We start from the raw sequence: 237,789 nt of genomic DNA, 5'->3' as shown, positions 1-237,789 counted from the left end.
CATGCCCAGCCTTTTCAGTTTAGATGAAGTCTCATGAATTTTTTCTCCTGGACTTGCCTGGATCTGCAATAATCTTAATCACATCCTCCCATGTAGCTGTGATAACACACAAGAGACACTGAAACCTGGCTCCCTCTCCTTATATAATTTCAAATAGATTTAAACTCTTGTAAGATCTGGAAGAGGTTTGCCTTTATAACCTCCTAAGTACCTAGGATAAAGCTATGCTAGACTAGTTGCCAAGGAAAGAAATGCTTGCATAAATAAATGAATGAAAGGCTTAATTCACAAACTAGAAATACATCAGGAAGAATCAGAAAGACTCAAAAAGTTATAAACCCTCAAAAATGGATGACAAATTGTGGTTTGGTTATGCCATGTGGCAGGAATTTCCGCTGACCCCTGTGAGATGCAGGCCACAATGAACAGAGCCTGGAGAGTTCTGGGAAAGAACCAATTTTGGCTGCTTGTCCTATAGGCTTCTCAGTTACATGGTCCCAAGTGAGGCTGGAAAGAAACCACTGGAAAACATCAGAAGCTTGAAACCAGAAACCTGAAGAGATCCTGGCTTTTCTGCAAGAAAGGGAATCCTTTATAGACTGCAGCTGTTTTTCTACCCTGTGTGCTAACTCAGACCACCTTCTGCCTGCAGCAGCAGGAGGAAAGGAATCCTAGGAATTCCTGGAAAGACTATTCCTTCCTGACAGAACACTCAGAGCCTGCCAGCATTGTCTGCCTTAAGCCCTGCAGGTTCAACCATGTTACTCCAGCTTGTTTTTTATCAGCATTACAGAAGTGCTGCACCCCCAGGTCACACGGTCCACACAGTTCATTCATTCCCTTCCTTCTCCCATCTCTCCCCTATACTCAGGACTCCTCCAAAGAATGCACCACCAGGCCTAGTTGGCATCATTGTCCCTATACCACAGGAAGTCACCTTCCAAAGCCTTGCAAGACTTCCCTAGGCATCTAGGGAAGCAGCCTCTGCTGGTAGGTATTTTTCAGTCATATCTTCCCACAAGACAATGGTCCCGCTGGAGGCCTGAGGGTATATCTTGCTCCTCATTTCCAATTTTTTTTTTCTGCCAGCCTAGGACTTAAAATCATGATCTTGTGCTCTTGCTTGGCTTTTTCACTCAAGGTTGGTGCTCTGCCTCTTGAACCATAGCTCCACTTCCAGGTTTTTGCTGGTTAATTGGAGATGAGTCAGATTTATCTACCCAGAGTGGATTTGAGCAGTGATACTCAGATCTCAGCCCCCTGAGTAGATGGGATTATAGGCGTGACCTACAACAGCACTGGGCTGCATGTCCACTTTCAGGCCTCTTCCACTCCCCACTTTGTCCCTAGCTTTGCATCTCATAGTGTTGTAAGGTAAATCATCCCAGAAGCCACATTTTAAAATATAGAATATTGGAGTCTTTATTATACAGTTAACAGGCTGCAGACCGCCAGTTGTTACAAAGGCCTGCAGCATGCAAATACAGATAACACAGGAAACATAGGAAACATGCTAAAAAGGAAAGAAAAAACAAAAACAATACCAACAAGCCATTTCAGCTCCAATGGAGAACTGAATTTGGACTCCATGATGACTGGAGACGAGTCAGGAGACAGGACACAGGACAGCTGGTCCAGGCCTAAATAGGTCGGCACAGGGGGCAGATCCTCAGGAAATTCCCAGTCAGGCAGTGGACTGACAGATTCAATAACCTATCAGCCAAGTGCCTCCCCCTGCCTCCAGGGGTCTGGGCACACCCATTACCTGGGAGGCAGGTGATTGGGGGTGGGGGAGCACTGTTCCTTCCTCCTGCATGAAGACAAAATGCCAGAACCTACCATCCACCATGTGGCCAATATGGCACCGGCCAGACTTGGCCTCCTTACTTCAATATTATGGATCACACCACCTACATTTCCCCTTGCTCTAACCTGCCTTTCTCACAGATGTCAGCAACTGGTACACCACTGTTTCTCTCTCTCTCTCTTTCTCTCTCTGTCTCTGTCTCTCTCTCTCATGCATGTGCAGCATAATGCTAAGTAATTTCAATATTCACTTTGGTCAATATACCAGTGCCTCTGTTTCTTGACCTCCTGTGATTATGCCTTTCATATGAGAATCAGTCACAGGGAGACCATATCCTCTACCTTGAATAGTCCATAACAGTGTTTGGCCCAGTAAGCACTGGTAGCTCACTCAATGTCTGTAATCCTAGCTACTCAGGAGGCTGAGATCTGAGGATCACAGTTCAAAGCCAGGCAGAAAAGTTAGTGAGACTTTTATCTACAATTAACTAGCAAGAACAGAGGTATAGTGTTAGGTCAGCCTGGGAGAACAGCTCTTCCTCCTCCTCTTCACCTGCCTGAAACCAGTAATCACCTGACTGTCAGTTACTTGTGAGTCAGCCAAGAATCCCAGGCTCTGAGGTCACTTCCTCATCCGCTGAGGTCATTTCTGGAACCACCCTGGTCATGCCTCCCTCTGACAGAGATTTTCCAGAGATTTTCTGAGATCACTTCTGTGTCTGTTCTGGTCCCGCATCCCGCCTTTCCCTATATAATTCTGCTCAATATGAGTTCCCTTCTCTTCTCTTTCTCTCTTTTTCTCTTCTTCCTTCCCCTCTGTTTCTACGTGCCTCCATCTCTTGCAGGCCTGCAGTTTGCTCTCCCCCCAATAAACTCGTTTTTTTTGGGGGGGGAGGGTCCGGTTGTGGGGCCTGAACTCTGGGCCTGGGTGCTCTCCCTCAGCTCTTCAGCTCAAGGCTAGCGCTCTACCTCTTGAGCCACAGTGCCACTTCCGGCTTTTTTCTTTTTGCTTATGTGGTGCTGAGGAATCGAACCCAGGGCCTCATGCATGCAAGGCAAGCGCTCTACCACTGAGCCACCTTCCCAGCCCCCCGCTCCCCAATAAACTCTTTATCTACCTGAACATGTGGTGGGCTTTTTCCCAGTGAGCCTTTCATATAGCTCAAGTGGCAGAGTACCAGCCTTGAGTGAAAAAGTCAAGGGAAAGAATGAGGCCCTGAGTTTAAGCCTTAGCATTGTTGTACAGGAACTCAGTCACAAGAAAACAGAGAAGCCACATTCTGAGAGGGAGTTGAAAAGATCTGTCACATCCATCCCAGGGGACCATGCAGAGGCAGGCAGGCACAGGAGAAAGATTATTAGAAAGTTTATTAGAGGAGCCATATTTTCCCCTGAGAGAGAGCACATGGCAGCCTCCACTATCTAGGCAGCAGCAGAGTCTGGGGGTAGGAAGTGAGGTCATGGGAGTTCAGGTGGAAGGAGGGAGGGAGGGGCCGACTGTATGGTGGGAACTCCAGGGCTGGGAGGGTGGTGCTTACAGGAGTGTTTATTGGAGAGCTGATGTATGCATGTGGACTCCTGTCTCAAAAACCCAGACAGTCCAGAACAGAGCTAGCACAAATCTTTTAAAGGCAAAAACCATATGTTGGGGTGGAGACCAAGCCTTAACTGAAAAACTTCCCCAAGAAAATCACTCAGACACATGGTCACATAGAAAGGGAAACGAAGTATTTATTCCTTTTCCTATAAGCATGGTTGTAGAGGATTGGGTTTGTGTTGAAATAGGGAGATCGGGTCTGGCTAGTGTCATCTTGGCCATGTGGTAGATGGTAGGGTCTGGGGCTGGGAAGTTGGCTCAGTGGTAGAGCACTTGCCTTGCATGCCTGAGGCCCTGGGTTCGATTCCCCAGCACCACATAAGCAAAAAGAAAAAAGCCGGAAGTGGTGCTGTGGCTCAAGTGGTAGAGTACTAGCCTTGATCTGAAGAGCTGAGGGACAGCACCCAGGCCCAGAGTTCAGGCCCCACGACCGGACCCAAAAAAAAAAAAAGATGGTAGGGTGTGGCATTTTGTCTTTATGGTGGGAGGTAAAGCCCCCACCTCCCAGGTGGTGGGTATGCCTGAATCCCTAGAGGTAGGGGCAGGCACCTGGCTGATAGGTTACTAAACCTGTCAGTCTAGTGCCTGGGACTGGGAGTTTCCCTTGAACTTGCCCCCTGATCTGACCCTATTTAGGTCCAGACCAGCTCAGGCACCCTTATACCATGCCACATGTCTCCATGTGTTCTTTGTCCAGTCTCCTGGCTCTTCTCTGGTCAACATGGTATCCCAATTCAGTTCTCCATTGGAACTGAATTGGTTTGTTGGTATTGTTTTTGTGGCTTTTCTCTCTGGCCTTCGTGGCACAATTTCCTAACAGTGTTAAGTGTATTTGCTGGCTGCTGGTCTTTGAGATAGGATTCTACCATGCATTCACCAGCCTTTTAAATAAAGCGTCCAAGCTTCAACCTCTCAATAATGTGGCCTCTCCATTTTCTCATCTTACAGCAGTGTGAGCTGTGAAGGATGTGAGAATGGAGGGCTCCATTGTAGCAGGGCTAAGATTTATGGTTGCAGCTGCATGAGCAGGAAATTACTTCAGGGGAATCTGTTGTTACCATTTATGGTTGTACCTGCACAAACGGGATACTGCTTCCGGGGAGGGGGGAGCTGCCATTATGGGGTGCAGCTGCCTGCTTGGAAAGGCTCTGTGTCAGCTAATTTAGAGAAGGGCCATGCTTTACTACAAGGCCTAATATGGTGGGTTATCTCCTGAGATAGAGGAGATCAGACTAACATTCCTTCCTTTTCATTTATTTTTGGTGGGGATACCATGTTAGGGTGTATGGGCAAAGGTTGATCTTCTTTAACTGCTTCCTGCTGTATAGTGGGCAGAGTCATTTGGAAGTATCCTCTGGGTAAGGGGCAATGTGGTATTGACCCAGGATTATATGATTGACCACATGGTTAGTGAAGGTTCTTGCTCTTCTGTGAGGATCTTTTGCAAGCATATAAAAATACAAGGACAAATTATAAGTAAAACAAAAATGGCCATATGAAGATGCAGCAGGGCCAAAATCCATGTGGCTAGTGGGCTCCATAAGGATGATTACACATGGGGGCTGGGAAGGTGGCTCAGTGGTAGAGTGGTTGCCTTGCATGCATGAGGCCCTGGGTTCGATTCCTCAGCACCACATAAGCAGGGGAAAAAAAAGCCAGAAGTAGTACTGTGGCTCAAGTGGTAGAGTGCTAGCCTTGAGCTGAAGAGCTGAGGGACAGCACCCAGGCCCAGCGTTCAGGCCCCACGACTGGACTCCCCCCCCCCAAAAAAAAAGGATGAGGATGATTACACAGATGAGAGAGAGTCCCTAGGGCATAAGTCAGCAAGTGACAAGCTTGTCTAGTGCCTGTATTTTTTCTTCCACCTGTCTTGACGTGTTTATATGTTAGCAACACTTTTCCCTTAAAAAGATGTATGTCCCATCTTTTTCTGCAGTAAGGTCTCCTACTTTGGAGTGTGACGTCAACCAAAAGAATTAAGTTGCATTTGTAAAAGGCAGAGGGCCTTGGAGGAGCCCTCAATAAAGGAGAGTAGATGTTCACCAAGTTTTTGGTTAGATGTTATGGAATGGTAGCGACTACTGTCCGAAAGCTCTATGGACACAATGGTGGACTTCAAGTTCACTCTCACCAGAATTGGGAGACAAAATGGCCCACCTGGATGTGGATTTTAAGTGAGGGTGCTTAAGATTTTGAACTCGTGTGGGAGTACAAACTGTACTGTAGAACTGGAGAAACCAGTATGCAGGGAGAGCCTGGACTGATACACCTGCTCAAAGAGGAGCTGCACCAAAAGATGGTTCCATTGGGGCTAAGGATTTGGTAATGGAGATGTTTACTTGACATGTGTTCCGGTTTGGCAGGACACCTGAGGAATTATGAGTTGTATATCATGGCACAGGGGAAATTGTATAATGTAAGGAGAGATCTGAGGGCTGCAGTATGATGGATAGGGAGCAGGTGGCAGGGGGGTTGTTTGTATTTTGTCAGACATGGGGCTTGAACTCTGGGCCTGGGTGCTGTCCCTCAACTCTTCAGCTCAAGGTGAGCTCTCTACCACTTGAGCCCACAGCAGCACTTCCGGTTTTCTGGTGGTTATTTGGAGATAAGAGTCTCACGGACTTTCCTCCCAGACTGGCTTTGAACTGTGATCCTCAGATCTCAGCTTCCTGAGTAGCTAGGACTACAAGCATGAGCCACCAGTGCCAGGCAGGACCAGGTTTTATCTTTAGCAGAAACATTAAGAGCCACATGGGATTCTTGTAACTGAGCACAAGGAAACAATGAAATTGAGGGCTTGAACCAGGAGAGAATGGTTTAGTAAACTTTTCTAGGTGAAGGGCTTGTAAGAGATAGAGAATTTTTAAGGCTGTTAGAGGACTTTTTTTTATGATACCAACAACCATATAAAGGGCTATTTTGGGGTTGAGGGGCTCATATACGCGGTAAATGTTAATTTCTCTGGTAGCTAGTTGGTAATTAACTGAACCCATTACTCCTATTTCCCATTTTTTGTCCATATGGTTGCTTATTGTAAAGGTAATGGTATGGGTACAGTTTATAAAAATTTTGTTTCCTAGGTCAAATTTTTGGTCATGGTCTAGAGGATGACAGTAATGAAATTTGCAGCTCCAAGAGAGGCAGCTGTAATAAGTAGTGTTATGTTTACAATAGTCATTGTCTTGATCTGAAATGAGACAGAAGGTTTTAGGGTCATAGTGGTAATTTTTCATGTAAGAATATCCTGGAGTGCAGGCCTGTCTTAGGTTGAAGGACACGGCCATGGGGTTGGTGAATCCCATGGAGAAGCACCAGGCTGAGGAAAGCACCTATTGGGAAGAGGGATTAATCTTGTACAAATGCCAGGCAGATGGGTTATGTACCTAGGGCTCCACTTGAGTATGGGTAGCAAGCTGCAAGTTTTCCATATTACCAAGGGCAAGGAAAAACATGCAGAATAGAAGATAAGAGAATAAAAAAAGAAAGCGGGGATAGGTATACATCTTTTCTGGGATAAAGTTGGATAATGTAAGTGTAGCTCCTGCACCAAATTTAGGAGAATAGGAAGGGTAGGGGGCCTAGGGTACAAACAGAGTTGGGTCCACAAAATATGGAGAAATTGATAACAGCGAGATGGAGATCGGGACCTCAGGAAGTTTCAATGTTGGCAAGTATTCCAGAATTCTGGACAGGCTCTGCTCCACTTTCTTTGTAATCTGCAGAGACAGAGATCCTGTGGGCCTGTGCTGTAAGAAGGCGCCATAGGCTATGGAGCTTTATGTTATGGGCAGCCCTAACATTGGAGTGGAAAGTATAACGGGGTAGGACCATCCCAGTTAGGAGGGAAGCTAAAGGAGCAAGTAAAGGATTGAGGTTGATGGGTATTGGAGCTGTATACTAAATCGCTGGCCTGTAAGGGTGATTAGGAAAAGTATGGGGAGTGCGAGGGCCTTGTTGGTTTTAATACATTCTAGGGTGAGACTCTTCTTTGGAATTTTTTTTGTCCTGTCCTATTGGGGATTTATTGTTCAAAATGTTCTGTTTGGCAGGTTTTATGGTAGGGATACTGTCCCGACATGCAGTCCTGCACTTTCAGGTAAAGCCAGGGATGAAGTTTTTCTGAGAACCAGGAAGGTTCCTGGAGAAGGTTGGTCAGAGTGCCATGGGAGCATCATAGAGTTATGAGTTATAAGAACACATCAGAGTCCCATTATTTGAAACCCTGAAGAGGTATAAAAGGTTGAGGGGCAGAGTGGTCTTTTCTGGCTACTTCTAGCTAACATGGGTACATCGAGAAGTCATTGAGGGGTCTTCAGGGTCCAGGTCTGTGCAGAGCAGGGCAGTGTAAGTGAAGCCTCTGGTTGCCTGCAGTAAAAAGATGGCCTTGACTTGCTCCCAGGTGGTGTCCTGAGTAAGAGCTATTATCCTGTTAAAGAGAAACGTTTGAAAAAGATGAGCTCAGACAAAAGACTGACAAGGTGTCAGGACTGGTTGGATAAGAATGACACAGGAGCCAGGTGCTAATGGCTCACACCTGTAATATTAATTAGTCAGAAGGCTGAATTCTGAGGATTGTGGTTCAAATCCAGCTTGGGCAGGAAATTCTGTGAGACTCTTATCTCCAAGTAACCACCAGAAAACCAGAAGTGGCACTGTGGCTCAAGTGGTAGAGTGCTTGCCTTGAGCTGAAGAGCTGAGGAACAGCACTCAGGCCCAGAGTTTAAGCCCCACAACCAACCAAAAAAAAAAAAAAAAAAAAGACATAGGAAAGCATACCCTGGATACAAGCCAGAAAAGTTTCATTTGGAGCACAAACCCAGTTGTAGCCTGTTACAAGGAAGGAGAACTTTCCATGTAACTAGACTAGAAACAGGAAGGAAGTGTCCAGAGTTTGTGGCAATTGGGTAGGAGAGAGCACGGTGGACTTTGAGAATAACTAGGAGACTAGGGCTGGATTGAAGTGGTTGAGGGCCCAGTGAGTGAGAGGCCTTGGTAGATATCTGGATTATAGAGTATGTGTGGGAGGCCCAGAAAACTGTCAAGGCTAACTGTCCTTGAGTCTAAAGCTCACTTTAAGTTCCTGTCCAGTTAGAAGACAGGTATGAACATTAGGCATGCTCATTAACTATTTTCTTTTGATCTCCCTGCTCTGGTTCATTTTGAAAGGTTGAGCGCATCCATTTATGATGTGATACCTTCCCCTCTTTCTCCTCTCCATAATCCTTCATTGTCAGGACTGGCTTTGTCCCCAGGGTCTAGGTGCTCATTGCTGGGATAGTTGTCCCAGTTGACATTTTTGCTCATTGTCCTGGGTGCTGTCTCTGAGCTCTTTTGTTCAAGGCTAGTGCTCTACCACTTTTAGTCGCAATGCCACTTTTGGCACTTTTTTAAATAGTTTATTGGAGATAAGAGTCTCAGAAGGATTTTTCTGCCTGGCTGGCAGAAGATAAAGTAAGCCTTTGCCATGAAATCCTTTTATTCTCAATTGAAATAAGCAAAGCAAAGAATTAACCAACAAACACTTCTCTGTGGGTCTGACTGAAAGCTGTAGAGGATACAAATCTGTAATGACAAAACTCAGTAGACATGATGAGAGTTTTAAAATAGCAACGGCTTAATGAAATATAGCACTCTAGGACACTACTGAAGATTGAAGCCATTGCCAGTTCTGTATCCAAGGGGGATTATATACTTGGGAAACACATATTAAAAACTTGACAAACTTAGTAGTGCACAAATAATTACTTTTATGGATGAACATAAAGAATGAGACACTGATTTTACCTCAATGTATTAATGTTGACCTTATTTAAATCACAGACAACTTACTTTCGTATCAACTTTACTCATAAGCTTTATATTATGAATTCAAGAAATACTCATGCAATCTGCTACATATTCAAACCTCCGGAGTTTGAGACAATTCTTACTTTCCAAATCTTTTCTTACCCAAAGGAAACCATTTTTCATTTTCTCAATCCTGTTCCAAGTCTTTTCTATTTTTTTATTTTTTGCTAACTTTTCTTTTTTTTCATTTTTACATTTTTTTTTTTACAATAGACACATTTGTTCGCACCCAAATCTGATGAGGTTTGCGTTTAAAACTGTCTCCTTTTTTTCCTTTGGCCTGTGGAGCCAGATTATTTCAGAACTGCCTCAAGGTAATTTTGTGACTCCACTCACAGTTAGGCTGCAAGGTGCAGAGCAGTTTGATAGATTTTAGGCTCACATCACAGCTTCCATTGATAAAGATGTTTCCTTTTAACAAGCAGTACACTTGATAATTAACTCCTTTAACACAAAGTTTACATTAATTACAAATGCAGTCTTAAAGCAAATAATTTTTAAGCCATGATGACAATTTTCATGTATTACAATGATATTACTTTGAACATGTTCACACATACTTGTGCACAAAAGTTTTAAGGCATACTTAGTTCTTTTTTTAAAAAAAATGAAAACTGGCAGTAAGTTTAGAACATGTGGTCAACACTAGATAAACAAGCAACACCAAGACAATTAGCATAGAAATTGATCTATTGGGGGGGGGGGGAGTGTCCCCAGTACCCCGTCTGCATATGAACTCTCAAGGGCACAAGCACAGATGAGGGAGGGAGAGAGAGGGAGGGACAGAAGTGGAAGAGACAGAGACAGAGACAGAGATACAGACAGAGACAGAGACAGCGATAGGAGGACATGAACTCAGCCAATGCCTTTGGAACTGGCTACTTCCTAGAGGGGAAGGAGAGGAGCAGGCACCATGGAGGGCTGCTGAGCTACTGGAGGCTGGGCCAAGCAAAAGAGCCTGGGAGGAAGTGAGGCTGAAGGCACAGGGGCTGCAGGTGTAGCAGGAGGTAGAACAGTGGGATTCAAGGGAGGAGTGGAAGGGTGTGGTGTTGGAAGGGAAGTGGGAGCAGGAAGTACAGAGACTGGGCTTAGAGGAAAGCTTGTATGTTAGAAAGTTCTTGTCATTTTCCCGAGCACTCACAGAAGTTATATCTGAAAGGGGAGTTGGAGGGGATGTGTGAGGAGGACCCTCCCATGATAAGGAGCAAATGGTACTAGTTATGAGGGATAGTGGACTTCCCCAAAAGTTCCTCAACTAGTAAAAGTGTGGAGGGGGGGGGGGAGGGGCAAAGGCCTGGAGGGAGTCTCTGAGCTTGGTACCAAGACTTTAGTAATCAACAATGGAATCTGGGTTCTGGAAAAACGAACTCATTCACCAAGGAAGATCTATGGATGTAGACGGCTGCTGGTGGCTGTAAGTCAGAGTGCTCAGTGATGGGAGAGAGTACTAACGGGCCCCTGGAGGGCAGAGGCAGCTGAGAAAAGCCACTTCCTTATACACCACCTCTCTCAATTATACACCACCTCTCCTAATCATTTGGGGCACTAGCCTGAAACTGCTTAAACTCGCAAAACAAGTTACGTGCTATAAGTTCTTGCTGACCCCGTCATTAAACCCTGCTACAACCAGACTTTGTGAGACCTCTCTGATCCTGACCAGGGAGTTCGCCTGGGAGCATACCCCAATGAACTTTCCTTTCTAAACCTGTGTGTTCTTTCCTCCCCTAAACCTTACATCTGGTGCAGAAACCTGAGATGGTGGTAGTGCTTTGCTTCTCTCTGGGCAACCGAAGGGCATTGCCCCTTCTTGGCCTCTCTCCTCCTTTCCAGAGGCCTCCTCCATTGGGAGCACAGAGCCCACCGAGCTTACTTTGGGCTAAATAGCCACCTGAAAAGACCTCATGGCTTTTGCCTCCATAAGTGGTGCATATCCTGCAGATGGTCACCTAGTGGCTTGGGAAATTCTTGGTTATCTGTATAAAACCAGCTCAGGCCTCTACCTCTGCTTCTACCTCCCCTGCCCTCCCCACCCCACCCACCCTCCACCCTCCCCCTGCCTGTTGGACCGGGACCTCAGCCTTCTGCACATCTACCACATTTGGATTGGGTGAGTCCCCACTATCCTTCCAGGGTGTCCTGGCTTGCTCTCCTGGAACTTGGCTCCTTCAGTCCCATTTCCATAAAATCAGGAGCTCATGTCAGAGCCTCCCTCTGGCCTTTGGTCTAGGTGCTGAGAACCATCAAGGGATACCTGGTCTTCTCTGTCACCTCTGTTTTTATTTGGTAACTCTTTGGCTAAGACAGGGATGCCTTCTTCAGCCTTAGTTTTATCCTGGGCTGCCTGGGTACCGTGGGAAACCAAAATTCCAAACTAGACCCATATACTCCTCTAGGTTGTTGATTGGCTAATCTCAAACGTCTAGGCCTAAGATCTGACCTTAGACTGAAGAAATTAACCTTCCTCTGTAACTGGGAATGGCCTATGTACCAACTCGATAACCAGTCATGCTGGCCTGAAAATGGAACTTTCGATTTTAAAGTATTAACCAATCTCTGCAATTTCTGTGAGCGGAAAATGGGCTGAAATTTCTTATGTCCAGGGATTCTTCTACTTACGCTCTCATTTCTCCCTCTGTCTCTCCTGTCTCCCCATCCCAAATCTTGCTCATGTGGCAAGATCCCTCCAAAAGCTCTTCCCCTCTCTCTTCCTCTCTTGACCCTCTCGACTCTCAGTTATCCTTCCCACCTGTGGCTTGTCCACCACCCTATGTGCCATCTGACCCCACTGGGCTGAGGGTCTAATATCTCACCTGGCATGATCTCCATGTTATATATACTCTCCTCCACTCTCATTATGGAGGAGCATGAGCCAGTCTATCTGGCTGCCCAGGTCCATAGGGACGAGATCCACCTTACAGATACAACCAGGCCTATGGGAACTGAGGCAGTCAGTCCCCAGACAGAACCAGGTCAGGGTAAGGGATGGCTAGTCGGTAAGCCCAGCCTGGGAGGCAAGGGACTCCACTAATTCAGGGCAGGAGTGTTCAGACAAGGAGGAGGGGTCGGCTAGGGAAGCAGAGGGAAGAGTAGCAGGATTGAGCTTAGGGGACTGAATATGTGAAATAATTGGGTTTCAATAAATAGGAGGTGAATCTCCTGTAAGCGAGAAGGAGACAGAAGGGCTAAGCCATGGTGGCTGAGTAAGTCTATGTGACAAAAGCACCTTTAGTGGGGACCCCAGGGTTAACTTAAGGGCTTCCTTGGTTAGGGTGGCCGCCGCTGCCAGAGCACAGAGGCAGGGCTGCCATCTTCTAACTATGGGGTCAAGTTGTTTAGCTAAGTAGTCTATAAGAGCAAATGTTGGGTCAAGGGGCTGAGTCAGGAGTTCCTTGAATCTGCCTCTTGGGCATGTTTTACATGCTCCACTGTTGCTGTTTCCACAGTGGGATCTGGGAATGTGATGTCTGGCTTAGGCAGGAAGGGACTATACCACGTGAGTATAGACAAAGTTTACTAAAACATCATGCACTTATATAGGGCATAGGGGCATAGAAGGCAAGTCCAACTCCAGGACAGGAAGGTAAACAACTTAAAGGTAAACAACTTGAAGGTAAACAACTCTTGGGGGATATGGAGGATTAGCAACTTTTACTCCATGACTGAAAAGTCATTCAGGGTAACAAAAGAGGAAGCAAGTCAGGCGCTGGTGGCTCAGGCCTGTCATCCTAGCTACTCAGGATGCTGAGATCTGAGGATTGCTGTTCAAAGCCAGCCCGGGCAGGAAAGTCCGTGAGACTCTTATCGCCAATAAATCACTCGAAAACTGGAAGTGGCTCTGTGGCTCAAGCAGTAGAGTGCTCTCCTTGAGCTGAAGAGCTGAGGGACAGTACCCAGGCCCAGAGTTCAAGCCCAACGGCCAACAACAATAACAAAAAAGAGGAAGCAAGGTGCAGGTGGGGATCTATTTAAAAAACACAAAAGGAATCTTGATGCATAGTTATACATAGTTCTACACAATTCACTATAAGGAACACGACTGGAATATCTTAAAAAATACCACCTGAGCCTGGCACCTGGCACAGGATTTGCCCCGCACAGAGGGAAGATTGTCCCTCTCCCCACCCCAGAGGAATGCATGCCAGCACGCACCCTCAAAGCACACAGAAACTCAGATGGGGTCTTGCCTCCACCATCATCCACCACCACCCCTCAAGGAGAACTTAAGCCAGCGTTTACAACCTATCCAATGCAGTGCCATGGACAGGATTGGCAGGTTGATTTCACCCATATGCCCACCCACAAAAAGATGAGGTATCTTCTTGTCCTGGTAGAGACCCTCACAGGATGGGTTGAGGACTTTCCTACTCCCAAAGAGATGGCAGGAGTTGTAACCTCATTTTTACTTTCAGAAATTATTCCTCATTTTGGCTTTCCTTCTTCCCTTCAATCTGATAATGGCCTGGCCTTTTTTTTCCAACTACTACAACAGGTTTCTTTTACCTTAGGCACTGAGTGGAAACTTCACATCCCCTACAGGCTTCACTCATCCAGTAAAATAGAATGGGCAAATGGCCTCCTTAAGACCCACTTAACAAAATTGGTTGGTGAGCTGCGACTGTCATGGACAGAGTTGCTGCCCATGCACTGGCCAGGATGCGAGCCACCCCTCGGGCTCTGACCTACTTGAGCCCATTTGAACTGATTATGGGCGGTCCTTTCTTCTTAATCATAACTTGCCCTCCCAACCATAGCCCCTGGCATCCTATTTGCCCTATCTTTCTCTTCTTAGACAGTTGCTAAGTGAGCATGCTGACCGGTACCTCCCTCATCCAGACGAGGAGAGGGACCCCACAAGCCACCCTAAGGAACTCCAGGTGGGGGAGGAGGTGCTCCTCAAGACCCTCCACCCTAAGCCCTTAACACCACGGTGGACTGGACCTCATATAGTGCTCCTCACCACACCCACAGAGGTAAAACTTCAGGGGGACTCAGCCTGGCATCACATCTCCAGGGTAAAATTTGCCCCCCAACAGGATGGCTCATATAAGAGTGAGCTCCTTGGCCCTACAGGCTTAAGCATTTCTAAGACCCCAGCTGACCCTCTGCCTTCTGGGGCTCCTCCTACCACCAAGCTAGAGTCAATATATTTGTAGATTTAAAATTAGGGAGACAATTGGAGATCGGGAACAGGCTGGCCAGAGAAAGACCATAGGCCAGAGAAAGACCATAGGCCAGGCTGACTGTCTCCCTCCCCTCCCCACCCAGTGCCCCTCATATTTCTGTTTCACCCTCATTTGGTTTCAACTCATGTATATATTAACCTTAATGTATTGGATGCCTTCTTTATTAGCTTTTTCTTTTCTTTTTTTAACATTTGTAATTTTTTTTAAAATTTATTTTATTTTATTTGTGAACATACTGTACAGAGGGGTTACAATTACATGGGCAGGATAATGCGTACATTTCTTACCAAGAATTGCAGCCTCCTCCTTTGTTTACCCTTCACCTCCCTTCCCAGCCTCCCCCTCCCCCCCCCCCAGTCCCAATCCTTCTCCTCCCTCTCCTCCCCCCACTTATTAGCTTTTTCTATGATCAGACTCTTGTGGTGTAAGGAGGGTGCCCTCCCCACAACTCTTATTATGAGGGCTGCCCCTATTGTCTTGTAAATACCATAGCAGTTTTGGTGGAGATCCCAATGGGATGCTCCAATAAAACCTCCTCCTTTCAAAGGCTCCTCTAGTAAACTCATTACCATCACAGATCCATGGGACAAAAGGTGGGATGAGGGAGTTGAAGATAAGATCAGTTATCCACTGATGAGGTCCATATATATATGTCGGGAACTAGCAAAACTTCTCCAAGATCCCACACAGGTATATCAGACAATCCTAAAGTCTGAGGATGACCTCCAGCAACCTGTCAAATACCTCGAATGATTTTCTTTCTTTCTTTCTTTTTCCCATAGAAGCAGAAGTTACAATAATTTAATGATGCATTTTACATATTATTATTAATATAATATCTTTTAATATTTTTATTGTAAAAATAGTGTACAGAGGGGTTACAGTTACATGAGTAAGGTAATGAGTACATTTCTTTTTTATTGCATAATCTTGTTTTTTTTGTACTTTTTATTGTAAAAATACTGTATAGAGGTGTTACAGTTACATGAGCAAGGTAATGAGTACATTTCTTATCGAGCATTGTTGCCTTTGCCTTTGTTTTTCCCCTACCATCCCTTCCCCTCCCACCTCCACAACTACCTTCCCCTTTACCCCCCTTCCCCCCCCAGGGATTTCCATGGGAACCAGAGGGGCCAGGATTCCCAAAGCAGCTCAGATTCCCCAGGAAGGGAAGAGGAAGGTTTATAGGAGGTCCCCTATCCAAATCATGGCACGAATGAAAGGTTTCCCCCAAATCACTCAAACACATGGTCACATACAAAGGGAAAGGGATTTAATGTCAGTAACCTAACAGGCTACCTTGCAGGCTAAAGTAGCAGCTAGGGGGGACTACGGGAAACGTTTATATAGGATGGAGTTTCTGTGAGCCATGAAGGATATGAGAGTAGAGGCTCCACTGGGGCAGGGTTAAGATTTATGGTTGCAGCTGCATGAGCAAGAAATTACTTCAGGGGGAACTGTTGTTACAACGTATGGTTGTAGCTGCACAGAAGGGATACTGCTTCTAGGGGGAAGCTGCCATTATAGTTTCAGCTGCCTTCTTCAGAAGGCCCTGTGTCAGCTAATTTTGGGGGAAGTCCATGCTTTACGACAAGGCCTAAGATGGTGGGATGTCTCTTGAGATGGAGATCAGGCTAACATTAACAGAAGTGTTATGCATAAAACAAGCTAGATGAGGATACTTATTCCTAAGAAAAAGTTATACATAGGCAGAGTTGACTATCCAGAGAAACAATAAGGAACAATCAGGACCCCAATTATCGGGAGGAATCATGAGCTCCCTGGAGTCCAACAACTCATGACGTATTTGCAATCCAAGAATCTCCTCTATAACCTCTAGAGTTCTCAGCAAGTCCCCATCTTCTATTAACTTATATCAAGGTGCTAAGATGGCGTTACTTAGATCCAGTATCCTTATTTCAGTACAATACACAAAAAATAAAAAAATGAAATTAAATAAGTAACAGTGTCTGTGTTCTCAATGTCAGTGTCTTTCTAGTACACTAGCCCCAGTCATTCTTTCATTTCACAAAAATTAGTCTCTTGACTCTACCTGATTTTGATTGTGCCTCTTTTATCTCAGATGCTTCTATTCCTTATTGCTTAGTATCAAGTCCCTGATCAATTACAATCATGCTCCTGCAAAGAGTTCTAATGTCTACTAAAATCCATCCTTCTCTTTCTCCAAAATGAAAGACATTTGTGGGGTAAGCACATAGCCAGCAAAGTACTGTATATCCTGTATATCCTGGGCTTCCTCTCTTCTAAGTGAAGCTATGCCACTACACTTTGCTAGTGCAACATAAGTCAATGCATGTGGCACCTACTGGTTATTAAGTAGAGATGCTGAATCTACCCAATGCAATCTTGACCATGTGGTGGATGATAGGGTATTGGGTTTGACTGGCACCATCTTGTCTTCTTGGTGGAGGCAGGGAAGTCCCACCTCCCAGGTTCTGAGCATGTCTAATTCCTGGAGGCAGAGACAATAGGTTACTGTACCTACAAGTCTTGGGTCATGAACTCTCAAGATTTCTGTGACCCTGTCCCCTGACCTGACCCTATTTAGGTCCAGACCAGCTCAGATGCCATTACGCCATGCCTCGTGTTCTGTGTCCTGTCCCCTTGCTCTCTTCCAGTGACCATGGCATCCCACTTCAGCTCTCCATTGGAGCTGATCTAGTTTGCTGGTATTGTTTTTCTGCTTTTTCTTTCCTCTCCTGCTCTCATAGCTCAGTTTTCTGATAGTGTTACGTGTATTTGGGGAGCTGCAGGTCTTTGGGACAGTAGTCCCTCTGTAGGCACCAGCCTTTTAATAAAGACTCCCAATTCAATCTCTCAAAGTGCAGCTTCTCTGTTCTCACCATACAACAGTTAGGCCTTATCACAGGGCAGCGCACCCTTCTCAAGCTGGGGAAGGCAGCGCCTCTACTCACCTTCCCTGATGTGGAAGAGAAGAGAGGGGAGGACCTTTTGTTTCCACATGATGGTTTGAAGCTGATTCAATGGTCTGCATGGGTCGCTTTAGATTGCTGCTTGAAATAGAAATAACCATCTGCCTTAAGTACCAGAATTACTGTTAGGTTGTTGTTAAGACAACATAATCTTTTCTAAATAATCAACTACCAATACCCTTCTTGAGTTCTCACTTGATAACACTTGGCAAAGCCCCTAGTTACAATTCCAGTTCTTCCTTACCCACCCTCCCTCTGAAAATCTGGCTAGAAAAATACCCTATATGATTAGTCATGTGTCAGATTCAGGGCTAACATTTTTATAGGCTTTGAGCCACTGTCTGACAGTCTTTGGGGCTCCTGGATATATTACTCTCCCATTGTTTAGACAAGCTCTGCTTCCTTTTTCTCAGCCCTACAACCCTCCCCCACATTTCTACATGCTTGTACTCACATCATTTGTGGGAAACTGAAGGCCTAAGATGAGATTCAGCCAGATTCTTTCTCCTCTCCTTGTCCTCTTTTAGCTGTTTTGCCTGGCTTCCTGGTACTGTGAACCTGTCTGCACATGTATAAGTCCATACTACTTTCTCTTTTTATTTAGTCTGTTTTTAATTTTTTATTTAAAAAATTCAAACTCGTAGAGATAGTTTTTATTTTATTTTTATTTTGTTATGCTGTAAACTGAAGTCAGGGCAATTTTGTGTGCTAAACAAGCATACAACTACTGGGCTGTACTCCACATCCTACAGAAACTGTATGAATGAATCTCATATAATTATCCAGTTTCAACCATTACAAACATTTTGTAAATGTTATTTCATTCTCTTCTAATCTTTAAAATTTCTGGAGTGTGTTAAAGCAAATCTTGAAATTCTATATTTTACCTATAAATACTGCAGCATAGATCTGCAATGATAATGAATTTAAGTAATGCCAATCACAAGACCAACATCATATCCAACAAAAATAAATACATAATTAGAGCTTAAATTTCCTAAATGCTTTAAAAACAACTACTACTACTTTTTGTAGTAGATATACTTAAATCAAGGTCTAATACTGTTTAACTCTTCCCCTCCATTTCCCTCCCCTCACTTGCCCTCTTCTACTTTTTCCTTCTACCTTTCTCCTTCCTTCCCTACTCCCCTCTGTCAGCATCTCACTATGTAACCCAGGCTGGCCTCCAGCTGGTGACTCTCCTACTTCTGCTTCCTGAGTCCTTTGGATTACAATTATATCCTGTGTGAAATATTTGTGTGTGTGTGTGTAACAGTTTTTCTTTCCTCTTTTTTATGCATTTTATGTACTTAAAACTCCACGATATAACAGGTGCTGGTGGCTCACACTTGTAATCCTAGCTACTCAGGAGGCTGAGATCTGAGGGTCAGAGTTGGAAGCCAGACCAGATAGGAAAGTCTGAGATTCCTATTTTTACCTAACCAGGAAGAACCAGAAGTGGAGCTGTGGCTCAAGATGTAGAGTGGTAGCCTTGAGCAAGAAAGCTCAAGCCCAGGCTCCACATTAAAGCCCCAGTACTGCTACACACACACACACACACACACACACACACATACACACACACACACACATACACACACTCAAATTTTTTTTTTCCTGTAGAAGTTCCACATGTTTGTATTTGCTATTGTTTATCAGACAAAGTCTCTCTAGGTAGCCCATGCTGGGTATTGAACTCAATATAATCCTGCCTTTACCTTCATGCTAGGATTAAGAACATGTACCACTATATTTGGCCCATATTCTGGGTTTCATTTAGGGTGACCCTCTGTCCAATATTTTCTGTAAATTCATAGCATAGCTGCGTCTATATCTCAGTTCTCATTTCTCCTGATCCATCCTATTTGTTTTCACCACCACTACTGCTAGAGGCTGTATGCATTGTCAAACTGGCTAATGCCATGCATTGCTAAATTTTAGTTTGCATCTTCCTGGATTATCAACAGCATTGGCACATTGGATCATGTCCTGCTTGGTGAATTTCTTCATGTGGCTTACAGGACATCACACTTCATTTTCCTTAGTCTCCTTTGCTGGCTCCTCTTAGTTATTCCTACCTCCAAATGTTGGAATGCTCTAAATTTAATTCTTGGTTCTCTTCTATTCGTACTCACTTCATTGCTGGCTCATCTAATTCTTGGGCTTTCACTACTGTAAAATTAGGCTGAAAAGAGACTGCTACCGGGTTTATTAGAGGTATGAGAACTACCAGACCACAGGAGATGTAGTAGATGTGTAGAGACAGATGCATGGGGAGAATGGAGTTAATGTAGGGAGAGGGTGGGGGAGGAGGCTAGCCATGGCAGATGCAGACCTGACCTCCAAGCTTGGGAACCTCCTACAGTTGGAAGGATGCATGACTGGAGTGGTACAGGATGTGACCTCAGAGGAAGGGGAAGTGACTTCCAAGCTTAGGGGACCTCCCACTGCCCTCAGGTGTGCCAATCACCTGGGTTATCCAGGTGATGGGCCGAGGCTTCTGGGGAAGGAGCTGTGTTCACCAAGGGAGAATGGGGAAGGGGCCATTTTTTCCCCAGTGAACCTCACAACTATTATTTAGATATGCTCACTCTGAATTTGTAGCTTCATTCTAGATCTTTCCCAGTATATCCAATATTATATAGCCTAGGAGTTTGTTGGATATACATCCATTTCAATATGTAACAGTATCTCTTTTCCTTGACACGGAGTCTCCCTGTGGAACCCAGTTTGGCTTCAAACTTACCATCTTCATAATTTAACCCCTGGCCTCTTTCTAATCTGCATCTTTTTTAGTTTTCCTCATTGTAGTTGATAGCAACTCTGTATCTCTAGTTTTTCAGCTGAAAATCTTAGAATCATTATGGATTCTTTCTCTTATATTCCATATCCAACTTCAGCAATTCTGGGTGATCTATCTCCAGAAACATACCTACTGTATAATGTGTGATTACTATTGGATAATATATTCATATATACATAGAGAGAGATGTATGTGTACATACATATATATGTGTGTATGTATATATATATATATATATATATATATATATATATATATATATATATGAAATGGGCACTCATCTGTGATGAGCAAAAAGCTAAAAATGAAAGCGTTGCTGAATTGGTAGAGCACTATCCTTAAACAAAAAAGCTAAATAAGAGTGCAAGGCCCTGGGTTCAGTCCTCAGCCCTGGAAAAAAAAAAAAGAGTTCAAGGCTCTGAGTTCAAGCAGTATCAGCACACACACACACACACACACACACACACACACACACACACACATAAAAATATTTTAATCCAACTTTTCAAACATATAAACACTATATTTATAGTCTAAGTCCAGGTGTGCATTTACTCCCATTTGTCCCAACAACCTTTAAAATATGGGTCAGTGGGGAGCATTAGAAGGGATGACATTTATCAGGATGCATGGTAAACTGTTTTGTTGAATTGAAACACTGTTGTGCAACTACATCAATATAATTTTGAGGAATCGTTTAGATTTTTAAAAAATGTTCCCTGTTTTCTGTATTGTTATGAAATGACACTTGTGAGATTATTAGGTAGACTTGTTAAGGTAAGGGTAAATTTTCTTTGTGAAATCTCAAGCACACCACTGAGAGCTGTAAACAAGTCAAACCTGTAACATGCTGAAAATCCACACCCAATGAGTACATGTATAATGCCTCCAAATTGTAGCTCTAGTCTTGAGCACATGACTCTTGTATAGTTAGCTATTCCGCCTCACATACATTCTCTCCAATAATGTCAAAGGATGGTGGGAGTAGTCACATGGCTCCTGGTTCTTTTGCAATCTGATTTAATCTACATTGAAAAACATCAGACCTTAATCTTTGTACATCACTGAACTATGCATAAAAGAAAAAGATAGATTTTGCCCATATTATTGTATTTTTATCATTCTAGCATTAATGAATACACTATGTGTGCTCAACTTACTATGAAACTGAGCACTGGGTAGAGATGATGAGCTCAAGCTTTGGGAGATGGGATGACATTTTCCACTTTGGTGGTATTATGAGAACTTTAAAGGTGGGTCACTTGGCATCTATGCTTTTTCTTTAAACAAGGACATACATATGTTGTTTAACAATAATCATATTGAAAATGATGACAGTGAGGTACTACAATGCCTTACTGCACTCTTTGAAATAAGTTCTGATTCATAAAACATAATTATGAGAACACAATTTAAATTTTGTCTTTTTGGTTGTGTTTCTTAATGCAGATATTGATTGATTACAGATTTTGTTCAAGATGTTGGCAGAGTATATATAATCCTTCTCCTCTTCTTCTTCCTCTGGGGCTGGGAAGGTGGCTCAGTGGTAGAGCGCTTGCATTGCATGCATGAGGCCCTGGGTTCGATTCCTCAGCACCACATAAGCAGAAAAAAAAAAGTCAAAAGTGGTGCTATGGCTCAAGTGGTAGAGCACTAGCCTTGAGCTGAGGAGCTGAGGGACAGACAGCGCCTAGGCCCAGAGTTCAGGCCCCACGACCGGACCCCCCCCCCCTTCTTCTTCTTCCTCCTTTTTATGTGAATGACTTTGAGCAAGTAACTTAACTTCTGGAAGCCATAATTTGCACATATGTAAAATGATATAATAATAAGGTTATAGGGATTGGTGAGAAAATCCATTTAAATGAAAAATGATGGCCAGGTGCTGGTGGCTCACACCTATAATCCTAGCTACTCAGGAGAATGAGAAATGAGGATCATGGTTTGAAGTCAGCCTAGGCAGGAAAGCCCCTTGAGTCTCCTATGTCCAATTAATAAGCAAAAACCTGCAAGTAGAGCTGTGGCTCAAGTGGAAAAGAGCCAGCCTTAAGTGAAAAAATGAATGGATTATCTCCACTCTGATTTGCAAAATCAAAAGGCTTAAAAATACATTCATTGGTGAGACATTGGCAGAGATATTCTCATACATTTTGTATAAATTAGTACAGCTATTTCATAAAATGACTTGACAATATTGATCAAAACTAAAAAATGTACACAAAGTTGAAAAAAATAGCTTTTATTTTATTAAAAACATATTCCAGGAAGTGGAGGTATGGCTCAAGCTTTGAGCATCAGCCTTGAGCAAAAAAGCCAACTACAAGCATAAAACCCTGATCAAGCCCCAGCACACACACACCCACACTCCTCCCCCATCCACAGCAAAAAAGCAAGACAAAATTAGATAAAATGATTCATCCAAGTTAGTCACATAGAAACAGTGGCAAGACTTGTATTAGGATCCTTACCTGCCATTCCTAGTAACCTCTACTTTTGTCAGAAATAGAAAGTTGGAGTGTCATTCACTAGGGAGACTAAGCTTTAGAAAACCTGGCTTAGTGTGGCCTTTGCTCAAGTGTGCTTTGTGGATAATGCTTCTGGATTGCTCCTATCTACACTCTTTTCAAGGCCCACTGCCATCCCTGCATGTAGTCACACACACACACTTCTGACAAAACTCTATGTATTTATTACAAATGGAGTTCAATTTGAGAGCAGACCCTCTCTAATCTTCCTTCTGTGTCCTTGTGGAAGAGGAATCTGAGGACAGTAAAAGGAGGTAATGCTTTTTCTAATGTCTTCCAAACCATCACCGAATCCTGGCTCCAGTGGAGTATCTTCTGGCAGAACATTAGCTCTCCTCTTCAAGGTGCTGTGTGTACATCTTGGGGAGCTTTTATCTTCTGTCATGTGGGCACTACCTCTGGCAGGTTTTAAAGGCTCTTCCATTTCCATGCAGTCTTTTCTTTCTGTGAAAGCTGGAGCTGCTTTTTGCATCTCTCTGGACAGAACAACATGCATACTGGATGCATACTCCTCCCCCTCCCCTTTCTCCTCCTCCTCCTCCTTTGTTGGTCATGGGGCTTGAATTTTAGACCTGAGCACTGTCCCTGAGCTCTTTTGCTCAAGGCCAGTGCTCTACCACTTTGAGCCACAGCTTGGCTTCCAGTTTTTGAGTAGTTAATTGGAGGTAAGAGTCTCACAGACTTTCCTGTCCAGGCTGGCTTTAAACTGTGATTCTCAGATCTCAGCTTCTTGAATAGCTAGGATTACAGGCATGAGCTATAAGGGCACAGTGGATGGGTGCTGTCATGTGATCATTCCTTCATCTATCACAGCCTTGACAACCTGGTGTTTCCATCACAGCTCCAATTCAACACCCTCCAGTACTTGATAGCTTCTTCATTTTGATTAGAGGGGACAATTATCTTTCCCCCTAGGGCCCCTATAACTGCATGGTGACTTTTCACACACATACTTTTTTGGCTAGCAATTCCTTTTGCTAGAATTTATCAAATAGATGTAAATGAATGACTACATATGTGTATGTAAATATGTATTGAAACACTTTACAGTAGGAAAAGAGTAAAAATAATCTCAATCACCATTTACAGGGACTCCATATTCAAATACCAATGTTAAGAAACAGTGAGGAAATACTCTGGTATGGGATGGGATTTTAGCCAGGCATTATTAATCAGAGGAATCAAAGTGTAAGCATGTCAAACAGCATAACTATGTGTGTGTGTGTGTGTGTTCCATCCCATTTTATGCTGTTTGACATGGGATTGAACACACTCAGACATATACACACACAGCCTTTTTTTTTTTTGTCATCAGCCAATGCTAGATGATGAACTCAGCCTTGCATATGTTAGGCAAGCATTCTATCTCTGAGCTATATCCCCAGTCTTATATTTTGCATACATACATATTTGCTTGTATAATCACAGTAATGCTTAAGAAACACTGAAGAAAAATGGTAGTATTGATTTTTTTTTCTACACCTGGAATTTGGCCAGAAACTTTTTGTTTTTGAACATTTGATTGAACTTTGTGAATAAAAATTTTTCCCCCCAAGTCCTGGGACTTGAATGTTTGGCCTTGGTGGGGGTGCTATCCCTGAGCTTCTTTTGCTCAAGGCTAGCACTCTACCATTTGAGCCACAGTGCTACTTACACCAAAGGAGGGGGCAACAATGCTTGATAAGAAATGCAGTCATTACCTTGCCAATGTAATTGTAACCCCTCTGTATGGTATTTTCACACACACAAAAAAAAATGTCACGGACTTTCTTGCCTGAGCTGGCTTTGAACTATGATTCTCAGATTTTAGCTTCCTGAGTAGCTAGGATTACAGATGTGAGCAACCATACCTGGCTGTGAATGTAACTTAAAAGAAATACAAAATATAGGTACAATCATGATGCAGAGCAAATGTACCATAAATACTAGCACTTGCCGGGCACCGGTGGCTCATGCCTGTAATCATAGCTACTCAGGCTGAGATCTGAGGATCATGGTTTAAAGCCAGCCCGGGCAGGAAACTCTGTGAAACTCTTATCTCCAATAAACCACCAGAAAACCAGAAGTGGCACTGTAGCTCAAGTGGTAGAGCACTAGCCTTGAGCTAGAGAGCTGAGGGACAGCACTCAGGCCCAGAGTACGAGGCCCATGACGGACAAAAATAAATAAATAAATAAATAAATAAAATATATACTAGTACTTATTTAAAAATTTAACTTAGTGGACATAATTATTTTCCATTGAAATAAAGATAGCCAGAGAGCTTTTTAAATTAATTGTTCAACGATTTAAATATTGCCAGGTGCTGGTGACTCATGCCTATAATTCTAGCTACTTAGAAGGCTGAGATGACTTTGAAGCCAGCAGAAAAAAGTCCAAGAGATTCTATCTCCAATTAATCGACAAAATGCCAAACTGAAGATGTGGCTGGTAGAGCACCAGCCATAAGTAAAAACAAATAAGAGTGCAAGGCCCTGAGTTCAAGCCCTGGTACCTCGCATAATAAATAGTAAAAATTCTATAAATGGTTTTAAAAAATGAAATTAACATGAATATAAATTATGAAGCTTTTTCATTTGGCCCACCAAGATGTATAAACTAGCTTTTTATCAGTGGTAGAGTACTTGTCTAGTATGTGCAAGGCTCTGAGTTTGGTCTCTTCCACTGGGAAAATAATAATAATAATTATAGGGCACCAGGGGCCTGTAATCTTAGTTACTTAGGAGGCTAAGATTTTAGGATCATGGTTCAAAGCCACCTTGGGCAGAAAAGTCCACGAGACTCTTTTTTTTTTTTTGGGTCTGGTAGTAGGGCCTGAACTCTGGGCCTGGGCGCTGTCCCTCAGTTCTTCAGCTCAAGGCTAGCGCTCTACCACTTGAGCCACAGCACCACTTCTGGCTTTTTTCTTTTTGCTTATGTGGTGCTGAGGAATCGAACCCAGGGCCTCGAGTATGCAAGGCAAGCGCTCTACCACTGAGCCACCTTCCTAGCCCTCCACGAGACTCTTATCTCCAACTAACCAACAAAAAGCCAGAAATGGAAGTATGGCTTAAGTGATAGAGCACTATCCTTGAACAGAAAAAGCTGAGAGCACAAGGCATTAAGTTTAGGCCCCAATACTGGCCTGCATACACATGCACAGAAAAATTCAAATCTTTTAATGTTAACCTTGGTTTATTGATGTTCTAGGGAGAAAATCCTAAATCTTCAACATAACATAAAAGTCCACATCTTCAGCTTGGCATTTTGTTAATTAATTGGAGATAGAATCTCTTGGACTTTTTTCTGCCGGCTTCAAAGTGCAATCCTCTGATCTCAGCCTTCTAAGTAGCTAGAATTATAGGCATGAGTCACCAGCACCTGGCAATATTTAAATTTTTTTTTTTTTTTGTCGGTCATGGGGCTTGAACTGTGGGCCCGGGTGCTGTCCCTCAGCTCTTCAGTTCAAGGTTAGCACTCTACCACTTGAGCCCTAGCGCAACTTCTGGCTTGTTCTGCTTATGTGATGCTGAGGAATCAAACCCAGGGCCTCATGCATAAGAGGCAAGCACTCTTCCACTGAGCCACCTTCCCAGCCCAATGTTTAAATTTTAGAACAATTAATTTAAAAAATTCTCTGGCTATCTTTATTTCAATGGAAAATAATTATGTCCACTAAGTTAAAATTTAAATAAGTGCTAGTATTTATGGTACATTTGCTCTGCATCATGAATGTATTATATTTTGTATTTATTTTATTTTATTTTTTAAGTTACAGTCACAGCCAGGCTTGGGTTGCTCTCACATCTGTAATCCTAGCTACTTAGGAAGCTAAAATCTGAGAACCATCGTACAAAGCCAGCTCAGGCAGGAAAGTCTGTGACATTCTTATCCCCAATAAACTACTCAGAAAAAGGTGGAAGTAGCACTGTGGCGCAAGTGGTAGAGCACTAGCCTTGTGCAAAAGAAACCCAGGGCCCTGTGTTTAAAGTCCTCAACTGTCAGAGCACCAGGATCATTTGTTGTTGTTGGTGGTGGTAGTGGTAGTGTTGGTGTGTGTGTGTGTGTCTTCTCTGTCTGTCTCTGTCTCTGTCTTTTTCTGTCTCTGTTTTTCTGTCTCTGTCTCCTTTTGTGTGATGATCCTGGGGTTTGAACCCAAGGCTCGAGTGCATCCTTGAGCTTTTGTGCTCAAGGATAGAGCTCTACTGCTTGGGCCACAGTTCCACTTGTGGCTTTTTGGTGGCTAATTGGAGATAGGAGTCTAATAACTTTTTTCCTCAGGCTGGCTGCAAACTGTGACCCTCAGATCTCAGCCTCTGAGTAGCTAGGAATACTGGTGTGAACCACCAGTATACCCACCCCCACTCTCTCTCTCTTGCTTCAGTTTCTGCACATAATTAAGAACATTCATGGGAATTCTAAAAGAGTAATACCAACTTTCTAACCTCTTCCTTCCTCTGTGCAAAATGACTAAAGAAAGCCTTGTTATTTTTATACTATGGAAGAAGGTGTTATTTTGCCATTTATGACTGTGGTAAGGTTTTGCTGGTGGCAGAGACTCCGCTGTCCCCTGGTGGCACCTCATTGGTTCCATGTTCTAGCCTTCAAAAACAAGCAAATATTTACAGATACTCCTAAATGTAGTCTGAAAGCTGTTCTCTTGTGACTTGCAATTATTCTGTTACACTGGTGGTAATACTTTTTTTGTGTGTGCAGAGCCTGGGTCCTTAGGAGGAAGTTCTCCTGCCTGTGGGAGCACACTGGTATCTAGCACTCTTGGTTCAACACCAGTGCCTCCTCTGAGAGCAGAATGGCTTTGCCTCCTTAGAAGCATTACTTGTTAAATGGGCACTAGTGGCTCATGCCTGTACTACCAGCTACTTGGGAAGAAGTTCAGATTGGAAGGATCAAGATCCGAGACCAACCTGAGCAAAAAAGTTCAAGAAACCCCTTCTCAATCCCAAAGTTGGGTTCAATACCTTATACCTATCATCCTAAGCTATGTGGGAGGCTGCAATTGGCTAGATTATGGTTTCCAGGTCAGCCTTGTAGAAAAATCTGAGTGTTTCCACTAGGAAAGCTAGACACAGCAGTGTGTGTCTCTAATCCTAGCTGCTCAGAGGCTGTGATTTTAGGACTGTAGTTTAAAGCCAGTCCCAGCAGACAAATCCGAGATTGTTATCTTCAATTTAGCTAGCAAAAAGAAGGGGAGGTATGTCTCAAGTGGTAGAGTTCCAGCCTTGAGAGCAAAAGCCATGTAAGAGAATGAGGCTCTGAGTTCAAGCTTAGAAACCCTCCATCTCATACAAAATAACCAGTGGAAAGGAAGTTTGGAAGAATAGTTCAAATGGTAGAATACCTGCCTAGCAAGAATGAGACTTGAGTTTAAAACCAATACCTCCAAAACAAAAGTTACATATTAACCTCTTTGGAATATTTTTGTCATCAGTATTTGATATAAACAAGATCTTGGAACTTTCCACCCAAATTCTAGTGTTCTTCCTAATTTACTGCCTTTGACAAAAGGTTTGAGTATACTTCCAATTTGCCTGGACTCCTAGTAAGGACTTTAGTTTTAAAAGTATAAACTCAAGGGCTGGGAAGGTGGCTCAGTGGTAGAGCGCTTGCCTTGCATTCCTGAAGCCCTGGGTTCGATTCCTGAGCACCACATAAGAAAAAAGCCAGAAGTGGTGCTGTGGCTCAAGTGGTAGAGCGCTAGCCTTGAGCTGAAGAGCTGAGGGAGAGCGCCCAGGCCCAGAGTTCAGGCCCCACGACCGGACCCAAAAACAAAAAACAAAAAAAAAAGTATAAACTCAAATAATTATGAAGTTAACTTTATTTACAACTCAAAGTGTAAAAGCATAAATTCAAATGCATATAGAAGTACAACTTTATTTTCCTGTCATTTACCTTAGGTTTAGTTTTTAATTGCCTTTTCCAAAGGATTGGAAATTGAACTTTCATTTTCTGAATACCTTTCTTTCTTTCTTCCTTCCTTTCTTTCTCTTTCTCTCTCTCTCTTTTTTTCTTTCTTTCTTTTTGTCAGTCATGGAGCTTGAACTCTAGGCCTGGGTGCTGTCCCTCAGTTCTTCAGCTCAAGGCTAGTGTTCTACCACTTGAGCCACAGTGCCACTTCCAGCCTCTTCTGCTTATGTGATGCTGAGGAATCGAACCCAAGGCCTCATGCATGCAAGGCAAGCACTCTACCACTGAGATAGCTTCCCAGCCCCCTTTCTTTCTTTTTTAACATGCAAACAATAGAACTTCATTTTGATGAAACACTTGAGTTTATAATCATCTAGTAAATGAAGAACAAACACTTCATTTTCTTTAATGCATTAGTAATTAATATCTTTGAAGAGATTAAGGATAACTCAGACTGGATAATAAACTACTGATGTTCACACTCTTTGCATGTGACTCAAACTGATAAGATATGAGCATCTGAGTTTGGCTATAGATTGTATTTAAAACTCTCAACTATAACAACTCTTACAGAAATAATACAGGAGGTAAATATGACCAAAGTACATTATGTGCCTGTATGTACATGTCATGATGAAACTCCTATGTATAATTAAATACACACCAATTAAAAAATTTACAGTATAAAACTGGGGACTCACAGAACTAGAAAGCCCTATAGGAACCAACTGATCCAAATTCTCACTCGTATCCAGCTACTTAATCTGACTTGTGTGAGTCACCAAACTGAAGCTTGGAAGGTTTCAGATCTGAGCAGTCATACCTCAGGAAGCAGCTCTGGTAGTTGAAAAGTTCTCTCTTTAGCTATGTAAGGTCAAAATCTTCTGCTATCTTTCCTTGGGGCTGCTTCTTTATTAAACAAACTTTGATGATATCCATCCTAGCCATTCACTGAAGTCTAGCCATATTCAAATATTGTACTAAGTTCTTTACATGAAAAATCTCATCTAACTTATACACCAGACTTAGGAGGTAAGAACTTATCCCAATTTTTCAGGAAGCCTGAGTTTCAGGAATCATAAAACAGATCAAGCACTAAAAATAAAGCTGTCGTGTAGACCCACATCTGTCATTCTCAAAGCACAACCAAGTCCTTGATGTCTACACTGTAAGGCCTCCAAAGAACAAGTGTCATTCATAGAATTGCTCTCTAGTCTTGGAACTCTCCTGATGACTTGTGAAATACCTCCAGTTCTTTCAATTATCCTTTATTGGATGTAACAGCCAAAAGAAATGACCTGGTGACCTTTCTAAGAATAGTTCCAGCCTCTCATCTGTGTCCTAAAACATGGGCTGAGAGCTGGTCATTCTGCACAGACAAGCCTACCATAGCAGAATTCACTGAGTGCCTCATGCATGTCTAATTGAGCAGCCAAAAAGTAGGTCAGCTACTTAGGGACTCTGAACTAATGCTGTTCTGCATCAAATAAAAATGCCCCTGAGATGCTGCCTGTGATTCAAGGCTGGAATTCTAACTACTCAGGAGGCAGAGGACTGAGATTCAAAGCTAGATAGAACAGGAAAGCCTGTGAAACTCTTTTTTTTTTTTTTGGTCGGTCGTGGGGCTTGGGCGCTGTCCTTGTGCTCTTCAGCTCAAGGTGAGCGCTCTACTGCTTGAGCCACAGCACCACTTCCGGTTTTCTAGTGGTTTATTGGAGATAAGAGTCTCACAAAGGGCTGGGATGGTGGTTCAGTGGTAGAGTGCTTGCCTTGCATGCCTGAGGCCCTGAGTTCGATTCCTCAGCACCACATAAGCAAAAAGAAAAAAGCCGGAAGTGGTGCTGTGGCTCAAGTGGTAGAGCACTAGCCTTGAGCTGAAGAGCTGAGGGACAGCGCCCAGGCCCAGAGTTCAGGCCCCACAACCGGACCCAAAAACAAAACAAAACAAAAAAAGAGTCTCACAAACTTTCCTGCCCAGGCTGGCTTTGAACCCATGATCCTCAGATCTCAGCCTCCTGAGTAGCTAGGATTACAGGCGAGAGCCACCAGCGCCCGGCTGCCTGTGAAACTCTTATCTCCAATTAACTACCAAAAAAAGCTGGAAGTGAAACTGTGGCTCAAGTGGTAGAGCACAAGTCTTGCCCAAAAATCCTCATGGAGAGGACCCTGGCCCTGAGTTCAAGCCCCAGGAACAGCACACACACACAAAAATGCTCCTGAATCAGAAATGGTGCTTCCATCCATCTATGTATGTAGTGAGACAATGGTCTCACCACCAGGGGTCTCACATGTTCAATGACTATATATCTTAACAATTCCTCCAGAGAAAAGCCTTACATGTGAGTGGTCCTTGGCATCCCCTATATAAGTTTCAAATGTTTACTTAGCTTGTAGGTGCCACAGAAGAAATCTTGAAACCATTATTCATGTGTTGAATTGGTGCTTCAGAGTGGCAGATGGCAAACACAACTTGTTGGTTCTGCCTGTAAGCTAGCACTATACTTGTTTTAAAACCTCACTATCCAGTCTTTGCAGCAGGTTCTGTGCAAACTTGGGAAACTTTATTGTATTTGATCTTGAAAAATATTTTAATTAGTGGAAAAGAACTGACAAGTGACAACAAACACAAACCAAAGGACTGAGACAGGTAGTACTAGTAAATTTTGCAACTCCAGAAGGCTCATCGTTAGCATGAATATGAATCTGACACTTGCTTTTTTTTTTTTTTTTTTTGGGGGTCCAGTCATGGGGCCTGAACTCTGGGCGTGGGCACTGTCCCTCAGCTCTTCAGCTCAAGGCTAGCGCTCTACCACTTGAGCCACAGCACCACTTCTGGCTTTTTTCTTTTTTGCTTATGTGGTGCTGAGGAATTGAACCCAGGGCCTCAGGCATGCAAGGCAAGCGCTCTACCACTGAGCCACCTTCCCAGCCCTGACACTTTCTTTTTTATAAGGCCAAAATATTCAGTGCTGCCAGAAAGAAATTTGAAGACACTATTCAAATGAAATGTAATTTGGAATTTTAGATTTTTTTTCACATTTTTGGAACCAGAGTCATTCCTTCTGTAAAATACGCATATGTAATTCCCGACTTTAGGTTTCCAATTCTTGTCTTGCTGTGCCACCAAGCTACTGTGAACTCTTGGGTAAAGTACTAGACCTCTCTGTGGATCATAACCTCATATATAAATGGGGATAATAGCTGCATCATAATAGCTGTTCCATTGGATTGAGGATAAAATGATTACTAAGTGTAATGACAGCAATGCTTCCTAGGAGAGTTATTTGGAACACAGTTCAGTAAGTGTTAGCTTAACATGCATTTAATGGTATAACCCAAATGAAAAATGAACACCCTCCTGACTGTCTGGAGTCAGAAGACATTGAGAGAAGTTAATATGGGAAAGACAGGGAACTGGAAAGGGGCACACACCTTGAAAAGAGACCAGAAACAGTCCCAAGGAGAGAATGGCCAGGTTGATAGATGAGCCTTTGGAAAACTATAATAGATGAGAGGCAGCCTAAAGGCAGAAAGGAAATAATGGGTCACAGGTGAAGTTTAGGCAGTCAGAAATAGCCAAAAGGAGGCCTTGATACAGACTTGTTGCACCAGCTGATGGCCAAAGGCAAGTTGATAGCCAGCAAAAAGGGAGCTCATGGGAAGGCTCTGGTCCTCAGGGAGCCCAGAGAAAAATTACAGGTCCCAATCTAGGAACAAGAAGTATAAAGTCTTGAGCCAGATCCTGGACCTAGAGGTACTGCCTTGCAAACAATGCAAGCATGGATTCACTGGACTGCTGGTCATAGCTTACAGCACCCCCTATGCAATGTGATCGCAATGACAGCAACTAAAGCTCATTGTCCGGGAGCCTTGTCATGCTCTCTCTCTCAAAACCCCCACCTACAGCTCCATGAGATCATGTGACTATCCCAATTTATAGATAAGGAGACTACAACCTAGTGAGTAATGTGGCTTGCCTACAAACTCAGGGAAGGGATAGAATGACAGACCGGTGGACAGAGAGTTGAAATATGGTAGCAATATCATCTTAAACCCAAGGCAGAAACTATTTGCTAGAAAGACCTTGTACAACTGATCTCATCCCTTTACTGTAATCACTCCGGTCCATCCACATGCACTCAACAGTCTCCTGCCTTCAACTTTACTAGGGTGCCCACCTATTACATGTCCTTTACTCACTGTGGTCTCTCAAAGGCCCAGTTCAAGTCCCATCTACACTGTGAACTCTGTTTCACAGTTTATAAGGTGCAATTAAGTAATATTCTACATTTTACATGGGGGGGGGGCAATGAATATCAATCTACACTGAAAGTACCCAGCCAATTTCCACCATTTCTGAAAAGATCTAGAGATGTGTGAAAAAGGCTGTCTTCCAAACACAGAACCATTATTTCCTTTGTTTTTCTACCAGATATTGGATCTCAGTTTCAGAAGGTCTGGAGTAGTAACAAGCTTTGTGTTGGGGGCTTTTGGTTCTCAATGTCACCTGTCCATAGGCATCCAATGAGAAATTCAACCCCCTAACTCATTTATCCAATCTCACTGGTGTGAAAGCTTGCTTTAACTCTGGAGGCTGCCTTCCTTTTTCCATGCACACAAGGGGGCCTGGAAAGCCAAGAGCCTATCCAGTTCCCATCTATTACTCCCACCACTCCCTCCATCTTCTTGGGGCTGTTCAGGAGTCAGGACATACAAGCCTATGCTCCTGGAGCTCATAAACTCATCATGTGGTTTATGGATTTCCCAGGGATGTTTGGGACACCTGGTAATACTCCCTGTCCCTGGGAAGTGACAGTCTGCCTCATCCCTGTGTCCTGCCTTACTATCTACAATCAGCATTCCAAGCATAGGAAATGGGTACTTGTTTGGTTAATTTTATTTTCTTTGAAAAGGAAAAGAAAGCCATGGTCTTTTGAAGGATATTTTGGCCAACTCTTTTCTATTCTTGTAGAGCCATGTCTTCTGCAACACCAAAGCCAAGAAGAAATTCCTCACTCCATTGCTTTCTTGGCTGTCACATCTTTTTCTTAAAGCCATGAGTACATGGATAGCTGCTTGTTTGGGATGGAATGATAATGAGAATTGAGTGAAAAGCCTATAGGAGTGGGAATTTGTTAACACTACCCTATCTTGCTTATGTGGAGCCAACAGAAACAATATTATCACTGATGATGATAACCATATTAAGGGCTTTAGAGTCCACCCCCCCCCCATCCATGTGAAACTATGACCTTAGCCCTAAGAAACAGTGCATCAGGGGCTGGGAAGGTGGCTCAGTGGTAGAGCGCTTGCCTTGCATGCATGAGGCCCTGGGTTCAATTCCTCAGCACCACATAAGCAAAAAGAAAAAAGCCGGAAGTGGCGCTGTGGCTCAAGTGGTAGAGTGCTAGCCTTGAGATGAAGAGCTGAGGGACAGCACCCAGGCCCAGAGTTCAGGCACCACGACCAGACCCCCCCACCAAAAAAAAAAAAAGAAACAGTGCGTCACTTTGGCTCTTCTGTCCTGCTCTGTGCTAAGCTTGAGCAAAATGGCAGTGCTTCGAAAATGTTCTAAATAAGCAACTGCCATTAGGGCAGGTTGTCTTTATTTTTTTTTTTCCACTAGAGATCTGTTTTGAGTGGGTTTCAAAAGCACCATTCTATTACTTGGTTTGGTTCTAGTAATATGACAATTTATACAAAACAGTGACCTTACCGTAAAAATCTAGGCATAGTAAGAATAATATTTGGATAAGTCATCATAGAAAGTTGCATAATGAAAGAATGCCATTTTTTTCTTCCAAGATTATAGAGGTATCCCTAGAACACCTTATTAAGTTTTAAAAATTGAATTTATTTTAAAAATTATCTTTAAGGAACCCTACTGCATTAAACAGTATGGAAATACCTCAAAAAGCTAAATATAGACCTCCCCTATGACCCAGCCATACCACTCCTAGGCATCTACCCTGAACAACAAGAACCAGTTTAGAAAGACACATGCACTACCTCCATGTTCATTGCAGCACTGTTCACAATAGCCAAGATTTGGAGACAACCCAGATGCCCCACTACTGATGAGTGAATCCAAAAATTGTGGTACCTATATACAATGGACTATTACACAGCCATTAGAAAGGACAAAATAATGCCATTTGTAAGGAAATGGATGGAATGAGAACAAATTATTTTGAGCAAGGTAAGCCAAGAACAAAGAGACAAATGGCACCTGGTCTCCCTGATATATGGATGATAAAGTCAAAATGCAAGAGGCTATGACAAAGTAAACAGGACTCAAGAAACAAAGGACAACCACTCATTTTGTCATATCATTACTAAATGACTCCATGTTCTTGAACATATATATGATTTATATATGCATGCAACAGAGGGAAGATAGGAGGAGGGCACAGAATAAGTGGGTAATGGAACAACATACAACAGAGGGACCCATCAGCTGTACTGGACATAGAAGAAAAAGAACTAAGCAATCTAAAGATAGCAATGGGAAGGAGGAACGAGAGGGAAAGAGGGAACATCCTAAAGTCAGCAAAAGGAAAGAAATGTAAACATCACCTGATGTGGAAAAAATTTGTATTGTCAAAGCTCATAGACTTCACAAACTGTATAGACCATGATACTGACTGACAATGTGTCTTGTGAAGTGTGGAGCACATGGGCAGCAAAGATGGCGCTGGGAGGGGGTTGAGTGGGCAGAGCCTAATTTACTGGAGAGCACATGGCCAGCCAAGATGGCTCTGGGAGGGGTTGAGTGGGCAGACCCCAATTGATCTTCTGATCAGTGCCTAACCAGCCCGTGAGGGCTCAGGTGAATGATAGGGTGTGACCTTGACAGTGATTGGTTCCTCTTCCTCCCTTACCATACCACCCACCCTTGTTGTCTTTAAAAGGGGCTGCTCTCTGTTAATAAACGAGTTTTTCTACCTGCTGGATTTGGCTCCCCGCTGTGTCTGATTGTCTCCTGGGCTGAGGGAGGCTAGGGAATGGGCGAGCGCCGCACTTACCTTTCCTCGGACCCCGCCCGTCTTTCGTGGGACGGAGGAAGACCCAACAGTGAAGGTTAAAATGTTTGTGACTTTAACTAAATATCACTATTCTACAATACAGTGAGACATGTGAAATTTATACAATTGCCTAATCTCAATTTTAAAAAAAGTGAGAGAAGGGATGGGTTAGGAGTGAAGGGTGACAATGTTGTCAGACACCTTGTACTCATACTGTTTTGTAGAATGGCAACTTCTTTGTACAACTACTTAAAGATAATAATAAAAAAGGAAAAAAAAACAAAATCACATTTATTAAATGGGGCATAATGAAATTCCTAAGAACTGGGAGTCACATAGTATACATAATTTAATAACCTATTGACATCTCTCATCTCTCTAAAAATAAACATTTGTATACTAAATAAAATTATCTTTAAATAGTTATATAAAGGGGTTTCATTTCAATGTCAATTTATGGACACATTTTTTTTTTTTTTGACACAGTATCACTGTGTGGCTCAGACTGGTTTGAACTCTCAGTCCTTGGGTCTCAGTCTATTGATGCTAGTATTACAGGCATGCACTAGCATACCTAGCTGTACCACTATGCCTGTTTACACTATATAGACAGTTTTGACTTCCATCTTAAAGTATGTTAGTAATTTTAAGATATGTAAGCAATTAACCATTTCTGTTTAACAACAGTTGCTCCCACTTACTGAGTTCTTAGTATGTGTAAGATACAAAAAAAATCTTCATTTAATCATAAAACCTTAAAAGATAGTATATATTCTAATGGGAGAAAAAAATGCACCAAGAAACTAATTCACCCCTGTCCAAACTTACAAGTTATTATCTATTAGAACTGAATTTGAACCCTAGAAGTCTAATGGCAGAGCAGCAGTGCTTAATTTCCTTCCTTGAGAATGAGATTATAAATCGTGATAATAATGGTTAGGAAGTTCTGGTACAAAAATGACAATTGTTGTTATAATAAGCCAAAGGCTAATATTTTTAGAGGAGCAGTACTTAAGTTTGAACTCAGGGCTGCCTCGTCCGGGGCTCTATTGCTTGAGCCACAGCCTTTTTTGCTGTGGTTATATTTGAGATAGTCTTGACTTTTCCATGGGTTAGCCTGGCTTACCATCTTTCTATTTTTGTTTCCCACTCTGGCTCTAATGACAGATGCATACCACCATACCTTGCTTTCTTTGATGTTGAGATGGAGTCCTATTAACTTTTTTCCCTGGTTGGCCTTGAACCCTTGTCCTCTGGATCTCTAACTAGTAGATGAGAAAGACAATTTTAATGTAAAAAATTCATTGCACTATATGTGAGACAAAGTAAAAGTTATCACTTTGCAGCCCAGATGAGAAACAATGCAGGTCTCTTGGACATGAGAGATTTGTGGTGAGCTGTTGTAGACCTTCAGAGAACTACAATGAACACCATGGAATTGAAAGATGTAAGAAGGTACATTATTATATGTTATAATTTGAAGGATTCAGCATGGCGATCTGATAATCTTCTCAAATGACACCTAAGGACAAATAAAAATGAAATCAGGGACTGGGAAGGTGGATCAGTGGTAGAGTGCTTGCCTTGCATACATGAGGCCTTGGGTTTGATTCCTCAACACCCATAAGCAGAAAAAACTGGAAGTGGCACTGTGGCTCAGGTGGTAGAGCGCTAGCCTTGAGCTGAAGAGCTGAGGGACAGTGCCCCGGCCCAGAGTTCAGGCCCCATGACCACCACCACCACTACCACCACCAACAAAATGAAATTAAATATTTAAATTCTCTTACAAACTTAAACTCAGGGCCTGAAACTCTTATTCAGGTTTCTTCACTCACTGCTAGTGTTCTACTACTTAAGCTGCCACCTTGAGTCCAGTATTTTGTTGGTTAATTGGAAATGTAGACTTTCAGACTGTTCAGCATGGGCTGGCTTTGAACCTCAATCCTCAAGGTGTCAGCCCTCTGATTAGCTAGTATAACTGGGCACAACTTTCAGCTCCCACTTATAAATTTCATAAAGCTGTTAGTATTCTGTATAATTCACTCAAAAACATTTAATTTTATTTTTTTGTCGGTCGTGGGGCTTGAACTCTGGGCCTGGGCGCTGTCCCTCAGCTCTTCAGCTCAAGGTGAGCGCTCTACCATTTGAGCTACAGCGCCACTTCCGGTTTTCTGGTGGTTTATTGGAGATAGGAGTCTCACGGTTGCCCAGGCTGGCTTTGAACCGCGACCCTCAGATCTCAGCCTCCTGAGTAGCTAGGATTACAGGCGTGAGCCACCAGCGCCCGGCAAAAAAATTTTTTTTTTTGGGTCCAGTCATGGGGCCTGAACTCTGGGCCTGGGCACTGTCCCTCAGCTCTTCAGCTCAAGGCTAGCGCTCTACCACTTGAGCCACAGCGCCATTTCTGGCTTTTTTCTTTTTGCTTATGTGGTGCTGAGGAATCAAACCCAGGGCCTCATGCATGCAAGGCAAGTGCTCTACCACTGAGCCATCTTCCCAGCCCCTCAAAAACATTTATTAAACACCTACTATGTGCCAAGAACTGTTAGAAGTGCTGGAAATACAAAAAAAAAAAAAGTATTGTTTTGGGGGCAATAGAGATGAGACAAGGTCTTCTGTGTAGCCACTAATTCCTGATCCTTTTACCAAAACTTCTGGCATACAGGCTGGGATTTTAGGCATCTGGAATTACAGGCACATATTTCAGTTTTTCTTTCTTTTCTTTCCTTTTTTTTTTTTTTTGTGGCAGTTGTGGGCCTTGAACTCTAGGCCTGAGCTCTGTCCTTCAGCTCTTCAGCTCAAGGCTATTGCTCTACCACTTGAACCACAGTGCCACTTCCAGTTTTCTGGTGGTTAATTGGAGTTAAGAGTCTCATAAACTTTTCTGTTGGGCTGCCCATTCAGAGTCAAATAAATGAACAAACAAGACAGAAAGAAAACAAAAACAAAGAAAAATTCTCTTGCTTCATTTCCTGGAGTTCATTTCAATTAGTATTATTGTATCTGATCAGATACAGACAGGCATGGTGTCTTTGAGTTCTTCTTAAAAATATTTTATTTTTTTGGGTCCGGTCGTGGGGCCTGAACTCTGGGCCTGGGCACTGTCCCTCAGCTCTTCAGCTCAAGGCTAGGACTCTACTACTTGAGCCACAGTGCCACTTCCGGCTTTTTTCTTTTTGCTTATGTGGTGCTGAGGAATGGAACCCAGGGCCTCAGGCATGCAAGGCAAGCGCTCTACCACTGAGCCACCTTCCCAGCCCCTCTTAAGAATTTTTTTTTCATTTTATTTTGTGAACATACTGTACAGAGGGGTTACAATTACATGGGCAGGATAATGCGTACATTTCTTATCAATTATTGCAGCCTCCTCCTTTGTTTACCTTTCACATCCCTTCCCAGCCTCCCCCCTCCTCCCCCACCCTATATTCCCCCCCCCCCCCCAACGTTGTAAAGCTTGTTTTCGACATGACAACTTGTACTTCTCATTGTTGCAACAGGTCCACCTGTATCCTCTTAAGAATATTTTAATACAAAATTTTACATATATCCTAAAATCAGGCAGCAAGCAGGACGGGAACCTTCTTTTCATCTCACTCCACAGTAAAGGTTATGATGGGGACATCACTTTCCTTCCCAAATTCCACTTTTGCTGGTGGTAGTTGTTGGTTTTGAGGCATGCCCCATGCATGCTACTTTCAAATACAGTGTATCAATTTCCTGTTAAGAAAACAAAAGTAAGCAATTAAGAATATCTTACCCCGGGGCTGGGAAGGTGGCTCAGTGGTAGAGCGCTCGCCTTGCATGCCTGAGGCCCTGGGTTTGATTCCTCACAAGCAAAAAGAAAAAAGCTGGAAGTGGCGCTGTGGCTCAAGTGGTAGAGCACTAGCCTTGAGTTGAAGAGCTGAGGGATAGTGCCCAGGCCCAGAGTTCAGGCCCCATGACTGGACCCTCCCCCTCCCCCCCAAAAAAGAATATCTTATGCCTTGTTTAAAAAGTAAGCATCTGGATTACTCGAACTGCTCAGCAAAAGCACAACTATAAGTCAATGCATGTGGACAGACTGTATCACTCTGCTTTAACAGACTAAGAGAGGTGAGAGAATGCATTTTCCAGACATACACGTACATGCATATATCTATCTATATGTGAATATACATAAATGTAATGTACTATATTTTACATATTACACATCTACACTATGTATAGATGGGTATGTAAAATGTAAAACACTTTTTGAGGCAGATCTCAACCCTACATAGCCCAGGCTGTCCTCAAACTCTTGATCCTCCTGTTACAGCCTCCAAAATATTGAGATTATAGAGGAATACACCACGCTAGCTTTAAAATGTAAATTTAGAAATACCCATCTAGGAAAAGTAGACTGTAATAGTGCTTTCCAGGAGTTAAAACTGTCCTCTTAGCTGGACACTAGTGGCTAACATCTGTAATCCTAGCTACTTAGACTGACATCTGAGGATTGTAGTTCAAAGCCAGGCTGGGCAGAAAAGCTCAACAGATTCTCATCTCCAATTAATCACCAAAAAGCCAGAAGTTGAGGTGTGGCTCTAGCGGCTGAGTGCTAGCCTTAAGCGAAAAAGCTAAGGGGCAGAGTCCAGACCTGATTTCAAGCCCCAGGACTGACAAGAAAACAACAACAAAAATTGTCTTCTTCTGGACTCTCAGCAGGAGTTTAAATTAATCTTAAATTTTATCACCACAATATTGTAATGTCTAACCAAATTCTAGCAAAATAATTCAGGTGTTTTGAGTAGATTTTCCCCAGTTTATGCCATGCATTGTGCTAAACCACACATGTACTTAATCCTGGAATCGACTTTCCCAGGTCAGCGTTTCACTTTTCACAAGAGCGAATTTTCTGGGAGGCCACCGCCAGGTGGTGACAGAGCAGAGGCTGGAATGCGGAAGACCCCAGAAGTCTACACTCCAACGGTGGGAGGGCGATCAAGGGCACGCTCTGAGTAAAACGGTAAGACCTGAGGCCGTAGAATCAGAGAACGCAGAAGTGGAAACGCGCAGACTCACCGCGACGGTCGCGCGCCGGGAGGCTGGAAAGCGCGGGGCTTGGGAGCGGGAAATCCAGAGGAAGGGGCAGAGCTCCGGAAGTCGGGCTCCACGCCGCGCGCCGGAAGTCTGTCGGAGACTTCCGAGGGCGCGCGCCGGAAGTGAGTCTTGAGTGCGGGCGCCAGCGTTGCGTGGGGACCGTCGCCCTCCGGCTTGCGCTGCGACGTTGTGCACGCGGTTCCTGTTTCTGCTCCTGCTCCTCCACCGGTCGAGATGTCGCACCCGTCCCCACAAGCTAAGCCCTCCGACCCTAATAACCCCCGAGTCTTCTTTGACGTGGATATTGGAGGGGAGCGAGGTGAGCCTGAGGATACCGGACCCCGGAGGGCCTGGGTAGCTCCTAGGCTGCGATTTGGACCCTGGGGCCGCTGAGCGCCTGCGGGGGCAATGGCTACCTAGACACCGACCCGAAGGCGACCGGGCATCCAGGCCTGGGTCAAGCTGGTGCTCTTGTACAATGCCTTCGGACTTGTGGGAAGTGGGAAGGTTCTGGAAATTTCTGGCTCAAGAATTGTGGTAGCTTTTAGGTTAATCTCCTAATTTGCTTTTCCACCACCTTTGCACCAACAGCTTGCCACAAAAGATTATTTGGAATTATAGGTGAAATAGCACAAAAAGTTCCTGGCATGTGTGCTGTAGGACTCCCGTCATTCTGATATCTTTTTGTTTTTGGCATACCAATTACTACCTGCGGGCGGTGTTTATACGTGAAAGAGACTTGTTTGCTTCTTAGTGCTACAGATTCCCCCCACCCCCCTCAATTTTACTGTTAACTTGGCAGTCCAATCAGAGAAGATGAGCACTTCTCTTTTGGCTTTGGGATATGAAGCTTAATCTAACGGGTTGCCGGGTATACAAAATAGCTTTGAAGTTCCTAAGGCTTTGGGGGTGAGGGAAAGCATCACCTAGTAGTGTTAAAGGGAACCTCGATCATGAGAAGCCACATTTTTGAGAGGCTTAATCAGGAATCTTCACTGCTGATCGCCTGTCCCAAAGAACCGGCAATCCCGAACGCTGCTATCACAAAGCTTATAAAGGCAAAAACCACATGATTCTGGTGGGGAACTAAGCCATCAAAATTGTGTTTACTAAAGCAAAACAGCTAGGTAAAGCCATCTGAGGATTAGGGCAAGGATCACCCAGAGCTAACATAACACATCTGCAATTCAAAGTATATTTTACCTCTAGGGTTTTCTCAATTGGGTGAAAAGTCCTCATTTTCTAGTAAGATAGTAGACGGTGGTGAGGACAAGAAATTATTTAGACCCAGTATCTATATGGATTTGGACCTGTTCTGGAACATGATAGAACTACTTGCCAGGCGGTGTGTTTAATGCATATATGGGATAAATACACATTTACTTGCAAGGTTGTTTGTTTTGGAGCCAGTGCTAATTTTATTGCTATCATTTTAGGAGTTGTGTGGAAGCAGTACTTGTTCATCTTTTGTGTCATAGGCTGCACTAGGCAGTTTCCTTAAGGTGTAGCCAGCTTGACCACTGAAAGGGTACATTTTCTTCTGTTAGTTATTTGGTGATTGGAATTTCTGCAGATGTGAGGAAATTCATTTATGCTTCATAGTGGTTCTTACCAGATTCTTCTAGTGGTTCTTCAGGTTCACTTAGATGCTTGAACTTTAGACTAAAATTTAAACATGAGAAATGAATTCATATCCAAATGAATAAAAATTGTATGTTAAAGAGATGTCTGCATGTCCATGTTCCTTGCAGTATTATTCATAGATAAAATTTGGTATGTGTATACAGTAGAATACTATTCATCTTTTAAAAAAGAAATCCTGTCGTTTGTGACATGATGAATTTAAAGGATGTGTTAAGTGAAATGAACTGTATGTAGCAATGCATATACCACCTGATCTCAATTATGTGCATAGTCTACTAATAGAAGTGGAATGCCAGGGCTGGGAAGGTGGCTCAGTGGTAGAGCGCTTGCCTTTGAGGCCCTGGGTTCGATTCCTCAGCACCACATAAGCAAAAAGAAAAAAGCCGGAAGTGGCGCTATGGCTCAAGTGGTAGAGCGCTAGCCTTGAGCTGAAGAGCTGAGGGACAGTGCCCAGGCCCAGAGTTCAGGCCCCACGACCGGACCCAAAAAACAAAAACAAAACAAAACAAAAAAAAAAAGAAGTAGAATGCTATGGTAAATAATAGGGACGAAAGAAAGGTCAAAAAAGCTCTATTGCACAACATTTGTGATTATAGTTGATAACTGTTCTTCAAATTGCAAAAAAAGAAGATAATATACTTGGTAATTCTTTAATGTTGTGACAATTGTACCAACCAACTCTCCTTAGGATATTTGCCAATTGGTTGTTCTGTATACTTACAAAAATTTTCTTTTCTTTTAGTTGGTAGAATTGTATTAGAATTGTTTGCAGATATTGTACCCAAAACTGCAGAAAATTTTCGAGCGTTGTGTACAGGAGAAAAAGGCATTGGATCCACAACTGGGAAACCTCTCCATTTTAAAGGATGTCCTTTCCATCGAAGTATGTGTAAACTTTCTCAATCTAATTATCTGCATATATCTATATGAATTCTTGGGAACTAGCAGAACACTAACCACAGAGTACAAGTTAAAGAGGCAGTTAGTTCTGAGGAGAATGTGTTGGCATCTGAAGTAATAGTTCAGCTTCATTAATGTTGGTTTGTGAGCAGTGGAATTGATTTTGGAGAGTGCTAAAGTTTATCCATTGAGAAGTGGACTGCATTAGCTTAGCCAGTTCTTTGAATCTCTCCACTCCAAAATTGTGATTATAAAAGCAAAAGTGTGGCCAAATAAATAGTGCTGATCATTGGTAATTTGGTGACAAAAGTTTGTGTTTCCATCATAGGCAGCATTGCTTGAGAAAGCTGCAAATTTAAAGATTAACATATAGGTGATAATGTACTGGGTGTGGTGGTACATGACTATCATTTCAGCTGCCTGGGAGCAAAAAGCACCAGTTGGAGGCAATGCCAGTAAGATCTCATCTTTATAGTCTAGGTGTGGATTCCTATCCCTATGAGATAGGTAGTTGGATAGGAGAACTGGGTCTGAGGTCTTTCTTGGGTAAGACCTTATACAAGACAAGTGGAAGGGAAAAGAAAGGGCAAAAAAGTAGTAAAGAATCCAGTTGGCAAGCATGAAGCTTTGATTTCAAACCTTAGTACCACTCCCTCTTGTGACACCATTTCATATCTTATTTGAAAAATTTTTTTGTTTTGTTGTGAGGCTTGAACTTGGGGCCTGGGTGCTGTGTGCTGTTCCTGAGCTCTTGCTCAAAAGCTAGCACCCTACCACTTTGACCAAAGTGCCACTTCCAGTTTTCTAGTGGTTAAGTAGAGATAAGGGTCTCATAGACTTTTCTTCCTGAGCTGGCTTCAAACTGTGATCCTTGGCTCTTCGCCTCCTCTGTGAGTAGCTAGAATTACAGATGTGAGCCATCAGTGCCCAGCTGAAAATTTTAATGTTTTTGTGATAGTACTGGGGCTTGAACTAAGGGTCTTAATGTCTTACTTGGCCTTTTCACTTAAGGCTTCTACTCAACCACTTGAGAGCCATAACTCCACTTCTGGGTCCCCTCCCTCCTCCCCAGTTCACTAGAGATTAGTCTCATGGGCTGGGTGCCACTGGCTCATGCCTGTAATCTTGGCTGCTCAAAAGGCTGAGATCCTGCTGATCAAAGTTTCAAAGTCAGTCCAGGCAGGAAACTATGTGAGACTCTCTAACCACCAAACACCTGAAAGTAGAGCTGTAGCTCAGTGGTAGAACAGACAAGTTTAGGGACAGCACCTACACATGAGCTCTTGCACTCCTCCCTCCCTGCCTACCTCCCTCATCTCTTTTGTCTCCCCCCTCCCTTTTCCTCTCCTCCTTCTCTCTTCTTTCTCTCCCTTTCCCTCTCTCTGTCTTCCCTCTCTTCATCTCTCTGCCTTTCACTCTTCTTTCAGAACGCTTTTCTCCTTTCTCTTTCTTTCCTCTCCCCCACCCCCCCCAACCAACCTCCAGGCTGGCTTCAAATTGCAATCCTCAGATCTCAGTCTCCTGAGAAGCTAGCATTACAAGTGTGAGACACTGGTACCCAGCCACTTTCTACTTTATAATCCTAACTTTACTAATTATTTGATACTTCTTCCAGTAGACTATAAGTTCCTGTAAATTCAGGAACCATATGTTCTCTACATTTACTGCAGTTACTGAGTAAGCATTCAGTAAAAACAAGTGCATAAAGAAGTTAAATTATAATGTATCAGTAATTTTTTTTCTCAGTAGTGATAGAAATTGAACCCAAGGTTTTCCAACATACTAGGCAAGTATCTATCACTTGGCAACACTCCCAAGTCCAGAAATATTTTCTTAAAAGCCTGATTTATTAAGAAATTGTTTTTTTTCCCTTACATTCTAAACTATTGATCTACTGTGGGCTTTAAGGAAATACCAAAATATGCCAACAAAAAGTATGAGAAAATAAAGAACATAAGAGGATCCCTGCTCTTTCAGCTTCCAAAAGTTTGGGAACTTGTCTAGATTACTTGTACAGACTTGTAATTTATGCCAAACATATGGTTTTGAAGAGTCAGGAATTTTGGAACAAGGTAGGCAGAGATGGTCTTACTTGATAAGGTATAACTAAATACCTCGGGTACTGAGTTGCTTAATTGACACAGAGCTGTCTGCATTTTTATTGTTGGCAAAAGTGTGTTCTGCTTGCACGTAACTTCCTGTAGACTGTAGGTCTTTCCTTCTGATCCAGTTAGGTATTTCAAGTCTCATGAACATAGGAATCTATTAACATATGAGTGATTTTGGTAACCTTTTTTTTTTTTTTTTGTCGGTCCTGGGGCTTGAACTCTGGGCCTGGGCGCTGTCCCTCAGCTCTTCAGCTCAAAGCAAGCGCTCTACCACTTGAGCTACAGCACCACTTCCGGTTTTCTGGTGGTTTATTGGAGATAGGAATCTCACGGTCTCTCCTGCCCGGGCTGGCTTTGAACCGCGATCCTCAAATCTCAGCCTTCTGAGTAGCTAGGATTACAGGCATGAGCCACCAGCGCCCGGCTTTGGTAACCTTTGACATAAAGGAATGATACTGCCAACTTGTTTTCATTAGAGTGTAAAAATATCTAGGTAAGCTGGGTTCCAGTAGCTCATGCTTGTTTGTAATTCTAGCTACTTAGAAGGTTGAGATCTGGAGATGGTGGTTCAAAGCTAGCCTGGCAGGAAAGTCTGAGACTCTCATCTCCAGTTACCACTAAAACAGGAGAGGCATTGTGGCCCAGCCTTTTTTACTCAGCCTTGAGTAAAAAATCTAAGGGACAGCACCCTGGCAAGCCCTAGTTTTGGCAGGTGTGCACATATACACACATCTCTGTGTTGCCTAGTGTTGATGAGTCCCTGCATTTATATTCAGTTTGGCCTCTGCCCCCAATCTATAGGGAATACTTAGTCTGTATTTAGTAGGCATAAATGAGAAGCTGTATATAGTTACAAGAAATAAAAAGTTGTCACACAAATACTCATTATTTTGTGAAAGAGATAGTTATACATTAAAAGTTGGAAGTAAAGCCAAAAAACTTGGATAAAAATTAGGAGGTTTGGCTTTTGGGTTTCAGTGACAAATTTTATAGGTAAGAAACTTTGAAGTAGTTCAAAGAGTGAATTCTTTGAATGTTAGTTGGGGATCAGAGAGTAAAATGTAGGTTACACTCAGACTGGAAAGAAACAGGAGGATGATAGTACTAAAATTATGCTTAAGAAGTTTATCCTTAGTACATATTCATTAATTATGTTGTAGAATCATGCATATTTCCATTAATAACCATATTTCTTTTTTGTAGTTATAAAGAAATTTATGATTCAGGGTGGAGACTTCTCAAATCAGAATGGGACAGGTGGAGAAAGTATTTATGGTGAAAAATTTGAAGATGAAAATTTCCATTATAAGGTAAAGTAGAGAAAATTCATGACTTTGATAATGTAAAAGTTGTTACATGTATGACAAATACTTGTTGGACTAAGACACTAAAATCTTGGGTGTCCCCAGACACAACTTTTCTTGTAGTGCACCCCCAACCCCTCTCCAGGTTACTTGGATGAACCAAGGGTACACATGCTATGCAAATGCTCCACCACTCAAGTATTTCACAGGTCAAAATGCATCTTTTAATAAGGAAAAATTTTACCCATTAATTTTTTGTTTTTCTGAGACAGAATTTTGATATGTAGCCCAAGCTATTCTTGCCTCTGCTTCCTAAGTTCTGACCTCCAAAGAAATGGGATTATGGATCAGTAGTGATTGTATATGAGTGCATGCTCTTTTTGGGCTTGAACTTAGGTCTTGGGTGCTATGCCTGTGCTTTTTTGCTTAAGGGTAATGCTGTACTAAAAGCCACAGCTCCCCTTTTGACTTTTTGGTAGTTAATTGGAGATTAGAGTCTCACAGACTGCTGGCTTCAAACCGATTTTTCAGATTTTCAACCTCCTGAGATACTAGGATTACATGTGTGAGCCACTTGTGCCCATTTAGTAATGAATTTTATTTGCAATAGTACTGTGTTTGGTAATTTCATTGTCATGCAGTTTTTACATGCTTCAGTTAAGCCAATGAGCTTTTAAGCGTGGCCCCCAAATGGCAAAATTGATTCCAGGGACCCAAATGGCAAAATTGATTCCAGGGAAAATGTTCTTATTAAAGGATGGTAACATGTGCATCTTTATCCTTGAATTTGAAGAACAACAAAACCATCGCTAAAACCCAGATGTCAGGGGATTTGCAAACTAGAGGATATGGTTAATGTCCAAGCTCCTAAAGGACATTATCTTCATTGTCCCAAGAACTAATCGGGGTATATTGCATCATTCACGTTTTGAGAGCAAACATGTAAGTACAAAAGTAAAGTGATTTATTTGGAAATGAAGACTAGGAACAAGGTAAATTAGGATAATTTGGAAATAAAACATCACCAGTTTTTTAAATAGTAATTATTTGCTGCAACTGTATGTGTGGTCTGTCCTGGCACCAAAGGAATTATAACAGTGAAAGGTCTTGATGACAAGGAATTTATAATTCTAACCTTGGAGGCAAGATTTAAACACATGTGGGACAAATAAAGAACAATATTGTGGAAATACATGCTAGGTTATTGAATATACTTGATGGTGTAACTAATAGATGTCTAGCATCCTTCAGAAATAATTGGGACCAAAAATGCTTCATATCGTAGAGTTGTTTGGATTGGGGACTATTTGGAAAAATAAAAAATTAGAAGCAAAGGAAAGAGTTAACATTCTAGTTAATATTTTTGTTAAAGCACCAACAAATGTATCTAAAAGATGAAAAATTTTAAGATTATGTGATGATTGCTGGGTGCTGGTGGCTCATATCTGAAATCCTAGCTACTTAAGGGGCTGAGATTTGTGGGTCATGGTTCATAGCCAGCCTAGGCAGACAAGACCCTGAGACTCACGAGCTTCAATTAACCACCAAAAAGTTGGAGGTAGGGTTGTATGGATCAAGTGGTAGAGCACTAGCCTTGAACAAAAAAGCTCAGGCATAGTGCCAAGGCCCTGAGTTCAAATCCTAGGATGGGAACAACAACAACAAAAAGATTATGTGATATTATCACATGATAAAATGAAAGGAAGCTTTTAGAAAGGAGAGATGAATTTTTCTTACATGAAATCAGTGTTTTTTAAAATGAATTTGATTTCGACTGGAGAGGTAAAAGGTATTTTAGGCTGAAAAACTCAAAAGGAATACACTAACAGGAACATTTAGAAAGCATAAGAAGTAGAAAGTAGAAAAATGAAGCTGTTTCACAGAACCCTTGATTGGTGATTATGGTTTTAAAATGTATGTAAGAATTTTTTCACTTTTTTTCATAGTCTGAAGTGATTGACTTGAATGAACTTTGGAATGTTTGCAATTAGGAAAGCACCTAGACTGGATGACTTACCTAACACTTCAGTATCCCTTTCAATTTAGTCTAAAGGAAGAATCATGATGTAAATCTGTTTGTGAACATAGGAAGACTACAGAGAGTCTCAGAAAAAGTGCCCATAATAAATTGGGCAAAGTAGTACTAGATGTCCTTAACATAGTATCTTTGTCTTAAAGATAAGCATCTTTTCAGGATGGCTATTTTTTAAAATTATTTTATTTTGATTTCGTTATTTTTTTTTTTTTTTTAATTTTTTTTTTTTGTCCAGTTGTGGGGCCTGAACTCTGGGCCTGGGCGCTGTCCCTCAGCTCTTCAGCTCAAGGCTAGCTCTCTACCACTTGAACCACAGCGCCACTTCTGGCTTTTTTCTTTTTGCTTATGTGGTGCTGAGGAATCGAACCCAGGGCCTCAGGCATGCAAGGCAAGCACTCTACCACTGAGCCAACTTCCCAGCCCTGATTTTGTTATTTTTATTTTGTAAGTTTTTCTTAAAGTTTAAAAGTGATTACCCCATATTCACTAAGTATAGTAATTTATAAAGAGTAAAATTAAAGTTTGTTCAGGCTGGGAAGGTGGCTCAGTGGTAGAGCGCTTGCCTTTGAGGCCCTGGGTTCGATTCCTCAGCACCACATAAGCAAAAAGAAAAAAGCCGGAAGTGGCACTGTGGCCCAAGTGGTAGAGTGCTAGCCTTGAGCTGAAGAGCTGAGGGACAGCGCCCAGGCCCAGAGTTCAGGCCCCACGACCGGACCCAAAATCAATAAATCAATAAATTAAAGTTTGTTAAAGATTTTAAAGTCAAATTGAAATTTGATTTAAATGGCAGTACAATCCATATTTTTATGTGAATGGTCAGTAAAAGAAAAGTCAGACAAATACCTCTAACCTTGGTTTTCTTTTAATGATTTTTATTTCTACAGCATGATCGGGAGGGTTTGCTGAGCATGGCAAATGCAGGCCCCCATACAAATGGTTCTCAGTTCTTTATCACAACAGTTCCAACTCCTCATTTGGATGGGAAACATGTGGTGTTTGGACAAGTAATTAAAGGAATAGGTGTGGCAAGGATACTGGAAAATGTAGAAGTGAAAGGTGAAAAACCTGCCAAAGTAAGTAAAAATGTACTTAATAGCTTGTTTACTGCCTCAAAAGAAATGTAAATTAAAGGATTAGGCAAATATCTTGAAAAATGTTAAAGGTTTTTGCATTCGAAGCCTAAATCTGTCACTCTTTAAAACTATTTTCTACAGTGTTAAAGAAAGTTAGTATATATATTTTTTCAAGTAGTTATAAAAAGCAGTTTTAGTCAGATCATGAATATATTGCATCTTGGTCAGTGGTTCTCTCCTTTTCTTCACTCCCATCCTTACTCTAAGTTTGTTTAGTTTTTATGTAATATACATTGAACATAATGATTGTATTTGCTCACTCCTTTTCCCTCCATTTGTTTGCCTCCCCCACATATTTCAGCTTCCTGATAATAATTTTGTTGTTTGTTTCCTTTAGTTGTCCAAAGGAATTAAATTATTGGACTTCTGTCCTAAGTATACTGTTCTTAATTAGTATAGTCATACTGATTCTTGTCTGAATCAAAATGACCAGACTAGTAACCAGCTTATGTGCCAAGTTCTTGGTGGGAATTGGAAACTCAGTTACATGCATTCCGTGTATAAAAAGATAGGAGTAAACTAGAACCTAATGTTCCACCTAAGACAATTACATAGAGCATGATACAGTTTTCAACTCATTGAGCTGAATAGCAGTAGAATGACTTACAGAGATCTTGTTGATTAGTTGGAATGTATGTAGAAGGACACATCATAGCAGATGGTTACACCTCTTAACTGAAGTCTGTGACTTAGGCAGTACCACACATGACTTCCATCTGTGTAGCTTTCATTAATATGTATTTGAATAATTTTGTATCATTTTTACAGTTGTGCATTATTGCGGAATGTGGAGAATTGAAGGAAGGAGATGATTGGGGAATATTCCCAAAAGATGGCTCTGGTGACAGTCATCCTGATTTCCCTGACGATGCAGATATAGATTTAAAAGATGTAAGTATTTTTACAGGAGTCACTGTTAAATAAGTAACAATGTTCAGTACTAAAACTTTGGAGCTTTTGTACAAAGTGTCAATAGTGGTAGATTTTATCAGTAAGTCACAATTACTTAAAAAAATCTAAAATTTTTTTTTTTTGTTCAGGTAGATAAAATTTTGTTAATAACAGAAGACTTGAAAAACATTGGAAATACTTTGTTCAAGTCCCAGAACTGGGAGATGGCTATTAAAAAATATACAAAGGTTTTAAGGTAATAAAGGATTTTTTAATTATTTTTAAGAACATGTAACTTGTTTATACTAAAATTCAAAATTGTTCATTTTTGTCAAATTCATTGTTGAATAAACAGATGTATTTAAATAATGTCTTTTTTACTAGCTTAACTTGAACTTTTTCAGAATACAGAAAGTCCAAAGTGTACTCATTAATTTACATCTAAATTCACCAGGGTTTTTTTTTTTGTGTGTGTGTGTGGGGGGTGGGTCTTAAGCTCAGCTTCTTGCTTGTTAGGTAGCACTCTACTGTCTGAGCCATACTTCCAGCCCATTTTTAGCTTTATTTTTATTTTTGCAAAACTGTTTTGGAGGGAAATTGGTAAATAAAATGTTTTATCCTTGAATATTTTAGCATGTATTTCATACAAAACAAGGTCATTTCTACAAAACTTCCAATACTGTTAAGATACAGTGTGTAATAATTTCAAGATGTATATTGTATTTGGTTGTAATGTGACTTTAGTCTTTTGCTCATTAATGTTCCCTACTGACATCTTATTGAGATTTTTTTTTTGTGCAATCCAAGTTATCTGGTTTTTTTTGTTTGTTTGGTTGTGGGGCTTGAACTCAAGGCCTGGGTGTTGTCCCTGGGCTGTTTTGCTCAAGGCTAACATTCTACTGCTTGAGCCACAGCTCACTTCCAGCTTTTTGTTTTTGTTTTTGTTGGTCATGGGGCTTGAACTCTGGGCCTGGGCGCTGTCCCTCAGCTCTTCAGCTCAAGGTGAGTGCTCTACCACTTGAGCCACAGCACCACTTCTGGTTTTCTAGTGGTTTATTGGAGATAAAGAGTCACAGACTTACCTGCCCTGGCTGGCTTTGAACTGTGATCCTCAGATCCTAGCCTCCTGAGTAGCTAGGATTAGAGGCGTGAGCCACCAGCGCCTGGTCACTTCCAGCTTTTTGTTGTTAATTGAAGATGAGTCTCATGGACTTTCCTGCCCAGGCTGGCTTCCTGCTGGCTTTGAACTGCTGCCATTAGATCTGAATAGTTAGGATTACAGAAATGAGCCACTTAACACCAGCTCAGCTTTCTATCTTTTCTTTCATATCTTTGATTTCATGTTTGGTATAAGAGTTTCTCTAAGGAATTCTGATTCCTTCCTGAGAAAGACAATACTAGAAAATAAATTCAGGGGGTACATGTTCTGTTTCTGGGCCTTTTCAGTGGACAGTTAGGAAAAAATAGCTATACAATGCAGTTGCTGTTCTCTTCATTCAATTCTGTTACCTCATTTTGAGCATCCTGATTCTAAATGCAATTATACTGGAAAGCACACAATGGGGACCTCTGTAAAAGTAGGAGTGTGTTATCACTGGTGCTTAATTAGATTTTGAAATTAGTTAAATTCCACTGCTTGAACATTATTGTTGGAACAAATAAATATACCTTCTCAAGAAAAACACTAGGCTGTGGGGAAGGGGCATGTAGCTTAGCAGTATTATGTTCTTAGTGTGCCCCCAGACCTTCTTAGTTTTTAGTTCCCCCTGCTCCCCCCAAACTAAAGATTATCACTGAACAGTTAACATTTGATAAGCTTTTTGTATCAAGTATATTACATGATACAGTTAAAAGCAGAGTAAATCTTTGTGTGGCATTACATAAGCTTATTAATATGTTCTCTAGATATTTGGATAGTTCAAAGGCTGTTATTGAGAAAGCAGATAGATCCAGACTACAGCCAGTAGCTTTAAGCTGTGTGCTGAATATTGGTGCTTGTAAACTGAAGATGTCAAATTGGCAAGGAGCAATTGACAGTTGTTTGGAGGTAAGTATTAACTTCTTGAAGGAATGGGGTGTGTGCACATGGACGCGTGCATCCATGTGCTGGGCTTGAGTGCTGTCCTTGAACTCATGCACACGCATGCACACAGGCCCATCCTCTGGGCCTTGAACTTTAGGACCTGGGTTTTGCCCCCTAGCACTCTGCTACTTGAACTACAGCTCTACTTCTGGCTTTTTTTGGTGGTTTATTAGAGATAAGAATCTCATGTACTTTATTGTTGGGGTGAGCTTCAAACTGTGATCCTCAGATCTCAGCCTTCTGAGTAGCTAGGATTATGGGTATGAGCCACTGGTATCCAGCAGGAGTGGCAATTTTAACTTTTTAACTTGAACCAAAGTACTTTTTTTTTTTTTTTTTGTCGGTCATGGGGCCTGAACTGTGGGCCTGGGCGCTGTCCCTCAGCTCTTCAGCTCAAGGCTAGCGCTCTACCATTTGAGCCACAGTGCCACTTCCAGCTTTTTTCTTTTTTGCTTATGTGGTGCTGAGGAATCGAACCCAGGGCCTTAGGCATGCAAGGCAAGTGCTCTACCACTGAGCCACCTTCCCAGCCCTTCAAAGCACTTTTTATATACCTCAATACCTCTTACTGTTTAGGACCTAATGAGACTTGATTAAGAATATGATTTTTAAGTTGTGTTGAATACTTTGAAGTTTCAGTTCTTTCTTTTTTGTTTTTAACAGTTGTCACCTCATATCTACACCTCTATATCTATGATTTTACCTTTTTTTTTTTCCTCAATTTTTGTCGGCCATGGGGCCCTCAGCTCTATCATTTGAGCCACAGCACCACTTCAGCTTTTTCTGCTTGTGTGGTGCTGAGGAATTGAACTCAAGGCCTCATGCATGGAAGACAAGCACTCACTACCACTGAACCACCTTCCCAGCCCCTTACCTCATTTTTTAATGATTTGTTTTTGTTAGCATACATTAGTATGCTGTTTCATTGTGACATTTCCATATGTGTATATAAACTGTATCCCAATCGAATTTACCCTTCTATGATTCTCCCTTTACCTTTCGCCCCTTCCTAAAACTATTTTAAACATTTATCCTCATTCCTTCTCTCTTATTTTTTTTTTTTCTTGCCAGTAATGGGGCCTGAACTCTGGGCCTGGCCACTGCCCCTCAGCTCTTCAGCTCAAGGCTAGCATTCTACCACTTGAGCCACAGCGCCACTTCCAGTTTTTCTGCTTATGTGGTACTGAGGAGTGGAACCCAGGGCCTCATGCATGCAAGGCAAGCACTCTGCCACTGACCACCTTCCCAGCCCCCTCACTCCTCCTCACTATAAGTACATACCCCAACAGTTTTTATTTTTCTATAGTTTTTTTGGTATGTTTTTTATTGTAAAAATGCTGTACAGTGGGGTTACAGTTACATGAGCAAGGTAAAGTACATTTCCACTTGAGCATTGTTGCCTTCTCCTTTGTTTTCCTCCTACCTTCCCTTCCCCCTCCACACCAAACCTCCCTCCCTCCCCTCCAGCGGAAGAACTTTGTTTTCAACATAGTGTTTTGTACATCTCAGTGTTAAAATGGGTCAACCTGTATCCTTATTTAAGCATTTTGTTTTTTCCCTTCCCCTCCTCAAATTAGAGAAGTATATATAAAAGATACAAATTTCAGAAGGTTTTTAAAGTGCATATTAATTGTACCAAAAGATTTTATCATAGTATTTCACATATGCTTATATTAAGTTTTGTTCAGAATTGCCCTGTTGCTTTCTTTCTCATCATCCCTTCCCCCCACCACTTCTTGATCAGGAGCTTCCAATGGGATTCCTTATGCCGTCTCTACATAACTGCTATTTAATTTTTATTTTTGAGTCAGTTGTTGGGTTTGAATGCTGGGCCTGAGTGCTGTCCTTGAACTCATGTTCCAGGGTTGTGTTCTACCACTTTGAGCTACAGTGTCACTTTTGGATTTCTGGTGGTTAATTGGAGATAAGAGTCTCAAGGACTAGCTGGGCACCGGTGGCTGAGATCTCAGGATCACAAATCAGCCTGGGCAGGGAAGCCCAGGAAAGTCTAGGAAAGTCCATGAGACTCTTATTTCCAGCAAACACCTAGAAAACTGGAAGTGGCTCTGTGGCTCAAGTAGTAGAGTGCTTGCCTTGAGCTGAAGAGCTGAAGGACAGCACCCAGGCCCAGAGTTCAAGACCTACTACTGACCAAAAAAAAAAAGAGTCTCAAGGACTTTGCTGCCTGGGGTGGCTTCAAACTATGATCCTCAGATCTCAGCCTCCTGTGTAGCTAGGATTACAGTTATAAGTTACTAGCCCCCAGCTGCAGTGTGTTGTTAAATTATTCACCCTCTTTTTCCTTCTCCCTTTTACCTTATTCCCCTAGACAATAATAGTTAGAATTGTTTCATTTGTATGTGTATACATGTCTATGTCAATGGTATGTATGTAGCCTCTCCGAAGGAGTGAAAATGTGATACTTGATACTTATTGCAGCTCATTCATTTTAAGAGTACCTATATACTAGGCATTGAAAAAGCTAGAATTGTTTAAGAATGTGAGTTGTGGGGTAATTGAAATTCATCATTCCCCTACTCCACTGTGTAGGGCCATGAGCTTGGCTGTGTAACTACACTGAGCCCCAACATATTTTGAGGGGAGGAGGTAGAATACCAGGGATTAGAACTCAGGGCTTTGCACTCACTTGACTTGCTTGACCATACCACTTGAGCCATGCTTCCAACTCTGCTTATTGCTGGTTAATTGGAGATAAGAGTCTTTTCAGTCCAGCTGACTTAAGACCTCAATCTCCCGATCTCAGTTTGCTGAGTAGGTAGGATTGTAGGCATGAGCTAGTGCCTTCTGGCTTTTTCCTCTTCCCTTCCATCTTTTTCCTTTTCATTCTCTTCTCCATGCCCTGGCTGCTTCTTCAATACCTCTGCCACTATAATTGTTATCTTTGGATAAATTTCTAATTTTACAGAGTATTTCTCTAGTTGCTCTCTTATGGAATCATAAGAGCTCATATAGCATATGTTTTAAAGTATTTTGCACTGTGCTTGGCACCTTTTAAAATCATACCTAATAGAGAGTAATCTTAAAATTAAGACAGACACATAGGCTTAAGCAGCTGAATAGATTTTGCTTGAGGTGGGTAATTTCTATTTAGTGTAATCATGGCTGGTCTAGGGAGAAGGGTTACCACTGGAACGATTGTTTTAATGAGGGCTATCCAGGTGTACTGAGTGATTAATACAGAAAGTGTTATCTTTTTCAAATAAATCAATTATGACTTTGTGATTGTATAGTGTAAAATCATTTCCAAATTGTTTTATATTCTTTTTGCCTATTAGGCTGTGTCAGGAGATTACCTTGGTTCACAGCAAGTAGAACTAAAATGAGAGACTAGGCTGGAAGTATAGCTCAGTGGTAGGTATCATACTTACCACTCACAAAGCCCTGGTTCTGAGCACTGCTTAAAAAAAATTATAATTTGCTTGAGTAGATGAAATAAAGGATAATAAGAACATTCATATATAATATTTAAATTTTAGGTAACATGCTAGTCACAGGCTGTACCCTTAAGCTATACCCCCAGCCTGATAATGTATTTAGAAGAAAGAATACTACAAAAGAAAAACAAAGATTAGTCTTTACCCAGGCTCTTTTGACTTTTGTGAAGAAGATCATATTCCTTAAGTAAAAATACATTAGCTAATTTAAAAGCTGTTATATAAACAAAATACATTACTTTTTAGATGTTGCAAGGGAGAGACTTGTTGAACTTTGTTTCAAAGACCCATTCCATGTCCTTGGATTCCATAGACTTATCCAACTTTGAGTTATAAATTTCTTTTCTCTTTTTTTTTTTGGTCGGTCCTGGGGCTTGAACTCTGGGCCTGAGTGCTGTCCCCCAGCTCTTCAGCTCAAGGCTAGTGCTCTACCACTTGAGCTATAGCACCACTTCCTGTTTTCTGGTGGTTTATTGGAGATAAGAGTTTCACGGACTTTCCTGCCTGGGCTGGCTTTGGACCGAGATCCTCAGCTCTCAGCCTCCTGAGTAGCTAGGATTACAGGCATGAACCACTGGCACCCGGCTTCTTTTCTCTTAAACATAGAAACTTGCATTGTTTTAATTTCCTAAGTATAGCTGACCAATTATTTATGTAGGATTTATTGTACTTTAAGTAAACTGGAGATGAAGTCTATGGCAGGACATGTATGTTAATTGCAAATACTATACCATTTTACATAAGGGATTTTGGTTTGCAGATGGTGGGGTGGGGTTTTTTATGGACCAATCCAAAGATACCTAGGGATCAGTTATATGGACCAGTAGGGTTTAGTCTGGAGAAAGAAATTGCAGTACTGAGAAGACTAGAGATTAGAAGAGCAACACCTTTTTCCTCTACATCCACTTAGTGCACTTTTCTGACTGTAGGCTGCACTTCCACTTTGAGTAAGTTGAAATCCAGTATATTTACTCATAACATGTTATTTAAAAAAATTGTTTTTGTAGGCGCTTGAAATAGACCCATCAAACACCAAAGCACTGTACCGCAGAGCTCAAGGATGGCAAGGATTAAAAGAATATGATCAAGCTTTGGTAAATTTTATGTTTTAAAATAGATAATTACCTTTCTAAAATCATATGTGTAATTTTCTTAACATTTTTTTTTTCTTTCCAATTGAAGGCTGATCTTAAGAAAGCTCAGGAGATAGCACCAGAAGATAAAGGTAAGCTGGCAGTTTGTAATCTGAGTTCATTTTGTCCTTTAAAGTTTTATCCGCATAAACCACAGTGTTCATTTAACCTTGCCAAATATTAGATGTTTAATTAATAATTAGAAACAGTGCCTATTAATCAGGCCAGCCATTGATCAGATAGCAAATGAACAAGACATTCAAGACCCCTGCTCTCACAGAGCTTACATTCTAATTTCTCTCAAGAATGTACCTGAAAACATTGCTTGTTCTGCCTTAACATTTGAGACCCAGTTTCTATTACTATAATACTACTTGAGAGATCAGCAGTAAAGAGAGTATTCATTGTAAATTTAACTTTTGGGACCATTCTCTAAACTGAATGTACTACTAGTTGTATATTTTAGAAAAGCTATTTCTCCAAATGAGGTAAATTCAGTGAATAGTGACACTAGATCTATATATTTAAAAATATTTTTGGTCTCATTAAAAGAAGGGAAGCAATTCTAGCCCTCTTAAATGGAGAAGGCTAAGGGGCAAACCTTTGTTAACTAAAGTTTTCTCAGTTGGCAGCCCTCTGAAAGAATACATCATGATTTTTGTGACTATTCTTTCACAAGACTAAAAATTACTGCTAATAAAGTAGAGTTACTTTTTATGGGGAAGAATTATCAAGGGAAGGGGAATGTAGTGCCATTACCACAGTTTGTTGGTCCTAAGTTTTTAGATGCTTTGGCAGATAACGGACTTTTTTCTTTCTTTTTATACAGCCATCCAGGCAGAATTGCTGAAAGTCAAACAAAAGATAAAGGCACAAAAAGATAAAGAGAAGGCTGTATATGCAAAAATGTTTGCTTAATAAAAATTAACTTTTGCTTAAATGTCAAACATTGATTATATAAAGACAGTAAAACGATATGGGGTCTAGATAGGATCCCTAATGTGTTTGTTCTGATACTGCAGTGCTTTGTGGGTTATGTTTAGAAATACTGATGTTAGTTCCCTGTTATAATAAAATATTACAAAATACAGTGAAGTGCTTTTTTTAAATTAGTGCCAACATTTTAAAAAAGAATGGTGCCCTAAAGTTATATCTTGTTGTATGAATGGGCAACAGTTTATATTATTTACTTTTCTTTAATGTACCTGTGGTATGTATACGTGCTTTTATACTTAAATAGGTACCTGTTCTTGGCTTGGCATTTATTTTCTGCAAAAGGCTAGATCATAAATATCTCTGCTTTGGGCGGTGAAGGTGGGTCAGTGGTAGAGCGCTTACCTTGCATACCTGGGTTCGATTCCTCAGCACCACATAAGCAAAAAAAAAAAAGCCAGAAGTGGCGCTGTGGCTCAAGTGGTGGAGCGCTAGCCTTGAGCTGAAGAGCTGAGGGACAGCGCCCAGGCCCAGAGTTCAGGCCCCAGGACTGGACCAAAAAAAAAAGCTTTGCTTTGTGGATCGTTTGGTTTATTTAATTACTCAACTCTGCAGTTTGTAACTCTATTCATATATAATGAATGGTGAGCGATGCTTTTCCCTAATTTATATATGTACCTAGACCTGGACACTGAAATTTAGCAAGCCAAATGTACAATGTACAGTTTGCATTTTGCTGTTACTGAAATCTTTGACGACCTGAAGAGGTTAGTTGGTAGCTACATCCTTTGTAAAAGTTTAAGAGAATTATCTCATGATTTTTAGGGAATAATTTTAGATGCAGTATAAAGTTTCACTATTTTGTGAAAGATTCTTGTTCATCTCTGAGCATTTTAAAGTTTGATTGCAATGCATTTACAATTTACAGAAACTGGTTATCAAATGTGCTGGCAAATGAAATCAGTTTTAGTTTACATTCCATTGTAAGCAGGTCCTCCTCCACCTTCAGGCACTACCCAGTTAATATTCTGACTTGGATCTTTAATATCACATGTTTTACAGTGCACACAGTTCTGAGCATTTATCTGTAGCCGAAACCCATCACCTTGTTCCAAAGGTACAAATTCATAAACTCCTGCAAAATAAAAATAAGTAATATGAAAGTTCCTAACTTTGAAAAATTATATATTTGAAAGCAAAAACCTAAATCCTACAAGGAATAGCTCCAGAAACTTTAAAGGTTATTTTCTTATTTTTATCCATAAAGAATATTAAGATGATCTGGGTGTATGTTGAATTTAGCAAAAACATGTAGTAAAAGGAAGTTAAAACAGATTAGCTAAGTTAGTTCACTAATGCATAATCAACACTTAGCTATCTTTGATTTTAAGACAGTTCCTTGTCCCCGAAGTTTAGGTTTTCTCGTCTCAAGGCCTTAAGAACATAGTAATTTTCACATATAGAGTATTACTTGTTCTGGCACTGATTATAGTTGAAAGCTCAACATTAAAAGATTTAGTATTCGTGTTGAATTGAAAGTTAAGCACCATTCCTTGGAATTAGTGTAGCTATAGCCTAGCATGTGTGTGTGCTGTGCACACAATACACATCACACTCAGGCTATCATGACAGAAATGGCCATTTAGGAAGTCACAAGAACTGGTGGTATTTTCCGTAGACTTTATCTTGGTCTGAGGAGTATGTTTAGAGAAATACCATCTGAACTAGGCTTAACTAAATTGCCAGCTATTCAATCCTAAATAGGAAGCTGAATGTAAAAGTTATAACAATTTCCAAATCATTAAAAGAAATAATTTCACAAAGGAATACATTCTTAAAATGTTGAAAGCAGATACTTGTATTCATATTTTAAAATGAAAAACCATTACTGACCTGCTGGGCAGAATCGTTGCTCAGGCCCATCATATATTGACAAATTTCTATTTACAGGTATGTTGTCATCTTTTAAAGTTAAATGTGCTGGCTGATCATGTTCATGATTAGTACCACTCAAAGCCACAGATGACAAGAGGTCAAAACTGATTTGTCCATCAGGTTTTGGATATTCAATAGGAGTGCAATCCTTGGCTGGCTTGAGCTGATCAGAGTCAGAACCTTCAACAGTTTTGAGGAGAATGCTTAATACAGTTTGCTTTTGGCTACTGAGATATTGAACCAAAGGCCCCATGCATGCTAAACATAGGTGTATTGCCAGACCATGTATCCGTTTACTGTACCCATTTACTGTTGGTTAGTGAGGATTAACGACCTTGTTAGAATACTTAAGCTATCCCCCCAGCCCTGATAGGGTCTCAGGGTATATAGCTTTGCTTTTGTTTTCCAGTTTTTCAGACAGGGTCATGTGCTAATTTTTCCTGGCTTGTGTAAGCCACTATACTCACCTTGTTCTTCAGATAGGGTTTCACTTTGCCCAGGCTGGCTTTGCTCAAGAGATTACCAGTACTTCTATGCCTAGTCTATTTTACATTTGGAACTGTCTTGCTATGTAGACAAATGTGATTGTCCTGTGTCCAATTCCAATTCCTGTGCTGGGACTGTAAATTAATATCAGCACACCCAGCCTCAAGTTTTGTTTTAAATTGTTTTATTTTTATTTTTTTTTCATCGGTCGTGGGGCTTGAACTCTAGGCCTGGGCGCTGTCCCTCAGCTCTTCAGCTCACTTGAGCCACAGTGCCACTTCCCATCTTTTCTATGTGTTGCTGAGGAATAGAATTCAGGGCCTCATGCGTGCAAGGCAAGCACTCTACTGCTAAGCCACCTTCCCAGCCCCTCAAGTACTTTCTTAACCATATTAAAATATGAAAATTAGCCCAGGCCCTGAGTTCAAGCCCCATGAATGACCAAAAAAACCACCAAATAAAAATAAAGTAATAAGAGTTCAATCTTCATATATATATGTACATATATACTTCATATACTTTAAAATCTCATACTCTATTCAAAGGATAATTATAATTAAAGCAATTTTAAAATAAAGATGCCATTTTATTAACTTAGGGTCCCACACTTTTTTTGTGTGTGTGCTGGTCATGAGGCTTGAACTCAGGGCCTGAGCACTGTCCATGAGCTTTTGTGCTCAAAGTTAGTGCTCTAAGCCACAGGGCCACTTCCAACTTTTTGGTAGTTAGTTGAGTATAACAGCCATGGACCTTGCTGCCCACGCTGGCTTTGAACCTTTATCCTCAGATCTTGGCATCCAGAATAGGTAGGATTACAAGCATGAGCCACTGACACCTGGCCTGCACATGAAGTTTCAAAGGTTCTTAAATGTATTTGACTATTACCTTTATGTTTTAGCGTCCATGGCTCCATTCCTCTTAAGATCCAGTAAAATACTCCAGTGTAAATCATCCCTCCATATACACCCAGTATTCCATGACAGGATGGCCTTATATTTCTAACTGCATATAGCTCCTTCCAGACCCAGGATTTCTTCAGATTGTCCTCATAGTCAGTTATATGGAGTCCTTTTATGAAAATGGGAAATATTAAGTGGACAACTGACCAGATATACATGAAATACTATTGTCAAGAAACTTGGCTATTGAAATATCTGATGAGTGAATATTCAGTAATAGTTTTTGCTCCATCTTCCAAGGCCTGTGTACTGCCTCCCTTACTGAAGGTTCCTTGTGTGCCCTTTTTGTGTTCAATGTGTGCCTCCCCTCCCTCCCCCAGCAGTGAGACTTGCACAAGTGAAATCTGGAGATGTCTCGCAAACTAGGTGCTCAGTCTCCCAAAGCTGGAGATACATTGCAAACTAGATGCCCACTCTTCCTAAACCTGGAGAAGTCTTGCAAACTAAATGCTCAATATGCCTGACCACTAAGGAATATTTTACCAGTGGTGTTGGTGTTTCATGTCTTGTTCATGCATGAAGTTTTATGGTACTTGCTGGAGTCCCTGTTCCCCACATTCCTGAGAGAATTCAGGTCTCAGATGGAATTCCAGTCCAAGAGAGCCAGTTGCCCAATACCCCTGGGCTTCCACAAGGCAGAGGGACATGTCTCCTTAGGGGAAAGGGCTCCCAAATACCTCTCCCCTGGATGGAAAGATCCCAGATGGCTCCCCCAAATTGTTCTAAATATACATTCCAGAACCATTGGAGTCACAACAATAAACAAAAACAATTGTCTCAGCAAGGCAAAACTGCAGAAGTGTATGCCATCAGCCAAAAATCTGGCAAGTAAGCACTTAGTTCTAGCTTTTTGCTGGCCAGAGATTAAAGTCTTGTTTTTATCTGCCCAGGCTGGAGGATTGGAAGTGTGAGCCATTAGTGCACAATAATCCTATTTTTTAAAGTAATTTTATTTGAATGTAGCCACACTTTTTTTTTTGCATTGTGGATGTTTTTGAAGAAGGTTAACTACAGGGGAAGAAAACTGAAACCATCTCTTTTGGTCTTTCCCAGGGGAATGCCCATGTATTTCCTCCCCAGTACCATTTCCAACCATTCTTCCTTGTGGTAAATCTATGGTGTGCAGCAATCCGAAGTAATTTTTAACAGGTGGTCATTAAAAATAAAAAAATTCCAGTATTGAGGATTGAACCCAGGGTTTGTGCTTCTAGTGAGCTAAATCCCCATTTCTGAATTCTTTTTAGGATGTTTTCCTTAGTTTGAAAATTTAGCAAAACTGAACAGTTCGTAAGTCGCCACTAGAATTACTACTGAAAGTGTCTTTGCAAAAATATGATTTGAAATTCTAGCTCCAATACCTCTGGCCTTGTAATGAGATGGTTATAGATGTAATTAATTAAGGTCCACTGTGGATCTCTAAACCAATATGACCAGAATTCTTTTAAGAGAAATGACACAAAAGATGGCCAAATGTCAAAAGATGCTTAAGGTTCTCGGAAGCTTGGAGAGGCAAGACAGAGACCTACAGAGACCTCAGGCAACATAGTCCTGTCATGACCTTGATTTTGGACTTTTAGCTTGCAGAACCTGAAAGAGTAAGTTTTGTTGCTTAATGCCATCTAAGTTATTACAGTAACCTCAGGAAATCATTAATACTACCTAAACTTGGCATACATTTAAGAATTCAGGAGAAAAATAGTTGTTTTCATTGCCTTTCATGAACTCCACACTGTCAGAGCTGGAGCTTCTATCAGCAGAAGGGTCATATGCCTGTGACTCTAGTCTTTGAGAGGTGCCTTCTGTGTACTTTATATGTATGCAGTATAAATGAAATACTGTCAAATTTGAAATACTCTAGGTAGAGAGGACACTACTGATGTGTATTTTAGACTATTACATAATATATAATATATATAATCTATGGAATATGTATATATATTATACACATACTTTTAAAAATATACTTTTTCCTTTTGGTGAATAAATTTTTGTTGTTGTTGGTCATGGGGCTTGAACTCAGGAACTGGGTGCTGTCCTTGAGCTTTTGTTTAAAGCTAGCACTCGACTACTTTGAGCCACAGAGCCACTTACAGTGGGTAACTTGAGATAGGAGTTTCATGGACTTTCCTTCCCAGGCTGGCTTTGAGCCATGATCCTCAGATTTCATCCTCCTGAGTAGCTAGGATTATAGGAGTGAGCCATCAGTGCCTGGATCAGTATGAGGGTTGGAACTTAGGGCCGTGTACTTGCTTATAGATGGTGCCTCTACTATTTGCGTACTCCTCCAGCCGAGCTTTTTGCTTGAGCATAGCATATAGCATATAGTTAATTGGAGATGAAGTCTCATGGACTTTTCTGCTCAGTCTGGTTTCAAACTACAATTTGGATTTCAGCCTCCTGAATAGCTAGAATTACAATTGTGAGCCATATGCACCTGGTTACTTGTTTACTTTTTTTGGGGTCCGGTCATGGGGTCTGAACTCTGGACATGGGCACTGTCCCTCAGCTCTTCAGCTCAAGGCTAGCGCTCTACCACTTGAGCCACAGTGCTACTTCCGGCTTTTTTCATTTTGCTTATGTGGTGCTAAGGAATCAAACCCTGGGCCTCATGCATGCAAGGCAAGCACTCTACCACTGAGCCACCTTCTCAGCCCACTTGTTTACTTTTGATTGGACTAGAATAACTTCTAAAATTCTATTAAGAACAGAGAGTAGGTCATGATGTTTTTAGTGCAACACAAATATTAATATTTTGTTTTAAGAGACATGCAAAACTTCTTATAATATCAACTGAAAGGTACATAGCTGACACTTTTCTTTCCTATAACAGGAATTTCTTACCTAACGTTTTTGATTGGAGATTTTCACTAGTTAGCCGATTAAAAATTGATTCTGCTGCCAAACTGCCACTTTTCATTGCTGTGTGGGTACCTTTGATCTTGGGAACATTCATGAAACCAGGGCTACAACCAATTAGTAAACCACCAGGAAAGGTGAGTTTTGGAATAGACTGAAAGAAAAATTCAGAATACATATGTTAGCTTGAATTTGGCAAAACTGAACACTGACAAGCAAATCTTACAGAACTATCGGGAAAAGCTGAAAAATAAATGTAAAAATGAACGCAACAAGGAAGGAATACAGCAAGTGCACTCTTAGTCCTCTAGGACTACTGTTTTTTTTCTGTTAAAGTTTTTCCTTTTCCTATTCCATGGGACTGATTTAAGGTTGAAGCATTAACATACTGTAAATTTAATGCTTTTATTTGTACAGATCTATGCCATATTTACAAATATTCTCTAACTTTGGTTTGCTTTTACATGTATTGTAGGAAAATACATGACTTATCAGGATTCTATATGTCCTTTTATTTTAGTTTCGTAGGTAGGAATGGAAACGTGATCTAACATGGCATTAGTACAAGATGCTTACCCCAAACAATGCATTTACTTTTTGTGCCAGTCCTGGGGTTTGAACTCAGGGCCTGAACACTATCTCTGAGCTTCTGTGCTCAAGGCTAGTGCTCTACCACTTGAGCCACTACTCTACTTCTGGCTTTCTGGTGGTTAATTTGACATCAGAGTTTCATGAACTTTCCTGCCTGGGCTTGCTTCAAACCAAGATCTTCAGATCTCAGCCTCCTGGGTAGCTAGGATGATAGGCATGAGCCTTTGGTAGCTGGCTTATTTATTTATTTATTTTTTGGCACAGGAGACTGAAACTTAGAGCCTGACATTTGCTAGGCAAGCCCTCCACTACTTGAGCCATACTCCTAGTATTTTAAGTTGAATTTACAAAATAAAATCTAAGACAGTTTCTTGGATCCCAATACACACTGTTGATTTTTTTTAAATCACAACATAATAAAGGGTGGTGATATTTTTTGACTTAACCAATAAAAGCACATAGCCAATATTAAGGCTATATACTATGCTCAAGGCTAGTGTTTTACCAATGAGCCACAGCTATACTTCTGGCTTATTTGTTAGTTAACTGGAAGTAAGAACCTTATGTTTTCCTGGTTTTGAAACATGATCTTCAGACCTAAGCCTCCTGAGTAGTTAGGATTACAGGTGCCTGTACATATAACACTATATCATAGTGGCTGAATACATTACTGTGCATGGGAAATTTTATTCTGGTATGTAAAAGAAAGGAGAGAGCCAATGCAGAGTTGTTTTCATTCCATATTTTTTTCCCCCTAAAGTAACCATGAGGCTTTGCTGAGAAGGTTGGTGGGATACTAAGGAGGTAAAAGTTATAATGATGTGTATGTAGCTCCTCAGAGAGGGGCTAACAACAAACTTAACATCAGCAAGGAGCTAAAGAGGCACAATAAGGGCTCTGTTATTCCAAAATGGGTCCTTAAATCCTACTATAAATATTACAGCCCAAGTAAGTATTTAAGGTGAGGATGTTGCTTAGAAGTACAGCTTCTGCCTAGCAAGTAAGGCCCAGAGTTCAAACCCCTACCACAATAAAAATAAGCATAAAAAAAACCAGTATATTTAAATTCTGGGTAGATCCTATTGCAGATGTTACCAGCAGCAAGAATCTGTTAGAAAACTAGGAACCAAGGAAAAGCTATATATAAACTAAGACTGCAAGTAAATAGAAGCCTATCAGGTAAGGTCAGTTTTGGTATAAAGAAAAAGATAGCATTTATTAGCTCAAAATAAATGTTTTAAATTATTGCCTTTATTATAATGAAAAAAAAAAAACCTTACAATCTAATTAGAAGTAATTCCACAACAGAACTTAGGGACAGTGTCATTTAAAAGTTGTTGATAATATTGATTTTACTTACTTATTTTTATTCATATACTAATAAAGTACTTAAAGCTTCAATTTAAGGTTAAGTAATTTCCATAATTCCTATTGTCTGTTATAGTTATAATAGTTAAAAAAGAATTTCTAAAGCAGTACTAGATTATTAGAATGTTAGAGGCAGAAAAATATCTTTATTTTGCATTGATTCCCTAAGCCAGAGAAATTAGTAACTTGCTTCAAACATTCGTTGGTTGAGAGCTGGGTTTTAAATCATCTCACTTGTCTGATACTATTTTTTTTGGCAGGGGGAGGGGTGGTTCTGGGGATTAAACTCCAGGGCCTGGGTAGTATCCCTGAGCTTTTTTGCCCAAATAACATTCCTAAAGATTTTATTTCAGTTAGCCACCTAGGTCTTACTTCATTGTTTAGTATATATTGACTATATTAAATACATTTGAGAAGATTTACTTTGAATCTAATATACTAATATAGGGCAATTAATAAAATCTTTACAGAGGCTAACACACTGGGTATTATTCATTAGTTGGGATGAATAATTTTTTTTTTTTTTTTTTTTGGGTCCCGTTGTGGGGCCTGAACTCTGGGCCTGGGTGCTGTCCCTCAGCTCTTCAGCTCAAGGCTAGTACTCTACCACTTGAGCCACAGCACCACTTCCGGCTTTTTTCTTTTTGTTTATGTGGTGCTGGGGAATGGAACCCAGGGCCTCATGCATTGCAAGGCAAGCGCTCTACCACTGAGCCACCTTCCCAGCCCCGGGATGAATAATTTTTACTAAAAACTAAATTTGCTTTTGAGTTTCCTATTAGTGGTAATAAAGGGAAATATGAATTGCACGGATTTTATTATCTGATTAAAAAGAAATTGAAAGTCAAAAAGTCCATGAATTTTCCATAAGAGATCAATATAATTTTAAATAATTCATGGTATAAATTATTGTATCCATAGTTTTTTTTGTTGTTGTTTTATTGTTGGTCATGGTTCTTTAACTCTGGGCCTAGGCACTGTCCCTGAGCTCTTCAGCTCAAGGTAAGCACTCTACCACTTGAGACACAGCACGACTTTCAGTTTTCAGGTGGTTAACTGGAGGTAAGAGTCTCACAGACTTTCCTGCTTAGGCTGGCTTTGAACTGCGATCCTCAGATCTCAGCCTCCTGAGTAGCTAGGATTACAGGTGTGAGCCACCGGTGCCCAGCCTGTCCATAGTTTTATTAAACACATTTTCTTTCTGTAACACAATTTTCTACTTTTTACTTAAGCTGATTTTAACTAATTTCTACTCTTTAATCAATTTAAAATTTATAACATGAAAATAATGACTAAAGCATTGGAATAGATACCTGAAAGCCACCTTCGTTGAGAGCCCTGGCTCCATAGGCAATCCTTTTTCCACCTTCCAATGTTGGCTGAACGCTGGGATGATGCTTCCACCTTTGGAACTCTCTGAATGGACTCAGGTATGGATTCTGATAGTCTAAACCAACCTTGAAATATTTATATTTCAGTTTGACATATTTAATGTAATTAGCTATTTTAATTTCAAGTCAAGCTAAAATGTGAGCAGTATCAGAAAACATGTACATTAAATGAAGTTTTATATATAAAGTACTAATGGAAATACATGCAAATTTAATAAATAACTATAAAATTTATGTAAAAAGGGTAAACTAAAGGAACATGAATTTGAATCAGCAAAACTTAAATGTAGAGAAAATAGCAATTAATATGCTCTGGAAATCAAAGTTCAATTTAGAAAAATATCTGTAGATAACTTTCTCAGATTATGTTTCTACAAAAGTCATTAAAAAAAAGTTGTAGCTTTCTATTCCTTGACCAACACCAACTATAGAAAAAAAACTAGTAATTTATAATATAATAATTCTAAGTCAAAAATAGAGAAAAGAGACATAAATTACATTTGGAAAAAAGTGAAAAAAAATATAGAGATTACATTTTATAAGACATTACTAAAGTCCTGAAATTAAAAGCCGTACCTTTTTCCTACTGATAAGGTTAATTCCTCAAAAGTGATGCACTGAAAACTTGACTGGATAGCAAGTGTTATGAATCAATAATGCCTAAATTTAACCATGTGTTATATACAAATATAATTCCAACACTAAAGTTGCCATCAATTGGAAAATGTAGAAACTCATTTTTTCCATTCTTTTTTTTTTTTTTTTTTTAAATTTTATTTTATTTTATTTGAGAACATACTGTACAGAGGGGTTACAATTACATGGGCAGGATAATGCATACATTTCTTACCAAGCATTGCATCCTCCTCCTTTGTTTACCCTTCACCTCCCTTCCCAGCCTCCCCCCTCCCTCCCACCCAATCATACCCCCCCTCCCCCCCCCCACCGACATTGTAAAGCTGGTTTTGACATGACATTTTGTACTTCTCATTGTTGCAACAGGTTCAAGATATAGTGTATTGGAAAATGTAAGTGGCTAAGAAAGAAGAAATAGATGTTGAGTTTTAGAAGTTATAGGTTGAAATCAAGTGCTAATTTCATTTTTAGTGATAGTATGCCATAGTGAAAATGGGACTTTGAAGTGACTCTTATCATTTAATGTGTATATTTGGAAGAGTTGTTTAACTCGTTTGGACTTCAGTTTCCTTACCAACCCATGATGAAGCAAACTTACACATCTTGTAAAGCTTCTAGCACCATGCTTAGAGTGTAGGTATTATTACTATAGGCATGTGTGTTTAAGTAGACTAATGTATACAGTAGCCCTAAGCATATTGCATATAGATAAAATTGGAAAGTAAACTTTAACTAAAAATCATTCAACCCCCCACCTTTTTTTTTTACAACAGTGATAATCCTATAACTCTAGCAGAATATTCCATGAGGTGTTATAACTTACCACAAAACCAAGAGCTACTAGAGGTTCACCTTCATTTAAATGATAAAGGAAAGAGCCTCCATATGTATGTCTGTCCAAAGGCCAACCAACAGTATGGTCTACTCTCCCAGGTTTCCACTTTTTTTCATCAATAATCCACAGCTAAAAACCAAAATCCAAAAAAACAAAACTGCTATATTATTAATTACAAGTGAAAAATAGTAATATGAGCATCGCAAGAAAATTACTTCATACATCAAAGAATTATTTCAACCTGCAGCATGTTAAATTTGAGTAAAGAAATGGGTTAGAAGGTTATGAATCCTTTAAAAGACAGAGTTTCAAACTGCAAAGACTTTTGTGATATACAGGAAGCACTACTGAAAGGATGAGGGAAACTTCTGGGGTGCTGATATTCCACCCAATAGTAGTTACCAATGAATATGTTATAAATTAGCAGGGCTGCAGACTTTAGGTCTGTTATTTTATAATACACATGTTATTTGTTAATACAAGTTTATTCTTTCCTGTCTCTGCCTCCTTACAATAAAAACAAATTGTTCATTCTATTTTCAGACTGGTATGTTTAAAATTTCATACAATTTTCTTGTGAAATATCTAAAGGCCTGATGTGTGTAATCTACCAAAATAAGCTCTTAGTCACAATATACTGAATTTAGTTACATGTAAAATTTGAATCAGATTTAACCTATAAATTTTGTTTTTTCAGGGGAGAAGACAGTGGGGAGAAGACATGCTAGGCAAGTACTCTACAACTGAGCTATATCTCCAGTCCTAAAAAATTTTTCTTTTGTGTGTGTGTGTGTGTGTGGGGGGGGGGGCTCTGGGGCTTAAATTCAGGAACTGTACTCCAGCTTGCTGGTTAACTGGAAATAGGATTCTTTTTATTTTTATTTATTTTTATTGGGACTGGTCGTGGGGCCTGAACTCTGGGCCTGGGCACTGTCCCTCAACTCTTTAGCTCAAGGCTAACACTCTACTACTTGAGCCACAGCGCCACTTCCGGCTTTTTTTTTTCCTGCTTATGTGGTGCTGAGGAATCGAACCCAGGGCCTCATGCATGCAAGACAAGCGCTCTACCACTGAGCCATCTTCCCAGCCCTGGAAATAGGATTCTTATAGACTTGTCTGCCAAGGCTGGCTTTGAACTGTGATCCTCAGATCTCAGCCTCCTGAGTAGTTAGCATTACAGGTGTGCATCATTGCACCAGGATATTGGCTTCTTTCTTTCTTCCTTTCTTTCCTTTCCTTTCCTTTTTTCCCCTCCCTCTCTCCCTGCCTTCCTCCCTCCCTCCCCCTCCCCTTCTCTCTCTCTCTCTTTCTTTCTCTTTTTCTTTCTTTCTTTTTTCTTTCTTTGTTTCTTTCTTGATAATCTTACTGTGAAGACCATAAATTTGTTATCATTCTGCCTCAGCCTCCAAAGTGTTGAGATTGTGAGTGTATGTCAACACATCTGGCTTAAAATTGTTACATAAAGGGTTATAGGTGGGTGTTGGTGGCTCAGGCACAAGTCAAGATCCTAGCAACCCAGGAGGCTGAGATCTGAAGGTCTTGGTTCGAAGCTAGTTTGGGCAGAAAAGTCCACATGAATCTATCTCCAATTATACAACAACAACAGCAAAAGCTGTACTGGAAGCATAGCTCTAGACTGCCAGCTGTAAGTGAAAAAGCTGAGTAAGAATTCAAGGTACAAAATTCAAACCCTGATACCAGCACAAAAAAAGAAAACAAAAGGGTTAAAATTATAATTTTACATGCCTAAGAAGCTCGATTTTGGAAAACACACGAGAATGAATAAATTAAGAGGATATATGTAACCTAATTAAATTTTAAATTGCAGATCAATATATCATGACTGAGTATATATTATATAGATTAAATAATTTTCACATTGCAATTTTGAATAAACAACTCTTTGTAGCATGTAGCAAAGTCGAAATATTTTCAAATTTAATGCTGATTTCAAGCAACATTTGATAAAACAATTGCAAAATACAAAATAATTTGGTTATTAATGTAACCTGGTCAGTAGTATTTTCTAGCCCCTTGAAAAATACTCAAATATTTTAGTTGCAATGAGTATTTCACATTAAGGAAAAATGTAACCACAAAATTTAATCAATATTATAAGGTACATAATATAAATTAAGTTTCATTTTTTCAAAATTAAAATTGTCAAACCAGAATACCTCCTTCAGTCCAATCCCATAGGTTTGGGGATCACAATTGGATCTCAAATCAAACTTCTTATACAGTTGCTTGGCTAGGTGTCCATGGCAACCCTCTGCAAAAATTGTGACTTTAGCATGAAGCTCTAGTCCCCTCTCAAATGTTGTCTGAAAAGCAAAAACAGGTTAAATGTGAACATTTGACAATTTATACTCATGTCCTGGTCAGTTTTAAGTTGTGTTATGATTCAAGTACATAGTGTAAATATATATTAGAAGTAACTCACAATGGAACTCCTTACTTTGTATAATTAATATATGATAATAAAAAGAAATAAAACTAAGAGTACTGTTGAAAATGGAACTTAATTTAAATTTTATCTCATGTCTTTATTAGAAGAAAAAATGATATTAAAAAACCTCTTTATTAGCTGGGTGCTGGTGGCTCAGGCCTATCATCCTACCTTCTCAGGAAGCTAAGACTTGGAGGAATGAGATTTGAAGCAAGCCTGGGAAGGAAAATCTGTGAGACTTTTTTTTTTTTTGGTTGGTTATGGGGCTTGAATTCTGGGCTAGGGTGCTGTCCCTCAGCAATTCAGCTCAAGGCCAGCGCTCTACCACTTAAGCCACAGTGCCACTTCCAGTTTTTCTGGTAGTTAATTGGAAATAAGAGTCTCAAGGACTTTCCTGCCTGGGCTGGCTTTGAACTGTGATCCTCAGATCTCAGCCTCCTGAGTATCTAGGATTACAGGCGTGAGACACTGGTGCCTGGCTAGACATATCTTCACATAACCACCAAAAAGCCTGAAGTAGAGTTTTAGCTCAAGTGGTAAATGTCAGTCTTGAGTGAAAAAGCCAAGTGAGAGAGAGGACCTGAGTTCAAAAGCCATGTTACTGCCTCTTACCAAAATAAACAACCCTCCAAAACAAATGAAAATAAAGTGAAATGGCATTTTCTCATTGTTTCTGATTTTCTATATTGTATGAATCAAAAACTTTCTTGGGAATCATGCTAGAAAATGTTTATTAATAAAAAAACTATAAAAATAATATGTATATCCATTATTACATCGATAGAATCACACTAAACATACTCTTCAGCTACTTGCTTTTTTTCACTTGAACTTTTCCCCTAGTGTTAAAAACTAAAAGCTACAATGAGAGCTAGACAAAATGCAAAAAGCCTAGCACTCAGGAGGCTGAAGTTACTAAAAAAAACAACAACAAAACAAACCCACAATAATCAGGAAACCTCTTATAAAGTATGTCTTTTTTTTTCTTAGAAAGCAAGAGAATTTTTGAGCTTTATTTTATCTTTAAAAATATTTTTATTAGCCAGGCACTGGTGGCTCACGCTAGCTATTCAGGAGACTGAGAACTGAGGATCACCGTTCAAAGCCAGCCCAGGAAGGAAAAGTCTGTGAGACTCGTATCTCCAATTAATCAGAAGTGGCACTGTGGCTCAAGTGGTAGAGCACTCACCTTGAGCTGAAGAGCTCAGGGACAGTGCCTAGGTCCAGAGTTCAAGACCCACGCATATAGTAGCTGAACAGAAGTTTTCATTGTGACCTTCTATATATGCTTACAATGTATCTTGATTAGATTCACCTCCCCCTTCATCACTCTCCTTGATCCCCAGCAGCCCTTCTTAAAACAATTTCAACATTTCATTTTATAGATGTAAATAAAGTATTTTGACCATATTTAACCCTCCATTCACATTCCCTTCTCTAAATGGTATCACTTTCAGACAATTTGTTTTACATTCCTCTCAGATTTAAAGTGTATATTAGTGTATATTAGTTGTATTAGTAGTATTTTACACAGAACAGATACAGTATTTCAATCAGATTAGCTCTCCTTCCCTCTTCTCTCACCTATTATTTGATAGCTTTCATTGTGTTAAGTTATAAAGCATATCTTTTGTGTGTGTGTACTAGAGATTGAACTCAGGGCTGGGGGCACTGTCCTTAGCTCTCGCTCAATATTAGCACTCATCACTTATGCCACAGCTCCACTCTGGCTTTTTGCTGGTCAACTGCAGATAAGATTCTCTTAGACTTTGCTGCCCCAGCTGGCTTTGAACCTCAGTCCTCAGATCTCAACCTCTTGAGTAGCCAGGATTACAGGTGTGGGCCAACAGGGTCTGGAAGCATTATCTTTTTTGATTTTTTAATTCATATCTGAATGCATGTATGTACACAGGTAATCATATAATTAATAGGTTTACATTGATATGTGTCTCCTTTATAATTGCTTTCATATTATAAAGTGATTTGTCTAAAGCAATGTACAACAAACATTACCTTTTTTATTTTTTACTGATACTAGTGCTTGAACTTGGCATCCAGTGCTCTCACTCAGCTTTCTTACTCAAAGCTAGTTGGTGCTCTAGCATTTGAGACATGCCTCCAGCCCAATTAAAGCATTCATTTTTATTGCTTTAATAGATTCCCCCAAGCTTTAAACCAAGTTTCAGTAGTTGAACCTTTATGTCGCTGCAGTGTTTCACTACTGTTTCTGTCAGTTCTGGGGCTTGAACTTAGGGCCTGACACTGTTGCTAAGCTTTTGTGCTCAAGACTAATACTCTACCACTCTAAAAGTGGTAAGCTATGGCTTAACCACAGCTCCACTTCCAGTTTTCTGGTGGTTAATTGGAGATAAAAGTCTCAAGGACTTTCTTGCCCAGGGTGACTCTGAACCTTGATCCTCAGATATCCATCTCCTGAATAAGTAGGAGTACAGGTTTGAGCCACCAGTGCTCAGCTATTTTATTTTATTTTTTTTTTAATTTTTGGGTCCGGTTGTGGGGCCTAAACTCTGGGCCTGGGTGCTGTCCCTCAGCTCTTCAGCTCAAGGCTAGCGCTCTACCACATGAGCCACAGCGCCACTTCCGACTTTTTTCTTTTTGCTTATGTGGTGCTGAGGAATCGAACCCAGGGCCTCAGGCATGCAAGGCAAGCGCTCTACCACTGAGCCATCTTCCCAGCCCAGCTATTTTTTTTTTTTTTTTTTTTTTTTTAAAGATTTGTTTTAATAGATGAGATCAAGCCCCAGTACAGGCACTAAAAACAAATAAAAAAGGATCTTGGGTCGCAGATGGCTCACACCTATAAGCCTAGCTATTCAGGAGGCTGAGATCTGAGGAGTGCCGTTCAAAGCCAAACAGGGCAGGAAAGTCCGAGAGACTCTTTTTCTTTTTTGGTCGGTTGTGGGACTTGAACTCTGGGCTTGGGCACTGTCCCTGCACTCTTTAGCTCAAGGTCCACACTCTTTAGCTCAAGGTGAGCGCTCTACCATTTGAGCTACAGTGCCACTTCTGGTTTTCTAGTGGTTTATTGGAGATAAGAGTCTCACAGTCTTTCCTGCCCTGGCTGGCTTTGAACGGTGATCCTCAGATCTCAGCCTCCTGAGTAGCTAGGATTACAGGCATGAGCCACTGCCCCTGTGAGACTCTTATCTCCAATAAACCACTAGAAAACCAGAAGTGCTGCTGTGGCTCAAGTGGTAGAGCACTTGCCTTGAGCTGAAGAGCTGAGAGACAGCAAGAGGCCCAGAGTTCAAGCCCCATGACCAACCAAAAAAAAAAAAAAAAAAGGATCTTGGCCAAGCTGGTCTCAAATTTTGACAATTCAGTTCTTCCTTCCTAAGCCCTGGACTACAGTAACCATGCCCATCTTCCTTTATGCTTTTATATATGACTAAAAAGCTATGTATTTATACATAAAAAAGCATAGAACGTAAGAAAATTTGCACAAAAGGAGAAAAATACTTAATAGTAGAATCTGTGTCTTGTTGCAACATTAAATAAGTTATTTATAAGTTACATTATTTATTTTTATGTTACATTATTTATTTATTTTTATTTTATTGTTGGTTGTGGGGCTTGAACTCTGGGCTTGGGTGCTGTCCCTGGGCTCTTCAGCTCAAGGTGAGCACTCTACCGCTTGAGCTACAGCGCCACTTCTGGTTTTCTAGTGGTTTATTGGAGATAAGAGTCTCACGGACTTTCCTGCCCAGGCTGGCTTTGAACCCTGATTCTCAGATCTCAGCCTCCTAAGTAAGATTACAGGTGTGAGCCACCAGCGCCCGGCACATTATTTAATTTCATAAGTAGGTTATCATAATGTAGAAAACAATAACTTTTATACATGAAAAATAATATTCTTTTGTTATTATGAAATAATCATTGTTTGTAAACCTAGCTATACATCAGATCCTTAGGACTTGTAAAAAACAACTTGTTGGTCTCTATTGCAGGACATGGTGAGCCCCTAGATTCAGATGATTCTGATGCAGTCAGTTAAAACAGTAGAAGGAGCCCTGAAAGGCAGGACTTACAAGCTTTGCCACTTGCTTTCTAACCTGGAAGTAGTGAGAAGTAAGATCTGTGGGAGTAGACTGGACTTCTAATTTGGTTCAAGAGCAGCTGAAAAGAGAATAAACTATCAGTAAATACTGATACTGGGGTCCTAATAAATACCTGGTACTGTGCCAGGCATTACAGTAATCTTCTATGACCTCTGTCTGTCCTTAGTTTATAATGTAATTAGGAAGAGAATAAACGAACATAAATAGATAATGCATTGATCTTTATTTTGATTTTATTTCAGGTAAGCAAAATACTTCTTGTCTTTTCCAAGTAGCATTGACAGGTGAGAGCTCCATATTGTAGAGTGGCTTTCCTTTAATAAAATTTTTTTTTGGTGCCAGTACTGTAGCTTGAATTTAGGGCCTTGAGTTTTCTACATTTTAAATTCAGGACTTCCATCTGTCTACTTTTGGAAGGAGAGGAAGGCAACCAGTTTTACATACACTAAAATATTTTGGTCTGTTCAAATCAGGTCAAAGTCTATTAGTATTTACTTACTGATAACAATGTAAATACTGTCCCCAGGTGTGGAAATTATGGAGGTGGATACCCAGGTCACTGAACTGCTGTAATAATGTAACAACTTATGAATTCTCTTATTAACTGAATAAAATAAAATCTTTGACATTTGGTTTTTTATTTATATGATTCAAGTTTTATCTTTTAAAAAATATTCTTACAGGACGGATTAGAAGAAACCTTAGGTCTCCTTGGCACAGGCTGAGATTTTCTTAATAGAGACCCAGAAACACAACAAATCAAAGAAAGGTTGGACAAACGGGATTGCATGAAACTGCAGAGCTTCTGCACGGCAAAGGACATAGCTAGCAAGCTCAATAGAAAGCCCAGAGATTGGGAGAAGATATTCACTAGCCATACAAAGGACAAGGGTCTCATATCTAAAATATACCTGGAACTCAAAAATTAAATCCCCCAACAACAAATCTTCAAAGAAACAACTGCCCAATAAATAAGTGGGCTAAAGACTTAAAGAAAAACTTCTCTGAAGAAGAAAGAAGGATGGCCAATAGACACATGAAGAAATGCTCAACCTCCCTAGCCATAAAAGAAATGAAAATCAAAACAACATTGAGATACCACCTCACTCCAGTTAGAATGGCTATAACCAAGAACTCTAATAACAACAGATGCTGGAGGGGATGTGGACAGAAGGGAACCTTACTGCATTGTTGGTGGGAGTGTAAACTTGTTCAACCACTTTGGAAAGCAGTATGGAGGTTCCTCAAAAGACTCCACACAGAGTTCCCCTATGATCCAGCAATCCCACTTTTGGGCATTTCCCCAAATGATCACAAACAAGACCACACTAAAGCTACCAGCCCGACTATGTTTATTGCAGCATTATTTACCATAGCTAAGATATGGAACCAACCCAGATGCCCCTCAGTAGATGAATGGATCAAGAAAATATGGTATATATACACAATGGAATTCTATCCCTCCATCAGAAAGAATGACATTTCCCCATTTGTTAGGAAATGGAAAAACTTGGAAAAAATTATATTAAGTGAAGTAAGCCAGGCCCAAAGAAACATAGGTCCCATGGTTTCCCTTATTTGCAATAATTAGTATATGTCTGAGACAAGCAGAAACGGTCAGATAAGTTGATGTTAGGCGAAATGAACCCCAAGATAAGGGCTCAAATGTTTTTTCTGTCTTGCGATTGTTTCTAACATATTTATAAGATTATTTCTTTGTTGCTTTATATGTCCCTCTCCCATCATATAACCCTTGTTTTCACTGTATTTGATGTTGATATAATTTGTGGAGGGGAAGGGAAAAAATAAATTGTTTAGATAGAGATACAGGTCAACCCATTGCAACAATGAGATATACAAGTCGTTATGTCGTAAAACGAACTTTACAACTTTGGTGGGGGAGGGGGAGGACCCGGTGGGGGAGGGGTGGGGGGAGGAGGATGGGAAGGGGAAACAAAGGAAACAAAGGGGAAACAATGCTTAATAAGAAATGTACTCATTATCTTGCCCATGTAATTATAACCCCTCTGTACAATATTTTCACAATAAAAAAAATTAAAAAAATATTCTTAGGTTGAAGAGCCCATGGCTCACCCCTGCAATTCTAACCACTGAGGAGGCTGAGATCTGAGGATCATGGTTAAAAGCTAATTCAGGCAGGAAAGTCCCTGAGATTCTTTTCTCCAATAAACTACTAAAAAAAGCCAGAAGTGGAACTGTGCCTCAATTGGTAGAACTCTAGCCTTGAGCAAAAGAAGTTCAGGGGACAACCTACAGGCTCTAAATTCAAGCCCCAAGACCAGCGCCCTCATGCGAGCACAGGCGTGCACACATGTACACACAAACACAAATCTGTTATATATTATAGAGGAGTCTTTAACATCCATTTTTTTTGTTTTTATGCCAGTTCTGGGGCCTGAACTCTGGGCCTGAGCACTATCCCTCAGCTCTTTAGCTCAAGGCAAGCACTCTACCACTGAGCCACCTTCTGAGCCCTAACATCCATTTCTTGCATGGGGAACAGGGAAATGCTTCTCTCTTTTTCCTTTTCTATTTTAACCCTGTTAAATTAAAATCCTTGCTAAAAAAGAGTGTCATAGTTTCTTATTGTTTCTATATTCAACAAAATAATAAAAATACATATTAATATATTTTAAACCCCACATAATTAATGTCGAGATTATCACAAAGCCTAAATTATTGAGTTTGAGTTGTTTCTTTTTTACTGGTCAGTTTTTTAAGCACATAAGTATTAGGTTTACCTTTGGTGCACCATCCTTCTGTATGCCTACATCATTAGTAGCAATTCCCTTTACACTACCATCTTCATGAAACAGGATCTAAAAACAATAAAAACAAATTTATTGCCTCTTCAGGATTCATACTAAGCATGAAAAACAGTCCTGGATTTCTTAGAAAATGAACATATTCTTTAGATTTACAGAAATAAATCTTTGAAATATTTAAAAGATACATGTTTTTATGTTATTCCCTTCCAGAACATAATAAAAGAACTCAAAGAGAAGGAAATGAAATTAATGCCACAACTTTGATGAGAAGGAAAAGATGAGACTATTAAGAGAGATCACTAAAAAAACCTGGTAAAATGAGGTAAAAAGTTTACTTTAGTAAAGATGCTGAAATCAAGGCCAGAAAATCTCAATAAAGCTTATGTCTCAAATGCATTAACATTCCTTATCCAAATAAAAAGACAAAAGAGAAAACAAAACAGAAGCTAAAGATAGTCTAGTGGATTTTACATTTGGAGCAAGGAGAAGGCGGAAAGTATGTCATATTCTTATTTTTTTTATTATAAAGATACTGTACAGAGTGGTCACAGTTACAGGAGTAAGGTAATGAGTACATTGTTATCCCCTCTTTTGTTTCCCTTACCATCCCTTCCCTCCCCACTTCCTCAACTCCTCCCCGCCCCTAAGTTGTAAAGTTTGTTTTCAACAGTGTCTTGTATATCTCATTATTACAATGGGTCAACCTGTATCCTTGTTTTAGCATTTTGTTATTTCCCTTCTCCTCCTCAAACTAGAAAAATGTATATACAAGATGCAGGGCACCAGTATCAAATACAGTTACAACAGGGGTTATACCATAGGAGGAAGAACATATAAAAGAAACAAAAAAAAAAATCATTTAGTGCATTAAAAACAACAGCAACAAAGAAAAAACCTCGTGTCCATATCTTAGGGTTCATTTTGCTTAGCTCCTCTTATATGGTCTTATGTACATAGATTTAGACCTTTTCTATTTGTCTGGTAAGATTATCCTACACATAGACTAGCAAATAAGGGAAACCATGGGACCTATGTTTGGGCCTGGCTTACTTCTCTTAATTTTTTGTAAGTCTTTCCATTTCCTAACAAATGGGGCAATGTCATTCTTTCTAACAGAGGCATAGAATTCCTGTGTGTGTGTGTGTGTGTATCACATTTTCTTGATCCATTCATCTACTGAGGAGCATCTGGATTGGTTCCATATTTTAGCTATGGTGTACAATGCTGTGAAAAACAGTTGTGCTGGTAGCTTTAGTGTGGTCTTGTTTGTGATCATTTGGGTAAATGTCCAGAAGTGGGATTGCTGGATTGCAGGGAAGCTCTATGTGGAGTCCTTTGAGGAACCTCCATACTGCTTTCCAGAGGGATTGAATAAGTTTACATTTCCACCAACAATGCAGTAAGGTTCCTTTTGGCCACATCTCCAGCATCTGTTGTTATTAGATTTCTTTTCTTTTTTTTTTTTGTCAGTCGTGAACTCTGGGCCTGGGCGCTGTCCCTTAGCTCTTCAGCTCAAGGCTAGTGCTCTACTACTTGAGCCACAGCACTGCTCCCAGCTTTTTCTGTTTATGTGGTGTTGAGGAATCGAACCCAGGGCCTCATCATGCATGCAAGGCAAGCACTCTACCTCTGAGCCACCTTCCCAGCCCATAGATTTCTTGATTATAGCCGTTCTAACTGGGGTGATGTGGGATTTCAATGTTGTTTTGATTTACATTTCTTTTATGGCTAGAGAAGTTGACCATTTCTTCATGTGTCTATTGGCCATTCTTATTTCCTCTTCAGAAAAGTCTCTCTTTAAGTCTTTAGCCCACTTATTAATGGGGTGGTTGTTTCTTTGAGGATTTGTTGTTGGGGGGTTTAATTTTTTGAGTTCTAAATAAGATGACCAACTATACTACTCTTTAACCTTTATTTCTGTTCATGTATGAAAAATTTTTGGGGGGAATAGAAATGTATGAAATATACACTGGAATCACATGACAAGGAGCAGAAGACTGAAAAGGTAAAATAGGGTACAGCAATGAATATGGAATGAAAGAGAGCCGGAGTCTGGATCAAGGTACTAAACAAACACACAAACTGACCCAAGGATCAATCTGATTTGCTCAGACCACATTGATGATGATCATTAAGGAGTTGAGGAAAAGATGAGAGGTAGAAGAGACTGTACATATAGTCAGATAGTGAAAACAAGGGGTCCTGCAAATTACCTACCTGTGACTTTTGACACTGATCCGAGTCAAGAATGTTTAACAAGGAGCAATGCGAAATCCCACACTGGGGTCCAAAAACCCAAATGCTTATGTATGGGCTGGGAAAACAGAAATTTGTAGCAAAAAGTACAATACAGGGACATTTATGTTTTATTTCAATTAACAAATGTAAATTTTAAATTTTCCCTGATGTCAAAGACATAAAAGAAAGAACTGCTTTGTACACCTCACTTTTCTTTCAGTACTTCCTCTGCCCAACTTTGGCAAATTCTTTGTTTTTCTGAGATACATGTAGACTTTAAAAAAGCTAAATAAAGCACATGCGTTTTTGTAACCCAGAAAGATCTCTTTGAGGCAATCACTCTGTGCTATAAACAAAGAGGATGCTGTCACCCTGTTTTGTAGAAGTTTGGACTAGTTGTTGACTTCAAGTTGTAATTTGCAGCTTATCAAAGAGCACAACTTTTATTTCTCTTTTGTGTAGTGACAATTAGCATATATGTAATAGACTGTACCTTGCCTGGCTACTAAAAGAACTAATCTTCATTCTTGGCCTGTGACATTCATTGGAGTCTTAATTTAATGCTTATTTAGTAATAAATCTTCATTCTTTTTCTTCTTGCAATTTATGGAAAGGATTCTCCTGAGTTGGCAGTAGATTTCATATATTATCTTTCTAGGCCAACATGTTATTAGAGGGAACTAATGAAATAAATGCCTAGGATAAAGAGGACAATAGTTCTGTTTCACACCAAGCTTGAAGTAGTACATTCATTATAAGTACCACTTTATAAAAGGAATTGAAAAGGAACATGTTCAAAGGAGGACAAGAATACTGATGAAACTCAAATTATATACTATCATGGTTGAAAGAAATGAGAAAATTTTGCCCAAGAAAACAAAACTCCAGGGTAAAGGTGGGAAGGAGAAAGCAGAACATAACTCAAACTGGAAACTGTCTTTGGAAGAGGGCACAGATTCCTTTTGTATAATATAAAACAGTAGGCAATTTCCATTCAATATAAGGAAAATTACCACAGATAATTTTTCTATTCCTTAGGGTATTATTCATAAGGCACAAAATCACTTGATGGGGTACAAGTACTCCTTGGATTATATCTCTTTCAAGGTTCTTCCTAATTTTGCAAATGTATAACCCTATGCCTTAAATTTTTTTTTTATTTTGTAAAATTCTTGTTTTAATTTACTGAAATGAGCTCTCCCCCCACAAAAGGGCAGGTACTACCTGACTTATGTAACTGTACCTTCTCTGTACATCACCTTTAAAAAAACAATAAAAAGAAAAACAAAAAAATTGTTTTATTTAAAAAAGAAATTACTTCTTACAAATACTAAAGACAAAACAAAACTATACAGACCTCAGAAGCAGCATAACCAGGGTAGACTTCAACACCAAGAGCTTCTGCTTGTTCTCCCATCCAGCTTACTAAATGTCCCAAGCGTACAATGTAATTGCCATGATTGTTCATTGGAAGTCCTAAAAACATAGACTTAATTTGTTATGTATAATTTTTCACAAAACATTTCAAAAACCATTAAATTAATTTGTATCTATGTGCATTTTTGCACAAATGTACAGGTTATCTTGATGGTTACAACTTCAACCTATTTTTTGTTTTGATTTAAAGCTCTAGTTTGTTAAATTAAAAAAAATTAAGCACTAAAACGAGTTACTGGATAGCTTAGAATACTACCATATTTCTAGACTGAAAGACAAAAGAACTAGTTTCCAGTTGTGCTTTTCTGTCAGATAACTATATTTTGGGGTAAATCCTTCAGATCACTGAACTTCAGTTTTCTCAACAGTAAAGGTGAAGAGTTCTTCATTAAAATATGCAGTTGCTTCCAGCTGTGGAATTCTATGGGTCTCTGAATATTTATCACAGTACTGTACCTGGAAGAATTGGCACAGGAATTCTGTATTTCTCTGTTAAAATTCCAAATCTGTCTTCTGTTACAGGAGTATTAAGTGGAGCCTTGAAATGAAAGAAACAGTTTTAGCTTATATCTTTAAGGGAAATATAAATTAAAAAACACAAAAGGGAAAAGAAATTCCCCTGTTCATTTTTTGAAAATCTTGTAACTGAAATATCTTCTCTGTGTCTTTTGAGATGAATGGCAATCTTTAAAAAAGCTAAATAAGACCACTGCCAGTTTTATCTTAGGAATCTATTTCTTGGGTTCCTCAAAACATAGAACCTCATGTCTACCTGTTTGTGAGAGTTTAGACTACAGGGTTAGCTTAAAGTCTGAAGTTCTGCTGGCTGAAAAAATTAGAGAATTTTTATTTTTCCTTTATATTATTAATAAATTCTAATTTTTTTTTTTGGCCAGTTCTAGCGTTTGATTGAACTCAGGGCCTGGGCACTGTCCCTGAGCTTTTGTGCTCAAGGCTACCACGTTGGGCCATAACTCCATTTCTAGCTTTTTGGTGGTTAACTGGAGATAAAGCGTCTCACAGCCTTTCCTTCCTGGACTAGTTGTGAACCATACTCCTCAGATCTCAGTCTCCTGAGTTGCTGAGATTACAGATGTGAGCCACTGATGCTTAACTTATAAAAACTTTTTTTAAAAAGATCAACTAGGGGCCTGGAAAGTTGGCTCAGTGGTAGAGTTCTTGCCTCGTATGCATGAAGCCTTGGGTTAGATTCCTCAGCACCACATAAGCAGAAAAAAGCCGGAAGTGGCACTGTGGCTCAAGTGGTAGAGCGCTAGCCTTGAGCTGAAGAGCTGAGGGACAGCGCCCAGCCCAGAGTTGAGACCCACGACCAGACCCCGCCCCCCAAAGGAAAAAAGATGAACTAGAACATGTAAAGTTAACGAAACCTATAACACAATAAAATTTAAGGATGAGAGAAAAAAAGTGCTGTACAATTTTGAAGCACCAATTATTTAGAGACCCTTTACAAGATCATGCTTTTCATAAATCCAATACATAATTATGACATAGAGAATTATATAAAAGTACAAGTTAATACCTTTAAGTACAAATGTGATGTCAGAACTTGTATTTTTAAATTATATTTATATGTATATTTACACATACACACACACACACACACACACACACACACACACTACACACACCTTACTTGAAAAGCATTTCCTGTATTCAAAAAAATCTGCAAATAGATACTGTAAAGATTAGACTTTGCATAAGAAAGAGCTTTTCATACCCCTTTCTCCTTCCAGTCTGGGAAGAGTTCTTTAAAAGCACCTGGGTCTAGGCAAGCCCCTGAGAGTGTATGAGCTCCTATTTGAGCAGCTTTTTCCACCAGACACACACGGATGTCCTTTTCATGTTCAGCAGCCAACTGCTTTAGACGAATAGCTGCTGAGAGCCCCGCAGGGCCTGCTCCAACTATCACCACATCGGCTTCCTCTGCAAATCTTTCCATATTCACTCCTGAGAGGTAAAATTTAAAAAGGATGAAAATTCTGGGGTTAATATGATACGATAAACCTATGATAAATTACATGCTGTTTTAGAATGCTTTACTATGTTTTGTTATTATTTACTTTTGTTGATACTGGCACAAAAATACTGGGGCTTGAACTCAGGGCCTGGGCATTGTACCTTAAGTTTTTTCACTTAAGGCCTAGACCGTACTACTTGACTTATAGCTCAACTTCTAGCTTTTCAAGCGTTAACTGGAGATAAAGGTCTCATGGACTTTTCTGCCTGGGCTGACTATGAACTGTGATCCTCAGATCTCAGCACCCTCAGTATCTTTATTATTTTAGAGTATACACTATGCTGTAAGTGTGATTTATAGATGTTTCTCTGTGCTTTTCATAATAATGCTATTAAGTTTATTATTGTATTAGTTCAATGTTCTCTTAGATTCTGTTTTCCATAAATCAACTTTTTAGCTTCAAAATTCATTATTATAAATTTAGCAAATATCTACTTAACTAAATAGAAAGAGTTAATAAGTTTGGTAAAGTCATATTATTAGGTATTTTAAAACTATCATAAAAATTAAAACATCACCATCCACAAAAGGATATAAAAGATCTAGAAAAATCTCAATATTATTGCACTTACCTTCCCATCGCTTGTCCTTATCCCGGGGATATATAGTATAGTGGGTAGTAATCTGAGGTACAATGGAAGTTGAAGACCATCTTGTAGCACACACAGGCAGATAACTTTTGTTAAATTTTAAGGCATGGAAGCAATGATATGCTGCATAAAAATTATGAAATTATAAGGATAGGATAATATAACAAACAAAAGCTGCTCAGAAACAGAATGTGATGAATATGCCATTTTAAATTAAAGACATGGTGAAATAAATAGAAAACTATTTGCAAGAAAGTATACACTCACTGTTCCTGTGTGAAAATCTTTCATCATTTTTTTTTTTTTAACCTGGTGCTGGTCCTGAGCCTTGGACTTAGAGCCTAGGTGTTATCCCTGAGCTCTTTTGCTCAAGGGTAGCACTTTTAGCTTTTTTTTTTTTTGGTGCTAAATCAGAGCTAATAGTCTCATGGATTTTCTTGCCTAAGCTTGCTTTGAACCTCAATCTTCAGATCTCAGCCCCATGAGTAGCTAGGATTATAGGCATGAGCCACTGGTATCCAGCTCATCACTGATTTTGATAAAGTCACCATTCCAAAGAATGATGGCATATCCATAAAATCTTTATTTTTTTCCCCACTGAGTATGGACTCATTAACTATTTTCAAACAAGTAGAGTATTAAAAAATGTAAATTGTACAGTAAATATGGCAGAAGCCATTTTAACCAAGTGACCAACATTATTTACTTATTTCTTTCTTGTTTTACAGTATATTATGATTTGAACTCAGGGCTTCAAGATTGCTAGATAGGTGTTCTATCACTTGATCCAGAGTCTCCTTCCCCTGCCTCAAGCTCATGACCAACTTTAAATACCATCAGCAAGGGATATTGCTATCACATATTCCCTGAGAAGATGCAATGAATGGAATTCTTCATCTCTGTGTTATACATCTTCAAACATCTTTAAATCTAAGATGGACAGTCATTCTACAAAATGCCTGATAAGTATGTAGCAAAAGTGTCAAGATCATGAAAGACAAGAAAAGAGAGAGGAGCTGTCACATTGATATAGATTAAAGGAGATATGTGAAGTCAAAGCAATTCAGTACTCTGGACAAGATCCTAAAGTAAAAAAAGGAAATCTGAATACAGTCTGTAATTAGATAAAAGCATTTAATAAATGTTAATTTCTTAGTTTTGATAATTATACTAAAGCTTGCAAAAAATACATGGGACTATATTATTTTTGCAACTCATCTTTCAGTCAAATTATTTCAAAATAGAAAAGTTGAAAAAAGGGCTGGGAAGGTAGCTCAGTGGTAGAGTGCTTGCCTTGCATGCATGAGGCCCTGGGTTTGATTCCTCAGCACCACATTAAGCAAAAAGAGAAAAGCCGGAAGTGGCGCTGTGGCTCAAGTGGTAGAGCGCTAGCCTTGAGCTGAAGAGCTGAGGGACAGCGCCCAGGCCCAGAGTTCAGGCCCCACAACCGGACCCCCCCCCCCCAAAAAAAAAAAAAAAAGTTGAAAAAAAGATCATGATATCAAATTAACTCAAAAAGATCAAAGACTGAAAAAGAAGAGCTAAAGTTACAAAACTCTTAGGAAAAAAATGTGCATATACATCTTCTGACTGCAAGTTAAGCATTTTTTTAATATAATCAAAATTATAAAAAAAATCTAGCACCTCATTTATGTTTCAAATGAAACCAAGTTAAAATATAACCTATAAGCAGTGGGCAAATGGCTCATGCCTGTAATCCTAGCTACTCAGATCTGAAGCCTGCCCAGGCAGAGAAGTCCCTGAGAGACTCTTCTCCAATAAACTACTCAAAAAAACTCAGAAGTGGTGCTCTGGCTCAAGTGGTAGAGCTAGCCTTGAGCATAAAGAGGCTCAGGGTGAGTACTCAGGCCCTGAGTTCAAGTCTCAGGCCCAGCAAACAAAACAAAGCAAAACAAACAAAAACCCCATAAAAATAGGAGAAACTATTCTTAAACCATATATTTGATAAGGAACTTGTGTCTAGACTATGAAGAAATATATCTAAAGATAAAACTTTATTAAAAAGTGGGCAAAAGAACTGAAATAGCCATTTTTCCCCCAAAGAAGCACATGAAAAGACTCAACAGCATTAACTATAGGAAATGAAAATCAAAACAATGAGGTATTATTTTATATTCACTAGGATGGCCTCATCAAGAAGATAGATTATAAGAAGTATTGGCGTAAGACAGTAACAGCTACAGGGTATGATGAATGCAGTAGGGGAAAAGATTTATAGTAGCTAAACTCTAGCCTTTTAAGCAGAATACTTCTGTGTCTGATTTTTTTTTATTTAAAATTTTTTTTAAATTTTCTCTACTTGGAAATACATAAGCATTAGATGATTCTTTGCCTAATCTAAATCTCAAAAGAGAAAAAGCATGAGACATGTATGCAGTTCCAGAATTCATGATGCTGTCACCATTTAAAATATTATGATACAATGTAGTTAATGCTAAAAAGTTATGCTATTTACTTTTGAAAATTAATGATTAGAAAATGCAAACTAATCCTATTGCTCCTATTGTTACTGATTTGCTTGAAAATATTTTAACTGTGGAGTTGGATTTCCTCAAAGGGACTAAAAAAGTTAACCTTTATTCCTTTTCTGAAAGTAAATTTGACAACTCACTTTAGAGATTTGAAATTAAGTACTGTGAAGAAATTCTGGGTGAGAAGTGAAGTCATAAAGGCCACAGAACTCACACCACCACATCAGTAACAGCACATTTGTGTTTGCCTCTTTGTTACCAGTATTGCTAACGAGTGGCTATTAAAATGGCAATGAACTATCATCCAAAGAAAAGAAATGGGCACTGGCCCATGGTTGCTTCTGACTAGAACAATGTCCAAAAAACCAAAGTTGCTGGGGCATTCCTGCCTATAATCCTACCTACTCCGGAGGCTGAGCTCTATAAATAGAGACCTAGCAGGATAGAAAAGTCCGTAAGACTTATCTCCAATTAATCACCAAAAAGCCAGAAATGGAGCCATGGTTCAGGTGTTAGAGCACTATCCTTGAGCACAAAAGCTTACAGGCAGAGCCCAGATCCTGAGTTCAAGCCACAAAACCAGCACCAAAACAAAACAATAAACACTACCACTACCTCCCCCTCCCCCAACCCATACAGCCATATGAGCAGATGAGGTAACAGATGTATGGGAAACAGAAACTTTAACTTCTAACTCAATATATGGGGGCCAAAATTCTCACATGAAATTGACACAAACACATCCTTAAATTTGCAATATGTATACTTATGGATTCAAGAAACCAAACTTAACTTCAGTAAGCACTTAAAAATTAATCCAGGTATGACAAAATTCAAGAGCCTCTGTATGAGTACATATATTTATTTACTTTCTTTTTTTTTTTGGGGGGGGGGTCCTGTCGTGGGGCTTGAACTCTGGGCCTGGGCGCTGTCCCTCAGCTCTTCAGCTCAAGGCTAGCACTCTACCACTTGAGCCACAGCGCCACTTTCGGCTTTTTTTCTTTTTGCTTATGTGGTGCCGGAGAATCGAACCCAGGGCCTCAGGCATGCAAGGCAAGAACTCTACCACTGAGCCACCATCCCAGCCCACTTTTTTTTTTTTTTCTTTTTGTCGGTCATGGGGCTTGAACTGTGGGCCTGGGTACTCTCCCTCAGCTCTATCACTTGAGCCACAGCGCCACTGGAGATAAGGAGTCTCACGTACTTTCCTGCCTGGGCTAGCTTTGAACCGCGATCCTCAGATCTCAGCTTCCTGAGAAGCTAGTATTCCAGGCGTGAGCCACCGACGCCCGGTCATATATCTACTTTTAAGTAAATCTTTAAATATCTTCCACCTGCTTCGAGGAGCACACTAGGAGTCAATTTAGAACATGACACATTCCTAGCTCTATATAATCTAGACAGGAAAAGTACATGAATCAGTGACAGGTCTGACTTGATATTTAAATAGGTTAGGATGGTTGCAAACTTGTAAAATAGTTCTTTTTGTCTTGCAACAGGTAACATCTGCTCCTTGGGATAAGGGTAGGGTCAGGATTTGGGAAGATTCAAGGAATGTTAACTTGTTTCCTACGCCCGTGACCTTTAACCTAGATGTCTAACTCTTCCAAATGGGGCCACTTCCAGGGGGAAGCAAGGGTCTACCAGGAGCTGACAGCATTGACCTTTGCCCTAGTTTAGCTTGAGAGCAGGCGGGGCGGGGGGAGGGGGGGTACCCGGAGTCCTCAGGAGTGGCCCAATCTCTTTTGCCCCAACTTTTCCACTTGACTCTGCACGTCCCCACCCGCAGTTCCCTCTCACCCGGACAGGACAGCTTGGCTAGCGACACCGACATGTTCAAAGTAACGAGGACTCTCGGCCTGATACAGGGAAAAGAGACTTGTCAGAGGCTCGCCGCGGACGAGGGTCTCCTATGCAGAGGGGGGCGCCATCCTCGGCCAGGAAGCAGTCGGTCCCTCTCAAGTCTGCCTCTCCGCCGACCGCCCTTGCTTCGCTGCGTTCCCGCCCCTCTCCTGTTCTGCGCCGGCGCCGCTTTCGACCCGTCAACCTGCTAGACTTCCGGGTCACGTACAAAGGCGAAAAGGATGGAGGACTACAAGTCCCAGCGCAGCCTGCGGCTTCGGGCCTCCTCACTGCAGCTTGGGAAGGCGCCGGAGGCTCTACGATGTCCAGAAGCCCCGCACAAAGGCGTACTGGAGGTAATAGGAGGCGGGGCGCATCGCACAGCATTTTGGGAGTTGTAGTGTTCTTACTACAGCGTCCCAAGAGCCCCATAGATGTTTGAGCAGGGGGCGGGGAGCCGCCCAAGGTGACTTGATTGACAGCTGCCTGGCTGTCCGGAAGAATGAAAAGTCTTTGTGTTTCGGGGCGGAGACTCAGGGGGAGAAGGGGCAGGACTTCGGGAGGGAGGGGGCGGAGCCTTTGGCTTTGGGCGCGCGTGGTTGAAAGACAGTTGGTGGCGGTTCGGCCGTCCCAGTCCCTCTCCACGGTCCTAGCCCTTTCCCCATGGCTGACGTAGAGGAGTTTCAGGTTTGCTCGCCGCCTCCGCCGCCTCCCTCTTTTCCCTCGTCTTCGGACGCGTCTTCAGCACCCTCCTCCGGCGTAAGTTCGGGTTGGCGGGCTCCGAGCCGGAACGGCGACGGAGAGGTGGACCCTCTGGAGGAAGTGGAGCTGCAGATCGGAGACGTAAGTGTCGGGCCGGGACCCGGGCGAGGCTGCGGCTCCCGGGCGGGCTCGGCCCGCGGCGATGCCCGCCGCCGGAGGGACTAGCGGCCTCCCTCGGCTTTCTTCTGGTCCTTCTGTTTCCAATCACCGGGGTCAAGTAACCCGAAACCGCGCGCGGTCTTCTGCACCCCCGAGGTGGCTCTCGGCCCTTGGTTTTCCTCCTGATGTGCCAGTTGGCCACCTGCCCACAGCCAGCTGGGAATGCTTTCCTCTGTGCTGGATCGGCTTGGAGGGCCTAGCCCCGGCCCTGCCCTGTTGGTTTCACTACCTTTGCTGCCCGTCTCTGATTGCTGTCTCTGCTTTCTAGAATGCATACTGAGTGGAGTAAAATCCCAAATTCCCCAAAACAACACCTGCCACTCGAACCCTCGTCCAGCTGGAGGGCTGACACTTGCAGTATTTATGCAAGTAGATTGAAGTTTGTACGGTTGAACCTTCTTGGGAGAGCTTTGTGGAATTGACCTTTGTGTGCAGAATTGGGAACTGAACTTCATTAGCTCATATTTGGACACTTGCTTTTTTTTTTTTTTTTTTTGCGAGGAAGCAAAATGTTCCTCTGGGGTTTATTATTTTTTTTTCAGAACAAAACCGGTTACAAGTAAATATGTAGAATGAAAGACTGATGTGTTCTCTAGGTAGTGCTATTTTATCTCTTAGCCGAAGAACACTGATTAAAAGAGATGTTCCACCAAGAAGTGGAAATTTTCGAATTTGTGTGATTTTGTCGATGCTTGTCAGAGCCTAGAGTGTTTTTTTGCTCTACATTTTTGTGATCTAAAATATTCTGGTACCTGCAGTCAAGTTGTTTTGTTGAGCTAAATGAGATTCTAGTGTGTTTTTCAATTAAATAGTGACTTACGTTTTACTCATAATGAATATTTTTTCTAGGAGATGTGTTTCCTCAAATTTCAGGCCCAGAGTTAGAGTACAGTGGTAAATCCTGTGCGTAAGCATGTGCAAGGTATAGGGTTAGAGACTTTTTTAGGTTCAGTGAAAGAGCCTAGTGTTTTACTTTGAAAACCCATCATGTTGAAAGAAAAACACTTGGGCCTTAGAGTCAAAGTTTTTAGCTATTTTTAGTCTATCAAAGGAAATAAGAATTTAAAAAAATAAATATCTGGGATTTGGGATATAGCTCAGTTGATAGAGCTTTCACCTACAGTGCACAAGGCCCTGGCTTCAATTCCCACCACCACAAAAAGAACAAAAAAAATTCACCTATTTGACTTTTTTTTATATATATAATTTCAGGCAGCGTTTTCATTAACCAAACTTCTTGAAGCCACATCTGCAGTATCAGCTCAAGTGGAAGAGATTGCCCTTAAATGTACAGAAAATGCACGCTTCCTTAAGACGTGGAGAGACCTCTTGAAAGAAGGCTATGATTCTCTGAAACCTGACAACTAATTATGACTGTATAATTCACCTTCTCATATCGATTTGCACATGTACTACATATATAGCACAATCTCCAGTATTTCTGTGTATTCAAAATGAAATTTTTCTTGGTTTTCTAGACTTTTGTGCAAGTAGACTATTGATGTGATTTTTTTAATGTTGACAAGTATGTTTATCCTTAAATAGTTTCTGTTCTTTAAACGTTTTCAGATTCCTTTCTGAAAGTTATTTTTCTCAGTAGATAATTTTAACAGTGCCATGGTATGACCAGATAATTACTTTGGAAGATGCTGAGAATGCCAGAAGAGTGAAGCTGAGTTTCATGTTACAACTTTCAAAGGACTTGATTAAGTTTGCCAGTGTATATCAGTTCCCTCAGCTAAGTTCTCTGGAACAGAGATAAGTTTTATGACTTCTAGAACCGAGGCACCTGAAACCGTCACCTGACACTCCCAAAGTTTCGTTGAGTAAAACACTTCGCAAACATATTTAAAAATTACTTTTTCTTCTTCTTCTTTTTTTTTTTAAAGCATGAAGACAAGATTATTTTTGTAAAAAATGTATGAATCTGAAGTTCATTTATGTAAAGTCTCCTTATGGGGACTTGAGTTTTTTGTTTCTTCTTTTTTTTTTCTCTTCTGTTTTGAAATAGGATCTCACTATGTAGACAAGGCTAACCTCAAACTCCTGGTACTCCTGCCTTAGCCTTCATAAATGCTGGGTCTACAGGTATACACACTACCACCCTCAGCATGGTAACTTGCATTTTGATAACGTTTCAGAATAGATGATAAATAAATTTTCCCATTGTGTGATGTTTTTTGGAAAAGGTTTTATTTTAGAAAATGAAAATATGTCTAGAGAAAATGTGTCCTCGGGCTGGGAAGGTGGCTCAGTGGTAGAGCGCTTGCCTTGCATGCCTGAGGCCCTGGGTTCGATTCCTCAGCACCACATAAGAAAAAAGCTGGAAGTGGCGCTGTGGCTCAAGTGGTAGAGTGCTAGCCTTGAGCTGACGAGCTGAGGTTCAGTGCCCAGGCCCAGAGTTCAGGCCCCACGATCAGACCAAAAAAAAAAAAACAACAAAAAAACACAGAAAATGTGTCCTCTTTCCTCCATTGTTTTTTCCTACTAGTCTTGGGACTTAAATTTGGCCTAATTTCAGTCCCTGAACTTTTTTGCTCAAGACTAGTGCTCTACCACTTGAGCTACAACTCTACTTCTTTCTAGCTTTTTGGTGGTTACTGAGAGATAAGGATTTCATGGACTTTCTTGGGCTGACTTTGAATAGAGATCCTCAGATCTCAGCCTCCTGAGTAGCTAGGATTATAGGTGTGAGCCACCAACCAGTATCCAGTTCCCAATTTATTTTTAAAGTTGATTTCTCACATTTAATATTTTTATGTTTGAATTGCCTTATCAAATTAGGGCTTTGTGTTATTCTTATTAGAACTTTCCAAGTTATTTACCTAATAACTTCTGAAGTTTGTTTCTAATGTGTCAAATTTTAGTGATGTAATGTTTTTGTATGATTTGACCATACTGACAATGTTTTATTTTAGCTATGTTGTGTCCTATGTTGCTTTTTCATGGTTTGTATCATCTGTTAACAATGAAGGCATCTATTTATGAGTTTTGGGTGTCTCTGATGTGGTGTCTTTAAGTCTTTGTAGATCTCTTGATATGTAAAGAACTTTGTTTAAAAACCTCACAGTGGAGCTGCAATAGGGGACAAATGGATGGACCAAAAAAAGCACGAATGGTTTTATTTAGCATGTTAGGCCATAATTCTTGATTTTTTTTTTTTAATCTAAAAGCCACACATATGGTGTGTTTTCTATACCAAAAAGATGTTTACTTCAGTATAAGAAAAATATTTTTCTTACATTTTCTTGTGTATTCTGAACGTTGTGATTTTTAAAAATGCATAAAAATAAATTCTTATAAAAAGCAAGATTTTCATTTCTTTGGGTTTATTATTTTAAAACTTCTTTTATTTTGTACTCATACTGGGGCTGGAACTCAGGGCCTGGGCATTATCCCTTAGATTTTTTAGTCAGGTCTAGAACTATACCATTTGAGCCACTTCTGGACTTTTAGTAGTTGGAGATTAGAGTCTCATAGACTTTCCTGTCTGGGATGGCTTCAAACCTGATCCTCAGTTCTCAGTGTCCTGAGTAGCTAGGATTACAGGTGTGAGCCACCAATTGTTGCCCCAAGTTATCTTTTTAAAAAAGAAAACCTTGCCCTGTGTCTGGATTAACTTGGTGTTTCTGTTGTACTTCCTATAGAAACTGGTAGGAGCTAGACGACATGTAGAAGGGCTGGAAAGTGAGTGGGTTTGGTAGATAGAAAATCATTAAAAATATTTTAAGAGCCAGGTGCTAATGGCTCACACCTATAATCGTAGCTGCTCAGAAGGTTGAGATTTTAGGATTGAGATTCAAAGCCTACCTTGGTAGAAAAGTATGAGACTTTTCTTCAGTTTAACCATCAAAAAGCCAGAAGTGTAGGTGTAGTTTAAGTGGTAGTGAGTGAAAAAAATCTCAAGTGTTAGGTTCTGAATTCAAACCCCGGTGCCAGCACAACAAAAAAATTTAACAGTTAAAAGGAGTTTCAGATGGATGTTTTGAAAATTCAACATATTCCTTTTCTCACTGCTGGTCATTGAATCCAGGACTTGGAACTGCTAGATAAGTGATATACAACTTGAGCTATGCTCCAAGCCATTTTCATTTTGTGTTTTTTGAGATAAGGTCTTGCTAATTTTTCTCAAGTTGATCTGGAACTCAGGATTTTCCTGCTTCAGCCTCTTCAGTAGCTGGGATTATAGGCATGTACCATTGTGTCCATCAGTTTTTATTTCTAAGATCCTTAAACAGATGTGTTGTTACAGGTTATTATTTGATTTGTATAGGCCAAGAGAAATGCCAGACAAGGTGAGAATGGCGGTCATGCTTTATTCACAGGCACTCCAGTACATAGACTTGGCAGCAGCAGCATACACCTTAATAACATCACATTAGCATAGACTCAGAGACAGACTCGTACCACCAGTAGCCTCATTCTATTCACAAGCTCACATTCTGTCCATCAGCCTCCTCTCTCACAATTTTGCCTGGTTATACTCACAACTAGACACAAGTAGTATTATTTGCCCAAGTATGCCTTTGAAGTTTCCTAAGGTAGAGATTTGTACATGAACACACTAAACCAGATAAATCACAGTCCTTGGGAAGTATTTGTCCAAACACTTCTGGAAGTTAGGGTGAGGAAACCTAATTAACTTTATTTACCCTTCAGTGGGTTAGGATATTTGTGTGTGTGTGTGTGCGCGCGCGTGTGCATGCGAGTATGTGCGTGTGCGCCCACATACTGGATTGAACTCAGTCTCATGGACTTCCCTGCCAGGGTTAGCTTTGAACAATAATCCTCAAATCTCAGCTTCCTCAGTAGCTAGGATTACAGGGGTGAGCCAACAACACCCAGCATGGTCATGATTTTTTTTTGGAGGGAGGTAGGATTTTTTTTTTTTTTGGTCCTAGGGCTTGAACTCTTGGGCCTAGGTGCTGTCTCTCAGCTCTTTAGCTCAAAGCTAGCACTCTACCACTTGAGCCACAGCACCACTTCTGGCTTTTTCTGTTTATGTGGTGCTGAGGAATTGAACCCAGGGCCTCATGCATGTAAGGCAAACACTACCACTGAGCCACCTTCCCAGCCCTAGGATTTGTTTTTGTACTGATTTCCATGTTTATTGTCTTTTTTAGATATTCTTTTTAGAAAAACTTTTTTATTCTATTATTTTGTATTAGTAATATGACTTCTAAACTGGAAAAGGATGGAAGAGACTGATCAAGATGCACTGGACACATTAAAATTAAAATGTACATAGTTACATTATTGAATGTTATTTGTAAGAGCCAACCTAAAAGGTGGTTTTACTGGGCCTGTGAATTAACTAAAAGCCTGACATTCAGTATTCCCCTCCTCCCAACTTGGCATCTGTGCTCTTTGTATGAGTCATTCATTTCTGCACAACCTTCACAACCATCTTGGGCTCCAGAAAAAATCAAGAGTCACCATTAAGCATCTTGCAGCCAAAGGCAAACTGCCTCTCAGACAAGCAATGTCATCTTCTTACGGTCTTGAAGAGAACAGTCAAAAGTTATAGGCTATCCATCAGGTCTCCAGAGTCAAGGACTAAGCTAATAATCAACCAGGCTATACCTATCACTTAGAACTGTGCATAGTTTTCTCACCCCTACCTCCTAATTCTCCCTATTACACATGAAGGTGGTGTCTGTACCCTTGGAGACAACTGAAGATGTACTCAAGTACTTTATTTCTCACAGCTGCCATGTAATCACTTTTCTTTATTATTTCTCTATTTGGCGGGTGAATGGCTGTGATACCATCTAAGCAATGGTTTTCTTTACTCATTAAAGAATTAAAAGGAAACTTTAAAAGTAAACAGTTTATTTGAAAGTGAAAGGAAAGCTGTGGAAGAAACACTGGTGGTTCATACCTGTAATTCTAGCTACTCAGGAGGCTGAGATTTGAGGATCACAGCTCCAAGCCAGCCCAGGAAGAAAGTCTGTGAGACTTTTTTTCTTCCCTCAGTCAGTTGTGGGACTTGAACTCAGGGACTGAGCACTGTCCCTGAGTTCTTTTGCTCAGGGCTAGTGCTCTATCACTTCGAGTCATAGCTCTACTTCCAGATTTTGAGGGGTTAATTGGAAATAAGAGTCTCACGGGTTCATTTCTGACCAGGCTGGCTTTGAACGATGATCCTTAGATCTCACCCTCCCAAGTAGCTAGGATTACAGATGTAAGCCACAGGTACCTGGCTTTGTGTGACTCTTTTTTCCAATTAAACACTTGTGCACTGTTGCTCAAATGGTAGACTACTAGCCTTGAGCACAAAAACTCAAGGACAGTTCCCAGGCTCTGAGTTCAAGCCCCAGGACTGGTGTGAAAAAAAAAAAGTGGCTGGAATCCAATGGAGTCCTCTTGGAGGGAGGTTATGATAGTACTGGGCTCCTCTCCTGGGCTTTGCACTGATTCCTGGAGGGCTTGTGTAAATGAGACTCTTGTTATTTTCACTGGGAAGAAGAAACATTTGAGTAGGAACCGGGCACTATGGAAATAAGATAACATGTTAAAAAAAGAAAAAAAAAGATAACATGTTATTGGCTGTGTGTCATATCCACCACTTTATCCCTAAATCTTCTACTTTTTCATTTCAATCCCATATACTGCTGCTCACTTAAAGCAAACCAAAAAGAAACCTTGGTAGGAATTGAGACAGGTGCTTTTGTATTTATAGCTAAGCATCCTGTGTTTGTAATGATAAATATGCCATATTGGCTGTCATTGTGTGGAGACTTGAAGACAGATAAGCATTCTTAAAAGAGGATAGTTATACTTTTTGAATACTCTTTTTTTCTTATGCCATTACACTGAATGTCCTAAAACCTTAATCCTGATTCTTTTTTTAATACATTTTTTTAATTGTGAAAATACTGTACAGAGGGGTTACAGTTACATGAGCAAGGTAATGAGTACATTTCTTATCCAGTGCTGTTGCCTCCTCCTTTGTTTTTTGCCTACCATCCCGTCCCCCTCACCTCCTCAACTGTACCTCCCCACCCCTACTCCCTTCAACCCCCCTCACCCCCGCCTAAATTGTAAAGTTCGTTTTTCAACATAGCGTCTTGTACATCTCATTGTTGCAATGGGTCAACCTGTATCCCTATTTAAACATTGTTTTTTCCCTTCCCCTCCCCAAATTACATCAACATCAAATATAGTGAAAACAGGGGTTATACTATGGGGGAGGGACATACAAAGCAACAAAAAAAATCACATGGTACCTTATAAATACGTCAGAAACAACAGCAAGGAAGAAAAAAACCACTTGTGTTCCTATCTTGGAGTTCATTTCGCTTAACATCATCTTATCTGACATTTCTGCTTGGACATTTACCTAAATGATCACAAACAAGACCATACTAAAGCTACTAGCACATCTATGTTTATTGCAGCATTATTTACCATAGCTAAGATATGGAACTAACCTAGATGCCCCTCAGTAGATGAATGGATCAAGAAAATGTGGTATACATACACAATGGAATTCTATGCCTCCATCAGAAAGAATGACATTGCCCCATTTGTTAGGAAATGGAAAGACTTAGAAAAAAATTATATTAAGTGAAGTAAGCCAGGCCCAAAGAAACATAGGTCCCATGGTTTCCCTTATTTGCAATAATTAATCCTGATTCTTGTGTTTGCTGATACAACCAAAGAAGCTGTGCTTTAATGCAGGAGCTGTAGATGTCTTTGTCTAGTCTTTAGTTTCAGCACAGTTTACAGAGTGAAAGGTTCTGTTTTGTCCACTTTTAGCACTTTATCATGTATGGGAGTACTCAGTAAATGCATGTTAGAAGAATTAATTCCTCACTGAAGTAGATTTTACTAACTTCCTAAATAAGATAGGTCCTAATATATACACATTGCCAATACAGTTATTTCTCTCGATGTGAACTGGCTACTTTTATTTTTTCTTAGGTCCTTGTAATCTAACTTGTCTTAGTCGTTGTTATAAATTATTAATTTTGTGACATTAATTTCACTCCTGTATGTCCCTCCTGAAGCACCCCATAGTACTCTCTGTGAAGAAATTGGTTTCAGATTTTCAGAGACAGGACAGGGAATTGAACCTGGCTGATTGAGAAATGAGTGACATTTCACAGGGGTCTGTGAAAGCAGCTGGCTTCCCTAAATCAGATGGCATCTCCTGCATGGGCCACTTTTCCACCCAAATGAATGATGGAGCTTGCGTTTTCTGACTTCCTTTGCTGTCAATGGACCTTCTTTGTCTGTAGTTGTACCAAATCTGATGGATCATTTCTTTGAATGGTCTTGTGGTCAGAGTATAGAGAATTGGGTTCAAAGCACTGTTGATTGGCAGAACAAAAATTACCACCCAAGAGGTAATGGTACCTAGAAAAGAAAAATGAGATAAATATCCACAAAAGTATAGGTTCCCGGGAGAGTTCTCAAGATGGCGACGGGGCAGTAGGGAAACGCCACAGCTCTCTCCAACCAAAAAGAGAGTTTGAGTTCCAACCTTTAATCTCCCCAAGAGACCGACAACAACAAAAAGACGAACACTCAGAGAAAAACCAGAGGTGGAAAATAACAAAAAAAGAAAGAGAGGAAAAGAAGAATTTCAGAACAGAGAAGAGCGAAGACCCCTCCCCCAACCTTTACTGGCCGCGCGGCAGTGCGCCAAGCCGCCGGCCAGCCGGCCCGGCAGGGGCTGCCGGAGCCACAGAGACACAGGGGGCTGCTTGCAGATCACCAGGTACCGGATTGCAGAACAGTGGATCGCCAGGAACAGAGAAACCTACCAGCCGGGAGTCTCCAGGAGGATCCCACCCCACCCATCACTCTCCACCGGAGCGGAGAGGCTCCATCCCGCCAAAGCCGCCCGGCACCAGCAGCGCCACAAAGGGACCTGTCGCGATCGCAACGACCCGGCGGGGGGCCGCCCAACCCAGCCCGCAACCACCCCAACTGAACTCGGACTGCAACAACAACTGACGACCTACAGGGTGAGTACCCATCAGGGGACAGGGAATCCATCAAGGGAGACCAGAGCTGGAGGGAATCCCCAGACCCTGACCTAGACTCCCTACCCCAACACCCGGACCACAGGACCCACTAAAACTGGGAACTGTTCAAGAGCCCCACCAGCCGGTGGAGCACACTCTGCTGGCCAGGCCAGAGCAAGAGCGCCCCGGGAAGGGAGCTTAAATGCTCAAGCCAGGAACAGTGCCCCTGGGTCAAGACTACCAACAGTAGAAGAAATTTGAACTGTGTCCTCCAGGCTGCATAACCAAGGTGGTATACACATTAGCACAGGCCTAACGAGCGCGCTCCAGGCTGGGGCCGGAACCAGGCCAGGGGACCGGCGCCTGAACAAAGCAAAAAGGGTCAGAAGTGGGGCTGTGGCTCAAATGGTAGGGTGCCAGCCCTGAGCTGAAGAGCTGAGGGACAGCACCCAAACCTAGAGTTCAAGCCCACAACCAGCCCAAAACAAACAAAAACACATCAGGAGCCCATAGCAGACTCCAGTATTTGGGAGAGTGCATCCAGAACATCTGATCTTCCCAAGAGCACCCGCAGGAGCAAACACAAGCAGTCTAGGCTGCTCAACCCTTCCAAAGGCGGGAATTGCTACAGCAGAGAGCTGAGAATCCTAAGTGAATAGCAGCTGGAAATAGGCTCCCAACAGAATCCAGATCAGACACAGACTCTCTCTACCAATAGAGAATCAGCAACCAAGCAAAGACAGACACACCAAAACAAGATTGAAGAGCAGTCTCCTGAACCCCCATGCGAAAATCACAGAGAAAAATCACAAGGTTTACCACTACCCAGGACAGCAAGCTCACCTCAAAAGCCAGCAGCCACGCAGGGGAGAGCCCCAGTGGGAGCAAAGCAGGAATGGAAGACAAAAACTACATCCAAGGGTTGCTGGAGGCAATGACTCAAGAAATAAAGCGAGAAATGGATCAGAAATTGAAAGAGCACAAGGATGAACTATCAAAAGATATACAGGATATCAAACAAAAATTGGATGCAAAAATAGAAGCTGCACAAACCTCAGTAAGAAGTGAGATAAACGCCAAATTAGAGGTAATGCATACTGATATCACCTCATTGAGAGGTGAGATCAGTACTCTGAGAACCAACATTGAATCCATAAAGGGATCCATTTCCATCATGCAAACCACAATAGAAGCCACGGTCAACAGAGTGAATGAAATGGAAGGTAGAGTGTCAGATACAGAAGACAGAATACACCAACTGGACCAAAAAGTGACAGATATGGAAAAATCACTCAAATTAAACCAAAGGGAAATTCAAGAGCAAGCAGATAATGCTAAAAAATTTAACCTTCGCATAATCGGAGTGGACGAAGGTGAGGAATTCCAGAGCAAGGGAATGCAACACCTATTTAACAAGATAGTCAATGAAAATTTTCCCCACCTCAAAAACGACCATCTTAACTACATCACAAAAGCTTATCGAACACCCAACAAGCAAGATCCCAGGAGAAACACTTCTAGGCACATAATAGTAACAATGATGGATCTGAATAATAAGGAAACAATCCTGCATGCAGCAAAAATGAAGAAGGAGCTATACTACAACGGGAAAAAAATTAGAATCACTGCAGATCTCTCCACACAAACAATGAATGCAAGAAAAGCCTGGGAAAGCACCATACGAGCCCTGAGAGCCAATAACTGCCAACCCAGACTGATATACCCGGCAAAGCTAGCATTCACATTCGATGGAGAACTGAAAACTTTTAATAGCAAAGAAAAACTAAATGAATACATAAACATTAAGCCAGCATTACAAAGAATTCTAAGAGGGGGGACACAACCTGAAGAAAGCAACCAGGAACTGGGACCTGCCCCAAACAGGCATTACTCAAAGTCTAACTGAGCAAGCACAGGAGGAAAGGAAAGAAGAAAAACTTAGGAAAACGGAATGGCAGGGACAACAATGCATCTCTCTATACTTTCTCTTAATATAAATGGGCTGAATTCGCCAATTAAAAGAAAACGAACTGAGGACTGGATCAGAAAACAAGACCCATCCATCTGTTGCCTTCAGGAGACCCACCTCTCAGCCAAACATACAAACAAACTCAGAGTGAAGGGGTGGAAAAGGATCTACCAATCAAATTCCCCCAATAAGAAAGCAGGTGTAGCTATCCTGATATCTGACAAAATAAACTTTTCATTAAAATCAGTACAGAAAGACAAGGACGGACATTACATATTAATAAAGGGAACAATCCAAGAGGAGGATATAACCATCATCAACTTATATGCCCCAAATATCGGTGCACCCAGATATGTTAAACAAATGCTCTCAAACTTACAGAATAAAATAGATCCCAATACAATAATACTAGGAGACTTTAACACGCCACTCTCACCAAAGGACAGGTCTACCAACCAGAGGATTGGCAAAGAAGCTACCGAATTAAGTGAGGCCATACTTCAAGCGGAATTAACTGACATCTACCGAGTATTTCACCCTAAAACAACACAGTACACATTCTTCTCAGCAGCTCATGGAACTTTCTCCAAAATAGACCATATCATAGTTCATTCAAGGAACTTAAGCAAATACAAAGGGATCGACATAATCCCCTGTATCCTATCTGACCACAGTGGAATCAAGCTAGCTCTCAATAACAAAGCATACCGCAGAAATTTCTCTAATACATGGAAATTGAACAGCACACTCCTTAACAAGGCCTGGGTAACAGAAGAGATCAGAGAAGAAATAAAGCATTTCCTAGAACTCAATGAAAATGAAAACACCTCACAAAGAAACTTGTGGGACACAGCAAAAGCAGTCCTGAGGGGCAAATTTATTGCCCTCAGTGCCCACATCAAGAGAATGGAGACAGACCAAGTAAATAATCTCATGTTGCAACTAAAACAGCTAGAAAAACAAGAAAAAATGGGACCTAAAGCTACTAGACGAAGCCAGATAACCAAATTGAGAGCAGAGATTAACCAATTAGAAAATCAGAAAACCATAACCAAAATAAACCAAACAAAAAGCTGGTTCTTTGAAAAAATAAACAAAATTGATGGCCCGTTGGCAAGATTAATTAAAAAAAGAAGAGAGGAAACCCATATTAATAGGATTAGGGATGCCACGGGAAACATCACAACACGTACCCAAGATATCCAAACAATTCTAACAGACTACTTTCAAAAGCTATACTCTCTAAAGGAAGAAAATCTGGCGGAAATGGATGCATTTTTAGAGAAATACAAGTTACCCAAACTGAGCAAAGAAGAAGTTAACCAATTAAATAAGCCAATATCCTATAATGAGATACAGGAAGCTATCAAAAGTCTTCCAACAAAAAAAAGCCCAGGACCAGATGGATTCACAGCAGAATTCTATAAGACCTTTAAAGAAGAACTAATACCCATACTCCTCAAGCTCTTCAGAGAAACAGAGAAGGAGGGAGCTATCCCAAACTCATTCTACGAAGCCAATATCACACTCATCCCCAAACCAGGCAAAGACCCAACCAAAAAGGAGAATTACAGGCCAATCTCCTTGATGAACACAGATGCAAAGATCCTTAACAAGATTCTAGCTAACAGAATCCAGAAACACATAAAAAAAATAATACACTATGATCAGGTAGGCTTCATCCCAGAGACACAGGGATGGTTTAACATACGTAAGTCAATAAATGTAATCCAGCATATCAACAGAGCCAAGGTCAAGAATCACATGATTATCGCCACAGATGCAGAAAAGGCCTTTGATAAAATTCAACATTCATTCATGCTAAAAGCTCTGGAGAAAATAGGAATAGAAGGAACATTTCTAAAAACAATAAAAGCCATTTATGACAGACCAATAGCCAATATTATACTTAATGGGGAAAAGCTACAACCAATCCTCCTAAAAACAGGAACAAGGCAAGGATGTCCACTGTCTCCACTCCTCTTCAACATAGTCCTAGAACCCTTAGCCAGGGCAATAAGGCAAGAAAAAGACATTAAAGGGATCCGCATAGGGAAAGAAGAAGTGAAACTATCCCTTTTTGCAGACGACATGATACTATACCTCCACGATCCCAAAAACTCCATCCCCAAACTTTTAGAAATCATAAGTCACTTCGGCAAAATAGCAGGATACAAAATAAACCCACAAAAATCAGTTGCCTTCCTATACACTGATAACGCACAGGAAGAGAGGGAAATAAAGGGAGCAACCCCATTCACAATAACCTCCCAAAAAATAAAATATTTAGGAATTAACCTAACCAAAGATGTAAAAGAACTATTTAATGAGAACTATAAAAAGTTAAAGAAAGAAATTGCAGAAGACACTAGGAAATGGAAAGACCTCCCATGCTCCTGGATAGGCCGACTTAATATAGTAAAGATGGTGATACTTCCAAAATTAATATACAAATTCAATGCAATTCCTATTAAAATCCCAATGACGTACATCACTGAAATACAGAAAACAGTCCAAAAATTTATATGGAACAACAAAAGACCTAGAATAGCCAAAACAATTCTAGGGGATAAAGACAATATGGGAGGGCTATCCATGCCGAACTTCAAACTCTACTACAGAGCTATAATCACAAAGACAGCATGGTACTGGCACAAAAACAGACCCGAAGACCAATGGAACAGAATAGAAGATCCAGATATAAATCCACAGGCCTACAGCCAGCTGATATTCGACAAAGGAGCCAAAGACATACAATGGAAGAAACACAGCCTCTTCAACCGCTGGTGCTGGGAAAACTGGGCAGCCACATGCAGAAAACTAAAAGTGGACCCCAGCCTATCACCATGCACCAACATCAACTCAAAATGGATTAAAGACCTTAACATTAAACCTGAATCTCTGAAACTACTGCAGGACAGAGTAGGAGAGACACTTGAACTAATAGGCACAGGAAGGAACTTCCTGAACAGAGTCCCAGGGTCACAACAAGTTGGAGAGAGACTCGACAAATGGGACTACCTTAAAATAAAAAGCTTCTGCACAGCTAAATCTATCGCAACTAAGCTAGAAAGACAACCAACTAATTGGGAAAAAATATTTACCAGCAATATATCAGACAAGGGGTTAACATCCTGTATATACAGGGAACTCAAGAAACTAATCCCTCCCAAACCTAACAAACCAATTACTAAATGGGCAAGGGAACTAAAGAGGGACTTCTCAAATGAAGAAATAAAAATGGCGAAGAAACACATGAGGAAATGTTCATCATCCCTGGTGGTGAAGGAAATGCAAATAAAGACAACCCTGAGATACCACCTTACCCCAGTCAGAATGTCCCACATCCACAAATCAGCCAACGACAAATGCTGGAGGGGATGTGGAGAAAGAGGAACCCTATTACACTGCTGGTGGGAATGTACACTTATACAACCACTTTGGAAAGCAGTCTGGAGGGTCCTTAGAAAGCTAAAGATTGACCTCCCTTACGACCCAGTCATACCACTTCTAGGCATCTACCCTGAACAACAGGAACCAATATACAAGGACACGTGCACCTCCATGTTTATTGCAGCACTGTTCGCAATAGCTAGGATATGGAAACAACCTAGGTGCCCCACCACAGATGAATGGATCCAAAAATTGTGGTATCTATACACAATGGAATATTATGCAGCCATTAGAAATGACAAAATAATGGCATTTGCAGGGAAATGGATGGAGCTAGAAGGAATCATGTTGAGCGAGGTAAGCCAAGAACGAAGAGACAAACGGTACATGGTCTCCCTCATAAGTGGATGCTAAATCCAAAAGGTTAGTGATACGACAAAACTAACAGGACTTAAGAAACAAAGAACTCCCGCTCATCTGGTTGAACCACTACTAAATATCCTCATGCTGCTGATCACAAATATGGTATATAACATGTGAACACTGTTATATATTACAGACTGTGGTAGACAATTTGCTCCAGGGAAGTTAGAATGAACTTGTGACTTTGAAATTATGTAATCATTTAATCACAATCAAAAAAAAAAAAAAAAAAAGAACCTCGGGGAAGGGAGGGAGGGAGGGGATGGTAGGGGGAAAACAATGGAGGGGGTAACAATGTTCAAGAGGAAGTGTACTCATAACCTCACTCATGTAACTGTGACCCTCTGTATAGTAGCTTTACAATAAAAAAAAAAAAAAAAAAAAAAAAAAAAAGTATAGGTTCCCTTTTCCTGTATGATCTTTGTTCTTGCATCTTTTACTCCAACCCACTTTTGAGTCTTAAGCTTCCTGTCACATAATTAAACATCAAGTCTACCCTGCTCTAGGACATCTTTCTGAAGTGCTAGGGTTTGAAGGAGTTCTGGGCCCTAAAGAAACAGGGCTCTGCCAAGTAGAGCATCAAGTAGAGACTTTAATAGAAACATTGTCTACAAAGTGATGACAGTATTATGATTTAACTTTAGAAAAAACTATATTGTTTAGTATTTAAATCATATCTTTTCAAATGTTTTAAATTCTAGACGATACATATAATATTACTCAGGATCTGTAGACTTATCTTAAGTATGTTTCTGCTTTTTATTTGATTTCAAAACTAGGTTTGCCTTTTTAGGCTTTTGATCAAGTATTTATTTCGATAAAAAAACCACCTTTGTGGGGGGACAATGATGGAAGCAATGACATTGATCAAGATGCATTGTACTTATTAACTATTTTTTTTGTATAAATCTCTTTATACAACTACGTAAAGATAATATTTATAAAAAAATCTTTGGCTAAACATATATGGGAAAAAATCTTTATATATACACAGCTACCAAATACTCAGATTTTTGTTAATTAATTAATTATTAATTAATACTTTTGTTCCTTTTTGTTATTTATAATCTGTAAGATACTTTTACCTATCAATGGGATCAAAGAAAATTAAAATTATGTGCACATATAAATTTAAAATGTGAATTTATAAAGATTATAAAAATATTATTGCATTATATATCATACCTAATAAATATTTATATATCATTTATATATAAAATGTAATAATATGCATTATAGAAATACTATTGACCATATATATAACAAAGTTTTCTACTTCAAACTTCATTATTGTTCTGTTTTGGTTTATAGAGATAGGTTCTCATTCACTGTGTAGTCCAGATTGGCTTTGAGCTCATGATCCTCTTACCTCAGTCTCCCAAGTGCATGGATTTTAGGCATTTACTGCCATAGCTGTCTAACTTTTGTCCATTTGTAAATGTATGGTTCATTGGCATTAAGTATGTTCACATTGTTATGCATCCAAAAACATCATCCATCTCTAAAATTTTCTCAACCTCCTAAACTGAATCATACTTATTAAACAACCACTCTCATTTTCCCCTTCTCCAGCCTCTGGCAATCACTATTTTATGCACTCTATAAATTTGATCACTCCAGGGACCTCATGTAAGATGGCTGAGACAAACTCAAAGCCTAAGCATTTTTCCCCCTCAAGATTAGTGCTTTACCACTTATGCCACAGCTCTACTTCTGGCTTTTTGGTGTTTTGTTGGAGATAAAAGTCTCATGGACTTCCCTGACAGGGCTGGTTTTGAATCACGATCCTTAGATCTCAGCCTCATGAGTAGCTAGGACTACAGGCATGAGCCACTGGCATCTGTCTGTCTTGTTTATCTCATCATCTAGCCATGGATTTTGTTTGGACCTTTTGGCTATTGTGAATGGTATTGCAGTACTTGATGAACTTTATGAATCTGTTTGAGTCCCTGCTTTTAGTTCTCCTGGATATTTATCCAGAAGTGGAAGAATGATTGAGTTATGTTGATCTTGTATTTGTTTTTGGCAGAGTCTCTGCCACATTGTTTTCACAGCATCCACACCATCTCAGCTATGATGTTTAAAATAATAGTGTTAGTGTAGATGTATGCTATATTTAGATCTTAATCCTTGTATGCCTTCTTACAGTCTGAAGTCATGTGCTCTAAATCACATGCATTTCATTATTTTGATCATTGTTCCTTTGTTCTGATAATAATTTTGTTATTAGGCATTTGTGATTTTTTTTTGACAGTACAAGATTTGAATTAAAGGGCTCAAACTTGCAAGGCAGGTACTTTACCATTTGAACCATGCCCCTGACCCTTAGGAGTTTATGGAGAGAAATAAATGCCTTTCAGTAAGCCATTACAAATGGCAGCTTAAAGTACATGTAGTTCTGACTTAGATTGAAATTAGTTAGTGGTAAGAATGTAAATAATCCTTCACAGAACACTCCCCAAACAGATTTATTACTTCTTTGTCAAAAGAAAAGTTGTACCTGGTATTTCTACCTGAAGCAGTGAAAGAAATTTCAGTATAAAAATGGGTATCCAGCATAGCGCATCAGTAAATACGATAAAGAAAAACCGCTTGGCAAGGATCATCTCTTTTTTAATTTGATTCCGTATTTCAGTGGCTGTTATGGCGCTTTGATGAACACTATAAAACATGCTTCCATAGGAGAAAACGATGATGAGAAAGGCTGCCAAGTTAATACCTGTTTGGAATATAAGAATGTTAATAACATATAAATATTCACAAAATGAGCAGATTAATAAAACATAACTTTAAGCATTAATATGAAAGATACAAAGACCATAGCATGGTGTTTTGGCTTCTCAGAAAGATTTATTAAGGTGGGCATGGTATTGCATTCTTGTAATCCTAGCACTTAAAAGGCAGAGGCCAGAGAATCTCAAGTTCAAGGCCAGCCTAAGCTACATAGTAAGTGGGAGGCCAACTTGGGCTACATATTGAGACCCTGTCTACATAAAAAATTACTACGGGGCTGGGAAGGTGGCTCAGTGGTAGAGCGCTTGCCTTGCATGCATGAGGCCCTGGGTTTGATTCCTCAGCACCACTTAAGCAGAAAAAAAAAGCTGGAAGTGGCGCTGTGGCTCAAGTGGTAGAGCGCTAGCCTTGAGCTGAAGAGCTGAGGGACAGCATCTAGGCCCAGAGTTCAGGCCCATGACTAGACCACCCCCCCCCCCAAAAAAAAAACAACAATTACTATGGAGCACAGAAGTTATCAGTTCTTTTGTGTTGGTATATTGTTGAAGTGATGAACAATGATAAGATGCTTAATTTTAAAATGGCATATTAAAATGGAGTTTACAGTCATTCAGCAAGTATCTTGAGCCAGTTAAGTGTTCTATTATTAATGAGCTTAAGAAGCAATTGTATTACTTTGTGCTGCATTTTGAGAATATATGCTCTTTAGCAAAATATGTGTGTTGCTTACCTGTGAGTTAAAAAAAGATAGCAAATACCATTATGTTAATATCATGTGTGTTTTTATAAGGACCCACAGTATATTTTGTCTGCTATTATTCAGGTGAACATGTGAAATACAAGTTTAGCATCTTTTATTGAGTACAATAAAGAAAGCAGTCCTTTTTTACTTTTTGAAGAATCTTTTATTGATTGCTTCAAAGCAGTGATTTTTGGAAAAGAAACCCCAAATTGTTGAGTATTTTGATAGAATTTATCTTCATGCTAAGGAAAAACTGGGTAGAAGATGCAAAATAAGAGTAGCATTCCTGTTGTTCTAGCTATCTATTCAGGAGGCTGATACCTGGAGATCTTGGTTTGAGACCAACCTTCTGTAGAAAAGTCCATTAGATTCTATCTCCAAAATTACCAGCAAAAAGCTGGTCTGGAGGCACTGCTCATGTGGAGAGCCAGCTGAGTCAGCTCAAGGCACTGAACTCAAATCCCAGTACAAAACAAAAATTTGTAAACATAGAAGGCATAATGAGTTTCATATTGTGAGTAATTCTATCTCATTGTTTGCATAAAATTTTCTTACCAAGAAAAATTGCCACTGAATAAATCTGAGCTCCAATACTTTCTGTATCTTCTGAATGAAGAGGGAAGCACACTCCATTGGTGCCATAGTAGTTTTTGAAGAATTCCTTATTGCTCAGGGGAATGAAAGCTACTATGAAGCCAATAATCCAAATGAGAATCAGAACTGTAATGGTTCTGCATTTTCGAGGTCTTAAACATCTAAAAGGATACACAATGCAGATGTACTTTTCCAATGTCAGAAATGTTAAGAGTAAAACTGATACTTCTGTAGAAAGAATGGCCAATGATCCCATGAGCTGACAAGGACTACTCTCCATCCACAGCTGGGCGTGCTTATTGTATTCTCCCCGGAACTTGATGTCAAAGGCTCCGATCACAAACAAGTATATTCCCATTAGGCAGTCAGCACCTACAGTGTCACAGAGTTTCCATGTTTAGAGGAATAAACAGGCATAATGGAATTTTTATTAGGCATTTGTGTGTGTCTGAGTGTGTGAGTGACAGTACTGGGGCTTGGACTCAGGGCCTGGGCTTTGAGCCTGAGCTTTCTTGCTAAAGGATTGTGCTGTACCACTTGAGCCACAGCTCCACTTTTGGCTTTTTGGTGGATAATGTCAGATAAGAGTCTGCTCACCAATTAACCACCAAAAAGGCAGAAGTGGAGTGGTGGCTCAAATGATAGAACACACATTGAGCATACACACACACAAAAGTAAAAAAGTTCAGGCGCTGAGTTTAAGCCTTTAGACTAGTACACACACACACACACACACACACACACACACACACACACACACATGCATGCACATATACATGCACACAGAAAAATTAAAAATTCCATTATTCTATCACTGACAGAATTTATAGCAATGCTTTTCCTGTATTTCAAAACTGTAGTTCCTCTTTAACCGAGAAGTACTCACAGCAGAGAGAAATGATTGACATAGCATGCAGCTTGTTTTCAGACCTGATATAAGGTCTCATACAAATAACAAATATATTTCCGAAGCAGGTAACAGCAGATACAACCCAGACAAACACTCTTTGGATAATGCTTGCCAAAAGATTCTCAAGAGATGAAATTCCGTCCGTATTTGGTTTACAGCTGCGAACATGTGGTGCATAGCCACAGTACTGAAATTTCTTAAAATATCTGGAGTATGAAGAGAAAGTGAAAGATCAAAGTTTGAAAAGAATTCAATATCTCCATCCATAGATATTTTCGACATTTTCTTCAATGGGGAAAATGTGTTAATATGAGATTCAGATGAATGCAAAGCATTAGGAATTCAGAAATTTTTAACTTGAACCTAATTCTCATTCATTTGATTTCACAGTAAAAGATGTGTGGAGATGCTTCTGAGATGCTTTTGCTGTGTATTAGTGACTCATGCCTCTAATCCTATAGCTCTAATCTACTCAGGAGGCTAAGATCTGAAGATTAAGGTTCAAAGCCAACCTAGGCAGAAAAGTTCTTGAGACTCTTATTTCCAATTAACCACCAAAAAGTCCAGAAGTGGAGCTGTGGCTAAAGCGGTAGAGCACTAGCCTTCAGCAAAAAAGCTGAGAGAGAGTGCCCAGGCCTTGAGTTCAAGCCCTAGGATTGGCATATATACACATACACACAAAGATGATTTTCCTGAGTCCTGTGAATAAATTACAAGTCTTCAACTTTATATATCTGTGTCCTTTGTTTTGAGCTATTTTCTGTTTCAGTTCCTTTGCAATCACTTGTTTGCAGGAGAAATGGGAAGATTCAATGGTAATAATCTTGTGTAGAAGGCAAACTGCCCCTCAAACAAGCAAAAAGCCCAAAATTCCATAGACTACTTCATTCCTGTTCCATTCCAGTAATAAAATTTTAACTCCCCAGAATTCTTGAAGGACAAAGACTGAGCTAAGGGTAAACCAAGCCACACCTTCAACTTGGAGCTGTCTTAACTACTATGCATATATTTCTCTCCACTGTCTCCAAATTCTCCCTGTTTAACCTGAAGCTGTTGTCTATATTTTGGAAGACGTATTGGAAGACGTATTTGGAAGGTGTATTGAAGTGCTGTCTTCCCACATAATATATCTTCTTTCTCTGCCCTTCACTATATCTCTTTATTTGACATATGAGTGGGAGTGGTCAGACCTAACTTGGAACTCTTGAATTTTAGGCCTGGGGTCTAAAAATTTAGTTTCAAGAGAAGCTAACGGGTAAATTAACTATGTAAGAGTCAGACATATCTTAAGGCTTAAATAAATGGATAGCTTGTCACCTAAAGATTGAACTAGTTCAATGAACTTTTTTATGTGTATGGGCTTTCATAATTTCCTGTGTGAATGCACTGTTGCCTCATCCTGGCTTTTGCAATGGGCCTGTTTTTCTGACCTTCAGAGCAAAGTCAAGAACATTTCCCTCTAGGCTTTGGGGACTTTTCAGTTATAGACTGTATGTTATCTGTAATTAGTTTGTAGTATGCCTGACTTACTCTAGATTTTGGAAGACAACTATAGTGTCAATGAACATTTGTTGAGGGAATTCTTTCACCAATAGGACTCCCTTGGTAAAGTCATCACCTGGATAACCAGGTATTTTCATTTATGGAGTGTCTTCTAGGCATCTGATATAAATTCTCAAATGAATGCGAATGTTAGCATCTGCATAGGAAATGTGTCTTCAGTGGAGGTATGTTGCTAGGATGTTTTCTGATAACTGTAGAAACTGAATTCAGACTAGATCAATTTGCTTTACAGGCACAGTGTTCGGCTGTGTGTGTGTGTGTGTGTGTGTATGTGTGTGTGTGTGTGTGTGTATGATCTTGTGGACTGTTTCATGCCTGTAATACTAGCTACTCAGGAGGCTGAGATTTGAGATCAAGGTTCAAAACCAGCCTGGGCAAGGAAGTCTCCCAGACACTTCAGTTAGCAAAATACTGGACTAAAAGTATGGCTCAAGTGGTAGAATAGCAGTCATGAGCAAGAAAGCCTAGCAAGAATGAGTCTCTGACTTCAAGCCCTGGAACCAGGAAAAAATATCTTTATTAGTTATAAGAAATTCCCTGGGATTCAAAAAAATTCCCATGAAATTCTACCAGATGTTGGAAAACTCAAAATCAAACTGAAAGTTTTGAATTAATTATAGCTTAGTCATGTGTGAGTTGGTTTGGACTGTTGTAAAGAAAATTCCATAGGTTTGGTGGTCTGAATAATAATGTGCCTTCCCATTGGTTCTAGAGACTGGAAGTCCAAGGCCAAGGTGTAGCACACCCCATTCAGGTGAGGTCCTGTTTCTTGCTTCAAAGATGACTGTGTTCTCACTCTGTCCTTACATGATGGAGGGACATGTTTTAGAATCTCTTTGTTTTTCCTGTCATGTTGAGGATGGAACCCAGGGCCTTGTACGTACTAAGCAAGTATTTACCTGGCTAGACAATCAGGTCAAAGGTTTTCTCTCATGGAGGTTCTATATCCCTCATCACCACTTTAGCAATCTTGTGTGTATGGTACTAGGTATCACATCACCATGGCTTTGAGCAGTCCTGTATGCTGACCTCTAGCTACCATATTAGCATGGCCTTGAGTACTCACACATCCTAGACCTTAGACATCACATTATGGCCCATTGCCTCTAGAAGATTTGCTGTAATCAGTGGGCTGATTGGACCCCTGAAGTGTGCATTGGAATGGTCATCTAGTCAAGGGGCTAAAGAATGCGTGAGAGCTCATGCAGGCTATATGGATTCTCTGATTGGGGCTGGAACCCACATAACCTGTAGGCTGTCCAATGACCTTGAGCGTCAAGTAGTTCTCTCCTTGAGACACCTTTTTAACCCCTACACAGTGCACCCCAAGTAATGTCCTCCCTTGGGACCTTTCCTATGTAGTAGGAGTTTTGTTTATCCTTTTCTCCAATAAGTCTTAATGGTTTTACTTGGATCCTTGGGACCAGAGAAATGGAGGGACTGATCCAGGTATTGTAAATTTTTGGTTTCAGTACCATCACTTTGGGGTTAGTTTTTCAGCATATGAATTTGGGAGCAAGGACACAAATATTCAGTAAACAGAAGGCAAATTAGTAAAATATATGAATAGATTAGCTGCATCAGATATGAATATTACCAAAATACAAGTGGGAACATAAAATTAAGGTGAAGATCAGTCACAATGCCTACTTACATGTGTGAGAGATTCCTAAGAGGCATGAACATCCTTTGTTGGATATTAGAAATTTCAATTCCTTCTAGGCTGCTGAAAATATCAAGTTGAGAATCAGTCAAAAGGATACAGGTTACATGTAGCATAATAAAATGGGTTCCAGTGAAGGATAATGTAATAAAATGGTTCTACTTAACATTCATTCCCAGTAAAACATTCCTAGTTCCACTTTCCTAAATCTTAATTTTGAGTATTCTCTTTGACATATAGTTTTCCTATTCAATGTTTTTTGTATCCTCTTGGATCATGGCACAACGGCTGTGTGTGATAAGTGTAACTGCTCAGAAAATCTTAGTTGAAAAGGAAGTGAACATTATTTTTTGGGCAATTTTACAAGAGCAGAGGAGTTTTACATCATTGAAAGTTTGCTAATACATGCATACAGGCTTGAACTCAGAGCCTGGGTTCTGTCCCTGAGCTTCTTTTGCTCTAGGCTTGTATTCTACCATTTCAGTCTCAGATCTACTTCTGCCTTTTTTTTTTTTTTTTTAAATTAGAGTAAGAGTTTCACAGACTTTCCTACCTGGGCTAGTTTTGAATGGCAATCCTCAGATTTCAGCCTCCTGAATAGCTAGGATTACAGGTGTGAGCCATTGGCACCTGGTATTTTCTAATAATTTTTAAGTAGTATTTTCTTCTAATAAATGCCATGTTACTTAGCAAACACTCCAATGAGATGAAATGATGCTTAGATTTTTAAGAAATTGCTTAGGTGCTAGTAGAGTTTTGGGGTGTGTGTGTGTGTGTGTGTGTGTGTGTCTGTGTGTCTGTGTGTCTGTGTGTGTGTTGCAAACCATGATTTACATATCCAAAGACAGTTCATCTTAGAGTGATGATGCTCATTATAGATTCTTCAGTGTCTACAACTAATGGAGCACAGGTGCATAGAAGCCCTCAGGGAATCTAATCCAACAATTTAGTATTTCCAACAATTTACTTACCAAGCAAAAGAGAATAAATGATTCATTACTTAATTTTTAGTTTATTTATATGTAAGATTAAAGTAATAGCTATCAGATTGTTTATAGTCTGTAGAGCAGTCATTTGTGTTTGTGAGGAGCCTTATATCCTAGAAATAAAGCTTGTAATTTGAGAGACACTAAAACGCATATTATTAGTATTGAAATAATAATTCAATCATGAAATGACCTTGTCTGTGCATACTTACAGAGACTTTAGTTTGACAAGATAATCAAACTGATTTGCTTGAATTCTCTGGATTGGATTATAAGAAATATTCCTGTTATTTTTAAACAAAAGTAGCAATAAGTTATTTCTAATAATTTCTTGAGCAAAGAGAACATGCCTAATGACATATCTAATGACTTTCATATATACAAAAAGAAGAGGATAGTACAATTGAAAATGGATTAAAGATATCTAAGGCCTGAACTGTAAAACCACTAGAAGAAAATACATTGTTTGGGCAATGGTACTTCTTGGAATGCCCCTCAAAAAATAGGCAGTAAAAGCAAATTTAGACAGCTGGGATTACAGTAAGTGGAAAGAATGGAAACACTTGTGAATAGCCAAGGAAAAAGAGCAGAGTGATGAGACTATAAAGAATTGGAGGAAGCATGGAAGCATTTGTAAATCAAGTATTTCTTCTTTACTTTCTTTTTCTCTTCCTTCTTCTGCTTCCTTCTCATTCTAGAAATAAAAAACTAGGGCCTTGGATTCTTGTCAGAGCTATTTCTGAACTTGGGTTAATATGGGAAATAAGGCTTAAAAACAGATCAGTAGCAAGAAAAGTATCAAAAAAGTATCAAAAAGTAGGCAAAGGAGGACCAGGCATGGTGGTACATGCCTGGAACACCATTTACTCAGAAGGTAGAGACAAGAAGATCATGATTTGAGGCCAGCCTTGCAAAAAGTCAGCTGCCCTTGTCTCAAAGACAAGTTTGGTAGTCTGAGCTGCTTGGAGATAGAGGTGGGGAGACTGGTTTGGGGATAGCTAGGGGAAAAATTTAGTGAGAGCACAGATCAACAAATAAGCTCGATGTGGTGGAGCATACCTGTGATTCTAGATAAATGTGCAGAATGAAATAGGAGAATTACTGTCTGAGCCTGGTCCTGAGCTAAAACACAAAACCTATTAAAAAATAAAACTAAGCAAAAGGGCTGGGGATATGGATCCACTGGCAAAGCACATGCTTACTAAGAATGAGGCCCCAAGTTCAAACCCTAGTACTCCCAAAAATACAAAGAGAAGAAGAAAAGCTCAACAATTGCAAATTGTCTGGCATACAGTTGCGTTGTCAGGGTGGCTGGGGGAAAGGGGCTAAAATACAACTTACGCTTCTCAGACCAAAGTATGAATTCCAAAAAAGGCCTTGGCTTTATTCTCCCACCCCCATAACTCCCAAGAATTATGGGCACTCAATGGCTGTTAATTACGGAACCCTAAGTGCCATGGCTGTAAGTGTACTGTTATTTCTTGAACCCTATAAATTCCCATTGTTATCTCTAAACCTCAGTGTATGACCTCTATTTTCTCAGGAAACTGCAATTTTTTTTTTTTTTTATCCAACCTTAACCTATGTGACTTCTCCAAATTTGCGTCTCCCTCTCCAACCTAAACTTGTCTATTTGGACCTGCATCCTGTTACCTAGCTCCTATGACCTTCTTCCAACTCTAGACTACTGATGTCCTATGTCTATATCCCCCTTCCCCAACTTAAAACTCCTTGAACACTGGAAAATTTGGAGCAGGGGCCCATATCTTTGGAGTGGCATGCTCCTCTGCGCTCACTGGCATCAAGCAAAATGGAGTTACTCCTACTAGTCCAAATGCTTTACTTGGTATCACACCAGTCTTTTATTTTTGGTAACAGCAAGAGTGAAAAACTGGTAGGTGGGAGCTAGGAAGGTGGCTCAGTGCTTGCCGTGCATGCATGAGGTCCTGGGTTTGATTCCTCAGCACCACATAAGCAGAAAAAGCAAGAAATGGTGTTGTGGCTCAAGTGGTAGAGTGCTAGCCTTGAGCTGAAGAGCTGAGAGACAGCACCTAGGCCCAGAGTACAGGCTCCATGACCAAGAAAAAAAAAACCTGATAGATGTATTAAGTGTGATATTTTGTGTGTGCCAGTCCCAGGACTTGAAGTGAAGGCTTGAGTGCTGTCCCTGAGCTTTTTTGCTCAAGGCGTGTACTCTACCATGGCTCTACTTCTGATTTCTGTCTCCCTTCCTTCCTTCCTTCCTTCCTTCCTTCCTTCCTTCCTTCCTTCCTTCCTTCCTTCCTTCCTTCCTTCCTTCCTTCCTTCCTCTCTCTCTCTCTCTCTCCTCTCTCTCCTTCCTTTCTTTTGCATTGGTACTGGGGCTTGAACTCAGGGATTCATGTTCTTGTTTAGCTTTTTCTACTCAAAGGCTGGTGTTCTACCACTTGAGCCACACCTCTACTTTTGGCATTTTGCTAGTTAATTGGGAATAAAAGTCTTGAGAATTTGTCTCCTATGAGATGGCTTCAAACCTTGATCCTCAGATCTCATCCTCTTGAGTATCTAGAATTCCAGGTATGCAGTTCTGTGCTCTTATGATGGCCTTATTAGGGTGCATATACAGTAACCTTATTGTGAGCTGAGGATCACCATACAGGTCAAAGAATCAAGTGCAGAAACTTAAAGAACTATTTGTACCCATGATCATGACAGTCAAGAGGGAGAAGCAACCATTAATTGATGAGAGGATAAACATAATGTATTATATATATATATATATATGTATATGTATGTGTGTATTGATTGCATACAATATTATTCTGACATATGCTACAACCTGAATGGATGAATGGACCTTGAAGACATTATATGAATGTAAATAAACCAGTAACAAAATGACAATGTATGATTGCAGTTATAGATGTACTCAGACTAGTCCAGTTCATGGGGATAGAAAGTGGAATTTGCTGTTTGGGGTTGGGGAAGGGGGAGTTGGGGAGGGAGAATGGGCAGTAGTGTTTAGTGGTTGCTGAGTTTCAGTTTTGCAGACGCAACAGTCTGGAGGTAGAGGGTGGTGATGGCTGCACAGTCATGTTGATGTAGTTATGTTGATGCCTTTCAACCATATATTGATTGATAGATGGGAAACTTTACGTTAAGCGAATTTTGCCCAATTAAAATCATTATAAAAGAAATGAAGTGGTGAAAGTAACTTAAGTCTTACAATTGTGACAGCTCCTTCAGATCCTTAAATAGATGTGGCGGAAGACTTTCAATCTTATTACTTCCTAAATCCCTAGGGAAGTAAGTGCAAACATGTCATATATTTTCTAAAGACTTTTCAGTTCCCTAGAAAACCATTATATAACTCTTTAATAATGTCACCAACTGCCAAAAAAAGTTTTTTTAAGAACTAAATTATTTAACTATTAAGAATTAAACTAATTAAAATTAAATAAAAATATTAAATCCAAGGTTAAATACTTTATGTCATTTAATCTGGTTTTATGAGGTATTTTAGATTAATATGTGTATTTCTTCCTTCCCCTTCCTTCTTCCTCTTTGTCTCTTCCTCTCCTTTTTTTCTTTTCTGGTGCTGGTACTAGGGCTTGAACTTTGGGCTTTGAGATTTCCCTTGGTTTTCATTACACTAGGCTGGTGATGCTCCACCACTTGAGCCACAACTCTACTTCCAGATTTTTGCTGGTTAATTGGAGATAAGAATATCACAGACTTACTTTTCTTCTTGGGCAGGCTTACAACCCTGATCTACAGATCTCAGCCTCCTGAATAGTTAGGATTACAGGTATAAGCCATCAGCCCCTGGTGGTGATCATGTCCATTTGTGTTAGAGTAAGAATCTAATTTGGTTGTAGCTATTGAGCCTTTGTGATTATCTCCAAAGAATATCCTCATTTGGTATTACTGTGTGAATGCCCAGTGTCCTGTATAATTTATTATATCCAAGTTCATTTTTTTTTGTCTTTTACTATCCAATGTGTTTACGTGTAGAGTTATAGGCACATTCTAGTTCCACAAATGAGGGAAACCACTAGACACTATGTTGAAAGTGAGCTATACAACTTGTGGGAGAGGGGGGTTAGGAAGAAAAAATTGAGAGAGAGCGAGGGAAGGGCGACATTGTTCAAAAACAAATGTACTCATAACCTGTCTTATGTAACTGTAACCCCTGTATACATCACCTTTACAATTATAATAAAAAACGTAAAAAAAGAATATAGTTGGGAGCTTTTATCTCTTGGTTGGGTTTATTATGATGATGAATTGGAAGTGTATGATTTCAAGTACAAATTTCTTAGCCTAGATGCACAGGTTTTCTGTGCTACCCTTGTGGGTAGATACTTTGTGTATCATCACAGACATGTGGAGACTCTGCCTAACAAAATATTTGCTCAGTTGCAAGAATGTTTCTGATGACAGCACCTCTCATAGTAGCTTTGACAATGACAGATCTCATGAGAAAGTCCTCAGATTCTTGTATATAAGCAAAACTTTTAATAAACTTGAATCTTCAGGGTGATCAAGAAATGTGAGAGCCTATTTTTCTTACTTATTGATAAGCCCTACTAGTCACTACTGAGATAGGTAGAAGAATAGACATATTTGTTACCTGGCTGGATAGTTTATAAAACAAGAGATAGGGGATTTGAGGATGAAGGTCAGGATGATTTTTATTAGGTTTTAACACTAAAACTAAGTGGCCAAAAGGACCTGAAAAATATCATCATTGGTCGGGTGCTGGTGGCTCATGCCTATAATCCTAGCTACTCAGGAGGCTGGGATCTGAGGATTATGGTTCAAAGTTAGCCCAGGAAGGAAAGTCTGTGAGACTTATCTCTAATTAACCACCAGAAAACCAGAAGTGGTGCTGTGGCTCAAGTGGTAGCGCATTCACCTTGAGCTGAAGAGCTCAGAGATAGCACCCAGGCCCAGAGTTCAAGCCCCACAACTGACAAAAATCATTGTCTTTACTATGAATGCCTTCTATTTTGTACTATCATGTACATGTTATTGGTGAATTGGCTATGATATGGAATGTTGTACTTTGTACTTGGACAATCAAAGTGACTTTGTAAAACTGTACCTCTTTCATAAAATCTTTCAATAATTTACTGTTGCCTAGATGACAGAATCAAAACTGTTTAACTTGACATAAAACACTAACTATGTAAAGATATGATGGGTAGTATTTCTGAACTTGCTTTCTACTGCTGTCTAGTCATGGTAACTTTTCCCATGACTTGAGGGCACCGGTAGCTGTCATCTGTGCTTCTGCATGGGGCTTCCTCTTGCTGGTCATGTCTACTCTCTGCTTCCCTCTTGACTTTTTTTTTTTTTTTTTTTTGAGGTTGTGGGGCCTGAACTCTGGGCCTGGGCGCTGTCCTTCAGCTCTTCAGCTCAAGGCTAGCACTCTACCACTTGAGCCACAGTGCCACTTCCAGCTTTTTCTGCTTATGTGGTGCTGAGGAATCGAACCCAGGGCCTCATGCATGCAAGGCAAACACCCTACCACTGAGCCACCTTCCCAGTCCCCCTCCTGACTTCTTATTCATCTTTAAAGACAGGACGGTGGTGTTGGCTCCTCTGTGGAGCCACTATTACTAGAAGGGTAGCTTCTCCTTTCTGTTCTCCCATGCACACCTCTTGTACACTTCAGCAAGGTCACATAACACTCATGACACATACAGTGTCATGTTCTAACTGTACACATGTGCCTTTTTTAGAAAAACACAGCCCTCTGAAGACAAGAACTCTATCCAATGCTTTGCTGACTCTAGGACTATTTTTATACATCTCCAATTAGAAGACTATTCACAGGCAGTGTCTATCTGCTTCATATTGAGGAAAAAGTGTGGCATGATTCTGGTTTCTTGAATAGGAAGTCAAGTAACATTGATCAGATTATAACCATGTTTTACAATTTCCTTGCAGCAGGATTCGTGTAATGAGATAGCTTTGGCCTACTTTTAAGTGACATGTGAAAGGTCTATTTTCTCAACTCCAATTTAGGACAGTTGACTAAACTTAATTGGACTCAAGGTCCGTTTCTGAATGGAAACATTCAGAACATTCCTTATCAACTCAAGTAGTCAACTTAGTATTATTGCTATAATATTACTATATTATTTTATAGTTTTGAGGACTGAATCCAGTGCCCACATTCTAGGGTAGCACTCTACCACTGAGTTATACTTCAGCCTCTGGGTAACTGAATTTAAAAGCAAAAATAGACAAGTGTGGTAGCGCATGCCTATCATCTCACCACTTGGGAGGCTGAGGCAGAAAGATTATACATTCAAGGCCAAGTTGGGTTATATAGCTAGGTCACATCTCCAAACCAAAACAGTACAAATGAAAGCAAGCACAAGTTTATGGTTATGGGAACCACTAAAAATCCTTTGTGACAAGTGTATCTTGATTGTTGCCCAGGCTATTGGTGTAAATAATCCAGAGGGCAATTTGTACTCCACTTGTCTTCCAAAGTCAGAGTTTAGATCTAGAAGCATTCACTGAACAACACCCCCTCCTGGAGAACATGCCATTTTTGTGTTTATTTACGTGTGAGTCTTTTTTCAGGCAAGTGTTTAATGTGGGACTAGGCAGGCTTTAGGCAGGATTTACTGGCCCTGGGTGTACTCCCTGCCCCTTTTATTGTTCTTTCCTTTCCCTTTGGGCCTGGCTCACCACTGGTTATGGTCTGGAAAGTTTTTGTTTCATGGACTGTACCTGATTGCTCCCATGGAGATGATAAGCTGGAGGAATCATCCTTTGATGTTTAGGTCGTGACCTCAAGTTGGCCAACTTGTATTTTAATGATTAGATGATATTTTAATGGTGAGGTGGATCATGTAGATTCATCTCTCTATTAGTGAGAGCAATTTCTGTGCACTGATGATGATATGATTTGACGGCCACACATTAGCAGTTCTTACAACTGAGCCCTGGTTCTAATTTCTTTGACATTTTGTGAGTGATTGGTAATGCTTTGTGAGTTTTAATTTTTATTGGCAGTACTGGGATTTCAACTTAGGGCCTTGTGCTTGCTAGAAAAGTACTTTATTACTTGACCCAGTTCTATATACATATACATATACATATACATATATATATATATATGTAATTGTAAAGATACTGTAGAAGGGTTATAGTTACATGAGTAAGGTAATGAGTAAATTTCCTATTGTGCATTGTTACCCCTCCTTTGTTTTTCCCCTACTATCCCTTCCCTCCCCACCTCCCCAGCTCCTCCCTCTCCCCCCCCCCCAGTTGTAAAGTTCATTTTCAAGTAGTGTCTTGTACATCTCATTGTTACAATGAGTCAACCTGTAGCCTTGTTTCAGCATTTTGTTATTTCCCTTCCCCTCCCCAAATTAGAAAAATGTATATACAAGATGCAGGGCATCGAAGTCAAATACAGTGAATACAGGGGTCATACCATGGGGGAAGAACATACAAAAGAAACAAAAAAGTCACATAGTATATTAAAACAACAGCAACAAAAATAAAACCTCTTGTGTTCCTGTCTTGTTTATTTCCCTTAGCATCATCTTATATGGTCATATGTAGATAGCTTTGTATCTTTTCTGCTGGTCTAATAAGATTATCCTAGATGTATACTACTTTTTGCAAATAAGGAAAACCAGGGGACCATGTTTCTTTGGTTGACCCAGTTCTTACTGAAAAGTATGTCAAGCCAATCATTACATTAAAAAATTGGATTTTCAAGGCTGGGAAGGTGGCTCAGTGGTACAGTGCTTGCCTTGCATGCATGAGGCTCTGAGTTCAATTCCTAACACCTCATAAGCAGAAAAAGCCAGAAGTGGTGCTGTGGCTTAAGTGGTAGAGTGCTAGCCTTGAGCTGAAGAGCTGAGGAACAGTGCCCAGGCCCAGAGTTCAGGCCTTATGACCAATGAAAAAAAATTGGAGGGGCTAGGAAGGTGGCTCAGTGGTAGAGCACTTGCCTTTGCATGCCTGAGGCCCTGGGTTCGATTCCTCAGCACCACATAAGCAAAAAGAAAAAAGCCAGAAGTGGCACTGTGGCTCAAGTGGTAGAGTGCTAGCCTTGAGCTGAAGAGCTGAGGGACAGCGCCCAGGCCCAGAGTTCAGGCCCCATGACCGGAACCCCCCCCCCAAAAAAAAAATTGGATTTTCAATGGTTTGTTCACTGCTATTTTGGAGCAGAATATAGAACTTTTTTTTCTAATAATGTTCTGCTGGCACATCTGTTCTATTTATTTCTGAACATAGGTAAGTAAGGGAGTAATGTGTCATATTTCTATGATTCTAATTGAATTCTTTAATTGTTTTCTGTACTGGGGTTTAAACTCAGGTTCTTTTGCTTGCTTGTTAGGTTGGTGCTCTACCAGTTGAGTCACACCCCTAGTATAGCTTTTTGCTGATTAATTGGGGATGGAGTCTTGAGGGCTTTTCTGCCCAAGTTGGTTTCCATTCCAACTACAAATCCTTCAGGACTCATCATGTTAGGATTACAGATATGAGCCACTGGTGCTCAGCTTCCGTTCTTTTTTTTTTTTTTTGTCGGTCTTGGGCCTTGAACTCTGGGCCTTAGCGCTGTCCCTCAGCTCTTCAGCTCAAGGCTAGCGCCTTACCACTTGAGCTATAGCACCACTTCCGGTTTTCTGGCGGTTTATTGGAGATAAGAGTTTCACGGAGTTTCCTGCCCGGGCTGGCTTTGAACCGCGATCCTCAGATCTCAGCCTCCTGAGTAGCTAGGATTACAGGCATGAGCCACCTGCGCCCGGCTTCAGCTTGCATTCTTTAGTTTTTTTTTTTTTTTTGTTGTTGTTGTTGTCAGTTGTGAGGCTTGAACTCAGGGTCTGGGCACCGTCACTGAGCTCTTTTTGTTCAAGGCTAGTGCTCTACCGCTTTGAACCACAGCATCAATTCTGGTTTTCTGGTTGTTAATTGGAGATAAGAGTTTCAGGCTTTCTGCCTGCTTGGACTGGCTTTGAACTGTGATTCTTGAATCTCAGTCTCCTGAGTAGCTAGGATGAGTAGCTAGGATTCCAGGTGTGAGCCAGCAGTGCCCGGCTTATTTAGTTTTTTATACAAAAGTTTAAATAAATAGTTCAGCCTAGATAATTGTCAGAACATGTAGATGTCTCCACTCTCCAAATCCTTTCCAGAAAATTGATGCTAACAATTACCTGAGGTGTATATATTTCATTGTTTCATGTCTATCATCTATTTAATTCAATGTGCTCAGTCCATAAGGCTTCCACTCATTTTAGAATTGTTTTAATACACTTGGAATTGATATTCAAGAAGAGACATAATATAATAGCTAGTGTTAATTTATTTCTTGCTTCTATTATTATACATTAGGGATGTGACCTATCACATCATGTGGATCCTGGTTTCAGCAACAACAAAATGTTGACTTTAAGTTGTGTGGTCCTCTGGGAAACATGAAGACCATCTTTTTGTACCTTTGGAGCAATAGAATAGAGCGGTATAGGATATTATTTACTACTTTTACCCTGACTTTATTTTCTCTGGAGCTATGGTCCCTTTATTCCAGTTGTTTCAAGCGTTTATTTCATTTATCTTGTGTTTATTTTTGTAAACTACCTGAATTCTTTTGTGACCTAAGGTAAATATAAATAATGTTTGAAAGAGGATATTAATACTTATTAAATATATAAACACCTATAACAAATATAAAATAAACAATAGAAACAAAATTCCCAACGATATATATTTAGTCAAACTTACAGTTCATCTAGTTTCTGGAGGTGTGCAAAAGTATTTTCATTTAGGTTGTTAATTTTATTTTTCCTCATTACCCTGCAAGTAAAAAGAAAAGGCAACTAGCACTTGAATTACTAAGAGATTAACAGCCTGCAAAGGCAAAAATAATTAATATAGAATGTATTTTCACATCAAGATATTTTGAAAGAAAATGATGGATTATCCAATTCAATTATTAATTTTTTTGGAAAAGAATCTTGCTATGTAACCCAGGTAGCCTCAAACCTACAATCTTTCTGCCTCAGTCTCCGGAGTATAGGATTCATAGGTATGTTCTATCATACCTAGCTTCAAGTAAATTTTATTCTCAAATTTTGTAAATCTTTTAATGACAGTAGAAATAAAACACAAGTAAAGTGTGTTTGTATGTGTGTGTATCCTGGGACTTGAACTCAGGGTCTAGTGTAATCACTCAAATTTTATGCTTATAACTAGTACTCCACCACTGGAGCCCTACCTAAAGTTCTAGCTTTTTGCTGTTTAATTGGAAATAAAAGTATTCTGGATTTATCTGCCCAAAATGGGCTTTGCACGGTGGTCCTCAGATCTAAGTTTTCTCAGTAGCTCGGATCACAGGAATGGGCCATCACTGCCTGGCTACAATTCAAAAAGAGCTCTGAAAAGGATACAGGGAAACAATACAGATTTAATATCTTCCCACCAAGAGTATAAAGAACATGTAGACTATGTGTTTACTCTGCAAATCATGCCTGTTTATCACAGTTCCCCTTGTGTCACAGCACTTTTACCCATGTGGTAGTTGATGGGATTTAGAGTAGAGCTGGCTAAGAAAGAAAGAGCTAAGCTGGACAATTCAGAAGAGTCTTTATTTTGGGGATATCGAGTCAGACTGTAGCTCCTGACAGCGTTTTTTTTTTTTTTTTTTTACCTGTGGTGATGAAGATTGAACCCAGGGCCTCACACATGGGAAATACACACTTTATCACGAAAGCACACTGACAGCTAATTGGTAGTTCACTTCAGCAAGAAGCTCATGTTATCAGCATAAAGAATAAACTCAGGAAATTTTCAGAGAGTTTCCAATTTTTTGAACATTGTGTGTAATATGTCTTCAACTTGAACTGGTCCCATCCTTAAGTGTTTAAGTTCTCCTAGAAGTCCAAACCATTACCACATTCTCCTAGTACCTCATATGGAAAAAATGCAAACATCTGCCAGGAGGAGACTCACAAACTTCTTCATACAGAAGTTTTGTTAAAAATAAATGCATTTATTGCATGGGACTTATATTTCTTTGGGCTTGGCTTACTTCACTTAATATAATTTTTCCAAGTCTTTCCATTTCCTAACAAATGGGGCGATATCATTCTTTCTGATGGAGGTATAGAATTCCAGTGTATATGTATGTGTATACATACACACACGCACACACACACACACACATTTTCTTGATCCATTCAGCTACTGAGGGCCATCTGGGTTGGTTCCATATCTTAGCTATGGTAAATAATGCTGTGATAAACATAGTTGTGCTAGTAGCTTTAGTATAGCCTTAAGTCTAGGACAAGCAGAAAAGGTCAAAGGCTATGTATATATGACCATATAAGATAATATTAAGTGAAATGAACCTCAAGATAGGGACACAACTAGTTTTTTTCTTTCTTGCTATTGTTTTTAATATATTTAAAATGTACTATGTGATTTTTTTTTGTTTCTTTTGTATGTTCTTCCCCCATGGTATAACAAACATTTGCCACAATCTGTGTGTGTGTGTGTGTGTGTGTGTGTGTGTGTGTGTGTGTGTGTGTGTGAGTACCTTGATGTGCTGGGTATTTTGAACTGAGAGACACAAAAAGGACTTACAAGAATGATCTCTCTCCCCTTCTGCTCATTTTTCTCCCTCAAGGGAACCTATAGAAACAAAAACCATTCTGCCCAGAACCATCCATGAAATCTGTGAATGAGGCAACTTTCCTTGTCTGACAATAAACCATAAGACACTCCAGGAAGGAGCCTGCCCCAAATCAGAGAGGAAGGAATGTCACATCTGTAGAACAAAAAGCATCTGAACAAGTTTTTCCTCTCTTATTACCATAGGCCATAGGTTAAGATCCTATCCCATTGGATTTCTACATGGCTGTCCAGCCTTCATAGAACCTAAGCATAAAAATATACAATTTCCGCCAGGTGCCGGTGGCTCGTGCCTGTAATCCTAGCTACTCAGGAGGCTGAGGTCTGAGGATTGTGGTTTCAAAGCCAGCCCTTATCTCCAATAAATCACCAGAAAACCAGAAATGGTGTTGTAGCTCAAGTGGTAGAGTGCTAGCCTTGAGCTGAAGAGATGAAGGATAGCACTCAGGCCCAGAGTTCAAGCCCCATGACCGACAAAAAAATACGTAAATAAAAATACAATTTCCCTGGGTCTTTTGCTCTTTATTTCCACATAGGTATTCTACCACTTGAGCCACACCCTCCAGTACCTGGTCTTCATTTCTGAATCTTCTGTGCCACTTACATTGAACAAATCAATATATGCTTTTCTCTTGTTGACCTATGTTTTGCTGTAGGAGTGTTGGCCATAATGTGTACCATGGGTGAGAAAATGAATCATATATTTCTACTCCTACACATACTTAGGCAGCCTTCTATCCACATAAAACATGCATTTGTCCTGGAAGTAGATAGGATATTACATCAAATGAATAAAGTATTACTTACAAAACAGTTAAATTACTGCAGGAATTAAAAGTCAAATTTCTTAAAGTATGGATATGGTTGCCTTCAAAATCCCTAGAACATAAAAATAAAACATGATCAAGATAAATTGTAATCACAGACAGAAATAAATTGGCTAAGAATTATTTGCCATCTAGTAAAATAGCTTTGCTTCACATTGTTAACTTTTTATATAAGACTCATTCATACCTGTACTCACATACGCATGCACACCTTGGCCCTCTACACACACATTCCTCCTTGAGTTCTTTTACTGTGTGCTGCTGTGTCACCAAGTCTGGTCTGTGTATCAATATTTATCAAAACTAAGCTGGGCCCCTGTGGCTCATGCCTGTAATCCTAGCTACTCTCAGGAGGCTGAAGGCAGGGTAGGAAAATTCATGAGTCTCTTATGTCCAATTAACCACCAAAAAGCTGGAAGAGGAACTTGTGACTCAAGTGGTAAACCTCAGAGACAGCACCCAAGCCCTGAGTTCAAGCCTCAGGACGAGCACACACACACACACACACACACACACACACACACACACACACTCTCTCTCTCTCTCTCACACACACACACACACACACACACACACACACACACACATATACACACAATGTTTTATTCATCATCATCATGAAGGAAACAAACCTAGAGCTTCACTCATGCTGGGCAAGGGCTCCATCATTCAGGCATACCCTGCTCAAATTGTGATTTCCTTCTTTCTTTCATTTTATAAGTATCTCCATGGTGAAAGTTTTTTTTTAATTTTATTTGTGAACATACTGTACAGAGGGGTTACAATTACATGGGCAGGATAATGCATACATTTCTTACCAAGCATTGCAGCCTCCTCCTTTGTTTACCCTTCACCCCCTCCCAGCCTCCCCCTCCCCGCCTCTCTCCTCCCCCGCACCCAATCCTTCCCCTCTTCCCCCCCCCCCCCCCCCCCCCCCCCCCCCCCCCGACATTGTAAAGCTCGTTTTTGACATGACAATTTGTACTTCTCATTGTTGCAACAGGTCCATCCATGGTGAAAGTTTTTAGAGAAGTTAGCTGAGGTTTAGGGGCATGTTGCAGTTTTCAAAAGTAAAAGCTGACCCTTCAACCTCAATATATGTCAACATTTAATTTATTGGTTTCTGTGTAGCATAATGCTATTCAGGAACACCTGTGACTCAATGCAGACGAACAAGTGTGGCATAGCACTAAAGTATGTGAGGAAACCTGGGTAGCATTCACAGCAATGCTGCTGTGTAAGAAACCGAAGGCCTTTCCTATTCATTGTTCACATACCTTTCTTTGTTTCTATGGTTTTTGCTAGAGCTTAGGTGAGCCTTCATCTTCAATTTTTCTAGATAAGGAAGGAAAAGAAAGGAGCTACCTCTTTCTTTTTAGTAACAATTTCCTGAAATTCCACACATTCTACTGGATAGGTGACAGATGAGACAGCATTGTTTTGGGGCTGCATTTAAAATAGACCATGAGAAAGAAAAGCACATCTAGAAGACTTGGACATCCTGGATTGGAGAACAGAGAAATAGAGTAAATTGATGAGAAGGGTATATTTACATCAATGAGGAACAACATATGGGAAGTGAGGCTCTAGTATATATTAGGGTTTCTTTGTTGCATCTGAATTAATAATCTATTTGAAAGACATGAATAGACCATTTCAAATTGAAGCCACACTTTTCTAGCAATCTATAGTATCCAGACAATAAGCATTCTATTAGCATAATATGTAACAAAGTTTGTGTACTATATCTAGACTTTTTTTTAGATTCCACAGCACTCTTCTAAAGAAAATTTTTTATTATTCTACCAAAGTGGCAGCAAAGCACTGGAAGCACTAGTTCTTTGGTCTTAGGTTTGTCCCAGGTTTTTGGCCTCTGACTGTTGTGAACCATAAACTATTTTCTTCTAATATTTTATGGTTAGCCAGTACCACAATTGTACCACCAGGTGGCAGTGTTCTCCTAAGCATCAGAAAAATGCTAAAAAGTTTTGCTGCATATGCCATTTTGCTATTAAGTTGACAAAAAAACCAAAGCACCCCAAACTACTTGCACAAAACAGTAAAGGGCACAGACTAAGACACAAATTAGAGACTTTGATTAAATCAACAATTTTCTTTGAGTTGTAAACACAAATATCTGGTTTATAAAGTACCTATTAATCAAACCAACCACCACTACCATGACAAAAAGAGTAACAAAAGATAATGACTTCTTTCTCTCCAACTCCAAGCTTTTAGAAAAACAAGTTTTTTCTTCTTATTATGAATCTAGACCACTACTTTTCCTACTCTGAGCCAACCATTTTATTTTTCCACATATGGCAGAACTATATGCAAATGAAAATTTCATCTTTAATTTGGAAGAAAAAAAAATCACACAAAAAAACAAACTCTCCAGTAATCTTGTCTGTTTCCCCTCAACTTTCTATCTCATCTCCCAATGACAATCTAAAACCTGGAACTTTTTAGCTGTGTTTTTCTCTCATACCTTTTAATATATCTGGCTCCCATTTCCAGAGAAAATTGAGATAACAGAGGAGAGAAAGCCTCTGACTTCTGCTCATCTATGTGCTTAGCTGTCTGTAGATGCTTGTCTCCTCTTCCTCCTGAGCTTGCTCAAGGTTAACACTCTACCACTTTGAGCCATAGCTCCACTTCTGGTTTTCAGATGGTTCATTGGAGGTAAGAGTCTCAGAGACTTTTCTGGGCTGGCTTTGTACCATGACCCTCAGATCTCAGCCTTCTGAGTAGCTACGATTGTAGGCATGAACCATTGGTGCATGGTCATGCTGAGCCTTTCCTCTTTGTTTTTTTTAAAGTTTTTTAATTGAACCAGTAATGAGCTGGGGAGGTTACAATTACATAGGTAAAACAATAAGTACATTTGTTTTTAGTCATCTTTATCTTCCACTTACCTCTCCCTATTCCCCCTTCCAAGTTGTAATGGTCATATCCCACATAGTGTCAAGTAAGTATGAATGTTGCTGCGGTTCATCCTGCTGTTTCTGTGATTCCCTTTCCCTTTCACATATTACATTGTCTATTATGCAAAACATGAGGTACAAAAAGCTAAGAGAAATGAAGAAAGAAAAAAAATAGAGAAAAAAACGAGCTATATACAGGGTCTAATGAGAGCCTCTTGTTTGTTCTGTGCAGCCCAAGCTGGATTCAAATTATCTGTGCAGCCTGGGCTTGAAATCCCACCTTATTTTCAAGTCCTAGGATTACAGCCATGTACCATTACACTGAGCTTCTTTTCTTTTAAATGGGTTTACCAAACTGACTATTATAATTGTCCTTAGTTTGATATTTTAAAATAATATTATATGATTTCAGATGTTTAACTCACTTCCATCAATCTTTTTTTCTTTTATCCTTTTCTGATTCCAGGCCTTGAATTTAGGGCTGGGTGACTTGCTCAGCTTTCTTGCTTATGGTTTATATTATAGCACTTGAGCCCATTTTTTTTTTTTTTGTTGTTGTTGTTAGTTAATGGAGGTGGAGTCTCTCAAGACTCTTCTGACCAAATTGACTTCTTATCTCCATCTCCCAGGTCTTAGCCTCCTGAGTAGCTAAGAAAAAAGGTAGAAGCTACTGGTGTCTGGCTCACTATTTTTTTAAAAAAAGATATTTTTTCTAATATTTAAAAATGATATTTATAAATTCTGTTGTCTACTTTGTTGTTGTTGTTGTTGTTGGTCATGGGGCTTGAACTCTGGGTGCTGTGCCTCAGCTCTTCAGCTTAAGGTGAGCACTCTACTGGCAGTGCTACTTCAGGTTTTCTAGTGGGTTATTGGAGATAAGAGTCTTACAACTTTCCTGCCCAGGCTGGCTCTGAACTGTGATCCTCAGATCTCAGCCTCCTGAGTAGCTAGGATTACAGGTGTGAGCCACCGGCGCCGGCTGTTGTCTACTATTATAGTAACTTTTCCTAATGCACTTTATCTTCTCTTTCTTTCACAATACTATTTAATTTCCTATTACTAGAGATGCTAAAATTAGTATATGTTTTCTTCTTTTCTGCGCCTATACTTCTCTTCCATAATATAATTTTATGATGATATCTAAGATAGAAAACTAGTCTAGGTGTTTGTCAACAGATTTGATGAATAAATATAATGCTTTTTATACGTATACCCTATATATTTACATATATACATATATACCTTAAATAGTCACACACATATATATGTATATCCTATATATTTACATACATATATAAAAATGGAGTATTATCCAGCCAAAAAACTAGAGCAGAATTCTGTTATTCGCAGCAAAATGAATGGGACTGGAAGATATCCTGTGAAATAAAATAAGCCTGAGGAAAAAATAGTGTCACATTTCTATCTTTATTTTACTTAATGTAATATTTCTAGTTTTCCTATTTGCTTTATGGATCTTTTCTTAATCTTTGCTTTTTACTAGTTTATGATTTGTCTGTTTTTTTCCCTAGTCTGTTATATTATGCTAATTTTAGAAAAAGTTGGCCATTGTTTCTTTATACATTTCTTTTATTTTGCTCTTCCTTTATTTTTTTTTTTTTGTTATTTTTTGTCACTCCACTCACAGTTTAGTTAGAGCACTATGTTATCCTGCCACTTTTTTTGGTCTTTTTTTTTTGTCTTTATTTAACTTTTTGCTTTTCTTGTTTCAGCTTGAAAGCTTTCTATCGGCCTATTTTTCAAGGCCATCAATTATTTCCTCATCACTACTCTATGGATAAAGCGGTTTCAGTCTTTAGATTCACTTTTATAATTTCCTCTCTTTGATGACAATTTCATAACATTGTTCAACTTCCTACTGTGTCACTTAAATCATAACCCAGCAGTTTAATACCCCTGCTTGGAAGTTCTAACATATAGACCACTACTAGGTCTGGTTATGCTCATGGCTTTCTACTTTGACATGGGACCTTTTTCTCCTTTCATTTCTAGAGGTGGGCCTTTTTTCAGAATTGTTTGCTCTCTTTCTTCAGAAGTCACTAACACAGGGCTGAATCTTGGATAAATGTTCCCTCAAGGCCTATGTGTTAAAGATGTGGGCACAGCCTATGGCATTATTGGGAGACCCTTCAAGGTGTGTAAATAGTGGAAGGAAGTTGGGTTACAAGAGTAGGTGTTCTTGAAGAAATATCGGGATCTGGCCTCTTCTGCTTTCTTCTCTCTCTCTTCCAGCCATGAAGAAGCAAGAGAGTCAACTAATTATAGATTGAAACCTCTAAATTATGAGGCAAATAAACCATGTCTCCTCATAAGTTGATTTTGTCAGATATTTTGTTACAGTGACAGGATGCTGACTAACATTTTGTGGCCCTGGCCTAAGAGGATGCTACCTCTGCTTTGGGTCAATGCAGGATCTTGGACAGCGGAGATGTCTCTACTTCCCCTGGGATGATGTACTGTAGTGTGACTCTCTCCTCTGGAAACAGTGGGTCTTTGTCTAGCTTCCAGTCCTGAGGCTTTTCCTGTCTCTTCCAGGACTTTTGCTTTTGAAGGAGGAGGAGCCTGGGGCAGACATTTCACATCTGTGTGTTATCAAGGAGGATTCTCTGCTCTCTTTACCTATCTAGTTTTTTGTATGAGCTGGTGGAGGCAGAGAAAGGCAGCTTGTTAGGGAGGTGTGTCCTGTGGAGTGTGGGATACAGGTTATTCTGAAGTGCTATACTAGCTCACACTTAACTTTACACAGCTATTCAAATCTTAGCATTTTTAATCCATCCCTTCTTTCACGACAGTCGATTTCTCACCTGTAATCTCTGACAAAGGTGATATGTGTATCTGCCCTGCTCGTGTGTCACTCCTTACAATTACATTCACTTGGATGTCTCGTGACTGTAGCCAGCTCTCAGATGGTTTCCCCCACATCAGGGTTTTGTAGATTTAAATTTGAGAAAGAGGGAGCAATATTGTCTCGTGGCTTTCTATACCATAAGCAAGCTTCAGCTAAATTAGAATTGAAATATATGCACTCTTCTGTGAGTTTTTCTTGCAATTGAGTCACATTGATTGAAGTAGTGTCAGCTCAATCATTTGCACTGCTTTTATGTGTCACATTTTATTTTCCATTCATTTCTATATCTTTTGGTATCTTGTTTACAGTGTGGTGACCCTACTGATGTCTATATTTTGAAATTCTTCATATTGACTTATTCTGTCCACAAATTAGCTTGTCTTAGTTTCACCTTTCTATAAAAATATACTTTTACTCCTTTGACCTTTGAGAAGGAACTGGCCATTGCTCTATGTTTATCTACTTTTTTATTAATGATCTGTTTTTCTTTTTGAATTTTCCAACTTTTATTGTGACATTTTCAGTTTTCTTATTGCTTTGAAAAAAAACTATATTGAAGGTTTTATCTATTTTCTATCATTATTATGAAATAATGCAAAGAGTGTTTTGGACTATCATATGTTTTTAAATTTTATATGCATTTTCCCTGTGAAAATTTTTGGCTCATGAATCTGATTTTGTAGTTCACATTTTGGTATTTTTTAAAAAAAATTCTATATGCTTTATTTATTTATTTATTGGTCAGTCCTCAGTCCTGAACTCTGGGCCTGGCTTCTATCCCTGAGCTCCTCAGCTCAAGGCTAGCGCTCTACCACTTGGGCTACAGCGCCACTTCCGGCCTTTTCTGCTTATGTGGTGCTGAGGAATCGAACCCAGAGTCTCATGCATGCAAGGCAAACACTCTACCACCTTCCAAGCCATTGCTAAGTTGAAGTTAACCTGCTAATGATATTGTAATGAAGTTTAAAAGAGATGAATACTTACACAGCAAAGCATTACTACTAGCACTAAAATTAGGATGTTTCTCACCACCAGGAATTCCTATGGAATCAGTTGTTTTTGATAGCTAAATTTTAAAGATAATATAATTAAAAAATAATTGTTTTACTAATAACTAGTAATCATTTGAATTTTATCTGGCATATATTATACAGTTTGCACCCTTTTTCAAAACAAAGGAGCTAGGTGCTGGTGGCTCATGCCTGTAACTCTAGCTATTCAAGAGGCTGAGATCAGAGGATCAAAGTTTGAAGGTAGCCCAGGTATAAAAGTCTGTGTACCAGCACAAAAAACCCAAAACCAACCAAAACAAACAAAGCAATGATGTTTTAGTGCATGTGCACAACACCTCTCACTTTTGCTTCTCATCTTGGTGCACTTTTTATTTTTTTGGTGCTGGTGATCAAATCCTGCAAAGCCAGCATCTATTCCAGCCTTCCCCAGGCCCTCAATACCCTAAGATGAGATTGTTAATTCCCTTCTGCAAGTACTGAGTATTTGGGCTTCATTACAAAGTGGGTAGGCCTGGGTGGTACTGGCTGATACTGTACTCTACTAGATACCAGAGAGTACTGAGCAGTCATACCAGGTATTTCCTGGATCCACTAATCATTTTTGAAATGTCTTGTTTTCCCTAGGATTACAAATAAGTATAATTTGAATAATTATCTTTGCTTCTTATGACCTTTTTCAGTTGGGCTTTGAACTGAGTTGATAATTGTCATTTTAAACTACACGCAACATTTCTGACTTTTTCCTGTCCTTTTGTCATTGCTGTGAACTTTTGAAAATTCCTCATAAAACCAGAGGCAGAGGGAGTTTTCATAAGATCATGATATGTAGTTTGTTGATCGAACTTTGGAATAGGCATTTTAGCTTGCTCTCTCCCTTCCTTCGTTCCTTCGTTCCTTCCTTCCTTCCTTCCTTCCTTCCTTCCTTCCTTCTTCTAAATAGACACATTTACTGGATAATTGGGTAATAATTATTACTGTAAACAAAGTTACTCTGTAAGAGTAAAACTTTGTAAAATATATTTTACAAAATATATGTCATTATAACTATTCTTTTAAGCACTAAGTATCATTTTTATCATTCAGAATTTGGGAATTAAATTCAAACAACTTATCATTGTAACAGATGAATAGATTGTCAGTGCCATGGAATGAACTTTATTTTGTTATCCATTTGAAAATAGGATGAAGTATCATTTTCATTACTCAGAGTTTAGGATGAAATTAAAGTGTCTTAGAAACACACTAGGTGAGTAGATTGTCAGGGAAAGGGAGAGTGCTAAACGGGACCCATGTCATCCATTCTGCCTTTCTTCTTTTTGGTTCTAAAAGATTTTTCTTTGAGATAATTTACTTTGGTAGTTTACGGAAGTAAAATAATAAAGATGCTTAATATAAGGATGTGTGAAAGTTAGGTAAAGATATATGATATGATACTGAGCTCATGACTTGGGTTCTGTCCCTGAGTTTTTTCTTTTTTTCAATGTTAGCACTCTAGCCACAGCTCTACTTCATGCTTTTTGGTGGTTAATTGGAGATAGAGTTTCATGGACTTTTTACTGCCTGTACTGGCTTTAAGCTGTGATCCTCAAATCTCAGCCTCCTGAGTAGTTAGGACTACTGGTGTGAGCCACTGGTACTTGACTTTAATTACTTCTTTACACACACACACACACACACACACACACACTCTCACACACACACAATCTAATAACTTACAGCCAGTGCAGCCTGGGCATGTGCTGACAGAGAGGCTTATCAGGTAATTGGGTGAGGACATTATTCATCAGTACCCTAAAAAGAAAAAACAAGAAGTAGTATTTTTCTAGTTCTTTTCCCATTCTAAGTCATATGTGGTATAACTATTATAACTATGAGACATGGAAATCTACTAGATTAGTTGCTGTCTCCCTCTAATTTTCCCCTGTACATCTTTTTATGTTTAAGTTTTTGGTGGTAATAAAATTACTATGGCCATCAGTTACACATAGAGGGAACAGCACTGTCAGTGGCTGAACCCAGGCTGTGTCACCCACAGTGAGTTGTGTCAGGCATTGACTTTAAATGCTCTTTTCTCTACCATAATTAATGCAGAGCAGTAGTAATAGTGTGATGAAGGGTAATTCACTATAGCCTGACAGTGAGACTCCATTCACTTTTGATAGGTTGGTGTTCTTGAAGGCAGAGCATAGTCTAAAATTGTTAGAACTATAATAGTCCTGGAGAATGTGATTAGGAGATGGATTTTAGTTCAAGAAAAAGCCTTCTTGGAGTTTTAATAAATCCAAGCTTATGCTATTATGACTATATAATATTAATTTTTAATTCCTCAATTGAGATGTTTGCTTTATTTTTAGTAGTACTTACAAGAGAATTAGAGAATTTAGTCCATAAAATGTTACTGGAGAAATTCGGCTGAGGTGATTATCTTCAATTATCCTGTCAGCCAGGAGAAAAACAGTGGATTCACTTATATAGTTTTAGAACACAAAAATAAATACCACAAAATGTCAAATAAATTAGTCATACAGCCACTCTAGTCTGTGAAGGTCTTCAAAAATGCCTGGCTTCAAGAAGGTTATTCTGTTATGACTGAGATACCTGGAAAAGGAAAAATGATTGCCATAAGTTTGTACCTTGGCTGCTTTACAACAAAGGAAAGACAACAATAATCATGAAAGTTTTATGTGCTATTCTCATCATGCCATCTCCCTTCCTTGGAATCTTCAAAAGTGTCTGTCAGTTACATTATCATATATAGTACATGCATGTGCATGTGTGCACATACACATGTATGTGTGTGTGTATGTGTGTGTGTGTGTGTGTGTGTGTGTGTGTGTGTGTGAGCCTCCTGAGTAGCTAGGATAACAAGCATGAGACACAAACACCCAGCTCATATGTAGCTTTTTTTTTTCAAACAAAGATATTTTTATTATCTTTAAGAGTTGTAGAAAGGTTACCATTCAACAAATTAGTTTATAAGTACAGTGCAACTTGACAGATGTCAGTCACCATTTTCTCCCATCCCTCCCTCCCATCTAGCTTCTAATTTTCCCATAATTAACAGATTCATCAATCTATTGAGTACCTAATCTCTACTGGTTTGGTTTGCAGAAGTGCCCTCAATGGTCCTTATGTTAAAGGGAGACACTATTGGGAGGTGCTGTGTTTCTGAGGAGCAGCCCATGGGAGGCCCTGATGCCAATGGAGATGTGCTCTTGGTGGGGGACTGTAATAGATTTTGCTCAGCCACATGATTTTGAATAATGTGCTACCTTACCATAGGCCAGTCTACCACAAACAGGAGCATCTAAACCTTACTAAAATAACCCTTTTCTCATTATAATAATCTCTGGTATTTTGTATTAATGAGTGAGAACTACAGAATAGCTGGCCCTGCCCTCCCTTTCTTTGAGAGGATTTGAATCCAGAGAACAGATAGGAATAGGCAACATTCAGAAAACAGAGAGTGTGTAGAGAGTGGTTGTTTTACATTGCAAAGCCAGTTTCCTGGGATGGGGCCTGTGGAGTACAGGGACAGAGGAGGCAGAAAAGTCACAATTTAGAAATGTCTTATTAGTAAAGCCATGGCATTCACAAAACAAAGAATAGGCAGCAGAAATAACTTTTGCAAAAGCAAGGACAAGAAAGAAGATAAGGGACCACCAGATAATTTAGTGAGAACTCCTATCTTGGGGACTACCAGGAGAGAAAGGACATGAACCTGGGACTCAGACAGGAGCCTGTTCTGGAAAGCAGCCATTGCTTGCTTTCTTTTTATTTTTGTTTTTAATAAGTTTTTTTTTTTTATTGTGAAAATACTGTACAGAGGGGTGACAGTTACACGAGCAAGCTAATGAGTACGTTTCTTATCCCTCCTCCTTTGTTTTTCCCCTATCATCCCTTCCCTCCCATCTCCACAAATACACTCCCCCCAACCCCTGCCTAAATTGTAAAGTTCGTTTTTCGACTATGCCTGCTTCATTAAGAAGTGTGACTCTGCCTTTTTGTGTTGAACTCTTTCTGCCACACTCATTTCTATCTCAGTCTCTTTCGGGAAGTAATTCTCTGAATGAAATGTGCTTTAAGTGATTATTTAGTAAGGACATGACCTTGAACAAGCAACAGATTCCTGTAAGCCTCAGCTTTCTGAGCTCTAAAGTGAGCAAATCAACAGTTCCTTCCTAGGGCTTTGGAGTTTTGCAGATAAGGCATGCCACAGGCATTCTGTACGCATTGTTGACTAAAATAGTGGTTCGGGTTGTGAAGTGGCTCATGTGGTATAATGCCTGCCTAGCAATTAAAATAGTTGTTCTTCTCAGCTCTCCCACCCAGATTTCCTTCTTCTTCTTTTCTCCTCCCTGCCTATGATTCACTGGCAAGTATAGGTTCATATTTCTCTTCCAATGATACATGCAACACAGTGAGTTCTCTTTCTTTCACTCTTTTTTTTTTTCAGGCTTGGGGCTTGGGCACTGTCCCTGAGTTTCTCTCAAGGCTAGCACTCTACCACTTGAGCCACAGCACCACTTCTGGCTTTTTGTGTTTATGTGTTGCTGAGGAATCGAACCCAGGGCGCTTCATGAATGGTAGGCAAGCACTCTACCACTAAGCCACATTCCCAACCTCTCTTTTCTTTTCTTTTTATATTTTGTGAACATACTGTACAGAGGGGTTACAATTACATGGGCAAGATAATGAGTACATTTCTTATCAAGCATTGCAGCCCCCTCCTTTGTTTACCCTTCACATCCCTTCCCAGCCTCCCCCCTCACCCAATTCTCCCCCCTCACCCAATTCTCCCCGCCCCCCCCCTCCCCACCAGCACCAAAGTTGTAAAGTTCGTTTTCGACATGACAACTTGTACTTCTCATTGTTGCAATGGGTCCACCTGTATCCTTTTTTTTTTTTCCCACCTGTATCCTTAAACGACTTGTTTTTCCCCATCTCCTCCACAAATTACACCAACATCAAATATAGTGAAAGCAGGGGTTATACTGTGGGGGAAGGATATACAAAGCAACAAAGAAATAATCTTATAAATGCGTTAGAAACAAATGCATGAAAGAAAAAAACATTAAAATACATATCTAAGGGTTCATTTTCCTAACATCACATTGTCTGACCTTTTCTGCTTAACTCATACATATACTAGATATTGCAAATAAGGGAAACCATGGGACCTATGTTTCTTTGGGCTTGGCTTACTTCACTTCATATAATTTTTTCCAAGCCTTTCCATTTCCTAACAAATGGCCAATCCCTCTTTTCTTCCACTCTTATATAGCTTATTATTGATAGCCTGTAAAATTTCTACTGGGAATCTGCCCTCTTTTGTTAAGTTTGACATTTTCTTGGACATTATCTGGTTCAAATGCTTCCTTTTCTCCTATACAGACCTGGAGTCCAGGTATTTACAGGATGTAGCAAGAAATAGCTTTAATACCTCCCCTGAACACCTCAGGTGTCTCTCATAAACCAATCACCATCTCTCCATGTAAAAGGCAATTCCTTCACTCTTGCTCCTTGTGTGCTCCTGTCTAGTCCTGTGTGATCAGTGTCACCTCCTTCAACATTCTCACTCTCCTTTGATCTACCCCCTCCCTTACTTTTCTTAATTTTATGTATATAAAATAAATTCTTGAAAGCATTCTCCCTATACCTGCTTCTCCCTTCTTTCATCTATCCCTCTCCTCTTTGCATCTTGATGGCAATTGCTTTGGTTATTTTTTAGATGGGTCTTAGACTTTTTTTTTTGCCTGGGCTCACCTCAAACTGTGATCTTCATTACCTTTACTTACTGAGTGGCTGGGATTACAATTGTGAGCCATTACACTTGGCCATTTAATTCCTTATCACAGTTTGATTGAGCAACACAGATTTCGAATATCAGCACTCTCCTTCTTGTTGTCTAATTCTTGTGTATATTGGCATTGTTTTTTTCAGCTTAGATGATAGCCTCTAGCCAGGGAAGACTTACCTTTTCCCACTGTAGCCCTGTACTCTGCAACTCCTTAAAGTCTCATTCATCTTCCTATGCCTCATAGTTCTATTTGAAGACATGCACGCTCTTAACAGTTAATGAACAATTATGGACGAAGGGAGAACAAACATTTAATAGCTATCTATGCAAAAACTAGAGATATGTGGCAACTTTAACACCCATAAAATGTTCCATTGAGGACCCTTTTTAATCTGCTCTGCGCTTCAGCACTGCTTTTCAAGAGCTTCCTTCACACCAATGAACATCCACTCAAGCTGATACTTTTCAGTAGATTTTGAGTGGATCTATGGAGCAGGCAGGAGCCTAATGAGAATGAGTCTCCCAATGACTTTGGTTTTGTTAAAATACAGAAGAGCAGGGATGGGGTAGGAGGAAGAGGGAAAGGCTGAAGTGGCCACTGTTAAGCTTCTAGTCTCCTTGTGGACTTTTTAGCAATTGACTCAATGCTAAACTGGTATTATAAACCGGAAATCTGATGGAAAGGAGTTCATTAGGCTAGGATAGAGAGTGGGATAGAATAAAAATAAATAGAAGTGGAAATAAAGTTATTCATTTCTCTGATTTTTGATAATATTTACTTCTGAGGGCTATCTGGAAATGAAGTGGATGAATCACTAAAAGTCTATTGCAAAAAGCCTTACTCTTAAACAAAATAAAATAACATTTTGCACCTATTAATGGAGTTATTATAAAAAACAAATGAGCCAGGCACTTGTGGCTCATGTCTGTAATCCTAGCTACTCAGGAGGCTGAGATCTGGGGATCATGGTTCAAAGCCAGCCTGGGCAGGAAAGTCTGTGAAACTCTTATCTCTAATTAACCACCAGAAAACAGGAAGTGGTGCTGTGGCTCAAGTGGTAGAGTGCTTGCCTTGAGCTGAAGAGCTCAGGTATAGTGCGCAGGCCTATTTGAAGCCCCATGGCCGACAAAAAAATAAAAATAAAAACAAATGAAACCCAAACCAGAAAATAACAAGTATTCGTTGGGATGTAGTAAAATTGGACCTGTTTTTCATTGTCCGGAAATGAAAATGGGGAGCTGGTATGGAAAACAGTATGACAATCCTCAAAAAAAAAGAAAAAAAAATCTAATCTGGGCACTGATGGCTCACACCAGTAACTCTAGCTACTCAGGAGGGTGAGATCTGAGGATTGTGGACAACAACTAGTCCAGGTAGGAAAATCCATGAGACTTTTATCTCCAATTAACAAACAAAGAACTGGAAGTAGAGCTTGTCTCAAGTGGTAGTACGCCCCTGTACTTACACACACACACACACACACACACACACACACACACACACACACACACACAAATCACATGTAGAATTACCATATGGCCCAATGTTGAATACCTGGATTTTTACTAAGGAATTGGAAGCAGAATGGAGTTGGGCAGAGATATTTTTTCTCCCATGCTCATAGTAGCATTATTCTCAATAGTCATAGACAGATCAATGTATAAGAAACAAAATGCATGTATATTGTTCTGCCTTAAAAGGAGGGAATTCTGACACATGCTACAATGTGAATGAAGATATTATTGAAGATATTCTGCTAAGTGAAATAAGAAGACACAGAAGGGCAAATGCTGCATTATTTCATTCTCATGAGGTTCCTAGACTGGTTCATTAGAAGCAGAAAGCCAACTAGTGGTTATTGGTCTTCAGGGAGGATAGATATTGCTTAAAATATCTGGCCTTTTTATGGGGGAAGATGGAAAAATTCTGAGGGAGATGGTCACACAGTATTGTGATTGCACTGTATGCCAATGGACTATATCCTTCAAACTGGCTAGAATGGTCACTTTTAGGTTATGTGTAAAAGCAGGATTAAAGAGCAAATAATAACTGAGGGATTGGGGTGTGCTCAGTACTGCTTAGCATCTGTGAGACCTTGAGTTCATTCTCTGCACCAAAGGAAAGCAAAACCAAAAATAACTGGGGAAGTCTTAAGATTCCTTCCTTCCTATCTTCCTTCCTTCCTTCCTTGCTTCCTTCCTTCCTTCTTTCCTTCCTTGCTTGCTTCCTTCCTTCCCTCCTTCCTTTCTTTTCTTTCATTTCTCACTCCCTTTTATCTCTCTTTTTTGAACTTAATTTTTTTATTGTCAAGGTGATGTATAGAGAGGTTACAGTTACATAAGCAAGGTAATAAGTACATGTCTTGTCAAAGTTGTTACCCTTCCCTCATTTTTCTCCTCCTTTCCCTACCCCCCCCCCAAGTTGTACAGATCATTTCCAACAAATTGCCTTGTGTATATCACTGTTGCATTGGTTTCTCCCTTGTCCTTTGTCTCACCATTCTGTTGTTCCCCTTCTCTTCTCTAATTCAAATAAACATATATACAATGCTAGGGCACCAAAATCAAATACAGTGACAACAGGGGATATACCATAGGGGGAAGAACATACAAAACAAAGAAAAAAATCACATAGTATATTAAAAACAACAACAACAACAAAGAAAAATATCTGTGTCCATGTCTTGGAGTTCATTTCACTTAGCATCATCTTATATGGTCATAGCTATTGAGCTATTCTTCTCATCTTCTAAGATTATCCTAGACATATATTAATTATTGCAAACAAGGGAAACCATGGGACCTACGTTTCTTTGGCTCTGGCTTATTTCACTTAATATGATTTTTTCCAAGTCTTTCCATTTCCTAACAAATGGGGCAGTATCATTCTCTCTCTCTCTCTCTCCCCCTCTCCCTCTCTATGTGTGTGTGTGTGTGTGTGTGTGTGTGTGTATATATATACATATATATAAATATACATATATATAAATATACATATATCTATCTGTCACATTTTCTTGATCCATTCATCTACTGAGGGGTATCAGGGTTTATCTCTCTTTTATTCTTCCTTCCCTCCCTCCTGCCTCCTTCCCTTTCTTCTCCACCTTCCCCTTCCTTCTCTTTTCCCTTTCCCTTCTCTTCCTCCTTCCCCCTCTTCTCCTTTCATTTTAGGTAAGATCCTCCCTATGTAGCCCAGGCTACTTTTTAACTCTTGTTTTTCCTGTCTTAGCCTTTTAAGTCTAGGATTACAGGCATGTACCACCATACAAGATTATGTTTTTCGAACTTTACAATTTGGTGCAGGGGCAGGGGGGGATTGGGTGGGGGGGGGGGCGGGGGGAGGCTGGGAAGAGATGTGAAGGGGAAAAAAAGGAGGAGGCTGCAATGCTTGATAAGAAATGTACTCATTATCTTGCCCATGTAATTGTAACCCCTCTGTACAGTATGTTCACAAAAAATTAAAATTAAAAGAAAATAAAAATTAAAATGTAAATAAAGTAAAAAAAAGATTATGTTTTTTCTTCTTCTTCTTCTGCCAGTCCTAGGGCTTGAACTCAGGACCCATGTACTGTTCCTGAGCTTTTATATTCAAGACCAACAGTCTACCACCTAAGCCACAGCTTTATTTCTGGCTTTTTGCTGGTTAATTGGAGGCACATGTCTCACAGACTTTCTTTCCTGAGCTGGATTTGCACCTCAATCTTCAGATCTCAGCCTTCTGAGTAGCTAAAATTATAGGTGTAAGCCACCAGCAGCTTGCAAGACTATCTCCCTCCCCGACATCAACATACCATGAGGCTTTGTCACTTTGACCAAGTTCATTTAGTTGTCACTCCTGTCACCATCACTAATGTGTCAGGTTCAGACACCTACTACTACTCAGTATTTTCTCATTTGTTCCCTACAACCTCAAGATAGGTATACAAATTGCATTGCACACTATAGTGAACTTGTGCTTATAAAGAAAATAAACTCTTCATAGTCACCTACCTCTCCGGTGATAAAATCAGAGCTGAGCCATAAGGCCCGTCTGATTCTCAGGCCCGCCTGTCAGACACAGTGCTAACTTGGTTTGCACATCTGTGTGCCCTGTCCTGAGTGGCCTGCAGTCATAGGTCACAGCTTGGCAAGGCACTGAGCACATATGGTATTTAGGGTACTTACAGTTTAGTGAGGCGGAGCAGTCCTCGGAAAGCGTACACAGACACAGATCTAATCTTATTGTTTTGCAGGCACCTAGAACCAGGATTATTTCAAAAGAAAACAATGAAACAGTTTCAGTTTTGCAAAAGGAAGTAGGTTCTGAGGAGGATGGTTATGATGGTGGCACAATATGAAATTTCTAGATGCCTCAAAGGCCTAACATGGTTCTCTTGAAGCTTCTTCAACTGTTTCAAGCTGCAAATATTTAAGAGACGAACACCCTCACTCCTGCAAGAACCACTGTAATTACATCATCAACTGGGGAGACTGGGCTGCTGATCCCAAAGTCATGGAGCAGAAAGGTCTAACCTTTACAGAGTGGGACTGGCTTCCATCACTCAGACTTGGCTGTAGCCAATTTTGCTATTGAGGGGACTGGGAAAAGGACATAGGGCTGACTTTGTAAACCACACTCCATATTTAATACTTCTGTGGAGCTTAGTGAAGACATATTATGCAGACTTCAATTCTCACGTAATCTATACTTTAGACCCAAGTCACCAGGTTGGAAATTGGATTAAAAAAATTGAATAGCCTCCCTCTCCTGTAATTGCATCACATTGTCCTCCCTGCCCTGGCTTATACTTGCACCTATCTAATTTACACTTTTCCTCCTTTACCTTCTTTCCCTTTTCCTTTCTTAAAAAAAGTGTTGCAAAGCCGGGTACTAGTATCTCACACCATAATCCTAGCTATTCAGGATATTGAAGGTCACAGTTTAAAGCCAGCTGGGCCAGGAACTTGTTCATGAGTCTCTTTTTTTTTTTTTGGTCGGTTGTGGGGCTTGAACTCTGGACCTGAGTGCTGTCCCTCAGCTCTTCAGCTCAAGGCGAGTGCTCTACCACTTGAGCTACAGTGCCACTTCCGGTTTTCTGGCAGTTTATTGGAGATAGGAGTCTCACGGTCTTTCCTGCCTGGGCTGGCTTTGAACCGCGATCCTCAGATCTCAGCCTCCTGAGTAGCTAGGATTACAGGCGTGAGCCACCAGCGCCTGGCATTCATGAGACTCTTATCTCCAATAAATCAACAAAAAGCTGGAAGTGAAGCTGAAGCTCAAATGGTAGAGTACTAGCCTTAAACAAAACAAAACAAATCCAAGACCTGAATTTAACCTCCAGGACTCTGTGTGTGTGTGTGTGTGTGTGTGTGTGTGTGTGTGTGTGTGTGTGTGTGTGCATACAACTACAATGAATTGCTTAAAAAAAAGGAAAAAAATTGCTAAAAAAGGTGAAAAGAAACAAAAAGGGTGAGATGGTAAATTTTATGATGTGTGTATTTAACATAAAGAGATTTAACATAAAAAGGCAGACATAATGGAATAATTTAATGAAACTGGATGTCATGTCATTTTATTTTGCTATTACAGTTAGAATAGCCAAAGGGGGTTGGGTAGGGAAAGCCTGAGGGCCATATAAAACTTGAGATGCCATTTGCTATATAATAGTATAGACATATACTTCTCTTATGTTTTCCTTAAGCTATCCATGCTATCTGCCTATATTGGTAATTTTGTATGACTTATGAATGATGTTATAAATATCTCAATGGTTCACCCCCTCCTCCCATAGCTAAAATTCCCTTTTAAACTTCCCTTTTCTTTCTCTCTCCTTTCTTTCTTTCTTTCTCCTTTCTTTCTCTCTTTCTTTCTTTCCCCTTCCTTCTTTCCCCTTCCTTCCTTCCTTCCTTCCTTCCTTCCTTCCTTCCTTCCTTCCTTCCTTCCTTCCTTCCTTCCTTCCTTCCTTCCTTCCTTCCTTCCTTCCTTCCTCCCTCTCTCTTTTTCTCTTTCTTTCTTTCTCTCCTTCTTTCTGCCAATACCAGGGCTGGAAATCAGGCCTTACACTCTTGCTCAGCTTTCTTGCTCATCACTGATGCTCTACCACTTGAATTATGCTTCCAGTCTAATTTTTGCTGATTATGTTGGAGATAGAGCCTCAGATTTTCTGTCTGGGCTGGCTTTGAACCTTAATCCTCCAGGTCTCAGCCTCCTGAGCAGCTAGGATAAAGACATGAGCTGTTGACACCAGCTCAATCTGAATTTTCTAGCAATAAAACGTTAATGCGTAGTAAAGCACTCAGTGATCAGACAGGCCTAGATGCCAGCAGTTTCAGTATCTCCTGCTCTAATCATTCCAAGTTGTAAGTGCTCAGCATAGAAGTAATAGAAACATAAGACACTTTTAATGCCACAAACCACATACAATGTAATCACAAATCTTCCAAGGAAATCAACTTCAATTTTATTAATTTGATACCCCCAAGTTTTATCCTAAAATGGATTTAAGGCAACTTATAAAGATAAATGGAAAAATGAAAAAAAAAAAAACCCAAAAAGTCAACACTAGAGGAATGCAATTTACATTGGAATGTCAAGATACGAATATAGGCTTATATCAAACTAAAGTAATGCTGGAAGTTTGAACATGAGTTAAAGAGCTCAAAGGACATAGGTAGCAGAGTATAAGCACACATGCATTTAAAGCATTTCTACAGGTACTTGTCCTGCCTGTCCTGTTCAGTAAGTAGGTCACTGTTGTTCTTTAGAGTATTCTGAATTTATACAGAACTTGTTGTAAATTTTAGGGACAATAGGGAGAAATCAACATGAATAAACTTGGAGTTAAATAAAAATGTGGAATAAAAGAGGTTCCCTATTCTTTGATACTCAAGAAGATCTAACTTCGATGGTAAAATATCATCATGAACTTTTTATGTACTTGACATTCGCACAACATGCATAGACCCAGTCATGGTGTCCAGAGCACATCTTTTCCTCTAATGTATAGAGGAACATTAATAGATCTTTGCTTCTAACTGTTGTAATAATCTAGCATTAATTAGACTGCCTTACTTAGAGGCTGAATCAAGCTATACTTTGTGTTTGTGTGTGTGTGTGTGTGTGGAGGGGGACTTGAACTCAGGGCTTCTTGCTCTTGCTTGGCTTTTTCCAGTCAAAGCTGCTTGTGTTTTAGCACTTGGGTCACACTTCCACTTCAGGCATTTTGCTAGTTAATTGAAGATAAGACTCTCTCTAATTTGTCTGCCTACTGGGATTCTCAGATCTCAGCCTATTTAGAAGCTAGGAGCAGAAGCATGAGACTCCAGTCCTTGGCTCAAGTTATACTTTTAATAAATAATTTAAATTTATTTTTGTTAGATTACTGAGTTATATTATCATCAATTTTGATGACTTTATCAATATTAGATTACTGAGTTATATTATCCTGAATTTAGTTTTGTAGTCTGACTTCTTTTAAACATGTGGTCATGAGGTGATACTACAGATCAGAAAATTGCTATAGACTCAAGACAGAAAAGGGAGTAGTACACTCTTGAAGTTTTATATCAGGCCTAATTTTCAGCAGATCTTCTTTTTTTAAAACATAAATATTCAGAATGAAGTTCTGAAAAGTCATTAGAAATTACTTTGTAAATATTTTTGCAGATTATCTGTTTTATAGAGCATTTCATTGAAGAAGTAGTTAATTTTTCTTTTGATTCTGTCCTATTTTTATGTACTTAAAAAGTGTAGGTAGGGGCTGGGAAGGTGGCTCAGTGGTAGAGTGCTTGCCTTGCATGCATGAGGCCCTGGGTTCGATTCCTCCACACCACATAAGCAAAAAGAAAAAAGCCGGAAGTGGCGTTGTGGCTTAAGTGGTAGAGTACTAGCCTTGAAGAGCTGAGGGACAGTGCCCAGCTCAGAGTTCAGGCCCCACGACTGGACCCCCCCCAAAAAAAGTGTAGGTATATTAATATGACACATTTCTCTAGTACAAAAAAGGAGAAAAATAAAACTAATACAAGTATAAAATTAAAATGAGAAGTCTGGGATGTTTTCTAGATAGAGTGATTTAGACACAAAATATCTAAATACAGTAATTCAAGTATATAACAATATGATGTAGTCATAAAGTTGACCTAAATCACAGTTAAATTATACTTGGTCCGTTGGGGATCTGAGAGGTATTCATGACCCTAAAATAAAGGGAAGCAAACATTTTAATAATGCTAGAGGTCAAACCCACAAAGCTAAAGTGAAAAATGGAGTCAAGTTCCCCCAAACCACACAAATTACAAATCACAAGAACTTGCTATCTAAAGCAGAGGCCAACTTTGAAGTTAAAGATATTGTAGGAAATTCATCTCTATTCAATCTTGATGATAGATCTTGGCAAAAGATCTTTGGTGGATATTGAAGTGGTGGCAAAATTTCTCTTCCTCTCTCCCCTAGTCCCTCCACTTTAAAGCCTCCATTGATAGACAAGTTCTGTATCATTTGATAGAAAGTCTGAAAGTTGTGTACATAGTTCCAGTCTGGGATTGTTTATGCAAGATCAGGTTTCTATGTGCAATTTTTCTAAAAAACCGATTACCTAAAGTGGTAGTGTAGTATTAGTCTCTATAGAATTGTCAAGAAACAGATCTATTGAAAAATGCTAATTAGTTTTAATGTCAGGAATCAAATGTTTTTCTTACAGTCTCTGGAGATCATGGTACTTCTTGAAGCCATTGGGAGGAAGCTTTCTTATGAAGTTCCACTGAAGTGACCTGAAATAAATAAAAAGTTTGCTTCTTATTTCAAATTACAATATAGACAATTATACTCTTTACAGTGACATTAGTTTTAAGGAAACATTTCACTGCAACATGCTTGTATTGGTATTTGAATTTAGTTCTAACTTGGTTTTGTACTATTGAATGTGGTCATCATTTCTTAAATTTATGTTACCACATTGTAATTCTAATGAAAATTAAAATAATAAAATTTGAAGCAAATTGATTTTTCAGTTGTGCTCTTTTCTGTTTTTACTTCATATCAGAAGACATCTGAGTATCACATAACAATACAAATTGTATTTTCTCTTTAAAAAGCACTCTAGGGGAAGTGGAGGGGAGGGGAAAAGGGAAAGATGGAGAGGGAATAATTTCAAAATACAATGCATCTGAATGTGAAGATGGCATAAGGGATTCCAATGAAAACTCTTAGTACGGAGTTGGAAATTGCAGGGAAAGAAAAAGCAATGGAGAAGGTTCTTCTGATTAAAATGTAATATATACAAGTCTGAAAAAGTCACTGGGCAATTTAGTTATATATTCATAAATATGATATTGTCTACATTGCATTACCTTAAAATGACAGTTGAAGAACCATTGCTCAGTAATTTAATTTCTGGTAAGTAGTGCAGAAAGGTTTTCTCTTGTACCACAATTTAATAAGAAATTTGATACAGAGCAGGTCCACAAACTTGTGGTTGTATTAGAAAGGTTCCATTTGTTTGTTTGATTGATTACTTTTTTTTTTTTTTTTAAGGAAAAGCACTATAAAATAGTAGAAACAAAGTATGTGAAGGAAGAAAAAAAATCAGCTCAGCAGAGTTCCCTCCCAAGAACCACACATAACCTCCCCAAGCAAGTCTCTTTAACTGTGAAATGAGGGATTTGGACCAGATGATCTTTATCAGTGTTTTGATCAATACCTTTATTTTATAGTGTGGCAGAACAGATACTATGGATAAATGGTCACGAATGTGTATGGTCTGGAGGCCAGCTCAGGTTAGGATGCTGTTATATAAAGGCTCTATTAATGTTAGGTTTTGGACCAGAACCCCTTAAACCCAGCAATGAGTTCTTAAAGGAAGATAATTTCTCAGACTCCCCAGAAAACATTTCAGAGTCTAATTTGAGAAACACTATTCTAGACTCTAGAAGACCATTTGTCCTCAATGGGGGTGGGATAAGGATTGGTCTTAGAAAGTGAATAAAACACATTTGAAATGTATGAATCAGAAGGATGACACTGTTCAGCAATGTACTCACTACCTGATTTATGTAACTGTAAACCCTCTGTACATCACCTTTACAATAAAATTTAAATAAAAAAATGTATAAACCTCAGATATACATAAGTAGATACACCGTATATCTGCATTATTAAAATTTCACAGAGGGGAACAAATAGGAGAGAATATCTAAAAAGGCTCCTAGAAGGCAGTATTGAATAAGAGAAAGATGAAAGAAACTGGTCTTGACTAAATATAGCAGTCAATGATATATTAACAAACAAATGAGAATTTAACACCAAAGGTTGAATAACTAGTAACCTTCTCTTGAAGTTAAGCTTAGCTGCTAGGTTGTTATCTTATTTATACCAGCAAGTTGAGAGTTTTCTAATATTTGGCTTCCAAACCAAATTCTGTCTTATATCCCCTTTCAATGTTTCTTTTGTGTAAAGATAAACATCAAATAAGAGGACTTCAGGTGTGCACTGGACAGGAAGTGACAGATTTCAAAAGTAACTAGTGCAAAAATCACTGGTGAGACTTAGCAGTAGAGCACTTGGCTGGAAAGCATGAGGCTCTGAATTCAAACTCTGGTACTGCCAAGACACAAAAAAATACAAAAACAAAAAACAAGGGAAATTCTATGAGAGGCTAATTGCACTGGGGCATGGTGGGAGGAAGGGTTACTCAACTGATGAAAACTTGTTAGGGACAGATATGAATATTTCTTGGTAAAGTTAGGCCTTCATTAACATAGAATCCTTAGAATTCACTCCTTTCTAGTTGATACCAAGTATTTTCATCAAAATTATTTTCAAAATATATGATTGAAATTGGAAGAGGTAGATGTTACTATTTTCATTGATTAGAAGAAATGAAAATACTTCAATATAATAGATTCTTGTATTTCAAAATTTGATACCACCAAGTCATATACAATGTATATTGTATATATATAATATATATAAAGTTATGTACTATATACACATATAGTGCATATGTGTATGTTTATGTGACATAGAGAGAAAAGACCTAGTTTTATCATTATTGTCAAATCAAGTTCTGGTTTTGTAAAGAAAGCTCTTATTTTGGATCATGGTGAATTTCAGAATCTGAACATAAACTCTGAGAGTTAATGTACAGCATGCTAGGAGAATGTTAGAATTTTTTATCATTTATGTGCAATGTTTTCCAAAGCCCCAACTCCAATAAAAATTATTTGGATTACTGGCTTCTTTGATACTTTACTTATATATGATTTAGTTCATATCTGACATTTCTTTGTAATGTTCTTAAGTAAAAGCTTGCATGGCTCAGTAATGAAAATTTGTATTTAGTTCTTTAATGTGTTTGCAGTAAAGACTAGAGTTCTTTTCCCCGAGGAAGTGAACACACAGACAAGGTGTGAGGCTCAGCTACTGTCCTGAAGGGAAACATGTAAGTAGACACTGGAGTCAAAGGGTTCAACCTCAAACACAAAAGAATTCTTCGACAGTGCTGTGAATTCAACCCAAGATCCTCAGCATGCTAGCAAGCACTCTGCTCTTGAGAGCTCTATAGCTCAATTGTGAGGATCTGGTCCCAGATTTGTTTTTCTTCACCTAATATCAGAGTGGAAAACTCTCTCTCTCTCTCTCTCTCTCTCTATATATATATATATATATGTGTGTATACATGTATAAACTGGACAATGAGATGGGTACCAACATGATATTTTCTTTTTCCTTTTTTTTGGTGTACTGGGATTTGAACTCAGAACCTCATGCTTGTTATGCCATGATACTTTTGAGCCACATCTTTAGCCCCATTTTTCACTGGTTATTTTGGGGGTAAAGTCTCACTTTCCTGGGTGAGGCTGCACTGGAGCCATGATTGACCTACTTTTAGGTTTTTTTCATTGCTGATGTCTGTCTCCCTTCCTTGGAGATGGAGTCTCAAGGGGCTTGAACTCTGGGCCTGGGCACTGTCACTGAACTTTTCAGCTCAAGGTGAGCACCACTTCCAGTTTTCTACGAGATAAGAGTCTCATGGACTTGCCTTGCCCAGGCTGGCTTTGAACCGTGATCCTTACATCTCAGCCTCCTTTGTAACTAGGATTACAGGTGTGAGTCACTGGCACCCAGCTATCTCAAGGACTTTTATGCCTAAATTGACCTGATGCCATCATCATCCTCAAAATCCCAACCTCTCACAAGGCTTGGGGTGGCAGGCACATGCTACTGTGAATTTATGCTGAGGGTGACCTTGAACTGCAATCCTCCATTATTAGCCTCTCAAGTAGTTAGGATTACAAGCATGAGTCATCAGTGCATGGCTAGGTTAACTCTTTGGTTTGGATTTTTCTGTAATTTGATATACACATTAAGGGACAATAATGATTTTTTTTAACCTCTGAAAGTAGAATGAAATTATGAGGATTCTTTATGTGTAGCATTTCCAGTTGAAATTTAAATAATAGTCTTCATAGGACCCTGGTTTCTCTGGTTGATCACTGTTTTTGTTAGCAGGAGTAATTGCTATAACAGATGTGGGAAGGCAGGTTTAGGTGGCATTGTTATTTCCTTTGAGGAACAAGTGTTTGTGATTTAACCTCCAGATGTTTTCAGAGGCTATGAATTTGGTAAGCCAGGTGGATAGGAACCCTGCTATGGCTTCCAACACTGCGTGCTAAGCATCTGAATTGGTGTACAGGTGTTTTAGTTTGAGCACACGCTTGTTAATATGAGTAAACATAAGAATCATTCATATTTTGTCCTTATATACGCAGAAGTCAAAGCCAAAAAACACACTGAAACTTCTGAATGGGAAATATCATCAACATAACAATCTGATAAAACATTTAGATTGAATATCTATCTTCAGAATGCTTGCCTATCCTGCTGATGGTCCTAGATTTGATCTCCAGCACTGTCAAAAGCAAACTCCCAAATCCCCCTAAATCTACCTCCCATTATTGTCTTTTAAAAAGTTTGAGGCAAATGTGTTTGTGTTATTGATTGTGGTTAAATTAAAATAAATATTACTAGAAACTTAGAAACACTAGTCCTAGAAATCAACAAACCATTTATTATGAGAATCATTTTCTTTTGCATACATAAATTTGAATTGCCTAGGAAAAAACATCAATATCTGAGTCAATATCATAAAAGCTAATTTAAATGTGAAGTTCTAAAATGATCTTATCCAATTTATTTTACTTGTTCTCTTTTTTATACGTAAGAATATATTAAAATTTATATGTAATGCATTATAAAAGAGCTTTTCCAATAAATGTCAAGTGAATTTCCTGTACAATAGAAAAGTTCTAGGTAGAAATGTAATTAGAAGTTCTTTTTGATTTACTAGCTTATGAAGCTGGTGATATCTTTTGTTTGGATAAAGTAGATATCCATTACTTCATAGGATTATTATGAAAGATTGAATGAATTAATGTATGGAATGACTTTAGATAGGCTCTAGTATTTTATAAATGCAAAGCAAAATGAGCAGTCATTATGGTCGATCTGGGAACAATGGCATCACTTTGAATAAAAATGCATTGTTAATAATGACACAATCTTAATTGTGCTTCTTTTTTACAGGCACTTCATTCTGTCTTTTAGGACAGGCCATTGTTTTCTACTTACATTACAGTCACATTTGAAGAAACTGATGGAACAGCTCGTAAATTGGCTTCATCACAGTCCAGTTCCAGACCTTGGCACAAACAACGCACGGGCACAGAACCTACCACTAAGAAATGAGAAAGTGGCAAGAAATGACGAAAGTGAGGGCCCAAAAAGGCAATGAAGAGAAAGAAATGAAAAGCTATAAGAATATGACTTAGTACAAAATTTGCCACATCTTACCTAAGCAGTATGGGCAATGCTTTAAATTAGGATTCCAAAGCTTGCTTTTCATTTAGCTTGAAATATTATGCTTGAGCATTAACATTTGGAAATATACACATTTACCAGCTCACCATTTTTTTAAAATAACAGATGGCTCTTCATTTGTTTCAAAATGTGTGCAAGCTTCTGCTTTTATGTCACCAAAGAGAGATGAGATAATGTATGATGGAGTTTAATGTTCATAGGAAAGCTTCTACTTAATAATCAACACTTTATTAATAGCATAATCAAAATCTTTCCTGGGACACTAAATCATTTTTAACCAGCAAGAAAGAGAAGAAACAAACACTACATGATAACATTGATGGTCTTTTTTTTCTGGAAAATTGTAGTTCTTCAAAAGGGTTTTTATTTTATCTTTAAAATTTTGCTTTCCAATTATTTGTTTATGTTTCTTGCATTATTATTAGCTAGAAATTACTAGCATGTTAAATAGAGATGAGAAACAGAGCCAGGCACATGTGGCTCATGCAATACTCTTAGCTACCCAGGAGGCTGAAATCTGAGGACAGTGGTTCAAAGCCAGCCGAGGCAGCAAAGTCTATGAGATTCTTATTTCCAATTAACCAGCAAAAGCTGAAATTAGAGCTGTGGCATAAGTGGTAGAGTACTAGCCTTGAGAAAAAAAGCTAAGGAAGGGACACCGTCCAGGCCCTGAGTTCAAGCTCCAGTACTGAGGAAAAAGAAATGGGTAGCAGAATCTAGGCAAGATAGCTCATACTTGTGATCCTAGCTTCTCAGGAAGCAGAGATCCATAGGATTCTGGCTCAAGGTCAGTCCAAGCAGGAAGTCCATGAGACTCCATCTCAACCAATGAAAGCTTAGTGTGGTAACAGATACCTCAAGGTAGTTTTTTTTTTTTTTTTTTTAAGAAATGGGCTTTTTTGTCTTACATAAAAGTGAAGCATGCCTAAACATTCATTTATGGCTGTAAACATTTTTTCTGCACACACATTCATGCTGGATAATGGAAAGAGAAAAAGAATAGAGTGTATATTGTTGGTTGTCTTAAGAGGCTGGATTTGTAGATAGCCTTAAGAAGTGATTCTGTTCATCAAAGTTCACCTGAGCCTTGCAATATGTCCTATAGCTAAATATTCTAATAAATTCTTTAACAAATTGGTATAATAGATTCAGTCTGATACCTGCTTTGCCAGGCAAAATGAATAGTAGTAAGAGTAGCAAGAGATGACTCCCCTCTGCATTGACATCTCTAGCCCCATACTAATACAGATTTACATATGGAGGGCAGACTGTGGGAGGTGTAGACTGTCCAGATGTCCCAAGGGAAGAGTTTTTTTCTAACTGTTGCTAAATTAGACTAGGCAGTTGGTAGCTGAAACCAGAATACATTTTTTAAAAAATATATTTTTTAAAAGTTAAAAAATTAAGTATTTATCTAAAAATGATAATAGCTACTTTAAAATAGTATAGGACAAGCAAAACTTTCTATGAGAATTTTCTGCTCCCAAGCTTTAGGTGTCTGACCTATAGAGTAAAGCCTTCAGAGGACAGACAGGTAGAGAGCTCCTGGGTATGACTGTATTAAGCACTATGGCTATAGGGTTCGAGCTAGAAATGTATTCCTTAACATGAGGGGACATGTTTTTGCCTTTCTTCCAAGTAACTGCAGAGCCTCCTTTACAGGATTATAAGAGTTCAAGATCACTATTGTTTCACTATTTGATGGAAGCAAGAATGGCAGAGAACTCCCCAGGAGTTTGGCATAGTAAGAATTCTTTCCTAGTGTGATCTAGGATGTGAGTGTGAACTTAAGTTGTGGGACATGATGACAAAGGGTGAGAGAAAGATGACAGTCCTGAGGGCAAGAGAGTAGGAAGAAAGATGGAAAAGGAAGGTAGCCAATCAGCATGCATCCCTGGGAGGGGTGTAGGGGGTGGATTTCTCATATATACAGACTGAATGAGATTATTTTCTGGGTTTTCTGTAGTAGGGCAAAATGAAAAATAAGTAATGAACAACAAAAGAATAAGCAAACCATGCTGCTAAAATAGATTATAAATTATGTACTGTATTTAAAAAGAGTTTATGATAAGATACTGGATTATGCTAAAATGTTAATTTAAGTTTTGATAAATATGATTTGCCCAGGAAATTTTAACTAGGTTGAAACAAAATGATGTGAAATAAAATAAGACAAGTAATGCACCAGCAACTTCATACTAGTAACCTTTGAATACAGTGTGGTTATTGGATGGTCATTTCCTCCCAAAATCCTTCAAATTTAAACTCTGATAATGTATTGATTAATCATAGACATTATATGCTCCATGATACTGATCTTGAATATATTTTAAAAAATATGAATTGTTTTATCTAGCCAAAACTGATGATATGGCATTCTCAGGTTAATTCCAAATAAATTCCTATAATAATCATATATAAAGTGGACAGTAGGAATCTTTTTTAAAAAATTTTCTTGTAAAGGACAGTAGGAATCTTAATTTAGCTTTCACTCTATGATTTTATATTATATTATTCATTCTAGTTTTACACAGCTTTTAAGTTGAATAATATTTAATCATAGTCAGGTTTCAGTGGATCATGCCTATAATTCTACCTACTTAAGAGGCTGAGATCTAAGGAATGCAGTTTGAAGTCAGACCAGGCAGGAAAGTCTGTGAGTCTTGTCTCTAATTAACCACCAAAGTGCCAGAGGTAGAGCTATAGTTCAGGTGTTAGAGAGAGCTAGCCTTTACCAAAAAACTCAGCAACAGTGCCCAGACCCTGAGTTCAAGCTCCAGGATTGGCACAGACAAAATAAAAATTACTGGGCTGGGAGTGTGGCTCAGTGGTAGAGGGCTTGCCTACATGAAGGGCTTGCATGAAGCCCTGGGTTTGATTCCTCAGTACCACATAAACAGAAAAAAGCCTGAAGAGCTGTGGCTCAAGTGGTAGAGCACTAGCCTTGAGCCAAAGAAGCTCAGAGGCAGTTCTCAAGCCCTGAGTTTAAGCCCCATGACAGGCAAAAAACAAAACAAAACAAAACAAAAATTTCCTATTTTCTCTATACTAAAGTGACTTGTGTATTTTTGATCTATCATTTATTGGTGACTTCCTGCCTCATATGACTTGATTGGGTTGGTTGGTGGGTGTTGCCTGACACAGCAGCCTAGGAAAGTTACGTTGCCTACTATTCTCCATCTTTGATCTAATGGCCAGAAGAGGTCAACTGAGCTATGGACATGCTTGCTGGACTTTTCTCAGGGAGGATTCTCTTACATAGTTTTCTTTGATAGTCCCTTTCATTCACCTTTTAACTTTTGTTGTTTATAATCTGCTTAGCCATATTTGAATTGTAAATTGCTAAAAAAAATTGGAGTAAAATGTAAAAACTTGCAGCTAAAATTTAAGAAGGGATATCAAAATAATTCACAGTAAAATAAAAATTAAAAACACCTGTGTTTTTAGACAGCATAGTATAATTTATTATTTTTTGCATTATATTAGTACTTAAGTTGTACCCATTAACTTTTTGTTCCTCCAAAAGCTTTTAACTTTTTAATAAGCAAATTATTAACTCCCTCTTCCCTGGAGGGCTAATTATCCAGTTCTCCTCAGTGAAAGTGAATGGCTGAGATGGTACTGAGTTTATGCTAAAATGGGAGAGATGGGCATTCCTTAACTAGTGATTGCTAGCTTATTTAACCTCATTGTGCAGTGAATATAAAATATGAAAAATTTGAAAAGCCAGATTTTACACTTTGTGAAAAAAGTATAGCAAAGTGTTTTCCCCCTCCCTTGGCCTTTGCCTTTTTTTTTATTCTACTGGTCCTGGGCTTGAACTCTGGGCTAGGGTGCTGTCCCTGAACTTTTTTGTTCAAGGCTAACACTCCACCACCTGAGCCACAGCCAGTTTTGTGGTTAATTGGAGATAAGAGTCATGTGGAATTAAAAAAATATATATTTTATTGTAAAGATATTGTACAGAGGGGTTACAGTTACATGCAAGGTAATGAGTCCATTTCCATTGTTACCCCCTTCTTTGTTTTTCCCCTACCATCACTTTCCTCCCCACCTCCCCAACTCCTCCCTCCCCACCCCCAGAAGTTGTAAAGTTCATTTTCAGTGTAGTGTCTTGTACATCTCATTGTTACAATGGGTCATCCTGTATCCTTATTTTAGCATTTTGTTATTTCCCTTCCCCTCCCCAAATTAGAAAAATGCATCTACAAGGTGCAGGACACCAGAATCAAATACAGTGACAACAGGGGTTGTACCATGGGTGAAGAACATACAAAGAAACAAATAAACAAAAAAATCACATAGTACATTATTAGTACATTAAAAAGAACAACAAGAAAGATAAAATCTCATGTCCCTATCTTGGGCTTCATTTCACTTAGCATCAGGTTATATGGTCATATGTACATAGCTTTAGACCTCTTCTGCTTGTCCTAGACATATACTAGTTATTGAAGATAAGAAAAAAATAATGGCCAGTAGACACATGAAGAAATGCTCCACTTTTCTAGTCATAAAAGAAATGCAAATCAAAAAAACATTGAGATTCCACCTCACCCTAGTTAGAACGGTAATAATCAAGAAATCTAATAACAACAGATGCTGGAGGGGATGTGGCCAAAAGGGAACCCTGCTTCATTGTTGGTGGGAATGTAAACTTGTTCAACCACTTTGGAAAGCAGTATGGAGGTTCCTCAAAAAAACTACACATAGAGCTCCCCTATAACCCAGCAATCCCACTTTTAGGCATTTACCCAAATGATCACAAACAAGGCCATACTAAAGCTACCAGTACAACTATGTTTATCGCAACACTATTCACCATAGCTAAGATATGGAACCAACCCAGATGCACCACAGTAGATGAATGGATCAAGAAAATGTGGTGTATATATATATATATATATGTATATATATTTTCATATATATACATATATATATACACACACAGACACACACAGACACAGACAGACACACATGCACACACACACACACACACACACACACACACACACACACACACACACACACACAATGGAATTCTATGCCTCCATCAGAAATGGAAAGACTTGGAAAAAATTATATTAAGTGAGGTAAGCCAGACCCAAAGAAACATAGATCCCTTGGTTTCATATGCAATTTTTTTCCCAGGCTGGTTTTGAACCATGAGACTCAAATCTTAGCATCCTGTGTAGGTAGGATTACAGGCATGAGCCACTGGCACCTAGCTAGCGCTTGCTTTCTGCCAAGGTTTTAAAAATCTACTGTCAAGGCATAGACATGCATTTCATAGTTAATTAAAATATGTAATATTTATGTAAAAGGGATTATTTTCATAACTTTTCCTGATCTAAAATACTATAAAGTTAACCCTAAGTATTACCCTTCCACATGCCATACAGCAGTTTGTAAATTTTTGGTATATGACTACACATAGAAGGTTATAATTAAGAAGGCTTTCTTTATAAGTTAGATTCCCCCAGAAGAGTTTTGTCTTGTAAATGTTAAAACCCAGACAGCTGTTCAGTTATTCTATAATATGTTTTGTAAAATAGTTAATTTTGGTTTTAATATTCGAAATAATTGATAACTCTTGTACTTAAGATCCCTGAAACATTTTAAAACAGATTTTCCAAATTAAAGCTGCATCCCTTTTTCCTGACTTCTTTTTATTAGCATACATTAGTTGTACAAAATAATAGGTTTTCATTGTGACGTTTTAATACATGCATGCAATGTACTTTGGTCACATTCAACCTTGTTACTCTTCCTTCCCTTAAATCCCATTATGAGGCTGCATCTCTAATAAAGTTTGCAACTAGAAAAAAGGATTAATTACCGTTTAAGATTTTGAAAAGAAAATGTTGGACTCAACTTTTAAACACTTAGTGGGACTGGAGGTTCAGTTATTCTGAGTACTCACGGCATTCAGATGTTTCTGCCTTGAAGGGATATGGGGAAGTCATTCGGTAATAATTAGCAAAATATTTGTCCAGTTGCAGAGACCATCCGTTATTGTCTCCTAAAAAAATCAGATAGCAGGAAAATTATAAACAAACATATAAGCAAAACAAAACAACAGCATCTGGGTGTTTGGGAAAATAAGTCTCAAGCTTGTTGATTATTTATCTTCCAGGAAGTTGGTGCAATTGTAGCAAGACGATGGGTCCCTAGTCTCCCAAGTTTAATAAGAGTGCAGTGATCCTGCCTCAATTAGTATGTAGACCAAACCTGAACAAGAGGTATTTGAGACATACTAAAGTAAAGCGCACTGCTCTTAGCACTTTGTTTCCCTAAATATTCTTCAGTCATTCAAACTTATGCTGGAGATATACTAACATGGATAGGTGGCTGTGATGATTACATTTAGAAAAAACAAACAAACAAAAAAACAAAAACAAAGGGAAACACAACCAGTGTGATCTCATTCTTTTTTCAGAGATCTCATTCCTTTTTTCTGCTTAGGCATTTTGGCATTCAGTGATTATTCTCTCTTATTAAGCAAACAAACATAACAAATACCATAGTTTCATTCATTAATTTCATCATTATTTATTAGTGGAGTGCTTTATTTTGGATCTTCAATAGCTCTAAAAGGCCTATGTGTTAAAAGGCGTGGTCTCAACGTGGTGTTATTGAGAAGCTCTTGAAACTTTAAGGGGTGGGGCCTAGTGAGAGGTCTTTTGGACATTGGGGGTGTGCCCTCAAATAGGACAGCAGGAGTCCTGCTGTTTCTTCCACTCTCTGTACTTTTTACCACTTCCTTACCTGGTCATGAAGTGAATGGGCTTCTTCTACACTAGACTCTGCCATCATGTTCTATTTATCACAGGCCAAAACAATAGTACATGGACTGTGAGCTTCTGAACTGTTAGCTAAAACAAATCTTTCGTATTTTTTAATTTGATCTATCTCAAGTAATTGTTATAATAATAAAAATTTAATTAGTAGAGGGATGAGAAGAATATAATTTTCGAAGTGAAATACCTCAAGATGCTTTAGTTGTTTTTAGGTGTAAGGGAGAATAAAGACACTTGTGAGGGAATGGACTAGTGGAAAGGGATTGGAGCAGTTTTTCTGGAGGCCTTTGTGCATGGTATAAAACTATTTTCTTGGTTGAGATTTGAATGCGATTCTCTAGAGGTACTAAGTTTCTTTTTAGGAAACGGTTCCAGGATTCTTGAAAAATATTCAAACATATGAACACATTCAAATAATAATATTAAATATTAATAATAATAGCAGCCAGGTGCCTGTGGTTCACGCCTGTAATCCTAGCTACTCAGGAGGCTGAGATCTGAGGATCATGGTTCAAAGACAGCCCAGGCAGGAAAGTCTGTGATACTCTTATCTCCAATAAACTACTAGAAAACCAGAAGTGGCGCTGTGGCTCAAGTGGTAGAGTGCTAGCTTTGAGCTAAGAGTGCAGGGACAGCGCCCAGGCCCAGAGTTCAAGCCCCACTACTGACAAAAAAAAAAAAATTAAATCTAGCATTGCTTTTTGAAATTATTTCTGCCATACACAAGACAGTTGTTCTTGGGATGGCTTTGTACCAACAAATTCTTCCCCTTTCCTGCTGCACCTTCTCAAGAGCTATAGAATATTCTGGAAACTTGGCATCCTGAGATGCAGAGGGACTGATAGGATGGGCCTTGTTCTTTCCTTCATAAGGGGCTTAAAGTCTGGAGTTGGGGAGCAGCTACCAGGGACAGCCCTGGCTTAAGGTCTTCTTTTCTGAAATAGGATGTCCCTCAAAGCTTTGCCCAGTGAGTCACATTTCCCCAGAGGCACAGAACCCTGTGGCCCTTCAGCGCTGCAGTTAAGACCTTACATCTTGAGTAGCTTTCCTGAGTCTTGAGGGTCCAACCCTCTATGGATCTTTAGCTCCTTTTGTTTCTTGATGCTTTTCTCCACAAAACAAATCAATTCTATATAACTTGATATCTGTGTATTTTGCTTTGTAGACTGAGACAAGTTGGTAACCAGAGCACAGTGAAGCTTCTTTGCCACCCTATGTAATAATTCATAATTATTACATAATTACATAATTAATCAGATAATTCATATGCCTTATTACTCAGTTCATATACTTCAACCTTGTTTAGTTACATAGATTTGGTAAACTCACTTCATATCCATGATTTCAACTCTAATCCACAAGTTTGGAGATTATAGCTCTAGTCTATACTTTTTCTTTCCATTTTTCCTTTGCTTTTTTTTTATTTGTGAGAATCTTCTTGTGTAGACTAGGCTTGCCTTGAACTTAGATCCACCTGCCTCAGCCTTCTGCATGCTGGGATTACAGATACGTGCCACCACACCTCATTATCTAGCCAACACCTTTTCTACTGTGAGGCATAGTTTCCAAAAGTACCAGTTTCTAAAATGAAACTCATTATCTTTTTCTATATAAACTTCTTACTTTCTAGATACTCTGGATTTATGAATAGTTTTCACAATCTATCAAACTTCCCAAATCAGAAAGGTTAAATTTATTGGCATATACTCATCCTTATAACTTTCCTATTTTCCCTTCCATTTGTCCTTATTTTCTCCTTCCTTCGCTTCCCCGTCCCTTCCCTTTCCTTCCTTTTCTTTTCCTCTTCCCTTTCCCTTACCCTTCCCTTCTCTTTCCTTTCCTTTCTAACTTCCTTTCTTGTTGGTACTGGGACTTGAACTCTGGACCTCTTGCTTGACTTTTTTTGCTTATGGTTTATGCTCTACCACTTGATTAATACATCTAATGTAGAATTTTTCTGGTTAATTGGAGATAGACTCTAAAGACTTTTCTGCCCAGGTTGGCCTCAAACTGAGATCTTCCAGGTCTCAGCTTCCTGAGTAGTTAGGATTAGTGGTATGAGCCACCAGCACTTGACTGTTACTTTATTTTATTTTTCATTTTTTGAAATTTTGCATTTGAGCTCAGGGTGTCCTGATTTCTAGGTAGGTTCTCCACTGTTCAATGCATGTCTCCAGCCCTTTTTGCTGTAGTTGTTTTGCTGTGGTCTTACTTTTTGCCTATTTTGGTCTGTACTGTGGTCTTTGTCCACCCTTGTTTTTAATTTATTTATAGCTAGGATGACAGATGTGTGTCATGAAGGTCAACCTTTTCAATTGAGATGGGGTACCAAGAATTTTTCTGCCTGAGCTGGACTCTAACCATGATCCTCCTGACCCCCATCTTCCCAAGTAACTAGGATTATGGGGGTGAGCTACTAGCACCTAGCTTGTTTTTCTACTTCTCATTCCTCTATGAAGATTACATTTGGGAAGGAAAGGCATTCTATCATAAATACTTAGACTTGTAAAATTAGACTTCCTTTTAGAAATCCCACTAAAAATAAAATCTGGAAAGATTATTGAAACATTATACTTATTGAATTCCCCTTTCTTTAGCATTCCTTTTTAGTTTTAAAACTTCTTTACTACAGAAGATTAAAAAATTAAAGTAGCAAAATAGTATAATGCCATGCCAATTCAGAGTGGAGAGACTTGGTAGAACTCAGTTATAAGTGTAAACTTCAGCTTAGGACTCCAGGAGGCCCCCAGGAGGCCAGGGGAGCCAGGACAGGGAACCCTTGGGCTCTGATAACAGGAGGATGACATCTTAGCTGAAGAGACAGGAGGAGGAGAAGGAAATTTGAAAGATTGCTTTCATAGTGCCAAATGGAGTCCATAGCTTCCTAAGTCTGTTAGATATGTGGACACCTTCCTTCTCCACTCTGTTTCCAATTTAGAATACTTTCTTATGTTTTAGAAGTTGATAACTTAAATCTATATTCTCAACTCTCAGCAATAAAGGCTCTTGGAACTGACAAATATTACCATTGAATGCAGTATTGGAATTTAAAGGTATTGGGGCTTGAATACAGGGCCTTTTGCTCTTGTTTGGCTTTTTTTGCTCAAGACTGATGCACTGCCGGTTAAGCTAAAGCTCCATCTCTAGATGCTTTTGCTGGTAAATTGGAGATAGGTTTTGTAAGCACCCTTTTCTCCAGCCTAGAATATTTTCTTTTCCTTGTTCTCCTTCTGAAGGGAGTGAAGATAACAAACTACCAAGAACACAAACACCAGTTGGGTTATCTGGCCTGCTTGCTTTTTAAGATGGTGGCAGTCCTGTTACCATCAGAAAATGGGACTGTCTGGGGGAAGGGAATTCTGCGCATACAATACTCTCTGTCCTCTTGTCAGGATTTAGTATTTTTGCTTTTAATTTTTGTGCCAGCCCTGGGGCTTGAACTCAAGGCCTAGGCTTGTCTCTTAGCTTTTTTGCTCAACACTGGAGCTCTGTCAATTGAGCTACACATCCACTTCTGGCTTTTTGCTGGTTAATTGGAGAAAAAACTCTCACACATTTTCTTGCTGGGGCTAGTTTTGAACTGTGATCCTCAGATCTTAGCCTCCTGAGTAGTAGAATTATAGGTGGGCATCACTGACATCTGCTATGTCCAGGTGTCTGTAGACAGGCTGTCATGTTCATGGGTTGCTTGTCCTCAGTCTGTGCCACCCTTCTCAACTTTCTGGAGCCAGATCTCTTGGCTTGGCGCTCCCACAGCATCTGTGGTCCTCTGTGCTGTCTGTGTAGTGACACTTTCCACCAAGTCTTCACTAATCCTCTGATGTAATAATGATGCTTCACACACCCCTGCCTATCTGCTAGGATTTTAATCAAATTTCTATTTCTGCCTCTGAAAAGAAAGTAAAGAGGCAGACTCTCATAGTTTATGACACACAGCAACAAAAAGTGGCTCAATGTCTAGTTTTGGCTTCCTGGGTTAGTAGTCTCTGTTATAAATTATTAGAATGAGAAGAAAAAATTCTGAAGGCCCTATAGAGGAGATGGTTCTGGTCAATAAAATCTTAAGAGTTTATCCAGGTGCCAGTGGCTCATGCCTGTAATACTAGCAACTGAGGAGGCTGAGAGCTGAGGATCATGATTCAAAACCAGCCCTGGCAGGAAAGTCCAATTAACCACCAGGAAACTGGAAGTGGTGCTGTGGCTCAAGTGGCAGAGTGCTTGCCTTGAGCTGAAGAGCTTAGAGACAGTGCCCAGGCCCAGAGTTCAAGCCCCACAACCGACTAAAACAACCAACCAAACAAACATAAAAACCAGAACCCCCCCCAAAACTTAAAGCTTTACATGATCAGCTCAATAGGACCTTGGGAACTTTCATGATAACCCTGAGAGAAGCTCCCATCTTGCTCACTCATCCTGGGATTAGGTCAGAATTGATTCAGTCCCAAATCATGTAGAAGCTGATCCAAAGGATTATGAGGTTTCAATGTATGCAGAGTTCACATTTTGCCATCTCTCTCTTTTTTTAAAATTCTGGTACTAAGTCTTGACTCTAGGGCTTCATGCTTTCAATAGGCTTTTTCACTTCACTCATGGTTGAGTCACGCCTCTAGTCTGACATTTTGCTGGTTAACTAGAAATGGAGTTTTGCAGACTTTTCTGTTGGGGCTGGGTTCAAATCTTGATTCTCTAGGTCTCAGTCTTTTAAGTTGCCATGATTACAGACTTGTGCCTGGCTGCTCTAGTTATTTTGGAGATAGGTTGTCACTTTTTCCCTGGGCAACCTGGGTTGAGGTCCTTCTATTCACACTTCCTGCCATAGTTGGGATAACAGGTACCTGGCCACCACATGCAGCACTTTTTTGTTGAGATGAGTGTTTTGAAAACTTTTATGCCCAGTTGGGACTGAACAGCTTTCTTCTCCATTTTTATTTCCCATGTAGTTAAGATTACAGATGTGAGCCACCAGAAGCCATCCCTTTGGTCATTATTATCATCTGCACTTACAGATGGATAAATTGATTCTGAGAACTTTAATCATTTGGCTTAAAACAGAATTATTAAAAGAAACAAAAAATTTAGAATAACAGCTAGGTGCTGGTGGCTCAAGCTACTGAGAACACTGAGGCCTTGGGGGACTGAGATTCAAGGACAGTTTGTGAAGAAAAGCTCACTAGATTCCATTGCCAATTAACCAACCAAAGCCAGGCTGGAGGTAGAGGACCAGTCTAGCAAATTCAAGGCTCTTAGTTCAAACACCAATACTGACCAAAAAAAAAAAAAAAAAAGGATAAAAATTTGTACTTTCTTTTTGTTTCCAAGCTAAAGAAAGTAATCAGTTTATAGCATATATATCCCCAACATATATCAACATATATATCATATATATACATATATGCATATCCAATACATATATCATGTGTGTATATATATATATATATATATATATATATATATGCAACTTCTGTGTTATACCAGTTTTAAATATTTGTTATTTTCTGTTTCAGTTATTGAGGTTTATAGAGGTTCAGAGGATGATACTTCCAACCTATAGTTCTTGGCATGCTAACTTTCAATGATGCTAGAAGGCCTCAGATGTAGCCTTAGAAGCAGTTTCTCTCTGTCTTCTGCCCTCCTATCTCTCATCCCTTTTCCTCCTCTCTAGTGAGTTATAGAAACCAGACTTAATCTTCTCTAAAGAGGCTCTCTCCTCAAAGCAAGTTACAAAACCTACAAATAAGGCTGTCATTTTTTCCCTCTGCCATTCTGTGTAGGAGCTGGCCAGAAAGAAATTCTCTGACTTGTCTTACCTTGTAATTTCTAATAAAATTCTTATTCCAGAAGAGGTCCTGTCCCATATTAGGAGGAAAGGAAAGTTCTTTTTTGGTTAGGCCCAGAATTAGCTGAAAGGCAGGCTGCCTGAGTTTCTTTTCTGAGACTACTAACATTACTACACACCTTTCATGTGTCACTTTTCTATATAGCTGTCCATTCTTCATCAAATCTAAGCACGAAAAACAGTCCTCTTGGGTCTTTGGGATCTGTGTTTTTTTTTTTTTTTTGGGTCCAGTCGTGGGGCCTGAACTCTGGGCCTGAGCACTGTCCCTCAGCTCTTCAGCTCAAGGCTAGCGCTCTACCACTTGAGCCACAGCACCATTTCTGGCTTTTTTCTTTTTGCTTATGTGGTGTTGAGGAATTGAGGGCCTCAGGCATGCAAGGCAAGTGCTCTACCACTGAGCCAACTTCCCAGCCCCATGGGGGATCTGTGTTTTTGAAAGCTCTGGCGTGACATCAAACTTTGATTAAATAAATGTGTTTGCTTTTCTCTTGCTAACTTGTCTTACTGTGGAAGGAAAGGGACAGGGAAAGGATGGTCCTTTCCAAGCACTTTTGTCAGAATTGTGTGAATAACACAAATATCCATTTAATTAAAAACCAAGAAGTTAGTTCGAATTTAATTTTGTTATTATTTTAAGTCATAGAACCAATGAAGATTTGCAAATCATAAAGTATTGCTGACAATTTTCAGAGCAGCATTATGAACTATTAGACATCTATAAAATTACAAATGAATCATGGAAGTAGATGGATCATTTGGTTCCAGGTATGTCAATATATTGATTATTCTTTGTGTGTGTGTGTGAAACTGGTGCTCAAACCCAGTATCTGAAGCATGCTAGATTAGCATTCTACCAATACACCACATCTCAGCTGCTTATTGTATAAAAATAACATAGACTAAATTGTACCAAGTGTTTGTGCATCTGCAGAGAACCAGTGAGAAGTAGGCTTTGAAGTCTGATGAGGCTGCCAGGGCTGGTATCAGTCTGGGAGGAGCAAGGGCATTTGTTCATGTCTGTGTTCTTGATATTTTCACCCAGTCTTGAGAAATAGCAGGGAAGTTAGGTGAGACAGCTACTAGAGCACAGAGCTGTTTTGTGGGTGGAGCCACGCTGATGCTATGAAATTGACCACAGGAAGGCCTGGACCACTTCATGATTATTTTCTGTATACTGATTTAGTGTGTCTTGTATTTAATTGAGCCTTTAGAAATAGACTACTTAAGTTGTCATTTTTTTTTAACCACTAATAGTGCTTAAAATTATAGCTTGGTGTCCTTTCCTGATCCTTTGTCTGTACCATTGCATTCTATCCCTGTGATGTTTAAAGAAGAGAAATATAGATCCTCAGAGACAACACTCTAGTCCAACAAATAGAAATGATGCAGTTCACGCAGCATTCTTTGCTCTTTCTCATTCTTACTCTTTCTCTTATTTTCTGTTTTCTTTGTCTTTCTTTGTCTTTGTTTCTCTAGCCCTCTCTCTCTCTACATCTTTCTGTTTATTTGTCTGTCTGTTGCCCTGTTTGTCTGTCTGCCTGCCTGTCTGCCTATCTGTCTGTCTCTGTCTCTCTTCTCTCTTACACACACACACACACACACACACACACACACACACACACACACACACCCTCTGCCAGGAAGGAAATAGGAATTTCTGACCAACTGAAAGAAATAGGACAAACCTACTTTCATTTCCCTAGGTCAGAGTGTTTATTTTATGGAAAAATTTTAAAATAACAAATTCTTCCAACAAAAAAGTTTTTGTAATTAGGTTTTAATCTTCTTTCTGCCTCCTCAAGGTATTTCCTTCTTATTGTCCCTCACTTCCTCCCACCAGAAAGCAGGAATATTGAACATGAGAAATGTAGCCAACTATAAAGTTAGAATGTTAACATTTTTAAAGAAAATAGAAAATGTATGTGTTTCTATATTTTACATCTCATAGTCTTGATATTTTAGGGATATACTGAGCTGTGAGCAAACTGCTTTTTTTGTACTTTAGTAAGTGGTTGGCTAAAATTGTTATTGTTTTTTTTAATTGAGGCAACCTAGGGTAATGTAAAGAGCAAGTTAGAAAGAAAATGATATTTTTACCTAAAAGATGATATAATGATTCTGTGAGTAAAATTTAAAGCATAGATCCCTAGAAATCTGGTCTTGTCTGCTGTGTGAGCTTAATATTGTTGAATAAATGAGTGAATGAAGGAATAAAAATCTTTCCTTAAAAATACTCTAGAGAAAATTCAATCCTGTTAATGGTAAAATAAAATTCTAGGCTCTACCTTGAGGTTCTGAGAAATTGAGCCAGTGTGGGGCCTAGAGGGTTGTGTGTTTTATGGAGCACGTCTTAGAGGATCTGTATTATGAGATCTGCCACCATCAGCCATAGCCCTCCAAACCCTGCAATGAGGAGAGCTTGATTTAGCCACTCAAAGTCTTGTGTCCCAGAGGGGGCATATTTCTTTCTTTAGTGAAGCTCTTGCTGACTGACAGCTATAGACAGGTAGCCCAACAGACTCAAATAAGAGTCACACAGTTGGCCCTCAATACAAGGGCCTTTTGCATATGCTATTTTATTGCATTCATTAAAATTTTATCTTTCCATGCTTCTTTATGTATATATTGCATCTCATTATATTATGATAGGGAATAGTCTGAACCTATGTATTATTGTATACCTCAGTGACTGTGGGAGGTACTTTTAATATATAGTTTAAATATAGCTCTTCCTGGCTCTTATAAGTGTATAAAGTACATATTATGCTAAAACAATTCAAATGTTCTTTAACTTACAGTGGGGCTATATATACTATGTTGAAATTGTTCTAAGTAGAAAAAAACCTACTGGGGGCTGAGAAGGTGGCTCAGTGGTAGAGTGCTTGCCTTGCATGCATGAGGCCCTGGGTTCGATTCCTCAGTACCACATCAGCAGAAAAAGCTGGAAGTAGCTCAAGTGGTACAACGCTAGCCTTGAGCTGAAGAGCTGAGGGACAGTGCCCAGAGTTCAGGCCCCATGACTGGCAACAAAACAAAACCAAACAAAAACTACTGAACATCATAGCTTAGCAGCTCAGCACACTAGAATATGGGATGTTCCCTTCCATGGTTGTATGGCTGGCTGGGACCTGTGGCTTGCTGTACTGCTCAGCACCATGAGAAAGTATTGTTTCATAATCACTCTCTAGGTGCTGTGAATTGTCATCATTGGGAAGCAAGTTTTATATTCACTTTGAGTGTCTATTTAAAAATGATTTCTGGACTCCAATCTTTTTTATTTTATATATATATATATATATTGTTGTTGTTGATCCTGGAGCTTGAATTCTGGGCCTGGGTGCTGTCTCTGAGCTCTTCAGCTCAAGGTGAGCACTCTACCACTTGAGCCACAGTACCACTTCTGGTTTTCTGTGGTTAATTGGAGATAAGAGTCTCATAGAGTTTCCTGCCTGGGCTGTCTTTGAACCGTGATCCTCAGATCTCAGCCTCCTGAGTAGCTAGGGTCACAGGTGTGAGCTGCCAATGCCTAGCTTTATTATATATGTATTTCTAAGAGTAGGGTGTAGGATCCAGTTTCTTATGGTAGCCCTGTAGGTGGCTCAGCTGCAGGTGGTCACCTGCAGGCTTCTTTAGATTTCCAGGGGCAAACCTCGGTTCCTTTTTTTTTTTGTCGGCCCTAGGGCTTGAAGTCTGGGCCTGGGTGCTGTCCTTTAGCTCTTCAGCTCAAGACTAGCACTCTATCTCTTGAGCCACAGCACCACTTCCAGTTTTCTAAGTGGTTTATTGGAGATAAGAGTCTCATGGACTTTCCTGCCTGGGCGGCTTTGAACTGTGATCCTCAGATCTCAGCCTCCTGAATAGCTAGGACTACAGGCGTGAGACACCAGCGCATGGCCTACCTGGGGTCTTTTGATGTCTAGGTTTGTTTTTTAGAGGTTGTGGGAATGGAACCCAGGCCCTTCTACATGCTGAATAAGTGGTGTACCATGTGTTACACTTCTAATCCTGTGTGTATGTGTGTGTGTGTGTGCTGGGCCTAGGGCTTGAACTCAGGACCTGGGCATTGTCCCTGAGCTTCTCAGGGCTAGTGCTCTACCACTTGAGCCACAGCTGCACTTCTGCTTTTTTTGGGGGGGGGTAGTTTATGGGAGGCAAGAGTCTAATGGACTTTTCTGCCCAGACTGGCAGAACAGTGTTTCTCAGATGTCAGTCCCCTGAGTAATTAGGAATAACTAAGTAGTTAGCAGGCTGTCATGAACCATCAGCTCCAGGCTACTCCTGGGTTTTGAATAATGAAAATTAAGGGACTTAGATTTCTATCAGATCAAAGGAAGGTATGATGATTCTGTATAATATGTGGGTTGCTCTTTCATTAGGATGAAGGAAATCAGCAGTTAGGTTATAAAGTATATGCACTATTGGTTTATGCTTAATTCTCATATTCCCTTAACTTTCAGCAGTGATTTCTAGGACACAGCCAAGCATCTTGTATTCATAAAGTGATGATCCCCCAGAGGAGAAGATACTGAGCCCCTGAGTCCTGGTTTGTAACCTGGCCAGACAGATCAGTTCATCAAACTAGCTGTGAGGGATTCCTTGAATTTTAATTTGCTGGATACAATGTGTTTTTTCTGGGGTCTTCATGTCATTGGAGGAACTGTCTGGAGAAATCTAGGCATCTTTTTAAGTAAATTGAGGCCACAAAGAAGCTATCTCTGTATCTTTATCTAGCAGGAAACATTCTGAAAGGCACTTCTGTGTGGAGGGTTAAGGACTGTTGTTTTTATTTTGCCTTAATTTTTCTTGTTTTTCAGTTGGTTTCTCTAAGTTATTTAAAGTTGGGTATAGAGATCTTCCTGACTTAGCCTGCTGAGCATCTGGGATCATAGATGCATAGCACTCAGCTTGTAAGCATTGTTGTATTAACAATACTTACAATTAATATGTTTATTAACAGAAAAACATATTTGAAAATAAAAATAAGTTTGTATTAGAGAAGGAAAAGTTTCCACTGCTTATACTATTTTGAGAATAATAAATGTCATTTTGAATAGAGAATATGTATATTGTATGATATAATATAGAATATATATGATATGTTATATATAATGAATATTGTATATTAATAAAATAATTTAGGAGCGATATCATTTTTTTTTTTTTTTTTTTGGTCGGCCGTGGGGCTTGAACTCTGGGCCTGGGCGCTGTCCCTCAGCTCTTCAGCTCAAGGCGAGCGCTCTACCACTTGAGCTACAGCGCCACTTCCAGTTTTCTGGTGGTTTATTGGAGATAGGAGTCTCACAGTCTCTCCTGCCCGGGCTGGCTTTGAACCGCGATCCTCAGATCTCAGCCTCCTGAGTAGCTAGGATTACAGGCGTGAGCCACCAGTGCCCGGCTGCGATATCATTTTTCTTCCTATATTTTCAACCTTAAGAAAAACAAACCACCAACCTCAGTAGAGTCTTCTGAAATAGAACATCTAACTTGAACATCTTGAAACTGCTTGGCATTCTGACAGGTAATAAGAAACCTATTTAGAAGATCTTCACTAGCCAGACAATGGACAAGGGTCTCATATTTAAAATATATCTTGAATTCAAAAAATTAAATCCCCCAACAATAAATCTTCGAAGAAAAACTGCCCAATAAACAAGTGGACTAAAGACTTAAAGAGAAACTTCTCTGAAGAGGAAAGAAGGATGGCCAGTAGACACATGAAGAAATGCTCAACTTCCCTAGCCATAAAAGAAATGCAAATCAAAACAACATTGAGATACCATCTCACCCCAGTTAGAATGGCAAAAATCAAGAACTCTAATAACAACAGATGCTGGAGGGGATGTGGACAGAAGGGAACCTTACTGTATTGTTGGTGGGAGTGTAAACTTGTTCAGCCACTTTGGAAAGCAGTATGGAGGTTCCTCAAAAGACTCCCTTATGACAGCAATCCCACTTTTGGGCATTTACCCAAATGCTTACAAACAAGACCACACTAAAGCTACCAGCACGACTATGTTTATTGCAGCATTATTTACTATAGCTAAGATATGGAACCAACCCAGATGCCCCTCAGTAGATGAATGGATCAAGAAAATGTGGTATATATACACAATGGAATTCTCTGCCTCCATCAGAAAAAATGACATTGCCCCATTTGTTAGGAAATGGAAAGACTTGGAAAAAATTATATTAAGTGAAATAAGCCAGACCCAAAGAAACATAGGTCCCATGGTTTCCCTTATTTGCAATATCTAGTATATGTATGAGTCAAGCAGAAAAGGTCAGATAAGTTGATGTTAGGGAAATGAACCCTAAGATATGTATTCAAATATTTTTTTTCTTTCATGCGATTGCTTTTAACACATTTATAAGATGATTTCTTTGTTGCTTTGTATGTCCCTCCCCAACAGTATAACCCCTGCTTTCACTGTATTTGATGTTGTTATAATTTGTGGAGGGGAAGGGGAAAAACAAATTGTTTAAATAGGGATATAGGTGGACCCATTGCAACAATAAGATGTACAAGTCTTTATATCGAAAACGAACTTTACAACTTTGGTGCGGGGGTGGGGGGGTGGAGGGGGGGCAGGGAGGATTGGGTGGGGGGGAAAGATGGGAAGGGATGGCAAGGGGAAACAAAGGAGGAGGCTACAATGCTTGATAAGAAACGTACTCATTATCTTGCCCATGTAATTGTAACCCCTCTGCACAGCATTTTCACAATAAAAAAAATAAATAAAGAAACCTATTTAGGACATTATGGAATATTTAGTGTTTCAGAATTTAAAATGAAGGACCATTAAAAATTAAAAGAATCCTTGAAATTACTTGAGAACCTCCTAATCCTATTTAGAAATATATATCACCACATCACACATAAATAAACACTGCTTATCTAACTTTCATAGATTGGTGAATGCCAACTTAGAAACAAAAATATCTTGGGATAATAACAAATTTTTAGTTTCTTACACTCTCTTCCTGTTTCCTTATCTTAGTCAGCTAGAACTTTCCGTGTCTATTGCTTGGAAGGGATCAACAAAGGAGTCCAATTTTTTTTTTTTTTAGTTATTTGTCCTTTATTTAGAAAGTTCAGCAAAATAACAAAGTATCAGTTTAGAAATAATTTAATCTCGCTATAATTTAACATTCAAAAATATACTAAGTTATGATTTTTAACAACAAAGTTTATAAAAAATAATTTTACGTTTATAAAATTTATATTTCACAATAAATTATTCATTTCCATTAAACCTGAAAAAATGTATTTTATAAAAGCAAAAACTCAAGAAGTCCAATTTTTGATATTTGAGTTTCAAATGCTTAAATTTGATTTTTGATCATAACTTTGGAAAATCGGAAAAGAGAAGAGTGGGGCATTGTTATCACAAACTGGACAAGAAACTTGAACCAGACAGGGAATATAGTGGGAATGTTTTTCTCCCTCTCTCTACTTCCCTGTGCTGAGTCTGGGGGGAAATCTTGTATTTCCCATACTGTTTTCTGAGTTCCTGGAGTGGGGCTGGCCTGGGTCCTTGCTTCAGTTGAGTCCACACATGTGGCAGGACTGGCCCACTTGCTACACAGTTTGGCTTGACGTCAGAGGGGTGGAGTGGAAATGGCTATGTAAGGGCCATGGCTGGAGGTCTAAGCATAACATTGTTCAGAGATATGCTTCCCATGAGCCACAGAGGGCTAAGCACACAGGCAGGAGAGGCTGGGTGTGACAGCACGCACCGCTGTCTGACTGACACAGTGATGACACCTATGTTATCCTTTTGTCTAGGGATGCTGGGATTACTGCATGTGGACAGTTCCTCTGCTCCTTAGTAGTGTCCTGGTGTTCCTGAGGCTCCTGAGCTTAACTGCAATCCCAGAAGAAGGGAAATGAATATGACCTTTAACTGATTTGGTTTAGGTTTCTCTCACTTGAAAGAATGGGAGCTCACAATAGAAATAGCTTTAGCCATAAAGAAACAAAAATTTATATGAATAAAGATTTATTCACTGCAGAATGTGAACTGAATGTCATATATGCCTCAGAAGGAATGCAGGGCTTTAATTTTACCCTCTTAAAGGGGAAAAAAGAGATCTTTCTCAAGGATTGTCATAAGGACAAAAGAAAGCAAATACATAAAGTATTCAAAATAGTACCTTGTGCTTAGTAGGTGTTGCAAAAATATTAGACCTTATTTTTGCCATTATACTTGTCCTTTTACATTTGGAAGTTTGACAGAAGGTGTGCAATTGATCAGGATGCATTGTACTCTATGGATTTATAACCTCTTTGTACAATTACTTAATGAAGACGATGCATTGTACTCAGACTGATATGCTGAATTGAAACCACTTTGTACAACTACCTAAAGAAGATAAAATCAAGTTTGAAAGTTCATCTAATTATTCATACACTATCTTCTAAAAAGAAAATTAAGAAGATCTTGCTTTTTATTCTCCCAGGTTTTTCTTTTTTCTTTTGCTCAAAGCTAGTATTTCTACCACTTGCATTCAGCTCCACTTCTGGCTTTTTTGTTTTGGTAGTTTATTAGAGATAATAATCTCATAGATTTTCCTGTCTAGTTTAGCTTTAAACTGCTCTCCTCAGATCTCAGCCTCCTGAGTATCTAGGATTACAGATATGAGCCACCAGCACCCAGCTCTCTCCTGAGAAGTTTTAAGAAGATTTAATGGGAGGCCCCATTGTATTTTGAAGAGATTTGTTTGAAGAAGAAGAAGAAAACAAAACACATAATAATTAATAGCTAGGCATTGTCTTTCTACCCAAACAAAATACATAAAGAAGGCTTGGATAAACGTCCCCAAAAGTCTAAATGTTAAAGGTGCCTATGGCACTCTTTGGAGGTCATAGAACCTTTAAAAGATGGGGTCTAGTGAAGGTCCTAGGGCCATTGGGAACATGCCTTGAGGGTGGTGAAGTGAGTAGTTCTGCTTGGCCAAGCATTCCTGCTATGATGTATTGTCCTGCCACAGGCACAAAAGCAACAGGTAAACTAAGCATGAATTACATCTCTCAAACTATAAGCTAAAATAAATCTCTCTCGACAAATACATTATTTCAGCTACATGTAGTGATGAAAAATTAACCATTGGAAATAAATTCTAACCAAGCCATGACATTAGAAGATACAGATAATCTCTCTGTACTTCCATTTTTCTTGTTTGGAGAATAGATATAATCTAATATATCCAATTTCCAGTGAGGATAGGATGAAAGATGTGCTTAAAGCACCAGTAGTACTGCTTCTGGCACACCAGAACTACTCAGCAAATAGAAAACGCTCGTAATTTCATCATCACAATGCTAATTAGATAAAACTTCTTATTTCAAGAAAGATAAAAAGGAACAGAAGATTGATTTTCAAACATAAAATATCCAGTGCACATCAAAGTTTCCAAATATTATGAATATTACTAGAAGACATCAAAGCATGTAGGAAAAACAAAGCATGTAAGGAAAGAGTTTACTACAGTTTAGACTTTGAATGTCCTTGAAGGGCCATGTGGCTCTTCATGAGGTAGGGTCTACGAGAGGTCTTCACATTGAGGATGTGACCTTGAAGGAGGCTGTAAACTTTTCCTCTTTCTGTTGTCTCCTGTTGAGAGGAAGTTTACCTGTCTAGGAGGAAGAGGTTAGTCTGAGAGGGGACTTCTGTAAACAGCTGTTGGCTAAATCACAGAAGTAATGCTGGCAAATTATCTCCTGGAAACAGAGCTTATTTCATGTACAAATGTAGGCAAATTAAATTGTATCTGAGAGTTTCTCTTTTTCTTGCAGTGCTGGGGATGGAGCTGAGGACCTTATGTGCTAAGCAAGCATTGATCACTGAGCTATGTTCCCAGCCCTTATCTGAGAATCTGGTATACTTTCACATAGCATTTTTACTACTGAGTCAGCACTCAGTTTGATAATAATAATTCCCAAATGATAATACTCAATTCTCTGTAGTCAGATTCCTTTCATAATTTCCCAGAGAGATTCTCCCAACTATCCAAGAGTTCTAGTTGGAAAATGGAAAGGACTCATCTCCTTCTCTGGTTGGTCACAGCTGCACAAGTATGAGTCTGATGACCTAGAAATATATTGTTTTTGTGCTGGTACCAAGATTTGAACTCAGGGCCTTGTGTTCTTGTTTGGCTTTTTCACTCATGGTTGGTGTTCTACCATTTGAGCCACATCTCTAACTTCTAGGTTTTTGGTGGTTAATTGGAAATAAGAGCCTCACATTTATCTGCTCAGGCTAGTTTTGAACTAAGATCCTCTTGAGTAGCTAAGATTATAGGTATGAGTCAATGGCTCTAGTTTATGACCTAAAAATTTTGTTTTGGTTGAGTAGAAGAGAAAATTGGGTTGGTGACACATGTCAAAAAGCATACAGAAATTATATGGGAATTAAATTAAATGGTATTACTGAGGGAAAAATTTATACTTTTTTAAAGTAAGTTTTTTATTGTGAAAATACTGTATAGAGGGGTTACGGTTACATGAGCAAGACAATGAGTACATTTCTTATCAAGCATTGTTGCCTCCTCCTTTGTAAATTTTTATGTTGAAATTTATCAGTAAGAATCAGTTCTTAAAGTGGTCTACATAGCTGAGTTTTACATTGCCTAAATAATTTAGAAAGAAATTCTTGTAAATTCAACTGAAAATTTTCTAAGTATATTTCTTTTGGTTGCATTGTGTGGATGAAAAATGTTGAATGGCTTAATATCTTAACATTTTTTGTACTGAATTATTTTATTTTTTTAAATATTTGAATGTTGTGGAGAAATTATTTATGTGTTTTCTGAGAAAACCAGTATGTTAATAAGAGAACCTGTTTAAAGTATTTGTTTAATATAAAAGTAGTGGTTCTTCCTATATATAATTAATTGTATAATAGCTTAGTATACAAGTTTAATTCAACTAGTAATTTATTTTTATTTTTATTTTTTTTTAAATTTTATTTTATTTTATTTGAGAACATACTGTACAGAGGGGTTACAATTACATGGGCAGGATAATGCATACATTTCTAACCAAGCATTGCAGCCTCCTCCTTTGTTTACCCTTCACCTCCCTTCCCAGCATCTCCCCTCCCCCCCACCCAATCATACCCCCCCCACACACCGACATTGTAAAGCTGGTTTTGATATGACATTTTGTACTTCTCATTGTTGCAACATGTCCACCTGAATCCTTAAACGACTTGTTTGTCCCCATCTCCTCCACATGTTATACTGACATCAAATATAGTGAAAGCGGGGGTTACACTGTGGGGGAGGGACATACAAAGCAACAAAGGAATAATCTTATAAATGCGTTAGAAACACATGCATGAAAGAAACAAAAATATTAAAATACATATTTAAGGGTTCGTTTTCCTAACATCACATTATCTGACCTTTTCCACTTGACTCATACCTATACTAGATATTGCAAATAAGGGAAACCATGGGACCTATGTTTCTTTGGGCTTGGCTTACTTCACTTAATATAATTTTTTCCAAGCCTTTCCATTTCCTAACAAATGGGGCAATGTCATTCTTTCTGATGGAGGCATAGAATTCCATTGTGTATATATACCACATTTTCTTGATCCATTCATCTACTGAGGGGCATCTGGGTTGGTTCCATATCTTAGCTATGGTAAATAATGCTGCAATAAACATAGTTGTGCTGGTAGCTTTAGTGTGGTCTTTTTTGTAAACATCAGGGTAAATGCCCAAAAGTGGGATTGCTGGGTCATAGGGGAGTTCTATGTGAAGTCTTTTGAGGAACCTCCATACTGCTTTCCAAAGTGGTTGAACAAGTTTACATTCCCACCAACAATGAAGCAAGGTTCCTTTCTGTTCACATCCCCTCCAGCATCTGTTATTGTTAGAGTTCTTGATTTTTGCTGTTCTAACTGGAGTGAGGTGATACCTCAATGTTGTTTTGATTTGCATTTCTTTTATGGCTAGGGATGTTGAACATTTCTTCATGTGTTTATTGGCCATCCTTCTTTCTTCTTCAGAGAAGCTTCTCTTTAAGTCTTTCGCCCACTTATTTATTGGGCAGTTGTTTCTTTGAGGATTTGTTGTTGGGTGGTTTAATTTTTTGAGTTCCAAGTATACTTTAGATATGAGACACTTGTCCGTTGTATGGCTAGTAAAGATTGTTTATTGGCCATCCTTCTTTCTTCTTCAGAGAAGCTTCTCTTTAAGTCTTTCGCCCACTTATTTATTGGGCAGTTGTTTCTTTGAGGATTTGTTGTTGGGTGGTTTAATTTTTTGAGTTCCAAGTATACTTTAGATATGAGACACTTGTCCGTTGTATGGCTAGTAAAGATCTTCTCCCAATCCGTGGGCTTTCTATTGATCTTGCTAGCTATGTCCTTTGTCATGCAGAAGCTCTGCAACCTTATGCAATCCCATTTGTCCAACCTTTCTTTGATTTGTTGTGTTTCCGGGTCTCTATTCAGAAAATTTCGGCCTGAGCCAAGGAGACCTAGGGTTTCTCCTATTCCATCCTGTAATGTTTTCAGAGTGTCTGCTTTGAGTTCAAGGTCTTTGATCCATTTGGAGTTGATTCTGGTGCAGGGTGATATATAAGGATCTAGCTTTAGTTTTCTACATGTAGTTAACCAATTTTGCCAGCACCATTTACTGAAGAGGCTGTCTTTCTTCCATTCTATTGTTTTAGCTCCCTTATCGAAGATTAGATGGCTATAGGTCTGTAGGTTCATTTCTGGGTTTTCAATTCTATTCCATTGGTCCTGAGGTCTGTTCTTATGCCAATACCAAAGTAATTTATTTTTTTAAAGTGACACCTGCATGTTTTATTTCCATTTTTCCCCCTTGACTTATTTTTCCGTTTTAATAATCATTATTGGTTACAGCTTAAAAAATATTAGGACAGCTGGGAAGGTGGCTCAGTGGTAGAGCGCTTGCCTTGCATGCATGAGGCCCTGGGTTCGATTCCTCAGCACCACATAAGCAAAATGAAAAAAAAGCCGGAAGTGGCGCTGTGGCTCAAGTGGTAGAGCACTAGCCTTGAGCTGAAGAGCTGAGGGACAGCACCCAGGCCCAGAGTTGAGGCCCACGACCAGAACCCCCCCCCCCCCAAAAAAAAAAGAATGGCAAAAAATATTAGGACAGGGTTGGGAATGTGGCTTAATAGTAGAATGCTTGCCTAGTATGCATGAAGCCCTGGGTCTAATTCCTCAGTACCACATAAATAGAAATAGCCAGAAGTGGTGCTTAAGAGTGGCTTAAGAGAAACTTCTCTGAAGAGGAAAGAAGGATGGCCAATAGACACAAGAAGAAATGCTCAACCTTTCTAGCCATAAAAAAATGCAAATCAAAACAACATTGAGATACCACCTCATCCCAGTTAGAATAGCTAAAATCAAGAACTCTAATAACAACAGATGCTGGAGGGGATGTGGACAGAAGGGAACCTTACTGCATTGTTGGTGGGACTGTAAACTTGTACAACCACTCTGGAAAGTAGTATGGAGATTCCTCAAAAGACTCTACATAGAGCTCCCCTATGAGCCAGCAATCCCACTTTTGGGCATTTACCCTAATGTTTACAAACAAGACCACACTAAAGCGATCAGCACGACTATGTTTAATGCAGCCTTATTTACCATAGCTAAGATATGGAACCAACCCAGATGCCCCTCAGTAGATGAATGGATCAAGAAAATGTGGTATATATACACAATGGAATTCTCTGCCTCCATCAGAAAGAATGACATTGCCCCATTTGTTAGGAAATGGAAAGGCTTGGAAAAAATTATATTAAGTGAAGTAAGCCAGGCCCAAAGAAACATAGGTTCCATGGCTTCCCTTATTTGCAATAACTAGTATATATGTCTGAGTCAAGCAGAAAAGGTCAGATAAGTTGATGTTAGGGAATGAACCCTAAGATATGTATTCAAATTTTTTTTCTTTCATGTGATTGTTTCTAACACAATTATAAGATTATTTCTTTGTTGCTTTGTATGTCCCTCCCCCACAGTATAACCCCTGCTCTCACTGTATTTGATGTTATTATAATTCATGGAGGGGAAGGGAAAAAACAAATTGTTTAAATAGGGACACCGGTGGTCCCATTGCAACAATGAGACGTAGAGTTGTTATGTCGAAAACAAACTTTACAACTTTGGGCTAGGGGAGGAGGGTTGGGTAGGGGGTAGTGGGGGGAGGATAGGATGGGAAGGGGAAACAAAGGAGGAGGCTACAATGCTTGATGAGAAATGTACTCATTGTCTTGCCCATGAAATTGTAACCCCTCTGTACAGTATTTTCACAATTAAAAAAAAAAAAAAAGAGTGGCTTAAGTGGTAGAGTACTAGCCTTGAGCAAAAGAAGCTCAGGGACAGTGCCCATGACCTGAGTTCAAGCCCTAGGATTGGCAAAAAAAAAAAAAAAATAAGAACAGTTTTCACAGCCATCTTTTACCTCCAAAAGTATCATCAATTAAGGAAGGATTTCCCTCTCCAGAAAAAAAAGACATTTTGTTTGACAAAATACTATCACTTTACAAGTTGATGCCTTTTCTTGTATATGTAGTTAACTACACATTAAACTACACAAATACATGTAAATGTAATTTGATTCTTCAAATATGCACGAAATCCCCATGCTCTGCAAAGACCAACTTTCCAACTTAATTTAATTAGCATTAACCAGAATTTAAATGTGGATGACTGAAAAATGGGCAGCTTTGAGTACATAAATTATCCAGATGCTATAAAATAAAGACATAAAATCCACAGCTGCTAAAAGAAATTAAAGCAATGACAACAAGCAGAAATAGATTTTATTACCTCTAAGATTTTTATCCATTGGACTCTAAAGATGGTCATGAAATCCTGCCCTCTTTTCTAGAGTGTTGCAAGTTGTATTTTTTTGGGCATGGTAATGGGCCACCTGGAATTTTCTAAGGGATGGTGGTTCTGAGGTTTGAACTTGGGGCTTTTAGCTAGGTTTTCTACCACTCAAACCAGTTTTGTTTCAGTTTATTTTTCAGATAGGGTCATACACTTTTACCTAGGGCTAGCTAGCATCAGATAGGCACCTTAACTGTGCTTCTACATAGCTAGGGTAACCAATCTATACCGCCATGTCTGGCTTTTTGAAAAAAGGTATTAAGGCAGTTTCTTTGTCTTTTATTTCCCCTTCCTTCCTTCCTTTTTCCCTTTCCTTCCTTCCTTCCTTCCTTCCTTCCTTCCTTCCTTCCTTCCTTCCTTCCTTCCTTCCTTCCTTCCTTCCTTCCTTTCTTTTTCTTTCTCTCTCTCTCTCTTTTTCTTTCTTTGGAGTTGGCCTCCAGTTATGATCTTACCTTTGTTTCTTGCTAGGATTACAGATTTGAGCAACCATACCCATAAACACTGTTAAAATTGTTTCTATGTCTTGATGGTTGCCACCACTCACATGTGAATTTTGGGGAAGGACAGAAATTCAGTACATCATGTGCTTCTTCTGCTAAATATCTTAAATATAGTATCTCATTCATAACTTATAGATGTAGATATCTCCCTTTATAAGCAGGATTTAAATTCAAATTTCCAATTCTGAGTCTGCTCTCTCAACTCAAATGCACACTGCCTCCATCTGAATTGGAGGAGGCAATTGGACTGGGGAGTCCTGACTTTGTTTTGCTTTTGTTATCCTTTCTCTCTCTCTCTCTCTCTCTCTCATTATACTGAGGCTTATACTCAGGGCCTTGCACTTTCCCTTGGTTCCATTGACCCCAGGTCCACTTCTGGCTTCTGGCTTCTTTTTCTTCTTGTTTTTAAAATTTTTCTGGTTACTTGGAGATAAGACTCATGGACTTTTTTGGTGGGCTGGCTTTGATCCACAATCCTCAGTCTCAGCTTCTAGGGTAGCTAAGATTATAGCTGTGAGCCACAAGCACCCAGCTTTACCTGGTTTCTTTATACTTAACATGAAAGAAATGGTTTTTCAGCTATTTTCTATGAAGATCCTGAGTCTCATGATGAATTTAGTGCAGCTAGCAGATTCTCCCTTTCCTGCTTCCTGCAGGAAGATGTGGATGAGAGCTATGGCTCCATTGGGGACTGTATCTAAATAGCCACCAGATGGAGAGGGATGTAGCAGTGTGCAAAGCACCATTTTACTTTAATTTTTAAAAACAGGGTAATATCCAGTTATTTTAGCAAGACACTATTTTTTTTTTTTAAGAAATGTGTAGCCCTCCAATTCAAAAGTTATTATAGCTCTGGTTAGACACTATGGTTACACTTGGTTTATACTGCCAAACTGAAAGGCACCAAAAATGTAATCAAGCCAAGTTATAAAATATGTAGATAGGAAGGGAAAAAAACAAATCGTTTAAATAAGGATACAGGTGGACCCATTGCAACAATAAGACGTACAAGTCATTATGTTGAAAATGAACTTTACAACTTTGGTGGTGGGGGAGGAGGGTTGGGTGGGGGGATTGGGGGAGGATGGGATGGGAAGGGGAAACAAAGGAGGAGGCTACAATGCTCAATAAGAAATGTACACATTATCTTGCCCATGTAATTGTAACCCCTCTGTACAGTATTTTCACAATAAAAAAAATGTAGATGTTTTGGGCTGAGGATGGAGATCAATGGTTGTGTACCAGCCTCTAGCATGTACTATGTCTGGGTTTCATCTTCAGCATTTAAAAAAAAAAAAAGTAAAAGTTTGTTATTATTGTTAGTGCTAGTACATTAAAGTTTCAGGCAAGAGGTAAAGGGTGTAGCCCAGTGTTTCAATAAGGCATTTAAATGCAAATTAAAGTCATTTTACAAAAAGGAATTAAAATGACTGTCCCCTTTGTAAAAATTTGGGAAGTTGTGGGGAGTGGCTGGCATTCCAGACAAAAGTTTAAAAGATAAAATTGTCCTAAAGGTTTATTTCCAGGTAAAAAAGATAAATTAGGATTATTCCAGTTTGCCCTTAATTTTTTTTTTTTGTAACGGTTTCCAGGAGGCCCACAATAAAAGACAGGACAAGTCTGTCAAATGTAACTTAATAAGTTCCACGTAAGACCACGTTTATAAAACTACTTCCAATGACCATCTTTGTTGCTCTTAATTGGAGTAAAAGTGGCCATTTGTAAAAACTAATTGTAAAAACTCAAAGCCAGCTTGGGCAGACAAAAGTCCCTATGAAATTGTCATCTCTAATCTGCCATCAGAGTGCTCAAAAGCCCAGTTGCTTGGGAGCTCAAAGTGACCAATTGCTAACCCTGAGCTGGAGAGCTGAGGGACAGCACTCCAACCCTGAGTTCAAGTCCAGTGACTGACCAAGGAAAATGCCAAATGCATTTATCCCAACATAAAAAAGGCACCCCGGGGACCCAACAATGTTAAAACATCCAGAGGCAATTACAAGCAATCGCTTGGATGACAAAAATGGTATCAGACCCTGAGTGACTTGAGCTTGGCCCTTCAAAAAATTGATCGAAGCAGGTCATGGAAAGATAGTTTGTAAACATGCCTAACACCCATGTTGGTCTAACTGGGCAAAACTTGCCAGTCATCTGTGATAGCAGTAAAAGCTAAGGTTGCAAAATGTAAATCCCAACCTCCCTGTATCTGCTCAAAGTCCTAATTGGCAATAACTTTTGAGCTGGTTAAATTCATCTGTTAAAAGCTTGTAGAGCTGAGATTATGTCCCTGTTGACATTAGTCATTGTTGGGGGCACTAGAAATCAGGTTCGTCTGCCAGTCCCCTATCCCCCCCTCCCCTGCAAGTGCTTTTACAAACCAGGATGCTAAACGAGCTATGCTGCTGTAGCCCAAGAAAAGGTCTGTACATTTGTTAAAGGTTAAATGTTGTATATAAGCCACTTTAAACAGGCTGTCCAGAGGCAGTGGGCAGTACTTAGAGTGCCAATCAGTCACAGGTTTAAAGCATCTACTGGGTTTTCTTAAAAAAAAAAAAAACAACAACAACAAAACTCTGACAAGTAATTATTAGTCAATTGTTTACAAGTTATAGGTAACCTCTATCTCATTGATCTTCTTGTTGCTTTAATTGGAAATAAAAGGGCTTTTGTAACAAAAACTTTTGCCACAGTTCAAAGCCATCCCAGGCCCAAAAAATCCATCTAAACCTCCATCTCCCAGCTAATCAGCACAGAGCCAGGCTGGAGGCATGGCTCCAGACTCACCTCTAAGTATCCAGCCGAAGGTTGAAAGTGGCATTGTGACTCAGTGGTAGAGCACTAGCCTGGAGCAGAAGTGCCCAGGGACAGTGCACAGGCCTTGAGTCCAAACTGTAAATGCCAAAAGACACCTGCCAGGACAAAGTCAGTCCTGACGATGGAAAATCATGGAGAGGAGTAAGAGGAGATGACATTCTAAATGGAATCACTTTATGCTGGCCCTTTCAAAATTAATCAGGGCCGGGAGATCAAGAGAAATAGTTGCTTGTCCTCCTAATGCCCATACCTGTCTATCTTCTAACTGTACAGAAAATTAAGTCCTGCCTTTGTTACCTGCTATTTGTGTTTACAGTAGCTTCTGACTGGTACTCCTAACCAGTCCATATGCTCCCTCTACCCAGTTACCCAAAAGACCCTAGACAGCCCCTTTCTGCCTTCTTGCCCCAAGTCTAGTTATTTCACCTTCCCTGTAACGGGCTACAACTGGGATTTTTACTCCAAATGAAACATTTCTGGCCCACGGCCAATGTGTGTTCTCCTATGTCATTCATGTTAACTGACCTTGTCACCTTGTTAGCTTTTTGCTTGATGTTTTGTCAGCTTTTTGCTTGATCTTTGCAAAGTCTCTTTCAACAGGATAACATACCCTTCCCAGGATACCACTTGGAAACAAGTGGCCATCCTGTTCCTTCAGGCAACCAGAGACATCACTTACACTGCTCTGCCTTGCCCAGCACAGACACCAGCTCCAGGGATTCCTTGATGTCCCCAGTCCAGCAGGAAGTAGCCAAACCCAAGACACCATTGGCTCTGGTACCTTTAAATATTTCGGCTACCCCCTCCTCAGGTTACTGTGATCCTAAAGCAGAAAAGTCTTAACCCTCTCCTCCAGGATGCCTGGAGTCAGGTACCATGCTATGTCTCTAATCCGAGACAAAAAAAGGCAATTTCAGGTCTTTGATAGCCCCTTCTGGAAATCAATCCCTCCATGACATATTCCTCTCTTGGGGTACTAACAACAATTTTTGCCTTTTATTAATGTGTCTTACATTTTAGATAACTATTGCCATGGAAAAAGGAGGACCTTTACCAACCAAACTGCCAAACAGATGCTTCATGGACGGTACCCGGCTGAGCAACAATGCAGAGACCCATGACTACTTCGCCCCTTGACAGCAGGAAGTAGCTCCAGAAGAAACGACCTCTGCCTGTACCCCCTTGGCCTGTACCCCCCTATTCTTATTAAACAACAGAGCGGGGAATGTTAGTATTATGCTCACCTTTGGTCCTCAGCTCCACCCACACCTGGGCCCCATTCTATTCCTGGAGTTCCCTCCATACAGCTGACCCTTCCCTCTGTCTGTCTAGACCCACCTGAACTCCCATCTACCTCACTTCCTATGGCTTAGACCTTCCTGCTACCTGGATGGGGATGGAGGCCATGTGCTCCCTCTTGGGGGAAATGTGACTCCTCTAATAAACCTTATAATAGTCTTTTCTCCTGTGCCTGTCTACCTCTTCATGGTCTCCTGGGATGGATGTGTGGGATCCTCCTCTTTCAATTATTCAGTGAAAGAACATACAGCTTGCTATGAAGAGACTTCATAGCATGAGTTAAAAAGTATATATACATGTACACACACACGTGTGTGTGTTTGATCCTTCATAATAACTTATTATTACACTGGACTCATCCATAGTATGGAAATGATTAAAAGTGCTGCTCTGAACTATTTTGGGAATGTATTTTACATATCCCTTGTAAAAGTTATATTTACCCTAGGTGCAAGTATTATGGTATTAACAGGTGATAAACCAAGTCAAGTTTGCTTACACTGGTTGGGGATTTTCAAGCCTGTCCTCTGTCCTCTTTTACTTTGAATAAAAGTTTAGTTCCTATGTAGAATGAAAATAAGAATGTCTACTCCTCATTCTATACTGATCTAGAAATTTCCTTGATTCTGCTACAGTGCAACTTAATTTAGTGACATGATTAAAGTAAGATGTCAAAATGTAAAAAACAAAAAAAAAAAGAATCAGTTCCTGGAAGGCACTGAAGCCCTTGAAGGAGAGAGGGCAGTTAGAACTCTTTAGGGTACATTATTTAGGCAGCAATTTGAGCATGTTAGGTGTATTTCTGCCATTCCACAACAGTACAAGTGAGAAAAAAGTTACAATAAGAAGTTATTTTACAACATTGACCAAAACTTATTTTTCTATGTGCTAGTTCCAGGAAACTCAAGTTCCTCTATAAATGTATATTTTGGGCAACACTGGAGTTTGAATCTCTGACTTTGTGCTTGCTCAGCCACTACCCCCCAGATCTTTTCAGTTATTTGGATTTTTGTTGTTGTTGTTGTTGTTTTCTGATACAGTTTTGCACCTTTTTCTTTTCTTTTTTTAAAGTTCCAGGAGTTATTTTATTATTAAACTTTTAATACTATTGAGCCTTGGAAGACAATTTGTTCAAAATTTAAAAACTTAGCTATTGGAATCTGATACAATACTCAATTTATCTTTTAGTTATAATATAAAAAAGAGATTTGAGAAATCTGGCCTATTGAGTTATCTACTGACCATCAAATGATAATAAATTGTTTTTGCTTTTTTTTTGTACCTTTGCTTGGGCTAGCATTGAGCCAAGATAATGGGTGTGTCACCTTGTTCTTTGAAATAGACATCATTTTTTTTTTCCAGGTTGGCCTTGAATGGAGATCCTTCTTATCTCTGCCTTACAAATAACTGGGATTTCAGGTGTGAGTGATCACACTTGGCCTTAAAGCTTCAAAAATATGGACAAAATTCTAACTGAAAGCCATTTTCCCAGGTATTCTCCTTGACCAGCAGCCATGCTTGTATGCTCCAGTTTGTATATCTTAGTGTTGTCCCAGGTTTACCGTAGGGCCATCTAGTTTCAGAGATGGATATTCTCTCTAGGACACAGCTGAACAGGCTTAGATGGATACTAGTCCTTCCAGAGATAATGGCTTTCACACTGCTGCATCTAAAGCCAAGGAGCTAAGTGTAAGATTTCTTTCATCCGTATCTATAATGCTTTTCAATTTAAGCTTTTTTTCCCTCACTTCTTTTTTTGCCAAAAGCCACCTGCCCCTCTCACAGGCTGTGACCTGGCTGCCACTCACCGCAGTTGTCTTCATCAGCCTGGTTCCCACAGTCATCCACACCATTGCAGTGAAGCAGCTGGGGCAAGCATTTGGTGATGTTCCCGCAGGGAAAGGAGCCCAGGGGGCACCGGATACCTTGCTCACTTGCTTGGGTGACTAGGGGTAAAGAAAAGAGAGGTGACATTGGAAGAAGGTTAATACCAAGATTGTTAAGAGAAAAATGATTGTCCCTGGCATTTTCTAAACATTTGGGTTTCTTAGCTGCTTTGTGTAGCCTTCCCCACAGCAGCCTTCCCTGGCTCAGATCCCGACACCAGTGGATTCCAAGAGCCTTTTCCTTAATATGATGCTGGTTTTGGCCTCTCTTTCCCGTTGGACATGATGTTGTCTTTGGAAACATCTGTCGATCCATCTGTCTGTCTGTCTTTCTTTTGGTAGTAATAATGAACTCAGCTTTGTGCTTGTTAGGAAGGTGCTTCAACACTTGAACCAGCCCAGTTCTTTTGGTCTCTAGTTCCTTTTGCTTTTTATTTTTTAAAGAGAATCTTGTCTTTTGGCCAGATTGTCTGGATTTCAACCTTCCTATTCATGTCTTTCTTATAGCAGTTACTTGGGATGGCTGGTTTATACCACAATGCCTAACTTTTTATTCAAGGTTGAGTTTTTCAAACTTCCAATCATTCTCTCCAGAATAAGTGGGATTACAGATGTGAACTACTTATGCCTGACTACAATCCCTCTCTTTTAAATAAAATGTGCTTACTACCTTGAGTTTTGGTTTTCTCAGAATGTTACCAAGTTGCGTCATATAGCATGTGATCATTTTGACTGGCTTCTCTTAACAATACATATCTGTTCTCTCACCTAGTGAACGACATCTTGGTTGCTTCCAAGTTTTGGCAAATCTGAATAAAGTTGCTCTAAATATCAGTGTGTGGATTTTTGTGTTGATATAAGTTAATCATATCATTTCCAAATGTCAGATTTATATAATTTCAAAGGTTATTGTACATTCCAAGTACAATTACATAGTTTTTTTTTTTTTACCAAGTTTGGATAATTTTAGAATTTTCTAAAATGCTTACAATTATGAACAATAAAAATAGAATTGTGATTGCCATCTGCAATCAGCACTTGTGAGGCTGAGGTCTGGATAGCTTTGAACTGCAATCCTCAGACCTTAGCTTTCTGACTAGATAGTTTTACAGGCAGCCATGGGATCCCAGAGCTCATTGGTAATTAGCAAAAATTTTGGAGATCACTAATTTGAAAACATATAATCCCTTTCCTTATCAAAAGTTTAATTTATGCATCTATTTATTTCTCTCAGAGGCATTGGTTATTTCCTATTTTACTCAATGCCTATAACTACTATTTTTAATATTTATTTTTTGATGCTCCAATTGTGTCAGATTTTACCAATAGAAACCACTACAGCTTGGCTCTGGTGTCTTTTGACATCTACCCACTGGTCTTTGAGTATGACCTTGCTTTCTGGCACTAAAAGACATTTCAGCATCATTTGTTTCTTTCCCCAACCCAGGACAGCCTAGCTCATCTCAGATCTCTGCTTTCTCTGAGGGTAAGATGCTACTCTCAGGCTCATTTACCTGTGAGTTCCAGGTAAATAACACAAGATTCTGTTTTAAAACAACAAAACTAAACCAAACACCCCCCCCTTCCACTCAAGTCAATGATAAAACAAAAAATAAGAAAACAAAACAAAAACAATGAAAAAAACCTCACAATACTTTGGATAGTCATTAAAGCTCATTATATCAAAATGTGTTTGTGACCTGTCAAAAATGAGAATAAAATCGACTGTTTGCTTTGTATGATACAATAGAAACTTCAATTAAAAGGAAAGTTATATTTTCACAGAGGAGCAATTATCTTTGATTTATCATAGTCATTTCAGAGTATATATTTTTCTTTTCTAAATCATCTTTAAGAAGTTATACAAATGGTTTTCAATTCAACATAACAATTTATGACTACAATGGTACATCTTGATCTATGAGTACTTTCTTTTCTTTGTCTTTTTTTTCTGGAAGGGGGAAGGAGTTGCTGGGAGCAAACCAGAGCTTTGTGCATTGTAAGGCAAGTACTTCACCCCTAAATTTCAACCCAGTCTCAATATTGGATAAAGGAAACTGTGCAGCCTACAGGATGAGCTGGATTGTAAATAGTATTTTCACTTGTAGGAGTATTTTAAGATGTATTTTCCCCAACCAATTGATTAAAACAAAGTTCAAATCAAAGATTGCAGGCCATCAAATATCACACATTCTAGAGATCTCAAGTATACATAGAAATAAAATGTGATTTCTTTTTTCTTTTGTGTTTTTCCCCCCTCTGGTTTATCCTCTATTTTCACTATATTCAATTTTGGTACCCTGGGTATGTATATACATTTATATGTTTATCTGAATTAGGGAAAGGAAGGGAACAAGAAAATGATGACAAAAGACAAAGGGTGAACCAATGAATGCAATAGTGATACTCACAAGACAATATATTGGAAATGAACTGTAGAACTTGGGGCTGGGGGGTGGGTTGGGAGGGAAAGTGGGAGAATAATGAGGAAAGGTGTAACAAGTTCAACAGGAAATGTACTCACTACCTTACATATGTAACTGTAACTCTTCTGTACATCACCTTGACAATAAAATTAAAATTTAAAAACATTAAAAAAGAGAAACAAAAAAAACCATGTTGAGACAGAGTGTGTGTATCTTTATTAATCTTTAAAGAATGAACTTTAAAAATCAATGTTGTCAGGAAGTTTTTGGGACCAATTGTCAGTCCCCAGAGACAGATAATGTTGAAAAAGTTTTAAGCCAGGTGCATGTGGCTAACTCTTGTAATCCTAACTACTCATGAGGTTTCGATCTGAGGATCATGGTTCAAAGCCAGCCAGGGCAGGAAAGTCTGTGTGACTCTTATCTCCAATAAATGACTCAAAAAAGCCAGAAGTGGTGCTGTGACTCATGTGGTAGAGTGCTTACCTTGAGTTAAAGAAGCTCAGAGATAGTGAGTGCCCAGGCCCAGAATTTAAAAAATACCCCCCCCAATTTTTTTTGACTAGACACACCTAGATTTATATTCATGCTACTGTTTTGAAAATTCTTTTCAAAGTAGTTAACTTTTATGAATCTTATATTTTTATGACCTGTGTTTTTATGACCCTAGAGATGCTTGGCATGAACTCTATTCTCAGCTGGTATCCTATTTTTAACCTTGTGTTAGTGACAGATACAGCTTTTAAATGGCTGTGTCATAAGATTAGTCCCATGTTTTCATGACATGATGATCCAACAGGTATATTAGAAATCTTAATATTTTAAGTAACATTAAAATTTAATTTACAATGTTTGAGATGATCTCTTTGTAAAGAGAATCTGCACAAAGGCCATCTTGTCTCCTACACAGTGTGACAGTAAGCTGTTGACTGACGTTCTGTCACCCCTAAGTGCTTTGTATGGCATTCTCCTACAGCCATGTGACAACCATTAATATCAGGAGATTAGCAGTGATTTTGTTTTTAGTCCATTCAAGTTGGCAGATTGTCCCCGAAATGTCCTTTACAGTGAAAGCAGCTAGTGTGGGGTCAACCTTTGTAATTAATTGTTTCATGACTTTAGTCTCATCTGGAGCCACTTCTCAGAATGTCATTTTTTTCATAACCTTGACACTGGGAGATTGCAGGTCAATGACTGCAGAATGTTCTGGACTTTGGGTTATCTGGACTTTAGTGTTCACTAAGTTCAGGCGATGTCCCTCTGGCAGGAACTTCACAGAGTAAGACTCATTTTAGTTTATCGGGTGGTTTGTTCCATTAGTGACAATAACCATTGCAGTCACTTGACTGAAATGTCCCCCAAACTTCTCAATTATTGATAATTAATTTTTGTTTTCTGGGTGCTAGTACTGGAGCTTGAACTCAGGGCTTTGTGCTCCCACTTTGCTTTTTCACTCCAAGTTGGTACACTGCCATTTGAGCCACACCTCTACTTTTGGCTTTTTGCTGGTTAATTGGAGATAAATGAATCACAGAATTTTTTTTGGGGGGGGGTCTGCATAGCTTTGAACTGAAATCCTCAGACCTTAGCTTTCTGACTAGATAGTTTTACAGGCAGTCATGGGATCCCAGAGCTCATTGGTAATTAGCAAAAATTTTGGAGATCACTAATTTGAAACTATATAATCTCTTTCTTTATCAAATGTTCAATTTATGCACCTATTTATGTCTCTCAGAGGCATTGGTTATTTCCTATTTTACTCAATGCCCTATAACTACTATTTTTAATATTTATTTTCTGATGCTCCAATTGTGTCAGATTTTACCAATAGAAACCACTACAGCTTGGCTCTGGTGTCTTTTTGAAATCTACCCACTGGTCTTTGAGTATGACCTTGCTTTCTGGCACTAAAAGACATTTCAGCATCATTTGTTTCTTTCCCCAACCCCAGGACAGCTTAGCTCTTCTCAGATCTCTGCTTTCTCTGAGAGTAAGATGCTAGGAAAAAGCTAAGATGTGGAATTCAGCTGTGCTCATTAATAGAAGGGTATCACTGCCAGCAGTGGACAGGTTCAGTGGACAGCATGGGAATGAAGATTACATTTATTTGCACTTGCACACACCTATCTATTTTCAGTATCTACCTAGATCTGAGAGCCATGAATTTACCTTCATTTCCTAAGCAACACTGTAAGGTTCTATTTCTTTTTTTGTTTTTGGACAGTGAGGAACATGCTGTTTGTTATCCTTTATCCTGCATGTATGCTCTTTTTCTTTTTCTTTTTTTTTTTTTTTGTCGGTCGTGGGGCCTGAACTCTGGGCCTAGGCTCTGTCCCTCAGCTCTTCAGCTCAAGGCTAGTGCTCTACCACTTGAGCCACTTCCAGCTTTTTCTGCTTATGTGGTGCTGAGGAATCAAACCCAGGGCCTCATGCATGCAAAGCACCACTGAGCCACTTTCCCAGCCCCTGAATGCATGCTCTTATCACCCTACTCAGTGCTGCCTTCCACAGTGAGAGCTTTCTTGCTGGATCATTTTTTTCACAGTGAATCTCTGCAATTCCCTCCTAGGTCACTTGGTTCCCCTTATGCCCTTCTTGTGAGTCACTTGATGGCTTTAGAACTCGATTGTTCAAGACTAGGGGCCAGGAGATGATGTTGTTGTACCATAAATCAGATATAAATCTAGTCACAAGAAAATAGAGAAGTCACATTTTGAGAGGTCGAATTTTGGAGTCTTTATTGGAATGCTAGTAGTCTGTAGGCGGCCAATTTGTTACAAAGACCTGCAGCCCCAAACAGAGCTTGCACCAAGCTTTTAAAGACCACAGCCACATGTTAGGAGCAGGGCTCCCCTGGGGCTTAATATCAAAATGTATCTACATATTCAGAAAACAGGGCCCTCCTGGATCTATCCATTGAGCAAGGCATCTGCAATTCAAAGAATGGCTTATCCAAGGCCTTTAGGCATTGGAGCTGGGTGGATAGCTTTTGGCTAGGCACCGGGATGTCTCTAAAAACTATAGTCCCCATCACATGCTCAAGCTTCAGGATGGCAGTGCCATTATTTAGACTCAGTTTCCTCACTTCATTCCTCACTGCTCTTATGTACATGAAATCAAATCATTGATTTCTAGGGGGGGTTTTACCTTCTCCCACCATGAAGACAAGATGCCAGACCCTACTATCTACCATGTGGCCAGGATGTCACTGGCCAGACCTGATCTCACTTCAATGCCCATAGGAAAATTCTGAAGAAATTTTCTTTTGTAAAATCTATGGAAGTAGAAAAATACTTTCCTTATATTAGGGAGCCATCTCCTTATAGTGTAATAGTGTATAGTGTAATTAACTGGAAAAGGGCTGGTGAGTCCCCTGGAACAGTTGTACAGATTCACAGAAGTGACTGATAACAGAGGTCCTGTCATCCAGCTACCATACTTCACAAAAGGGTTGTATGCTTTTGTTCTGGACCAAAACCAAGCAAAAATGTGAAAGACTCTGAAATGGATCAAAAAGAAAGATCATACCTCCACCTCATATCTTTCATAGTGCAGTAGATGACAATAATGCAAATGACTACTGTTCACAGAAATGTAGATTTTCTGTGACAGAAATACAGATTGTGAGATACACTAATGGTTGCCTCATGTGAAGTAGGGAGACCAGGTCTAGATGTTGATGTTTTATTTTTCACAAGCCATCTTAGTGCCTAACTGAGTGATGGGGGCTTGCTTTATACCCAACTTCCAGACCTATCCTTTGAATTGTAGAAGCCTAGCTCAGTGGATGGAGCAAGAAGGGCTGTTTTAGAGGACATGCAAATGCATCATGTGGTTTAGTCCCAGGGAAGCCCTATTCCTGGTGCCTCTCCTGGTGCCTTTGTTTATTTTAGGGCTTTGTCACCTCCCAAACATGTGGTTTTTGTCTTTAAAATTTTGGCGAAGGCTTTGTTCTGCTGCAGATCTTTTCAACAGGGGTCCATCTGCACAGGCCAGCCTTTTAATAAAGACTCCCAATTAGACCTCTCAAAATGTGAATTCTCTGTTTTCTCAAGACTGGATTTGCTTCTGAGATACCTTACAACACACGGATATGGGTAATATTCGCGTATAGTAAGAAAGTTTATTTTAGCATTCTTTTTGGCCTATGTACATATGGATATGTATCTTTTTTTCTTTTCTTTTCTTTTTTTTTTTGGTTGGTTAGTCATGGGGCTTGAACTCTGGGCCTGGGTCCTGTCCCTCAGCTCTTCAGTTCAAGGCTAGCTCTTGAGCCATAGCACCACTTCCGTGTTTATTTTTTCTTTTCTTTTTGTGTGGTACTGGGGATTTAACTCTGAGCCTTGTATATTTTAAACAACATCCTGTCATTTGAATCTCACGTCCAGCCTTTTTGTTTTCAGATGGGATCTTGCTAACTTTTCTAGGATCTCCTTGGACCACACTCTTGTCTCTATCCTCCAGAGTATCAGAGACTTACTGATGTGTGCCACCATGCTGGCTTGTGTGTATGTTTTGAATTCTCCTTTGAGAGGACCATACTGGTCTCTTTATTAGTGAATGAGTTAACTCAAGCCTTTAAGATATTTTGCTTTTCTATTTATACGAGTCATAACTTTATCTCCTTTTTATCTTATTCTTTAAAATAATCTTTTAACAGGTGTGAGGAGTCACTTGGAATCCCAGAGTGGATATTTTAAGCTGACGACATTTGAGAGTGAACAGATGCAGAAATAAGCTTTCTCAGAGCTTCCCTCATTTGACTAAGCATAGAAACTTCTGGGAAATGAAGCTGGCTTAAACTTCCTCTCTTAGATGAGTGTACTTCCAGCAGAGAGACCAAAAGTACACCAACCACAAATCTCTCACATGTTCCCAATGGATAGACAGAGCTCTCACAGGAAAAGCATCACAAACTTTCTTATCTCCTCTTTGTTTTTTCTTTGTCTTTCCTGAGGAAACCTGCTTGCTCCTCCCATCTATCTAGTCTCTCCCCTTCCCCTGCTAAGGTCTCCTCAGCAGGGATTATCATCTCATCATTCAAGAAATTACCTACTACTTTTGTTAATGCCCTCAGATGTTTTGTTCTCCTGTTAGTCAACCTTTTGTTTAATTTGTAGGACCCTACCCCCCTACTGAATTGAGAACCGAAATTTTCCTGCCCCATGAGTGTCTAAACTGAAGACAGGAAATACACAGGGACTTTGACACCAATTGCTATTGGAGGTTATGCTTTTAATGACAAGGAACTTGGGTTCTGTATCTTTAAGGGTTCAGGTAGAATCATCCCAGATTAAAAAAAACCCTCAAAGTACTGTGCCCTGAGAAACAAGAAGTTATTGGCTAAAAGTAATCTTAGTATATTTGATATGATCCCTGGTGATCTGGTACAGTACAATTCTCTTAATGGATATGTGCATTTTTCTTTGTTTTTGCTTTTTTCTTAGTTATTTTTAAACTTTATTTATTTATTTATTTATTTATTTTTGGGTCCGGTCGTGGGCCTGAACTCTGGGCCTGGGCGCAGTCCCTCAGCTCTTCAGCTCAAGGCTAGCACTCTACCACTTGAGCCACAGAGCCACTTCTGGATTTTTTCTTTTTGCTTATGTGGTGCTGAGGAATCGAACCCAGGGCCTCATGTACGCAAAGCAAGCGCTCTACCACTGAGCCACCTTCCCAGCCCCGAAACTTTATTTATTTTTAAAGACACAATTTTGCTGTCTTGTCTAGACTGCTCTCAAACTTCAGTCCTCTTGCTTTCAGCTTCTTGAGTAGCTGGGCCTACAGGTACAGACCACCGTATTCGGTGCATTTTCCATCATGAAACATTTTAGGGTTAACTATAGAGATTATAAAATTAATAAAATATATTATAGTAGCACTATAGTATTATGATGTAGGAATATTTATTTTGACTTTAAGTATTTTAATGTTTAATAGAATTAGGCAAGTAAAAACAGATTGACTTAACTTCAGTTTGAGAAAAATACGTAATTGAGTCTAATCCTAGGACTTCACTGTTGTAAAAGAGTTTGAAAATGATGGAAAAGTAGATATTGGTCAAGATGCATTGTATATATAAATTGACATGTTGAATTGAAACCCTTCATACAACTATTTGAAAACAATAAAAAATAAAAAGATTTGACCCTGTTTGTATCACAGGGCTATTTTAGAGCTCTAGATATTTGAAATATATTTAGTACATATACTGAAAATATATTTTATTTGCTTTTCTAGAGCTTTAAAGAAATCATTTAATTAATCATTATGTTTGAGATGCATGTTTATAATAGTTTAGCAAATTTAACTAACTTATTTTTGAGTTAGATTGCTACTAGGAGTTTGATTTAATTTGAGTTAAGCATTTATTAAGTAAGAAGTGAAGGTTGTTGGCACCAGTGGCTCACACCTAAAATTTTTTTAATTTTTTTTTATTGTGAAAATACTGTACAGAGGGGTTACAATTACATGGGCAAGACAATGAATACATTTCTTATCACACCTAAAATTATAGCTACTCAGAGGATCGATTGAAACTGGCCTAGGCAGGAAAATCTGAGACCCTCTTTCTCCAATAAATCAGCAAAAAGCATGACTGCAGATGTGGCTCAAGTATAGAGTGTCAGTCATTTGTAAACAAACTGAGTGAGAGTTGGAGGACCTAAGTTCAATCCATGGTACCAGCAAGGATAAAAGAAAAGTTGTAGGGTTTGGTGGCCCACTCCTGCAGAGACTAGGAAGATAGTGGTTCCAGTATAGCCTGGGAGGTGGGGAATACTTTTTAAGACCCCTTCTTAATAAAAAACTGGGCATGGTGGCATGTGCTTGTCTTCTCATCTACAAAGGCAGTGTAGTGATCCAGGCTGGCTTAAGCATAAATTTGAGATTGTTTTTGAAAAGTGATGAAGCAAAAGATCTGAGGTATAGCTTAAGTATTACAGCTCCTAACTAGTTCAAGTCTTGATACCACCCAAAAAATGCAAGATTTATAAATGAGATAGTAAGATTTGTAAGATGAACTTGAAGGCTTATGGAAAGCTGTTTGAACTTCTTGCCATATATTCACATTAATATGAAGTTATCATGTGGCAGACATGATTGGCTAATTAAGCAGAAATTCTCTAAGGCCTTCTCCCTTCCAGAACTTTTAGAGGAACAGTATTTTCCCTAGGTTGCTTCTAGGTGGCCACAAGGCACCTTTCTGGCATCTGAGACACATGTCTGACAAAGTCATGAAAGCGTTAGCTATTCTGAGACAAGAAATTGAGCTATTTGGAGAAACTCTAGAGCTCCTTGGCACAGGACAAAATTTTCTTAATAAAGACCAAGAAACACAACAAATCAAAGAAAAGTTGAACAAATTGGATTGCATTAAACTGCAGAGCTTCTGCATGGCAAAGGACATAGCAAGCAAGATAAATAGAAAGTCCACGGATTGGGAGAAGATCTTCACAAGCCATACAATGGATAATGATCTCATATCCAAAATATACTTAGAACTCAAAAAATTAAATCCCCCAACAACAAATCCTCAAAGAAACATCTGCTCAATTAATAAGTGGGCTAAAGACATAAAAAAGAGACTTCTTTGAAGAGGATATTAGAATGGCCAATAGACACATGAAGGAATGCTCAACTTCTCTAGTCATAAAAGAAATGCAAATCAAAACAATTCAACATTTTGTTATTTCCTTCTCCTTCCCAAATTAGAAAAATGCATCTACAAGATGCAGGATACCAGAATGAAATACAGTGACAACAGGGATTGTACCATGGGTGAAGAACATACAAAGAAATAAGCAAAAATCACATAGTACATTATAAGTACATTAAAAAGAACAACAAGAAAGATAAAATCTCATGTCCCTATCTTGGGCTTCATTTTACTTAGCAACAGGTTATATGGTCATATGTACATAACTTTTGACCTCTTCTGCTTGTCCTAGGACATATACTAGTTATTGCAGATAAGAAATAATAATGGCCAATAGACACATGAAGAAATGCTCAACTTCTCTAGGCATAAAAGAAATGCAAATCCAAACAACATTGAGATTCCATCTCACCCCAGTTAGAATGGCTATAATCAAGAAATCTAATAACAAGAGATGCTGGAGGGGATGTGACGAAAAGGGAGCCCTACTGCATTGTTGGTGGGAATGTAAACTTGTTCACTTTGGAAAGCAGTATGGAGTTTCCTCAAAAGACTATTCATAGGGGGGGTGGGGAGAGAAGGGAGAGTAGGGGAAAAACATAGGAGGAGGTAACAATGCTTGATAGAAAATGTATTCATTACCTTACTCATGTAACTGTAGCCCCTCTGTACAATATTTTTGCAATAAAAACATAAAAAATACTGCACATAGAGCTCCCCTTTGACCCAGAAATCCCACTTTTAGAAATTTACCCAAATGATCACAAACAAGGCTATACAAAATTACCAGTACAACTATGTTTATTCACGGTAGCTAAGATATGGAACTAACCCAGATGCCCCTCAGTAGATGAATGGAGCAACTGACAGAAGACCCAAGGTGCCAGTGCCAGACCCAGTGATTGTAAACAGAGAAACTTTGGAGCTCAGAATCTGCACAAAGACTCTTCCCACACCCCTCACTGATGGGGCAGCTCAGCACCATCCTGCCAAAGCCACCCAACATCCTGGCCTTAGGAGGAACCCTAGAACTACAGGGGTCTATCCATAGAACCCCAGTGACTCCCAACGTGCCAGCTCAAACAGAGACAGAAACTTTGGAGCTCAGAACTTGCATGAAGACCCCTCCCACACCCCTTGACAGTGGAGTGGCTTCAGGTCATCCCTCCAAAGCTACCTGCCCCAAGAACCGCAGAGGTCTGTAGGAGGCCAGTGCAAAAAAATGCCGGCGGTGCTGACCCAGACAGCAAAACAGAGGCAGAGATGGTGTGAAACACAGACCTGGAGCAGAAGGGATAGAGGAAGATCTACCATGCAAATGTTCCCAACAATAAGTCAGGAGTTGCTATCCTGATATATGATAAAATAAACTTTTCATTAAAATCAATACAAAACATGAAGAAGGGCAATACGTATTAATATAGGGAACAATCCAAGAAGAGGATATCACCATTATCAATTTATACTCCCTAAACATCTGTGCACCCAAATATGTTAAGCAAATACTCTCAGACTTACAGAATAAAATAGATCCAAATACAAAAATACTAGGAGACTTTAATATTCCACTCTCACCAAAGGACAGGTCTACCAACCAGAGAATTGGCAGAGAAGCCTCTGAATTAAATGATGCCATATCTCAAGTGAAATTAATTGACATCTACAGAGTTTTCCACCCTACAACAACCCAGTACACATTCTTCTCAGCAGCCCATGGAACTTTCTCCAAAATAGATCATATCATAGTTCATACAAGGAATTTTGAGCAAATACAAGAGATCAACATAATCCCCTGCAGTCTATCTGACCACAGTGGAATCAAGCTAGTTCTCAATAACAAAGCATACCGTAGAAAGTACTCAAATACATGGAAATTGAACAGACACTTTTGAGCAACACCTGGGTCACAGAAGAAATTAAAGAAGAAATTAAAAAATTCCTACAATTCAATAGAAACCTGTGGGACATGGCAAAAGCAGTCCCGACAGGCAAATTTATTGCTCTCAGTGCACATATCAAAACAATAGAGACAGACCAAGTAAATAATCTCATGTTTCAAGTAAAACTGCTAGAAAAATATGAAAAAATTGAACCTAAATTTCTTAGATGGAGTGAGATAACCAAAATAAGAGCTGAAATTAATGAGATAGAAATTAAGAAAACTATAAATAAAATTAATAAAACAAAAAGCTTTTTTTTGCAAAAATGAATAAAATTGACAGACTTCTGACAAGATTAAGTAAAAATAGAAGAGAGGAAACCCAAATGAATAAGAACAAGGATGCCATGGGAAGAATGCTAACAAATACTCAAGACATCCAAACAATTACAAAGAAGTGTTTCCAGAATCTATATTCACTCAGGAAGGAAAACCTAGCAGAAATGGCTGAATTTTTAGAGAAATACAAATTGCCCAAACTGAACCAAGAAGAAACAAATCAATTAAACAAACTAATAACTTACAATGAGATAGAGGAAGCAATCAGAAGTCTTCCAACAAGGAAAAGCCCAGGACCAGATGGATTCACTATGGAATTCTATAAGACCTTTAAAGAGGAACTAATATTCATATTCCTTAAACTCTTCTGAGAAGTAGAAACAGAAGGAGCTATCCCAAACCCATTCCATGAAGCCAATATCACACTCATCCCTAAACCAGGCAAAGACCCAACAAAAAAAGAGAACTACAGACCAATCTCCTTGATGAACACAGATGCAAAGCTCCTCAATAAAATTTTAGCCAACAGAATCCAGAAACATATCAGAAAAATCGTACATTATGATCAAGTAGGCTTCATCCCAGAGATGCAAGGATGGTTTAACATACATAAATCAATACATGCAATCATTACATCAACAGATCCTAGGCAAGAACCACATGATTATCTCCATTGATGTAGAAAAGGCTTTTGATAAAATACAACATTCATTCATGTTAAAAGCTCTGGAGAAAACAGGAATAGAAAGAACATTCCTTCAAACAATAAAATACATATATGAGAGACCAATAGCTAGTATTATACTTAATGGGGAAAAACTACAATCAATTCTGAAAACAGGAACAAGGCAAGGATGCCCACTCTCACCACTCCTCTTCAATGTAGTTCTGGAATCCTTAGCCAGAGCAATAAGACAAGACAAAGATATTAAAGGGATCCACATAGGGAAGGATATAAAATCAACCTACAGAAATCAGTTGCTTTTCTGTACACCAACAACATACAAGCAGAAAGGGAAATCAAAGAAACAATACCATTCACAATAACCTCAAAAAATTTTTTTATGAAGTAACCTAACCAAAGATGTAAAGGAACTATTTAGTGAAAACTATAAAAGCCTAAGGAAAGAAATCATAGAGGACACCAGGAAATGGAAAAGATCTTCCATGTTCTTGGATAGGCAGAATTAATATAGTGAAAATGGCCATACTATCAAAATTGATATACAAATTCAATGCAATTTCCATTAAAATCCCAATGACGTACTTTATTGAAGTAGAGAAAACAATCCAAAAATTCATATGGAATAACAAAAGACCTAGAATAGCCAAAGCAATTATAGGCAAAAAAACCCCCATAAAACAAAAAAACAAACCAAACCCATCCCCCTCCCCTGCCCCCCAAAATAAAAAGCCAACCTGTGAGAGATCATGATACTGGACTTCAAATTCTACTATAGAGCCATAATAACAAGGACAGCTTGGTATTGGCACAAAAACAGACCCGAAGACCCATGGAATAGATTAGAAGATCCAGAAATAAAACCACACACTTACATTCAGCTGATATATTTTACAAAGGAGCCAAAGACATACAGTGGAAGAAGCATAGCCTCTTCAACTACTGGTGCTGGGAAAACTGGGTGGCCACATGCAGAAAACTAAAAGTGGACCCCAGCCTGTCACCATGCACTAACATCAACTCAAAATTGATTAAAAGCCTTAACATCAAACCTGAAAATCTGACACTGCAGGACAGAGTAGGAGAGACACTTGAACTTATAGGCACAGGCAGGAACTGCCTGAACAGAGTCCTGGGGTCACAACAAATTGGAGAGAGACTCGATAAATGGGACTACCTTAAAATAAAAAGTTTCTGCATAGCTGAAGATATAGCAACCAAACTGGAAAGACAGCCAACTACTTGGGAAAAAATATTTACCAGCAATATATCCGACAAAGTCGTACTATCCAGTGTATACAAGGAATTCAAGAAATGAATCCCTCCCAAACCTAACAAACCAATTACTAAATGGGCAAAGGAACTAAAGAGAGACTTCTCAGAAGAAGAGATAAAAATGGCAAAGAAATACATGAGGAAATGTTCATCATCCCTGGCTATAAAGGAAATGCAAATAAAACAACCCTGAGATACCACCTTACTCCAGTCAGAATGGCCCACATCCTAAATTCAGCCAACAACAAGTGCTGGAGGGGATGTGGAGAAAGAGGAACCATGTTGCACTGTTGGTGGGAATGTATACTAATACAACCACTTTAGAAAGCTGTCTGGAGGTACCTAAGAAAGCTAAATATAGACCTCCCCTATGACCCAGTCATCCCACTCCTAGGCATCTACCCTGAGCAACAGAAGTCAAGATACAAGGACACATGCACCTCCATGTTCATTGCAGCACTGTTCACAATAACCAAGATATGGAAACAACCTAGATGCCCCACTCCAGAATAATGGATCAAAAAATTGTGTTACCTATATACAGTGGAATATTATACAGCTATTAGAAAGGACAAAATAATGACATTCAAAGGGAAATGGATGGAACTAGAAAAAAATCATTTTGAGCAAGGTAAGCCAAGAGCAAAGAGATAAATGGCACATGGTCTCCCTGATATGTGGATGTTAAATCCAAAATGCAAGGAGATATGACAAAGTAAACAGGACTTGAGAAACAAAGGACCTCCACTCATCCTTTTGTATCATTACTAAATGACCCCATGTTGTTGACTACATATATTGTATATATATATATATATATATATATATATATATATATACACACACACACATACATACATACATACATACATACATACATACATATGCGCACATCTGAAGGAAGCTAGGAGGAGGACACAGAATCAGGGAAAAACACAACAGAAGGTCCCATCAGCTGCACTGGACATTGATGAAAATGAACTAAGCAACACAAGGGTAACGATGGGAGGGAGAGTGAGAGGGAAAGAGGGATCAGCTAACATTAAGCTAAAGAGAAGAAATGTACATACCACCCAATGTGGAAGAAATAGTTGTATTGTTAAAGCTCATAGAATTCACAAACTTTACAGGCTACGATACTGACAATTTGCCTCTTGAAGGTTAGAATGTGTTTGAGACTTTAACTAAGTATCACTATCTCACAATACTGTGAAATGTGTGACATTTATGTAATCACTTAATCACAATAAAAAATTTAAAAAAAAGAGATTGCAGCAACCACCTTGCTATTATGAAGGAACAAGTATGCTATCAAGACCAAGAAACCTCCCAGGTGTCTGAGATATACCAGTCCTGAAATCATCAGGTGACTTATACTTCTTCATAGAAGGAAACAGTCTTTGTTCTAACCACAGAAGGTTATTTCTTTTTATTCTTTTTGCTATAAGGAAACACATATCATCATATACTAGTAGCTCACACCTGTCATTCTAGCTACTCAGGAGGCTGAGATCTGAGGATCACAGTTTGATGCCAGCCTGGGCAAAATGGCTGTGAGACTCTTCTCTCCATTAAACACCAAAAAACTGAAAGTGGAGCTATGGCTTAAGTGGTAGAGTGACAACCTTGAGAGAAAAAGCTAAGGGACAATGCCCAAGCCCTGAGTTCAAGCCTTAGTACCGACACACACACACAAAACACATTTCTAATGATCAAGTAACACAGAAATGTCTTTTCTACACTCAGAGTTTCTTTTCAAAGATGAGAAATCTTAGGTTGGAAATTTATTAGAAAGGATAGTGCAATGAGGAGAGAATGAGTCTTGTTGAGGTGGGTGTGCCTCAGGCGGCACTTGCCTATACTCTTCTTTAGAGGGAGGTGGTGGATCTCTGCTCCCTTCTTGTCCATTAGATCAAGTGGGAATACAAATATGAATCTATCAGATCATTTTCTGGCCTCAAGTCTACTGACAGGTGCAAGGAAATGTTTAGGAAACAGAGGCAAGTTTAGGAGGGAGTGCTTGGGAACATAAAAATGCCTGTCCAAGAGACTGGAATTCACAACCACTTGGTTTAGCAATGGATGCATGATTGGCACATGGGACTACTTGTTAAAGAGCCTTGATTCCCAATGCTCAGTGTTGGGGTTCAGTGTACTCTGAATTGGCCTTTGTCACTCTGCAGATTAAAAACAAAACAATGATTTTGAGCTTTGTGATAATGATAGTTCAATAAAATGAGGTTTTAGCAAGGTACATCAGAGGGTTTGCATATCTTAACTACTTTTTGCCTTTCTATGTGTGTGCTTGTGCATGTGCCCATATGTGTGCCTGTATTGTGTGTGTGCGTACATTTACACAAGTAATAGAACAAAAAAGAGGAGGAGAGGAATGAAAAAGAAGAGAGTAATAAGAAAAAGGATAATTATCTGAATCAAAATTTTGCTGGTTTCAATTTAAACTTATTTTGTCAAAAAGTGATAGCAATCTTTTTTTCAGATAGGGAATAAAAAGACTAGCTAAATTAGTTTAAGAAAATATGCCATGCTGTATACATTTCAGGCTTACAGAGGAATATGTGGCCTTAAGAGTAAATGTATTTCTCAGTAAAATTTTTGAAGGCTTTCTGGCTACATGAATAAAATATTTAATACACCTGAATCTCTTTGTACCCTAGGAATTTGAAAGGAAAGGCCCTGGAACCAGAAAATTAGTAATTTCACTAGAACTAAACTCGCTAAAATTATAATTCCACTCTACTAAACTGAAATGAACATTGGCAGAGCTCTAGCAATTTAGTGGGTCAAGGTGATATGCATTGAGGAGGCCTTGGCTCTCTTAGTATGTGGTTAGTCCATACTTAATGCTGATGAAAGTGCAGCTGGCTTTCAGTGGTACTTCACACTAGACTATTGTGATTACAGTATTTAACTTGAATTTTCTCATCTCATTAAACGAGTCAAAAGTGTATCTACTTATGAAAATGAATAATTGAAAAATGTCTCCAATACATAAAAAAGATTTAAAAATATTACAGTTAAGTGTGTTTAACTGGGTAAAGTGGTTTGAGTGAGAGAAGTGGGCCAACACACCATCTCATTTACAGAAAAAGTAATGTTATTAATATCTTCTGCTGTTTATCTTTCTATGGGGATTGAGTCATTGATTTTAAGAAGTTGTGTGGACATTATTCTACAGGGGGACAAGGGCAGCCACTGGATTTCTTGGCAGGTGGAAATGGTTGTATTTGGCAAGTGCCTTGGGAAAGAGACTGCAATGAATGCACTGTAGTGTCAGGGAAGTTATTACTGATAAGAGTCAGTGAAACATTTCTTAACTCTGAGGATCATTAAACAATGAATGAAGTTACCGAGATAATCTGTGGAGGTTTTTGAAAACTTAGATAGATAATTTAAATACTTTCTGCCCAAAGTAAACTGATCAGCTACAAAATATTCTCAGAGTATTTGTATTAGTTCCATAAATGTTTGAATAACATCAACAGATTTTTAAAAGAAGATATCATTGAAAGGAAAATTTTTTTTGTCCTTTTTTAAATTGTGAAAATACTGTACAGAGGGGTTACAATTACATGGGCAACATGGTTTCTCTTATTTGCAATATCAAGTATATGTATGAGTCAAGCAGAAAAGGTCAGATAATGTGATGTTAGGAAAATGAACCCTTAGATATGTATTTTAATGTTTTTTTCTTTCATGCATTTGTTTCTAATGCATTTGTAAGATTATTTCTTTGTTGCTTTGTATGTCCCTCCCCCACAATATAACCCCTGCTTTCACTATAAAAAAAAAAATTACATGGGCAAGATAATGAGTACATTTCTTATCAAGCATTGTAGCCTTCTCCTTTGTTTCCCCTTCCCATCCCATCCTCCCCTTAGCCCCCCACCCCCCAAAGTTGTAGAGTTTGTTTTCAACATAACGACTTGTATGTCTCATTGTTGCAATGGGTCCACCTGTATCCCTATTTAAACGATTTGTTTTTTCCTTTCCCCTCCACAAATTATACTGAATCAAATACAGTGAAAGCAGGGGTTATACCATGGGGGAGGGACATACAAAGAAACAGAAATAATCTTATAAATGTGTTAGAAACAATTGTATGAAAGAAAAAAACATTTGAATACATATCTTAGGGTTCATTTCCCTAACATCAACTTAACTGACCTTTTCTGCTTGACTCAGACATATACTAGTTATTACAAATAAGGGAAACCATGGGACCTATGTTTCTTTGGGCCTGGCTTACTTCACTTAATATAATTTTTTCCAAGTCTTTTGAAAGGAAAATTTTTGACTAGAATTTGAGGTTTTGAAATACTTGGGTCTGGAAAACCTTTCTGAATGACTAAGTAGATGTCTAGCAGAGTAGTCAGATTTATGAATATGGCTACTCTTATGGCTTTACAGCATTTAAATCTACTTCTTTCAGACTTAAAACATAATTCACTTTTGGCAAGAAGACATATTGAAGCTCAGAAAATGATCCCCCAAAGTGAAGGCCTCAGAAGAAAACACTTCTGAACTTCTCTGCTTTCCTGTCTCTCATCATCATTCTCCCTAAGTTGTGGGCCAGTTATGGAAACAGGAATTCTTTTTCCCCTAGGAAGACCTTTGAAATTAGAATCTCTTTTTCCTCCAGTGCTAGCTGTAAAATGTAACATATGTTATAACATATCCTTTTCTTTCTGTGGAGGAGCTGGCCACAAAGAAATCCTCTGTCCTATAATTGTCTGAAAGTACATAACAAGACCTTCATTACAGACAGAGGGGTCCTGCCTCATGCCTGGGAGGAACAAACGATATTATTAGGACACCCAGGTTTTACTTGGTCTCCACCTTAGCTTGTCCCTTTCAGTTTACCTCTTCCTCTCTAATTGTATGACTGCATGCTGCCCATACTTCCTTGAGCCTAAATATCACAATGGGAACACCCCTGGATCCCTAAGTCTTCATTTGTGAAGGCCCCATGTCTTTATATGAAGGCTCCACATGAAATTGGTCAAATCCATTGCTGTCCCTTTTCTCTCAAGATGCTGTCTTTGTTATGGAGATGTTGCCAGTGACCTGTTATGATGGGCAGTAAGGAATTCCTCTTTTTTCTATTTCCACAGACACATCTTCAGTGACCTAACTCAGTCTCTCCATGTTCTGTACTCATGTGGCCGAAGTGGCAAGAGAAAAGCAAGGATCAAGTTCAAATCCTAGGCTCTCACCTTAGGGGGTCCTTAGTGCTATCAGCCCTGGTCCCTCTTTAGTTCCTTCCTCTATATTCTCCCTCAGTTCCTAGATAATTATTTCTTCCTTCTCTAACCAGAAGCTCATTCTCTCCTACCTCTCACTTCAGGCCTTTAGAGGAGTCCCCACAGTCCCGAACTATCTCCCGGGATTTCATCTACACTGTGCTTTCTTACCGTTGCTATATAAAAGCTGCCTGTGACCCTGCCTGAAGCCAGCCCTTCACCCAGCTCCCAGCCTCATCCCCTCCCCAGACCCAGGAGTCAGCCTTCTCCCTACTCTAAAGCATTGTCAGTGTTCACCATTCTCCTGGATGAAAGCCCATGTAATGACATGCTTCCATGCATCTCTCTTTCTCTCCTTTTTAGTGAGAATATAGTTTATCCTAGACTTCCGAATAAGATAGGCTAACCCTTATAAAGATCATATTATTAACATATTATGCAAAAAGAAAAAAGGATTTTGGGCTGGTTGTATGGCTAAAGTGGTAGAGCCTAACAAGTATGATACACCTTAGTGCAGCCCCAATTTTTTTTTTAATGTAGGGAACTTAATTAAATTGTCCAAAGTTAAATATATTGGAGTTAGCAGTCATGATATTTCAAGGGAAATGTACTTGTCTAGTATATCGATTCTTTAAAAATATCATTTGGCCCCCAAGATATCATCTTTATAATAACAATTAAAATATATAAAAAACTACTTGAAAACCCTAAAAGCCAGTTCTATGCTAGGAACAATATAACATATACTGAAAAAATAAATTCTTAATACTGTAACTCACATTGCAAATAAGCAGTAACAAAGAATCTCCCAATGAAGCAAAGCCCAGGACTAGATGGATTCACTGTCTAACTTTACCAGACCTTTAAAAAACATAAATGTTCCTCAAAATATTTCAGGAAATTAAAAGGAAAAGAAGGCTTGCAAATCTTATTTACTAAGGCCAGTATTATACTGATGCCAAAATTACAGAAGGATTCAACAAAGAAAAATTACAGATCATGTCCTTTGATGAACATAGTCATAAAATATTTGCAATAAAATACTTCTTAATCAAATACAAAAACACAGTTTGAAATATCATTGCACTAAAAAGATCATGCATTGTGATCAAGTTGAGTTTCATACTAGAAATATATAGATTATTCAACATATACAAATCAATAAATGTAATACAGCACATAAATAGAATCAAGGACAGAAATGGCAGGATCATCTCACACATCTCTTAAAAGCATGACAAAATGAGAACCTATACCACTTAGATCTCATTTTGGAAAAACTTCCATATTGTAGTCTCTGACTCAACATTTAAAAAATTCAGCTTTACTTCTGAAACTTTGGAAATCTACTGAATATCAATCTTTCATTTGTAAGCTGGGGGTAACAAGGTATATATTTTTAGGGCCATTTCAGGGGATTCTTGTTCTATATTTTGGCCACAGATTTGTGCTCTTGAGTTCTCTCAGCTTTTAATAGTGTTTCTTCACAATTCTTCCCTTGCCACTACTTGTATCATCAGTCTCTCTGCCTGTGTAGCTTCATGGTTCCAATTCTCATTTGTCTGTTATTTGATCCTACTGTGACTACAAACACAGATTCTTACATACTTCTGTGTTGATGAATGAGCAGACAAGTGGGTGGGGGCTTAGAAAAAGACAAAAGGTTTTTCTTTCTTTTCTTTTTTTTAATGCCTAGATTTTTTTTTTTTTTTTGGTTGGTTATGGGGCCTGAACTCTGGGACCTGGGCCCTGTTCCTCAGCTCTTCAGCTCAAGGCTAGTGCTCTACCACTTGAGCCTCAGTGCCACTTCCGGCTTTTTCTGCTTATGTGGTAGTGAGGAATTGAACCCAGGGCCTCATGCACACAAGGCAAGCACTCTACCATTAAGCCACCTTCCCAACCCAATGCCTAGATTTCTTTTCTTTCTTTCTTTTTTTCTTTTTTGGTCAATTGTGGGGCTTGAACTCTGGGCCTGGGTGCTGTCTCTCAGCTCTTCAGCTCAAGGCTAGCGCCCTACCACTTGAGCCACAGCACCACTTCCGGTTTTCTGGTGGTCTTTTCTTCCAGGCTGGCTTTGAACCATTATCCTCAGATCTTAGCCTCCTGAGTAGCTAGGATTATAGGTGTGAGCCATGGGCACCCAGTTCAATGCCTAGATTTTTAAGACATGGAATCATAGCTTCTGAGAGTTGATAATAAATAATCATCGGTTGTATGAGAAGTTGTTATAAACATATTAGGATAATAAACATTTATTGAATGAATGCACTAAACATCAGCAGTTGATACTTCTGGAATTTAGCCTGTCTTAAGTGATGACAAAACTCTCTTCTTGACTATCCACCCATCATGGTCTTTGGTTCAGTCTCACAGGTGTAATAATTGGTTTTACTGAGTATGTTGGTACCACTCTGTCTTAAACACTTCATTTCTCCTCCTTCCTTTCTCCATTTCTGCCTTCCCATTCTCTTCTTCCATCTTCCTTCCCTCTTTCTCTTTCTCTTCCTTCCACCCTTCCTTCTTCTCCATGGGGGTCTGGAAAAACTATTCCTTGCTGACAAAAGGAAACAGGCAGAGGATTTAGCTCTGTGTCATTCTTTCCCTTCTTCCTGCTTTGAAGCTGGACATGATGTGTGGAATAATTTCCTATAGGAAACACACAGAAGGTGTGGAAGATGGTGGTGTGGGAAGAATAGAAGAGCAGAGAAACATCTTGGCTTGCCTAAAGAGCTGGCTCAGCGCCATCAGACATTTCCATTAATGTCCCAACCATCATGTTTCATTTGTAGCTGGGAAAACATACATGCATCATTGCACCCAGCCATTGGTGGAGATGGAGTCTTTCAAACTTATATGTCTGGTCTAGCCTTGAACTGTGATCCCCTGTTCTCTGCCTTTCAAGTAGCTAGGAATCTAGGCTTGAGCCATTTGCCTGATTGAAATAAAAATTGTGTTTGTTGAAGCCACTGTTCCTTGATCTTTTTCCTTGCAGCATCTAGGATGCATCTGAAGAGACAGATGAAAATAACAATGAGGACTCTACCCAGGAGAAGAGTAAAAGAACTATATGTCTAGATACAGGAACCCTGGAAATGATTGCAAAGGCAAGGCAAGGGCTGCGGACTAGTAGTAAGGGTTTAGAAATTATTGAGCCAGATTTGCTTGTGCATGCCTATAATCCTGCCACGTGGGAAAGAGAGACAGGAGCATCGCAAGTTCAAAGCCAAGCTGAACTTCACAGTGAGGCCCTTCCTCAAAAATGAAAAGAAAAAGAAAAGAAAAGAAAAGAAAGCAATGACTTTGAAAATTAGGACAGACAATTACAAGGTTTTTGTTTGAAGACTGGCTCAGAACAATTAGAACAGAAGACACATGGAAACAGGAAGACCAGTGAGTCATAATTTTAAATAAAAATTGATGCAAATGTGAGGAGATGCTGTCACAGAAGATCGGATCCCAATCTCAACATGCAGCCTGCCTTTTGTCCAATTCTATGGCAATTTTTGCAATAGGTATATTTTTAGATATATAAAGTTGCTTAGCTTAGACAAACCAAGATTGAAGCACATTCTATTTTTTATAACAAGTGGTCCCCATTTTACAAATCTCACAAAGTGACTGTCTCCTGATTAAAGGAGACAGCTTCACTGAGGCTGCTGAAAGCTCTATGTGATCTGGAATTGGGACAGTTAGTAAAATATGAAGATGACTTTACAATAGATTATACATATTACGTGAAGATGGTTTTACAATAGATTATATATATTATGTGAATATGACTTTACAATGGATTACATATATTATGTACACACACATATATATATATATATATATATGCACACTTATATTGTTTTGAACACATGATTTTTTTGCTTCAGTCTCCTGAATGCTGGAATTACAAGCATGAACTACTCTTCTTTGCTAGATAGGATTATTTCATCAAGGTTAAATTGTTTGCATTTGGTAATTGTATGGTGGATAAGAAAATATAATTAGGGATTGGAAGGTGGCTCAGTGGTAAAGTGCTTGCCTTGCATGCATGAGGCCCTGGGTTCAATTCCTCAGTACCACATAAGCAGAAAAAGCTGGAAGTGGTGCTGTGGCTCAAGTGGTAGAGTGCTAGCCTTGAGCTGAAGAGCTGAGGACAGTACCCAGGCCCAGAGGTCAGGCCCCACAAGTGACAAAAAATAAAAATAAAAAAAAAGATGCTTGGTAAGAAATGTATGCATTATCCTGCCCATGTAATTGTAACCCCTCTGTACAGTACGTTCTCAAATAAAATAAAATAAAATTAAAAAAAAAAGAAAAAAAGAAAATGTAATTAAAAGATGTTTTAATTAGCATCAATTTATTGGACAAGGGGGTTTCATTTTGACATGTCCATATATGAATAGATGTACCTTGATCAGACTTACCGTCTCTGTCAATCTCCTGCATCTCTTCTCTCACTTTCTCAGACCAATTTCAACACTTCATCACTTCATTTTCACAAGTGTATTTTGACCATATTCACCCTTCTTCACTCTCTTTTCACCTTCTATGTTCTCTGTCTGCTCCCATGGGTACCCCCACCCCCACAAAGGGCCTGTTTTACATTCCTGTCAATCACTTTTAAGCTAAAGCACGTGTTAATTGTTCAAAGGAGAGAAAATAACTAGAAAAGAATTCATAGTGTGAGAAGAGCTATAAACTTGGGAAAATGTTAGCAGTGGGGGAGATCACATGTCAGGCTTCTAGGTAATCATTGAATTAGTTTTGTAATAAACCTAAAAATAAGTTTGAGAAGTATTTTTTAATCTTTTAACTTGTAGCTGAAAATGGCTTAGAAACTCTCCAGATTTAAATATTCATATTTGGAGAATCTTTGCTTTCCTTCTGCCTGGCATTTGGAATTATATCCACAGTTTTTGAGTAAGTGTGAAATTACCTGGAAATTGTATGAGTGTTATAGGCTGTAAGGTTTCTTTAAGGTTTCTAAGGATTTTAAGAATAAAGCATACAGAGTGATTTGAAGGACCTGTGTGTTTGTGACTTGGAACCTATAATTTTGAAAAATCTTTAACCACAGGGCTAAAGACACATAAAGGCCAAGAGTTGGACAAAGCTTCCATGGACATGGTACATGAGGAGACCTCACTTATTTGGGAATAAGCACAAATCTTAACACCGGTAGGACAGTCAGAGCAGTGACAATTGGGCCTATTGTAGTTTGCAACTGCTGCTTCCTTTGGAGAGGTACTGGGGTTTGAACTCTGGGCTTCTACTTGCTAAGTAGTTGCTTTACTACTAGAGCCACATCCCCAGAATCCTTTGTAAAATTCTCCTGGTAGTTTTGTTAATGACACCTACCAAGGGTTTTATTTCACAACTTTTCCATAGAGCTACTTATTATTCAATAAAATCAGAAAAGCCTATTTAAATCTGGATACTGTGTTTTACTACTTTTAACAGTTCTTGGAATTACCAGAGCCTCAGACAAGAACATGACAATGTACACTACATACACCTATAACCACAGGCTATTGGCACAGGCCCAGTGCAGTTGTATAGGTAGAAAGGTTACTCTGAGAAGTTCCCAGGCCTGCTATTGTAGGCTTGGTACAGTTTTTTTTAAAAGTCTCAATTTCTTCTGGATCATGGGGATTAGTAACTCTTCATTCAGATAAAATGAATGTGTGAGAGGACTCCTCACAATAGTCATTCAGTGAAGTCAGAGAATAATTGTGAATAACACTTCTTTTTAAGTTCATTGCCCTTAACTTACAGATTAGTTCTATTGTAACTATCAAGTGCATTAAAATATATTTCACAGAGTTTGTGTCATTCCACCAATCACCAATCCATGAGGTTGAAAACACCAGGAGCTAAATACTGACAGGTGCTAGGTGTTCCCTGACCTCTCTCATACTTTTTCTTTTCTTACAAATTAACTAGTTGATGCTCTTTTTTCCATTTTTGTTGAACACATCCACACCTTTCCCGATTATCCCTTACTGAACATCACCGCATCCTAGTTTGTGTTGCTGGCTGTTAGACTTTGCTTCTGTCCAGGCTGCCATTTCAAATTAAGAGAAAAGCCTGTGGTCTGGGAAGTTAGCTCAGTGGTAGAGTGCTTGATTCACATGCATGAGACCCTGGGTTTGATTTCTCAGCACTACATAAGCAGAAAAATCTGGAAGTGGTACTGTGGCTCAAGTGGTAGAGTGCTATCTTTGAGCTGAAGAGCTGAGTGGCAGTGCCCAGGCCCAGAGTTCAGGCCTCATGACCAACAAAAAGAGAAAAAAGAAAAAGAAAAAGAAAAAGAGAAAGTGAAGTCTGTGAAGGGAGATAGTGGTAACTCAGGTTGCAGGGTTGAATAGCAGGGGAGGGGTTCATTTTTTCCATTTTGTGCTCTGTTTTTACATCAGTAGGTTTAGATGTACATTTCTGCTAAGAAAGAGGAGGTGCTATTCCTTTATGATTGAATTCTTAAGCAAAGAAACATAGCTTATATGATTCTTTCCCTACAATTTCTTATAAAAATTCCTTTAGAGCCCAGTGTTACTTAGGAGATTGAGATCTGAGGATTGCACTTCAAAGCCAGCCTGGCTGGGCAGGAAAATCTGTGAGACTCTTATCTCCAATTAAATCACAGAAAAAGCTGGAAGTGGCACTGTGGCTTAAATGTTACAGTGCTTTTCTTGTGCAAAAGGAGTTTGGGGACAGGGCCCAGTTCAAACTTCAGGACCAGCAAAAGAAAAGAATTCTTTTGGCTTACTCTTTTTAGAATTAATTTTGTAGCCTTTCATCTTTTAGTGGGAGATGATCCTCTCATAGTTCCTAACTTCCCACCTACAGCCTTCTAGCAGTGCTGCACAAGCTATATCAAGTGGTCAACTATCCCAGGTGGTCAACTCCTCATTTCTGCTTCTTTTCTCAGAGTGAGGTCCATCATCGCTTCTGAATTGCTTTCACCCTACTTGGACTCTCTGCTTCTACTCCTACCTCTTGTCAGCCTGAAGGGATATTAACAAAAAAAGAAATCAGACAATGAAAATATACTTGTTTAAAAGTTCTACTACAACCCATCTAGTAATATTCAAATTTTTTTTTCTTTTGATGCTAGTATTGGAGCTTCGTCCCAGGGCCTGGGCACTGTTCCTATAACTTGAGCTACAACTCCACTTGCAGATTTTTTTGTGGTTAATTGTGATAAAAGTCTCATGAACTTTCCTGACTGGGTTGGATTAGAACTATGATCTTCAGATATTAGCCTCTTGAATGGGCCATTCCTGCTGGCTAGCTTGGTTCCTTTCTTCTTTGTCTGTGAAGGGAGGTGGTTGCTAACTCAGGTTGCAGGGTTGAATAGCAGGGGAGCAGTTTATATTCTCCATTTGGGGGGGGGGCAGTACTGGTCCGGAGGTTTGAACTTTGACATGTGTGCTGTCCCTGTACCCAAGGCTCAAGGCTCCAGTGCTCAAGTGCTCAAGTGCTCAAGGTTACCACTTTACCGCAGAACCACAGCTCCACTTCCAACTTTTTTTGGGTACTTAATTGGAGATAAGAGTCTCACAGACTTTCCTGTCTGGGCTGACTTTGAATGGTTCTCAGATCTCAGCCTCCTAAGTAGCTAGGATTACAAGCATGAGCCACTGACCCAGCCAATTTTTTTTTAGAAACCAAAAATGTGCCTGGGGAGTGAGGAACTCTCTGACACAGTTTCAATGTCAACTCTCAGCACAATCCAGCCTTGCTGTTGACATACCCTCATACTACAAACCTAGGACATGTGCAACTATGCACAAAACCCAATATAAGTAGTATCGTTAGTTAAAATGCAAATAGAGTAAAGAAGAAAGAATTGTTTTCTGGTAGATATTAAGCTTTGGCCTTATAAACACAATTTTTAAAATTATTTGTGGTATGTTTCTTGGTGTTAAAATGAAATACTTCTTTCTTACTAGCATCTTTATGTTGCAAAGTTTCTTGTTGCTTAAAGAGTGTACTTGTGGATAGCACTTTCCATTTTACTCAAATGGTGGTACAGAACCATTAGGCCTATCTACTATCCATTACTGACTAAGCCTTTGTTAATGGTTTCTGGTATGCTTCATCTATCATTGTATTTTCAAACTGTGTCCGCAAGCTTTACACAGCTAAGCAAAGAGCAAGTTAGAAAATGATAAATAATACATGCAAAATAGATAATGTGTGAAGTGCAAGGTAGATTGAAAGATCCCTGGGAATGAGATTCTTGAGAATGAGTTCTTTTGGAGTGCAATGTCAGAAAAACCAGTTTTTTTATTGTCGGGTTTAACAAAATCTCTGTATTGTATTCCACATTGATTTTGTGTGCTCTACAGGCCTTTATCAGGTATTAAATACATTAAAACTGTCATACACCCTAGGATAACAATATAAAAGCTGATGAACTAGTTGATTTGATCAGTGCCTTGACTTTTACAGCATCTTCAGTACAGTGTCCAGCCTTCCTGAAAGATTTTTCTTTCAGACTCTGAACGTGGAACCGAGAATTTACTTTTTATTACAACAAAGATTCACAAAATGATTTTTTCTACATATGTGTTATAGGTTTTAGGGAAAGAGAAAATGTTTATGAAGGTTTTCCCTCCCTCCCTTTCTCCCTCCCTCTCTCCTTCCCTCCTTCCCTCATTCCCTCCCTCCCTCCCTCTCTCCTTCCCTCCCTCCCTCCTTCCTTCCTTCCTTCCTTCTTCCCTTCCTTCTTCCCTTCCTCTCTTTCTCCTTTTGTTCTCTTTGTCTCTCTCTTTGTCTCTAATGCCTCTTTCACTCATTGGTTGGTGCTCCATGACATGAGTCATGCCTCTAACCCTTATCTTTCTTCCTTTCTTTCTTTCTGGCATTATGACTTTTTTTTTTAATTGTGAAAATACCGTACAGAAGAGTTACAATTACATGGGCAAGATATTGAGTATATTTCTTATCACGCATTGTTGCCTCCTTATTTGTTTCCCCTTTCTATCCCTTCCCATCTCCCACTGCCACCTGCACCCCTATATACACCCCCCACCAAAGTTGTAAAGTTCGTTTTTCGACATAATGATTTGTACATCTCATTGTACATCTCCACAAATTATACCAACATCAAATACAGTGAAAGCAGGGGTTATATCGTGGGGGAGGGACATACAAAGCAACAACAAAGAAATCATCTTATGAATATGTTAGAAACAATCGCATGAAAGAAAAAAAACATTTGAATACTTACCTTGGGGTTTATTTCACCTAACATCAACTTATCTGACCTTTTTTGCTTGTCTCAGACATATACTAGTTATTGCAAATAAGGGAAACCATGGGGCCTATGTTTCTTTGGGCTGGCTTACTTCACTTAATATAAATGGGGCAATGTCATTCTTTCTGATGGAGGCATAGAATTCCATTGTGTATATATACCACATTTTCTTGATCCCTCTAACCCCTATCTTTCCCTTCCTTCCTTCCTTCCTTCCTTCCTTCCTTCCTTCCTTCCTTCCTTCCTTCCTTCCTTCCTTCTTTCCTTCCTTCCTTCCTTCTTTCCTTCCTTCCTTCCTTCTTTCCTTCCTTCCTTCCTTCCTTCCTAGTTTCTGAGTTTGAAGTTAGGACTTGAAGCTTGCTCAGCTTTTTTGCTCATGGCTGGCATTTTATCACTTAAGCCATACTTCCAGCTCTGGTCTTTGCTGGTTATTTTGGAGATGAACTCTAATCAACTTTTCTGCCCTGCTGGCTTTGAAATGAGATCCTTCACATCTCAACCTGAGCAGCTAAGATTATAGGTGTGACCCCTTGGCACCCAGCCATTATGTGTGTGTGTGTGTGTGTATGTGTGTGTGTGTGTGTGTGTGTGTGTGTGTGTGTGTGTGTTTGTGTATTTGCCTGTCCTGGGGCTTGAACTCGGCCTAAGTTCTGTCCCTGAGCTGTTGTTCTTAAGGCTAGCACACAATAGACCTGATAAACATAGCTCCACTTCTGGCTTTTTGGTAGTTACTAAAACCTTTAACACATACGTAGATAGAAATAATTTTGTGAAGCCTTTTTAGAATCAAACAATAAAATCTCCATTCTATGTTCAGATTTTGAGAGCAAACCTTGTAAGAAGCCTGAACATGACAACACTATAAGGGCCTTAGAGAAGATACTACGTGTAGCTATGTCTACCAAAAAGAGCCATCATTCCATTTCTGAATTTTTAGTGGCTAATCAGAGATAAGTGTTTCATGGGCTTTTCTGCCTGGGCTGCCTTTGAACCTCAATCCTCAGATCCCAGCCTCCTGAGTAGCTAGAGTTACAGTCATGTACTAGCCACTGCTACCTCATTTTTCTTCTCATTAAAAACATTGTTTTGATTACTTTAGTATTATCAATGCAATTCTTCACATGAAGTGTTTCTACATCTGAAACCAGGCTTTCTGGGACAGTCCTTTATGATCACATAGATATCTCTGCAAATCTTGATTACAGAGCAACGAACATAGGTACTGGGATTATAGGTATGAGCCACCAACCTCTATTCACTATTATGCAAGTTTTGAAATTTTCATTCTCTTCTAGCAGTTTCTTTTTTTTTTTTTTACAGTGAGAAACAGCTAACTCTCTGATATTATACCATTTTCAAAATTTCAATAGTTCATATTGTATTAAAATGTTTCATTATTTTAAATTCCTATGGTTTTATGTTTATAATTCTTGTTTATATATGCCTCTGGTTTTATGATACATCCCCAAATTAATTTTTGTAGTATTCCTTTTTTTATTCAGCCAGTAAATGTACAAATTTGGACTATATTACTGAGAGGCTGGCTGTTGAGCACAAAAATATCTTTTGTAGAAGAATCAAATTCTTTGCTTTTGTATTACAGAGCTTGGGAAGTAGAGCTGTGGTTCAGATAGCAGGTTGACAGCCTTGAGTGCAAAAGCTCAGGGTCAGTGCCTGGGCCTTGGTTTCAAGCCCCAGACCAGCTCTCTCTCTCTCTCTCTCTCTCTCTCTCACACACACACACACACCCCAAAATCCTGAAAAAAATGTGAGTTACAAAGTGTGAAAGTCATAATTTTCTCAGCTAAAGAGCAGACACACATACATATACATATATAATAATTCTATCATCTTAGATTTTCTTTTTTGATCTGAGACTGGGACCAAAACTCGGTATCTGATGCTTGCTTTCACCTACTGGTTAGTGCTCTATTACCTGAGTCATACCTCTATCCCCTATCATCTTGGTTTTGATTATCAAGGGGACACAATTCACTCCAGAACCAATCAAAAAACATGTAGGATACTCTGGAAACCATTTTCCTGAACTGGGTGGGAGCTGCTAGTGAGAGAGGACCTGTCTCCTTGAGATCTAACTCTCATTATTGGAAGTGAGGATGTGGAAACTTCCAAGAGTTCCTGGGATACTCAAGCAGAAGTGATTCTTGTCTCAAGCTGTGCTATGCAGCCCAAGGAAAGGGTGAATCTGTAGGAGAAGGAAAGGTAATGTTGGTAGAGGGTGAATAAGAGGCAGAATCTTTGCTAGCCTTGGGCTCCTTGGGTTTCCTGTCTTGTTTGTGAAGGCAACTGTGGGCAGTCAAGATTAGGAGGAACTGTGCTGGTGATCCACATTGGAACCTTGGGGAATACTAAACAGTGACAGCCTGAGAAGCCTGATATATATATATATATATATATATATATATATATATATATATATATATATATATATATATATATATATATATATATAAGCCAGCTAGACCTGTATTTGCCATTTTGTCTACCCGCCCTCGAGCCCCAGACACTCCCGGATCTGGAGCTGAAGGTAACACATTCCAGACCACCAGACACTCCTGATCTGGACCTGAAGTTAACACATTCCAGACCACCGGAGCCTGGGATCAGAGATAGTGGCCATTTGGCAACCCTCCCACCCAGGCCTGGGATCGGAGATTGTGGCTATTGGGTAACCACTTCCCCCAGGCCGTGATCAGAGATAGTGGCCATTTGGTTCAGTCCGCTAGCCCCACCAATTATCAGCCCCAGACCTTTTCCTGCTTTGTATTGCGCGCCAATCATCTGCTAGAATTATGATTTAAATTTCTCGCGTGGTGTATTGATTTGTTGCCAATACATACTGAGGCCTTACCCCTACCAAAGAACATATAAAAAGTGCTATAACCCTGTGCTGGGGGCCTCTCTCTGCACTCGAAAATCAGTGCACCAAGGGGTCCGTGCTCGAGCTCGTCAATAAACGACTCATTGCCACTTGCATTGATCTTTGGTCCCTGATGATCTTTTCCAGCCTCTGTTGGCATCACAGTCACCATAGCTGGAAGGAGGCAATCCTCAGCAAAGCCATGGGACTCCCTGGGTGCACAGCACTCTACCAGTCTCCTGCTCTCCAGGTCTGGAACTGTTTCTAATCCAAATGCTGTTGGGCAGATGGGAAACTCAATTGAGTTAGTGAGGTTTTGAAGTGATTAAAGGTTGTGTATTAAGGCAGTAGAGCTTGATTTTGAAGCCAAGCTAGTTTGAATTAGCAAATTTAAATGTTCTATCATTTTGTGGAGGAGTCATGAGCCCTGAATTTAGACATAGGAAAAGTTCATGTTGCATATCTGAGGAATGTGGCTCCCAAAAGACACACACACACACACACACACACACACACACACACACACACTTTTTTATAGTAAATACTGTACTTGATTTTGGTATGTTTAATACTAAGGATGAAGTGGAACTATTAAAGTAGGGGTTTGTGTTTAATAGCAATAGTTTATTACATTACTTTCTATCTTCTAATGTCAGGACACAGAATATTAATACTTCCTCTGTGTGTGTGTGTGTGTGTGTGTGTGTGTTTGTGTGTGTGCATTTGTGTAGGCATGCTGCTACTAGGGTTTGAACACAGGGCTTCTCACTCTTTTAGCTGGTGTTTATGGCTGGCATTCTACCATTTGAATCATGCCTCCAGCCTGACTTTTTGATGATTAATTAGAGATAGAGTTTCTTGAAAACTCTGGGCTGGGTCAGAATCATGATTCTCCAGATCTCAGCCTCCTGAATAGCTAAGATTATATTATAGGCACTTGGCTTGACTCTGTACTTCTAACCTTCCTTCAATTTCATCCCTATGCTTTCAGAGGGGAATAATAAGACAGTGTATGGGAGGTGAATTCTCCTGGGACAAATTAGTTGGAGTAGAACATTGACTGCCTCCAAAGCACTTGTAGGCAGCAGAGGAGCAAGCGTTGGGAGAAGAGGGAAAACATCACAAGGGGTTGAAGACCCGGGTGGAACAGAGCAGAGATGAGCCTACACATGGGCACTGTGTGAGAAGAGTCAGATTCAAGGGGACTCATAGGGTAGTAGTGGGGATAAGAGCAAATTCACTCAATATTGAAATAGAGTTGTGTAGATAAAATGATGGATATTCTTTAATTCTCTAGATAAATCCATTTGGAGACAGAATGACACACAACAGCTTTATGAGACTTGTACAAACAAATAGTGTCACCAGCATATATGTGTGGTTTGGGTACCTGCTCAGATAATCTTAGGGAGGATGATCTCACTCAACTTTTCTCTTATCTCTCAGTGGCACTCTCTGCCAACAAAGACTGTTTTTACTCAGCACCTCTATCTTTTTTTTCCCTGTCCCCATAATACAGTGCTTTGTTGAGTTCAATTCTTCTTCCTCAGTTTCAATCATTTGTGCATCCATTCATACTTACCTCTACTGGTATTTATTATAACTGTGTCATAAGTAAAATGTTGAGGGATTATAATAGTAATGAAATATGTGAAATATTTGGGCTTGGCCTTTCTGTACACATTTTAATTTAATAATTCTAGTCTGTGTTCTTTTGATTTTGTCTGTCTTGTACTATGAACACCTAAAGGGAGAAACACTCTAAGATTATTTAATTCCTTTGGGCAGCTTTTCCTGGTTAATGATTGTAATGAATCATGTAACTAATATGGAATCTGCTATATACACTAGCATCTAGACTTAAAAAAGATGCCCCAGAGCAGTGCAGTGTCCATTCGTTCCTACCTCCCCACCATTAACAAGTAATCAATCACATTTTTTAGGTCAACACTGAGGACAAATGGCCAGTTGTCCATAACAGTGATTGAAATTTAACAAATAAAACAATGCTTGTTTCCAGAGCATGTACATTGTTGTGCTGCTAGCTCACAAGGTCGGGATAAGGACTGCATTGAAGTGCAGAACTGCCATCTGAATCTAATGTATCCAAACTAGCCACTTCTTTTGCTCTTAGCCCAAAGGGCAGGTTCAATGGAGGTTAAGAGTTTAACAGGTTAAGAGGTTCACAGTGTGTCTCGCTGATGTCTTTCTAAGTTTGAAATATGTGAGAAAGTAGAAACATCTATAAACCATGAAGCAGTGTGCAATTTTTTTTTTTAACAAATCAGCCACAACTGGGAATGCAAAACATGGGAAATCTGGACCATCAAAGAATGAGTCAACCATTTTTAGCTTTCTTTGGGAAAACTTATTAAAACATGAGAAGGCTGAAGTAAGCCACAAAGGAGAAAAAAGGATGAGAAGAGACAGAATCAGAGCTTCTGTGAGTGGTTGTAATGATGTTTTGAATTGAATTCTCTCCGAAGCTAGTCCTGGACACACCTGAGAACTTAATCAGTTATTTTCATTAGTTTATATTTTCAGTATGAGGCCAAATGACAAAAATATTGTAGGAAACCAGTGACTCACACTTGTAATCTTAGCTATTAGAAGGTTGAGATCTGAGAACTGAGGTTTGAAGCCAGCCTGTGCAGGAAAGTCAATGAGATTCTCACGAAAAATCCAGAAGTGGTTCTGTGGGGCTCAAGTGGTAGAGCGCCAGTTTTGAGCAAAAAAGCTAAGGGACAACACCAAAACCCTGAATTCAAGCACCAGTACTGTCCCTCCCGCATGTCCACAAAAGCGGTATAGGACAGCTTGATTTCCCCAGTAGATCCAGGCCTCTCTTTAAGTGGCTGTAACTATAGAGACATAACTCCTTCATTCTGTAGGGGACCTTGTATTTTAACCAATTTACTCTATGCTGAGAAAATCAGCCCCAAATGCCCATGAACACAGCTGACTGCACCATGGGGGAGAAGGGAGTGATCTATATATGTGTGTTTAACAGCTAACTTTTTTCTGTGGAAGAATGTTGGGGAGATGAAGTGGGTAAAGTAAATATTTAATCTATAAAATTTGGGATCAACTGAGGAGAGTTTGTGTTTGCGAGTATTTTGTGAGGAGTCACAATGGGATCAAAGGAAAGAGCATGGTTAAGAAAGGGGAGCAATCTAGCACTGGGAGAGTCAATAGTTGATAACTGGAAGCCAGTACCTAGGCCTAGGGGCCAGGAAAAGCAATAAGGAATCACGAGGAAGCAAGCAGCCTGCACATGGGGGGGAAGAACTTGAGGAAAATTGAGCTCCTAGGAGGATCAGAATCGAAGGTGGGGAGCCATGCACCAGAGCTTCACGTCTGTAATTCTAACTATTCAGGATGATGAGATTTGAGGATGATGGTGTAAAGCTGAAGTAACCCCATGGGACTCTTTTCTCCAGCTACCCAGCAAAAAACCAGAAGTGGAAATATGGCTCAAGTGATAGAGTGACAGCTTTGAGTGAAAAAGCCAAGCAAGAGTATGAGGTCAGAGTTTAAGCCCCAGTACTGGTACAAAACAAACAAAAAACTCACAAGCTAAAGAAACAAAAACAGATCCCCTTCCTGCACACACACATAATAACCCCCCACCCCCTACCCCTGCCCAAATAAAACCAATTGAGGATGATTAGAAAATTCTGGTGGAGGATTGTTTAATTGTATTTGCCTGTTAAACACAATGGTTCAAAGACAGTCTTATCTCATGTGCTAAAGTAGAAACCAGATTGTCATTATAATGGAGTTTTCTACCAATATGGTATTTATGTATGAAATTTGTGATTTATTCATTAGTGCCTGTGTACCTTTACATAACAGCAAGGATACACTACATGTTTCTTTCACTCACCGTGACATCAGAAATCATATCACTTCTGTATGGAAATTACAGTGTGGTGGAGCATGCAAGGTGTGTGTGTAGTGGGTGTGTGTGGGGGGGACCTGAGCAAGGTTAGCAGTTTCTCCAATGCTCTGACTTCTGTACCAGCACAGGCAGAAAGACAGGGAGGTGCTATCTGTTTCTATGGGGGGAAAGGGCTATGGGAAAAATGAAGCACACAGGTATCTTGTCTCTATACTGCATCTTCAGAGGGGATGTGATGGTTGGGGCAATAGCAGGAGCATGTGCTAGGAGGAAATGACCTCCATGGAGACATCTAGTGGCTATTTTGATACCCTTTGACCATTTAAAATTCCTCTTTCATTAAAGGTGGGGACTGTAGGGCCAGAACCCTTACCCTTCTGGTTGTGAAGATAATGTGAAGTGTTTATCTACATTCAAATATTGGCCAAGTCTTGCTAGGATTTTGTTAAAGAGTAACCTTAAAAAACTACAGTCTAGGTTCTTTGTATTTCAAGGTGATATTTTACCCTTCTCCTAATTCCTGTTTTATTGTCTTATACATGCAATTTGGAATTTCACATTTAACAGTGAACAAAGAAGACAGCTGAAAATTAAAGGGACATAGCCATAGTTTCTACTTGTGTAAAAGAAGACTGTATTCAATGCAAGCCTGAAGTTTTCTTACACTGGAAAAATGTTTGATTTTATGAAACTTAAATTTCAAAAGTACTTAAGAGACATAAGTGGAAACTAGATAGCAATTGAGGCTCAAACTTTGGGAAGCAAAATCAGAACTTCATATTATTTTTTCCTCAGTTGGTTACATAAGAATCAGGAAAAAAAAGATGATTAAAAGACACCAGCAGGGCTGGGAAGGTGGCTCAGTGGTAGAGCGCTTGCCTTGCATGCATGAGGCCCTAGGTTTGATTCCTCAGCACCACATAAGCAGAAAAAAAAAGCCGGAAGTGTCACAGTGGCTCAAGTGGTAAAGCGCTAGCCTTGAGCTGAAGAGCTGAGGGACAGTGCCCATGCCCAGAGTTCAGGTCCACGACTGGACCTCCCCTGCCTCCCCCAAGAAAGACACCAGCAGAACTTCAAGTTTTAATCAAGGAAATAACTCCTACAATTGCATGCCTTCTCAACTCAAGTATGTGCCCATCCTCTGAAGAAAGTAGCAAATTACTTAAAATCTCAACTGCTTCTCAAGAAGGGTTAATCCTACCATTAAAGAATATATCAGAAATAACTTTACACAGTACATAAAAAAAACCCCTCTTGTTTCCATATCTTGGAGTCAATAACTTCACATAGTACATTAAAAAACCCCTCATGAGACTGGAGGAAGATGGTGGAGGAGAAGTTGGAGGCTAAACAAGCTCTCACATAGAAAGCAGTTTTAGTGTTCCAGTGAACAATTTTAGGCTAGAAAATCACACCAAGTGGCCAGAGAGGGAAAATCCAGGTAGCTTGGTCAAGGAGACAGATCCGAGCAGTTGCTGGTAGCCGTGGCTGTGGAGGATGGGGCAGCAGCCACGGCCACCATACCAACAGAGAAAGTCCGGGACAAAGGCACCAGATATGGCATGTGAGCGGATTCTACTCACTACCAGCAAGAACTGACAAGGAGCAGAAATCTTTATCCTGCTGATCGCAGACCAGGGATGGCCCAGGAACTGAGAATTTGGTGTGAGTAGAACCCTGACGGAGGAGTGACTTTCTTCACTGGGTAAACAGAGCCAGAGGCTGCCCCTCCCTATGGCAGCCTAGACAAACAGTTGAAACTCAGTAAACATAAACCCTGAGAATGGCTCCAGGCTGGGCTCTGCAAGTGTCTCAGGAGCTAGCTTCTCAGTGAAAAGCTACTGTTTGCTGAAAGGCCTCAACCCTACCCAGAACCAAGCCTCATCACAGCATCTCCAAACTAGAGGAGACAGCCATCTCCTTCTTTTGTGATACTCAAAGCAGAACTCCCTCCCACTGAATTAGCCTGGGAGGAAGATCACAAAGTCCTGGGTAAGGCAGAGCTGTCTGCCTGCTCAAACAAACTGATTTAAGAAACCAATTAAGCCACAAGAAAATCAAACACCACAAGCAGACTAGAAACTTCACCAAGAGATTAGTTATAGACACAGGGGAGTACAAGGAAACCATAACTAATCAACTAAGTGATTTGAGAATAAACACTGAACACCAAATTAAGGAAGTAAAGAAGTTCATACAAGATCTAAAACAAAGCTCCAACAAAGAATTTGAAGCCATCAAAGCTGACCAATTCGAAGGAAAGGAAATAAAAAACAAAGTAGAAAGTCTTGACAGTAGAAGATCAAATCTCGGGGATTGAAGACAGCCTAGATATTATAGAGAAAGAACATACAACTATCCAAGACAAATCCAAGAAATATGATAGATCTATTCAACATTTGGAAGACACCATCAGAAGGCCTAATCTGAGGATAATGGGTATAGAGGAGCACCTAGAGACAGAAGTTAACAGTCTAGAAAATTTCTTTAACAGGATCCTAGCAGAGAACTTCCCAAACATGCAAAAAGATAGGCCTATTCAGATACAAGAAGCTTTTAGAACCCCAAATAGACCAGACCAGAACAGGACATCCCACTGTCACATTATCTTCCACATAGGATCAATTCAGACCAAGGAAAGGATCCGTAAAGCTTTCAAGAAGAAAAGATCAATCATCTATAAGAGGAAACCGATTAGAATAACCTCATATTTCTCAGCAGAGACAATTAAAGCAAAAAGAACATGGAATGATATATACCATGCCCTAAAGACAAACAACTATCAACCAAGAATACCGTACCCAGCTAAACTCTCCTTTATAACAGAAGGTCAAATAAAAACCTTCCATAGCAAAGAAAAACTGAAACAATATGTTTCCACCAAACTAGCCCTACAAAAGATACTTAAAGATGTCCTACACATAGAAAACCAACAAGACCACAATAAAGGCCAAGAAACTGTACCCAAACTGAGAATCCAAGAACTATATGAAGAACCCAGCTGTCGCAGCCCCAAAGAAGGTGGATAACATGGCAGGACTACCAAACACCTCTCAGTCCTAACTCTCAACATTAATGGACTTAACTCTCCAATTAAGCGACATAGATTGTCTAGCTGGATTAAAAATCAAGATCCTTCTATCTGCTGCCTTCAAGAGTCACACGTTGCCCAAAAAAACAAATGTATCTTGAAAGTGAAAGGCTGGAATAAAATCTACCACGCAAACAGTCCCCATAAACAGGTGGGAGTTGCAATCCTAATATCAGATAAAATAGATTTCAAATTTAATTAGTCAGAAAAGATAAAGAAGGTCACTACATATTGATTAAGGGATCTTTCCTTCAGAAAGATATTACAATTCTAAATATTCACCAAACAATCAAATCCAAGAAACACTACTTTCCCTCAAATCCCACATAGATACAAAGACATTAATTGTTGGGGATTTTAACACACCACTATCCCCACTAGATAGATCAACTCGGCAAAAACTCAACAGAGAAACCGCAGATCTAAACAACTGCATAAACTAGATTTAACAGACATCTACCGAATATTTCACCCAGCAACATCAGAATACACATTTTTCTCAGCAGCACATGGAACATTTTCTAAAATAGACCACATTTTAGGCCACAAAGCAAACTTGTCCAAATTCAGAAACATTGAAGTGATGCCCTTCATTCTCTCAGACCACCAGGACACAAAATTAGAACTCAACACCAAAAGCCACCAAAGAAAGCCCTGTAACATATGGAGGCTGAACAACATACTGTTGACTCACCAGTGGGTCATGGAAGAGAATAGAAAGGATATTCAAATGTTCACAATTTCAACAAAAATGAACACACTAATTACCAGCTCCTCTGGGACACAGCAAAGGCAGTACTCAGAGGCAAGTTTATAGCTCTGAGTTCCTACATCAACAAATTTAATGAGACATCTGAATCTCCTTGAAAAAGAGCTGCAAGGGGGCTGGGAAAGTGGCTCAGTGGTAGAGTGCTTGCCTTGCATGCATGAGGCCCTGGGTTCGATTCCTCAGCACCACATAAGCAAAAAGAAAAAAGCCGGAAGTAATGCTGTGGCTCAAGGGATAGAGCGCTAGCCTTGAGCTGAAGAGCTGAGGGACAGAGCCCAGGCCCAGAGTTCAGGCCCCACGACTGGACCCTCCCAAAAAAAAGAAAAAAAAAAGAAAAAGAGCAGCAAGATAAACCCCAATCCAGTAGATTGAAAGAAATAATTAAAATTAAATCAGAATTAAATGAATTAGAATTAAAAAAAATAGAAAGAATCAACAAAACAAAGAGTTGGTTCTTGGAAAAAAACTAACAAAATTGACAGACCCTTAGCAAATCTTATCAGAAAAAGAAGAGAATACACCTAAATAGACAAACTCAGAGATGAGAATGGAAGCATCAACACAGAAACAACCAAGATCCAGAACATTATAAGGGAATACTTCTCAAACCTTTATGCTAATAAGTTTGAGAACCTGGAAGAAATGGACGATTTCCTAGCAAATATCGACATGCAAAAACTAAACCAAGATGAGTTAAGCCAATTTAACAGGCCCATATCAAGCACTGAAATAGAAACAGCAATAAGAGACCTCCTATCTAAGAAAAGCCCAAGACTGGATGGATTTACAACAGAATTCTACAAGGCCTTCAAAGCAGAACTCACACCAATACTCCTCTAGCTCTTCAATGAAATTGAAAGAGAAAGTTCACTACCGAACTCTTTCTTTGAAGCTATCATAACCCTCATCCCAAAACCAGGCAGGGACTCATCAAAGAAAGAGAACTATAGACCCATTTTATTGATGGACATTGATGCAAAACTTTCAACAAAATTTTGGCCAATCGGCCTCAAAAACTCATCTAAAAAAAATCATACACCATGATCCAATAGGATTCATTTCAGGGATGCAAAGCTGGTTTACTATACGCAAATCCATTAATATAAGTCATCACATCAACAAGAGCAAGGATAAGAACCACATGATTATCTCAATAGATGCAGAGAAAGCATTTGACAAAATCCAACACCCCTTTATGATGAAGGCTCTGGAAAAATTAGGAATCCATGGAACATTCCTCAATACAATAAAGGCTGTATATGACAAACCTACAGCCAGCATTATACTTAATGGTGAAAAACTAAAGCCATTTCCTCTAAACTCAGGAATGAGACAAGGATGTTCACTCTCTCTATTTCTTTTCAATTTAGTATTAGAATGCTTAGGTACAGCAATAAAAAAAATGCAAAAAAGGGGATCCAAATAGGGAAAGATGAAGTAAAACTCCCTCTTTGCAGATGACATGATCTTGTATTTAAAGAATCCCATGGACTCCATTCCCAAATTACTCAAGCTGATTCAAAACTTTGGCAAAGTAGCAGGGTATAAAATTAACCCTCAAAAATCAATGGCTTTTCTATATGCCAACAATGAGAAGAGCATAGCTGAAATCAGAAAAGCAATTCCATTCGTAATAGCCCCACAAAAAAATAAAATACCTAGGAATTAACTTAACCAAAGAAGTGAAGGATGTCTATGATGAAAACTTTAAAACCTGAAAAAGGAAATCAAAACAGAACTTAGAAAGTGGAAAAACCTCCCATGCTCCTGGATTGGAAGGATCAACATCGTGAAAATGACAATATTTCCCAAGGCTATCTACAAATTCAATGAGATACCTATCAATATTCCAGCCTCATTCTTCAAGGAAATAGAAGAGGCAATCCAAAAATTCATATGGAACAATAAAAGACTCCGAATATAAAAATGATCCTTAACAGAAAGAACAATGCTGGAGGAGTATCAATACCAAATTTCAAACTCTATTACAAAGCCATAGTAATCAAAACAGTTTGCTACTGGCACAAGAAGAGTCCTCAGAACCAATGGAACAGAATTGAAAACCCAGAAATGAACCCACAGACTTACAGCCACCTAATCTTCGATAAGGGAGCTAAAAAAATAGAATGGAAGAAAGACAGCCTCTTCAGTAAATGGTGCTGGCAAAATTGGTTAATCACTTGTAGAAAACTAAAGCTAGATCCTTATATATCACCCTGCACCAGAATCAACTCCAAATGGATCAAAGACCTCGAAATAAAAGCAGACTTCCTGAAAACATTACAGGAAAGAATAGGAGAATCTCAAGGGTTCCTTGGCACAGACCAAAATTTTTTTAATAGAGTCTCAGAAACACAACAAATTAAAGAAAGTTTGAACAAATGGGGTCGCATGAAGTTGCAGAGCTTCTGCATGTCAAGGACATAGCTAGCAAGATCAATAGAAAGCCCATGGATTGGGAGAAGATCTTCACAAGACAATAAAATGGACAAGAGCCTCATATCTAAAATATACCTGGAACTCAAAAAAATTAAATCCCCCAACAACAAATCCTCAAAGAAATAACTGCCCAATAAGTAAGTGGGCTAAAGACTTAAAGAGAAACTTCTCTGAAGAGGAAATAAGAATGGCCAATAGGCACATGAAGAAATGCTCAACCTCTCTAGCCATAAAAGAAATGCAAACCAAAACATTGAGATACCACCTCACCCCAGTTAGAATAGCTATAATCAAGAATTCTAATAACAACAGATGCTGGAGGGGATGTGGACAGACGGGAACCCTACTGCATTGTTGGTGGGAGTGTAAACTTGTTCAACCGCTTTGGAAACTGGTATGGAGGTTCCTCAAAAATTCCACATAGAGCTCCCCTATGACCTAACAATCTCACTTTTTGGCAGTTACCGGAATGATCACAAACAATACCATACTAAAGCTACCAGCACAACTATGTTTATTGCAGCATTATTTACCATAGCTAAGATATGGAACCAACCCAGATGCCCCTCCGTAGTTGAATTGATCAAGAAAATGGAATTCTATGCCTCCCTCAGAAAGAATGGCATTGCCCCATTTGTTAGGAAATGGAAAGACTTAGACAAAATTATATTAAGTACCCAGGCACAAAGAAACATAGGTCCCATGTTTTCCCTTATTTTCAATAACTAGTATATATCTGAGACAAGCAGAAAAGGTGAGATAAGATGATGTTAAGCCAAATGAACCCCAAGATAAATACACACATGTTTTTTTTTTCTTTCTTGCTATTGTTTCTAACTTATTTATAAGGTACCACGTGATTTTTTTTTGTTGCTTTATATGTCCCTCCCCCACGGTATACCCCTGTTGTCACTGTATTTGATGTTCGTATAATTTGGGGAGTGTAAGTGAAAAAGCAAATTGTTTAAATAGGGATGCAGGTTGACACATTGCAACAATGAAATGTACAAGACGCTATGCGGAAAACCGAACTTTACAATTTAGGCGGGGTGGGGGGGTTGTGGAGGGTGCGCGACGCAGTTGTGAAGATGGGAGAGAAGAGATGGTAGGGGAGAAACAAAGGAGGAGGCCACAATGCTTGTACTCATGTACTCATTACCATGCTCATGTGATTGTAACCTCTCTCTGCAGTATTTTCACAATAAAAAAACTTATTTAAAAAGTTTCATTTCTGTTTTCTTTTTTTCTTTGTCATGGGACTTGAACTCTGGGCCTGTGTGCTGTCCCTGAACTTTTCATCTCAAAGCGAGCACTCTACCACTTGTGCCTCAGCACCACTTCCGGTTTTCTGATGTTGTATTGGAGATGAGTCCCATGGACTTTCCTGCCCTGGCTGGCTTTAAACTGTGATCCTCGGATCTCAGCCTCTTGAATAGCTAGGATTACAGGCATGAGCCACTTGCACCAGCTCAAAAAAAACCCTCATTTCTTTGTTCTGGAGTTCTTTTCGATTTTGTACCCTGTGTCTTGTATATATGTTTATCTGATTTGGGAAAATCACAAAATGGTGCGACAAAGGACAGAATGTGAACCAATGCAACAGTGATACTCACAAGACACTGTTTTGGAAATGAATTTTACAACTTGGCCGGGGGTGGGGGTGGGGGGAGGACTTGGGAGAGGATTAGGAGAAAATGAGGGAGAAGGTAACACTGTTCAACAAGAAATGTACTCATTACCTCACTTATGTAACCGTAACCTCTCTGAACATCACCTTTACAATAAAATAAAATAAAATAAAATAGTATACCAGATAACCTGCCATCCCATTTTGTAGCATCACATGGGTGATGTTTGGGTTCTACTAGGTACCTTGACTAAAGGAAGAGCTAGAAGTGCATTTGGAAACAGGCCTAGGGGAGAGGGCTGTGTCTTTCTACACTATAGAACGGGAACTTGATTTCTTGGGGCAGGATAAGGGGAAGCTGATGAAGGGAAGGATGAGAGAGGCAGAGAGCTGCTGTTACCAGGGCCAGAAGCAGGAGCTACAAATGGTTTTCATCTGTGTGGCCTGAGTTTATGCAGCACAGGTGGCATGCATTTGTACAATGTACATCATGTATATCACCTGGATCTTTGGGGCTTGTGTCTATCTATGCAGCCCACAGCTGTGGACTTATGGCTATGTGGTTTGAATCTAGTGGCCCAGGTCAATGCTTCACCTAAATTTGAAGTGGCCACATGTCTCTGCTTATCTTGAAATAAGGAAAGGGAAGAGCTTTTGTTGTCAGGGCTTCCTTGTAGAGATTGTTGGAAGTGGTACCATCCAGGAATGGTGCGATAAGCTAATGCAGGAATTGTCAATGTTTATTTACAAATAGCATTTGTTACAAACAAAAGTGTTTCTGTATACCCTTAGTGTTGACATACATACCCTAACCCATCAGTTATGGGTAGACATGGATAATGGACACAGAGAATTCCACTGAGGATGGGCTTGGTCTCACCTCAAGTGTCAGGAACACTGAACTTCTGGCATGGAGAAATGCTTAGTTTTCTTTATTGCTTAATTTCTAAATGGGGAATCCATAACTTACCTAAAAGTCAATGGGCTGGATTAGTAAGTCTGTGAAGTATCTTTGAATTTGATCATATAAGTATTTTATAATTTTAGATTATTAGAACTGGATCATATGTTACTGGTCTAGTAGTTTTAAGGAGACAAACTTGGATTCAAATCTCTTAGCACTTTCTACAACGCAGTGCCAAGAATGCTACTTAATAGCATTCTTATTAAAATCTCTCATTTTCTGTTTTCTATTTGGTAAGTTGAAAATAGCTTATAAATTGTTATAGAGATAAAATGAAATGTTTATAAAGCGAATAGCATGGTTTTTGGCTCAGGGACAGCTCTCAACAAGTAGAAAATATGAAACAACCACACCCATAACCATATGGCTTGAAATCAAATAGTTTAAATGCTTACAAGATTTTTCAGACAGAAAAATAAACCTAAGTAGGATATCCAACTCCAGGCATTTCAGTTTAGCAAGTTGGTACTGATGTATGAAATTGTACTTGAGAACCTATGTGATTAATAAACATTATTTCCCTTTATGTGGATAGTAATCTATCTGCACAGATTTATCATTTTCCTTTCTATGTGAAATTGAAATGTATGATTCCAAATTCATAATAAGAATGAGATAAAATCACTAGCCATCTTCAAAAATTGAAGTTGGGGCACAGGCTACTTCTCTAGCCTGCATATTGATGTTTATTCTCTCAGCTTTTGAAAATAGGTAAATATGCCAGTATGGTCTCTTTCAAAGTACCTATCAAGCTAATAATGTACTCACCTAATATGTTTCTTCCCCTTTGTCATAGCTGGAAAAGGGAATCACCAGCAGTTTGGCCAGATCCTGGATCCAGAGATAGTATTTTTGAAATGATTATAAACTCACAAGAATTTGAAAATGTCTTCTAGAGGAGTCCCATATACTCTGTCCAGCTTCCTTTAATTGTGAATCTTACATATCTACAGTACTCTCAAAACTAATGATGTTAGTGAAACTAATTAAGCTAATGTTTGAGCAATATGATTAGATTTGTTTTTGTGTATGTGAGCTTGAGCTCAAGGCTTATATGCTGTCTTTTAACTTTTTCTCTCAAGGCTGGCACTCTGCCACAATGCCACTGCTGGCTTTTTGGTGGTTACTTAGAGATGAGACTCTCATGGTCTTTCTGCCTAGGCAGGTTTTGAACCGTGATCTTCAGATTTCAGTCTCCTGAGTAGCTAGGATTATAGGAATAAGCCACTAGCATTTGGCCAGATTTTTTTTAAACAAGTGAAAAACTCTCAAGGCTAAAGGACATCTTGATTCTAATGTCATCTATCTGTATACAATTCTCTTTGTTTCCCTGAATGATAATCCTGGATTACTTTGTTGTCTACCCTTTACTTTCAGAGCTCAGGTGGTGTTGTATTCACCTTTACTCTTTTTTTTTTTTTTTGGTCAGTTGTGAGACTTGAATTTAGGGTCTGAGTGCTGTTCCTGAGCAATTTTGCTCAAGGCTAGCATTCTTCCACTTTGAACCATAGTTCTTCTTCAGGGTTTAAAGTAGTTAATTGGAGATTTTTATTTTACCTTTATTTTTGTTTCTGTTTCCCCCCTTTTGATGTTGTTTTTAATTTCTGTACTTTTTTTTTTTTTTTTTGGTCAAGGGGCTTGAACTCTGGGCTTAGGTGCTGTCCCTGTGCTGTTCAACTCAAGGCTAGTGCTCTAACACTTGAGCCACAGAGCCACTTCTGGTTTTCTAGTGGTTTATGGGAGATAAGTATCTCATGGACTTTCCTGCGTGGGCTGGCTTTGAACTGTGATCCTCAGATCTCAGCCTCCTCAGTAGCTAGGATTACAGGTGTGAACTACCGAGGCCCAGTGATTTCTGTACTTTTTGTTTATAAGTTTATCTGATTTGGGTAGGGGAAGTGTAGAAATGACAAGACAAAGGGTGAACTAATTCAGCAGTGATATTCACTAGACAGTGTGTTGAAAATGAACTATGCAACTTGCAGGGGTGTTGGGAGGGAAAAACCCAGTAGAAAATGAGGGAAAAGATGACACTGTTCAAAAAGAAATTACATAAGTCATTACCTGACTTATGTAATCAAAACCCCTCTGTACCTCACCCTTACAATAAAAAAAAAAAAAGAATCTCATTGGGACTTTTCTTCCCTGGGCTGGCTTGGAACCATGATCTTCACATCTCAGCCTCCTGAGTAGCTAGGATTACAAGTGTGATCCACTGGCTCTCACCTTTACTCTTACAGCTTATAAATACACCTGGCATTTAGTAGGTACTTTTGGCTAACAAATGACAAGTAGCTATTGATTATCACAAAGGACTTTAGTTTTCAAGTGCATTTATTCAGGCTGTCTCTACTGAAAGTGGTCATCTCTCAGGAAGGATGATGATCTGAGCAGCATTCTAATCTTGGCACTTAAATTAGTTGTCTTGTGACAAGGCAACAAATGTCTTTGGGTCTTGCTTAATTGTATCTACACAATGGTTACTGTGAAGATTCAAAGAGGTAAATTTTTTATTTATTGTGAGAATACTGTACAGAGGAGTTACAATTACATGGTCAAGATAATGAGTACATTTCTTATCAAGCATTGTTGCCTCCTCTTTGTTTCCCCTTCCCATCCCTTCCCATACTCCCCCCCCTTCCCCCACCAAAGTTGTAAAGTTCGTTTTTCGACATAACAACTTGTACATCTCATTGTTGCAATGGATCCACCTGTATTCCTAGTTAAACGATTTGTTTTTTCCCTTCCCCTGCACAAATTATACCAACATCAAATACAGTGAAAGCATGGGTTATGCCGTGGGGGAGGGACATATAAAACAACAAAGAAATCATCTTATAAATATGTTAGAAAAAATTGCATGAAAGGAAAAAAAACCCCCAAAATTGAATACTTATCTTGGGGTTCACTCTCCTAACATCAGCTTATGTGACCTTTTCTGCTTGACTCAGACATACACTAGTTATTGCAAATAAGGGAAACCATGGGACCTATGTTTCTCAAAGAGGCAAATTTTTGCAATAAAAATCCTAACACAAGGACTCTGGGAGGTAGACAGAGCTTGGCATTTGATTGCCATTTTGCACACTAAAACTCAAAGTGGCTCAGTTAATTTGCCTATTATCAGAACTAGTACAAAGTACTTCAGCCAAACACTTTAGGACAGGTATCATGATTCACATGATTCACATTTCCCAGGGAAAAAATAAAACAAAGCATCATAGAGCAAGGCAGAGCCAACAACTCCAAGTCCCTAGTATTTGCAGAAACTCAAGACTTAGTCTACACGTGTGCTTTTTAGTGTTCTTTGCTCTCTGGCTAGCAAATCCTCACTTAGGCAGGGCCTGGGTGATGGGTGTTTCAGAAGACCCTGGCAAATGCCTCCCTTAACTCCCAGTCAGCACAGGTAGTCAATTGTCTTGCTAGCAGCTTTATGCAAGCATATCTCCTCATCCCCTGTGGAAGGTATGGGATGGGGAAATTTGGATCTCTCCATTACTCACTATATTATTAAGTTTTCTTTTTAAGTCCAAGGGGAACTTAAAATGTAAAAGATGGAGGCAGTATGTTCCACTATATTCTGTGTAGAGAAGAATTCATTGACAATAGAGCACATGCTATCATGGAAAGTTTAGTGCTGCTAAAGTTCACACTGTCATGACCATCTCTGTCTTGAGTTCTTCACCCTGGAAGGCCTTTTTAGCAGTGTTCTTTTGCCTTATTTAGTCTATTCAAATCATTGAGGTGCAGTAGGGGATGGTAAAATTTATTAATGATTGATGTCAGCTGTCAAAAACTCTGGTACGTTAAGCATTGGATTATATTTATATATATATATATCTAGTTTTTGATGTTGGTTTGCAATTTGAGCTCTTCCCCCTAGTTAAAAATGAAATATTACAATCAAGATTAGAGATAGAGAAAGCTATGACTAGAATATTTTGGGGAGATTCTGAGTAGCTTCTCTGTTTTGATACTGCCCCCCAGTTTTGACCATTTAGATGAAGTTTACTTCTTTACGAGAAGTAAAGAGGAGAGGAGAAAGAGGGAATGAAACACTTTGGTGCCGTACATGCTCTGAGAACAAACAGAGTTAGGATTGGAAGCTATCTTGAGACCTCCCTCAATAGAATATCTTAGTGTAAATAAAATCTTTTCAAATTTTTAAGAGATGGAGGAATATAAACACTGTGAGTTGTAAAACTGGTGAAGCTCACGTCCCCAGGATCTGATGGTATAAAAGGTACACAGAAACTTTATTTTCTAGGCTTGGCTCTCACTTTCTCATTGTTCATGATCTAAGAAACATTACTTTCTTCCTACCTGAATAATAGAATTCAAATGAGGCTTGATGTATAGAGAGTCTATCCTTTGAATTTAAAACAAGATTTTTTTTTGAAAAAAAAATCCATGGCACGTATAGAGAAAGCAAATTTGTCATTATAGTAAGAGTATATTAGAACTTTTTGTGGGTGCCTGTGTTTCATTGCTTTGTGTTTTATCTTGTTTTTCTTCTAAGAAAGAGTGAGAGAGCTTTCTGAACAGAGTTAAATGGTTGACTCTGTGGGGCTGCATATCTATGATATCAAATCACAAAGGATGGCAGAGTATTACAACTATACAGACTCTGAAACAACTCCCAGCACTTCCCCAGGGGATCTCAGTAAGTGGACATATCCCCAGGCACAATTTCTGTAAGGACTGCTACTCCTTAATTATTATAACACAATGTATTAAAACAGTAAAAATTGGTTATTAGGAAGTATAGTTTCATATATTATGTTAGTCTTGCTCAATGATTGACAATGACAAGATAGCCCAGCTTTTACTACAAATACCAGAAACATACCAAGAAAAACAATTCTAAAGTAAGATTTCAGTTTTATCAGAATATATACTTTTAGCTTAAAAACATAAAGCTAAGGAATGAACATTTGTAGGTTATTTCACAAAACATCAAGGTATATAAAATTAGATGCTGAGCATACTTACAGTATTTTCCAATCATTAAGATGTAGAAGAAGACAGAACCAGATGTCATTGCCTTCTTTTGGAGTGACTGATTAATGGAAATGAATAAAATGTGGTCTTGGTTTCTGAGTAGTGTGCAGCTCCCAGCCGTGTGCTATTTTCTGTCTGCAATCTTAGCAGCTAGAGAGCAGCTTTCCCTTCTGCCTCTCCCATCCTCCCTCTCCCTCCCTCTCTCTCTTCTCTCTCTCTCTCTCTTCCCTCTTATTTCTTCTCTTCCTTTTTGCCTCTCAAGATTCATCCTCCCTGCCCTCCTCCTCTCATAGTCTTAATACCCATACACACACACACACACACACACACACACACACAATGCTGATCAGGGAGGAAAAGTTTCAGGCAGAGAACTCATGGACCATCCATTTATTTTAAATATTGTGTTTCCATGTCCTGTGGCAATCTACAAATAAAGGTGTGTGTGAACCCTGACAAACATCTGCTCTGCTCAAAGTCATACTTTGAGAAGGAATTGAGCTAGAGGTAGATCTCCAACAAAAACAATGCATTGTATTTTTCCAATGACATGGGCTAAGAAAAGAGCCGGACTACACAGGCACACTATCTTTGTGGAATAAACATAAAGTACAACTAAAGTGTAAGAGTAACTACTATGGCCTTTATGTCTTTTTTTTGGATAATGTAAATAATAAGATATAGTCCAAAGGAAAAAGTACAAAGGAATAAGTGTAAGGTTTGCTGGAAAGGAAACTGCTACATGGTTCAGGCAGAAAGAGTTTATTGGGAGGAGAGAAAACTGCCCCCCCCCCCCCCTGCACAAGATGGAGGCACACGGAGACAGAGGGGAAGGAGAAAGAGAAAAAGAGAAGAGAGGGGGAATTCCTGTTGAGCCAGATTATGTAGGAAAGGCAGGAGGTGGGACCAGAGCAGATATGGAAGTGATCTCAGAGCCTGGGGAACCTCTCACTGTCAGAGGGAGGTGTGACCAGTTCAGGAAATGACCCTAGCAGATGAGGAAGTGACCTCAGAGCCTGGGACCCTTTGCTGACTCAGTCAGGTGATTACAGGTTTCAGTCAGGTGAAGAGGAAGTGGGGAAGAGACTGTTCTCCCTGGAAGACCTAACAATAAGAAAACCTAAAAATCTTCTGAACTTGTGACTCTTGCTACAGTAGACTGCTGGTATGTCTTTGGCTGTAAAGTCTTTAC

General features: G+C 39.4%; 4 protein-coding genes and 1 long non-coding RNA gene across 6 annotated transcripts; 2 read left to right on the top strand and 3 right to left on the bottom strand.

The window, feature by feature from the left end:
* Window positions 1-30,637: 30,637 nt before the first annotated feature.
* LOC122097790 lies at window positions 30,638-40,774 on the bottom strand. Its single transcript, XR_006145592.1, has 3 exons — window positions 40,685-40,774; window positions 39,145-39,358; window positions 30,638-30,672 (listed from the first exon to the last, which is right to left on the bottom strand). It is a non-coding gene; the product is annotated as an uncharacterized LOC122097790 (long non-coding RNA).
* Window positions 40,775-40,834: 60 nt separating this feature from the next.
* On the top strand, window positions 40,835-58,478 carry Ppid (peptidylprolyl isomerase D). The gene is made up of 10 exons (XM_042668353.1): window positions 40,835-41,021; window positions 43,089-43,229; window positions 46,558-46,664; window positions 49,578-49,766; window positions 50,595-50,717; window positions 50,867-50,973; window positions 52,623-52,764; window positions 57,263-57,349; window positions 57,438-57,480; window positions 58,218-58,478. Exons 1-10 carry the CDS (start codon window positions 40,937-40,939, stop codon window positions 58,304-58,306), a joined length of 1,113 nt encoding a protein of 370 aa, XP_042524287.1. The 5' UTR covers window positions 40,835-40,936; the 3' UTR covers window positions 58,307-58,478.
* Window positions 58,479-58,834: 356 nt separating this feature from the next.
* Window positions 58,835-89,500, bottom strand: Etfdh (electron transfer flavoprotein dehydrogenase). The gene is made up of 13 exons (XM_042668352.1): window positions 89,291-89,500; window positions 84,981-85,121; window positions 84,109-84,338; window positions 82,827-82,908; window positions 82,291-82,409; window positions 78,669-78,746; window positions 71,556-71,702; window positions 69,367-69,507; window positions 67,830-67,973; window positions 64,543-64,711; window positions 61,628-61,810; window positions 60,215-60,436; window positions 58,835-59,456 (listed from the first exon to the last, which is right to left on the bottom strand). Exons 1-13 carry the CDS (start codon window positions 89,322-89,324, stop codon window positions 59,293-59,295), a joined length of 1,854 nt encoding a protein of 617 aa, XP_042524286.1. The 5' UTR covers window positions 89,325-89,500; the 3' UTR covers window positions 58,835-59,292.
* Window positions 89,501-89,929: 429 nt separating this feature from the next.
* Window positions 89,930-112,937, top strand: CUNH4orf46 (chromosome unknown C4orf46 homolog). Of its 2 annotated transcripts, XR_006145593.1 has the most exons (4): window positions 89,930-90,175; window positions 91,466-91,782; window positions 92,222-92,227; window positions 112,921-112,937. XR_006145593.1 is itself a non-coding variant. In XM_042668399.1 (2 exons), exons 1-2 carry the CDS (start codon window positions 89,996-89,998, stop codon window positions 91,619-91,621), a joined length of 336 nt encoding a protein of 111 aa, XP_042524333.1. In that variant the 5' UTR covers window positions 89,930-89,995; the 3' UTR covers window positions 91,622-92,493. The 2 variants fall into 2 exon arrangements, 1 of the variants encoding a protein (XP_042524333.1); XM_042668399.1 differs by lacking the exon at window positions 112,921-112,937 and having other exon boundaries at window positions 91,466-92,493.
* Window positions 98,307-187,206, bottom strand: Rxfp1 (relaxin family peptide receptor 1). The gene is made up of 17 exons (XM_042668401.1): window positions 187,075-187,206; window positions 159,062-159,160; window positions 152,890-152,995; window positions 147,960-148,031; window positions 143,448-143,519; window positions 136,007-136,078; window positions 135,845-135,916; window positions 135,197-135,271; window positions 126,658-126,729; window positions 123,943-124,014; window positions 117,410-117,481; window positions 114,417-114,488; window positions 113,210-113,281; window positions 109,969-110,198; window positions 109,044-109,454; window positions 107,514-107,732; window positions 98,307-98,614 (listed from the first exon to the last, which is right to left on the bottom strand). The coding sequence occupies exons 2-17, from the start codon at window positions 159,102-159,104 to the stop codon at window positions 98,307-98,309; spliced, it is 2,040 nt and encodes a 679-aa protein (XP_042524335.1). The 5' UTR covers window positions 159,105-159,160; window positions 187,075-187,206.
* Window positions 187,207-237,789: the final 50,583 nt, after the last annotated feature.

The sequence above is a fragment of the Dipodomys spectabilis genome, unplaced genomic scaffold, assembly GCF_019054845.1.
Source record: "Dipodomys spectabilis isolate Male_0828 unplaced genomic scaffold, ASM1905484v1 ptg000436l, whole genome shotgun sequence".
NCBI classification, from domain to species: Eukaryota; Metazoa; Chordata; class Mammalia; order Rodentia; family Heteromyidae; genus Dipodomys; species Dipodomys spectabilis.
This window is presented reverse-complemented; position numbering and strand designations above follow the sequence as displayed.

Excerpts from the sequence above, each read along its gene's own strand:
- Ppid (XM_042668353.1), top strand. The coding sequence starts at position 40,937 with ATGTCGCACCCGTCCCCACAAGCTAAGCCCTCCGACCCTAATAACCCC. Across the intron at positions 43,230-46,557 it reads AGGATGTCCTTTCCATCGAA|TTATAAAGAAATTTATGATT; the intron begins GTATGTGTAAAC and ends TCTTTTTTGTAG. Across the intron at positions 46,665-49,577 it reads ATGAAAATTTCCATTATAAG|CATGATCGGGAGGGTTTGCT; the intron begins GTAAAGTAGAGA and ends TTATTTCTACAG.
- Etfdh (XM_042668352.1), bottom strand. The coding sequence starts at position 89,324 with ATGTCGGTGTCGCTAGCCAAGCTGTCCTGTCCGG. Across the intron at positions 64,712-67,829 it reads TCAACGAAGGTGGCTTTCAG|TCTATTCCAAAACTCACCTT; the intron begins GTATCTATTCCA and ends TTTTTCTTTCAG. Across the intron at positions 60,437-61,627 it reads ATGGACGCTAAAACATAAAG|GTTCTGACTCTGATCAGCTC; the intron begins GTAATAGTCAAA and ends AAACTGTTGAAG.
- CUNH4orf46 (XM_042668399.1), top strand. The coding sequence starts at position 89,996 with ATGGCTGACGTAGAGGAGTTTCAGGTTTGCTCGCCGCCTCCGCCGCCT. Across the intron at positions 90,176-91,465 it reads TGGAGCTGCAGATCGGAGAC|GCAGCGTTTTCATTAACCAA; the intron begins GTAAGTGTCGGG and ends ATATAATTTCAG.
- Rxfp1 (XM_042668401.1), bottom strand. The coding sequence starts at position 159,104 with ATGACTTCCCCATATCCCTTCAAGGCAGAAACATCTGAATGCC. Across the intron at positions 136,079-143,447 it reads CTGCTCCGCCTCACTAAACT|GTATCTCAGTCATAACAGAA; the intron begins GTAAGTACCCTA and ends TTCCTTTTCCAG. Across the intron at positions 114,489-117,409 it reads CTGAAGGAGCTGTCACAATT|GAATATTTCTTATAATCCAA; the intron begins GTAAGACTTAAG and ends TAAAAATAACAG.